At 41.6% G+C, this 233,676-nt stretch overlaps 4 protein-coding genes across 7 annotated transcripts; 3 read left to right on the top strand and 1 right to left on the bottom strand.

The window, feature by feature from the left end:
• Positions 1-40,118: 40,118 nt before the first annotated feature.
• COTL1 (coactosin like F-actin binding protein 1) lies at positions 40,119-60,535 on the bottom strand. The gene is made up of 4 exons (XM_057401907.1): positions 60,385-60,535; positions 60,023-60,105; positions 50,335-50,492; positions 40,119-40,945 (listed from the first exon to the last, which is right to left on the bottom strand). The coding sequence occupies exons 1-4, from the start codon at positions 60,459-60,461 to the stop codon at positions 40,835-40,837; spliced, it is 429 nt and encodes a 142-aa protein (XP_057257890.1). The 5' UTR covers positions 60,462-60,535; the 3' UTR covers positions 40,119-40,834.
• Positions 60,536-60,756: 221 nt separating this feature from the next.
• On the top strand, positions 60,757-76,357 carry KLHL36 (kelch like family member 36). 3 transcript variants are annotated; one of them, XM_057401905.1, is made up of 5 exons: positions 60,757-60,932; positions 63,952-64,033; positions 67,839-68,912; positions 69,926-70,083; positions 75,337-76,357. In XM_057401905.1, exons 2-5 carry the CDS (start codon positions 63,974-63,976, stop codon positions 75,890-75,892), a joined length of 1,848 nt encoding a protein of 615 aa, XP_057257888.1. In that variant the 5' UTR covers positions 60,757-60,932; positions 63,952-63,973; the 3' UTR covers positions 75,893-76,357. The 3 variants fall into 3 exon arrangements, with proteins under 3 accessions (XP_057257888.1, XP_057257886.1, XP_057257887.1); XM_057401903.1 differs by lacking the exon at positions 60,757-60,932 and adding an exon at positions 62,955-62,980; XM_057401904.1 differs by lacking the exon at positions 60,757-60,932 and adding an exon at positions 63,625-63,708.
• Positions 76,358-83,846: 7,489 nt separating this feature from the next.
• Positions 83,847-135,087, top strand: USP10 (ubiquitin specific peptidase 10). Of its 2 annotated transcripts, none has more exons than XM_057401902.1 (14): positions 83,847-83,989; positions 103,451-103,519; positions 106,610-106,655; positions 111,391-112,416; positions 118,151-118,242; positions 119,687-119,796; positions 120,243-120,298; positions 121,645-121,748; positions 122,545-122,644; positions 123,890-124,070; positions 127,680-127,845; positions 130,231-130,375; positions 131,595-131,660; positions 133,964-135,087. In XM_057401902.1, exons 1-14 carry the CDS (start codon positions 83,969-83,971, stop codon positions 134,149-134,151), a joined length of 2,370 nt encoding a protein of 789 aa, XP_057257885.1. In that variant the 5' UTR covers positions 83,847-83,968; the 3' UTR covers positions 134,152-135,087. The 2 variants fall into 2 exon arrangements, with proteins under 2 accessions (XP_057257885.1, XP_057257884.1); XM_057401901.1 differs by having other exon boundaries at positions 106,610-106,670.
• An 8,119-nt stretch (positions 135,088-143,206) lies between these two features.
• Positions 143,207-174,033, top strand: CRISPLD2 (cysteine rich secretory protein LCCL domain containing 2). Its single transcript, XM_057401900.1, has 15 exons — positions 143,207-143,456; positions 147,416-147,728; positions 153,043-153,161; positions 155,151-155,283; positions 155,408-155,523; positions 157,508-157,608; positions 159,143-159,301; positions 160,245-160,305; positions 160,875-160,941; positions 161,895-162,025; positions 162,176-162,219; positions 163,141-163,213; positions 163,895-163,970; positions 168,436-168,569; positions 170,582-174,033. Exons 2-15 carry the CDS (start codon positions 147,486-147,488, stop codon positions 170,634-170,636), a joined length of 1,512 nt encoding a protein of 503 aa, XP_057257883.1. The 5' UTR covers positions 143,207-143,456; positions 147,416-147,485; the 3' UTR covers positions 170,637-174,033.
• The last annotated feature ends 59,643 nt before the right edge of the window (positions 174,034-233,676 follow it).

The following is a 233,676-nucleotide window of genomic DNA, read 5'->3' as shown; positions in this document are numbered from 1 at the left end:
ACTGAGTTGCTCAGGACAATATCCTTAAGTCTCACAGGCTTCTATAAAGAGGACTGATCACCAGCTGCTGCTCTTTGATTTTTAAAGCAGATGGGGCTATTTCCAGCTATTGCTGAAAAGGAAATGATGAGGATGAGGGTAGAGAGTGATTGATAGGCTTTGGATGGGTCCTTGGTTTAGACTGCTACAAGGACTGCCCTGTCAGCAAGCTGGTCTGTGACACAGTCATTTAAAGATTTTTAGAGCTATTTTGTTGTAATTTGTCTTTAAATTTGTAAGAACCTGGTTTTGTTTCATTAGAGATAAGTAAAAATTTGTGATGTAATGCCATGTCAGTAAATATTTCATCATATGCTGTATGTTTAATCTGCTTTGAGTCATAGTGGTCCTAAAAGCAATAATGAAGAATACAAATATGAATGTTCCTAGTCTTTGTCATTTTGCAGAAACAACAGATGAAAAATATCTGCTGGATTGTTATCCTGCTTCTGTCTGTCAGTGTAGAATTGTTCTCTACTTCATTATACAGGAAGCTTTGGTGAATAATTCATTAAAACTAATTTATATGAGAAGTTCTGCCACTTTCTTTGTTTGCTGACAAATTGCAAAAGTCTCAGATGGATTTTTTTTGTTAGAAATTATTCATAAATTTCTAGAACAAATAAGTCCCAGATCGCTGGTAGGCTGTGCTCATTGGGAGTAATGGATATATAAACTGAGAGTGTAGCAGTTCCTCAAATACCACGGTATTTAGTTTTTCTTGATTGGGTAGCTTCTGGAACTAGCTAATACAGGACATGTTCTTAATTATGCCTTTAAATACAAAAGGTTAAAATCAGGGTTGGAAATTAGCTGTCTCTGATTATCTATAGTGAAACACTTGTTTAAAATGAGAGCAGATATGTGACACCTTTTGGGATAAAACTTTCCAACCTGATAACCACTGCCTGAAGTTGTGAGTGGGGAGGGAAAAGTCGAAATGTTTTCCTCATCATGATACACATGATAACTAGAAAGGCTGGAGATTCAAGTGTGAAATAATGGTGTGTCAAATACTTTTTTCAAGAACTTCTTGTTCGATCTACATTTTCCTGTGCTAAATTTTCTGCTTCCTATCATTTTGTTTGGCTGCCTTTTCATCGCTGTAGCCTACACACCGTCCTATTAATTCTTAAAGACCCAGTGTCATGTGCTTTTGAAGGTTAAATTCCCACTGAAAGCAATGTTTAAAAGCTTATATGAAAGACCTACTAATATATAAGGAACAAAATTGGCAAAGAAATTAGATGAGCAACTTCTGTATCATACTGGGGTTTTGAAATTGGTACAAAAAGCATTCACCAGTGTAATCTTTCTACTGTGCTTGATATACAGCTTAAGTTCAAACCAGTTCTTGCACCCTGTTTAGTTTGAGGGATAGAACTTGCAGTTCTGTTTTTAGGAAAGCATCAATGTAGTGTGTGGAAACACAGCCTGCATCATCTGTTTCCCTTACCTTAGATGCAATGATTCAATCTGTTTAGTGCTCTTTTTTGTCTTTTCATTCATACCCTGCTTGTAAATTCCCTCTTTTTCCCTTTAACACAGGTGTCCTTAAACTCCTTGGTTTTCCCACTTGGATAATGTATTTTTAGGAATTGTAGACACGTCTGTCCATACTAGCTCTGCACAGCTACTCAATCAGTTCTAGACAAGCTGGCATTCCTAAAGCAACATGCAGTACCCTGAGAAGCTGCTATCTTAGCTTGTCACTGGCTATGTGGTTGATGTGCCAAATACTTTAATAATCTTCAAATAAAGATTTGCTGATTATCATTGCTGATTATTGTAGGGAAGAGGCATATCCCATCTATTTTATGAAGCTGAGATAATCCTAGGGTATAATCCTCCTGAATAAATGCCCAATTTTTTTAAGTAAATTAAGGCTGGAAGTGGTTTTGGTTTTCTGCTTGTTTCCTCTCCCCCCTTCAGTTCTCCCTTTTCAGCAATGTTGTGCTTCTCTTACTTCCAGGGGAGCACAACAGGACCACCTAACCTTTCAGTATTAGGTCTTGTAAAGCATTGCACAGGCAATTTCCCTGTTCTCTAGCAATTTCCAGCCTGCCTGAACAGTAGGAATAAAGTACCTTCCAAGACATTAACACTCTGAGGCATTAGTTATGGTTTTCAGCCTAGTACCTGTCCCCACTAGAGTAGGTGAGTAATGCTATTCTTTATTTAAAAGGAGAGCTTTTTAAGTGACTAACACATTTGTTTCTTTTCTTCAAAGGATTCTTCCATGCTGGCACAATCTCCTATAGAATGTTCCAGAGAAAATCCAAGGAAGATCTACAGTTTTGCATTCCTTACTCCTCCTGTTTTCCTTATTCAGGTATGTTGTTCAATTAGCTATAATTCCTTATTATCTACTCTCAGATTGCGTAACAGGAGCAGAAATCCTCTGTGTACTAAGAAACTAGCAGACTTGTCTGTAACTCATTATTGAATAGGCACAGGAGGCTTGTCCTTCTCCAAGATATTTCCTCACTAAACTCTTTAGGAGGGATTAAAAACTAAATTAATTAATTAATTAAAAAGGAACTCTTAAATCCCTATGTGAGAGTTTTCAGAGCTAACACACATCTTGTACTTCAAGCTGAGATGTAAAAATCTTAGTTAATGGACTTTATGCATTTATGTTAGGATTTTCTAAACCTTACCATGTTGAGAAAAAAATGACTGCATATGATTGTTCTAGTTCAAGGCATTCGGTAGCTCTCTCAAGTGGGGGGTTTATAAGTTGCAGTCTTCTGAGGGCACAAGCAGCTTTCCACAACTACCTGTAATCAATCTGAATATCTAATTCTGCTAGAAGCACAATACTATGGTTTCTGTAGGAATTTTATGACTTGATTGGCTTTATTCAGTGGTAATGCCAGATCACTGTATTCTCGTCCTTCTCGTTTCTTCTCCCATTTTTCACTTGTTCCTGCTTCTGCCTTGCCCTCAGTTTCTGTCAGAGGAATTTGTTACACAGCAAAGTGGATCAGTGAACTGATCCAGCTTAAAAATCACCTGATTTTTAAAGCCAGCTCAGTCTCCTGACAGGTTCACACTATGGCCTCTTGGGCAGCTATGAGGAAGAAAAGGGTGGTATTACCATGAGCTGGTGATATGACGTGATGTCTTTAGCCACATAAATCCAGTCTGACGGACATATTCATGAGGTTGGCTGGGCTCTCTGTAATGATCAAGGAAAGAATATACTGCAGCTCTTCTGAAAGCTGTGTTAATGTCTGACCAAGAAGCCAGTCACTCACAAAGAGGAAGCACAACCTTGAGATCAGTCTAAGGGTTGTAGGAAGGTGCGGCTCTATCTAGAGAAGCAATTTGTGGTTTGTGAAGAGAGTACAAGTAAACTGTCCACCCACCTTATTTTCATCTAGCTTCCTGCTCTCTGGGGCTGTGACCCTACTTGTAACAATGCCAAGTGCGCATGATGCTGGGAGTGGGGTCTGCAAGCATCTCTTCTTAGAAACAGATTGTGTGAATTTATTGTGGTTTGACTTTTGCTTTAAGTTTAAGGCTGTCAGTCTTGTCTGTTGCACTGAAATACTCCTTGAGTCCTGGACTCATTAGGTTATGCATCCAATTTGGGCTTTCTTTGATACTGCAAACACAGACTTGCTCCATCGAAGGAAGCAGTATCTTGAAAGGTCATAAACCTCTGTCTCCTAAACCCCTGTTTCATGGGCAGTGATTCCTTTCTGCAGTTATCGGGTTGTTTCTTCACTAAGTTCTTTGACCAGTAAGAATTTTCATGTCTCTATATGGTACCTGGTTTTTGTTTCCTGCACATCTGTATTTTAAACATCTTATCTGATAATGTGAAATATTTGTTCCATACATTAGAAACTGGAGAAATGTAGATGTAATTCTGTCTACTACATCCAACTTTTCTCTTTTCTAGATTTTGATCTGTTCATGGCCAGTGGTGGAGCATGGCCTCCACCAGCTGTAGTCCCTAGAACTGGGTAGATGTAGTGAGGGATCCAACAGTCTTCTCTAGTTTAAGCTCAACCCCATCACAAAAGGCACTCATTCAGATGTGGTAATGGCTTGCTGTAGGATGGCTGTGAGTACCTTCCATCAGCTAGCTACCTGTCCTGCTTCTATCTTGGAAATTTCCACAGAAACTCTGCTTTTGGTCAAAGGGATTCTTGGGGGAATAGTAATACTTAGTAAGAAGAAAAATGTTTTATTTTCTGATCCTGCAAAGATCAGTTTTCAGGACTCTGGTCATAATCCTCCAAAGTGATCTTAGTGTGGATAATTGCAAGGGATCATTAACCTTCTGACCTTCTCTTTTGGTGGGGTCATTGGAGGGGGGTGCTTGAGGGAGACTGAAGCAAGCAAGCTTGCCTGCAGTCGTGTAGCCAGCCAGGAGCAGACTGGTAGAACTAAGCAATAGAATCAGGTCTCTGAATACCTTGCTTAGCTCTTTTCTTCCACACACCCCCCCCCCCCCCTTTTTTTTTTTTGTTGTTGTTGTTTTTTTTTTTTGTTTTGGTTTGGTTTTGGCTTTGGGGGGGTTCTTGTTGTTTTTTTTTTGTTTGTTTGTTTGTTTAAATTTAGCTAGACAATGGGGTTTGCTTTTCTTAGTTCCCTTCTCAGTCTCTTTGGAGTAATCTACAGAGCTAGTGCTTCATGTTTCAAAATGTACCAAGAAATCTCATATCCTGTTCTCTGACTTTCCTTTGAACTCAGAAATAACTGCAACAGAAATAAGCAAAATGTGGGTCTAGAAATTTTTCAGTATTTGTGAGAGTTTCAAAATCATAAGCTATGGAAATGGCCTGATTGCAGATGATTCTTCTGTAGCAGAGATCTTGACTGACTTGTAAGTTTACTATCTTTTACTGATGTATTGATGAGATATGCAGAATATATTTTTGTCTTTTCCCTGTGAATGATTTTTCACATGGCTTCCAGTTAATCTTGAAAAGGAACTTAGTCTGATCTTGAGAGAGAGAAATGTAGAAGGGAGAACTAGGCAGCCACACCCTGTTTCCACACGTCTGTGTTTGTGCTTACTCTGCTCTTTCAATCGGTGTCTCAATGCTAGTTAGTTCCTTCTTGGATGTGCAAAATGATACCAGCATGGCACTTCAAGCTGCAGACACTGAAACCAAAGTCCTTTTCATGGTGTCTCAGTTGTGCCTCCTTTGTCCACTTGAAACAGGTTTTTTAATGTAAGAAGCTTACTTAACCCAGGGTTTAGAGCTATTTTTATCTAGTACAAAATGTACAGGCAGGGAAAGAAGGTATTCAGAGCTAGAGGATAGCACTGTTTGGTTTTCTGAAAACTGTTTTCTAAAAAGCCTAGAAAATATTTAGGTATTCTGCACACCCACATTGTTTGGGTTAGCTCTGAAGGACAAGGAGGCAGATTCATCTGCAAAAGCTCACTGATGTAGTCAACTCAAACCAACTGTAATTCCATTGCTTTGGTTGGCACTAACTTCTACTGAGATTCTGAATCCTTATCTCTGAGTCCTAGCAAACACATATGAAAATTTCTCTTTCTCAGACCACTGCTTCTGCACTATTTGTAATAATAAATAGAACCCCTTCTGTGTTCACCTCACTAAGTACCAAAATTGCCATTACTGTAATAATTTATCAAAGTGCAGTGTCTTTTTAAAGCACAGATCCATAGCACAGCTTGGAGGTTAGCAGACCCCTTTATGTTTCAGTTCCCCAGTATTTACTGGAAGTGTTTATGTAGGTGCCAACTTGTGGATGGGAGTGAGCTTTGCAGAATTAGAAACACTGGGGCAAAGATGACTTATCCAATTTTTCAGGCTTTACAAGAGCAGCTATGTCACTGGTACAAGATGATTTCACTCCACCTTAAATGGAGAAGCATGTCTGTTGCCATTGTGAGCTTTTAATCACTCCACTTACAGTGCTTTTCCCATCCTGGCAGCTGGCACACACAGCAGTCCCTTGTTAAGGCTTGCAGGAGAGGTGGATATTTTTGTTTTAGTCAAGTAAATGACCACAGCATCAAGCACAGTCCCAACAACACCCAGCAATTTACTCAGCTGGAGAGTGTGTTGATTTCACACAGCAGATGTTTAATGCAGTATTCACTATAATGTGCACAATAACTGCCCTTCCAGAGCATGCAGCAACACAAAGCTTACTGAATGCAGGGGGTTATTAAAAAGCCACTATACTGGAGTTTACATTAATCAAGAGCACAGTTAAGAAAGCTGTGCTTGTTGTAGCTGGAGGTTTAGCAACACAAGCTATTTGGCTTTGGTATCAGAAGTAGGTAAACTCTATAATAACAGAATAAAAATGCATGCAAAGTGACAGAGGAAAACATTCTGCAATCCACATAGAGGAGTCACATCATCTCAAGTGTAAGGAGAAGCTCTAGCACTCAGTCTCACTCTCTTGCAGCTTCACCTGAATGGCCACACTGCTGAATTCTCAAGCAAGCTTACTGCAGAGACTTTGGCTAATGGAGGTGAATTCTTTTCCCTTCCTAACATCATGAAAAGTTCTGGTATTTTCACAGAGAATGTTACTCCCCAAGTTCTTGATGAACAGAGAGACAAAATCTAGTCCCAGTTGCACTGAGAGTTTTCACAGCAATCACAGTTTTCCACATCCCAGAAGTACATCCTCTTGCTCTCACACAAAATGAGTAGCAAAGCCTGAGAAAAAGGATTTCACCTTCCACAAAAGCCTGTCATGACTTGTGATGGGTCAAAGATTTTGTAACTAGCCAAAGGCCAGAGAGGAAGTTTGGTATGTGTTTTTGTCACAGTGGTAATGCCAACTTATGCAACTCTGGTTGACCAGACAGTGTCCTGAGCTGTGGAACCGATTAGGCTGGAAATTTACAGTTATGGGCCTTGAGGGGGTTTTGTGTTGGGGGGAGTTGTGTGGTTTGGGGTTTTTTTTTTTCCACTTTCCAATATAGTCTGCTCTTTTCCTTCACTTTGCATAGCCAAAAAGTCAGTCAGACTTCTGGCACAATGAAAGAGATGGTTCTATATCATATTTAATTGGTTCTTGCAGCTGTGTTACCCAATATTTTACTATTACTGCAGAGCTCTAAGCTTCCAGGAGCTCCTCAGATTGTCTTCAGAAATGTGTTCTCTGGAAAATGTCTCCAAATAACACCGGGTTGAGAACCCCACTTAAAACACAGCGTCAAAATCAGTTGCAAAAACTCTATTTGAGAAGAAACATCTTAATATATTTGCCACTCTAAAATATTAACATGAAGTGCCAAAACCAGCTGCATGACAAAGTTCTTCAAAGGCACTAGGATAACATGGCTACTTCCTGCATCCCCATCTCAGCATTTCTTAAAGAGTGGGTAACCCTGGGACATAACAAGGCTGGGTTAACAAAGGCCAGGTCTCAGACTAGGAGAGAAGCTGCCAGAGAAGAATGGGTCTATACCACCTCCCTTAAAAATCTTTCCTCTTAATCCCCAGTGAGCCTTACAGCTCTTGAAGATGGCTGCTTTGACCTTTTTCTACTTTTGGTTTAATATACCACTTCTCTTTGGTGCTCAGCTGGGACTGTAGATGGTACTGCTTTCTCTAGTGATCAGAAAGTCTGGCAGAACTGTTGGCTTCAGCTCTCATGTGAATAACAATGAAATCAGAAGCCAAGAAATTTGAGCAAAACACAAATACCCTGGAGAGAGATGTGTCATGGTTGTGGTTTTACACCATCCTCCTGTGCCCTCCTTTTCCTTGATGTAAAAGTTAGTTTGAAAGTTGCAGAATAAAAGTTGTTATGGGATCTCTTTCTTATTTATAACAGTGCAGAGCTACAGGCTTTCTTTCATACGTCAGAAAAACTGACTGCAAGATTAGTGCTCACCCTCCATATATCCTGTGAGTTAAAGGTCCTCTTTGGGATTCCAAGTTCTTCTAGTAAGCAAATGTGTGTTGGTTGGTCTCAGCACCTTGCAGAAATAGCATTGGTGTATTGTGGGGGCATTTTATTTTGTTTTATTATATTTTGTTTTATTTTATTTTATTTCTTTTATCTATTTTACTCTTTTCCCGCCATTTAAGATTGAGCTCTGCTGTCTGAAGGTAACTTCAAACTTTTATTGATTTCACTGTGTGAGGGTCTAGATGCCAGGTTTGCTGTGGCCTGAAAGCAAACCAGACCATTCTGTGATGCCCTGAAATCCTGCTCTAAAGGCCCAGCTTTGCTGACTGCTTGTGCCCAGCAACCTCTACTCCCTGTCCCTCTCTGAAGTAAAAAGGTGGCTTAGCACACTTTAGCTTTGAAATAAGAATTTGTGTTGCACTTTTTGGTTGTTCTAATTAATTGTACTAATTCTTACCCAAAGTTTGTGTTGCTGGAATCTGTTTGGTGATATTGCAGGCAGTTGCAGGTGCCCAGAAGGGCTGCTCTGAGTGTTTGCAGGCACCAAAGAGGGCAAAACCACTACCCATTTGTATGTTGCTTCAGAGCTACCTTTATTCAGAAAGACTCAGGATTGCTATGGCAACCCCAATCACAAGCTGTCAAGGATTCATATAATGTGCACAAAACTCGGAATGCCTCAAGCTTCAAGGGCTTTTCTCTCTTCTTATTTTCTCCATTGCAGAAATCAATTCTGAGCAGATGGGCCTATAGCAGCTTTACCGTGGACCCTTTATGTCCTGGGAGCCCTTTGTTCCCCAGCTTTACAAGGCTGAGCAAACGCAGCTGCCCTTGGAGTCAGTGGGAATATCAGGTGTTTGTTTGTTTTCCAGTTACTCAGATCAGCAGGATCCTTGCAATGAAATCACCCAGTCCAGTGCCTCTTTTCAGTTGCAGAGTATCTTGGTGGGGTGAGGTCTGTAACTCCTGGTCTTGCATTGCTCTGTTTGGAAAGACTTACCCTTATTACAGCCAGAAAACTTTGGTGTGTTTGCTGGGTGCCAAAACTTTAGGGCCCTGGGAGATGAGCTCTGTTAAATCTTGTAGGAGTGATGTAAGAGATTCTTGCCTCATCTATTCCTTACACCTGGCTCCAAAAGGTTACTAACTTGATTGCAGAAGCAACAACTCTTTACCTACATGTACACCTCTAGCCTCAGCTTAGAACCATGAGCTCCCATGGATGGGAATTTATTTGGCTACTTCTTGGACTGTGATGGTTCTGTCTGTCTAGCTGCTTGCTTGGTCCTGTCTTGGATATCTGTTTACAGTGGCATAATCACACCTTAATTTTTCTATCTTTACCATGGTTATGCAGATAACATGTTTATACAAAACTCTGTTCATCAGATGAGCTTAATGATGAACAGGAGATCTGGAGAATTCCTTTGCTTGCCCACAGTGTAGGAGAATACATCAGGGAGATCTCTTATCATGTTTTATTCTCTCTGTGCTGAATGCACTTCAGAACCACCTTCTTCTCCCAAACTGAAATGTGAAAAGCAATTCTGTTCAACCCACCAACCTTCATGTCCTTGCTGCTGGTGGACAGACGAATTCCTACACAGCTAAATTGCTCTCCAATTCTGAGAAGACAGCCTCCTTTATTTGTTCTGAATCACATTGGATGTTATCAGGGCTCCATGGTTACCCAATTCAGCCTTCTGCTACCTGCCTAGGATTTACCCCAAGTTTATCAACTGACAAAAACTGGAGGACCTTTATAGGTATGAACCTGAATTTCCCCGATTTACCTGATTCTGACCATTTGCTGAAACAACTCCAAGTTCATCCAAGATTTTACACAACTGGAAGTGGTGTCTACAACTTACACAGCAACTCTTTTGTGCTTTCACACTTTGGCTGAAAAAGGAAACAGTTGTAAGGGTGCAGAGATTTCCTGGATCATAGAAGCAGAAGCAGGAAATGGGGAAGATGCAGCCAAAAGGACTCTCTCAATTCTCTAAAGAACATGCCTCAGTGAGATTCCAGACAAATCTGTCTTTGATTGTCTCTTACTTGATATTATGGAAAGAGGGATCTCATTTTTAAATTTTATTCTTAAATTGGCAGATCAGTATGGCCAAAAGTGAACAGGAACAGTCTGAAGAATTGCTAAATACTAAAAGAAAGTAAAAGTGATGTGAGGGGTTATGCTGTTATTGTCTAATTGAGCTTTACAAACCAGAACATACAGTATTTAATCATACAGTCTTACATGACTGTGCTTTATGAATATATTTGTTAAATAGTGAGGCTGGTTAAGTAGTGTCCTTGGTACCTACTGAGGGAAGATCTCCTCCTCCTTGTTTTGATACCAGGTGTGGGCAGCTGTAGTCTCTCAGAGCTATTTCTGACAAAGAATAAATTGCACTGCATATGAAATGACTGGTGCAGCATGAAGACTCCCACAGAAATAGTTCACAAGTGACTACCCTGTCTCTGTCTCAAGCCTACAACAGTAGATGTTTGCAGGGCATAGCAATCTAGCAGTAATTTTAGCATCAATCTTATTACTTCTGGGTGAAAATGCACAAGACAACCCCAAAATATTTCCTGGGCATAAAGCCAAAGCAGAATAATTTAACCACATTGAAGTATTTCATGTTTTGAGGACTTTTTTTACATGGTAACACATGAAAATCACTGTGTTGTCAAAGAAAACAGAGGTTTTGTAGAAACAGTCCTTTGTAGTGGCAGAATATTTTGTCACTAAATTTTGACCCATTTTCCCAAGGGGATTTCTAGAGGAGTAATGTTCAAAATTCTAATGCATGTGCAAATTAGTCTCTTAGCCATGGCTATAGGAACAGAGTTAAACTGGTGTTAGGGAATTAATAACACTCCAGGTCTGAAAAGAAGAGAAGTGTGAGGGGGTGGGAGGTGGGTCTAATTTCATGGTTTCTGCCAATGTCAACCCTGGCATATGTATAATTAACCTACTTGATTAGCATCACAGAATAAAAATATGAATGGGGGAGTTATTCTACTCTGCCAGTCTCTAGGCTGAGGAGCTGGAAGGAGCAGAGAGAGGAAGAGGGGTGGGCAGCAAAGCCTCAAGGATATAACAGTTGGTAATGAACTTCTGCTAGCTAGAGGCTTAGCATGACTTCCTTTTCCTCTGTTTATGGCAAAGCTCCAGTTACAGCCTCCTTCCTGAAGTGAAGTTATGGTCTCTCCACAGGACACAAGGCAGCTTGTGCAGTCCTGTTCTTATTGCTCCTGTTAAAAGGCATGGAGAAATGACCACAGAGTCACACATCGGTGTTCCTAGGCCCTTGTGTTAAGTACAACAGTCCTTCACAATAAATAACTCCAACAGTTCTTACCGAAAACACACGTTCACACAAAGGAGGGAGCATTAGTCACTTTTTTCCTGTCCCAGACAAAATAACCAAGGCAACCTATCCCTTCTCTAGAAAGTGGAAGTAAGAATAAGTAGCTACGGAATCCTGCAGGGCAGATGCCTGATAACAAATCCATTCAGTTTATCTTCCCTTATGGAAAATAAAGGAATAGAAGAACTCATTATTGCTAGTGCCCCAAGCAGGAGCTTAGCAGCTAGCAGCAGAGACAGCTCAGATTATAAGTGTATTTATAATAGAGTCTTTTAAGTCTGCCACATGGAAGGATTTGTGAGTCAGCAAACAGGTCTGCAAGGGGCAGGCCAGCACAAAAAGGAAAATTGTCGCTAATTATTCAGCCTCGAACATGCCAAAGTCTGCTTCTCTTTCCTTTATCAATAATCATTGTTCTGGGGAGGACAGGTTTGCTATTTTCTGACTTCTTTGAAAGGTAAGTGCACAGATGGCAAAGAAAAGTGTTGTCTTGTGACAGATTTGAATAAAGCAGGTCAGTCTGTCTGAGCTGTGAGCATGAGTCAGGCTCCCCTCACCAGTCAGGAAAGCGCAGGAAAAGAGGGGGATAGGACCAACATTTCAGGGATAAGTGCAGGAAACAAAGAAACATGTGTAAGAGGGGATCAGAGTGGAAATCGGTGTCAAAACCCCAGGTCTGAATAAGGATGGGACACTAAGTAGGAGTGTGGCTGGAGAGAAAGAGAAAACCTGCTGCTGCTGCTAAAGGGTGTAACAGTAGAGAATGAAAAATTTCTGTGGCAGAAAGCAGAAAGATGGACTGTCAAGGGCTAAAAGAAAAGAGAGTAGACGATGGAGCCATGAGCAGAAAGAACAAGGCCTGCAGCTGGAAACAGGAAATAGTACAAAGCCACTGCCAAGAGGAAGCCAGCAAAAATCCGGTCTCATCAGTGCCCCAGCTGTGCTGATACTCTCACTCTCACTCCTTTCAGTGTAACACCTAAAGTGAGGTGTAGCCATTCATGCTACAAACTCATTGTTTTGTGTGAGATCACAGCCATGAAGCCATTGCATTTTCACTGGAGTAGTAGACTCCACAAATTATTTTAGTTTGACTAAAATATCTAGTTTGACTAAAATCCTATTTAGTGTTTTGCTAGGATACAGGCACAGTTGCTGCTTTAAACAGTCAAACAAATTGAGATGCACAAAATGGGCCAGATCATTCCCTGATGCATTGAGCATGGATGAACCTTGCCCAAAATCTTTTAAAAACCACATTTACTTCTCTCTGTCACTAGCAAAAGTGTGAGTTAAGAATGCTGGAACCAGCTGAGGCCACTGATTCCTTGAATTAAGGACATTATGTACTTAAAACCACTTGTAATAAGCACGAGAATTATTGCGGTCTGTAGCTCATTATCTTGAATAAAGCACTTCTGGGATTCTGGAGAGGACTTGGGTAGTTACTGTTCTGTGTTGTTGCAGCCAGGCTGTGAGAGTCTGAGCCCACTGTGATGTTTTCCATAGAAGTTACAAGAATTAAGAAGAGATTGTACACTGGCTTTCAACTGGCTTCCAAAATGGTTTTATTACTGGTTTCAGGATGTGAGCAAATTAAGTGAGTTAATTGGGTTTTGTTTGTTTGTTGTTTTTTTATTTCCTTGTACTCCAATGGAAAGAAAAGTAGGAAATCCCCTTGCAAATTAATCTGCCTTTTACTCAGTCTACTTCTTAAAATTATTTGCTTTTGTTCCTTTCCACTTTTGTTTTGGGGCTACGTCTGTGCTTCAGTCCTGTGAAGTTTTAGAGATAGAAGACCTTTGGTCTCCCAGAATATATGCTGTGTGAAGTACCTTCCTCTGTGTGAGCACAGATCTGAAATTATACAAGTAGCCTGAGATAGACAACAGTTTCTGGGAGGAAGTGAGAAAGAGGGACTCTTTAATGGGAAGTGTGCCACTGTTGAGTGTAGTGTAGAACAAAACTTTCACAATACCATTTTCAGAATTACATCATCATTAGTGGTTCATGGTAACAACCATCACTGCAATGATATTGTCTGTCTACAGCCCTTTGAGCTGATAGCACATCACACACATGGCCACTATTAAACTTCATGGCACTCCCCTGGAGTAGGTAACAGCGTAGAAAGAGTAGTTAATGGAATTGAAGTCCCTCAGTGCTTGCCTTAATTTACCTCACAGTAACAATACCATTTGTATATGGTGAGGCTTTGTTTATGATCAGATGTGTTCTAGGCACAGCAATTTCTGACCCTTACAGAACAAGAAAATGGCAAGATTTTAGACTGAAGAGTTCTTCCTGGTCATTCTGGAGATATCCCAGGTCTAACTTTATCACCAGAAGTTAAGACATAGCCAAAAAAGGTTCTCATAATTCTTTCATCCTTACAGATGTGTCTATCTGTATCGTTGCTTCTATCTCCCATTTCATTCTCACCCTCTCATTCCATCTCTGTCACTCTGAAATGATGTGAAGTACCATAGTCAGGTTGGGGAAAAGAACTGATGTGCTGAGAAGCTGATACATCTGCAGATTAAAAATTCTCCCTTTGGGCCAGATCTAGAGACTGTGGAGGTACAGATGAGTCCCATGGATTTCAAAAACATCCTGTGAAAACTCAAATGTGAATGCCTGCTTCATTTTTTATGTCTCCAGAGAAGGAGGTAGCTTTAAAAGAAGGCTGTCCCATCCACTCCTTCAAAGCTTGTCATATGGTCCTATCACACCATGCACTCAACCCTACTGATAAGCTTCAGATCATTCTAGCAAAAGTTTCTGCCTTTGTATATTGCCAGGAAGAAATAATTGTTCAAGGAAGGAAAATCTACATCTTCTTGCAACCACGCTTGAGACACAGTGGGCATAGGAAACAGAAAGTGGACACAGCTCTGGGAGACAAAAAAGGTTTCTTTTCCTGCCCACAAAGATCAAGACTTCTTCATTGGAACAATACATTTCCCACTCATTGCTTTCCCACTGATAAAAAACTAGTTAGTTAAAATAGGGGAGGTTGGGGCTATCTAGCTCAAAACCACACCTGAAATTAAGTAATATAATTCCATTATTTGCACATCTTCTGGTTTTTTTGTGTGATTCATCAATAAAATCAACATATGTTGGAGTTCATATAGAAGATATATGTAGGTTTCCTGTGCAGCACAAAAAAGCAGTAAGCAAATATATGTAATGAGTGCTCTGCTACACAGTTACCATAGAGACAGCATGTTAAAAGAACTGTTTTCCTTATACCTTATCACTGATCTACAATTAAAATCAACACCTTATCTATTCTTGTTGAATTCTTTTTGCTTCTGTGGCACACAGACAAAGTGATGAATTGGTGGTTGTATTCACATGTTTAAGACGAATGAACAACCTGTTTCATGCATGCTCCTCCGAGCTGCTGAAACCCAAGAATGCAGACTCAGTCCCTCCCGTCTCTGGGGTTGAGCAGAGTTCACATCTCAGAGCTCTTCACTTTGTTCCCTAAACTGTGCTCACAGTTTCCTGTTTAGATGCAAAAAAAGGAGCTAAAGAGATCTCCGTGCTTCCTGTTCTAAGCTCAGTACAGTCATTTCTTCCACAGCAGCAGCTGCGAATGTCAGGGTATTTCTTTGAAAGGCACTTGAGTTAATTTTTCTTGTTCTTATCAGTTCAGATGGCTCATTTGTAAATGAGTTTCAAAACCTAATTTCAAGTGGCAAAAAAATAATCGGATGAAACAGGTTCTTTGGATTGTAAAAGCATTAGCTAAGCATGGGTTCATGTCAGAGAAGTACAAAGCACTTTGGAAACAGTTAATACCTTAGGAGAGCTCTGTAAACTTTGCAAAGAAGGTACAAAATACCTGAATTACAGTTCTGCAGACACTGCTGTTCCTTTGCTATATTATCTACACTCCTCTAAGTTTAGAAAAGGGTCTTGATACTTGTTAGTTCCTACAACTTCAACCTATGTTGTTTTATTGAGCTTGGAGGTGAAGTGATGCATTCTGGATGCTGTTGCAATGCGCATTGGGGATGAATCTTGCACTCAGTAGCTCAGAAATACACAATCTGGCTGCAACTTCATTGTACAGTGCTGGAAAGCTTTGCTGCTGAGGCCCTTTGGTTGTTAATTTCTTCTTGTGGTTTCAGGAAATTAAAATGTCACACTGACCAAGGTTAATAGATTCTCTGAAAGGCCAGCAAGACGCATGTCATATGAGCAATGAAAAACAATTCCAGTTGAGGCTTCTTTCTTTTTCTGATTGGTTTAACTGAAATCTTTGCAAGGTGACAAGTCTGAATACAAGCTCTGGAAAAGCCAAGAGAGAAACCTTCCAGAAGAAAACAAGTTCTTAAATGTACAGGAAGATCAATACCATTCAGGGCTCTGAGGGTTCATATACAGGAACCCTCAAAGGTCTGGCTGTGAAAACTGATGAGTGAAGGCAAGACCCCCATTCCAGAATATATTCCTTCCTCCAAGATTGATTATGTCCAGGAGATAAAAGGACATAAACCAAGTGCCATCATGGTACACCTTTTCACCACCTTCAATATCCCCTCCCCAGTTTTAACATCTATGCTGAATCTATTTTCTGCTCTATATTATTTTTTCACTAATTGCACAATAATTCTTCAATTACTGTAGATCCATCTGTTGGATGCTCTGCATCCTTATGACTCTTCCTGACCTAAATTTGGAAAGGCTCCACCTTGCACCTCCTTTCCGTTCCCTCAGGGTACTGACTCCCAGGCACCAACAGATTAAATTGAAGTACCAAATGCCAGCAGTCTGTCCTGTCTAGCTCCCAGCAATTAATAGTCTCACAGAAGGGACAGATTAACTGCATATGAAGCAGCATCCTGAATCATGCTGTAATTTGCAAGCCATCATATTCAAGTTATGAAACCAGAGCTGTTTGCTTGCATATGCAAAGCCAGAAACTGGCGATGTAAAATTCCCTTTCTGTTTCAGGAAAAAGAAAGCTTTGGATGTCAGAGGATGTCTTTAGGAATGAACTGAGATCCCAAATTAGATGTTGCCTCTTTTTGTCGTCATCTGGACAATTAGCACTATTTGTGTGTTGTGTTTGTGTGTTGTGATGAACAGCAGCACAGAATTCAGAGGGAGAAGGACCCAGCATCCAGAAGTGCTGGTGAGGCAGGAGGTGGATTCGGGGGGGGGGGGGGGGGTGGGGTGTGTTCTTCAAGGATTTGTACACTGTAACTTTATGATTCTGTTGACATTCTAACTACAGTAATAAGTACTTTTACATCTTCAAAGTGCTTACAGATGGAATCTCACTTAATTTCCTAGGAAAGGAAAATAAGAAAATGATCAGTAACAGATAAATTAGTGATTTAATTTTGTCAAAGAATTCAAAGCTTACAGGGGATTAAAGGCCTGATGTCAAGCTAAATCAAAGCAATGGAAATGAGCTGGAACTTGGATCTGTCCAAGCTTTCTCGTAGGCAAAAGTGAACTTCACCACTCTTCAAATATGGTCTAGGTATGGAGGCCCTTGTTCAGTGGAAGGGAGGAAGAGGGAAAGGACAGAAGTATGCAAAGAGCAGAGCTGAGATCCCTGAAGAGCAGGGCTCATGGTTTCACTGCCAGCAGGATGTTGGGACTGGCAATAGCTGATGCGAAGAAATGTGCTGTCCCTCCAGCCCACTACAGTGACTCCTTCTACCAGGGCAGTGAGCTCATGGCTCTGCTTGGTGTCTGCCTACCTTGCCCTGGCCAGAGCCAGGCCTGCTGCAGCCCTTCCGTGACCTGCCAACATCACTGTGCTGGGAATAAATGCCACATGAAGGCATAAATTAGAGCTGGAGTGTCCAAATCCCAGAGAAGTGCCCAGTTTACAAATTAACACTGCTTCTCACAAAGATCCTGGCTTATTTTGTTACAGGGAGGGCTAGGTGGATGAAAATATTTCTTTTTAGATGGTAATCATAGAATAGAAGGATTGGGGTCACAGAAAACTAAAATCTTCGCAAGAGCCAAGTTCTGGTTTGAAAGTGCTCCTTTCTTTCAAGATCTTCAGCTATTCCCTGAATGCTTAGGAACACTTTTTGAAGAACCATTTTTGAAATGGTACAGCACAAGAAAAACATTCCTCCTTCAGAGAGCACTGAATACTAATTTACTGTTAGCACACTGTGGAAACAGAAGACTCATCATGGTCCCCTTTCATAAGGATGTTTTTTCCCTGTCTTTTTTGAATTTAATACTGTGACAAATTAGGGTTAAAGTGTTCTGTTTTCTCAGCTCTACTCTGATGCTGTAAAAGGCCTACCCAACACTGGTTTTCCATGGCATTGCTCAGATATAAGAATGACCAAAGGCATTCTGTAAAGCTGCTAAATAGGCAATGTTAAGCAGTGACAAGAGCAGCAAGTACGTAAACACGGCAGGCATTGTATCCACCCCAGTATCCTGCATACTGATGTGAACACTGGCACCAGTTAAGGCACGGTTGGTTTAAGTCTGGTGGCCCAGTACATCCCAGCTAGAGAGCAGACTGGCTTTGAAAGACCTATTCTGTTGCCAGCTCTCAGATAGATTTTTGGTATGAACATCTGAGGACTGTCTGGGTGAGGAACCTCACTGCTTTAGGTTAGAGTCCATACATGCTAGGTATTTTGCTATTGTTCAAATTTCCTTTCAAGTAAGCTGGATCTTTAGGGAGGAGAGGAAAATTCCCCCACAGCTCTTCAAGCTTTATGCATCTAAAGGCTCCTTCTATCCTTGTGGGCATGTCAGGGTCTTTTCAGAAAAAGCCTGATGTTCCTCAGTACCATTGCAACCTAGGCAAATAAAAGCTCCCTTAGACATGCATCAGTGCAGAGCATAGGCCTGCAATCTGCACCAGAGAAAGCTTTTCAAATCGCCTCAAGCCTGTACCCACATACTGCCTTGCCAATAGAGACACGAGGGAAGTCTAGACTCAGGTGCCTTGGTAATAATTTCTGAGCCAAGCTAGGTTTTATCTTATAATGATGGTTCATTAGACTAAATTATGTATTTAATGACACCTTTGAATCATTTTATGTTTTCAGAGAATTAATTATGAAGACATTCCTGACTTGTGAATCTTAAATGGGCAAATGTATCTGCAGATTTTGTCCATCATTGGCATTATAGGATTATATATTAATCTTTCACAGCCATGAAAACATGTGGAAATTAGTGCTCAATGGTTCTCTTAGAGCTCATCATTAAAAAACACAAGACAATCCAAATGTGTAGAATGCATGCACCTAGGAAAGGCTTTAAAAGTGTGTGTCTGCATGGTGATTAGACCATAAACCATGTCCTGATTCACTGTAAAAAAAAAATAATGGGTCCACTGCACTCCTAGACCTCCATAAATCTCCAGATATTTACAAGAATGGTTTCCTTTTCACTTGATCAAATAGTGGTTTAAAGCAAGGTTAGTTGATAGGCAGAGAATTGAGGTATGTCCAGACCTGCCATGCAGACAATAAAGGTGATGTACGGTGAGAGGCAGGATTTAAATTCCTTTTTATGTGAGATGCTGAAGTTACTCTAAAAAGCTGTCATTACGAGAGGTTGTCTGATCTAGAGCTGAAGGTATTCTCAGAAATTAATCAAACTAAACTGAATGTTGGAGAATATCAAATGCGAAGTGGTGCTTGGTTCATGTGCTATTCATTCGCGTAACTGAAAAGGTGAATGAGGAAAGAGCAAAAAGGGAGCAAAGTGCAGGCATCCAATCACTACAGCCAATGCTTCTGATAGCATAATTATAACTGTAATGTTCTAATTTTCTAAAGTGTATGAGCAATGCCAGGAAGCATAGATAACAACCTGGTATTCATTAGACTGACCTGAATTTGTGCATGATTTTTTTCAGATCCTGTAGCTTTTTTGAGATGGGTTGTATATGGAAATTAAAGAGAATGACCCTGGAAATGATTGGATTCTTTCCATGCAGACGTATCTATGCAAAAGTTATCTTCCAATTTTTATCTTTTCTTCTCTGGGTGAATCCCTTCAGTGATACCAAGTTTTCAGACCTGAAAGGTCCAGCCTGGCAATACCTTCCAGTTCTGAACGGTCCCATAGTGGCACAAGTAGCTGTAATCTGCAGAAAGACTTCCCCAGAGATCTTATCAAAGAGGCTGTTGTCATACTGAAATGAGACCAGATGGTCTTGTTCTGAATTTTGGAGGGGCCTCTCCCTGGCCTTTGGCATGACACACCTCTTTATATTCATGGCCATGTGTAATTAATTGCATCCATGATAAATTTATTTACATAATTTAATATCCACATATATAATTTGAAAGGATTCAACACAGCAGAATTATATCAGCCTAGTGTTTAAAGCTAGTTTCTGAAATTACATGTTCTGCCTGAAGATTTTCTGAGTTGAAAGCAAGGCTCAGCCTAGTCTGTTCTGACTGTGGCCTTGGCTTTGCCTTGCTCCCAAGCACAATTACAAGGGAGTCTGTGGTAGCTGCATAGAAATTGTTTTGGTTAAGAGGTTTCTTTTCTTGGTATAAATCAGAGCCCAACTCTGACTGAATTGCTGCAAGTACAGCATAAATTCCCTTAAACCAGCAGAGTACAGAGCACAGCTCAGTTCTGTCCTCTTCTTTCTTGTGTGTCTCAATGTCACCATATTTCTCCCTTGACCCTTTTGAAGAATACAGCAAAAAAATATTCATTCTTTCCTTTAGCCTTTTAATTTTCTTTTGTATGTTTTCCCTTCTTTTTTTTATCCCAGTGTCTTCTCAGTCTTGTTTTCTCTTCTCCTTCCTCATTTCATCTAAGCTCTGTTCATGCTGAATAAAGTGACATCTCCTGCAACAGGCAATTTAATTCAAAAAGAGATAGCACATATTCCTTTTTTTCTTTTTATAGCTATCTTATTCAAGTAGGCAAAGGTTCTCTGCATTGTATTCTGTGATCAACTTGCCTGAGTTAACCACTACACTCTAATAATGCAAATAATTTTCCAGCTAAGGTCATTTATCAGTTGAAAGAAAATTCATGTTTTAACCGAAGTAATAATAAAAAGTAACTCAGCTGGTTTAGTGCTCCTGAAAATTTGGCAATGGAGAATTTGATAAGGATGTCGATATTTACGAAATTTTTATTGGATGGGGGTACTTTCCACATCCTGCGGTTATATATGTGTCCTGGGTTCAGCTGTAACAGTTATTTTTCTCCTTCTTAGTAACTGGTGCAGTGCTGTCTCTTCGACTTTAGTCTGAGAACAGTGCTGATAACACACCAATGTTTTAGTTAGATGTTTAGAGAGACGTTAGCTCAGATTACTTAGTCACTGGCTAGAAGGACACTTATGAGAGATACAGGAGGCTTAAACACCTTCTCCAAAACAAAGATCATTTTAATGTTTCCTAGCTAATGCCTAAACCAGGGTAAAACATGGGCAACCTAAAATGCAGTAGTGGGGCAGAAATACTGCAGTGGCTTTCTCAGTGAAGAGGGTGGGTGGGAAAGTGTTAGGATGCTCGGGATCCTGGTGAGAGTCTGTTCTAGCCCATTTCCAGAGAAAGTGTGGGATGGACACTCCATCATTCCTAGAGAATGGATATTCCCCTCCTTGGAGATTCAGACCAGAAATTTAAGTCACCCTGAACGTGGTCCATATGTTCCGATAGAAAGTTCCTGTTTCAGCAATCAAATGGTTTTGTCCCCAAACGAATACAGATTTTTTGCTGTAATGATGTAATGTTTTTGCAGTATGACCAGGATTCCACTTGTAAATTGCCTTAAAATCTTTGGCATTTGGCTGCAGCTGATTTCTCTTACAAATCCCTGAGGTCATGATTCAAGAATACAATAAATCCAGCTTAAGAGCTCCTTGTGTCGGATCAGAAAAGTCATGACACAGAATCACATCACACAGAGCACTGATCCAGAGTAAGCAAATTCACCTATTCAGATGTATTAAAAAACAATCACAAGTTTTTGTTGGATCACAAGTCTCACTCCCAGATGAGGCGTTTTCTGCAGCTACTGCTCCAATGCTTTTATGGTATCAGAAATTGTCTGTCCTCTTCTAGGCAGGGAAACACAAGTGTAAACACTGCGTCCTGCACTCCAACTACATCAGAAATGCGATCATGTGCCAATGCCTGATCCACACCAAATGTGTATTTTTGGCAGACCAGCAGTGCAGAGGTCTGGTATTAATGATCACAGAACCAGGCCTCAATCCAGAAGCGTGGGAAGATGCTTGAAGAAAGCAGCAGTGCTTTTTCAGAGCACTCAAGGAGGATCAGGGTAGCCATTTCTCCTGGTCCTGTGACCAGGGAAGTGAGCAGAGCTGCACACTCAAACCACTGCAGAGAACTCTTCCTTAAGTACTGGGAAAACTTAAGAGTCCAATGAGATGTCACCAAATGAGAAAGCAGCTGTGAAACATTCCAGCTGTGGCTAGAATGGAACACTATTGCTCCCCAGTCCACATGAAGGTTTCCTAAGCTGGCCACTGCCAGACATTCATTGGTATAAATGACTGAAGCAGTTAGGCCTGAAATAGCTTAAACACTTTGTCAAACCAAGGAAAAGCTTAGCAAATCAAGGTGATTCTTTTAATACATTTTTTTTGGTTAATAGCATCTGATTTTAAGGAAATAAATTATAATTTCATGTAAAGCAAGTAGCAGTTCCAAACTGAGAAAACGAATTCTTGTACCTTTTAGGAGTAGTTTTCCTACTGAGAAAAGGAATTGATCCCTGATTGCAAATTTGCTTGAGCTTTTTTGGATTTTTTTTTTTTTTGTGGCCTGAAGCCATTCATTGCTTTCAGTATTTCAACAGGACACCTTTTCTTTGTGAGGTGTGCTGTCATGTGATAACGTTTTATTACCTATTTCCAATTTGGGCACTTTGACTCAAGGAGTTACTTCCTTGTGTGGCTCAGGTGCCAGGTGAACATTTCACACTAACTGGGGGCATTTCTTTGTGGTCCCTTGACCATGTTGCTAAACATGGTAACAGAAATAATAATTAAGACATCTGAGGTCACATTCACAATAGCCAGAACAATCTTGTAGTCTGTTCCAGAAAACAAGGAATTGCAGTAAACAAGGGAGAGGCTTCCCAGAAAGAGTAATTTTACAGTGAGCTCAGTCCATCGTGAGCCACAGAGACCTGAAGCAGTTTATTGTAGTACCCCTGCAGGTCAGCCCTGATGGAGAGTGAGCATGGATGTTTACAAATCTGAAGGCTTTGATTGATGTATTTAGAGACAGAGCCCATTCTGAGCTATGTTGTTGTTCGTCCTTCAGTACAACTGTTTTGTCTTTCTCCCTCTGTTAAATATAATCTGTGCTGAAAGGGGAAAATGGTAATTAATTAATTCTTGATAATGCTCATTGTTTTCTTGCACAGTTTGTGTACAGAACATATAGTGCAGCCCCAAGGCGTTACCCACGGAGGAGAGCTCCAGAGATGGAACTTTGCCATGTCATAACACTGATGCTCTGAACCATGCAGGGTATTTTGTTCTGCTGGGAGGCAGAATCTCCAGTCAGATAGTTATTATTGCTGACTCTTTTTTTAATAATAAAAAATGTACCTCCAAAACCAAAGAGAATCAAAGTGTGTAGGGAAAGATGTTACTTCAATTTCTTGAAGTCCATAAAAAGCACAGAACTCCTGGAATGGATGGACTCCTGGCACTAAACCAAAAATCAAAGGCAAGAAAAAAAAGAGTAATACCTGAACGTGTAAAGTAGTCTCAATCAAGACTTGATTCTTTTTTAAGTAAGACAACTGGATAGGATTATTATGATAGGAAAGATTACAGAAACATTTGGGTTATTAAGATCCTAGTTAGGAGTGAGTATCTTGTATTCAGTCTTATATAAAAGCATCATAAAATGCAGCCCATACCTGGACAAATTATATTCTGAAAGTCTAGATTCAGAGAGGCTGGGGAGGGATGGAGGCACAGCGAAGGGAAGTGCCATGCCACAAGTCAGACAATGGCTTAGTAGCAGCAGCAAAAATAGAACCAGAGCCAGCTTCTTCCCATCTGGTATGATGGGAACTCACTCCTTCCTTGAGCGTCTGTTGTGAAATAAATCATTGTTTGCAGAAGTAAGACACATACTACTCAAATACTTGGCTGCAAATCTATTCCATGAAGAGGTTTTCAGCTATTTATTAAGCTTTAGGTTCTCTATTAGATGTGTGGTCACTGAATAGTAAATTTAAGCCTACTCACAATAAGATTTCTATTCCTGGTAGTGTATTATGGATCCCTTAGAAGTGCCCCTTGGAATCCCAGGTGTTTGCAAATTACAACATCTAAAAGCCTGTGTTTTTTATAAGACTCTTTATACATTCTTGGTCCTGAGTATTTTTTTTTGTATTTACACTAAATACTAACAGCTGAAGTAATTCTGAACCACCTCATTTCTTGTCATTTTCTTTTGACTACAGCAAATCGCATCATTGACATTTTCATGCTGAATGAAAACTGAAAGAAAGGTGAATTTTGAACTGTTCCTACAACAACTCAGGAATGTAGAATTAAAATTGCATCCAAACTAATTCTACTTCCTTTGAAACACAGGGCCTTGAAGATACACATATTATCAGTAACTTTGGGGGCCTCCAAATGAGTCTGATCAATAGGGAAATGTTTATCTTTGTAAACTATCGATATTTTAGAAATCTCCATGGAGGTAATTGCCGTGGCAGTTCAACAATGCCCAGTATATGAAACACATTTATATTAATACCTCTAATTTGTCCAAAATGCCCTTTTTCCATTCTTGCAATAGCTAGAAAAAGATATTGCTTGTTGCATTAGATTTCCAGTTACTAGCAGAATACTCAGTTAATTCAGTTAAGAGATGTCTTCCTGTTGGAAATAAATGTAAACCAGTATAGGAAAGCTGAACTGATCAAACTGAGGTCTTTTCAAAGAAAAAACAGAACAATTGCCGGATGCAAGTGGATAAAAATTACCCTATGGGACAAAAATTCCTTGGAACATGCTGGGTTGGGTTTTTTTTGAACATTCTTTAGGACAAGCTAAAAGCTTCCCCCGGAATACATCAGTTCAGTTTAGCATTGAAGGGGAAAAATAAGTTTAATTGCTTAAATTCTTTTCATTTGTTATTTATTACTTTTGAAGAAATAATAAATGTCACTGTTCAGATACTATTTCTACAGTTCTTTATATATATGCAAATGGTGTCTTGAAATCAACACAAAATGGTTTGGTTGTGTCAAAAAAAGCTTTGTTTTGCTAGAAGCATCACAACATTTTGTGGGGGTTTGTTTTTTTTTTCAGTTTGCACAAAGCAAATTTGGAATTACAGCCTTATAGACAAACTGGGATGGGAAGGGACTTCTGGAGGCCACATAGTCCAAGCTCAGACTCAAAACAGAGCTAATTTCTGAGTTGGATCAGGGTGCAAAGACCTTGTCCTCACAGAGTTTGAAATTTCACAAGAAGTGAGATTCCCCAGCCTCTCTGGATCCCTGTTCCAGTGCTTCACCACTCTCTTTGTGAACATTAGGTGTGATCAGAATTTCCTTCTTTGTAACTTGTGACTGTCTTCTCTCAAACCACAGCATAGCATCATGCCAGGAAGCTAAGTTGGAAAAGGATAAACACAGAGGATTCTCCTGTCCAGGCATCCTGGAATTCAAATTCATGTTTATGCCAGCAGCAGGACTGGGGAATGCAGGATGTTGTGGTGATGAAGACGCCGGTTGTGATGATTGGCTTTTTGACTATTTCTGTGAAGCATCATCTGAAAAAGAAACTGGCTAATATTTATCACACCAAAAAGGCAGAGTGACAGACAGCCTGATGCCACTGTGTCTCACTTGCCAAATGCATGGTTTTTAGTTGCTCTTTCATATTCTGCCTGCCCACAGCTCCTTTGCCATCTTTACCCTGCATCATCATCAACATCTGTCAGGAAGTCAATTTTTATCTCAGGAACAGTTCATCAGTGGAGCTCATGTCAGAGATGCAGAAAGTGTCCTTGGCCTCACTGGTAATGTGAAGAAAACTGTAAGCCAAAATGGCTTTTTGCCCTTCTGCCAAGGCTCCAAATAATTTTTAAGTTGATGGTGCAAAATGTTAGGGTTTTTATTTCCTGTACATCTGTAGCATTCTTATCCCTGATGTTTTTGCACTGGGTGGAACTGGAAAACTCTTAACAGCCAGGGAAGTGCCTAGTGTCTGAGGATAAAGACGTAACTGAGATGGTTTCCTGAGCACGTGAGGAAAGGTGACTGTTTAACACAAGAAAAAGCTGGGGAAGGAGCAAGCTCTCAGATTATTTTTCAACTGGGTTGAATTGGAGGACCAGAGCATATCACAAAAGGCAAACAGCAGCTTGCAGGACTCACTGGGGGGTTAATGCAAAGTGCAGTTGCTGTGATTGTGCTTGCAAGCAGAATAAAAACCCAGAACAGGTCGTTTGGCACGTCCTGGACATAACACGGCTTTCATTGAACTCAGTAAATGTATGAGCTGCAGGGCTGGGAAATACAAGTCAGAAGTGGCTTGCTTTACACTGCAAACACAAAACTCTGAGGAAGTATTTTGTAAACACTGGTGTGTTTACACTGAGCACCCTCACTAATCAGAGCTTTCACCTTGCTGTACTCTTTGAAACAATAGTCATAATTTCTTTAAACAATGAGTGTTTTCTAAAGCCATGGCTGTGTTTTAAAACATTTATTATCTGAAATTCAGTCAAAATGAAATTGGATAGGTGTCCTGTTACTTTGTGGATATATGGGAGAAAAAGAGGGGGACTAATGATTAAACAGAAGACTTTCAGTTCAGTCCTCTGACCATTTGGGCTGTCAGACAGTACATGAGACCTTGCACATTTTTCACTTTGCTGATTTTCCTGCTTGTGAAGTGAAATGCAAAGCTGGAAGATTTCCTCTCTGAGGCCCAGATTGCTCATCTGACAGGGGGGAGATGTTTCTCCTTGTCATAAGTCACAGCAGAACCGAGTCTCAGGAGAGCCAGCAAACTTGGCTTCCCACAGACACATCGGGGACACAGGTGGGATGCTAATACCTGTGTATTAGAAATATCTGTCCAGAAAAACGTGCTGAAGGAAGGTGCCCAAATGTTCCTCCTTGACTTTAAAGAAGAAAAATTCTGAAGGCTGGAAAAAATGTGCTCAGCAATCATAAGACAAAGATAGCAAATAAATAAACAGCTCAATTACCAAAGTGCTTGACATGAACAAGGACAATTCTCCACAGTACAGAGTAAAATGCAAACTTGTACCAGTATAGACACTGCAGCTATCTGACACATGCACAGTGCCATTGCTTCAATAGTTCAATTCAAAGCAAGATAGGGAGCCAGAAAGTGCTAACTTGGTCAGTTGGAGAAGGCACACACAATTACCATTATCTGTGACTAAGCAAAATTAAACCATCTGATTCTGCCAGAGCAAACCGCAGCTCTTAACCTGGGGCGCTTTAGGAACCAGCAATAAACTGAACTCTTGTGTCAGACTGGCCAATTATATTACAGTCAGGCCCACTCAAGAGGTAAGTATATTTGGACATGTGAGGAAACACCAGTAGAGACAATTTTCTATTAATCTGGAGCAGACAAAGCAGGTTCCTTGGTTAGCTGCCCTTGCTATTACTATCAAGAGGTGCAGCAATGCAAGGATAATAGCTATAGCACAGGCCCCGGCTCTTGTTGTGGCTCTTTAACAACCAAAATAAGTAGAAACCACCCTTGGACAGATCTGAGTAAGTGCAAGGACATTACAGGGTCAGTGGCAACGATGTGGAACAGAGTAATGAAATTCAGGCATCTCCAGATGTGTCTCAGTGATTGCCATAACCATATATCCCACCGCACAGCTGCATCTCTGTCACTTGCGTTTTGGGCTGGAATCCTGTATCCTATTGTATTGAGAAAGGGACTAGGATGATCAAAAAGGGTTTTTCCACATCTAACTTCTCTGATGCTGTTTCTTTTGAAAAGGACTGTAGGGTATTGCATTATTTCCACCTTTGTAGAAAAGATTTATCTTAAAAAAGATTCTTTATTAAATAGTCTCCTGCTGGGATTCATTTACAGAGTTGGGTTATCTGAGAGCTCCAGAGTGCTCTGAAAATAGAAGAGGGAAAAGGCTTCAATGCAGGAGAAAATGCACGCCTATTCCTAAATGTTAATGTAAAATTTCCTAGAGTGTTGGACACACAGAGAATGTTGGCTATTGAGTTATACTTTTTTTTTTACTAAAAATATTCCAGTCAACTCCAATAGTCTCTTCTACTGATCTGTGTTTCTAAAAGTCTCTTTGAAATCTTCTTTATCTCCTGCTTTGTTGTCTTTGATGATGCTGCTGGGGTCAGTTATTTTTTCTGAACACATCTCTTCCTTTTGTCAGGCTGGGTTGCATGTGACCACTGAAAACATGCATCAGTTATGGAAGCATCTCAAAGTCTGCTTATGAATGAGGCCAGTCTGGTTTAAAGTGTTGTACAGACGTAGAAAAGCAGTCCCTTCACCAAGGAATTTGTAATCTAACCCTCAATCAGCAGTCAAGCCCTAGACCACCCTCATCCTAACAATCTAATTTACAATATAAGATGTCAGATACAAACACTTAGAGATAAATTTCTGATTATAGAGCCACAGTCTTCCTTCACTGCAGTGTGGAAGTTCTGCCTTTTAAATCCAAGCTGCTGTAGGTCTATGTCGTACTAATGGTTGACTTCTTGCCTTGGTACTTAGAAGATACGCAAGATGAACTGGTAGAAGTGTCTGTATATACCTGGACAACACTTGTCTGGGGTGATGTTGAATTAGGTGTGTTTTATGAGTTTGGTTTGCTTTTATGATCTGTGGGTGTACAGATGATACTGCCTTCACTCATCTGTATCGTTTTCCCACTGGTTGTGTGTTATGAAGAACAGAGCAATTGAGTAAACGGCCCCAAAGGAGACATCCCTGCTAATTGCTCAAAATTAATGTGGAACTTGACACAGGAGATAATTTAAGCCTCTGATAAAATTGCGTATTGCTTATTGCTCCTGGAGGGAATGCTTGACAGCTTGGGGAAATTAACTGATCCCTAACCATGTTGATGTCCAAATAGATTATCCCAAGCACTGAAGTCAGAGAAAAGTTAAACGCTAATTTAGAGGCTCTGATGGTGTCCTCTGAATTCAGCTGTCTCTCTGCTGATCCACGGGTGAGCTAAAGGAAATAAAAACTAGAAAGGAATGTGATCCAGTCTGCTGCCATTTGCCATCTGATGCACTGTGATGACCTGTTGGGATGGAAGTGTAGGAACTCTGCATCACTGGGTAGCAAGCAAATACAGAAAATACTGCTCTCCTTTAAAGCCGTTCACATAGGCCTTGCAAAGATCAATGATTGAGGAAACAAAAAGCATCTTATCAATTTTACATTTTTAAGTTATCCTGAAAAACTCTTCATTGTGTAGGATACTTTTCAAGGAACTACATGAAAAAGGAGATTACAGCTACTAGAGGAATCACAGCAGTGGGGATGACCCATTGTCAATGTTAAGCTTCTCCTTCAGTCAATGTGAAGCTGTCACGCTAGAAGGAAGGCGTAAAAATGCAACCACACTGCAGTGATGAAGCTGTCAAAGTCGGAGCACTATAATACATCCCTTTCAATGATCATTTCTTCCTGAGCTCATCAAGTAGAACATCTTGGCTCTGTGATCGTGCTGAAAAACACCATTTAAATTTATTAGATACCCAGCATGGTGCCCAATCTCCAGACATCTTTTCTGTAGTATTCACTGCTTGAAAACTCTTTCAGGACATCTTTCCTTGTGCTCGAGATTAGTCTGATCTTGTCTAACCAGCATAGTGGGGAAGATCTGCAGTATCACAGGTGTATGCTTAATGCTCTGTGCAATTGATTTATTTATGGTGAAACCTGGCGTGAGAGGAGGTAAAGGAAAGGTAATGTTACTTATGAATCAAATTATCCTTCTTTTGTGTACTCATTTAAGAACACAATCTTGCCGGAGGCTTAAAAGCTTTGGCTTCACTTTACAGACACTTTGACTCTGTCTGGTTGTACAATTTTTTTACCCTTACATGTCACAGCAACATCTCTGTATCCGGTCCTATAAAGATTGATTTCAGATGAGCAGGAGCCAGTAGATGCTGGTTGTACCTGGACTGTGTTCTTTAACAGATGTAGCTCAGCAATAATTCATGTAGTTGAATCCAAGATCAAAATATGAATACATGATGTAAAAAAACAAATCACAGTTCTGAGTTTGGTTTTTTCCTTTCCATTTAACCAACAGTAACAGAGAGAAGAATCAGATGACCTGCAACAACAGGTCTTTCTCATTTCTTTTGTACTTCATTGCTGAAATGATCATTTTTCTCTCTGAAAGAGTGAGAGGGCAACATGGGACCTTATTACTATTTGTAGAGAGTTTTCTTTGGTGATGCTTTTACCACACCAAGTTTGTAACTGTTGAAACATGATGTGGATCCAAAAGCCTGGTAAAGTGAAAGGCTGTTCTGTAGAAGAGGGTAATGGGGTACAATTTCAGTTATAGGGTAACAAATAGAGCTTGCATCAGACAACATAAGGGTAGGAGACATCGCTGTAACTTAATTTGCACAAAGGAATTGTGGAAATAAGTTAGTTAATTGCTGCAGCAACCTACAGGGTGTCCAGCCACAAGAACGTGTAAGTGTGTAAAAAGACAAGTAAGAGTTCACAAGTTTCATCCTGGAAAATACTGGAAGTGCCTAGGAAAGTCTGAGAACTCGCAGGTATTTTCAGGGCTCCATAGAGGTTTATCCTGAATCCATCTCATGCATCAATTGATCTTGTACACCAGGCTGCCAAAGGAGAAGCTCTCTGGTCCCTTCTTACTGTTCATACTGATTTATGAACCAGATCTGAATGCAAACTGTAGATGTGTCTTTCTCTGTTCTCTTGAAATATAGTGGAAGGTCAAATCTGGCTGCAGATTCAAATAGAGAATTTCAGGCCTATCTGTGATTTATACTGGTCTGTCGTGCCTGTAACATGAAAAGTACTCTGTTTAATGAGAAAGTGGACTCTGTTTCTCTTCCAGCTCCCATATCCCTGATTCAATCTAAACCACATTTCCTTCACAAAGAACCTTTCAAAAGCAAAGAATTTCAAAAATCACTGCTATGAGTGGTCCAAGAACCTACATTGTAAAGAAGTCCCCAAATGATCTATCACCATTGCAGATTTGTTTGCTAGCTGGGATTTCTTGGTCCAGCAATGGGTCAATTTTCATACACAGACAGAAAGACCTTTTGTTTTCCCAAGTATGTGTGAATCTTGTGGAATCCCTTTAGAAAAAAAAAACAACATATCTTTAGCTTCAAAGTGTAATGCCAGAACCAGTTGCTTTGAAAACATCCTTGCCTCTAATGTGTTTTTCATTAGGAAAATGTATTTCCAAACTGAAATTAGTACCAGTTTTCAGGAAGGACTCAAGTGTGTGCTTGCCTTGACATCTGTTGGTATAAATAATGTAGTAAAATGTAAATTCAGAATTATTTATGTGTATTTGAGAAGATAACTTGTTACTGGGTAGTAATTCTGACAACCTGCTTGTAAATGCAGAGCTGTGCTCAATTCAAATACTACACCCTGCATAAAGAAACGGAGTAATTATTGCTGGATCACACTTGCAGATTGGTTTTACAAGTTGCAACCAAATAAAAATGAGAAATTGCAGGCTGGCAATGAAATGTCACCAGGGAGCAGCCTTGGGGACAGTTAAGCTTGGAAAAGAAGTTTACAGTGAAAGCTGATTTGCTGTTGTGATTTACATTTCCAATAAAGCTAAACCCCAGGGGAATTTTGGCCTGTGAGGGGTGTTTGCAAGCTGGTGAATGCAGAACATGGACGTTCTCCATTAACCAGATTTTAAAATTCGCCCCAAAAATATCCTTGCAGAATGAAAAGCTGCATGCTGTGCATTAATATTAGGGATAACTACATTAATAAGGCAATAATTAATTGGCAGTTGCCCTAACAGGCCTCTCTGACCTTAGTTCCAGATTCAACCATTATTGCTTTTCAAAGGATTCATCATTCAAAGCAACCTCCTCCCCTTTTTTCTTATGCTGCATAAAGGATTGGTAAATAACATGCATTCTTTCTGCAAACAGCGAGATTGACTTGCTGGAAGCAGTTTAAATGCTCGAATGTTAAAAGCAGAAATTTGAGCATACATTTCACTGCTCTTACTTCAATTTTCCAGCATTGTGCCCTCCCGCCTTGAGTGAAAGGTACTACTTTATGGTGTTCATAACAACAGCAGAACCAGAATTTCTCTACCCAGCTCCACAGGCACTATTTGAGGTCGCTGCTCTGTTTTGTGCCTCTGGCTTAAGTGAAAGCTTTATGTATTCTTGCTGTTTATCCTGTCAAAGACTTCCAGTTTCTGTTAATCTACTGAGAAGAAAACTCAGTGATCTGCAAGCAGGTTCAGAGGCAATTGTGTGGGGTGGCAGCATTTACCACGAGGGCAGATCAGGCAGCTGGGGGCCAGTGACCAGTTCCATACCTTCTTTTAATCTGCCCTTACATTTCCATCAGAGCTCTTTCCCAGCACATCATTTTTATCCAACATGCACTAAAACCAAACTTTCTTGGTTTCTTGCCTGGTTTACATTTAAGAGGATGAGCTTGTGCTGCTTTAGTTTAATTCCACATCAATTCATAAATTCTTTTCCCACTGGAAGGCTTCAGGTTTTCTGGCTGTGCTGAAAGTAGCATTTGGCTACTATCATAAGTCCTACTTCAGACAACTTAATCTATTCAAAATAGCGCTGAAAGGAAAAAGAAGCACTATTGCAAACAAAGGCTTGTGTATCCTTATCTAAGGATGAGAACCTTATGGCTGTAAGAGACAAGTTTTATCTTTGGATCCAGCTGTAACGCTTTAAGACATTACTACTTCAGCTCTTTGCCCTGTCTACTCAGCCTAGAGTACAACTAGCTTATGTATGCCTTGTGACTGCAAATGAATCTGAGTTAGTGAAAATGCACTTTGTATTATATAGTTCCTGAGACAGCGAAGATGCTTGGAGTTCAGAAGAGACATGAGATCAAATCTAATCCTCTGTGCACAGCAGGCAATTGTATTTCCCCTCTTTGTTGAGCCCAGTGGTTTATTCAAGCATTTATTCCAGAAAGAGAGCATTCTTGCTTTGTGTAGTAGAAGAAAATGGTGAATCAATTGCCTTGACTGTTTCTTCCAGAGGTTAAACACCTTCCCGTATAAAAATGTGTGTCTAGTTTGCTGTTTCAATTTGTCTGTCTTCAGCCTTCAGCCACTGATTCTTCTTGTCCTGTCGTGCTGTGCTCAGCTGCATGATACCAGGTCAGCCCCCAGCAAAACATCATCCTCTCTCTTCACCCACAGCCCAAGGCAGCATGGTTCACATTTCTATAGTTTGATGCCCCATCACAGTAGGTTTTGTTAATTGGATGCAATCTCCTCTGTGTCCCAGGTCAGTAATTCTTGTAGTATGCCATCCCATTCACTGCAATTAAATCACCCACGGCAAAAATGTGCTCAATTTATGACTGACTCCTCCGTGCACTCGTGTAATAATCCTCAGATAAACTGATCATGAGATTGTACTGCTTAAAGCCAGTGTTTATCTTTCCAAGCACTTAAGGCATTAAGTATCAGTATGAGAGGAAAATGAAATGCTGGCAGAGAGTTTTCAGAAACAAACATGAACTGGAATATTAAAAGGCTTGATGCAAGGAGGGCCATCTACCAGATTTGTGGTTTCATCTGACAGGTCCTAGCTTTTAAATAAGGAGGAGGAAGAGAACAGATTTTGTAGTGTGTCTGATTTACAGCTCTGATGTAAGACATACATCTCTGTATACATCGTGGTTGACATTCTGTATCAAATAACTCCATAATTACATCCACATTAGCCCAGTGGCAGCATGATTTTGGAAGCTTGAGGATCCTCCTGAAAGTTTGCCTAAGTATGTTAGAAAGAAGATAAGTTTGATGCAAGATGCTTCTAGGAAAACAGCTCACCAGGGAAAGGAAGTGCTGATTTCTGACTTTGTTTTTCATGACTCTGAAATGCTTTTATTAACCCTGTAAATTCCATCTGAACTGAAGGTGTTTAGGGAAAAGAACTCAAACTCTTTTCAAAGAGAATATGGTGTCTGGTGACAGCCAGCACAAGGATATTGGAAACAGCTGCTTGTCTAGGAATTGCAGAGAATACTGATACCTTGATAAGGACGCTGAAACCCTTTGCAAAATGGACAAGAGTCACTTTTTAGCTAGAAAGCAGTGTAGTGCTGCTCCCTATTCTTACTAGTTAAGTTCAAATGCTTTTAATAGCTTACACAGAATAATTTGGTACTTGATAGCATGAATATAATTTTATGATAAAGACTTATAATTTTTTCTGAAATAAAAAAAAGATAGTAATTTTTTGCATAAAATTTTTGCAGGATTTCTCAAGAATTGTGACAGCTTTTATTTTCATTTTGGTTTGGAACTCAGCAAAACTGAAATATTGAAATTTTAAGTTAAAATTAAGTTAAATACACTTTTCATGCTCTTTGGTATGATAACACACCCTTTACTGTTACATTCTAGATGGAAAAGAGCTGAAAATTTAGACTTGGTCACAGCACACTTTAAGTCTTCTCTGAGCCCTGTATTCTGTAGTGAGATTTCGCATGTTTTCTCACTTGAAACATTTCTTGGTGCATAGTAACCTAGAAATCAGTGTGAGAAGGCATCCTTCCACCTTTGCAGAGGGGTGATCTCACTACAGCTTTTTTGCTCTCGGAGTCTCTGACTCCACTGAGGATACCCCTGAGACATGTTGGATTCCTGATTTTGGCAAAACACTTCCTCCCATGAAAAATGATGTCAGAATCAACTTCAGTGGGACAGGATTCAACTCTTATTATTTTTAGCTCACATCACTAATATCCTCACTGGAGTCTTGCCCTGTGTGTAACAAAACCTAGCTTAAATTGCTGGGTTCAGCTGTTGCCTTGAACAGATGCATTGCTGTAATTTGCCAATAGGATGTATTACATCCTGATTACAGTTTCTGTTGAGTGATAGGCCAAAATTCCGAGGCAGAAATGTGGCTAATCACGATAAAGAAGATAAGTCTATTAATGTACTGCCCACATTTAATATTTGCAGAACAGATGCTGTTTGTTCCCCTTCTGCAGCATTTACATGGAAATGTGTTTTCATTCTGAAGGCACCTTAAGGTAAATGAAAAACCTTATAGGACGTTTTGATGGAGGAGGGAGAAAGCTGAAACATCTTGGAAGGTTTCTTTCTGTTTCTCAGCCCTGTTAAACTTACACAAATCAATCAGTTGCTGTAAGATGAGCCAAGTGAGCTACGCCAGGCCAGAAACAGATGTCTGTGAAAGCTGAAGTGACCATCTTTAGCAGATGGATTGCCAGCATAGGTGCAAATCATACTAGTAAAGCCTGTACCACGCCAAGGATTAAGGCCTAAGTGGGCTGTGAATGGTGGTGTTGCACTCATTCCCACCAAGCAATATGCAGTTCATCATGCTGCAATTGAACCATCTCTCAGCGTTTCGCATCACTGGACCATAAAGCCAAGCTTTAGATGAGGGCTGCATTAACACATTGCCCCCATTATACACTAGAGAGGTCCCAAAAGTCTGAGGTCTGGGGGCGGAGGAGGTCTCACTTCATAGCTCAATAAGAGAGATTCCACTTCCACAATGTGGAATGGTTCCAGTCTGGGGAAATCTGTGATTTCCCTGCTTTCAGCCCCACCAAGCACTACCGCGGCTGTAAGAGATGCAGTGCCAAGAGCAAGCGGAAGCGCATCCGCTGGGGACGAGGCAAGAAAATGAGCTTCTGTCGTCACGCTGAAACAGAGCTTATAGCTCACATATTATACTGACAGTGATTAAACAATGTCTGTTTTTGTGCTCTGTCCCGGAGCACTGAACTGAGATAGACTCATATTGTAATGCACAAAATGTTTTGCATCTCCTCTTCACCCGTCTCTGCAGCACCTCCGGTGCCTTGTTGCTAAATAACTGCAACAATTCAAGCTGGAGAGATTAGGTCACCCCAGGGGTCTGTGCAGCAGAGCCTACTTAACACCAGCCAGTAATCTGGCATCATGCACTCTTTGGGACAGCAGGCTATAAAAACACAGCGGCGGTTTCCATGGGCTGCTCTGTGCAGCCAGGGTTGCCTGGTTAAGCTGTTTTATATTCTGCAAAGGCCCACTTACTCCTCAGAGTGAGAATTTGTTGTTCACGTGTTGCAGCTTGCTATGACTCAGAGCAGCCTTGCTGTCTCCCATGCTCAAACCACGACTTTGCCCCTACATACAGAGCCTTTTTCTCCCTTATGCCTACCGTGGTATCCTAAACATGTCTTGGGGTGGTTACCCATTCACCCCATCCCCTACCACCATCTGACTGCACTGCATAGAAGACCCCCAGTCTGGGCTTGCTAAAATGAAGTCATCTGCTGTGTCTGACTCTGAATCAGAAGATTTTGGAGGATATTTTGCTGAGTTCTGTTGCTCCCTCCCTACTGAAACTGGATGCCACCTCATATCTGCTGCACTCGTAATGTGGGGGAATAGAAGATCCTTTGGTGATGCCAAATATAAAGCAGCCGTTGAACCGTTTCAATCTGTTCCTTGCCAGACACATCCCCCATAGTGCTCTTGCCACCACTGATGCTCTCCTTTGCTTTGTCAGAGGCAGAGCAGAGTCTCCCCAGACCCAAGAGCTGACATACGGCAAAGCCCCCACTGGGCTGCCACACGAGGAACACCGCAGGCTCCTGTAATGCAGCCTGCAAGCCTTTGTGCAGCAGCAGGTTTTTGAAAGCCTGATGAAAGGGCTGATAAGGCCAAAGCAGGCTCTGAATACCAAATGGACACAAAACAGGGCGCCTGACTATATCGAAAATACATTAAAAATGAAAAGGAAAGTCCATGTCTCATACAGTCATTAGCATAAATCCCAGGATGGGGCATTATCAGCACTGCTCTGATAAGGTGAGGAATGCATATTTTAAGAGGCTGACTCCCCAGGCTGGGCTGTGGGGCCCTGTAACACACAGGTTGCTATTTCTGCTTCTATTCCATTGTAAAAGGCCCTTTCCTAGACAAAAGTATTGTGCTCCAGGAACAACAGTATAATCTGGTTTATACTGATCTTTCTGAAACACTCTGAGACCTCCTGATGAGAAGTATTACAGAAAAAAAAATAGGTATTCTTGATTCCTTTTTTGTCTCCACCACTCCAGTACAAATGCAGTCTGTAACAGAGTCCCTAATATATCTGATCAGAGCATCAGCCGCTTGCATTCAGCTACGCTAATGTGCTGTGAAGGATGATGCTGAGGAGGCCTGGAGTATTAAAATAGAGACAGTTTCCAATTTATGCTGTGTTATTGTGATATGCCAAGTGTGAGATCCCAAATGCACCACGAATAATTGGGTTTATGCTTTCACTCTTCATGTCCCAGTCTCTTTTTCTGCTTAGTTTTTGTCAATTGTTTCTTGCATTCTTAATTATTAGCAAGGAAAGATAATGCAAACAAACACCATGGGGTAAATACTTTTCCAGCAAAGCAACAGATAAGTTAAGTTTTAGCCTGCAGAGCAGGTTATGTGTTACGCTGGGCACATACACCCCTGTGACTAGCTGTGCTGCTCCTATTACAAACATAAGGGTTTGACATGATACCCATAAAGTCACCCTCTTGAGGAAAATTAAGACCATTTGGTAATGCTGAAGTATAATCTACATTTCAAAAACAAAGCCATTTAATGGCAAATTCAGATGACTCTTGCAAGAGTGATGAGTACAGAGGGTGGGAAGCATTGAATTCTTGAAACACATTTTGCCCCAAACGCTCCTAGGCAGCCACTTGGGATGTATATTCATCAGCTTGGGCTGGGGTCAGGGCTGGGTGTGCTTCCACGACATTCTTTATAACAAAGATAATCTTATATTTGACTGAGGATTTGACAAGCATGGATTTGATTAACTTGGCTGTTGCAGTGTTCGGGGAGCAAGACTGCACAAACAAGAGCTTTCCTGTGGGTTTTTCAGAACCGACCCAACTGTGCTCCAGTGAGGCCAAAGACCAGCAGTAATGCTTTTGTACATCTCATGCTGGTTTCCCCCCCCAGAGTTCTTTAGAGCAAAATCACAAGGTAGCCTGTCTGAGAAGATGAAATTGAGGCTGGAAACAAAGCAAAACTCCACTAAATTCTCCATTATTAGTATCATTCATTAGGCTTCTTTCTCCATAAGGATTTATCCTGATTTATCTTATCACAAATGACTAATTCCTTCCCATCCTCATTTTTCTCATGTGTATCTAATGCTGCGCAAGCAGTTGCTGTACTAGCAACAGCAAGATGGATATTCCTGTGGTCAAAATAGGACCACATGTGCCGGTACACCATAGAGGCAATCCAAAGAGGAAATATGGGACTTTGCATGTTGTGCAATCTGGACTGACTAAGGGCAAATGGGGTGCTTATCTTGTATGAGTACTTTGGAGTTCCACTTCAGACCATTGCAGGAGTCAGGGGGAAATCCATAGGAAGGACAAGCCCAGGGTCTCCCGTCCCAGTTGGTTCAGCCCCTGCTGGTGAGTCAGCCCCGGATTCAGGGCACTGGACCCCAACAGCAGCTCTCAAAGAGGGCATGGAACAGACATGCCAGAAGTGACCTGGAGGAGACAGGCTTAGAAAAGATAATATACTCTAGATAATACACTCTGATAATATAAGAAAAGATAATAGAAAAGATAATATACTAGATAATATACAGAAAAATACTCTGTGCTGACTGAGGACAGCAAACCCACCGAAGAGGTCAGGGTGATGCCTTCACTTCCTCCATCCCAAGAACTCTGCTTTGACTCACTGAGATGCCTTTGAGTGGCTGAGAATGCTGTTTTGGGTCTGTGCTGAGCTCTTCCTTGAGCAGTGCATCAAACCCCACACCACAGCTGGTGCTGATGTATTTCCCTTGATACTGCTGCCAGGCTTCAAGACCAGACTGAGATTGTTGTCTCAGTACCCCACAAGCTGTCAAATAAAAGTTTGTCACCGTCACTGAAGCATTAAGGCAAAGTCTCTGAGCATCACAAGCTGTCTGCAAAGCTCTTTCCCTTTAGTTATGCCTGTCCCCACTGTCAGTCCTGTAAAAAATAACCATATTCCTTCTTTCAGGGGAAGTTTGAGTAAGTTCTGTCCAGAATGGTGACACCCCATGTAACCCTGTGCAGGAAGCTGAAAGTGTTGTTCTTGCTCCCAAATCTGTTCCTGACCTCTCTACGTTTATTTTATGGGGGTGTGTGAAATTCTTTTTGACCTAATTACAATTCCCACTTGGCATTTTGGTGCTGGAAATTTAGATGTAGAGCTGCTGAACAAAAAGTGTGTCAGGTGCACTGTGGTCACCACTATGTCCCTTTAGAGTGGAGATGAGCAGACAAGGGCTGCAGGGACAAAGATCGTTTTACATTTAAGCCAGTGTTTAATTCTCCTAATAGCCCCAAGATTGCCAGAGCTCAAAGTCTTACACACAGGATTAAGAGACCTCCTAAATATAGGCTTGTTGTTGCATGGAAGGTAAAAGAACAACAGAGTTGCTCAGAACTGTTTTTGAAAAACATTTATTTCTGTCACGGGTTTGTAGCGAGGACTCCCAAGCCCCAGTACAACACAGTTTCCCCCTACACATAATTCTGAAGACAATAATATTTGATGAAAACTGAAAAAGCCATACAAAGAAGCCCCCCAAACAAACAGGTTGATACAAAACAAACAGTGCCCAGTTTCCCTCTGGGCCTCTGCTGTTGAATGTTTTATCCCCACATAGATAGAGCTGCTGCGCTCCATCCCGTACTCATTGCCAGAGGAAAGTTCATAGAATCATAGAATCATAGAATAGTTAGGGTTGGAAAGGACCTTAAGATTATCGAGTTCCAACCCCCCTGCCATGGGCAGGGACACCTCACACTAAACCATGGCACCCAAGGCTTTGCCCAACCTGGCCTTGAACACCACCAGGGATGGAGCATTCACAACCTCCCTGGGCAACCCATTCCAGTGCCTCACCACCCTCACAGTAGAGATTTTCCTTCTTATATCCAATCTAAACTTCTCCTGGTTAAGTTTTAACCCATTACCCCTTGTCCTGTCACTACAGTCCCTAATGAAGAGTCCCTCCCCAGCATCCCTATAGGCCCCCTTCAGATACTGGAAGGCTGCTATCAGGTCTCCACGCAGCCTTCTCTTCTCCAGGCTGAACAGCCCCAACTTTCTCAGCCTGTCTTCATACAGGAGGTGCTCCAGCCCCTGATCATCCTTGTGGCCTCCTCTGGACTTGTTCCAGCAGCTCCATGTCTTTTTTATGCTGAGGACACCAGAACTGCACACAATGCTCCAGGTGAGGTCTCACAAGAGCAGAGTAGAGGGGCAGGGGCCTTTAAGAAGAGTAAAGGGGAAGGGGCCTTTAAGCAGTTCACTTCTTAAAGGCCCCAAATAACTGAAGGTGTTGTGTTTAACTGCTAAAAGAGCAGGGGGCACATGGGCAAGAAAAGGCTGCTAGGATTCAGTGGCTGCTATTTTTGCAGACATCATTTGAAAAGGAAATCTGTGCATTTCAGTTTCACCTCCTGAGCCCCAGCATTAAGAAAGTCAAATACAAACCCAGAGACCGATGTACACAAAATAGTGAACAAGTGTCCAGACATTTCTAAGCCACTCAGTTTACTGTGCCTTGATACCTCTGAAAACCAACAAAACCCCTACATCTGGATCATGTTGGATCTTATTTTGAAGAGGGAGGGATAGAGATGCAGCACATAGCATAGCAACTGTCAAGCAATGTTTAAGGCAAATTTTTTCCTATTTAGGAGCTGAAGAATTTTGTTTGCTTTGTTGTTTAAGCAGTTGGATAACATCTCAGATGGACATTTAAACTTAAGACAATTTATTCAACGTTTCAGTGAAGTCGGCTCAAGTTGATCTGAGCACAGGAGAGCAAAAAGCATTATCCCCAAGAATATCAACCTGAACAAATTTAGAAAAATTAATCGACGTTTAGAACTCCCCCAAAACTTTCTTCCCTCAGAAACCAGGTTTGAGCCCAACTAAAAGACACGGACACGCATGCACAGGAAGAAGGACACAATGGCAAGCCTCTACAAACACAATGCTGAAAAACACCAAAAGCAGATACAAACCTAAATTCCACAGATGTGAGAACACCCACAGAGTTATGAGTAAAAAAAATGGGGAAAAGAGAAAAACAAACACCCCGAGAGTGATGTTTCGTGATATGGAATGGAAAGTCCACCGTATGTGGAAAAGGGAGTTCTTGTGTGCGCACACAGAAAGCTGGGGGGTTCAGTTGCCTCATCTCTCAGTTGTTAGTTTGTTGTGCCTTTCCTCCCCCTGTCAGACCCAGGTGATGGTGCCAGGAGGTTGGTATGTTTACTCATTCTGTGCATCATAATTAGCCCCCCCTGCTTTCTTCAGCTCACTCTTGATGTAATTCTCATCCAGCTCTTTGTGGTCACTGATCACGAATTCTTTGGCAAAGTTCTGCAAGAGATAAAGAAAAGGTTTGTTAAGAAAGGAGATACTCATCCAAGTACCTGAATAAAGACAGTTATCCGGCTTCCGTGGCTTTATGAGCTCCACACCTACTGTGGTAGGGATGATAACAGAAATCTTTGGCTGAGACTGAAGACTGACAAAATCCAAGACTTATGCTAGAAGGCTTGTTTCTATTCTAATCTACTTCTGTTCTATTCAACTTCTGTGTGTCTACTTCTACAGTCACTGGCTGCAAGGCCCAATCCTGCCCCACGCTCAGCTCTTCCTACAGATAAATGCACAGGCTGGGTTAGGTCAAGTTTCCTCAGTAGTATGCAAACCAAAAAGCTCTAAACTGTTGACCTTCTAACTGCCACTGACCCTCAGCATAATCTTGGGCAAGTCACTAATCCTATCCGTGCCCTTTTTAGGACCCTTCTTCTAAAAAAAGAACAGTTCTACACCACAGTATCATAACCCACAACCTAACAGGAGGATGCCTCAGTTAATGATTAAGCAACTTCAGTAGATTTACTATCTATCTCCTCCTCTCAACTGTCTAATACATATCATGGCGAAAACCAAGATAACTGCATCAGACAGGCTGCTGGCATTAATAGGCTCCACTATGCTCTGTGGTCTAATGATGCAAAGTGACCTTTAAGGACACGCTTTATTAATACACTTGCGTGCTATCTAGCTGCTTGAATGCTTTTTGCCACTTCTGGGAGCTGGGCAAGCCCAAGGCAGCACGCTGTGATGTGAGGTTGTGAACAGAGAAAACCTTTCTCAGAAGAGATGGCTGTGAATGGGATCCCACAGTGCCTTTGGAGCACTTGTCAGGGCAGCGTCACTACAGTCAAGGATTTGTTCCTTTTGGGGGCTGTTCCTCCTGTCTCATAGCAAGGGTGGCATGCATATGTGCGCGCAGGCATTTCAGCAAACATCCACATTTGCCTCTTGCTTTAGCATTTTCCTTCCCTTCCTAACCACAACTGAAAACACTGCATGTGTCCTTCCCTTCCTCCCCAGCCCGCAGAGGTTTTAGACAGCATGAAAAACACGAGCAGCCACTGGACCCTGCAGAGCCAGGGGCGGACTGACGGCAAATAAACACAAATCAAAATCCCAACAGCCCTGCTGCAATGTCTCGGGAAAGCTGCAATGTTTGGCTCCCCGGGCAGCAAGCGCCCCAAAAGGTGACGGGGTCTGCCTGGGAGAATGAGGCAATGCTTTGAGAGAGAAGCAGTCATCTCGTCCAGGTCTCCCTGGCGCTGGAACAGCTCCGGCACAACCATGGAAGGGGGTTTCTAATTGATTTCAGACTCTAAGCCATCCAAGAGCTCTTTATTTGGCAGTGTCTCAAGGGTCTCCGTTTGGGATCAGAGTCGGGTAAAGGAGGGGGTGGAGAAGGATTCAGCTTGAAAAAGCCTCAGCACCTCTTTCATGCGGTGGAAGGAATGGAAGGGAGAGCAAAACAGCTCCCTCCCCCTCGCCAGTCTCCCAGGCTGTGGCTGATCCTGTTTCACACTGCAGGAAATCCTCGCTACCGAGGAGTTGCTTGGCGGGGGGGAAGCTTATAGCAGCTATGAGAAGCCTTGTCCGCTCTGCTTTAGTGTATCAGCAGCTAGACAAAGTCCTAAGACATAACAACTGCTTTGTAGCACCATTTTGCTCCATGCTTCAATGGTCAGCTTTTCTGGTGTGAGGACAGATAGACATTACAGGCATTCAGCCATGTCCGAGCACGGCTCAGGAAAATAGGAGAGAAATTGTTTATTTAGAGAAAAAAGATCCTTCTTTTGAGGTGGGAAATGAAGAGGCAAACTGCCCAAAACATCAGATTCGGTCATGCTCACAAGTGTCCCACTTCCAGGTCTCCTGTGCGAGATGTCTGCTAAAACCAAACAAATGATTTTTGACTATTTGATGCTCACTGAGCTGTGTTACCTACATGGATTTTGGGCTGAGCCTTTTCAATTTCTTTTCTCTGTGCTAACAGGTTTAACAAATTTACCTTCAACTCAGGAAGCAGACTATTCAGGACTACCCAACTTCAGTGCTAGTCTTTGCCCTGACTTTACTGAGAACTGAGAGGCAGGTGCATAAGAAGGATCCCATGAAAAGTGTGTGTATTTTATAAATCCAATGGAAGGTTTCCTTCAGCGCCCACTCTGCAGATTCTGAAATTAAAACTGCAAATGCAATCACAAGTGAACAGAGAGGAACTGAATTATATGTTCCACAAACTAATTATAATTACTCAAATGTTCTTCCCAAATAGACACTTATTCAGAGTCCTGCGTGATGATCTGTGAGCACCAGCCACTGTTTTTGTGTCTATACCACCAAGACACCTTGCAAGGTTTGAACAATCCCCCCTAGCAGTAGCCAGATGGGTGATATTCCCAGCCAGTCTGAAATATCCCCTTAGCTGCCTGGGCCACCTCTTGTGCCAGGTTTGTAGCCTCAGGGTCTGGGTCACTGTTTAATAACTCTTTGCTTTACTGGTTTCTGCTGTCAGGGGCTTCTCTGGTTCTTTGCACCAACTCTAACCCACCACGATGTCTCATCCAGCCTGGCCCCAAGGGGAGAAGATGCTTCTGGTGAGTTTGCTGCCTGCAGCTCCTGATTTCAATATCCTGTTTGACCCTTCTTCAGCCATAGCCTTCCTTGTAATTCTGAATTCACTGTTTGAGCTCTTTGGAGCTGAGCTTTTGTCCAGGATGCAAATCATAAGGTGAAGGGAGGCATATTTTAGAGATGGTTGACACTGCCTCCTGTGTTGTCAGGGCACGAAGACAGGAGGGACTGTGGCCCTTAGATCAGGAGACTGGGCACCCATGATCAACAGTAGCACTTTTCAGCCAAGGGCCATCTTACCCAGAGTTCACACGTTTTCATTACCAGAATGTAAAACTGCTCACAACTGATTTAATTGGGTCTGATGTTAGCTAGACCAGGCAATGGTCCTTATTTGGCATGACTGTCATCTGCAATTATAAATAACTGATCACAGCAAACTGGCTCCTGCAAAGCAACAGGAAAAATCCCAGCTTCAAGCAGCTAACAGCAATGTCAACAGGCATCCAACTTAAGACAGGTTTCTGCTCTGCCACCAGATTTTCTTTCTGCCCTTAAGAAACTGGGGTGGAGAAAGTCCCTGCTTTCTCTTCTTTTGCATACACCAATACCTAATGCCTTTCAAGAGCACTGCAGAAGTTGTAGCCGCCTAAGGCATGGTGCATAACTGATGCTGAGGCCCTCACTTTGCTGACATGCATCCTTATTTTACATCCTCCACTTCCTTTTCTCCTCCCCCTATCCCCAAGCTTTTTACAACCACAGCAAGCCCTGCAAGTGAATTGTAGCCTTTATATTCACCCCAGAGTCACCAGCAGCCTACAGATAACAAAAACAATGATGCCATTTATCTTTATCACCCTCACACACAACAGTGACCAGTCTCTTTGCTTTGCCTCTCCAATCATTGATTACGATGTAAAAAGTAAGGTTTACTCATGGTTCTTCAATGCACCTATCTAGCACGTGCTTTGCTTTGTGCCTCAGTAGCAGAGGGTCATGATTTTGCAATCCAATCCTGTGTCAACCTCTATGAGATACTACAGAAAGAAAGGGCTACAACCATGCAGGTCAGGTTGCCAAAAGTGAGCCTGCATCTCTCCCTGGGAAGCATAAGATTTGTGCAGCAAGCTCAGTCCAGCCTTTCTGTTCCAGACAACTTTATGGTGGAAAAAACCCCAAAAAGGTGGAGTAGATTTCTTCCTGTTCCAGGCCCTGAATGTTTAGCATATGGGGCCATAAAATTTGCCTAAGTTGCACAAGGGAAAATCTGGGTGGTGCAGATACTGTACCAAAAAGGTCTGCAGAGGCCCTTATAAATCCCAGCACGGGTAGGCCTGAAGCCAGAAGGAAAATCCTTGTATACCAACACTTGGGTTCTTAGCGGCTAGGGATGGTGCCAGGTACTTGAGCAGCTTCCCACTGGTTTTATTTACACTGGGGCTTGCAGCAGCCTCCACTGATGTTTAAAGTCCTCAGTTCTACTGTGCTTAATGCCACCACTCCCATCCACTGGTAGTCTTATTTTCAGTGCACATGCAGTACAGTGGAGATGACATCTCCCATGTTTCTTATGAGTCCTGTATCTGGGGTCATGGGGAAGAAAGGACATGTCCTATGGCTGCATCAGAGGTATGTTCTTGCAGGGCCTCTCTGAGTACAAGGAGAGGTATAAACTGAGAAGCGTGTATAACAATACATTACCATAGTCCTCTACTCTACTCTGGCTACACCAAATCTGGTCCTGTGATCAGCTGTCACAGTCCAAGCTATCAGCAAAAACTCTCTCTTCAAATCTACTTCTTGCCAATTTTTACATGGACCAGTTCCAGCCACTGGGAGAAGCCAGCCCAAAACCTCTGGCAAACACATCTCTCAGCAACGGGAACTACATTCCAGCTGATCTGCAAATTCTTCCTATCTGTGCTGCATCCCACTGGAAAAGTCACAGGGCTGTGTGTCAGATGTGGGGGGATGAGAAGAGGCTGCTTATTCGGGCCTGAAGAAGTTACTTACAAAATTGCCACCTTCTCTTCTACACTAGGGCTAGGAGTTCTTGTAAATCCATATCCATTTGGTATGGTCATTACAGTAAACCATAACAGGAAAAACAGTCAAAATGAACAATCCCGCTTGCTTTCCCAGCAGGATCTCACTCACCCTTCTGAGAGAGACCATCTCAAAGCTATTACCATATGAGTTTGATTTTCTGACTGCTCTAACAAAGCTATTAAACCAGCTGTACTAACATGAGAAACCCAATGCACGTACATGGAGTTGTATGTGTTGTAGCTGTCCTGAGACCAAGGACAGTAACTCCATAAGTGCATCCTCCCTTAAGAGGTACTAGCATCAGTGCAGTGAGAAATACAAAGGAAAAGAGAAAGGTGCCATGAGCTTGAAAGCAGGAACTCAGTAAACTTGTTGACATCACTAAAGCCAGGCCAGTTCCTCACCAAAAATAAAAATGAATAAAATGCCATGAATATTTGCTCACAGAAACAGAGCTGTTTTACCCTGAATATGCAAATAATAGAGCATATGACTTTGTGGGGGCAGCAGTGCTGACGAAAACAGGGAAGAGTAAAAAGTCATGGAAAATAGACTGTCAAAGGTGAGGCAGACCCTTTCCTGAGACAGCCCTGTAGAGAAATTCAGCCCCTTGAGGAAAAAGACCTCCACATTGCCTAATGAGGGGTTAAAATCTCCTGGTAGGAAATGCAGTCATGAAGGGCTACAAGTTCACAGAGAGGAAGCAACACTCAGAGGGAAACCGAGTCCTGTGTTCAGCATTCACATCAAAACCAGACTGCTTTAGCAGTATTTGCCACTACCAGCCCCACAACCGTTGTGCCTGGGCTTGTCCTAACTGGAAGAAAAGCACCAGAACACCATCCTGCTGCCTCTCAAAGCAAATTCACTGTAAGGCCTGATGCTCCTGTGCTTAAACTCCACAGCGGCCAGGTTTCACCTTGCAGGAATTTTTATGGCTGAACTGAACCTCATGCTGGCAGCCATTCCAGCCCTGACAAGCAGCTTACAACAGCCTTGATTTCTGGGCTTAAGCTGACCGACCTGTTTCTCCTGGGCCTTTGGAACAAAACAGGTCAAAACAACAGCCCCCACAGCACAGAGAGTCCCCTGGATGGATTTGTACTAAGGCTGAATGAGTCACAGCTTATGCATATAAAGGAGGTGAAAAGCAGAACCGTCCTTACTTCCAGAGACATTAAACATGAGTTTAAGACCAGCTTTGAATGATCTTCTTTTCAGCCAAACAGAAAATATGCCCAAAGCCTTTCTTTTCAGCTGGTACCTACTGCCAGCTGGGTACAACTCTGGCATGACAACTAGTGGCTCCCAGTGATCAAATAGCAGCACAGGATACAAATGCTGCTGCAGGGTCTGCTGCATATGTGATGCTCTGTAAGCATCTGCCAGTTCACCCACAGGCACAAGGTAAGATTCTACTGATGATGACAAAAGTCATCCTAGCTTAATGCTTCATAAAGTTCTCCAGCTGTTAAGCTTAGACCATTCTAGATTTTTGAGTGTACCCCAGAAATGAACTCCCAAACATCTTAAGCAGCAGTCTGCAAAGCATGGGATGTTGTGTGCTACTACTCCCTACCCTTAGGTATATGCTTGGTCTAAACAGAAGCTCAGTGAGAAAAGATTTACACAGGAAAGTCTCTACACTTTAGTACTTAGTCATACCCTTAAGAACATAGAGATAAATACTCATTCCCCTTACTCCTAACCTACTCTCAGCTGAAATACTTGGACCAGGCCACAGACTTGATCTAGTATTTTCAGCTAAGGTGAAGAGAAGGGATGGACAGTAAATGGCTATGGGGAAAAAAAAAAAGAGAGAAAAAGCTACTGAATGTTCCTTAGATGGAAAATGCATTTTTCTGCAATCCAAAATAAACACAATAAATGCAAACCCCATTTTCCAACAGCATTAAAGAGGTAATAAGGGTGATCCCAAATAAGCAAGAAGATCTAATTTTCAGCTAGAACAGATCAGAAGAACTATGGCCGTTTCCACCAGGCAAGATCCATCCCTGTAATTTCACGGTTATCACAGATGAAAATCAATTGTCCTTTCTTCCTGACAGGTTTTCTGGCAGCCTCCTCCACTGACTATCAGCATTGCTTCCCAGGCCACCTCCCTATAGATTTCACAGCACCTGCTCCCCCTTCCAAGGCAGGAATACAAAAGCGAGGGCAACCCAGTTCCTCTCCTTGCTTTGTAATACTTTATCCTTTTGTTCACAAGCTCAGAATCTACCCTTCAACAGTTAATATCCCTTGTGTTTTCCTTATGGCAGGTGCTTCTAGGAGACTGCTAATAATCACCATGTGTGAACATTCCTTATTCTAAAACGCAGCATGGTGGGGTTTGCTTGCTAGGTGGTATTTTCATCTGACTCCCGATCACTTGGAGTCTCAGTGGAACAACGTTTACTGGCATTTGTTCAGCGTTGAGCAGAGTTCAACCGTAGATCATCAGTGCATCTACAACACAGCAGAGGATAAGAAGCAGGCTCCCCTCACACCCCATCTTTGGTCTTAAATAAAGAGCCACATCATCTTTTGCAGTTATTACAAGATAGCAAAAGCCCATTGAGTTTCACTGAGGGCTTCTCAGACCGAACAGCAGTTGTTCTGGAATCCAACCAACCACTTCTGCAGATGACAAAATAAAAGCTGTTACCTGCTGTACAAAAAGCCTCCTTATACCACACTTCCTTGGAAGGAGAGCCATCTCACACAGGTGAAGTGCACCTATAGGCTATGCACTAAAGCTGCAGAAAGCCAAACTCCATCAGTAGTCTAGATCTCTTCAGAGTTTGTAAAGAAGAAAATTCCCACTTTAGGTTGCTACTTACTCCAAATGATGAACCAATGCTGTCCAATTTGTGGTTTATCATTACAGCAAACACCCAAATGTATTTTTCTATGTGTAACTCATCTCAATCTCTGTAAGACACAGCAGCACTGAGGTGACTGGGAATGTACTTGAAGGTCAAGAGAACCAGTAAGAGTGAAATAGCCATGAGATAAATTTCCTCCACTAAATTTCAGTTGGATGTTCTTGTCCTTTTTCATTTTGACAGATTACCTGCAAGGTTACATGCATAAAGAAGAAAATAGTTCTGCTTTTATCCCACTCCACTCAGAGGGATTCAGTTGCACATGCAGAACTACTCAAAACAGTGGCCAAGATAATTTCCTATGGAAAGGAGATGACCATTGGCATTACTTTCAGAAATGCTTTGGAGTGAGTTATAGAGGTAGTTGTTCAATTGTGTATTAAGCACAAGTTGTACTGTTTTCACATTTTACTACAGATTAATTGGATTATGAAAACTTTTAAGTAACACGCAAGAATGGTTGAAGTTCCACCTTATTATTAACTCATTTAGACTACTAAACAAAGATGAAATAAGTGAAATTCACACTTAAATACAACTGACCTGAGGAGGCATAGATCTTACAACTGCATTCAGGAATGCTATTCAACTCAACAGGAATAAATTGTCTAAACATATTTTTTTCCAAGTCTTGGGCTTAGTGACTCTTCTATGAGTCATTTATTAGCACTCTATAATTTCATCTTCAGCTACAATTACACAGTTTCAGCTACTTCACATGAATACAGGTTTGCTTTCCTTTCTTCAGGTGTCATTATGGAAGTTTCTTTTCAGAATGGACCTCTCTGCATAGTTGTAATGTTGAAACATTTAGCAACAGTTCTTACCTTCTGGAAGGATATGATTTTATTATATTATTCATGCTTCTTATCTAAATATAATCTTCTGTATCATGCAAACAACCAATGAATTGAGAGAGACTGCATTCTCATCCTTCATATTATCCTACTGGGAGATTTCTTTACATAGTCAAGAACGCAGTTATTGAGGGAGATTATTCCAACGCTCAGCCTGTGCCCCAAGCACCTAAGAATGATCATTCCTCAGGCAATGGAGAGCTGGCCCTAGGTTTAGTTGAAAGAGCTAATCTTGCTTTGAATTCTTCTTCATGGGAAACATGATAAATGTTAGCATCTTCTCCAATAAAATCAGCTTTTCAGCAGCAGCTCTTTGCAGCCTTACACAATTCAATTCTCTTGTGGCTGCTGCTTGGACTGAGTCCAGCTCAGAGGACTCTGGGAGGCCTTGACAGAGTTAAATGATAAGCTCAGTTGGGGCAGACACGGTCAAGTGAAACCCTTCCAATGCATGTACTAAGATCGTTTCTCTTTTTCCCTGATAAGTTCAAGGCCAAAGAGAAGACTGTTTAAATTTAGTTAGTTACCAAAAGCTGTTAGTTAATTGGTACTGATAGAGACTTCAGACTTTAGTCGATTAGGTCCATGAAGTCATCGTGCAGAGACAAAAAGCCTCAAAAGAAGTTTAAACAAGGGTGTGGATTTTTATGTTTATTTCACCTGCTTAACTTAATACTGCCTTGTTCTGTATCATTCCTTATGTTATTTCCATACCAAGGAAGGAGATGGGAAACAACTTAATGGTGACGAGGACGGGAGCGCATATACTCCCTCCTCATGAAATAGTTAAAGACAGCCTTACACACAAAGGTGCTTCTTTATGCCTGAGGGCTCAAAGGGCAAATGTTAAGTCTTCCTAGTAGGAAGACAGGCAATAGGGAACTGTCTTCTTTTTAAAGGATTAACTACAAAGTTGAAGGATGATCCAATCCTTTCCCCTCTCCGCCCTTCTGCTGGTGCTTGTAGAGCTAAAAGCAATGAGAACTGGTGGTTAAAAAGAGAAGGAAGAGGTTACCTGTACTACTTCTTTGACCAGAGTCTTATCGGTCCCAGTTTTGGCTCTCTGCAGGCCACTGACATCCTCTCCGATCCAAGTGATAAGGGCAAACTTGACTCGCTTGCTCATGGCATCGCCAGTGGTGAATCGGACAAAGCCAAACAATCTAACATCATCTGGAGAGACAAAGCAAAAGACAAAATGATTAAACCCAGAAACATCCCTGCTTTGCTGTTTTCTAGGGTGAAAATTGAAGACCAAGCCCAGGCACTGATCCTGTGTTACAGTTCCATCATTTGGGATCAACAGGAGCTCTGCTCTTATGGCCTTCACAGTGGCCATTGTGCAAATCCGATCCTTTCCACTCCCTCCCTTCTGCAACATTTCTGGCTCACTTGTACTATGAGTTTAGAAGAAGGAGGGGAGAAGAAGGAGCAAAAGAAAAATCTGCAATTACTTCCCCAGATGTGTTTCAGTACTGCTTCCAAAGCTCCATGGAGAAAGGCCTTGGATTTTAGATCTGATTCTCTGTTTCACAGCTGGATTCTGCTATATCACATCAGACTAGAGCTGTTTAGCCTGGCCATATGAGTAAAAAACCTTGCAAACTCCTTGTCTCAAAGAGTTTATTCCTGCATTCCAGGGTGACTCACCAGCTGCAGCATTCGGATGCCTTCATGATCACAGGCCCTTAGAACATCATAGCATCCACTCATATTCATCCACTCATATCCACTCAGTAGCATCACGATGCTGGAGCCTCCAACCAGGATTGTGCAGAAAAGTGGAGCAGATGGACAGTTGTGCAATCATGGAATATACCTAATCATAGCTACTTCATCTGTTACAGGTCACTCAAGACCTTTTAAATTAAGGTGACTCAAAATAGAAGAACAAACTTGCTGTTTGACAAGAATCATGTTAAACCTGGTTACACTTGTTGTAACCAGTTCAACATGCTTTATAGTTATTTATTTGCTGTCTTGGCTACTGCCAAGTGAAGACGAAAGCTCCAGGTGTAGTAACATTCACCAGCCTATCCTTGGCTCCATGACAGAATGCTCCATGAACAGTCAGGACAGCCCCAGGAGCTCTGGGGAGAAGCAGCTCTAAATTGCTCACCCCCAGAAAATAAGCTGCTAGAAATCAGTGCAAAAAGACCTAAAAGTGGGATGTTCTCTGAAAGCTGACAGATCCCAGAGCTTACTTAGCACTTTGTTTTGTCAAAATGTGAGTAAAGACAACTTCCCCTTGATAAAAGGTAAGATGTTTTTAAGTCTGGGAAAACCAAATCTACCTATGCTCTACTTTATTCTCTGTTTGCTTCTTTGCCACTGACAGAAGACTACTGAGGAAAACTGGCAGACAGACATAGGGTATGTGTGAGCCAGTTCAGGGTTTGAAACAAACTCCTCTGAAGACTTCAAATTTGAATCAAAGAGAAATCTCACTCAAAGGAAAAATCCATATGGAACTTTGAAAGGAGAGTAAGAGTCGTGTGTATCGACACTGCAGGCAAACACAACCTCTCTCTCTGATACCTATTACTGGCAACTACAAGAAACACACAGAGAGACTCCTGTTTCTGACAGTAAATCCTCTTCCCAAGATTGATTAGAACCATAAATGAACCGACAGCCAGGAAATACCCAAGGTGAAGAGAGGCAGTAAATCCCTTAACGTTACTATGAAAAAACCTTGCTTTCCCAGATCTGAGAGCAAAGGAGGCCACGCTCTGCTAAGAATTGTGCTGTGGTTCCCAGGGGAACACAGTGCTGGAAGGCACTTTAATGTCATCAAGTCCTGGCCCCTACTACACTGTAACCGTGTCACAGCCCTTCCCATGGACCCATCACTTTACACCTGGAGTATTTAGGTGTTTCATCCCTGCCCCTTCTGCCAAAGCGTGTTGCACATCCTGAAGAGAGTTGTTTGGAATATGCCTCTTTATAATAAAGATAATGCAAAAATATAATGAATGTGAAAAAGCAGTGCTTTTTCACAGCAACATAGAAAGCAAGTTGAAGGAATTTATCTGTCAGCCTGAACTTTAACTTGACATGGACCCACAGATCACTGACAGCAGCAGGATTTGCTTCTCAGCAGAAGAGTTTTAGTGCTTCCCGATCCTGTCTGAAAGCAGCTTGATCAAGAGATCCAATGCCACATGGGCTTTTATCTATTAGCTCACCCACTACTCAGTGACTATGAGCAACTCTTACTTCTTACTGAGTAGCAAGAAGTTTAACGAGCAACTGAGGTTAGATGTGAGGCTCTGAGTCACTGTCTTGAGCAGAATTTACCTGGGGCTGGTTTACTTGTGGGGGCTTGAAAGGTTACACCCAAGCTGTGAGCTTTCTCCTGTTTCCCCATCGAGGTTGTATCCCCACAGTAGGCAGAACAGACTCTTCAACTGCCACAATTTTCATTCAGTGCATTTAATATAAAGTACCGATATGTGATGCTTTGACTTGAGGAGAATTTCAGCAGCTGCAGATAAAGCCAACAGGGAATGTGAACTGGAGCCCTTAGCAATTAACATGCCTAATTTCCTAAAAAGGCCACAAGGACAGATGTGGAGGTTTTTAGCACTAGTTCAGCTTGAGTATGAGCCCCTCCAATTGCAGGGCAAAATCCCTGAGCAGAAGAGGTTGAGTTTCACAATTAGTCTGAAGCATGTTCAGAGTGATAACAGTATCAAAACCCAAGTTCTTTTATACTCCCAGATTTCCTCTTTCACAGCTAATCAGTTCCACCCTGCCAATCACATCACTGCGCTGGAAGTCATCAGTGCCATCAGTGCCAACTCCCCTAGAAATATCAAGGCATTAATACCCACCCCTCCTTTCCACACAAACCCACTTCTAGTGGGTTTTAGGAATTTACTCTGTGTATGTGTGTGACAGATCATAGAGAGACAGCAGATTTCCTCTGAAAGAGGAAATCCTGCCTAGCTGTACATAACCACCATCCTAGTCACTAAACCATGAATTTCAGGGCAAAAAGAAACAAATAACAGGTCTGGGTAGAAGGGAAATAGCAGCTTTATTTGAGCAAACAAAGAGCAGAAATTAACAAGGTTAATTCCTAATAGGAATACTCCTTTAACCATAGTTGTACAGCATGATGAGGCTATACAAACAAAAGTACAATGAACGCCTTAATGGGCATCATTTAGTACTTTTCTCCAAACCCTTTACTTATCAGTGGGCAGGATTTTCCAAATATACTGACTAAGCTGCCCTTGGCTGTCAACACAGCTCGATGCCAAGCTGCAGAGACTTCCTTGATGGTATTCTCCTCTTTCTCATCCACTCAAACCCTTTGGTTCGGCTGTACTAAAAAATTCCCCATTAGATTAGAATGCCCTGACTCATCAGTAAAAGATAATAGCTGCAGGAAAGAAATACAGTCAAAAGCTTCATGGTTCTTAGTCTTATAGCTCTGAATGGCCAAGCCAGGGACGCGCTAAGAGAAGGCCACTGCTCCCAGCTTCACCTGCTTGCTAAATCAAGGTCACGTACAGCAAGGCAGCTGCTGGAATGATCTGCTTTTGTGTTGTGTCCAACAATGAGTTGCTGATGATAGTGCATGACAGGTTTCATGAGGATTTATGTTATTTGTTTCAATTGGATTCATTTTAGATTAATTTGTCAATTTTCCACCTTGTCAGTCACCCCTGTAGTCACGACTGGAAGTGCAGACAGAAAATGTCCTCTAACTCTCACTACACTGTTTTTGACCTCTTTAACCCTGTACTGAAGCCTGCATCTCTGATGCAGTGCTGCCTTGCACTGTGCTGACATGTTCATTAGGTCATCTGAGACAAGTACAAGATGTTTGACCTCAGTACCATAACCTCAGGACATGCTGCAGCTGGGGCACCCAAACTTTTGCATGTAACCTGGGGTGGCTGACAGGGTACTCAGGACATGAGAGCAGAGGGAAGATGACCCCATGCTGACTTTTCCAGCTCTTCCTGCTCCAGAGGAACCACCTCTGGTTCATCAGAATGAATCACTACTACCCCAGTGGCAGTGGTCCTGTAGTGGTCTCTCTCCTGGCCCGGGTATATACTGGAGGCCAGTGGGAGGAAACAGGGCATCCAGGTAAATTTTGTTCCCCTTTCCTGAAGGAAGAACAGTTGTGTTGGTTGACCAGAAGTAAGGGCCAGGCAAGCCCCAAAACAAAGGTCTATGCAAAAGGTCTAATGCTGCTCTTTATCTGCTCCTAAGTCTAGCACAGGATGGTAAATGCAGACCCACAGCCATGTTATTTTGGTCAAGCATCACAAAACTAAACTAAACTAAAGCAAGTGCTACTATTTCAGTGCAGAACTCCCCCTGATGAGCTGCTACCACAAAAATTGATGAGAACATTCCCTAAAACAACCTCCCATCCACTGCAAGGGACAACCTAAGCTACGGGTCAGGCTGGCAGCCCAGACATCACTGTCAAACACATGCCACTTGAGCTGAGCCTCCCAAGAGCACAACTTCTACAGCAAGCAGGGAGGGCACCGGAGCAGGGAAACACTGCAAAGACAGTGTGAAATTCCCATAAGCCACTCATGGCCCCAGGTCTTCCTTAAATCGGTATTAAGGGAAAGCAGGCAAGACGCACATTAAAGAGGAAAAACAAAAGCAGTAGGAGACTGATTTACAAAGCCCATTTTAGCAACTTAAGATGTTGCCAAGCGCAGATAATCACCTGTCTCATTATACCTCCTCGTGCATTTTTACAAATCTTTCCTACAACTTAAGGTGCCAACGTAATCTTGGTGATCTCCCAACTCTTAGCTCCTAAACTTCGTATGCAGGCCAGGCCTTACAGGACAACTGTCATAAGCCCAAAAGAGTTTGCATTTATCTTCGGAACCAATTCTATTTCTATTTCCTTCCTATTATTTTATGTTAACCAGAAGTTATTTTATAGGGTATTTATTTTAGACCAAAGATTGTCAGTTCTTCCTTGTGCTGAATGCACAGTGTGGTTTTGGTCTGATCTTTTCAGACACATGAATAACTATCCCATTTCATGCTGTCACTGCAATTATTTATCTGGACTGAGGCTTTCCAAATAAAAGGCTCATTATTTCTTTAGTCAGAGATGCATTGAAAAACAACTGTTCACATGTGGCATGGGGGGGGAAACAGAGTCTTCCGACCTCTCCATTACTTGATGGAAGAATACACACTTCTAAAACAATAAACCACAGACAGACACAATGCATTGCTCTGCTGCTTCATAATACAGAAACTGAGATATAACTGACACACACAGAAGTTTAAGTAGGTGTTTCTGGACAGACTTTTAGTTCAGTATCTCAGTTGACTGTCACTGTACTCTTCTCAGTAACAGCCCAGCTATGAGACTTTGAAATTAAACACAACAACAAAAATACCCCAAGACCCTTCACATCCTTCCGTATAATAACCTTCAACTCTTATCTGTGATTCCGGATTCAAATCCACTAGCTCAGCTGTTTGGGTTTTTTTTTAAGTGTACTGATGGCTGTACTACTAAGCACCAAAGTAATGCTACATCTGGATCTGTGCCATCTGCAGAGGCAAGAGCTGTAACTGTGAAGTAAAATGCATAAAAAGCCTCGAGTTAAGTCCTTGTTTAATGCAGAAGGAATCTGTGCTGTTAAACCCAACCCAGGCCAGAAGACACAGGGGGTGTCTATACTGTGTGTTTAATGACCTCAACACAATTAATACCCTCACCTTTAGTCTCCAGAATCTTTGGGTCAGACAAAGGCCAATACAGTCACATGCATTTGTCATTACACAGGACTGCAAGAAGTGCCATCAGCAGCCACCTCCCAGTCACATAAGGACTTTACTGTGCCAGTGGTTTAAGCCAGCTTCGTTGACTTTACTTTGGGATTAGCTGGAGGAGAGGTGTTCACACACCTGTGGCTGGTCTTTGGATGGCAGAGAAGACTAAAGCAGAGTCTCCTACCTCCCAGCCAAGGTGCCTGAGTTGTCTTATGGCCTGACACAGACCTGGTCAGCAAGAGCATGACAGCAACTGATATGCAGAAGTCCAGTGTTCAGGCTGTGTTTGCAGAACCACCCTGGGTGATAAAGAAGCTTTTCTCACCGTGTCTTCTGCCTTTAAGAGTGGCAATTGCAGTCTCCAAACAGTGGAATAGGAGAAGGAGGACAGTCTGCTTATGTAGTTCCTTGAACTTTTCTGCTAGTACACAAAGCTCAGTGAATAGCTTAGGGAGAAAAAGCCTCCACCCCAGGGTACATTACATGTGGGTCTGATATGCAAGGTGTATCTCAGAGCAGAGCAGGGAGAGTAACAAAGCCTGCCCAAGGCACTCTGGCTGCTGCAGCAGTTCCCGGCTCAGGGCATGGGCCTCACTGCCCCAGGAGCTCAGCATCTCGGGCTGTCGCGTGTTCCCTCAGTGGCAGCCCGCAGAGCCTCGCTGGAGGCTTGCAAAGCCTGTTCTAACACGGTCCTTTTGAACTGCTACTTCCTTTAAAAGAAGCAATTTCACTTTCTTGCTTTTCCCTTTGTCCTCAACCACCCTCATTCCCCAAGGAGCTTTGCAGAATCAGCAATGGGCCAGGCCATGGTCTGCATCACAAGGGTTATGTATGGGGGGAAGGCAAAAGTACAGGCCTGCTAGGGACAACCCCCTCCAGGCCTTCCTAACTTCCCTTGTTGCACAAGGCAGGTTCTCCACCACAGGCAAATGTCTCCCAAACTGGTACAAAAGACCTTCTTGGTCTCAAAGCCACAGGAATTAGCACACACTGACACTGCCTGCTCTGTAATTTAATGCCCTGGAGGGGAGCAATATGTACCACATGCCAAAGGTGCTTTTAATAAGAATGGTTATTAAGGAAAGCAGGGGACACAGATGTTTGCTACTCAGAACAGCACTGAAATAGATGGTGCAGAAAGTAGAACAGAGCAAGGCTGACGGAGGGGCCTGGTGACACTTCACATGCTGAGGTTTTCAACTCCAGCTCCAGCTCTCACCTTCAAGCACGAAATTAGGCCCAGCTTCCACCAACTGCAGTGTTCTCTGGCTTTCAGGGAAGTGTTTTTCACAAAACAGAAATTCAAAACAAGGAAGTTTATTCTGATAACAGGTTTTTTTAATCTGCTAATCACATTGTCTGAAGCTGTTTGCACTGACAGTAGCTCTTGCCCCCCCCCCCAGCAATACATAGGAGATGGGGTGTGAGCCAGGAAGGGACAGTACCGATAGGAAGGGATAATATTTAGCTTCTCTTCCCATCCCTTCCTACTCTTTATTACTGACTTTGTTTCAGTAGAAATACTCCAAACAACTCTACTTCATAGCAACATTTGGAACCTTTCTTCCAGATGGGAAGGAAAGCTCTAACTTCACTGCCAGCACATGCCTTGTTTTGTGACTGTGTCTAGTGGTCCAGGAGAAGATGCTGCAACAAATGGAGGCACTGCAACTTGTGTCTTTTGCCTCCCCAGCTGCTGCACCAGGTTCCTGGGTGGAGGAAGATCCTTTCCAGTGCTCAGTACCTGCCTTTGCCTCCAGCAACTGTGTTCCAGAGGTAGGTTGAGAAGAACCTCTTGCCCCTGGTCTGCCAAGGAGCAGCCCGTACCAGGTGCATGAGAAGGAACAGGGAAAGAAGGAAAAGGAACAGAGAGCAAAGGAGCAGCTATAAGGGATTTAGTTCCACATTAAAGGTTAAGAACAGGCCACCATCAACCCCACAGATGTTCTTCTAACTCTTCCCTTTCCATGCTTATGCCTAAAATATGCAAAAATTACTTTTTGCTGTAAAAATGCTTCAGTACTGGGCCAGCTTGGCACTTTGCTGGTATAAAACAAGTTTTCCTTAAATTCTAATACCCTGTTCATAAATAAGGATTTGGCACATGAAAACAATGGCAAGAAGACAAAACTGACCATATTCCACAGTTCAGTATGTGCCTCCATTAGCTGTTATATGCCTCCCACCCAGCCCAGCCGGTGCCTGCTCTCTGCCAGCTTAGTCTATTGATAAAAGTATTCCCCTTGCTATAGAAGGGAAGATAGGAACTGTTCTTGAGAGTGTACCACTCCAAACAAAACGTTAAAAACCTGTTCAAACAGAATAAGACATGGAGTCTTTATCTTCTGTCCTTAAAAACAAGGACAGAAAACAAATGGCGAAGGTTCCTCTGCAAGCCTCAGATGTCTGGAGATGCTGTTATTTTGGCTGCAAGAGGAGACAGAGAACCTTGGCACTTAGATACTGAAAGAAAACTTCTAACCCCTTAGATGAGGTTGGTGTGAGCATCAGAAGTGCTGAGCCCTGTATTATTTCCCTGTATGCCATGTAATACTTCTTTCCCATTTGTTGCCCATTAAAAAGAGTTGAGTGGGAAGCATTTCTTGCAGGACAGGGCATCAGCTCTTCTGACATCAGCTACAAGAGGATCTTTTTTTGTTTTGAGTATCTCCCCTGCCACGGTCTCAAGACCAGCTACAAGCAAGTAGGTGTGTTAATCCTAGTAAGACCCCACTGCAAATGCCATAGCAGAGCAGTCTAAACCGTCTTGATTTAGTGGCTGCTTTCCAAGGACTAGAGTGTATTTTCCTCCTACGATATTTATGGACCAAGCAGACTGGTCCTGCCCTCACTGAAGTTAGTGGGAGTTCTCCCCTTCACCTCAGTGAAATACAGCCAAGCCCTAGGACTTGACAGACCAAATTTGGACAGGCGCGGGTGTTGCAATGGCTGTGGTACTCTTGAGTGCAGTGCTCCGGGACTCACCCCACCTTGAGAAGGGAGAGACTGCTCAGCACACAGCTCCTCACAGTAAAGGTATGTAAAGCACAGGTTAACCACAATACTCGATGAGGGAGGAAAGCTTTGTTATATTCCAGTATTAGTTACAAACACTTCATATCTCATGCCACTTTATGACATTGTTAAATAGCACCCAAGGCAGGAGCACAAGCTATACAATCCCCCCCTCCCCAGTAGTTACTTTGAGAAAAATCACAGCCCACTTTTGTAAAACACGTTAAAAGTTAAGATAGGATGAAGTTAAATATTCCTCAGTTTATTTTCATTTTCCCCAGGCTTTGTTTCTCCTGTTAATGTTCCACAACCAACAGTTCAACAATCAACTGCCACGTTTAAACCCAGAGCCACAACTGTTGCGGCTGTGCAATGCCACAGACACGACTGTTTCCAGGGCTGTATTGTTCGAGCTGACCTTCGGCAAAACCACTCTCTTCTTGGGTTTAATGTTCCTAAAAGACCCAAGCAAGCCTTCTAACTGCAGCTACTTTAGCGCTACGAACACAGAAGAGTTCTACTGCAAAATGATCTGCATGCCTGCATCTTTTTATCCACAAAAATGTAGTCTTTTTTGCTTCGGAACTGCAGCACTGACCAAGGAGACCGATGCTAATCAAGTGTTTTATCTTGCTTACAAACGAGAAGCGAAGAAAAACTGTGCAAAGGGGAGAAAAGAGCCCAACAGACCTGAAGTTAAGGGTGAAACAAAGGACAGGCAGGACGGTGGACTTCAGCGAGTTGCACTCGGTGGCGGCTGGAAGCCCATCGTGTAGGACAGCGCAGACGCGAAGAAGCAGCACCTCTAATTCCAGTTTACCCAAGTTTTTCCCCATCCTTTCCCCCCTCCCTGCACCAGGCAGCGAGCAAGATGTAAAGGTGCTAAAGGGAATTAAGACAGAGCTTACCCGTGCACTTCCTTTTAAAGGTTTCATAGTCTACCCCTTGGTCTCCGGGGACGATGGTAGAGCCGTTGTATTTAAAAGTCACCCTTTGGGAAGGGGAAAAGAGAAGGGGAGTGATACGTTTAACAGTCAGCCTTTGGGACAGGGCAAAGGGGAGGTGAATCATTCATTTAAGAGTTAGCCTTTGGGAAAGGGGAAAGGGAGGGGGAATAATACATTTAACAGCCTTTAGAAAGGGGGAAGAGGAGATGGGGAAGAATACACTGAAACCCGTCCTTTGGGAAGAGGGATGAGGAGAATGTCTATCAAAGTCACCCCTTCGGGAGGGGGCAGAGAGAAAGGCACCGAGCACCGTGCTCACTTACCAGTTCACGTCGGTGGCATCGTCCCTGACGAGGTTGTACGCCTCCCTGCACGCCTCTTTGTCGATTTTGGTGGCCATGGGGCCGTCCGTGCTGGGGAGGGGGGGAAGAGCGGGGCGCGGAGCTGAGCGGGGGGAGTCCGCTGCCGCTGATGCTGCTGCTGCTAGCGCTGCCGCTGCTGCACCGCACCGCACCGCCCCGCGCAGCGCCACGCAGTGCCGAGCCCGCCGCCGCCGCGGACCGCCCCGCTGCTACCGGCTGCCAATGGCTCCGCGCCGTGCGCCGGGCCGGGCGGGGCGGCCGGAGTGATGCAATAGGCCGGGGACGGGGACCGGGAGCTAGTGGTGGTGGAGGGGGGGGGCACCTGCCCTGGGGCCGCTGCAGGGATGCGCTTTACCGGTACTGCTGCAGCCCCCCGATGTCTTTGCAGCCCCTGACGGCTGGGACGAGCAAAGGGCGAAAAGCGATGCGCAAGATGCTGCAGCCGCCGCGGGCGCGGCGGGGCCGGGAGCCGGGCCGGGCGCACGGGAGGTAGCCGAGCCGGGGAGCAGGTAAGAGAGCGGCGGGCGAGGGGATGCACACGGGGACCGTGCCAACGGCGGGGCCGGGCAGTGTGAGTGAACACTGCCCCACGGCGGGAGCAGGGGGCCGCTCCGGGCTCCCCACACCGCCGGCGGGAGGCGTGTGGGGGACGCTGTGGGCTGTGACAGCTCGTTATTGCCCTGGCTCCTCCGTGTGTGTATGTGTGTGCCGGGGTGTGTGTGCTCACCCCGTTTGAGATGCAGCGATCTCCCCCTACCGGGCTGGTCCTCCGGCTCTGCCAGCTGGAAACACAAGATCTAACGTAAGTCAATGCGCTTAGGAGGGTTCATGCAGTAGGATAAGGGATGCTTGAAAGATCAGTCTTATGTCCGCAGAAACAGAGGCATAATGTTGCAGAGCTCAGCTCGGAATAAATGTCACCGGCTGCTGTTGTGACCAGGGATCAGAGTTTTAAACACCCGTCCCTGTGTGTGTTGGTGGGTTTCTACCTTAAACCAGGGAGCTGCGCATCGCAAATTTAATAAAAACTACATTCCAGGATAGAAAAGTATCACTTTTTTGTTGTTCTTCTAAAGTTTGCAGTGAGATGTTCATTATTTATCTCACATCAATATGTTGTAAATGCAAAGCCTGAACAGTAAGAAGCCTCCTTACACGCACAGCTCCTCGGCGCTCTCAGACATCCCAAGGAACAAGATCGCCCAAGTGTGAGTTAAGCACCAGGCACACCATTTACTGCTGTGCAGCATGAAGCCCTAATCCTGAACGTGGCTTATTCCTGAATGACGTGAGGTTCCCAGAGCATTAGGGCTCAAAACATGAGCGTGTTGCTGCAGTGCATCTCCGTGGTGTAGATGAGGTCATAGGGAAGGGAGAAATATTCCCGAAGTCAGTACAAGGGTAGGACATGGTGAATCATGCCCGAGACTGCAGGCTGTGGATGATAATATAATCACACATTAGTAGTTCTGAATTTCTATTGATTTTCTTTTGGAACTGCCATTAGGAACACTTTTTCTTCTTTTAAAAGCCTTTATGCTGACCATTATCTGCTCATAAACATATTTTATCCCCTGTAGTCACCATTTATCATTCCTTTGGCACCACCTTGCTGCTGTAACACTGGTTGTCCTTGGCCTTTCAGGCTTGATCCTCAGCTCCAGATGTTCCTTAGGGTAGAAGTGGGTGGCTGAAATGTCATTTCCCTTAAAAGGAGAAAATCTGAACCTTGTTTAGGTCTCTGTGACCCTGTGGTTTGATTTATATTCGCGAGGAACTTCATGCCTGATGCTCTTGTGCCAGATTCTAGCCTCAGAAACATGTGCCTTCCCTCCCTTTTCTTCTTTGTCTTTGACGCATTTTCATTTGTCTTTTAATTTTTCTTTTAATTATTACATTTTTATTTATTTTTTTTCCTCTTAATGCATGGAAGAATAAACACTTCACTAGGTTTCATCAGGCTGTAACTGGAGGGGGAAAATACCTACTTTTCTGGCTTTGGTGAGTTCTGATTTGCTTTTCATATAGACCCATCTTCTGCTTTTCATATAGACCCATCTTCTGCATATGGATCTTTCCATCCTGTGTCACCAGCAGAAGCATTTTTCCATCTCCAAGGAGTCCTCATAGAGAAAGCACAAATAGGGAAAGTAAAAGGACTTAAAAGAGGACTTTTAGACTTTCTCAAATAGCTGCCTCGAGCACTATGAGGCCTTGGATTTCTGAACTGACATTTAGCTGTCTGGATTGCACTAATGATGTTCAAGAAGGGTCTCAGAGAGGGAGCTGAGCAAACAGGGTGGCTCTGCACAGCCACAGTGCCCCAGGAGGCTTAGCTGTCCTCCTAAAATACATTGCCAGTGCCTTCCTCCTGTGGCTCTTTGCCAGAACACCTTTTTGCTGCCTTTCTGGTCTTTTCATGCGGCTGTCCCTGGTCTTGCTTCTCTATTCGTGTCTTTTCTGTGCAGAGAAGATAATGGAGAGAATACTACTTTCTCTTTCAGGAAGGGCTGCTGTGAAAATAGGGCTCACAGTCGACATTAGGGATGTCAGCCAGGTAGGTTTTGGACGTGAGGGTCTTTGTCCTGGGTCTGAGCTGGGGTGTCCTTGGTGGCAGCAGATGGAGCTTGGACACACACACAGAGTCTTGCTGTCCTTACGACGGTCAGCACTGCTGGGTTAACAAAGGGGTCTTTACTTGTGTTGTTGAGAACACTGCACTGAAATGGGTTTCGGTGGAGTCCCCACACAACCTCTTTGCACCTTACCTCACGCAGAAGCAGCTGTACCATCAGCCCTGCTATCCACCAAGGTGTTTTTAACGTGTAACCCCGCTGCGCCCTAATGAACGAGACAAAGCCGGGCAGCGGCAGGCGGCTGACACGGGCCGGTGCTCGGCAAGAGACCACCACAAACCCCGCGGGCCCACAGCGCGGCCGCCATTTGCTGCCGGCGGGCTCGCCTCCCCCGGCGCCGCTTCCCGCCCCGCCTTGGCCCCGCCCCGCTCGGACCGGCGGCATTTCCTGTGCCGGCCCTGAGGGGAGGGTGCCCGGTGCCGCTCCCGCTGCGAGCCGGCTCCCAGGCGCCTTCACCCCGGGCGCTGCCGCTTCGTTCCCGCTCCCTCTTTCCCGCTCCGGTGGACGCGGCTGCCGCAGGGCCATGAGGATGAGCAGCCGGGGCCGTGCCGGAGGTACCCGGGGCCCGGTGTCGGCCGGGGGTGAAGCGTGTCCTGGCTTGGCCGTGAGAGGGAAGCGGTCCTGCCTCTGCCCGCTGTAGCGAGCACTGGTGAGTAAATGACTTCCATCAGGCGTACACGCGGTGGTCTTTGGTTACACCCCAACAGCCAACTTGTTGACACAACCGAGCGTTAATAACACCGCCAGGCAGCGATGAAACCGTCCTGTTTTAAACTCGGATTTTCAGGTTAGGGTGTGCACGCCTTCTTAACCGTGTTATTTATTCATCACGCCGTGGTTTCAGCAGCCTGAAAGGATTGGTAGGCGGCTAACAGCTTTGCTTTCGTTGCAGAAGTGCTGCGGAGCCGGCTGTCATGGAGGGAACCAGGCAAACCAGGATCTGTCGTCCGCACAAGATAAGCGAGTCCTCAAAGGTTTGTATGTTTTGTGTTGCAAAAAAAAACAACCCATGTTACACAAATAACAAGCAGGATCGTGTGTGTGTGTGTGTGTGTAGTAAAGGCTGTTCCTTGAAACGAAATGTTTTGGAGGACTTTGGACACTGAGAGGTTTAAAAAGGGGTATGAAGATGGTGATGTGCTTGCTCAAGTGTTTTGGTAGAAAAAGTTGCTACCCAGGGATTTGCCAAAAAAAAAAAACCAAACAAAAAAAACTGAGAAATCAACAGCAAATAGGCATCTGCTTGTCGTGACTCATAACTCAGAAAAGAAACCCACATCATCGCAGCACAGTGTTTTCGCTGCACCAGAAATTCAGTCATTGAAGGCAATGCGTTTATTTTGGGAATTTTTCACACTGATCCATCTCACAAAGTCCAGGTGAGACACAGAGGCAAAGCTGGGATTGCTCTTCAGATTCAGGTTCGCATGAAATTGAGTCTAGATCCTGCAAACGGGGGTTATTTCAGTGAACTCAAGGTGCTTTCTTTGAGTTGTGAGGCTGATTTTCTTTGCATAGCATCTCTGTCTGCACAAGTACATTGATTTTAGTTGGGGGGATCCACAGAAGTCCACCTTAGGCAGGTCATTATGAAGGTCACAAGAATGATGGCCTAAGGTGTATAAGATGTTGATATCAGCTGCAATTATTATGTTCACTTTGTTTCATGCCAGTAGAAACTGCTTTTCTCTTCTGGGGTGAGCAGTAGGTTACAGAAGCTGCAGAGCAAGTACCTTGTACTACCAACAGCTAGAAAAGAGAAACTTTCCGTGGCTGTATCTGTCTTACAACAGTTGAGTGAAACAAACCTCATTTTCTCGTGCATCACTGATGGGTAGTGGTACTGCATTAATGATCTGAAAGAAATTAGATCTTTGAGTCTGAAAAGAAGTTAAAACACTGCTCTGATACGATGGATAAAAGGTAAATAGGGCTAATTTTTAAATGCATCCGTACCAGTGTAATCTGTCCTTGAGCGCTGATCCTGTCTGCCATTTAAGTGGTTTAGTCTGAATGTAATAATAATTCACTGCATTAAAAATTAATTAACTAGACAGCATTGTTTTATTTTCTTGCTGAGACAGCAGCTGTCACTATCTGTTAAACTTAGAATTACTGGATAAAGCTAAAGCTGTTCTACAGAATATAAATAGCTTGAGAAAGATGTTCGTTTAGTATAAAACTAGTGTGGGTTCTGGAGCATGTAGCTTTCAGCTTCTGTCACTTGCTCACTGAACAAATGAACTTGGTAAGAGGCTGAAACATGCTAATGTATTCTGAGGCCATCCAACACCATAGATCATGATTTAGTGCTTGATTCCTGAAGTAGCAGCAGTTCTATATGGTAACAAGTCTTTTAGGAGGACAAGTTATCAAGCGTGTTTGCGGTAAGGATGATGCTGACTCGACATCTAGCCAGTGGGGATCTCTGGCAAATCTTATGTTCTGTTGTAATCTTGTTATGCATGATCGTGTATTAAGAGAATATTACAGAGAAATGATCAGCCAATTTACAGAGACGAGAGGGAATATGTAATCCAATAACTGTCCTCCAGGAGGCAGATGCACAAGAGGGTGCTGTAACATGTTATTGTCCATTCACTCTCCTATACCGTAGTTGCCACAGATCAGTGGTTTGTCTTGTCCTTTGCCATATTTATTATTCTTCCCATCTCCTCCATCCCCTCATCTCTGCTTGGGCTCCTGTATGATGCCACCTCTTCTCAACCTCAAAAAATGAAGGTAAAATACTTTACAGTCCTTAAACCCCGTATTTATTTCTGATACAGATGTCTGGAAGTTCTACTCCTCAGTCAAAGTTACTTTGTTGTTTATCCCATAAATCCCTTTTTAGGTTCAGAGATTTGATGAGGCAATGAGTATAAGGCAAATTAAAAAGATTTTGCCCAGGAAACTTATAATTATTGAAGCCTTGTCACATTGGTGTAACTCTGTGCCTTTGCATGTATGAAGCTACTCCAACAGAAGGCTTTTTGGCAGCTTGGTCTCCATTGTTTAGAGAAGAGCATAAGCAAAACTAACTGGGCTGTCATGCTAACAGCAGTACGTTTGGTTATTAATCTGGATCTCACCATTGGTGGAATGCCTGTCACTGTACCACTGACTGCTAAAGGCAGACGTAAGAGGTGAGGCTCCCAATGTTGGTGTTAGCTCGGGAAGGTTGGCTGCCATCATGTCTGACCAGCGGTGAGCTGTGTGCCTCAGTCCTGGTTATCTCATCAGATAGAAGCACAATTACCAAATTATATACACAAAGCACATATCTAAAGCAAGGGTTGCATGCAGGGAAGAAACACATGGCTCTACGACTTGAACCTTTCCCACCCAGGTGGATAGGAGGTTGTCTCACTGTGTTTAAACCAACCCATTAATAGCTTAGCCAGACAGCAATAATGATGTGCTTTCTGTTTGGGAAACCAGGAAAGCCACGGATAGTTAAGGGTTTCTAGGAAAAGCAGCAGTTTGGTGAGGGAAAGGTTGAATGCCTGAGAGCCTTGAAGAGACCTCAGGTCATCTGTGTGATGGTTTGCCATGTAGATATGGGCTGAGGTGACTTTCAGGATGTCACTTCAGGGAATGCAGCCTGAGGGTATAGAACTGGACAAGAGCCAGGGTCTTAAAGCCAGAAGTGTTCAGAGCTAACTTAAAGATGTGCTTCCTTTCCACCTCCTTTCGTTTCCCTTGCATGTTCTTACAGGCTCTGCAACTCTGCCTGGTTTGGATTTGGTAATTAAAGTTACGTATTTGCATTTAACTTAACCTGACTTTTATTAAGAGAGATCACAAGGCAGCTGACAGTACCATCAAGCATTCCATTCCTCTGGAAGGAAGGCCCTAAAAGCTGCATTGCCTGACATACTGGGGTGACCAGCCCCTTCAGTACGTGTTCTGCAGGACATTCAAGGGGTAACAAAACATTTCCATTTTGGTTCTTCTTAAAACTAGTAATGCGAGTCTGTGAGAAAGAAGCAAGCACTGTTTGCCTCAAAAGCTCTGTGGCACGTACAGTTGGTGGAAAGAATGTCTGGACCAGAGGCATCCCATAGGGACACTTAATGGACATGTTCTGGGGGCATTTTCCCCTTTCTTTAAAAGAAAAATACTTTGTTTTAATGAATACGATTACCTTGGCTTCTGGAAGCAAGTAGAAGTCTTACGGGAATAAGTTAGCCACATGTGTGGCTTTGCACATAAATAAACAGCTATTATTTTTTAATGCAGTGTGTGTGCCTGTAATAACACAGAAAGAAAGAGGGATTTTACCCTAACAAACTTGAAAATGCAGAGTTCTGAAAAGATTTAAGAGGGGGTAGCTGTCAAACAAGCACTAACCCAAACAATACATTTAGCAAGTAACCCAGTTGAGAAAAACTCTGTAAGGAGTCATTTGGGGGACAAGTAAGAAAGGAAATGTCAGCAAGATGTCTCAAAGACAATGAGTGGAAGAGTTTCAGAAAACTGCCTGTATAAATCATCAGGGAAGAGGTTTAGATGCAGAACTGTGGAGGAGGTGGGAGTAAATTATATATATAAGGGGAGTAGGAAGCAGTGAAAGTCTGCATAGGCCTTTCAAAGTGAAGGTGAGGGGGCTTGGGTGCTTGTACTATGTTGCTTGCCAACTGTTTCAATCTGAATTAATCAGAAATGTGCATCACAAAGTGAGCTTTCTCGAGTGATTTGATGGGGAGATGCTTTTGTACACACTGAAGTTTATCTTGGTGACGATAACACTCACCTAATAGTGTTTGTTCATTCCAGGTGTACAGGTGGGATGACCACTCCAGTCTGGTTCTTCAGAGCCTGAATGAGCAGAGGCACCGAGGCCTTTTCTGTGACATTGTCCTCGTGGTGGATGAACAGAGAGTCCCTGCCCATCGGAACCTCCTCGCCGTTTGCAGCGACTACTTCAACTCTATGTTCACCATTGGTATGAGAGAAGCCCACCAAAAAGAGGTAGAACTTTTTGGAGCCTCTTACATTGGACTTAAGGCTGTGGTAGATTTCCTTTATGGCAGTGAGCTGTCTTTAGATGGTGGCAATATCGACTATGTGCTTGAAACAGCTCACCTGCTGCAGATCTGGAAGGTGGTCGACTTCTGCTGCGAGTACCTGGAGAATGAAGTCAGCGAGGAGAACTACTTGTACCTGCAAGAGCTGGCCTCTATTTACAACCTGAAGCGCCTTGACTCCTACATTGACTCTTTCATCCTGAAGAACTTTGGCACGCTGTCTTTCACTCCGGACTTCCTGCAGAACATTTCCTTGCAGAAGTTGTGCCAATACCTGAACAGCAGCAGTGTGCAGCAAGAGTGTGAGCACGACTTGCTGCAGGCTGCCTTGCAGTGGCTTACCCAGTACCCGGAAAGGGAGAATGAGGCTTACCAGGTTCTGGATAACATCCATTTTCCTTTGATACCTAAAAGTGATCTCCTCCACCGAGTCAAGCCTGCTGTCTGCTCTCTTCTTCCCAAAGAAGCAAACTGTGAGGGGTTCATAGAAGAGGCAGTGCACTATCACAACAACGTCACAGCTCAGCCAGTGCTGCAGAACAAGCGGACAGCCCTGAGGACCTGTGAGGAGAGGCTCCTCTTTGTAGGTGGGGAGGTTTCAGAGCGCTGCTTGGAACTGAGTGATGATACGTGCTTCCTGGACACCAAAAAGGGGCAGTGGGTTGCAGAGACCCCTCTCCCAGCCAGACGAAGTCACCACTGTGTCGCAGTTTTGGGAGGCTTCATCTTCATAGCTGGAGGCAGCTTTTCAAGAGACAATGGAGGGGATGCAGCTTCAAATCTGCTATATAGGTATGATCCCCGCTGTAACCAGTGGATAAAGGTGAGACTTGAGCTGTATTATTTCTCTGTTTAAAGTCCTTTATGTCTAGAGTGTTTTCTTCTTTCTGGTGGAAGGACAGGGCTCATTAGAACAGCCAACATGGCAACACTTGGAAATAGAAATTAAAGCTATTTAAGCTGAAAAAGCAGCTACTTGAACCCTTTGTGGATTCTTTGTGTACGCACACAGCAGAAGAGTTTGGGGCAGATTTTCAACTTCAGTTGAGATTTGGATGCCTTATCTGTGAAATTCTTGGGTCAGCATCCACCTGCAACTCTTAAGAGTACTTTGGGACTAATGCTACAATGGATTTAGAGAGGCGATTGTTTAGTTCATCTTTCTCAAGCAGGAGCACATACGACTAAATCAAAACCGGGTCTGATGTAAAAAGAAAGCCTTTGATTCTTGTCCAGTGTCTCTGTACTAAATATCTCTTAGAACAAGCTATTTAGTTCCAGTCCGCTGTAAAACCCTGCGGTCAGTGCAGATCCCCATATGAACCAGTCATCCCATGTGGTTCAGTTGTGGTTTTGAGTGGTTCCAGTAGGGTGGTGAGGCACTGGAATGGGTTGCCCAGGGAGGTTGTGAATGCTCAATCCCTGGCAGTGTTCAAGACCAGGTTGGATGAGGCTTTGGGTGACATGGTTTAGTGTGAAGTGTCCCTGCCCATGGCAGGGGGGGTGGAACTGGACGATCTTAAGGTCCTTTCCAACCCGAACTATTCTATGATTCTATGTTTCTTGCAGAGTTTTGGAAGGAAGCCTATGTAATACAGAATTTGTAGCGTAATCTTCCTCTTACATGCTTCCTGTTGTCCCCTTTTTTGGAAATTAATGCTATGTAACATGCTATTGCAGAAAAACAAAAAGTATTTTATGAATATAATGGTCAAAACCAGTAGCTCTTCTTTCCAAATAAATGGGAAGAACTATTCTATCCTTAGACATGAATATACTTCAGTCAGCTTGCTTACCAGATGTTTGAAGATATCAGCATGTTGTTCTTTTTGACAGGTCGCCTCCATGAGACAGCGCCGTGTAGATTTCTACCTGGGAGCTGTTACCGACATGCTGGTAGCTGTTGGTGGCAGGAATGAAAATGGAGCACTTTCTTCAGTCGAGACTTACAGTCCTCAGAAGGATTCATGGTCCTACATAGCAGGCTTGCCCAGGTAATAGACATGTTTGGAAAGTTATCCTGTGTTTGAAGAACAGTTGTAAAGCAAGCTGATGAATGTGTATCCCTAGAAAAGAGGTGAGGGGATACGAAACCAACATGGTATCTGCAAGTAACAAACCATATCAGCATTTGGTATTTGAGGAACCAGCTCTTCCATGACAACATGCCTGATGTCAGCTTGGTTGGCTGTAATACGTATGCTAAGTCTGAAGGATAAGAGGGAGAATTCTCGGAATTCTGCTCTACTACTCTTAAAATGTTTTTCCTGAGGTCTCAAGGAACTGAATCTTTTCAAAGGCACTGTTTAGATCTTGAGCAAAGGCTTTTCTTATTTATTTGGCCTTACTTTGTCACCTTGGTGTGATGGTTTTCCTTGTAAGGTGTTTCTGGCTGCTCAGGTTGGCTGTTGCAGTTAAACCATGTTGACCTGTATTGCAAATAGGTAACCCTGGCAAATGTGACCTCTGTTTCTCTCAGCTTGAGTTAGAGCTTAGCTGTTCTACTTCTGAGAGGCTTTAGTACCGCAGCTCTTCTTGTAACAGCAGCACAGGACATTGCTAGTATTTTGAATCGATATGTGAGTGGTGGCTTCATAAGAATGGCAGGATAGCATTTAATTTGCAGAGAGCTATTCAGGCTTAGTAACGGTTGGCATCCATGGAAATTACAGGAGTATTGGTTATGTGAATGGTGTTTTCTTGTCTGAAACCCACGACAGCAGCAGCACTTGCTTTCTTAATGGCATCACGAACAAGATAATTGCAATCTGATTTCTGAGTTGAGGCTTCTTTCCCTTGTTCCCTCAGCCGCAGAGCTGCAGAGTCAGAGGCGCCTGTTACTCAGTTCTATTTTGGGCTGGTGCTGCAATGCGAGTGTGATCCAGGCTAACAGCTGGGCTCGAGTGCTCTTCAGAACCACGGTGCTTTTATCCACTTCATTTCTGCTCGCACAGGCAGATTGAGCAGTCAAGGCTAAACAACACAATCATTTTCCTGAGAAGCTGGGTACAAGAGCATCTTCAGTTCTAAGCCTTACTGTTAACTGTGGTGACCTGTGAGATGCCAGTAGCATCTCATAGAAATTGTAGCACCGCTCTTCTTTTCTTCTAAACATTTTTCTCAGAAGTGTAGATGTGACCTCACTGGCTTGTTAGAAAAACAACCTTAGAACAGGTATGGATCTTTTTGCTCATAAGTGATCCTGGGGAAGCTTGCAGAATTGGCTTAAGCAGCCACACTGCAAGCTGTCCAAAAAGGCACAGTTTGCATGTTCCTCTTGCTACCTGAGTGCTGGCTTTGGGAATTTTACAGCTGCAGCATGTAAAAGTGAACTTGGACATAGGGCATGTTAGTTTTTCATTCGATTGCATAGCTGATCCACTTGGACTTGGCAAAAATCCCCCTTATGGGATAGACCCCACTTAAACTGACTTGACTGGTCGCTAAGCTGCAGGGTTGGGCTGTAGAGTGACTGTTTTAAGCTATTGCTGCATCCCGAAAACATAGTTTGGCATCCTTTCTTTCTGCCTGCTCTGTCCTCATCCCATGCTAACTGTCCTTTGAGCCAGCTCAAGTGTGTCTAGGGAACTAGATAGTGTCCCAAACTTTCATGCAACTGCTCTCTTCCATGTTAATATGTCTTTAGTTAGATCTTAGTGGACACTTAGTACCTTCAGCTTTTCTGTCTTTTCAGCCCTCTTTGTTCTTTTGGAGAACTCTCTCCTTGGGCAGCATATTGTTTGCAACAACCATTTCCCTCCACAGAAAGAGTAAAGCAAAAAATACATTATGCAGTTTGCAAAAGGCAAAAATCAGTGCATAGGTGGACAAAGGACGAAACCTTTCTGAATGCAGGGGCAGGCTGCTTGATAGCCAAGCCATCTGAAGGGTGGGCCTGGTTCAAGTCTGCTACAAGTGAATTTTGCCTGACTCTCATTAGGGTCCTTGGTTGTGGGATACTTTTCCCATTCTTCAGAGAGGTCCTGTGTTTTGTTTTCACCATTTTCCCAGGCTCTCTGGGAGCATTTGCTGCCATACTTTCTAGCCCAGAAGGGAGCAGCGGTGGCTGACAAGCTTGGCAGAACAGAAGTTGGTGCAATGTGTTATCTTGAATAGACCATGAAGAAAAGCCTGCTGCAGACATCAGTGAAATTAACTGAGTGGCCCTAGGTTAAAGTTTGGCAGAATAACTGAAGGCAGTTGTGAGAGGAAATGTGTTGGGACAGGTTAAGGAGTGATGGTATCTGCTCTGCTAGTTGTGTCATGAATAACCTTGCAGGGTTGGAGCAGGTGGACACCGAGATTCAGAGCAACCACAGCTTGCCTGGACTTTGGTTGGAGCAGGGAATTCCCAAAGCTTTATCCAGCCTGGCCCAGTGTTCTTCTGTGCAAGAAAATAAGTGGTAGGTTCTTTAGCATTTACTGAATGGTGTTACTGGGTCAGAAACTAAGTTTGCAGCGCTGTATCGAGTAAGTCATTCAGAATCGGCGACTGGCTCTAGCAGCAGTTCTAAATTGAAACTCCTTTCCCCTTAATGATTCTGTCTTCTGATCACTCACACTGGTAATGCTGGAGAACACTTGATTCTTTCTGTTGGAGGATGTCTGTACCCACTGTATTGAAGTTTCCTGTTAAGTTTTGTGTTTAGAAATGCCATGGGCTTGCAGAGAGGATCTCTATTGATTGTTTTCAACTCGTGTATAATATTTCATTCCGTTTTCTATTAATGTGAAGCAGGGTATGTGCAATTTTGGATGAGCTTTTCAAAAGTCAGGCAAAGTGAAACACCTCCAGTGTATTTCAATGAGTAATCTCCCTGAATTGAAAAATAACAAATTGATGGTCGATTTGATGCTTCAGATATGATTGCCTCTTTCAGATTACTTTTGTAGCTATTGCTGTTCACTAAGCATAGCCACTGATTGAGGCAAAAAGCATAAGCTTTTTCTGTAGCTGTCTATGCTAGGCTGCATTCATGTGCTTGAGAGAAAATATCTGTTTCTTGTTTACCTCTACAGAACTCCACTTCGCAATTACTGTAGGAAAACAAAACTTCAACAGAGGTCACACAAGTTTTCTTTAACTTGCTGCCATTTATTTTTAATTTTAATTAAAATGCTGAACGTAATGTGATTGTTATCAGCAGCTCAATAATCCTGGGCTTTGTGCTGGATCCAATGTCATTGCACTGTTCTCTTGGCTCCTCAAAACAATATGTTACTTGACACTGCCTCCGCAGTGGAGTGTGTTGCACGTCCTCCAGGTGGCTTGCTGGTTAGATGTGGGTTTAAAATCTGTTGCAGTTTGAGAAAGGAGACTAATTCAAGTTGTCCATTCCGCTTCTCAGATAGGCAGTCTACTTCTTAAGACCCATCCCTGGGTATATAGAGAAGCCAAAGTTTCCAGCAACCACACTGGGTGCCACTGGAGACATAAGCTCCTGGTTCTTGTCCATAAGTGACCACAAACAAGGTGGAGCAGCAGCTATGCACACTTCCCCTGCCACAGCTTTTCTGTGAGGTGTGAAAGCTGGAGAGCATTGCTCAGGGTATGTCATGTCAAAGAGAAGCACTGAGCATAAGTTCTGTGCTTCTGTGGTTAGGGGGTTGTGAGCTGTGGAATTTTTGAGTTGTTTTTTGGGATAAAGTCTCATAACTATGCTTAGTCCCCCTTTTTTTTTTCTCTCTTTTTCCTGTGTGACTTAAGAAGCAGTGCAGTTCTGAAGTAATCTCTGCAAGGTCTCCAGGGATGGGGCTGCAGCTCTTGTAGTTGAAAGGTCTGGTCTGGTCACTCAGCATTCTCAAGCCAAGTGTGTCAAGGATTTCTCTGTTTCTTGTAGCAGGAGCCTGTTCAAAGATCTGATTCATACACCAGTAAGGGATCAGAAGCTTCCATAGGCATCTAGAATAATAAACATCTTTTAGCTTTTCTCAGAACTGTTGTGCTTTCGGGGTAGATGTGGGGTTTCTTTTCTATTCCACCTTTTCCTTTGGCACAAAAGTGCTTGGCGCTGATGCGTGTGGAAGAGCTTATGATACCATTTGCATTGCTGAAACTATTACCATGTAAAATAAAAATGGCTCAAGCTTCTCTATCCACATTGTTTCAAGCATGTTCAGACATGGTTCAAAAGCATTCCAGGCTAAAGTAATGCTAATGTAGCTTTGCCTGCCATAAAGATTGAGTCCTCTTGTGTCCTTGACTACAAAGGATGGTAGTAGAAGCTGGTGAGTACAGCATGAGGAGTATATTGCTCTGCAGCCTTGTGGGTATTAAATTTGGCTCTTTGTGCCAGTGTGTGAACCAGGCTGCTGTGGCTGGTGCTGCATCTACATCTTTTGACACCCTGCACACCCAACAAAAAGGAAAAAGGCATGTGCAGGAAGGCTGTGTTCAAAGAAGACAATGCTGTCCTTTGCCTTAGCATTCCACTCTTAAGAGCTCAGAGGGGTTTGGTTGGGAATATCCTTGTGTGAAGTCATAGAAAAGCCTCAAAAAAATAGGTTTGTAGTGGCTTTATTAAAGCTGATCAAAGGGATTTTCTTTCTGCCCTGTGGAAACAGCACATGTGGTGGTGGTTCCGCCACCTCAGTTTGTCTTGTTTCAAAATGTGGAGGCTAAGCTATGATTGACTGAGGTCTGTTGCCTTGTCTTGGGGTGACCAAAGAAGTTTATTACCTGTATAGAAGTGATAAAACAGAGGGATACTCATGAAAAGGACACTTGCATGTATCATGACTGCAGATACACTGGCTCATGGATAGTAGCGGGTAAGAAATGTGATTTGTGATCCTGATGCTGTGGAAGGGGAAGGCAGCAGCAGTTTTCTTGGTTAATAGCTACCGATAAGTCTGAGAGATATTGTGATTATTTCCTCTTTCTGTCATAGAAACCCTTGCTGAATGTGGATATTTCCCTCTCTGACTTTCTCAAACTTATCCAACCCAAACACTGGAGCAGGAAAATGGAAGTGAAGGCCATGCCAACTAGAGCAGGACGGGTTACTTCTGTTGTATGACACACTGTAGAGGATGTCTTAAAAAGTGATTGTCATACCTTAGCGTTCTGCAGCACAGGGTGGAGCACTGTGGATGAGAATAGTTACTTGATAACTAAGAGGATTAAGGATTCCTTTGTCTTTAGTTACTGTTTATTTTGTTCTTTAGTAGCAATCCCTGTTGAACACTGTCTGTCTTGGTGAAATCCGTAAGCACTAAGCCGGATTGTTTTTGATTTCCTGTCCTAGGTTTACCTACGGCCATGCTGGAACAGTCTTCAAGGAATTTGTGTACATTTCAGGAGGCCATGATTACCAAATCGGCCCCTACAGAAAAAACCTGCTGTGTTACGACTACCGCACGGATGTCTGGGAGGAGAAGAGGCCGATGATTGTTGCCCGAGGGTGGCACAGCATGTGCACCTTACAGGACCACATCTACTCCATCGGTGGCAGCGATGACAACATAGAAACCATGGCTCGCTTTGACATTCTGAGTGTGGAGTCCTACAGCCCTCAGTGTAACCAGTGGACCAGAGTTGCTCCTCTGCTGCAAGCAAACAGTGAGTCAGGGGTGGCAGTTTGGGAAGGAAAGATTTACATCCTCGGAGGCTACAGCTGGGAAGAAACGGTCTTCTCCAAAACAGTCCAGGTTTATGATAAGGAGAAAAATAAGTGGTACAAAGGAACTGACTTACCCAAAGCAATTGCTGGTGTGTCTGCATGTGTCTGTGCGTTGAAACCCAAAACAGAGGACAAGAAGAAAAAAACAAAAACAAGAAAACATCAAGATCGAGGAAGATGACTACTCCTGGATAACCACCCTTTGATGGTGGGCTCCAAAAGGACCTTGTATTAAATAATTTCTATCTAACATTGATTCTTTTTGAGTGGGGGGGGGGATATTCTGAAGCCTCATAAAATGTACAGTTGAATGTGGTTTTGGGAATTAAGCTCATGCTTAAGATAAAAATGACAAAAGAAATTAACACCCCAACCCTCCAACTCTATAAGGGGTGAGATGGCAAGAGAGGTTGTGCTGCTCTCCTGAATGTTAAGGCTCAGTCTTTTACTTCTTGGCTCGTGACATTTCCACATAAATTGTATAATGTCAGTGTTTTCAAAATGTTTAATCTGTGGCTAAATTGATAACATCAAGGGAGAGGAAGGAGGCAGAGTACTGAGTGTCTGGTTTGAAGTTACAGAGCAGTTCAAAGGGATTTAGAAACAGCTGCTAAGAGAAAATTAAATGGATCTTCACTGTTGTAAATCTTGATTTTTATTCTTTTTTTGTAACGTTGTATTTCATTTACAGTATGTTCTTGAGTTGTAAGTATCAGATTTCTGGAACACATAGGTGTTCAAAGAGGATATTGCTTTTGCTGGACTTAGGTCAGACCAGCTTGAAGAGCAAATAACTCCACTGTACTCTTTAAGATTAAGATCTTTCTATGTAGCTGAAGAATAGATAGGATTGACTGGGGCTTGGATCAACAGCCATTATGACTTGGAAATCTGGGAGAGATGACTTTTGCATCCCTTGTTGTGGCATTTTTCATCTCTAAAAAAGTTTTCCTTGGGCTTTAAACACTGTCCCAGATTGAGATAAAAAAAATCTACTGAAGAACTTGAAAGAAGATTTGAGAATTTGGATGGAAACTGCACAGTTTGCCTCAGGCTTCAAAGCAGATGGAACTCATAGAGCCCACTGCAAATCTGAGGTTTGCCGAATAGGGTAACAGTGGGGAGAAGTAGCAGGAGGATCCCTCAGGTGGACTTGAAGTGGGAAGATATCCCTGCCTAGCCCTAACAGGATGCAGAAGCGGGGATCCGCCTCACTTAAGTCAAGGCTCACAGCAGTCATGGCTAGTAGCCAGTGTGAGCAGGGACCCATACTAGACTTTGCTGTCAAAAAGCTTATTAACCAAGGATGATTAATTGGGGTTTGGTAATCCTGAAGGACAGCAACTTGTTTTTTTGCCTGAGCTAATAGCTCACACTTTCCTCCTTTTTTTTAAAGTTCAAAATCTCTTTCCTTGAGAGTAGCCTTTCCTGATGGTTTTGGTGGGGACTCACCAGTCCCTCACCAGCTGTGCAACCAGACACCTTCCCCAGCAAGACAGGTTCAAAAGGCAGAAACTCAAAATATACTTGGGCCTGTGTTTGGGGTACAGACTTGGGAATGAACTGACAATTGTCTGTGAGACCCTTTGTGTCACAGTATCCTCTGCATACCAAGTAGAGAGATTTCCGACCCAAGTGTCAGTCCACCCTCTACAAACACAGCTGATTCTGCTGCAGATACTAAAATTCCCCGACTGTCTGGGCAGCTTTCAGGCATTCACCCTGGGGCATTTCAGAAATGCACCTCTGATTCACAAGAAGTCAATCACCAGCAGTCTGATACAGCCACTTCAGTTATTGTAATAATGCCGCAGACTAAATATTCCTCCTTCCCAAGAGAACTTTATAGGCAGTTTTTAAAAACAACTTTTATACTTTTTTATACTGCATTTTGCTAACTCAGTCTCCTGTTTGCCATATATTGTTATTTACTGTAGAAGCTACTGCTCTGTAATCGTGGCCCTGCTGTTGCCATCAGGAGCTCATCATTTGATGGCTCTGTTGGTCTTTGTGTGGTTGCTTGGGATGCGGTGCAGCTGTTGGAGCAGCATTTACATTCTCAGCATTGTCGGGCAGTCCGCTGTAATTGTGACTATTGTACAGGCTCTTCTCCGTAGCCCAGCTCGCCAGACGTGCTGATAAACATGCTTTATTTGCAACTAGTGGGGATCTGCAGGGGCTTTGGTTTAAAGTCCTGCTGGGTAACTGTTGATTGTTGCTGGTTTTCTTCCCTGATCCTTCTTTCACGTCTCCCTTGTGCACCATAACTATGTATTTAAGATTTGCCTTCTTTATTTGCATGTGGTGTACATACAGCTGATATCCCGCTACCCTTTTTTTTATTATTTTTTAACTATTTACCTCAATAATTGGAAAACACTAAGAAAACATTTTTGAACTTCATCACATTTGAAGCTCTTGTAAATTGAAGAACTCACATACATTGTAAGACTGTATTTGTATTGAAAGGTACTTCTGAGTAAGTCTCTGGAGTGCAAGAACGTTACAGGTTTCCTCTTCAATGCTAAGAAAGGATTTAAGAAAACTAACTGAAATTATTTTTGTGAACCCCCTTGAGGATTTTTTGGTGTTTAAAAAAAAAAAGGCCTCTGGAATTAGACTTTCATTTGCATTACTGGATTTCTTTTAAAGCCATTTTACACTGCATGAGGTAATGGTTATTATTTTTTACCCTAAAAATAAATTTTAATCCAACCAAGCAAACAAAAAAACATTTTGATTATGACAAACTCATTAATTAGTTGTTTGAGTTTATTTTATAATCTGTAATCCTTGCTATGTTGACTGACAACTACTTAACTTTTTTTGATATTTTCATGTGTATAGAACATAAATTTCAGTGTTTCTGTTAATGGGTTGCTTGTTCCTATATCCTTCCCTTTCAATGTGTTTATGTATTGCATTAATGTCTGGAAACAATAAATTCAGTTTAGACTACTGCATTCATCACCGTCTGACTTGTGTATTGATTTAAGGGAGGCTTTCCTTTTTGAGAAACTGCAGAAGGAATTTTGTAATTATGTTTAAGTGGCACTGATAATAGTGGAAACATTTTAAAAGGCAGAAGCTAAATGTAACAATATGAAGTAGAAAATTAAATTCTCTGGCTAATCCACCTTTTCTGCATGGTGCTCCAAACCAGGCAGTCAGAAACTACTTTGCACATCTTTCGCAGCTGTGAGCAAAAGACCTGATCCAGTTTATATAGTGGTTTCAAATACAGCACTTAATGGGGAGTAGACAAACACATTAGGACTTCATAACTTTAAACTTAATTGCAGGGGCAGAACAGAACCTCAGTACTCATCAAGGAAAACTTTATTTTTCCCAGTCCATTTATCATCCCTTTGAAAACAGAGGCTAGAAGTGAGTATGGGACATCTCTCACATTACCAGAGGCCACTGGGGTATCGTACCTCTTGTTGCCGTAAGCATTTCTCCACTATTGTATGAAGAAGTTATTACCATTTGCACCTCTGAGAGCCACAGCAGTTAAGCACTGCCAAAAGCAGTCTGGCAGCATGGATTTTGGATGTTATGAACCCAGACATGGCTTATCATCACTCAGGAAGTGTTGGGAGACAGCACATGATGCCTGAAAATAAGTTGAGCTCCCAAGTGCTTGAACCGATCTGCGCAATCGGTGTGTTGGAATTCTGCAGAAATGAACGAATACGTATGACACAAGTGAATTTCTACTTTGATTTTCGAGGTCTGAACAGCTCTTGGATGAGTAATTAAAATGGGTAGACAAAAGGCATATTCTCCTGGTCTGTGCTTCTAGAATCACTCTGGCTCCTGCACCTGCCTTCAACTTCAAGCTCTATAAAATGTTTTAGTTCTCACCAGGAAGTACAGATCTTTCTTCCTGCCCTGGGGAGAAATAAGTACTGCTCTATCTCATTTTAGAAAGGCTCCTATTGCCAAATTGTGAGGAAAGCTCGTTTTACCTGACACAGAGCAGCTACCAAAAACCTCAGGCTTTCTCTTCCCACACTTCCATGACTGTACCTTTGCATCAGCATTGTTGAGTAACTGCTGCCTGTAACACCAATGTTAGATAACATAAATCCCTTGAGATACCTTAAGGAAAAATCACTGACTAAGAGATGAAGGTGTTCTGAAGGCTTGAGAAAGAAGCTGGAAATATTTCTGTTGAGAAAAATGTGCCCGAGTGTCTCTTTGTCTGTCTGTCTCCATAAGATCAAACTGCATTCCTCCAAATACTGGTGATTTTCCATGTGCAGTTTAGGATTCAGTATTTTTTAAAGTGACAGATTTTGGCTTCTTGTCATATTTCAGTTCTCATGAATGTAATAATGAGTGAGAAGCTAATTACTCCTTTGTGCCCTTACAGTTCTGAGCTGTCTCACAGGCACTGGATCAGGGCTGATGTATCCCAAGTCCAGATGGAGGTATCCTGTCTGTGTGCTGTGCGTCTGAGCACAAAGCATCTCCAGCTACTTAAAATTTCCTTCTCCCTTCTGACAACGCCATGATTCAGTGAGAGACAGACAGTACAGCAGCGGGTTTGTTGATCCCACATGCATTTTTTAGCATCACACAGGCTCTTTTTGGAATTGCAAGTGGCTTTGGGAAAATGCGTACCTTTGTTTATATCCTGATGGGTTTGGTGACAGAACATGAAAGGAAAGTGAGATGTAAGACTTGCAGGTCTTTTTTGAGACTGCAGCCCTAAACCAGATGATTGCATGAGAGGAGAGAAGGCTCATGTTGAAGATAAGGATGAGTAAGTCACAAATAATTCAGCCATGAGGTCTGAATAGATAACTGAAACACAGAACATACTGAGCCAAGCCTCCACATGATCTACTAAAGGCTTGCCCAGACTTCAAATTTGTTTCAGCTTGACTTGAACTGGTCCATACTGAACTTCCTTACATTGACAAATTAAATGCATTCGTTACAATTTCCCTGCAAATTTAGAAATACAGAGTTTGAAGCCAGGCTTGCATTACTGCATTTTTGGAATGTAACATTTGCTATTGGTGTTCTTTGCTACTTGGCTTATTGTGTCCACCCACTTCTGGCCTCTGCAATTCAGGCCACAGCAAGTTAAAACTTATTCTGTAGTCTTGTTTCAGTGCTCTGGGTACTCCAAAGTATAAGGCTTTGGGAAAACCTCAGGAGAGACTATCCAGTGATAGCAGCTGTCCAAAAAAAAAAGAGGTTCAACAAGAAGGACCAAAGCCAAGTTCTCCAAAGGAAGGAGAAGCACTTTATCAGGGTTGTAAAAATGTGGTTATAATCATGAGAAGCAAAAAGGACCTCCTTCAGCAGTGACTTCTGTTCCTTCTCACAGGCACCACATCATGTAACAAACAGCCTTTGGGCCTCTATGACCACAGTAAAAACAGCTTCATCTACCTCCCTCCAGCAAAGCTCACAGCACCTCTTGGACCTCATGCTGGAGGAGCTCTGTGGCAGCTTTGCTTGGCAGGGTACAGCAACAGTGCCTCTGGGGATCCTGGCCTAGATTAGGTTCATTTTAAATGGAAAACCTGAAACTCAAGGAGTCAGCAGACCCATAAGCAAACACCCCTCCTGGCAAAGCCCACCAGGGAATATAGCTGCTGCCTGTAAGTACTTTATGATAGGCAGTGGTGAGGGCAGAGGAAAAAGAGCTCCCTCCCCAACACTGTTTTTGTGCCATTATGGGCTCAAAGTTGGCACTACCATGGCCCCTCAGATTCTTGGTGCTTTAAGTAATGTTTCTAGGTTTTCTCTACAGAGCAGCCACCTTGGCTTTCTGTGTCTTCATCCCCCCAAATACAGTACAGCGCTGTTTTCTTTTTTTCCCTGTTGAATCCCATTACCTGAATGACTGGAGAAGTAGCAAAGCCCTTATGGTGCCTAGAAAAAAAGGCAAAGTCCTTATCTCTGAAGAAAGTCTTCAGAGCTCCTAAAGCTCTGGGCACTGGGAGGAACCTTTACATGGACAGCAGGACACCTCCCATAGTGATCAACCAGTTCTTGCAACACTCCAGGAAGATACTCTCCTCCACCCTGAAAGAACAGATGTGTGGGTCCTGGTTGCTTCAGAAAAGTCATACATATAAATCCCTTCACCTCCTGGGTGCTGTCATGAGAACAGGTCTTTCGATACAGCAAAATTGTGAGGAGTTTGATTTGGAAGGTTGAGCCATTCCCAAACACTTTTCATTTCCTGTGGGATAAAAACAATTACAGCAGTTACTGGGAGGCAGCTAAACTGGGAGTAGCTTATTCAGCTCACTAGCTAACATCAGACAACACTTTATTTCCCCAGCCATGGACCACGTTCGTTGTTGATCACTTCACAAAGTAATTAAGTCAGTACCAAGTTGTTAAGAACATTACTTTACTCCATGAATCTTAAGAGCATGGATACACTGAAAGAAATATAGCTTTTTTTTTTTTAAGTCAGAAATACAGCATGCTGTTTGTGAGCTGTAATTCATGGCCACTGGCATAAAGGATAGATATAAAGAAAACTGATTTGGGCACTGCAGTAAGTGGTAATGCAATAACAGACCGTTAAAATGGCAAAAATGAATGATAAAAGAGAACTGAGGAGCAAACTTCCCAGCAGGTAAGTAAGTTTCTGCAAAACAATAAAGTTTCCTTTTACAATAGAACTTGCAAAACTTGCATTATTGCAAAATATTGTGGTAAATTAAGAGACTTTACAATGAAACTGTATTAAGATGGGATAGTATTGGAAGGCGTTTTAAATATTGCTGAATTACAAGACAGCGCCTTTATGCGCATGTAGGTTTCTGCCACCAGCTACAGCATTTAACAGTATTGGTATTTGAATTAACCAGCTTTCAAGTGGGAAGTACTGTCCTCATTTGTGTATCAGCTATTTGAAGGGGCTTTTTCCAGCAAAAACAGCCTCTTTATTTAGGCAGCGCTGTGGGCAGAAGGGAATTTTGCCTTCAAGCGGATGAGCTAAGTAAGGGTTTTCAGTCCTTTATTTACCTTGTAAATGAGACTCCCGAGGGGAGAGGGGGTTTCAGACCTTTGAAATGCTGTATGCAAAAGGCCTATACATTTGTCTCCCCTTTTTGTTCCTCCCTTTTCATATTAAACAGCCGTTTTTACTGCTAGTTCTCTGCCCTGGGACAGAAGAGCAACACTTGCTAGATTCACAAGGGAGCGGCAGCACGGGTGTGCCTGCTGAAAGGACAGAGGCCGATACAGAAAATCATTCGCTGTCATGAGCACACATGAAGTGCTGTACTTGGTAAACGGAGAGGCAAACGTCCTTATCGGAGGGAGGTGGATCAACCTTCTTCCCACTGCCTCCTCTCTCAGCAGCCAAAGAAACAAAGTTATTTATTTCCCTTTCTTCTCTTCAACTTTCACGGTAATGTTAAGCTTTCCCTACCATTTGCATCCCAACTGAACGAGACTTTTGCAGGATTTGCCAGTTTAAGGAGAAAAAAAAAAAAAAAAAGGAGTAAATTAACAACTAATATAATGGATTCTCGCCTGGGGGTTTCAGAATTCGGTTATGAGTCAGTCCGCTCAAAACCATGAGATTGGCTTAGTCACTTGAGGTTTTTTTTTCTCAGATACAAACAATGAACCCATTCCCACTCGTTATTTGGGTCAGAAGTGGGACAGCTTCGCTCTGCCTCAAACGGGCACGGTTACCTGCCGGAGCAACCACTGCCGTGCGGCTTGTTAACAACCTCATGAGGTGAACCCTGCGTTAACTCCTCTGGGGCAGCCTGCCTACGTGCAGTTTCCCGCTGCGTTTCTCCTGCACCGCTCCCCCACACTGCAGCAGCACAGGGCCGGCCGAAGCCAACGGCGATGTGGGGCCAGGCTCCCGCCGGCGGCCTCCCTCAGCTGGGCGCCCCTCACAGCAGCTCCCCCTCCCCAGCCAGTGCCCGGGGGCTGAAACCCAAGCGGTTTGGCACCGCCTCGCCCATCCTCCCGCCTCTGGGCGGCCCCTCGGAGAGACGGACCCGCTCCCCGCCGCCGCACCCCTACCTCAGAGCCGCCCTGGCCGCCACCGCGCCTGCGCAGCCCCCGCCCGCCACCGCCTCCCGCCCCTCACACAGGCGCAGAGGCCCGCCCGCCACGCCCCTCCTTATCCGTGCGCAGGCGCAGTGCGCACCGCCTGCCCGCCCGGCTGGTGCGTGCAGGAGAGAAAATGGCGGCGGCGGGGGCAGCAGCGTGAAGCGCACGGCAGACGCCGAGCTCCCCACGGACAAGGGGTGCCATGGCGGTCAACGGCGCGCAGGTATGGCCCGTGCCCCCGCTGCCGTCTCGGGGTGTCGCGGGGGTTCGTGAGGGGCCGCCAGCGGCTGCCGGGCCCCGTGTCGCGGCTCGCCGAGTGGGGGGGAGCGTGGTGGCCGGGACTAGGCCTAGGGTGATTCTGCAGCTTCATTGAATCTCCTGAGGGCGGTGGAGCCGCCTCGCTGCCCGCCGGGACGGCGGCATCCCGCTCCGCCGGCCCCGCGGAGGGAACCAGCGAGCTGGGGATCGCTCCTTCGCCGCGCCGGTGTCACTGCGCCTCGGCGGAGGGAAGGGGCGGAGGCGGCATGCGGAGCTTTTACGAGGTGAAGCCGGTGCTGTGCCCTTTTCTGTCTGAGCCAGCGCAGAGAGGGGATGTGGGGGGAAAAAGGCGATAGTTTGTGCGTATTCCTTTTTGGAGCGGGGGAAGAGGTAGAAACGAGTATATAATGAGAAGGGGATATGGAGATTTGTAGGCTAATTCCCCCCACCCTCCGCCCAAACACTCAGTAATTCTCAGTGCATTGGGCTGCAAAAGGCTGAGTGTTGCAGGATCGCTGTGCATGGAGATGCGTGTCCACTTTCCCCGTCTCCCACTAACTAAAGCAGCCAAAAGATGTGTGCGGGGAGTAGAAGAAAAGCTGCGGTTGTGGTAGTTTTTCAGTGGAAGTTGAAAGTTCGATTCCTGATGTAACCTTGTGTCTGCTTAGAGCAAGTGATCGAGTGGGATAATTTCACTGTTTCTTTCCTGTAGGATTTCGGTTCCCAAAAGCTTTAAAGCAAAAATACCGGGCTGTGCATGTGGTGCACTGTGGTGTGTTTGCAAGACTTCGCACAACTTTGGTTTTAGCAAATAATGAAGTTTAGAAAGCTTTGATCATGCTAAAGATGATTTTATTAAGAAAACGTGTCTTTTGTGGTAGAAAATACCTTTTATGAAGTTTAAGTGTGTGAAACGAAATTACGCTTTAATTCTGAGTTCTGCTTTTGTTAATGGCAGTTGAGATCATACACTAGTGGTCCTGACAGTGATTTTTCCATAAACAAAAGCCTGACTGGTAAAACTATAGTAACATTTCTTGTCCAGCTTGATTTATTTATGTTTGGAAAAAAGAGGGACATTATTTTGTTAATGTGAGTGTTCTGAGGACAGTTGCAGTTTCTGGAGTTTCTTTAAAATTTTAAAGTGTTCTTAAGTTTAGTATCGTTCGATTTTTATTTTACTGTTGAGAAACTGCAATTCGTTTTGGACACATTTTTCTAATGAATGCTAGTTTGAATGCTCATATATCGAAAGAATTCAGTGTCTGTCTCCGAAGCTGTTTTACTCCTTGCCCTCCCCCTCAGTACTCTCAGCACTAGGCAGAAGTGCATGTGGTCGGTTGGATAACACTGGGTTTTACACTACAGCTGTTTTTTCTGGATTTAGAAAAATTAAAGACATTTTTGTGTCTGTACTTTAATTAAGTTGGTGTACCTTGAAACACAAGGAAGTTCAGCTGATGATTTAGTTCATGGTGAAGCAATATACAGCTGTAATTAAAACTAGACTGTAAAGTCATGTTAGTACTAACTTTCACATAGACTATTTTAACTCAATCCCTGTAGGTAAAGGGATATATTTAGGTCTCGTGAGGGTTGCTCCTTAAGTTCATGTCTCATTTGGAAGCAAATCTGTAGGATATCTTTCAGTTAATGCTTGTTTGTGCCATTAAATGCAGCCTATCCTTGTGTTTTGTTTTATTTTTACATTAATAAATCAGTTTATTTAAATGCTGTCTGGGATTTATATGACTGTATATTCTAGAGCAGTTTAATGCTATAATGCTGAAGTAAGTTAACAATATTTTGGATTCTCGCATGCCTGAAGATGCAGCTTTTTATTGTAGGATGGTAGTGTTGCAGATCGGTAGATATACTTTGATAAAATTCTGTTCTGAAAACATAAATAACATTATTTGGTGATTATGTTTGTGTCATAATGCAGAGTCTGAGGCAAAAGTGCTCACTTTTCCCTTGTGACTGTAATTTGAGCGTACCGTAATTGAGACATAAATTTTTTTTTGTCACATGGGGCAAAAAGAAGTCTTCAAGAAAATCGTGTTCTTTTAATAGCTAAAATGGGTAGTCAAATTTCTGCCAGTTAATGGGTTCATGTAGTAGTGAGCAGAAATACTTCGTTAGGCACTTTACATGTTCTAACAAATAAATCATGAAACGCGACCATATCATTTATTTTCAAAGGGGCATTAATTTTGGACAGCCAGGTAGTCAGCAAGCATGAGTATATGGAAACACAGGTTAGACATTGCTGGTCATTTGTACCTCTCTATTGCATGTCATTATTTCATAATAATTTAATGAGATACTTAAGTATTGCTGTCAGTTTTCTAGGTGTGTTCTGAGTATATTCAAAATCTGTAAGGTTTTTTATTAGTATGAGCTAAAAGTAAACTTGCTGTATCACTACAGGCTTTGCATGACGCTACAGATGTTGAACTGATGTAGCACAGGGTATAGCTGAAACCATTTGTCATCAAGGTCATTTAAATTAATTTTTTTTTTCAAGACATTTTAAAAAATATTTCCCTGTTTGGAAAGAGTAATGCTCTGTAGAAACTGTATAAACAGTTGTTCTAGCCACTTTTCCTATTGTTTTTCATAGAAAGAATTAATACAGACTCATAATTTATAAATCTTGTGAAAACAAGTTAAACAGAAGAAAGGATACCATAGCAGAATGAATCATTTATGCTTGTTTTGTTCTTTCACCATTACTGTGGTGTCATATTAGCTCAGTGCCATTTTAAATGTATCATATTGTCCCCAGACCCAGCTGAAGTAAAAACTGGTTGAGTTTTGAGTTCAGGAAAAGCTGAACAAGCTCATAGGCTGCTACTCATCCTCACCCAAGCCTGTGTCTGGCCTGCCAACCAGAATAACTGGAACTCAGAACATGACATGCAATCTGACTCCCTGAAATACTGCACTGCAAACTGCCTCTTTTATGGCCACTTGGAGTGTTGCTCCCTGGCAGGGTGTAGTTTGATGTTCCCTTAAGCCAGCACTGTTTCTGGAAGGAGGGAAAAAAAAAAAAAGGCTGCAGTCTGTAGGCATTTGTTCTGTGCTGTCTTTGCAGTGTATTGCCTGATGTTTGTGGGTGACCTTCATCAGGAAATCGATCTGTCTCGAAAATACTCTTAAGAAAACCAGGGTTGCTCTGCAGCTGCATGAGTTTCTTGCTGCGTGAGTGCTAGCTTGCTTGCATCTGTGCAGATGTGTATAACTTGACAGGGTCCTTACAGGCAGAAAGAAGTGTTTGGAGAGAGGGCAGTGTAGATTTTGTCTGTCAAGTTTGTGAAACACACTGATAACTCGGGAGGACAACCCGAACAATGAAATGAAAGGTGGCTGTGGGTAGGGGCTGGCAACAGTGGGTTTGGATGGAGGTGTTAGAGTACATCGTGTTATCGTAGCTGCTGCTTCTGCCCTGTCCTGGTCAGTTACTGTACTGTGTTTTAAAGGGGTGAAGAAGCTGGATTTGCCTCCCTTCGTTTTTGAGTCCTGCTTTCATTGCTCAGAAGGGCCTTCTGAGCAAAAAGGGTTTGTTCTTTTGCTAAAACTTCTGCCAGTGGAGTGAGTAGTTGTAAGCTTCTGTGGTCTCAGGAATTCATACTGCAGCAGAAGCTGTGAGTTTAGGTAGCCAGAAGATACCATTTGCCTTTCTAAAATGTGAATGGTGGATCCATGCAGAGCACAGTGGGTGAATGTGGGTTGGTTAAAAAAAGCAAGTCTGAGAAAACTGGCATAGAACTTAAATTTGGAACTATATGGCAGCATGCAAATACTAGAATAAACTCTACAGGTTTTGTGAATCACTGCTATTTATTCTGTGCATTCTAGACTATAGCACTGATTTGGGGCCTTCTTAGAATAGATCCAGCCATTTACCTATTAATAAATCCAGTTTCTCTAGGCAGTTGCTTAGACACACTGCTTTTTCCATATATGTAGCTGTTAAAATACTTGTAAAGTTAAGTGGGGTTTTGTTTATAGGTAAACTAAGCAGTCTCATTTCTGTTTAGTGACACACACGCAACATGCTGTGTCGTACAAAACAGCAAAATCTTGTTGTAATAGAAGTTGCTGGCCTTGGGCCATTGGATTATAGTCATTTGTCACTCTAATGCCATTTCAGCAATGTAGATGTTCATTTCCAAAGAATTAAACATGCTAGAACTGCAGTTTTCCTTTTTGATGGAAGTGTTTTATGTGTGATGATTAAACATACAACTGGGGATTATGGAACAAAGAGTTATGCTTAATGGTGAAAAACTCTGTGTGTGTGTGTACGTGTGTGTGTGTATATGCAAACAGTCCATAATGGAATAGTCTAATACTGGGATTCTAAACCCTATCTTTATTTTGTGAAACTGTAACATATGCATTTAAGACTAAGTTTTAAGTATACCCAGTAATGGTGCCATGGTGATTATTTTTTAAACACTTTAAAGGATTTTGTTACATTAGTGCTCATGTTAATGTATTCATTAATGCTCTAATAGAGTAAAACTTTGAAGTACATTAGTTTTTTCATTTTGTACTTGACTCCCTAATACCTAATTTAATTGCAGATGTTCTTGATATTTTAAATAGACATAAGAACTTTTCCTCCTGGTTTGACAGCATAAGATTTGTTGATTTTCTGGGGTGGCTACAAGGCCTGTTTTCCTTCATGTACAGTTAGGCAGGAGATAGCTTAAATCACAGCAGCTGTAACAAAGTGTTTGTGCGAGGTTTAAGGAAAAGCATGTGTTTAACATAAAACTAATGGCCTTCTTGAGATACCATGATAGTCACAAATGCTAGTGCCATACAAACTGGAGGAAATTTGCAAGAGTGCTTTTGGGAATTTTTCTGCTAATACAATTGTATGTGGATTCATATCATGTATGGAAGTTCTAAAAGAAGCATTGTAAGATATTTGCGTTGGAATTACAGTAGGAAAGAAAGGGATATGGATCAGCTTCCACTGAATGTAAGGTGAACTCAAACAGGAAAATCACTTAAGGTTTCTGCAACTTTTTTACTTTGGGTAAACAACCCAACTGGGGATGAGCTTTGAGGTGGAAGAGAAAATGCCCTATCTGTAAGAAACTGTAAAGAAGAACATATCTGTAAAGACTGTGTGAAAAAATGCATTAAAAAGACCCCAGACAAATAATGTGAGAAAGTAGGTTTTCTTCAGAGAATTCTGTGTATGAAAGATTTATTTTTGTTTCGTTTGAACTAAACATAACAGTAGAAATAGCTGTATTCCCTCAGTGCAGCAGGCATGTTTTTTTCGTGTATTTAGAGCCTGCTGTAGTGATTCACAGGTTTCCTGCCTCATTTTTCCCCATGAGTGTTGCATGCTGGCAGTGTATTTACCAGTGTCACTTATAATATGGAAAATTGTATATCATTGAAGTAGAGAAGCGAAGGCTTTTGTTGTGAAAATAATCTGTCTTGTTGGAGTATGATTCCTCTAGGTAGTGTAAAAACATGTTACCAATAGTAATTCTCAGAGTGTCAAGGTAATGTTTGTGTATTCATGAGTACTTAACATCTTTGCCGTATGCACATGCCTGTCTCAGTGGGAACATGTATATAATTTGCTCTTTAGCTTCTGTTGCTAAAATAGACATAAGTTGGTTGAGAGTCACCTATTATAAGCATTGAAAACCCCTAGAATGCAGGTGGGATTACCCCAGGTATCAGGTGACTAGAGTGACTTTAGATGAGCTGACTTCATTGTGTGAACATATGAAGGCTTCAGATGCTGTACGTGGTATCAAACCACAGGTGTTCTCACTCCTGGTTTTCTGGTGTAGCAAAGTTCTGTTGCACATACCTCTCCTTTGAACAGGCTGAGTGTAAGTTTTAAAGAGGGAGATGAATTCAGAGCTAATCTTGACAAGGTGGGAGTTAAAGAAATGACTCTGACAGAAAAAAGGAAGATAGAGGCAAGATTCTGATAATCCCTGTGATTCTTGCTGTAGGCATTAGGATGGGTGGAAAGGGAAGTGGAAAAAGTTCAGTTGCTAGTTCAATGGTAGCAACAGGCAATTAGATTAATCACATGCAAATAATGGTTTTTTGGACCATGCTACTGAGAAAGGTATTTGGTTAAAAGTGATGCTGTACATGTCCATAATATGGGATGGTCTTGTCATTTTAAATATGATTAGGTATGACAAAAGGAGAGGGGAAATAAAGCAGAGAGGGATCACTGTCAGCACAAGTTATGGCTGAAGAAGAATTAAGTTATCCTGAATTCCAGTCTAGGTCAGCCTATCCATTAAGTCACATGGTCTCAAATAATAACTAGCTGTTACTAGAAAGTAAGAAACGGTGCTTTAATGTCAGTAAGGCATGGCAAACCTCACTTGCTGTTCCTCTCCTGCCTTTGGTATACAAAATCAAAGCTGCCACTGTTTGAAAATTCCCGGGGAGCGCTGTAGTTAATTGATACAAAGTTGGAAAAAAGTCAAAATTTATTTAGGGCGTTCCCAATACACATTTTCTTCTTGTCAGCTAAAGGCTGTGACCATTAGGCTATTGCCACTTTTAACAAGAATTTCAAGCTTCTGCGAATCACAGATAGCAAAAGCTTCCTAACAAAATTTAAGACGGCCAGAAAAGGGTTTATGTTGTTAACGTGCTTGCAGTGCTTTCATGTGTCTCATTCTTGATAGCCGTGAAAGGGACAGAAAGTGTAAGTGCAGCAGAATGGTAAAGTATGAAAGAGGAGTAATCAGCTTTCAGCGCAAGAGTAAAACTGTTGCTTTTGCTCTTGTCAACAGGTTTGACTTCTCAGTCTTTTGAACTTTGCCTTTGTTCAAATACAACACTGAATTGGGGTGGTCACTCTTGTTGCTGCCAGTCAGACTGGCTGTAAATACCACATGCCGGCGTGATGTGTTTTAGATGTTGCCAAAGACTCAGAGTTTCCTTAGCTGGGGAGGATAAAGGTAATGGACTTGTATGTTACTTGGTACTAATGATTGTCACATAAAGGCCATTATGGTTTTCTGCTTTGATGTAATTGCATCTTTAAAATAGAGATTTCCCTGAGTTTTCATTAGTGTTCACCCCTGGAATGATGCTTTAGGGCAGTTGTGCACATTTTTTTTCCTTTGTTTTGTACTGCTGCTGTTAATGGTGTGTACCATAGGCAGGAGTTGCAGTGGCCCAGAGGGATCCCGCATTCGCAGAGGTAGTGCTTGAATGTGTGCTGAAGCTACATGGTACATGTGCATGTGCAGTGTTTTTATGGTAGTATGACTTTATAGTTTGAATTCATCAAAGTGTTTTTCTAGTCAAAAGTCTTAGGGCTTAGCTAAGAGCCAAGGGATTTTATGGCCCTTTGGGTGCATAACAAATTTTATATAGATGTTTGTGCTTCAAATTTGTTTATTTTATGACGGGTTAAAAAAAAAAGTGCTTCTAATTAACGAGCAACTGGTTATTATCTTTGAAAGTCAACTCCAAGTGTCCAGCACATCTAGTGTCTTTACTGAGTAGCCAGAGGTTGCAGTATTTGATAATGGCAGACATCGCTGATTTGAAACTTAGTTTAGTTTGTATTTTATGCTCTATTTGCAAAACAGCCACTTTGAATAGTAGCTTGAGCGACTGATTGTGTTTACCAAATGTTTTTATGATTTGCAAGAGTTTTTCATTGGATTTGGGACCAAAAGAGGCATTGCACAGCCACAGGAAAACATGTTCTTTCAAAGGCTGCCCACATTGGTGGTGTGTCAAAGTGGAAAGTATTATAAATTCCAGGTACGCGTGCTGAAGTATGACGCGTGGCCTTACCATTGTTGCTCAGCCCTGGGCCTTGTCAGCGTTGCAGATTAGATGGCAATTTGCGAGTATTCACATGGGGACCCCCTAAAATGCTCTTACACCTTTGAACCATAGATGGAGAAGGGAGAGGACAGAAGAAGCTGCTGGCATTGCAGACATGCTCATGAACATAAGGGGTGTGAGCAGTGAGGGACACTGCAGACAGCAGCTGCTTCTGTCTCTGTCCTTGCAGTGAGTAAAGCCAGTGCTGTGTCATGTTTGTCTCCCCTGCCATGTATTGGCATTCCCATTTGTAGATAGCTGGATGTGCAGGCCAAAGAAGTGGTGGCTGCAGCTCCTACCTGGGTAGAGGCCATCAGATGTGTACTCTGATCTCACAGTGTTGTGGGCTTTATCAGTAATAGTGTGTCAGAGTATACTCTGGTTTAGTCCCTTTTCTGCCCTCAGTAAGCAAGAGGATTTCAGTATCTTCAATATCGTGAATGTGTTGGGAAGGATCTTGAGTGCTGTGTTTTGCGTTCTGTTCATTCATAATGTGCAAGAGAAATCTGACTGCTATCAGATCTCATATAAGGAAAGACATGAAGTAGCACCACTATCAGAGTTACTCTTTTGAAATGATCTACCTAAAAAATAAAGGTCACTGTTGTTACCAAAGTGTCCTACTGTTGTTACCAAAGTGTCCTAATGTATTCAAATCCATTTTAATGCTGCATTTTCAAAATGCAGGTGCTTTACATGCTTACTGTCAGTGTTTTAGTTGCAGCAGTGTGTTAATACATGCATTCATTTTAACAGCATCTACATAAAATTGTGTTGCGGATACTTAAGCTGTAAACCTACCTCAGGAGGAGGTGGCATATGTGTGGTGTCCCAGTTTTCATTTTAACTTTCATGCCACTTCAAAATACAAAGTGGCTCTCATGGGTAGTGCCAGATCCTCTCGGGTTCCCACCTGCCACTTGCCACACATAAGGCTGGTAGAGGAGATAGATGTCTGTGTATATACAGAGGATCAAACCAATGTAGATGGTATTCTCTGCCCAGGGGGCATGCAGCATGCGTGTCATGTGGTGAAGTAATGGAAGGGGCTCGAGTTCCTGCAGAGAGAAGATAGAGGAGGAACCTCCATAGAATTACTCTCAAACTTCAGCAGTCACAATGCTTAAAATATGGAAGACTTTATTATGTGGTGGTAGTTGTGTTTCGTTTCTGTGATCCCCTGGAGTCATTTCCCAATCATTGTGTTTTTCACAAATTCTCTGGTTTATTTTTGGCTGTTTCTCTATGAGATTATAACCTATTTTTGGCAGGTCACGACTTTGAAAGGCGAAAGTCTTACACTTTCTTGCTCCTGGCTGCTTCCATCTTTTGCTTTGTGCTGGTTCCTCACCTCCTTCCCCCAGTGAAGAAAAAATATGTAAAAAAAATTGTCTGGATCATTTTCTCTCAGAGTATAATCTCCTTGCTATTTAAACTGGGGCAGCACAGGAGGCTGGAATGCAAATCCAGTGCATCAAAAAGCCAAGTAAAGTCTGTGTGGCCTTTGTGAAAGGAGCAGGTGGTGCTTGTTTTTAATGATCAGCCAGTGTTTTCCCTTAAATGTGTAGTGCCTTGCTAGGGTGGCTACCTCTCTAGCTTTTGCGTCGTCTTCTTTTTACCCTCTCTTGGTGGCCAGAGTGATTCTAATAGGACTTTGCACTGCATTTAGATTAATATTAAACTTTATAGGTTAAATCTCACTCAGCTGTGGTTCATAAGCATTCAGTGTTTCTGAAATTCAGGGTTGAGATACGAAGTTAGGCCTTCAGAAGAGACATAATAAATCCTGGGTAGGTGGGCTCAACTGCCTTCTTGAGTGTGCTAATCTGTATTCCCTGTCAGGGATGGAGTCCAGATAGCTAAGTTTTACCTCACCTAATCTTAGTCACTTTAAATCCTGCCCTGAGTAATTGCTTGAGAAAAGCATTGTGTGGCTGACACACCTAGCCGCGGTGCTCTTAGGGATAGCTTTTAGTTTTCCACAACTTCTAGCTACTGTTATTTATAGGCTACCCACTTCCCCCCCCCGCCTTCATATTCCAGTGTGTTTTTCAGCTTCCTTGACAAATGGGAGGAACAGTAGTGACCTTACTGCCCAGGGTGGAATTGTCCTCTGGGAATGGGTCTGCATTAGTCCTGTGAGGCATTAGTCCTCTGTGAAGATGCGAGAAGTGGAAATGAGCAAAGAAAATATTGAATGTACACAAACTAGTGGGAATCAAATGAAGATATAAGCAGTATGAAGTTTTGTGCAGCTTTGCTTTTGGTTATTTGATTTGAAAAACATAACTTCTCATGTAGTTTCCTTAATAGGGTGCCGTCCTGAAACTCACATTCTGTATCTACAAGGTTAGCACCTTTACCTACACAGAAAGAGCATTCACTACTCAAGCATGTGGAGCAGTTCACAAGAGAAGGAGTACTGTTAACAAAGCTGAGATCCATACTGCTGTAGCTGAATTAAAGAGGCTTCTGACAATGTAGCAGTATTCTGTGACTCCAGAATTTTGGGTGATAATTCAACTTTTGGAGAGGAGAGTGGTGTGGTAGGCACAGACTGGTTCTTTCCATTTCTTTTTTCCCTCCTGAGCTGTCTCTACCAGTAACTTCAGATCCTGTATCATCTTTTCGTCTTTCTCTTGCTCCTCATCTTTGGCATCATCAAGCCAATTACGATCTCCTTCTTGAACTACTTAAAATTGCTCTTATATTCAGACTTGTTTAATTTCTTAAAGCTGAGTTGTGCTTTTTCTTCCTAGAGCTCTACTTCTCTTCTGAATTATTTCATACAAGTCTAGATACTTGTATGAATGTATACTAATAGTTTTACTTTTTAAAGTCATGGCTTTGAAGGATAGAAGTAGCCTATGAGGTAAATTCAGGTATAGCAAGCACAGAAGGAAGGCGTCCTTCTGCCAGGGCACTGCCTAATGCCTCTGAAGCTTGCTAACTGGGAGCCATTAAGGGGAAAGCCTGTCTTTGTTCTGGTAGTCCGGAGCGTCCTGCTTTACCAGGGTAGGAATGTACGGGCTCCTTGATACTACAGTTTATGTGGATGGCAGGAAAGATAGTCCATGTGGTGTTTTTCCACCTAGAGAGTTGGAGAGTAGCTCATTGAAAACAGTCCTTCCAAATCTTAATTGCTGGAATCCCTGCTAAATAAAGATTTCACAAACCTCATAAAAACACTGATTTATAGAGCATGTCTGGAGTTTGGGTGGACTGCTGTGAGATGTTCAAAGACAATTTGCTATTTAATGTGGCCAAAGCAGTATTCTCCAGTTGCAGAACTGATTTTAATACTGTGTTCTTAGAAGTTTGCTGTGCTGTAGGTATCTGGCACAGAAGATTGCAGCCCTAATGATTTTAGTCTGGCACAGAAAAAAAACAAAGGCTAACACCAAGGTTTTTCTGCTGGGAAGTATTAGATAAAATTACTGAGAGATTGTTTTACCTGCCCCACCTATAATAAAATAGCAGTTAAACTGGCTGTGTTCTTGAGTAACTTCATGTTCCAACTTCTCAGTGCTTATCATGCTGTAGTAAATCAGAGTAATTCAGGTCTTAATTATTTTTGTTCTTCATTATAGGAAGAGTTTACAAATTATGTGTTCGACTCAGTAACAAGTTCAAGCTGAGCTCGCAGAGCTTGAAGTAAATGTGTTTGCTGAATTATGAGTAACCAGCTTGAAGCTGGTGTTTCCAAACTTCTAGGGTGTGAAGGTAGAGGCTTAGCAGTATGTGTTTTACCCCAACGGCTGTACTTGGATAAAAAACTGAGGAAGGATCTATTTACCCATTTTGGAAGTACTTACTTTTGATATTTGCAAGGACTGCTTACTTGAAGAATTTAATAGGAAAGTATTTTTGTTTGGCTTCTCTTTTGATTTCACATTGCAAGAAAACAGAGTGGAAAATGTTATTTCTCTGAATCACTGACAGATGTTCTGTGGGCTTGTAGTGGTGGAGCTGCTGGTGTAAAGGTGTCAAGAATTCTATCTTTTGCTCTCCAGAGAGCTAAAATTTGATGTAATCAGCAATGATAATTCAGTTATCTTCCTTCTAGCTTGCTGTCTTGAGTGCATTTTGCAGGTACTCTTGCTGTAGTCCCAGAATGAGTGTTCTTCATTACAGCTCTTGTATACCATGTGAACATATGTTCTTACCTTGAGGTCCAGTGGAAGGCTCAAATAAGGTCTTTTCTTAGCAAGAATACCTGATTCTGTTTCATAGGATGCAAATTAAAAGTTATATAAAATGCAGATACAATCTTCTGGCATCTGGGCCATTGCTTTGTGATCATATGTAAGTGATACATGTGTGTTGCCCTCTCTATTGTAGTATTATTTACATAATGAAATGGTGGCTGTTTTGGGCTTGCTTTGTTTTCATTTGTTTTGTAGAGCAGAAGAAAAATACCAGTTGTGGAAAGCTTTAAATGTTAAACAACAGAGTTGTTTTTTGGTGGGACAGTCTTGCTTTGGAGACCAGAAGACAGCAGAGCCTCTCTGTAGTTGGGGAACATAATAAATGTAAGATTCAGAAATGTAAGATGATGGGTAATTTTTTATTCTTCTCTCTAAAAAGACAGTCCTTACTTTACATACAGCTTCCTTGGTTGCACTTTGTGGCAGCTGCTGTTTGTTTGAAATAGAAGCATGCCAACAAGCACCTAATTTTTGGTAATAGGATGAAGAGAGTACATAAACAGAATTTGTTTTGTAGGGAGTTGGCTCCTGGCAGGTTTCTGTATGGTTATTGTTAGGTTTGTTGCTCTTAATTGAAATATGTAAGTGATAAAAGCAGAAAATAGTGAAAGAGCACAAGATGTTCTGCTTTTGTGACTATTTGAATTGTAGTCTTCAAGACAAACTGTTCTGATCCACGTTGTGCGCCTGTGAGACTGTCAGGCTGCAGGGCCATTTGTTCATTAAACCTGCCTTCCCAGTAACGCCGTGGCCCCAGCTGAAATGTCACCAAATTGTGCTTTCACACTAGCCAGTGATCTGGTTTTTCTTCTGATCAGAAAGTGAACTTTTGAGAATGCTTATTCTGTTTTTTTCATAATGGAATAAATTCCTCTCAGATTAATTCATGTGAAGTGTCTGGAAAATGCCTGCCACCTTTCAGCTGTAAGAATTCTGTATTAACACCCAAGAAAGGATGGAAGGTAGTCAAGCGTTGTATTTTTGAGCCTTTGATTGCTTAAATGGTAGGCAGGCAGAGTTGCACTGACTCATGGGCTTAGTTGACCTACATTTACCTAGCTCTGATCTTTCTTCAGGCACTACGTAGATTGGTTAATGTTCTAGTTTTAAACGGCAGGCTAGTGATAAAGGACTGCAAGCTGTACTAAGAGTTTTGTCATATTTTATTGTGTTTTCAGTTGTCAAAAGCTTTAATATGCAACCGCTCCACCTCAAAAGTACAGATCCTATACCATTTTATCTGTAAAAATGGATTTTACTTTTCCATTGAGAGAATGTATCAACATGGAAATTTCTCTGGGTTTTAGGCAGCTATTTTGCCTAAAATACTACTGTTTAGGCTGTGATACAACTATAAACATACGGCCAGTGGTCTTCATAACTCCTGGTTATGAGCTGTTGCTTGCGAATTCAGAAAAACCCAAACAACCAAAAAAAACATGTTCTTCAGTCTCAAGATTTTGTTTGTGTTTTCATAAACAGTTTAGCAATAAGTTTCAAGGGATTTGGAAATTCAGAAAACCTTATTGTATCAAATTAAGTATCATCTATGTACTAAGTCTGGATATGTTTCAGCTCAAAAGGAAGCAGAACCTTAAAGAAGGTTGTCTTTCCCTACACTTTCCACATTGACAAACCTTGAGAAAATGGGGAAGAAGTAATGGGTGAGGGAGAAGCACCTTATTTGCTGCTGGGATGACTAATGTAAGAGTGTTTCCTCTGCTAATAAAATCCAGGTGCAGTCTTGTGCCCTCTTCTTTTTGCCAGAAAACAGACCGAATGTCTTCCTCTACTCCAGCCTATCCTGATAGCTATAAGAGTAAGTACTTTTTATAGGAGTAGCTCAGTGAGCAAGATTGTACAGCTTATGGTATACTTATAAGCTGTTTCATAATTTCAGTTTATATATGAACCTTGTTTTGACTTGTTAGGTCTTCTGCTTAGATACAGTTGAATTATTCCTTGTCACCAGTAAGTAAAAACTGTATTTTTAAGTAGTTTGTGCAAAAGCAGTTGAAGTGAGAGCATTTGTGGCATAAACTAATTTGACTGAAGATCTGAAGCTGTTGGTTATTAGATGAAAGTCACATTAATGCTTCTTGAAAGCAGAAGTTGACACTTCATTTTCCTAGCTTTCTTCTAGCACAGGTGATGCTAAGATGAGGGTACATCAGCAGTGCTATTTCTACTCATTTTTCTAGGACAAGCAGCTGTGTAACCTGTACTCCTCCTCCTACTTGTATTCCTCCAGGAGACTATTTGTGTTGCCAGACTGGAATACCGGTGGAGATTACATTACAGGCAGTGGGGTAACATTAGCATGACATGGGGAGAGCTTGCAGTCAGGCATTTTAATTCTTTGGGGTCTTCAAAGAACACATTTTTCCCCTCCTTTCTTGGAATTAGTTCTGTTGCTGCTGCTTTTGTGTGCATAATTAAGGTGCCACTTAGTCAATTACGGTAATCAGAGTTACTAGAATTGTGGAATCAGCTGGGTTGGAAAAGGCCTTTAAGAACTTCAAGTCCAACCATTGCCCGGGGACTGCCAAGGACACCACTAAACCATGTCACTGAGGACTTTCACATGGTTTGAGAACATATCCAGGGACGGTGACTCCACCACTGCCCTAGGCAGTCTGCTGCAGCGCCTGACCCCTTCTCTGTGAAGAAATTGCACTTAACATCCAGTCTAAACCTTCCCTGGAGCAGGTTGAGGTCGTTACCCCTTATCCTGTCAACATGTTACTTGAGAGAACAGACCAACCCCATCTCACTACAGCCTCACTTCAGGCAGTTGTAGAGAGCAATAAGGTCCCCGCTGAGCCTTCTCTTCTCCAGCCTAACCCTCCTCCCTGGCCCGGTCCCTCATCTGTTCCTCATCACACTTGTGCTCCAGGCCCTGCGCCAGCTTTGTTGCTGCTCAAGAAAGGTACGGCCTCACCAGTGCCTTGTTACAGGGGGGGATAATCACTGCCCTGGTCCTGCTGGCTGTGCTATTTCTGATACAGGTCAGGATGCTGCTGACATTCTTGCCTGCCTTGGCACAAGCTGACTTATGTTCAGCTCTGTCAGTCAGCACCCCCAGGTCCTTTTCCGTGAGCAGCTTTCCAGCAACTCTTCCCCAGGCCTGGAGCATTGCATGGGGTTGTTGTGGCCCAAGGCAGGAACCAGCACTTTGCCTATGCCTTCCCCTAGAGGAGACTATTATTTTCTATCTCTTTTTCTTACACAGCTGCAAATCAAAGATGGTTGAAATTTAGATGATACTGTTTTGGCATCGCTCTTAATCTGCGGCAGAAATCAAGCTCCCCAGAGTGACGTATCTTAAAAGATCTGTGAATACACTTAATGCAAGGTTAATGGTTGCTCTGCAGAGTAAAATAATCTCAAAAGTAGTGGGAGAAATGCAGTGTGAAATATGTGCTCCCAAAAAAGTGTGAGGATTCCTCCCGAGGAGCCTGAAGAGGAAGCTACGTAGGTTGCTGAGATAGTTTGGGAAGGAGAGATCTGCTCTGACTCTGAATGAAGCCTCTTAAGGATTATGTATCTTAAAAGTAAGTCTAGGGGTAATGTTACAATTGGAAATGGTCAAAAACCCCAAAAGAATACTGTGGGAAAGTTTCCTTCCAAATCCAGTGTCGGTGTGAGGCTGGACTCTCTTCCAGGCATCATTCCTGCTGTACCTTGTGAGTTACCATGTACACCATTGCCAACCATTTAGCATGCTTTTTGAGCAGATGCTTTTTATCTGAGGATATAAATAAAAATTAATTTTTGAAATAAGTAATTGAATGGTAAACAGTATTTTTTCTTGGAGAAAGCTTGATTTTTGTGTTTTTTTTTTTTGCCTTAAAATGAAATTTGTGTAGAGCTCAGAGTAATTAAGCTTCAATTTTTCACTGATAACTTTTCCTTAATATTTGGGCTTCGTTTGTTGTATGTGCTTCGGTTAGTGCAATGTTGATGGTAACAGGCGTGGATTTTGCTAACTGGGGCAGTTGAGCTGTCTGCTTCTATGCATTATCGCAGTTGATTTTGCTCCTCCTTGGCTCAGGTGACTTCACAGTTGTGGTTACTGTAAAGTGAAAGGCTGATGCTGCACTGGCAGGTCGGGAATGGTCAGTGTGATGAGCAGCTTAGCTCTGAGCACCTCACAAGCTCTTGCCTGCTTTGGGGCTGACCATAAGCAGTCTGTATCCGAAACCCACTTTTTCCTCAGAATTTATGTGGTGAAGTCCCACTCTGTTGCCTGTGATCAGGACCTTGAAGTACTGTGACCTACACCCAACTTTAGAGATTGATACAGTGTAGGGCAGATGAGAGTTTGACATTTAAAGGAATCAATTTGATCTAGTCCTAATGGGTATATTTGTTTCTTACACACATTGAAATTGGAACTGAAATAGACTGAAATGGCTTTGACAAAGTTCTGATACGTGCTAGTGCATCTCTGCTGTATGTTTTCAATGTGATTTAGGAAGTGTGGGGTAAATTAATCCTGACTTGTGTAGGAATTGTGTAAATAATTTAAGTAAACTGTGTTTGATTGTTCAAGTATTAGATTTTGTCAGTTGGAAAATATCAGAAAAAGAATGGTACCATGAGGCTTTTGAAATGACGTGGAATGGTTTGGAGTGTACAGGCTAGGATCCCAAAAGCTCACACTGATAATGAGATTATTTCTTGCTAGGGTGTATTGCTTTTATAAAATCCTAGCGCTCTCTTGCTTGAAAATGCTTGCTGTATTTCAGTTACAGATAAACCTTTTAAATTTGAAACAGTGGTCCAAAGAAAGTACTACAGTGATGTCTTTCTGAAGCCATTTCATAGCTAACACAGGTATTTTCTTGCATACAGTTAATTTGTATAGTGCCAGGCGCACAGATTCAGTGGAACATAGTGTGGATGGGGACAGGCAGGACCTATGTCTGTATTTCAAGCTGCTTAATAAGCAATGCTGTTTCCCCCTCAGGGGGGTATCTCCTTTTTCATCTCAGGGGGATATCTCCTTTTTCATTTAAGTTGTGCCTTAAAAAGGGTAAATAATTCTGTTGTGCTTCCAGAAATCTATTTATTGGGAGATGAGGCTGCCTTGAAAGGTAGAGGACAGAAAGGCCAGTTAAGTTGGGAAAGACCATCAGTCTTGTGGCCTAATAAGTATATCTTGAAACAATATTTTTCTCAGTTTATTATGTAGGGATCTTTTAACTGATTTACTTTGTGTTTGTAGGTATAAGGCATTGTTAAATAAAGCCTTATCAAATTCTGGTTTCCTCAGGCCCAAATAGATGGCATCTTTTTTGTGATACAGTCTGACTAGAATTGGATTTTGGGTTAGATGCTGGTAAATTTTTCAAGTCCTGTTTTAAATCGTGAATAAACAGTTGCATAGATACAACATTTTCTTATGTGAATACATCATTATATAGTAAAACAGTTCCATTAAGATACTATCAATGATCACTTTGTTTAACTTGTTTTGTGCTCATTAATTAGAAAAGAAGCACTTTCTTTTGCTCAGGAAGAAGTACCAGGCCTGTGATACCTCCGTTAAAAACACCGATAAATGAAGAGACTGTATTATCCTATAGAGGAATTAGGGTTGAATTCATGTAACTTTTGGTAGTCTGTAGTTGAGATTATAATTTGTTATGCTGCATGACTGCATCAAAAATACTTCCTATAAACATAATTCAGTTATGATTCACCAAGTGTTTTTTGTAGGCATGTTTTTGGAATATCATAAATTCCAGCTCTTAAGTTACTGAATAAAAATGACTTGGTTATATTGAGAGCATAAGCCAAGTTTAAGTCCTGTGCCAGGAACTGTGGAGCCGTTCAGTCAGGTACACTTTAGGGATCCTGTTCTCTTTGGGTATAGCACTTTGGTAGTGTCAGAGTGCCTCAAACGTTTGTATCACGGATGTTCCAGTTTATTTTGACTTTTAGAATTCTTTATTGACTAAACCAGGTAATATTTGTTTAAAACCACCGAAGATTAAACTCTTTCAGCACCTAAAAGTGATATATGTGTAAATTTTAGTGTAAGAAAACTTAATTTTATAATTGCTGTGGAACTTAGCTTTAACTTAAGCTTTGAAGTTTGTAAATGTAGATGGTTGTGAGTCATGCAAACAGCAAGTACATTAGTTTTACTGGAATAAACCGCCTAAAGTCTGAAAACAACCAAGTTGAGGATTTACCATGAGCAAGACTTGACACTGCTGAGAGCTTTTCTGCTGGAAGGATGGAGGATAGTAAAGAATTGTCTGAAATGATTGTCAGAGTCTGCTGAAGAAGAATGGGAGTGGTAAACTGTAATGTACTGGACCAAACTGACCTGTTTTTATCCATATACATAATTCTTGTGACTCTTAATGTGAGTATCTTTCCACATGCTAAGAATGTGTTATTACTGGTATTTTCCAGTCCTCTTTGTCTATTTGGTCAGTTTATTCAGCTCCTTTCAACTTTTCTGTCCCAGTATCCCTTTGCTGTCCTGGCTATTCAGATGCTATTCAGTGAATTACAACTGGGTTGGAAGTTTTAGACACTTACAGGTGCTATGAAATGCCAGCATGTTGAGGACTTCTTATTTGGAATGTTGTGTTTTCTGTAAACTAAATATAAACTCTCATCTTGGTGGTGATTTGGGTTTTTTATTTGGTTGGTTGTGCGGTTTTTTCTGTGGTCTTGTTAGGTACCTGTTTCTTTTTTTCATAGAAATATAGATGCAAGATATCTAGAAGTGTGCAGGAAGATAATGTTGGGAAAAGGCATTTAATCTTAGGTTTGTTATGCAATATTTGAGGCACAGGGGTAACAGAATAGTAAGAGCAGCTGTACCAAAACTGGTGTTTAGATCTCATGTATTTTTTTTTTACACCTAGGCAGTTTCAGTTATGTGCTTGTGCCATTAGGTAAGTGGTAGCCTTAATCTTGTGTAACTCAATAGTTTAGCAGAACTCTGGAAAATTAATTCTTGTTTGTTTGTTTTTTCTTTCATGAAGGATAAATATCTGTGTTGTTTTGCAGGGTATACCAGTGTATGCCTGGGGTTTACATGGACTATATATATATTGGTTTAAGACTGGTCACAGGATGAACTGCAGTTAGTGCAATTAGTGCTGTGTTTAGCTCTAGTGGGAATTTGAAGGAAAATTTACTGTATGCAGTTTTAAACCCTGAAGTACTTTGCTAAAGACTTGGGAAAGATGAGAGCTGGGGTGCAAACAGATGAGTTTCTGGCTCCCAACACACAGGTCTTTTGGAATGCTAGTACATTAATAGAATTAATAATGAATTTATTAGTTGTATTGCATGTAAAGCCTCTTGTAACGAAGATTCTTCTCTTTTATTTTTAGTACATTTTTGGGGAGTTCAGCCCTGATGAATTTAATCAGTTCTTTGTGACTCCACGATGCTCTGTTGAGGTAAGATCTACTTTAACCTTCTTTTATAAATTATACATTAAAGCTCCATCTCTTTGTGTGTATTTGAAATAGAACACTGCAATTACTTCTTTATCATTCTTTTAGCTTGCTAATTAACTGAAGATATTGAACAGGAATCTGCTTTCTGTATATGTAGATGCTAAATCATTTTTCTCACAAATAAGAAATTAATTATTCTACCTTCTGCTTGTCAGCTTGCTGAGCTGGAATAGCTGACACTGTAGTGATAGGACGTGGAAAGTGAGTTGTACTGGTACCTCAGCTTTGAGTTGCATATAGAGAGAACTTTTTCAGTAGTGTTCTTGTTGTTGGTAAGGTGGGTGGGCTTCTAAGTCTTGTGAACCTTTGGAAGCACAGAGATTCTTACTGTTTTTTAAAGGGTGGAGCACTGCTGATCATCAAAGCTATGCTTACAAGGAAGGCTGTATATGGGGTCTAAGAAATGGATCAATAATGAACTAATTACAGTGGCAGTGAGAACCACAGAGTGGAAACACTTGTCTATGTGTGTTTGAGTTCATAACATGCTACAGACAGTATTGTAGAATTTTATTTGTAGTTCTTGGTAGAGGATGACAAAACCATTTTCCTGTGTAGGGAGGAATATTAAGGCATTGTCCTAATCTCCAGACTTGGAAAATAATTTTTTTTGCTAGGTCAAGTTTTGTGGTTTTGCTCTGAACATTTCAGCCATGCTTCCGTCCTCCCCCCTCAACATAAAGGAAACAAACACTTCCAGCTGCACAAGGGGAAATCCTTTTGTCACATTTTACAAATCTGACGACCATTGTCAATGTGACTTAGTTTCCTGTAACTTAATTTCCAAGTATAATTAGAGTAATATACTGCTGAACAATAAAGGTGCATGAAGGGAATGGAGTGGGAAAGTTCAGGAAGAAAAACACAGCTTCTACCTGGCTTTAGGGAAGTAGGGTTAGCTTTGTAGCTTCTCTGGTGAGTGGGAAGTAATGCTGAATAGATCGTCAGGTAATAAATGGTTCTTCTGTCTATTTTGCTGTTTTCCCACTTTTAAATACAGTATCAGGAGTGTGACATTTGCATCCTATTTAGCGTCACCTTAAGTGTCCTACCTCAGCTATGCTAACGCTTACATTGTGGAAGATGAAAATGTCATACTTTGACTTCTGTAAAGCTGTTCTCATAAAGCATGTTGAGAAAACACAAACCTACAGCATTACAACCAGTCTTACTTCATTTTGCAGCTGTCTCAAGTGTACCACTTACTGGTTAGCTATCAAAATAAAAAACTGTGTTGAATGATGTTCCTTAAGTTTGTCCTTGATCTGGTTCAGTTCAAAGTTTTAATTATCTAGATGATGAAATAAAAATTATGCTTATTAGTTTTGCACTGTGCAGATATTTCAGAGAAAAGTGGTCTGAAAAAAATAGGGTGAAATTCAAGAAGGGCAAGACTGAGATTATAATGCTGCAGTGGTGTTTGACATACATTCTGTTGCGTGCAGTGCCAGTTCTGGGAAGTCCAAGCATCTGTTGATGCTGGTGTCCCTCTGAAATCCCTTACCTTTAGTCTGAAGGCTGGACTGAGGCAAGGGACTAGTTAAAGCTAAAAGCTGTCTAAAATGTCTCTTCATACATGGCATTCTTAATACATGTTCTATCAGATAACCTGCTGCCTGACTTGGCTCAGATGACCCAATTGTACAAAACAGGTCAACTCAGAAATCTCTGCTTCGCAAAGGTGCTGTTGATTAACCAGATACATGGGGGACCAATAGGTGCACTACTTTATATATATATTTTTTTTTCTTCCTTAATCTTGGTATTTCTCTTTAAGCCTTTGGAATTGGAAGAAAACAAAAGAATTGCAAGTCTTACCATAGAAAGTCTTCAGTCAGCAGTTTGAGTAACTTTTTTAGCTCTAACTATAACATTATATTGAATGTGTTCAATATTAATACGCATGGCAGGTTCTTAACAGCTTGGAGCCTGTTTCTGACCCACTGATTCTCATTTTTGACCTGAAAAGTTCATGTATTAAGATGTATTATGGCTCATAAAATGGTTTTACAATATGTATTCTTTTTATGCACTTTTTAATAATGGAATTTCAGTAATATTTTTCTTAGCATGTGCAATGCACTGCTGTGTGCAGGGCTTTGAGAAGACAGTATGTAAGTATCTGTAGCTTTAGAGAACTGAAGACTTCAGTGGAGAAGCCTTTGGTATTTATTACACCATTATAATGAATATTCAGAATAGCATAATAAAACTTCACTATACTCAATGTTTTCTCTCCCACTGTAGAAACAGTAGTAGTAGATGTAGTTCAGGTGTAGAACAGATGTAGTTCATCTGTTACCTGGGGAGCTGCTATACTGCAGTGTAGCAATGGCTCCCAGTTCATGCAAGCATAGGAGAAGGCTTTCAGCTGCTGGGGAGTTTGAGGGCAGGTAAGGGGGGATTAGAAATTCCCCACCTGTGGTTGCACAATAGGAAGGATTCTGTCGGCCGCTGAGGCTATAAAATGATGCTAGTGTTTTATACTAGACATAATCCAGATAGAAGTTGTATGCTGTGGTTGTGTTATGCTTAGGCTGATGATCAAAAATTTTGTTAAATGTGGTTAGAAACACCTTAGCTGAATCATTTCAAGCACAATACTGTAACTAAACCAAGCTGAGAGTTGAAAGATTGAGGTGCGACTGTTGTCTGTGCAAAACTTTGTTTCATCCTTTCGCAGATCATTTGTTCAACATCAGTTTCTGTCTAAAAAGGGGGTGTGTTCCTCATTTTGAAATCGTGGTGAGTTACTGTTGGTAAAGGAAGATTCTGGTTCTGTGAGGTACATTGAGAAGTTGATGAGGCTATGGTGTGTAACCATGATAGTCTTTATCTTTTAGTAATTGTGGTAATCTGCAAGGACACTTGAAGCTACAGTGTGGGATTTGATAAATATAGAAGTGTAAATTCAACACATACTCTCAGAAAATCAGACCTTACCAATGATGTTATTAAAGGATGCAGATGCTTCAGATGAAACCGGTGTCAAATGTTAACAGAGTTGCTTTGTCTTTCTTTTTCATACAGCTCCCCCCATACAATGAAACAGTTTCATGTGGTATTAAGTCCGTGGGTAAGTTTCATGGCGGTAAGAAGTCAATGTCCTTTTTTTTTTTCCTATTTATTTAAGCTTCAGGGTTCTGACACTTCTGATAGATTTACTACAGCTTCTCGTTAATCTTTAGAACTCATTCAGCAGGTATATGTGCATATATTTGGCAGGCATTTCTTTTTTTTAAATACCTTTATGGAATGAGATCTGTGAGGTAGTTGAAAATAGTTCATGGAACTTCAGCTAGGTAGGATGGACATGCTTACTTCTCCTTGATTGTGTTCCCACACAGTCTTGGTGCTTTGCTGAAATACTGTGGGATGTAGCTGTAAAAATGCAGGGGGCTAAAGCTTGCTAGAGAGCTTGTAGTGAAGAAACAAGTAACTAGCGTGGTGTTCAGTGTGAGTTTGCTGGCAGTTGCAACCTGAAGAGAGCTCTGCAAGCAGTGTTCAGTGTTCCCTTTGATTCTTGTTTTTTTCTGGCTCAGCCATTTTTCTAGAAAATACTTTTTTTTTTTCCCCGTTTTTGGTGAAGGTACAACTCTTGATGTAAAAATGTATTCCAGAGTTCCTATTTTAAAGCTGTATGAGATACACATCTGCTGTTGTCCTGAACCATATACCTTACGTGCACATACTTCATAGCTATATAAAGTTGACAGTTACGTAGGAGTTGCCATGGGATCATCACTCCACATAGTTTAAACCGAACATTGACAGTATTTTAAGCAGCAGGTAAATCAGTGTTTGTTCTTTTTTTCCTTGAACCAGCGTACAGGAAGCTGAGACTTACCCAGATGTAAATGAGCGGTACAAATGACATCCAGATCTCCTTCAGAATAATGCAAATGCCTGACTGGACATTTCTCAAAAGTACTTAAAAAGGCTCATGCACATAGCAGTGTTTAAGAACATCAGATGCTTAGTGACTTTGGCCTTACATTTAAAGGTAAATAAGATAGGCAGTCATAAAGAAGGACATCAGGTCCCATTTTGAAAGCGAACACACAACATTTCTGAAAATTGAGGAGCTTTATTTAGTACAAGACCAGGTTTAGGACCCTGAGTAGTTTTAATTAGGAGTTTGAAAAGTTCATTAAAAGGACCATATGGCATGAATCATCTGTTGTTGATGGCAGGGGCGTCCAGTCATATATTGCTATGTCTAACTATCGATTTAAGTTCTGTTCTTTAAGACTGAGATCTTAATGTTCAGTAGGCATACAGGAAGCTGGTTTGCACAAATGTTTTTCAGATCGTTCCTAGACCCTGAGAGAACCCCCTCCCAGCCCTGAGATTAGGTAATGACGGCAAATTCAGGTTTTGCCTGGAAAATGCCTTTAACAAGTTCGCACTGTATTATGCTGCCATCACAGTAACAATATTCATGCACAAGAAGCTGCAGAAATTAAAAGGGAATGCTGTGCTCATGCAGAATATTTATAATTACAATAATATGATATACACTGACGTGTCACTCTGCATATAACTTTTTTTCTATACTTACCTTCAGTATTAAACTTCATTCTGGAATTAGAAGACCTTTTAATACTTACTAGGGATAATCGCATCACAGCTGAAGCTGTAATATGCAGAACTCTGGTCAGGCTAATTAGTATATGTATTCACAGCTTTTGCTATAATACACAGACTTTGTCCTTGGAGCATCTGTTGATACTTGTTTCAATGTGTGTGTCATGTTGTTCCTGACAGATACATCTGTTCCAGTCCATTCAGGAACAGCACTGTGAACTAGATTGAAACAAAGATGCCCAGAAGCAAAGTTGAAAGTCAAAACAAATAGAAAAAATTACCTCTCATTTTCTTTAAACGAACCTGACACAGTCTTATGACAAATCAGCTTCTGCCAGTCTTTCCAAAGACTAACTGTACAGTAGGTATTGGTATTTATTATTCTAATCCTGCTGTAAGGTGTAAAGTTCAGTTCCTGATTTGTATGTTAAATGCTAGAGTAGCAGTTTTGCTTTTGGCAACATTTTAGCCTACGATGTTCATGTTGTACTTTCAGCTAAATGACAACTGTGCCATAATTGAGACATAATTGTTTTGTTTTCTGCTCCTCACTTGTCCTGAGTTGGCTTTTCTGATTGTTTAGAGTACAGAACGCTGTAAAATTCACTAAAACCAGGAAAGAAATACTTGACTGAATTAATTTTTTTGCTGTTAGCTTTCAGTACCACAAGCTCTGGAAGCTTGCTGGAGAGGAACACAGAAGTCAACTTTTGGTTGTGGTAGACTTGACTCACCCATGAAGGCAAACCACATTCTTTGTTTCAAAGCAATTATTATTTTATTTTTTTCTTTTAGCTGGGATTTTGGAAAAGAAGCACAAATCCCAGATTATTTTGCACTGGTGGGGTTTTGAAGTGTGCCCAATAATTCATTCTTATTACGGCTGGAGGAATATAAGGTATTGCCAGTTGTCGCTTGTGCTTTGTACTGTTGTAACAAAGGATAAGAGAACTAGCTCTTGGTTTATGCTCTAACTAAAACTTGCTCTGTAAGTAGAGGAACTAATGAGGAATAGTTTTGTTGTATACTTGTGTTCCATATCCCTTAAAACATCATGGCCTGCAGTTGAAGTAGATGACGCTGTGGCTGGTTTTGAGCTGTGTGCATCCTGACAGGACAGGCAGTGTACAATGTGGATAGCCCATTTAGTGCTGCTGCTGACCAGTTAGGTGATGCCTGAAATCTCACAGTCCTTCCCTCTTATGTGCATATCAAGTAGCAGCTTCCTACCTCCCTGCCTTTAAGCCGCTGATTTTTATCAAAGGAAACTTAAGCCCTCTTTTCTGGTTGGTGATAGCTAATCAGTGATTGGAGAAGTACTTGCTGAATGGTGGATTGACAGGCATGGTGTTATATGATGACATGATACGGTGTTATATGATGATTAATGGCAAGTGTAGTGTAGAGGTGAAGCAGATTTGAAATTCGGACTCTTGTTAATATGATTTGAAGAAGTCAGATGGGTATGGAGAGGTTTTCTTCATCTTTTTGTTTGTTTCCTTCCTTCAGTCTGACTGGCAGCAGGATTGAAATTGATACATGAAATGTGTTTACTTCTCAGGTTCGCAGATCAAAGCAGAAAAGCAATTAACGTCTGTATTACATATCTTTGTTCATTAATTCATAGTATGTTGGTATTACATAGGTAAGTCAGACCTCAGCACACATAGGATATTTTTAAATATGTACCTTGTAGCTTGTTTTGTTCTGACTTTTTTTTTCTTCAAATTTATTTTTTAAAGCTGTAATTTTCATCAGACTTTTCTAGAAAGTATTTGGAGAGATTCAGAACGGTTGCATTTACTGTTACCTATCAAAACATTCTCCACTAGCCTCTGTGCTCCCATAGGATTATTTCTTTAGGTGTGTGAGTAACTCTTTCCCCCTAAGAACTGTTGCTTGTTTTTTGTTGCTTTAAAAAAAATATAGTAAAAAAGGAAACAAAAAAATCTAAAACCACTCATTTTTAGTGTCTGTGTTACGCTTGAAAGTATGCATTTGCTGATGTGTCTTGCGTAATGCAAGTTGCACAAAATCCTCAAAGTTCAGTGGTGTATCTACTTGTACTCCTTTGGAAATAGTATCTCGTATTGTTTGGTTCTCTAGTAACAGTCTTAAAAATCTGAAATGTGTTTTATAGCGCCCCCATTTGAGGAAACAGAAAACAGTAAAAATAATGTCTTTGAGACAGTAACATCCATATCCTAGAGAGACCTACAAAACGTTCAAGTACTAAAACATGAGTTTACTTTTAGCATTCTGAGACTCAGTTTCATCAATTTTACCTCTTTATTTGATAGTTAAGAAAATAGCTGTAACTGAAGTATTCAGTGTTGCTAGTTCCCACACATGCATTATGAAACTAAATTCCATGAGATTGCAGTACTTAGTGACTGACAATATTTTGTGGTACTGCAGCCTGCCAGAGGAATATTTCTTAGCTTTCCTGTAAAGAGCATGTCAAAGTTCCAACATAGGTAAATAAAAAACCCCAACAGAAATCAAAACCAAACGTGTTCATAAATTTTTCAGTACTGCTTGTATGTACAAGTTGAATGCTGACATCATGATGTTGAAGTCTGTTACATATTTTTGTCATAAAATTGTCATGTATGTCATATTATAGTAATAAATTCGACTGTGATAAGTTAGTGATGAGCCTAGAATTTCAAAAGATGTAATTGCTTTGTTTCCATGCAGTTAATGAAAACTTGCTCATTTGTTAAGGGTTATGGTAACTCTTTACACACCAGGAAAACTCAACCTCCCCCCCCCCCGCAACACCAAACTATACATGTGGAAATTATTTTAAAAGTGAAACAGGTAAAGACTGGCTTTAGAAGAAGTGGGAATAATACTGCACTGTATTTTATATGCAATTATCTGGTAATTAAGTTAATACAGACTGTTGATAAAGTCATTTGGCTTTAGGAGTTTTTCGTAATAGGTGAATTTAATAGGTGTTAGTTATTTGGAGGAGCAGTCCTGTGGTTTGGGGAGTTACATATCCTATTTAAGAAAATCTGAATCATACTCTGTTTTCTTTAACAAAATGATATTTTTGAAAAAGTCTTCAGGATTGAGATGGAGAATAAAAATTATTTTAATCTGAGGGAATGTAGTTTGTTTTCTGAGATGTAGAAAAATACAGTTTTGTTTTCTTGATCTTGTAAGTTTTTGATTAGATGTCATTCACTGACTCGGGTTTTCTGTCTCTTGTCCAGGGGAAGAGTACCAAAGAATTGAATTTGGTGTTAATGAAGTGATTGAGACGCAGTCATCTGTACTAAGTAACACAGACTACAGTATTTCAAGTACTTTGAATCCTCAGGCTCCAGAATTCATTCTCAGTTGTGCACCTGCTCAGAAACCCCCTGACGATACTCTCAGTGAAACAAACTACAACTCCATTGACTGCCAGTTCACTGATACAAGCCTCACTTTGGACAGCGGTTCTAACGCTGAAAATGATGGCTTGTCTGGAGGCCTTGGACAAAGGGAGCGTAAAAAGAAGAAAAAAAGACCCCCTGGATACTACAGCTATCTGGAAGATGTCAGTGATGGCATCGCTCCTGCAGAAGCTCTTGTAAATGGCCATGCAAATTCCTCGGGACTAAATAATATAAACACAGAGGATTCGGAACTGACAGGAGACATACCCTCCCTCGCCACACCAAGGACTTGCAATAGCCCGGACAACTCTGTGGACTTCATTAATGAAACTGTCTCTGACGATTCTGTTTCTAGCGCACTAGACAATACCAGGACTGCAGGGCAGCCTGAGGTATGCTGTGTTACTAATTCTGAACAGTTTTGCATCCCCTCAGAGACTGGCAGAGATAGCCCTTTAAGGACAGCTGTTGTACAGTCTTATGCTGGTACTGATACTACTGAAAATCTTGGCGTTACTAATGGACAAACACTTGAATCCTCTGGTGAGGACACAGCTGCCAATGGGGTAGAATTGCACACTGTGGAAAGCACTGACTCAGACCAAGCTAAGCCTGAGGAAGCTTCACCTACTACTGAGGCAACAGTCCCGGTTGCAGGATCAGTCCATGTTAATCAGCCTGCAAAATCGTGGGCTAGTCTTTTTCACAATTCCAAGCCCTCTGCTTCCACATCTGTGGTCTATGTTGAGACTAAGTATACCCCTCCTGCCACATCTACTCTGGTCCCTGAAAAACAGGTTGAAGTCAAAGAGGGACCTGTTCCAGTTTCAGAGGATCCTGTAGCCATAAAGATTGCAGGTATAGTTAATACATGAGTGGATGTTACACTGGAAGGGTATTAACTCCCCTTGTAAACAGGAGTGTGCGTTATCAGTAGAGAAGATTCCTCTATTAATGTTCTTAGTAAGATGTCTGTTCAAACACTGCATGAAAGATGTAATTTAAAGCTTAAATTTGTTCCCAAGTAAACATCCCAATGAGACATTACCATGTTGTTGTCCTGGATACCATAAAATTATTGCTACAATGTCAAACTGTGTGATTAATTGATCTGTGATTTAAAATAGACTGGTGTGTAATATGGAGAATAGATTAGAAAAGCTTGTTCTCAAAATTGTGTGTTGTATTATCTAGTATTTACAATCTTGTATTTCATTACAAGAAGGAAAGAGTATTAATGTATTTTTATGCCAGAGTAACCAAAATTCCTAGGTACTTAACAGTAGCTTAAATGTAACATCTAAATAGGAAATTCTAAATCAGGAAGTAATTCTTTTTATTTATTAACATGCTGTTGAGAGGTTTGTCAGTCAAATTTTTGAAGAATTAACCATTATAGACAATATCATTTTATTAAGAAACAATGCTAGATATTGTCTGTTCAAGAAAAAAACATAAGGAACTGTCCAGAGGGTACATGAGGAAAGGCAGTGCGTGATAAAAAGGCTTTGACTGTTGGTCCTGTCATATTTGTGGTTCTAACGAGAAACACTAGAATGTGCATGAGATTGTATTTTGCTGATTCAGTCAGAAAACATGAGGAAAAATATCCAGTTGTTTGCATTTTGCATTTCCTTAACAACTGACTCATGGAACAAAACCTATTATTTTGACTACGTGAAGTAGTCTGTATGTGAAAAGGTTTGTGCAAAGTCCTGCTGTTCCTGCTACAAGCTAACATACAAGTACAGTGGCCTTTCGTGTGTGACAGCTTCAAGTTTTCTATTCTAACCAGGGGCTGACCTTGGTATTTCTGTACAGAATACCCAGAAGTATATGCTTGCCTCTTTTCCTTTCCTTACCCAGTAATGATTTCATTACTTAAAATTGTTGAGAGGAAAGCTGTCAGAATAATTTGTATTTCTGTGTATTTTTCACTTAGTCACAAATGCAGTTTACTGTTAAAAAGAATATGTATAATCAGGTGATAATGGTTTGTATAAAACCATACATGTGGAGTATGTTGTACTCTTAAAATATTAAGCCGTCATTTGTTAATGTATTTTAACTTAAAACTGTTTTGTGACAACTGTAAAGCTGCAATTGCTTGCCATAGAAGAAAAAGTTGGTTTTTTTTTTTAATGTTATCCAAATTGCTTCAGCTTTAAGTTAACTTTTTAGAGTTCTACTGGTTTTGTACTATTTTTTGCCACCAGGTGGGAGCAGAGCTTTTTGTTTCATCTTCAGTGTACTAAAATAGTGATGTAATTTTTAGACAGTTTTCTTCTGCACCTTCATTGTTAGCTAGTTGGTTTTGCAGAGGAATAATCTGAGCACAGATCCTTTCCATTGTTGCTGATTTAGGTGGTAGTTATATTACTGTAATTCAGATGCTACTAATCTTGGTCTAAAATGCTCACTTTGGGATCTGAATGCCATGTAATAGGTGCTTTGCTCTGTGGAAAAAGGTGACTTTCTTCATGGTCTGTTCTTTCTTTAGCATTCTCTATTCTGTTTGGAAAGTAGGTGCATCAGGCCTTTGTTCATACACCCACACTCACAAATGTATGTTTGCAGTGTGAGTTTCAATTTACGATTTCCAGGCTGATAATTTCTCTGTTTTGTACATATTTCATTTCTCCTGTAGATATTAAATCTCCCTAGGTTAATACCATTGTGTAGGGATCTATGGCAATCCTGTATGTGTTTCATAGGTAGCTGCTGATTGTGTTCCTTGTTTGCTGTGTGGCTGAGTTGAGATCCTATTGGATTTGCTGAGGATTCACCAGTTTCAACTCATGCCAGTGAGAAAGAATTTTTAACCACAAGTGCCATAGGGTGCTAAACACAGGTAAAATCCGGGCCTAAAGGATTTTGATTTTAGCAAGCAAAACTAGCAAATTTTCTGACTTAATGTTGGAGCTCTGAGGCCCCCCATACAGCTTTTATTTGAATCGGATTATCAGGCCACAAGAAGGCACATTTCTGGTTTGTGCCTTAATTTCAGCAGTTATTACAACAGAGGTTAATGAGGCACAGGCACCTTGAAGATGGTTTAATGCTGTTGTCAAATGTAAACAAAAGCTACACAAAATAAGGAGATGAAGATCAGGAGTAGAAAATAAACCAGTCAATTTTCATGTTGATGAGAAACACCACTGAAGAGTTAATTTTAACAGGTGGCTAAGGTGTGTAGTGAGAAGCTTCATGTGCAATATCACTGAGCAAGTTAAATCAACTTCTGAAGGAGACTATGAACCACTGATGTTTATTTGGCAAAACTAAAGGCAGGTAACATCAGAATGGTAAAGAAGTACACATACAGCACTTGCCTATTTAGAAAGGGACAACTATACTAATTATACACCTTAGCCTAGTTTAGACACAAGGACAAACATAATTGTTTCTGAGGGGTCATAAGGCCATAAATTTGTAAAAAGAAAAATAAGACTTGGGCTTCACTTGCCACATTTCATAGTTACTACCCTCTGATGTGTAACCTGATGATGGTTAATAATGCCTTATATAATGTTCCAAGTAAGCTAAGGAAATAAGTGGTTGGAAAACCAGCTGTTCTTTTAAGTGTTCTTGGTCACTTCAGGAAAAATTTTAACAGGAAAAGCTTAAAAAGATTTTCTGAATCACATATTCTTGCAGTGTTTTTTATTGTGGATGATGGAATTAACAATGCATGTAAAACTTGTTTACAGCAGGCAGAATTTCAGATGAAGAACACAAACAATTAAGATCTGACTAAATCTGGTGTGATGTTAAATTAGAAAGAGGGGAAGCCAATAAATGCAAGTATGGAAGTATACACCAGAACAGAAATCAAATGGGAGTGTAAAGCGTGAGGAATGGTTGGTGGTAGTATTAGAGGAAAAAAAGATGTGGAATTCAATCTAGGGAATTGATAAATGTCCTTGGTAAAGCTGAAGAAGGCAAAGGTTTTTTTTTCCAGTGTGTCTAATACCAATTTACATGGATAATGTGGAAGATAATAAATTCTGTTGTTGGCTGTTGTGGACTCGATGGAAATGCCATCTTTGGGCATGATGTAACAGTGCATCAGTGAAAACAGAATTAAGATCTGAAAACTGTAATCCGTTAGCACACACGGAAAATCTGGATTTACTTTATGTCAGACAAGATTTCTGGAGTGATTGTGGATGTAACTTCAAATATGTAGCAAATTCATAAAGTAGGTGGCGGATTAACTGCTCTCCCAGGACTGCAGTGAACAACGCAAGAATTACTTAGTTTAATTTGTAACAAAGGTGTTTGAATGTTAGACAGTAGAAAATGTTTTCTTATTCATAAATCTAGGTAAGCACTAGAGCAAGTAGTCGTGGAATGGAGGCATGCAACGTTTGGGTTTTTTTTATAAGCGGCTTTGTTAGTCTGTTGCATCATCAAATTGTATTCCTGCAGAAACTGATTTTGGGGTGGATTATCCATCAGTGTTTTCCTGGCATTGTCCAGATTTGAAGAGAAATATTAGCAATGTACATAGCATTTGCCAAATAATGGTCTCAATCTAAGTGTTAAATTGCCAAGTTGTAACACGTATCTCTTCAGCGTGGAGACCATATCCTCATGGTTTCTCTTTTATTAAACTTTGGACTTGCGTTGATGAGGAAATTACCCTTTTGTCTGTTTTTGACAGGTATTTGTATTAACACCACCCTGTGAAACGAGCCTTAGCAAAATATTTTATATTTATGAACAGAAATTTCTAAACATGGTAATACTGTTCCAGATGTGTTTTTGAATGGAGGCCACAGTCAATATGCACCAAAGGGAATGTGAATTCATTCTAACAAGTGATCTGTGCTTTTTAATTTCAGGTTTTGAAATATTTAAGAAGGTTTCCTCATGGTTCTAAGTGTATATTTCTAATCATAACTCACATGAAAATTCATTAAGATACTGTTTAAATGTTAGGTGTGAAATTAAAACGTGGTATTGAATGCAGTTGCTGTACACAAAACAATTCTTTATGAAACAAAACTCACTGTAATAGTTCTAAACATTGCTTACCAAGCACGTTTGTGGCCACAAGAGGATGCTAAAGGTCCTAGCAATATTTTAATACAAAAATGGGGGAAAGTACAGTTCATAGAAAAAGATATTAAGAGACATCAGTATAAAATACAAATACTGTCTTCATTATTTTAATCCTAATTTTCAACTCTGCTTAGTTATATTAACAAAAAGATTGTATGTGTGTGCATCATGTTTCAAACTGCTGCTTTAACAATATGCTCTGAGATACTTGAGCAGTAATTGGCAACATCTATTTCAATACTCACAGAAGAATTTTAATCTACATCAGCACTAGGTGCTAACATCTTGCTGTCATCATTTTGCTAACATGTTGCTGTCATCATTTTCCTAACATCTTGCTTTCATCATCTTGCTAATATCATTTTGCTGTCTGCCCCTTCAGGTGGCAGGTTCTTTATGTGATAGAAGACTACTTTATATATGTTCTATTTTTTGTATGGGTTTATTTATTTAGAACTGGTGGTGTCAGCAGGAAATAACATAGGTAAAGAGATATTTTGGAAGTAGAAGGACATGGATTTTGTTTGTAATTCTGCTGCCTCCTCTGCTTAGTTGTGGTTCAGTGAATCTGCTTTTTTTCATCTATATCATGTTTTCTTGCCTGTTTAAGTAGTCCTTCTAGTGAACAAACTCTTAAGTTTGTGCAACAGCATATAAGAGCTTTAGAGGCTCATGTTTATTACAAGAATAATTATGAGGATAATCCCCCTTGTTAGACAATTGCTATGTTTATTTGTGATTTTAATTCTGTCTTGTATGCCTCTTGTCCTTAGTTTGCAAATTGAAAATATACCAGATCCAATATTTTCCTTAAACAGTTTTTATTTAGGTACCTAAATAACAGGTCAGACTTCCTGGAAAAACTCCCCCTGTTGCTGTGTGTTTCATGACTGAGGCAGACTTATTTATGTGCAGTGGTTTCTAAGTTTTAAACTTGGGCCATTGCTGAAGTTTTTGAAAGCAGTAGGCATTGTATAATGTGAGCCTGTTATCTTGGAGATTTTGGAAGTCTTAAACTGGTAAATAAAACATGCTGTTTTGAAGATCACATTAACATCTGCCTGTCCTGTTTGCACTAAGATTTTTTTTTTTGTGTAAGATAGTGTATGTTGAAACTTGTAAATGGAGACTGCAAGTCAGCTTCATCTCTTCAAAGCAAAGCACTTTGGGGAATACTTAATAGAAGTGGTGGCAAGGGATTACAGCTAATGTGATTTTTATATCTATATAAATAGAAGTATCTGATTTTAGGAAAACAGAAACAGGTCTTCCCAGTTTTGGAATTATGATGTTTACTTTTTGTATCAGCATCCTTCTGACCCAAATTCCACTCTGTCTTTGGCTGAAGAAATATGCCTGATTTGAAATATGAGCAGTGTTTAAATGGAGCAAAAATTACTTGCTGAAGTTTCTGGGAGTCTTGTTGATTTATTTGAATTATTTTGTAATGCAGCAACAGATACTTGTTTTGATGGCTCGTATGTGCATTTTGTTGAGGCTCAACTTGCTGTTTCTCATTCTGTAGAAATACTGGAAAATATAAGACTAATACATAAACCAGTGTCTTTGCAACCGCGAGGACTGATCAACAAAGGAAACTGGTGCTACATCAATGCTGTATCCTTACCTTGGGAAAAAGTAATACACTTAAGTTAAAGCCTTTATATTATGTCTGTCAGAATTTTTCTGGATTATTCTGGTAAGTATTTTATATGTCTGTCTTTCCATATCCTACACCTGTGGTTAAAGTGTTTAAGGGTAGTGTCTAGAAATCCAGGGGTGTTTTGTGCTCAGGGTCCCCCTGCAGTTGGTTGCACAATCCTGTTTATTCCCTCTGTCAGATTATTTCAGGACTTTCTTGCGAATGAAAACCTTGTGTTTTCTACTAATTTCACGTGTCTTTGTGCATAAACTTAAGTGGTTATTTCTCTTTTTTACTAAAAGTAACTATTCTTACTCTTAGGGGGTTTTATTTTTTTGGCAGTTTGTAAGTGGATCACTTGTTTTTCTGTCGAGGAGGCTGTTGCAGTCATATTTTTGTAAATGTAGTGTTTAATGGTTTTGCAGCAGGATGGAAGATTAGCTCACTCTTAATTTATTAGAATTGTATTCCCCCCCCAAAATAACTTGCATAACAGAAATCTGTCTTCTTCAGTGCTGTATTATGATAGTTCAATAATATTTTTATTAGTATATGTGTATCTCCTATGTTAGCAGTGGCTCACTCCAAGTGACAATCTAGATACTTTAACTTACAATACTGCTAGAGAAAAACACTAAGATCAGTTTCAAGACTAATTATTGCAGAACGTAATAACCTGATTGTGAGCAGTGACAACCAGTTCTGCACTCATGTATTGGCTCCCATTTTTAAAGTCTTAAAATGTTACATGAGAATTTGTACCTCAGTGTTTGGGTGCTGTAGCGATCAAGTTAATATATGTCTGTGGCTGTTGAGATCACTGCCTTTTTTGTAATTTCCTTACCCCTCAGGTCTTCTAATACATTTCCTCTGTTCAGTAGCATGGATTTCTGTTTCTAAAGGATGTCCTCCCAACACACACTGCAGTTTTAAAGGTCACTCCAAACTCTGTAGTGCAGAATGTCTTACATCACAGCAGGTGCTTGTGCTGTGGTTTGGTTATGGGGGAGAATCATCATCTTTAACTTCTGAATCCTGTCAGGTGGCTGCTGCCATTCTTGTCAGAAAACATGTTAATCACTTGCCAATTTTCAAATTGTTTATGTTGTTAAGTCTTTCCTATGAAAGTTCTTTTCCTCTCCCGTTCCTAGACTTAATGTTTCCCCTTAAATTAAAATCTTGACATTATTGTCAGTGAAATCACAGCATGTTACAAATTGATAGGGTTTTTTTTTTTTAGTGTAACTCCTGTATGTTGATGGTTAATGTTGTGATGAAAGTCCATCCATCTGTTCCAGTTTAGTTACTGGGCCTACTTAATAGGGCTATCTTTTCTTTGCATATAATTTTAAATTAATTGAATACTTGGTTAATATACAGATTGCATTCTTTGAATATTTCCTTAATGTCACTGCATAGACCCTGCAAGCCTTGGTTGCTTGCCCTCCAATGTATCATTTAATGAAGTCCATTCCAATGTATTCAAAATCGCAGCGGCCGTGTACCTCAACACCTATGATAGACAGTTTGTAAGTAGCCTGTTAAAATGCCTGTGATCAGATTAAGCTCATTCAGCAATATCTTACCGAATGATTGTTTACTGCAGATTTTTAAAGGTGATATGTATCCAGAAGTCTTCTTTTTTTGTGTGTTTTTTTGGTAATACATGGCTTTTATAATGAGCTTGGTATTTTACAAATGCTTGAATAGTCAAGGAAGGTCGTTCCTGTTGCCTGAGGAATATCAGTTTCAAATGGTGTTTAATATGCAAAAATGAACCATGAGAGCTGCAAGAACTAATTGAACAATTTGATTTCATCAGCAACATGGGGTTAATTTTTGTGTCTGAACTTTGCTCAGGCTTCATAATGATATTCTTCAATCTTATTTTTTGACAGTGATCTATTTTTATTATTTGTCCTTCTAAGTCTTAACTTGCTGCTCATGTCTAGTTATTCCTTCCGTTCTGTTTCAGTGTTCGTTTAATGAATGAGTTCACTAATATGCCTGTACCTCCTAAAGCAAAACAAGGTGAGTGGGAATAGGGGGAGAAAAGTTTTAAAATCATGATCGGAAGGCTTTTGGGGTAAGGATCTGCATCATGTGCTGTACTTACGACCTTTAAAAACCTGATGATTGATCTCCTCTTGGCTCTTTCAACTTTTGGAGTTTCTTGATATCTTAAGAAGTTTGTGGTTGATTTTTCTGCCAGTGTTAACAGTTTTTCTTACTGGTGGTTCATGTCAAGAAGTCATAGGTGTTTCACCTTATATTATTTTTCTTCTGTTTGGTAGATCAAATGTACAAGTGCAATAAGAATAACTTTTGTTGAAGCTTAGCTTAATTGTTAAGCTGTGTTCTAAGAACATGACCTTTCTAACAAAATCATTTGATACTGGATTTTACTTTGCTTCCTTCCTTACAAATTTCCATCTGTTTGGCCTATCAACTTGCTCAATTCTGTCATTATTCCTTAAATACTAAAGACTTGCATTCATTTGGAAGAAAATACGGCCATAATAGGTCTCTTTAGCAGTTAAGAGATTGCCTGCAGACATGTTATCATGGCTTTTAATTGCTCTCCATCCTATGCACTCTTTCACTGTTAAAACCGTAGAAGTGTACATTTATCGTGTATTTTTTTTCTAATCTGTAAACCAAATCTCTTGTATTACAAACTTATAGAAATAAAAACCAGTTTCAGGAGTGTGTTTATGTAACATTATAAGAAAATATCACAAGGAGCTGGTTGTTCCAGCGATTTCCAAACAGTTCAGACATTTCTGTGGTTTGCTGCTTAGGTTTTGTTTCTGTAAAACAAATCTTAGTGTCTTATGCAACTTATTATACTTCTAGGTCATTTTATTGTCTCGTATAGTTTTCAAATCAAGTTTGTGAGGCCTTGTATTATCATTAGGTTGAACATGCTGTCAGACTGCTTTTTTGTCTGGGATTTTTTTTCTTCTGCAGTGAGGAAAAATGATCTATTAGAATTACAAATATATAAAAGATTTAAGGAAATGTTCTTTGAATACAAAAGTACAAAAAATTTAAATAGAACTAGAATTGTTCTCTTATGATGGCTGTGGATATTCTTGTTAATCTTCAGAGTGTTGACTGTAAAGGGGTAATACTGTAGGCTATCTGTAAGTACATAGGGTGATGTAGGATGTATTTTAATTAAGAAAAGTTTACATGTCAGAGTGTGATATCCTATGAATTCTGAGCTTGAATCACTAAAAACTGTAATAAAACTATTAGTAAAAATAATTTTGGATTCCAGAAATCTAGTGAAGTGTGAAGAGAACATGGAGGTAGAATGTAGAAAACCTTGCCTACATCTCGTTATTTATATGTACTTCTCCTTTGCCTTGCAGCTTTAGGTGATAAAATTGTGAGAGATATCCGACCAGGAGCTGCCTTTGAACCTACATATATTTATAGACTGTTGACGGTTATAAAGTCAAGTCTGTCAGAAAAGGTGAGACCTCCAAATACTTGACTTTTGTAATTACATGGCAAGACAGTCACCATTGTTAAAGCAATGTAAAGCTCTGTATCAGGTTCTCTGCGTAAATACCAAGAAAATCAAGTAGCTGATGTTCATTGTAATGAAGTTAGACTGTCTTGAGACTTAAATTATAGGAAAATGTTAATTAGAAATTTGTCATGATATGACAAATTTATCATGATTATTCTGACATTGATATATCAGAATAATGAAAAAACAACTGGTTGGAATGGAACATCTCTTTTTATAGGGAAGATGTCTATAGATTTATATTTGAGAAATGGGCAGTTCATTTCTGCTTGGGATTCAGGTTGGAAGGGTTAAAGGTATGTAGAGACCTCAAGGTATTATTTCAGGTTTAGTTTCAATTTAAAGAAGTCCAAACCATCATTTGATTTGGCTGTGGTTTGGCAGCAACTTTTAATATTACTTTGAAAAGAAATGGCAAAAAACCCACCCAACTGACATGGTAAATTGAATTTGTATTGAGAAGAATGTAGAAGCGCTTGTTTCCAGGTCAAGCTTATGTGTGTACTTACTTCTCGTGGTAGTTTACCAGTAATGTGTTGGTTCTTTTTGACTATTTTTGTCTAAAAATGAGGGGTGGTTATAGCAAAATTTAAACTTTACTTGAGTTTACAGCTTCAACTGAGTAGTTGGTTAATTGGCTAAATTAATAGGAGAAAGCTATATGTTCAGTGTCATTTACCTGATGTTGAAAACATGGAAATGTCATATAATAGTTGGAAAATCAAATATTATTCAGGGCAGGCAAGAGGATGCTGAAGAATACTTGGGATTTATCCTCAATGGACTACATGAAGAAATGCTGACCCTAAAGAAACTTCTCTCTCCACATAATGGAAGTTAGTGGATTTTTTTGTATTTTCCTTTCTTTGTGTGGTTCTGTAATAGAGCAATGTTTGGTGTAGATTTGAGATAGGGGTAGAATGCCATGTTTTAGTGAACTTGGACATTAACAAATAATCTTTTCTTGAAATCTGCCCAGAGGGTAAAATGAGTCCATTCTGTCCAGTTTACAAGTGATCTCAAGTACTTGGAAAAGCGTAATCATTCTGTAAATGTTCTGAATGACAGTAATAATAAGCCATTTACTTGGTGGTCCTAAATGACACATTTCTGTATTACAAATTTTTACTGAGCTCAACTAAGCAACTCAGGTTGACTAATCTTGTCTTAAACGTGGATATGTTTGTCTGCCATTCATAATACCTGCAATGTCAGTTATTTACTGGGGTTTTGGTTTTCTCCATGGTAGTTAAAAATTATATTGGCATGTTTTTTCCACCGATCTTTAAAACTACTGTTAAGATCTTTTTTTGAAGTGGAAAATTCTAGACTAATGGCAAACTTATATCTAACGTAAAACAGAGCGTACAAAATTGGTTTAAAATTTTAATTGACAAAATTGGAGAAATTTTCTTTAAAGAAGTATTAGAGTTTGTATGCGGACTAAAATGTCACTTTATTTTATAGTGGCTTTATGTCTGGGTCTGCTATTAAAAATGAAACGAAACACTGTTAGTCTTAGCCACGTATTAGCCCAATATAGAATTAAGATCACTAGTTACCAGATTTCTCTTTAGTAGGGTAAATTTTTTATGATATAAAATGATCATTCCGTGTTTTGTTCTGTAGATGTGTGCAGTTTATAGCCTCCTGACTGGCACTTGCAAAGAAAATATTTGCTAAGCTTTGGGTTCTCTGTAAAATATCTGTGCAGAAAAGGAGTTGTATTTAATAATGGCATAATTACGTTTCCAGAATAACACTTGACTTTCTAATTTTCTACCCCATGAATTTACTACTAAAAATATATCACACTTTGCTAGAAAACTACATCTGTTTACATACAGTCATCAGTGAGCTGCGTTCTGTTAATGCATGGATGTGTTCAGCTAAGAGTGGGCCTGGAATATGCTAGTTCTCATTTACTTTCTCAAATCCATGATCAATGAAAACATTCTATCCTCTGAAAATTACTTATATTGGGTTTTATTTTATGTTTCAAATTCTTTTATCTGTATGCATGTTTTATTTGTACAAAAATTAATGTGGTTGGTTGGGTTTTTTTCCTGCTTCACTTTAAGAACTCTCAGTTTCCAATGGCCCTGAGGCTCAGACTGTTCATGAGGAAGAGGAGCAGGATGAACAAGGGGAAGGCAGTGAGGATGAATGGGAGCAAGTGGGACCTCGCAACAAATCATCAGTCACTCGACAGGCTGACTTTGTTCAGACTCCAATTACTGATATTTTTGGTGGTCATATAAGGTATAGTACTTTTCTGTAAAAGTTGTTGAAATCACAGGCTGCTCTGCCTTTTAGAGATAACGTTTTCCTCTGCATTACTTTCTGTATTTTTCACCATTGGATAGCTGGATGGAAGAAACTGTTATGCAGTTTGCTCAGGCCAGGAGAGATGAACATTCTCCCATGAAGCATTTGGTATACAAGAGAGAGTTCAGAATACGGACCAGAATGATCAAAGGATTGATCAGTGATCACATGATTCTGTGACTTACTGTTGAGTCTGAATCTCTTAAAGTGTCTTAAAAGAATAGACTGTTTAGACAGCAAAAGCCCTGAATTGCATATAGAGTTTGAAATATGTATGCTTTCTGTATTAATCTATTAAGAATTCTGAAGAGCTTTAGAGCCACCTAATTTTTATGAGCTCTGAGGAGTCTTTATTAATTTTGCAAATAAGGATACAAGGGCATAGTGAGATTTGCTAAGAGTTAAATCTAGTCAGTGAAAGTGAAATAAATAGTGAGCTGTTGGTGATTTAGACAGTTATGCTTCCCAGAGGCAGCAAAGTTATGTGTAATAGTTAATGTTAAAGACCAGAGAAATTTGGAAAAATGTAAATTACTACAAGATGTTGCAGGAATGAAAAGAATTTGGGACATTACTTATATTCAGGTCTGATACCAGATGAAGGCAGAAAGTAGATACTGAAAGAATATTTTCTGGAAAGGAAGCCTTATGACTTGTTTGGAGAAATGTGTAATTTGAAATGAAAGCAAGGTAAACACTTGCTAAAAACATACTCAAAAACACAAATGCTAGACTTGAAGAATTATTTTTAAGTTGGAGACAGACACTTAATTGCTAGTGTTTGACTCCCTTATGTTGCCAGGTATTCAGTCTAGAGGTGTGAATAATATGGGCTAGTGCCTTCTGCCCATGACGTGCACTTAAATTATTCTTCTGGGATTTGAGTCAGACAGCTGGCAAATAAAATGATATTTTCCATAGAAACTGGCAGACAGATGTTCATATGTATTGATAAAATTCCACATTGATGGTATGTATTTTCTGTCTCCAAGGTATTGTTAATACCTTTATTATATTTATCATGGTCAGAATTGATTAGATCTCTGCACAATTCCACTAGTTTTTAAATTAATACCAAGAGAACATTGTCTTCTGTAGGAAAATTACATAAAGCAAAGGTAATACCAAAAACAGGCAAAAACTTGCAGCAAGCAACAGAATCACGCGGTCCAGTCTGACATCTGTTGGCTGCTGTCACCACGTCCACTTTATTTATCCTCCAAACCAGATCACACAGTTCACCACTCAGAAACAGTATCCATGTGATGTTGGAAAGCTTCATCCTCGGAGGCTGAGCGTGGACATAGGAAGGATTGAATACAGAACTGCCAGTAGAATTCCACTCAATGAAAGCATCAGAAATGGGGAAAAATTGCATGGGAAAAGCAGCTAGGGGGAAAAAATGGTTTGTATTGGCATCTTTTGGCTTGGGAAGTTTTAGGCTGTCCTCTTGAGGCTTTAATTGTCTCTTAAATGCATATTTAAGTACGATAGCTTAAAAAAAAATAAATAAATAAGCCAACCCCCCAAAATCTCCCTTAAGCAAAGTGAGACTTAAATGTTGTAAGTACAAAGATACATGGTTGTCGGTATCTGCTTTGTCCATCTGCAGGAATCCCTTTTTGACTTTCAGCTTGTGTGAGTTTCAAATATGTGTTATGCAAGCCAGCTCACAGGGCAGTTAGAAGTCTGCTAAATATTTCCATGAGTAGTACCAACTTCTCCCTTCAAATGCACTGTTTAAAAGAAAATGCATCAATTACATTGTTGTAGTCTAAACAGGGTAGCAATGCGCAGTGCCTGTTTTCCTGAGAAATTCTCACTGTACAGTTCTTACAGTACCCAAGAATCATTATTCATTTGATTAATTTTTCCTTGACCAGTTGAAACATTATAATAATGATGTTGTTATAGAAAATCATACTCCTGTAAAGATTTTACCATGAAATCAATCTTTATATATCTTTTTGACTGAAATGTTTTCAAGATATGTTACAATTTAATTTCTGGGTTTTTTTCAGAAAGTTTTTAGTTAACTTTTCAGAATATTAGTCTGAAAATTCTTAATGAAGTCTTTAATACATGGGCTTGAAAAATTCTAACAACTCCAGCTGTTTTCTGTTGATTATTTCACTAAATAATGATTAGCTTAAAAAGGGTTTGGGAAGTATATCCAAAAGCAGCAAGACTTAACACAGTGAAGGGTTTGTTTGTTGAAACACTGTGCTTGCCATGTGTTGAAGGTTTTGTCCTTAAATATAGCCAACAAGGAAGTGTTAAACTGAAATAAAGATGCTACTGTTTTTTATATGTTCTGTTTCCTCTAAAGGATATATATTTGCCAACATAAAGATATGTTGCCTTTCTGTTGGTGCTTCAGGGCTTTGCCCGAGTCCAAAGGGCTTTTGATAAGATTTTACAGTACGCCATTAAACCTGTGTGTTAACATTTCATACATAACCTGTAGATGTTCCAGCATGGCTACATGGATGGGAGACCTTTGTTAATCACCTTACTACTTTCAAGCTTTGTAACCCACTGTAACGAGTGTAACAATGTAAGAAATGAATGATTTCTGTGGCTGTATAAAACCACATTTTTGTAGCAGCTGGGTCTTTTTAATGTAAGCACTGCCTTGAAAATAAAAGAAAATACAATTCTTCAGCCATATTGGGTGGTTTTCAGTGAAATTTAAGAATTAAAAGCAGGAAGAGTCCATTTAGTGCAGTGACGTTGGGGCTGAGAAGTGTACTGCTCGTTGCACAAAACAATGGTCACCAAGCCGGGCTACTTGAATGCTGCAACTGAATACCCTTCAAACCAAAATCAAAACCAAACAAACAGGAAGCATGTTCTCATGGCCTAGGTCGTTACTCCTGCCAGTTTTCCGAAAGATTCCAGTTTATGTGCAAATTGTCCACAGGCAAAGTCTGGGCACAGAAAGGATGGGAGGAAAAAGGAAATGCCAGTCCTCGAGGGACATATTTCCTATGGCAAGATTTAAGCAAACAATTTAAAATCACTGTAAAATCGAGTTTAGGGAAATTACTAAAAATGTTGTGTATTTTTCATTGGAGAATCTGGAATCGGGTGTGATTTTTTTTTTTTTTTTACAGTAGAAAGTACAGTTAGAGGAGCACTATTATTTTGCACTTCCAAGAATCTGTTGGAAAACATAATTTCAAAACTCTTTAACACAAAAGGAGTCCAGAAGCACATCTTTTTAACTGCCTTATCAAAAATGTCAGTATTTTTCTTTAAACTTTTTGTGCTTATCCAGTATGTGATTTGATCCTTGCATAAATAAAACAGTTCAAATATAATCCTGCTCATGCTCTAATTGGTTGTGAAAATCATTTAAGTTGCAGTAAAGTGGATTCAGGTTATTAAAACTTAAGCTTAACCTTTGTATTTGTGTGTGTTGTTTTGGATTAACTATAAATAAAGTTACTAAAGTAGACTTCAGTCCATTCTTACTTGAAGGTTTTATATTATTACTTTATTACATGCTTTATTACATATTCTCCTTTTTTTTTCCCACAGGTCTGTTGTTTACCAGCAGAGTTCTAAGGAGTCTGCTACACTGCAACCTTTCTTCACCCTGCAACTGGATATACAGTCAGACAAGATACGCACAGTTCAGGATGCATTGGAAAGTTTGGTGGCGAGAGAATCTGTCCAGGGTTACACCACAAAAACCAAGCAAGAGGTGTGTTCTGTTGACCCCTTTTTACAGTCAAATACTAAGCTTTTTAAAGGCTTTTTATGCAGCTCTTGCTTTACAAATAATTAGTTGAACACTGTTAACAAAAGAGGTACTGACCTCTTCAAAGGATCCTGCGGTACTAAAACATGTTACACATGAACACATACATACTCTTAAAACCATGCGTGTAAGTAGGCATTTTCTTCTGAGTTGGTGTAGTAACTGGCTGGAGATTTTACTGGAGTGCGTGTTACCAAGGTGAGCTGTGGTAATAATTCATGCTATTATGAGTTAAATACCTTAGTTGATCTTAATGTACTGATTCCTGGGGATTACCAGATGTTCTTGGTAAAGGAGCAGCTCTTCGGGGTATCATTTGAAAGCACACTCTAGCTTTAAGAAGAAAATTCCTGTAGCAGAACGATTGCGTTACTGTCTGTGTGGCTTTCCTCAAGGGGGTTTGATTTACCAATTTCACTTACAAATCAAAAGTGAAACTATTCATTGGTGGTAGGCCTGGTAGAAACTCCCTAAAACTTCTCATGATCTTTCTCTCTGGATTAATAACCTGTAACACCTCCATTCAGTATTGTTCTTGGCACTGTGTAGCTGACTGGTTTACTGTACACAGCTTTAAAAGGAAGTAAAACGTGGAAGAAGAGAGATGGAACCAGATGTAAAACTTTATATGTCATGGCTACTTTGAAAAGGAAAAGGCTGATCTTTCTCAGTGATGCTTGGACAGTAAACAGGAATAGGACCTGGACTAGGTGTTACCTGTGGTGCTTGTAGAGTTGCCTTCACTGCTTTAAGAGAAGGTTGGAGAGACAGAAGTCAGAAATTATACAAATTGTTATCATTGATACAGAGGGGATGGAGTGGAGATCTCCAAGCCCTGTGATTCACTGTCACTTCCAAGAACCAAGACACTTTATTCCATATTCTCATGCATCTCTGCAAACCTTTTTTGTGTTGTTTTTCAAATAATACAGTGCATAATAGTAATAATTGCAATAGAAAAACACTTCAAAGGAAGAAAAGCATGAAGCTTTTTTCCCCATTGAGGTATTGCTTCCTATGGCATGTATTGGTGAATAACATCTCTGGTGTGCGTGGATTACGCAAATGGAATTTTTCAATACACTGTTCATAATGTCTCTCAGTAGGCAGGATGGAAAGAGGCATTCTGACATTCATTTCTAACACTTCTGACATTCATCTTCATTCTGACATTCATTTCTAACTCTTCTGATGTTCGTCTTCATCCTGACATTCATTTCTGTATCTGTAAGTTTTCTAAATAATCCAGATTATAATACAGTTAGATAAAGACCATTTTCTTGGAAAAGCTAAAGATGGATAGCTGAAATTTGTCTTCTTTGTATGCTCAGTAGGAGTGCTGGAGAACATTTATTTCTCCAGTTGTCTTCCATGTGAAAGAAACATTTGCAATGCAAGGTCATCGTGATCTACCACATAGATCTTGTTCTGCTAGCCATTTTTTGGTTTTTACTGTATATGGTTTTAACTTCTTTACTGATAACAATTCAATTATTGGGTTTGGAAGAAATGGGTGTTCAGATTAGTTGCTGGAGGTTTGCTCTGGCTTACATTTTAGACTCTGGATGGGAATAAAAGCATTCACAATGTCCTTTAGATTTCTTTTGAAAGAAATTCAAGTTGAAATAGCTGTTCTTGTATTTAGGTTGAACTGTACAAGCAGCACAGGATTTTGCAGACAGTAATTTTCAGAATGTGTTTTGAAGAAGTTTCATTGCCATTTTACAGAAGGGGAACTCAGGATGATTGATAAAGCTAAAAATTACTGTTTTCCGATTGTTTTAATCTAGGTTGCATTTTATTTTTCCTTTTATTCAGCTTTTTGTAAAAAGGTACCAGCTTTTAGAAATTAAAGTAGCTTTTCAAAACCTCTTGCATTAGGTACCTGAGGTGTAGTGCAGTTGTCTGTTGTAGTTCAGGGTTCTCTGAAACCAGCAGCCTGTGTTAAGAGTTATCAACCTTCAATTAATGTATAATAACTTCCTTAGAATTACTAGTCACTAAACCACCACAAGGAATTGTTCCTGGGGGATCTCCATCAAGGTGTTTCTTCAGTACTGCAGAACCTAAATATCTGTGGTCATTCTGATGCATTACATTCTGCTGACAGTATTGAGTTCTTGGAGACACCACTTTGGTTCAAGATTCAGTGTGTTTTAGTCATAAACTGCAGTGTTTGCCATAAATTAGTATTACTACAACAGTGAATCTTGTTTTTTCTGTTCGTGTATTCAAAGTTAAATACTAGTTCCTCATTTAAAGGAGTAATTTTGAGCAATTAACAGAAAATTACAGGTTTTCTTCGTCTTTGTTCTGTGTATCTGTTAGGTGGAGATCAGTCGAAGAGTGACACTAGAAGAACTCCCTCCTGTTCTTGTTTTACACCTCAAGCGGTTTGTGTATGAGAAGACTGGTGGATGTCAGAAGCTGATCAAGAATATTGAGTATCTTGTTGATCTGGAAATTAGTAAAGGTAAAGATATTTTAACAGAATTTTCCCCTCTTTAGGGAAAGATGATACTGTGTTTCTTAGGGGTATCTGTGTTTCAGTTTTCTCCTTTCTTATGCACAAGCTTTCTTCCCCATTGTTGTCTGGAGACTTGATAATTTAGATAATAATCTTGTATGCTGCCTTTTCTTTTTTCCTCCCTTATAAGAAAGAATATGTTTGGGGTTCTGGGTTCAGTCTTGCTGAACCTGATGTTTCCTCTGTATGAGTTTGGGTGTCCATTTTGTAAAGAACAACATGGCACAAGATTTTAGTACCTTGCCCATGTCCTGAACATTGGGTTGGCAAAATAAGAAGTCCCTGCAGATTTAAGGAATAAGGTTATAGGCTACTGAGGACAAATATTGGAAGTGATCCTGCTGAATGAGGGGTGTGTTCCTATACAAGGCTGTTGCCTAGTAATACTAGATACTTCTGTCTCAGATTTCATTCAGAGAAATGGCAAATTATAGTAATATACAGTGGCTGAGAAAAAGAAACTGGTGTTTTATAGAAAATTGAGCCTGAAGGTAGCAGAGATTAAGCAGCCAAGCTCTTTCATTTAACAATTATCTTAAGAGATACTGATTTTGAAAAGTGTGAGTCTGCATGTAATCCCGTATCTGAAGCTTGCCAAATCAGATGTGTTTTGTTTTCATCTCAGAAATTGACTGTTAGTTCTGATAGGGGAAAAAGAAATTAGATTAGTGATTACTGATATCTCAAGTCAGAGATGTGCATTATCAGACAGTACCTTTTTGTTTTACTTAATATTTTATTTTAAAAATTTCCTCAAATAATATGAATTTGTTGAACTAGTTCAATTTGCCTTGACTGACAAAAAAGGTTGTAGTATGATTTGGAATCTGAAACTGATTTTGTCATTGGCTGATGTTAGGAATGAAAGGAAACAATAGTCTGATCTTTCCCCGCTCCATCCCCATCTTCTCCTCCCCAACCCCTTCATTTTTTCTGGTGGCATTTTTAAACCTTCTGTTACGTTAGCATTCAGTAAACCTCAGAATTCATTCCCTTGATTACCAGGTATCAGAACCATGAACATTCTTTAGTGTCTAAAGAAGGCGTTTTAGTTACATTTTCTCCTTTATGATAGTGTTGGTTTCTCTGAGAAGTAATTGATCCGTTTGAAATTGCATTTCTAAACTTGCTAACTATTGCCTTTGTGACTTTTTGTCTCCTCCAGAGCTACTATCTCCTGGTGTGAAAAGTAAAATATTTAAAGGCCAAAGAACCTACAGGCTCTTTGCAGGTATTTTATCTATATGCTTCTAGTCCCTATATTGCAAATACAATTTCTGCATATAAAATTGTAGAAGCACTGGAGTTTCCTGGGTTATATAAAATATATTCTTTTAAATTACATGGAAGTAGCCTGTGGGTGTCAGAATCTTGTTTTGCGGGGTTTTCTTGAATACCTACATATACACATACGTTGCTACATGTGTATTTATATCCTGCTGATCCAGCATTGTGCAAAACCAGAGTTCTATAACAGATCTACCCTGAAAAATATCAGCAGAAGCTGAAATACAGCTGACATATAACTGTGCCTAAAATACACCACATATTTTCAGAATAATTTCAGGTGTCCTTTGAAATGACTGTTTGAATGCTGGCTCTGCATCCTTTTGAGCCCTCAAGATGAGTGTTGCTGGCAGGGTATGAATAGTGTATTGTAGGTGGAAAAGTTTAACTTGGAGATGGTGATTTTTGTGTGAGAAAACAATGTGTCTATGATGTACACAAAATATTTAAATTGGTAGTTAATATTGAAAGCTTATATAAAATTCAGAAACAGCAGTTGAATGTTGAGCAAAACAGCCTCTGGGCAGTAATGAATTTCCTAAAGTTCAAAACTCTTACACAGTTTGCACCTGCTTATTTGTGTTGGCTTCAGGATAAAGTGGAGAACCAAAGGTCTTCGCTTCTGCACCACCAGATCTGTGCCAGTTGCTGGTGGCCTTGTGTGACTTGGTGGTTTGGATCCAGTTTTGTGACCACTGAGGTTACAGAGGGAAATAACATACCTGTGTCTTGTGGAAATTCAGGAGTGTTTCTGCCAGTGTAATTTCTTTTTTTTTTTTTTGATAGTGGTTTTTATGGGACAAGTTTAGACAGTGCATTTAAGGTGGCTTGAAGAAAATGAGTTGCTGAAATATTTTTCTAAGTCCTTCTATGCAAAATTGTTCATTTATGAGTCAGTAGAGGAGTTCTCGTCTGCAGAAACTGAGTTTGTTAGGTTAATTTAAAATTACTGAAATAAGCTTTTGAAGAACTGAGTTTCAGCTGTTACCCAGGATTTGCCTAATTATCTAACACGAAATTTTAGAAATGAGTAATTCAGGTTTAAGCTACTGTAAAATAATTATTTTCTGAATTCCCTAAACATACAGATATAGTAGGTACAGTTGTAGTAGATAACTGCCTTTTTGCTTTGCTTAACTCTTGTTATTCTAAAATGTTTATTTTCTTAGAAATGTGAGGAAGATCTGAGTAAGTTTGAAGTTTGACTGGTCTTGAAAGAGTGTAAAGAATTTGATAATTACATACTTCTGTTCTTGTCAAATGGGGCAATTCCTTCTGGTTTTATTTGTTCTTGTTAATTATAGGTCTTACATACTCCTAGAAGAAGTTGCATGCGATTTCCTTTGTACATCCTTAGAATTATGTACTTAAAAGTTCTCTTCGCTTTGGACTACTACATAGTTTTACCCAAAGTTTTTATTTTATTTTTACAAATAGTTACAACAGCATACTGTTGTCTTCTGCACACAGTGCCAATGTCTAGCTTAAGAGTGTCTTGCTAAGTGTGGCAATTCCTGTTGGAAGCTCCCAAAGGTGTGCTGGACTGTTTGAGATTATCTTTGTGAGGCACATCCTTCCAAGAAGATCCTCTAGGAAATCATAAAAAGCAGTTTGATGCTTTTTATTCTGAATTTACATAGAATTGTGAGATTTGGTATGCTGGAGAAACATTATTAATACTACATAGCATCAAATGTAAGCAGGAACTTACACTAACACTTAAAAGATTTAATCATAAAGCACCAGGCTGGAAGGAACCTCAAGGATCATCTGGTCCAACTTTCCTTGGCAAAGCATGACCTAGACTCATTGTCCCAGCACGCCGTCCAATGTTGGGGAGTTCACGACTTCCCTGGGGGAATTATTCCAATGGCTGTTTGTTCTCCTTGGGAAAAATTTTACTGTAGTGCCCAGTTGGGATCTCCTCAGGAGATCCCATTACTCCTCATCTTTTCTACATGACCTCGTAAGAAGGGAGTTTCCATCTACTTTATAGCTGCCCTTTAAATACTAGAACATGGTGATAAGATCTCCTCTAAGCCTTCTTTTCTCTAGGCTGAACAAACCCAGGTTCTTGCTTAAGCAATATCATATCTGGCTAAACCATGAGTATGCTGTGAATCGTAGAATCACAGAATATCTAGGGTTGGAAAGGACCTTAATATCATCTAGTTCCACTCTTTCTTTATGTACTTTTCCAGTGGCTGTTTATCAATGTATATGTGCATCATGACTTTCTCTTTGCAGTTGTCTATCATCACGGAAACAGCGCAACTGGTGGCCATTACACTACAGATGTCTTCCAAATTGGCCTAAACGGCTGGTTACGCATCGATGACCAGGCAGTCAAAGTGATCAACCAGAGCCAGGTGGTGAAGCCTTCTGCAGAACGCACAGCCTACCTCCTGTACTACCGCCGAGTTGACCTGCTGTGAAACCTTGCCCTTCTACGCTGTGTGTGCAAGATACCTGCTTTGTAGAATGCCAACTCTCACTAACTTTTTTTCTCCTGTAAATGCTCTTTTGAGTGAATCCTTTTTTTTTTTCTTCCTTTATTTTTCTTTTTTTTTTTTTTCCTTCCCTTGCAACTGTGGGGTCAAATGATAAAGGAAACTGCCATGGGTTTGTGCACAAAGTAGTTTGTGTTGACTTTTGACTTTGCAGAGTGAAGTCATTTGGTTGAAAGTCTCATGAATCACAAAAATGCAAGAAAACTCCCAGTAAAAAAAGTTAATCTGTGTTAATGCTGAATCCTAAGATAATGAAAGGGGATTTGCATTTGATTCCCACTTCCTAATTGCATAGTAGAAGAAAGCCCTGCACCAGCAACAGAACTTGTAGATTTCTGTGAAAATGTTTATCTTTACTTAAGTAAAAAAATTTAAAAAATAAAAAAAAAAGAAATAAAACTAAAAAATACTCTCTGCTCCCCCAGTAGTTCTTAATAAGTGGTAAAATAATGAGCCAATGTGTATGAGATGGAAATGGTCCTACATGCTTCAAAACATGTACGAGCATATGAAATGCAGAGTTGCTGGTTCCTAATAAGAAACATTTTGATAATTGTGCGATGAGAAACTGCTTCAGTACACATTACAGATCAAATATTTGGAGTTAAGATGTTAGTCTATATAGATGGGTGATTGTAACTTTATCGCTATTAAGAAATTTCAAACCGCATTTATGCTTCTGTGTACATGAAATTAAAACAAAATGGTCAAATAATTAAGATTGATACTTCTTTTAAGTCTGCTTTGTTTAATTTTGCTGTCTGCTCCCCTATAATGTTAAGTTCCTAATTGTACACAGTTTAGTGATACCTAGAAGTATAAAGTTGTCGCCCATCAATAAAAGTCACAAAGTTGGTTTAAGGTGTGTGTGTGTTTGTGGGTTTTGTTTTTCCTCAAGTGTAAATTCTACCCTTGGAAGCCCCATAGCACACGTTCAGGCTGTAGATAGCATTCCACAAATTAGCATAGATTCCTTTTCCAAAGTCTCAAGAAGTTGTAAATGTTCCCATTCGGCATTGAGATGGAATTGACCTTTGAGGAGAGAAGGAAAGGCAGAGGAAGCAGTCAACCCACAACAGCTGCAGGTTCAAGGTGGGCCTGTACTGGGGTTGTGGTGGTCCTGGGGCTGAACACCCATGAGGGTGTTCAGAAAAGGAATCCTTTCTGTGTCCTCCATGAAAGCCCTGCATAGTTGTTCTTGAGGTGGTTGTTGTTTTGCTTGACTGAAGTATTCCCTTCTTTAGCCAGTTGACGTTTTCATTGAAAACTTTGGTTAAAAGTATGTTGTTGACCAGCTCCTGTTGCTTTCCCTGCTGCTGAAGGTGATGATAAAAATCTGTATGTTGTTTAATCCTTAATTTGATGATAGTGGCGTTCTGTGCTGACTGGGGAGATGCTACAGTTGTCACTGGTGAAAACAGGGTTGATTTGAACACAGCTTGTCAGTTAAAGGTTAAGCTGCATATACTCGGATCAGATGTGGTTCACTTTAAATGTCTGTGCAGGAGATGGGTGCTGGTCTTCAGTGAAAAGCAGCATTGGCTTTTTCAGAAGAAGGAAGCAGCCCTGCACATGCCTCAGGTTTTAGCATGTGCCCCTTGGTGTGGAATTCCCATCCCTCTCGGGTGTTCTGGCCACATCAGACAGCACTAAAGGTTGCTCATGGCTCCTCCCTGGGGGCAGTTGGAGATAGGCGGATGTTAAATCACAGCCATGCTTTGCATGATGTATTGTGTGGGACTCTCGTGGTGAATGTGCAGTTCATGCAGTGGAATCAAAACTCCTTCCACTCGTCCTGGTGCTGGGTGAGCAGCAATGCCTGCTGAAGAAAGCTCTCCTTGTTTACCCTCTGGCATTTCTACCCTCCCGTGGGTGGTGGATTGCTGGGGACTTCCCTGCCTCTGAATTGCCCCTGGTGATGGTGTCCTATGGTGGGGCCAAGCTGTTTGGGCTCGTCCTGTTCTCCCTGCTCAAAGCTGTGTGATTTTCAGACAGGTGATCTTCTGTTTCTTGAATCTTTAGGCAGTGTTAACTTAAAGTCATTACCATGGTCCTGGTGCTGAGAAAGCTGTATGCGATTTTTGTCACCATTGATACCCAAATGTATAACTATCTTCTTTTCTTTATTAAACAAATTTGACTAGTATTTTCTGAAGTGAGAATTCTCACTGAGATAATTTTCATCTTTTATTGATAGCGTTGGCTGCAGCGATCACAGTATTTGTGCAGTTTGGGATCCAGCTGAGGATGCTGAACTAACTTCTCAGACAAAGGTTTTAGATTTTCTAATAGCTAAGGGAGGCATTCCATGGGAAGCATCTGCAGAGAATAAAGGAGCTAGCGAGTGCTGGGAGTTTTTCAGGAACACTACTGGAAGCACAAGAGCATTTCATTCCCTTTAAAGGTAAGGGAAGTACTTAATTCTTTCAGTTCTTAAAAGGGCCTATAAGAAAGATGAGGCGAGACTCTTTAGCAGGGCTTGTTGCAAGAGAATGAGGGGCGATGGTTTTAAACTAAAAGAGGGACATTCAGGCTGGATGTGAGGAAAAGATTCTTTACACTCAGGGTGGAAAAACACTGGCCCAGGTTGCCCAGGCAGGAGATGGATGCCCCATCACTGGAGACGTTCAGGGCCAGGCTGGAGGTGGTTCTGGGCAACCTGATGCAGCTGAAGATGTCCCTGCTCATTGCAGGGGGATTGGACTTAGATGGGTTTTGAAGGTCCCTTCCAACCAAAACTGTTCTGTGATTCTATGGTGATCCTGATTTTGGTGATACTCCACCAACTCCAAAACAATTCTGTCCAAAGGTTGCTTTGATTTTGGGCAGTTGCAGGGGAAAACATCAGCTCCTGGCTGATCACTGGGCACTGACATCTGAGAGGAATGGGGGGGGTTATTCCAAGCAGGGAAGAAAACAGGTTTTGAAATTGTTGGGTAGTGGTGGTTATTCACATCCTGTGTCTGCACCCTGCTTGAAGCAGTTTTCTGTTCTGCAGAAATCCCTTCTTCTTCCTTTGTATTTCCCCTCTCTTGCAGCTGTGTTGAGTATTGATGTGTACCTCCAGTGGACTGCGGACAGGTCCCTTCCTGTTAGTGAAGGTTTATGAGCAGCCCAGATGAAATTGCAGGTGGTCAGTAATCAGTACATTACTTGATATCAGGTCCTTGCAGTTAACTTTTGATTTTAACTGGGCAAGATGCTTGGCTGGTGAGTTGTGTTACTTGTGTTACTCAAATACTATGGGTTCATGTTTGCTGGCTGAATGTTGGGTATATTTAGTCGAAACAAGCTTGTTTTCAGGTCCAGTTTGGGCTGATGAGAGGGTTTCTAGCAAAAGGTTTTTACTATTTACAGATGTCTTAACCAGTTGTGTATAGGTTTGTAATACATGTGTATTCAAAATAAAGGTGTAATGAAATACTTCTTATTTCAGGGATGGTTACTGCTTGCAAGCAGCCCTGTGAGGCTTTCCCAGGATGTGGGAATGTGCAGTGAAGTTCAGCTTGCTTCTGTCAGAAGTCATCTTCTGCTGCCTGTTGGAAAGGGAACACTGTGTTAGTCTCAGTCTTGCGATAAATAAAACGAGTCTTGGTTGTAGATAACACATCAGCCTCAGAAACAACAGTGTTCCACCTGGAGCAGATGCCTCTGTGAGGAGCAGTTTTGAGTCGAGTCCAGCACAGCAGAAATGACTTTATAAGGGCAAAGTGAAGAAGAGAGGGTGAAGAATAGGATGTGAAAGAAAGAAGTGGTGTACAACTAAGGAGATTTTAGTATTGTTTAATATAGCTGTGCTTGCATTTCTGCTCGGGTTTGCTTAGACTTACTGCAGATGTGATGGATTAATATTAACAGTTTTAAAACCACAGTTTAATCACCTAATACAATTTTACCTAATATAGGCTTGGTCTGAAGAGCATCCTGTTTGCTGGGGTTTCTTTTCTCTTGGGAGGTTTTTGGTGTTGGATGGTGCTGTGTTCCTCTGCGGCTATGGAAGCTCCTGCAGCTTGTCCAATGTCCGTAATCCCCTGGAGTAAGAATAGAACATGAATGTACAATGAATGTATATCATAACTTGGTTCTGGTATGCAACAGAGACCTTTCCTCCTCGTAGAAAACCTATGTAGACCTCTTGTAAAGTTGTCAGGATCGGGGAAGACAAGACAGGAGCTCCTGTTGCAAAGATGCAATTCACCCTGGGCCTGTCTATTCACTTCTGCATTTTATTTCACAGGAACAGGTTACAAGTGTTATTAATTACTCTAAAGCAATGACAATGAGTAATTGCCGGTTTAAAAAGCAAGTGTTGAAATCTCTCCCTTACTATGAGATGGAAGTTCAGATGGTATTAATTTATAGATTTCTCACTAAGGATATTACAAATGCACTTGTTGCTAAAATCTGTCTTCTGCAGTGTATTGCTCAAAGGAAAATAAAGTGTATGTGGCAAGAGTGTGATGTGGACACATAACCACATTTTTTATTTTCTATATCAAACTCCTCCCCTTGTTGCAAAACGAGTATTTTGCAGCCTTCCGATTATTTGCTTTGTCTGGGAGTGATTATGTAAAACAAAAAACCCAACACCCAAGACAATCCCGCTCCAGTACACCGTGAATCTGGTGGGTTTTCACTTATTCGTGATCCAGCTTTGAAGAAATGGCTCTTAAAAAACGCACATGAAGACCTAAAGTCTTCAGAAATAGAAACCTGGGACGTGCGAGGCCAAAAGGCTGGTAGAAAGCTCTTGTGCCCATAAGCCAGATCTGCATGGGGAATGGTTTGATGGGATGGGGAGAAAGGCTATAAAAGCACAAGGTATTTGGGGGTGCAGGGATGTTGAGTGTTTTTTAATAAAGAGATTGTTCTGTTTTCCATGATTTTCCCCCAGGATGATGTCGTGGCACGGGCATGGATGTGCCGCAGCAGAGGGCAGTGGTGGCATTCCTGAGTTTTGTGGTGTTCCAGCTCTAAAGCTGCCCCTAGAATTGCTGCCTGGGTTTGGGGGGACCTACTTGCATGCCAGCAAGGGGTTTATCTTCATAAAAGTTCCCTAAATCTCTCAGGGTTTGAACAGGAATGAAGAGAGCGCCTTTGACGTGTAGTGGTGTTCTCCAGATGTTGGGGGTTCACACAGATGTGGGTTTATTCTGGGCTATTCGTAACGGCCCAAAGGATTTTGGAAATAATTTGCATTGGCCGATAATGAGATGTGATGTCTGGAGCTTGGGATTGCAATTCACCTTCTCTGTTTTGGGGTGAAATCTTCGAAGATGAGTGTGTGGGGTTAATATTTCTGGACTGTTTCAGTCTGCAGATGTGGACCAGTTATTTTGATTATTAAAAACGCATTGTTTCAATATGGCTTATTGCAGATATAACCGGGAACCGTGGTGAGCTGCAGTAACAAGGTGAGGTGAATTTTTAGTTCGTGTTTCGCTTGTGCTTGGTGCAGTCAGTGATGCCCCCCAAATTGTCTGAAATCCTGCTGATTTTGTTCCTATTTCATTGTCTTACCGTAGTTTTTACACTGAGGAAATAGCACAGGCTTTGGGAAGTTTTGTGGGGAGTTATTTTCTTGAGTATCAGCAGCAGACTAAACATTTGGGGAGGTGCTCTTTATAATGAGGAGGAAAAGAAGCTGCAGATGAACCCGGGTGGTTACAGTTCAGGCTGTCCGAGAACAGGAGAGCAGTGTGAAAGAATAAATAGGGGTTCATTGTGCCAAGCATTAGTTGCATTTTGGAGTCAATCTATAAATGTCTGCCTTTCACTCCAGTGGTTCAGGATCCCCACATTGTCAATTCATCTGCTGGAGCAGCCTCTGGATAATGCCAAGGCATATGGTCAAGAGGCTGGGGCGTCCTCATCTTGTGTATGGATGCAAGGAGCCATCTGGAGCAGGAATCAGAACCAGATACAACAGGAGTTAGCACTATGGCTTTGAGCCTCTCTCCCTGCTCTTTGCTCTGTCCCTGCCCAAGTTTGGTGCTGTTATTACTGAGCCACTATTTGAATAGGAAATAAAGGGGAATTTAGTTGAAGTTGAAAATCAAGACGTGCTGTCTGCATGTTCAATTAGGAGGGCATAGCGAAATCTGTGTTCCTTCCTATTCATTGGCTATTACATTAAAAGCCTTCTCTCCTAATATATACTTATATATGCAGCCTGCTTTATGTGGCTTTTACCACATATGAAATGGAGACGTTATAATCAGGGCAGTAATAACGCTGAATGATTAAAAGTAACTTCTGATTGTTTTGGCTTTGGTCAAATGTATGACATAAAACTGCTGACTCGAGACAAAATGAGGTGGATAAAACGTCTCATTCCAGGCTGTGCTCATCCCCAAGTACAACCATGTATGACTTGTACAGTGAAACCATAGTGGTGTATATTAAAAGAGTAGATTAAAGTCAAATCTCTGTGAAACAGCAGGGTCAATGGAGAAGTCAGACAGCCCAAACCATCCTACAGGGATTAATTTCCCATAGGAACGTTTGTGGAGATTACAACATACTGAGTTTCTCTGAGGTCTGGAAATCATTTGCATGTTAGTACGTGAGATTTAAAATGAGTTAAATCCAGCATTCTGGTAATTGGAGTGAATGGCACCTTCTGAGAGCTGTGAGTCAGGGCTGCGGAGCTGCATGGTTTTGGGGTGGCCCCGTTGCAGGCACACCATGGCTCACCACTTCTGCACTCATTATTCAGGGAAGTTAGAAACTGGAGACTGCTTGTATCACCTTTCAGCTGATGATATAAGCTGCCTGCAGATAGAGCAAACTCATTGATCCAAAGAGAATCAGAGGAGCAAGGAAAATAAAAAAGGATGCAGTGATTTCAAGGTGAAGCAGTGCGGAACCTCCAGTCAACCCAGTTCTGTGTAGTCTTTGGATTGCTGGTATTGGTGGCAGCATCCGAGCCTTTTTGGGAGCAAGTTGCACTGCATCACTTTTAGTGGAATGGAAGTGCTGGGTCCCAGTGATGGACCATACGTTGTTGGTTCACTTACTCAGTATGTCAGTACAAAGTTCCTATATGTGGGGAAAAGCAGCCAGAGAGGGTGTAGTGACTGTATCAGGCTGTAGGACTGGTGAGGACTGGCTTCCCATGGCTCAGCTACAACTCAGGTTAAAAGACATAGACAAGAAGATACACCCTAAGTGCTGAGGATCTGAGTCACAGACTGGTTTGGGTTGGAAGGGACCTCAAAGCTCACCCAGTTCCAACCCCTGCCACGGGCAGGGACACCTTCCACTAGAGCAGCTTGCTCCAAGCCCCTGTGTCCAACCTGGCCTTGAACACTGCCAGGGATGGGGCAGCCACAGCTTCTCTGGGCACCCTGTGCCAGCGCCTCAGCACTCTCACAGGGAAGAGCTTCTGCCTAAGAGCTCTTCTCAATCTGGCAGGTTAAAGCCATTCCCCTTGGCCTGTCCCTACAGACCTTTGTCCAAAGCCCCTCTCCAGCTTTCTTGTAGCCCCTTTAGGTTTCGACTCCAGAAGTTTCCTCAAGAAGACCTCAGGAGGACGGTGCAAGAGATTAAATCAGCAGTTATGTCTTGGAGCTGACTTCAGAGGGGTTATTTTCTTTGCTCAGAGAAGCTGCTATCCACTGCCAGTATTTGCTGCTTTGCTCACGCACTGTTGAGCAAATGTGATAAATGTCATTCTGCTTTTTGAGCACTGCTGGGTTTAAACAAGCCTCTCAGCGGCAGAATATCTTGTAAATCCCCTTCTTGTAAGCAGTAAATAAGTGGTTGGGGTTTTGCTCAAAGAAATAAATATTGGCTCTTTGGAAGAATGGGGGGACTTTTCTACCCCAGAGAGCTTTGGAGGGAGGACTAGAGAGTGGATTTGGACATATCATAGCTGCTTTGCTTGGATATGCCAAATCCAGGAGGTGGGTGCTCCTCTGCCTCTGTGCCGGACTGTTGCAAGGAGAGATGAGGGCATGGGGACCCCAATGGACCCGGGTAGAGGGGTGATGCTTGGACCTGCTCACTCCAGACACTCAGCACAGCAGCATCCTGCTGTGGGCTGCTGCAGCAGAGGTGCTGTGATGTGCTCATGTTATTACTCATGATAATGGTTTAATTTTTCCTGGTTTCTACTTAAAAAGAAAACAAAACAAAACAGGAAAAGAAAAAGAAGGAACTTTCAGCTTGTCTTTTGCTCAATCGTTTCCTTTCACAGTGAGTAAAAGCCTGTTTCAACAGCGAACGCAGCGATCGAGGTTAGTGCGAAAGCTGGGGCTTTGTGAGCATCAGGAGGTGAGTCTTGCCTAGATGTGCCACTAACTTTTAATTCCCCTGTTCCCTGTATCTCCTGCAGGAGGACTGAACCACGGGTGTGTGCAGGGATTGCCAGAACCGGGACAGCTTTGGGAACAAGCTGCAGAGGGTGGTAAATATCCAGATTCCCAGCAAGTGCCAGCTCCGGGGAGAAAGGAGGTGCCCTGCGGTGTACCCGAGGGCTGGATCCCAGATCAGCCCTGCTGCCAGAGCCAGGATCCTGCTTTGCCCTGGGGTCCAATGGAGCTGTGTCAGCCCTGGAGCAGCGGGACTGCTATGGGATTTCCCTGTGGGGAGCAGGAAATGGCTGACCTGGCAGCCGAGATGGATTTAATCCCTCACAGGAAAACCCTTTTATTGAGTTCCCTTTCCCTCACCACCGAAGCCCCTCACCGAGGCATTGGGTCTGTCTCAGTGAGAGAGAAGATACCCATGGGGCTGCGAGTTCTCCCCGAGAGCTGACTGCAGGGGAAAGCAAAGCAAACCCTTTTATATGATCATCTGGCTGCACTCCTCCTCCTCTCCCCCTCCCCGCATGTGGTGTTACAGCCTTTGGGAGGATGGTCCTAATTTGCTGAGCCCCAATGACTGTCTCCTTACTGCTGAGATCCCAAGCAACACCCCTCTGCTCCGTGCTCCTGCCTCCTTTTGGTTCATCCCCCCCCCCCTTCTTTTTCCCTTCTTTCCTTATTACTACAGGTCCGTTGCCAAACAGGATGGCCCAGGGTTGTCCTCTTTGCCTGGAGAGCATAAATACCACTGGGGAGCTCTGTGAGACTGCAGTTGGTACGAGCTGCTGAGCTGAGACCTTGTACATCTCGCGCCTCCTGAGGCTGATTTCATCCTTTTCCTCCTAGCTTAAATACTTCAGAATTGATTTTCCAGGCTTGGAGGAGCTACAATTTCCTTGGGACTTGGAAGTACTCAGCAAGGTAAGTGTAAGCTTCGGTCTTTGCTTCCGAGATGTGATTTTGGGGGTTCAGGGGAGGTTTGTGCAAGAAATGTCTCTATTCAGAAAGCAGTTTTAGTAACTGCTCCAAAAAGTTGCCTGCATGGTGTTCAATAGCACAGCACTGTATGAGCTCCCCTTACGTGTGCTTTGCAGAGGTTACTGCAAGATTAATCTTGAATGAATGGGAGGAGTTTGCAAGTACAGGAGTGGGTTTCTACACACACAGAAGCAATCTAAGGGATGCTGCAGCAGCCTCTAATAGCTGGCTACCCATGGGCACACCTACCCTGCACCAGGAAGCCTGTGTTTATTCAGCTCTGCTCTTAAGCCCTGTCTAAAAGGAATTTCACAGTGTCGCCACATGTTGTGTCTGTTACCAGTGGGTTTTCCATGTGGTTTTGCATAGAAACTCACACACTTCAGTTCTGTGGGAGCGGATTGTAATGGAAGATCCAGATGCTTTGGCCCGTGGCCTCGAAGATGCTGAATCTGTAGTGTGTTCTGTGCAGTGTTACGTCCTGCGTCAAGGGACTTGTCATTCTGCTTTTCTTTTGAAGCCAGCGCAGTTCTTCAAAGCTAAAGATGTGTGCGTCTCGGTTAAGCAGATGACCTGGGGTTTAATGCTTTAAGTATGTTGTGGCTTTATTGCCGGCTTTCTTTGCGCAGGGTAGAAGCTGATCCCAAGTAAACTCAGTCTAAAAGCTGCTCTCGGGCTGACTCCCCTCTGCTTTGCTGGTTTAGATGCTTTGCTGGTAATCCTGAGCTAACTTTTGCCTTTTCCTGCCTTGTCAGCTTGTTCCATGTATAACTCCTCAGGTCCTGGGAGGCTTTAACTGCAAATGTCATCCGTAACCAAGGAGTAGACATCCACTCATATACTTCACTGGAGAAGGCAGTTAAAGATCAGTAGCTGTGCGGAATAAGGTGAAGTGGGGACATAACGAAGTGCAGAAGTCAGCCTGCATGTGGCTTTTTAGCAGGCAGAGCCGCATGCCAGGCTTCAGACGCTACCAACTCTTCTGTGCAGTGCAGACACCATCCGTTAGCTGGGGAAATAGCTTTCTAAATATAGTGTTTTCCAAAGTCTATTTAACTGTTTAACTTGCTGGTTAACTTGCTCAGACCCAAAAAGAAGCCTCCCTTTGTCCCCAGCTTTGGACAGGCTTTACAGCACATCAAGGAGCCGGTTTCTGCTGACTCACCCATTTCTGATCACTCCCAGATGTTTACCTGGCACCAGTATCAAGGGCCTGATGTGTTTAAAGGGATGTGCTAATGCTCCTCCTGCACCCTTGGAAGCGACAGCAGAGGCTCCCTCAGCTGACTGTCAGCTGATAATTCTCTCTGAATAATGTCAAATCCCAACATAATTTCCGCCTTCCCCAATGAATTTCCTGTCTTCCTGATAAATCCCAGAGGCACGGCCCCATCTCAGCAGGGCACTTGCCCCACTTTAGCACACGTCCAAGTGCTGTGTTGCATGAGGATATTGAGAGTGGCAAATGGATGGACACCTGAAATCTATGATGTCCATCGATGAGAGCTTTCTGAAACTTCAGCATCTTTCTGCTGCTTCCAATTAGTCTGGCTCTTTGATCCCCAGCCCTCTCTGATCATCCTTCCTTTGGATGCTCAGCACTCCCCACCTCCAGCCAAAGCAGAGGAAGGGACCTGCACTCCCTGAGTGAAATGAAGGTAGTGCCAAAGTGACCTAATTTTAGAGGGCTGCTAGTATCACGAACGGGATACAGGGAAGAATATCCCGAGGAATAATGCACCATCTGTTGCATTATTGGGTTTGGCTTGCTCACGGAACCAGACGCGTTGGCTTCATTGCGAAGCCGTGAGCGGGGCAGCTCCTCTGGGCTGTCAGATGTTACAGCTGACTTTCCTTCGAGCTGCCCTTTCTGTAAGTTCAGTGTTTGCCTTAAATGGGTGGTGGATACGGGCTCCTATTTAGCAAAGGGCACCCGGCCAAATGAAGGGGTACAACTGCAGCATGTATTAGCTGTCTGTTCCTGCCTGCTCTACCTACAGGGCAGGCTGCAGTTCAAACTGCTTGCGCTAAATGGCCGCATTGTGAACGGCTGTGGCAGAGCATCTATTTTTAAACGCTTAGGGAAGTGCCTCAAAGTAGGAATTGTTCCCTGGATTTGGGTCAGACAGCCTACAAAAGCAACTGCTCGTATTGCCTCCCCCTGTCCCTCTGTAGCTGGGTTAGAAAGCTGCTTGCGGGGGGAAGAGATTGGCAACGAGCAGGGCTGAGAAGAGGATGAGGTTAAAGCAATATTTGTCCCTATGCCACCAAACGTCCCGTCTTTCAGGTGTGCCTGGAGCTGGGGACAAGGCGTGTGTGTGTGTTCGACTTGCTCTGCAGAGCAGCGGATAATGAGAAGCCGGTGCCTAAACTAAATGAGCAAATTGCATTCCTGCATTGTTCTACCCAGGGAAAGGCTTTAGTGCTCCTCCCGGAGAGAGACTGAGGGCAGCTGGTTTTCATCTGCCTTAATACAGTACAAGAAGGCTCAAATGGGGACTTTATCTCCTTGATGTTGACAGCCAACAGGTTTTCAGGAGTTCTTACTGTTCTCAGTGTCATTTTTAATGTAAAGCACCTTGTGTTTGCTACTGCCACCCTGGGTCTGGGGAACCGGGGTTTGGGACTTCATGCTTGAGTGCAGCTTTTGAGCTGGGAGCTGGAAGGCTGTTTCCCTGCCTTGGATGGTTTCCAGCTCATCCAGTCTCCATGAGTCTAAATCCCCTGTCACTGGGCTGAAGCTCCTGGAATAATTCCTGTTGATCTGGGGTTTGTTCCTATGTAGGAGTGCTTTTTGTGTGTCTTGTAACAGTGGTGTCAAAAACAGATCCTCACCCAGTGTTGAGGACAGGGATGGGGAAGATAAGAAGAGAGACGATGTGCTTGCACCTTCTGTATGGATGCATATTGTCCAGACAGATTGATTCTCCTTTAGTGGCTCTTAGATTCCGCCTAAGGAGCATTAGATGCTGCAGAGCAATACAGCAGCACATGTTTCCTTCCCTGAATAGATCATGATCTAAATAAAACCAGCCAAAACACACAGGGCTCATTAGATGGAGGAGTCAGGGTGGGGAGAGAAGAAGGGAGTTTGGAAATGGCAGGTGGAGCCGGGAGCACCATGGAGCAAGGGAAGGGGATTAAAGGAAGCCGTTCAAACCTGGCAATGACCAAATCAGGACCATCTCTCCAAGCTCTCAGTGCTGACAGCTACAGAGCATGCATGGGATCTCCAGGCTGGGGTTGGATGGGTGCTTTGGCTTCTCTCCTAGCCTGCCATAATTCATATTGCTGGCCATGCTCCCACCCGCTGTGAAGCGATGCGTCAGCGAGAACACCCCAGTGCGTCAGTGGCCAGCAGGGATTTTGGTGCTCGATGTTACGGTGACATTTCACATAAACAGCCGCTTTCACAGGGTCTGGCAGCTGCTCTGCTGGAGTCTATTAGCAGAAATAGCTCTTACTGATGTCTGACCCCTGCGATCCGGCCTGCTGGGAAGTTTAGTTTCCCTTTGGTTCGTGTTCATTCTCAGCTCTAACAGCTATATAGGCAAATAGGCTTAAATGCTTCCCACCTGAAGGAGGTGGGGTTGTTCAGAGCTGCTGGTGCTGCTGGCTGACACCTGCACTCCTGGTGTCTATGGTGGAGAAGGCACCCACTGCAGCGCCTGGGCAATGCTTGCTCCCAGCACAACATCAGTGGGTTGCCTGGTGTAATAAACTGAGTTCCCATCACTTACAGTGTTGTCAGGTCTTTCTGTCACTGGGGTGAACAGTAATTGCTTACACTGTAAGCGCTACTCTTTTCCAAGCAAAAAGACAGGTTGTGTGGCTTTATTGCTGGGGGTCATATGCAGCAAGTTTCTCTGGCATAAATCTGCCTGTTTCTCCCCAAAATCCAGATCTGTGCTGAACTGCAGGAGACCCTGCAAGAAAACCTACCACCATCTCCTTCTTCATAGAGGAGGAGACATGAATCCTGCCCTGCATTGGATCCTTCATCTGGGATGCGTGCTGCTCCTGGCAAAGGCAGCTGAATGCTTTATCCTGCCAAACTCAAGTCACCTGGAGAGCATTCTGAGTAAATACCAGGAGGGGGAATTTAACTCCAGATCCAAGAGAGCCATTTTATTCTCTGACAGACAGGAGATACTGATGCTCCATAATAAGCTGAGAGGTCAGGTGTACCCAGTGGCCTCTAATATGGAATACATGGTGAGTCCAGCTCCTGATATCTATCTTTATTATAACACCTTTTTAAGCTTTATTCTAATTTTCCTTGCACAAAAATCAGAAGCAAATTTCCTCTAAAATGTAGATTTCTATTTTTTTTTAGTAGCAAATTTCCCCTGGAGTAAGTTTTTCTCATGAGGTTTCCTAAAGCAGTTTCATTCCAGAGTGAACTATGCTTTAGATCATTGGACTGTTTTGGTTGGAAAGGACCACTAATGGGTCACCAAGTCCATCCGCTGCATAGTTTCAGGACTGGTTCCATTATTCAGAAACTAGAGTCTGGCTCAACCCTGGATGCATCTCCAGTGATGGCAATTCCACAGCCTGCCTCAGCAGGTTCTTCCATTACCTTAATGTCATAAAAGCATCAAATTTTCCCTAGTGTTTAACCCACATTCTCCCTGTGAAAGCTTTCAGACTGTTGTGACTGCTGTTTCAGGACACCACAGTCTGCTCAGAGAACCTTCTGATGGTCTTTGGGTTGCCATCAGGTGCCACCCAATGCTGGAGGCAGCATCTCCCTTTTTCATACACTGATCAAGGAGGTTATCACTGTGGTCCGAACATCCATGATGTTGCTGGGAACCTGCTCAGGACCTTAGAGAAGCAGGGCTTGAGGAATGTGGCTCCATCTGTAGTGAGTGTGAGGCACTGGAAATAGCTGGAAAGACTTTGGGTGTTCGTGGGTGGATGGGTCAGTGCTATTGGCTTTTTGTAGTTCAGGAAACAGAAATAAAAGTTTGCTCAGTGTATTCTCCCACTTCAGAAGGAGAACTTAAAAGTGTGAGTATGAAATACGTCTTTACCATCAATAATCCAGATGAATAGGTTTTTTTCACCTGATGCCAGGGACCCTACTTTGAGCTATTTTTGACACGCCATCAAAATATTGTGGGGCCAGAAAATGATGTAGGCAAATAAAATCATTTTGTGTGCCTTTTCCCAATGTGCAAATATAGTTATGACCGAAACTAGTCTGACTTCAACTGTGTTCTCCTGCTGACAGATTAAATGATTAATGATTTGTTAAGACCATGTTTAAAAGGGTAAAAGTAAAGTACACTAAATGTGATATAAAATCGTTTGCCAGCTGTGCTGGAATGACTGCTGCAAATGGAAAATCCTGCCTTTTGTGACTGTAGGGAAAAAGGGAAAGAGAAGGGAGGGCAGCTAATGGTGAGGAAGGACATCCCTCCATCAGTTGGTCCCCAAGAGCATTCACACCGTTGGTCTTCCATCCCACTGTTGTCAGAAACCAAATGCCTTTCGAAGAACCAGTGCTTTGTTTCTCTCTTTTCCAGCTCTCACACTAAACCTGCAGGCAAGGTACTGCCAGAGAAGAGGTGACTGGATTAACTTCCAGAGGGTAAACACAAAGCATGAGAAAGCCAAATGTGTTTGGGTTGGCTTTGAGGATCGGAGAGGGCTGCCATTGCGGACTGTCCAACCACTGTTTACACTTGCAGCGTGGTTGCACTTTCATATTTGCCTTTGCTCAGTGTGCTTTTCTAGTGGTTTTTATGGGCGATTGAGGGTAAATGAAAGGGCCTTATATGCTGTGAAGAAAGAAGCTGAGTATGAGATGGTGCTACTTGGAAAGGCTATAATCAGCCTTTCATGTATTCGTGTTTACTCAATATTACTTGAAAATGCTGTGTGTATTCTGAATGTGAATTTCACTTTAATCCTTTGTTCTGCAAAGGACATTTCTCATTTGGACTCATTTAAGAGGCTGGTTTGTCTTTAGCGCCACAGATACACTTTTCTCTTTTCCTTTGGTGCCTGTGAGGAGCGTCACAGGCGACGTGCAGTGGTAATTTGTGGATAAGTAGGTAGAACTTGTTCTTCCTATCAACCTCCAAACACTGCCTTGTGAAAGTCCTTTCACCCAGCTCCATATCTGACATATTTAAGTGATCTGAAATGGCAAGGGGAGCTAATGTATTCCATGCAAGAAATATCTACTACAGGATGAACTTTATTGGCGGAGACTGTTAATAAGAAAGCAATAACAGTGATTTCCATGACTTATCTGGAGATAAAAAGAATTATAAACATACGGGGTAAAGGTAAAGCAGACTAAAGAAATGAAGAAAGAAAAGTTTTGCTGCTGGGATTGTAAAAGTAATTGAAAGCTAGCACAGGTATTCAGTGTTAATGGAAAATGAGTGAGCAGTGCACATCTTGCTGATGAAATTGATCAAATAGAGAATTACCTTAACCCCTCTAACAGCTTTCTGATCGACATTTCCGCTGTGTACTGTACTTTATAACAGCAGTCCCAGCAGTGGATCAGTGCCAGGACCAAAACAAACTCCTTGTTAATGAGCATGGAGTAAAAAGAACATAATAGTTCCTAAGACATCTTGACCTTTTAAGATGGCTTAGCCAGATGGCTTTCAGCAGTGATGAAAGGCAGAAATCTTGCAGAGGCCCCAAAGACATCTGGATAAAACAAAATTGTTCTCGTTACAGATTGCTGGAAGGAAAATAGTTTGTTTTCATGTATAAGGTATGCATCCTTCCTCTAAAGTGTAGGGTGGTGGCTTTCCCTGTCAGGATGGGATAGTATTTCTGTGTGGGTTAACGAAGCATATCCAAGCTTCTGCCAGTACATGTGAGCCCTGGACTCTCATGCCACTTTTAAATATCAATTGCCAGTATTGCAAAAAGTCTAAAGTGATGATAAAAATGAGCAACCTGATCACTGCAAATCATGTATCTGAGGCTGGATTTACTGACTGGTTAGGCTGAGTAAGTAGACTCCTTGTGGGATATACTCTTATTTAATTTGAACCTACAAATTGTAGTATAGTGTGTGTATGCCACACGTGTATTTTACATGTACAGTGTATGCTGTGCTTCGAAAGGCCATTACAAATGGAGTAAAAAAAGAGTCAGTGTGCTAAATCACTTGGAATCACACATACACAAAGGCTTTTCAATCTCTGCTTGGGAAGGAAATTGAGCATAGGTGTGCACTGGCCCTCTGGCTTCACTAGTTTTCCTAGACACTGCTTTGAATACTGGCATAAAGTGTTCTTGAAAGCATAGCTGGGAAAGTCTGAAATCTCTCCTTTTTGTTGTTTCATATGTTTATTGCTCTGAAATAATTCCAGCCTCCTGACCGCATTCACATCTGAGAACCAAGAGGCAAATAACTGTTCTGATTTAAATGGGATGTCTTTGTAATCTGATGCCTGCAGAAATGAGCTTCTGTACGCATCAAGCACAAAGCCATTCAAAGATGTAGCTCGTTTCCAATTACCTGTGGAGTATCTTTTGTCCGAGTTCATTTATTTTACCCATAGGCAACAAAGGAAAACTTAGGACATGTTCACATCAATTTCCATTTAATCGCCTATTGATAACATCATCTCTGCATTAAATTAGGAGATTTGAAATACCTCCACTTTTGAGGCTTCAGGGAACAACGCTCTGCTAGGAAGTCTCGAGTACTAGCAGCACATAACATCTTGGGAGAGTTTCTGTGGCTTATGTGTTGGATGGGAAGGCAGATTGTGGCTGGTCATTGCCTAGCGCAGAAAGTGGGAGACCATAAAAAGCTGTGTGTCTAGGCACAATTGCAACAGTCTGCTTGAAGAGAGGTTTGGAAACGTGTGTGTGGTGGGTCAGATCCCATTCACGTTCAAGGAGCAGGAGGGCTGAGACAGAAAATGGTTTTATTTCCACTGTCAGAGGTGTGTCCGCACGGGGTTTTTCGGACTGACATGGATTTGCTTGGTCACTGGTCAGCTCAAAGCCAAGCTGATGAGCTCAGAGAAGCCCTGGGATGTTGTTGGAATCTGGGTTGCCAAACGTGCTTAATGATAAGCTGTTCTCAGAGGTCTGGGCTGTTAGCTCAGTTACATGAGCTCATGTTTGCCTCACGAAGATAGTGTAGACACACCAAGTTCCAGGAGACACTGCGTTTTCCTGTCATCTTAGCCAGAGATGTGCGGTCCCTCCCCATCCCAGTTATAACTGCCTGAGACTGTGTTCAGATGCTTACTCAGAATGAGCTCTTGATGTTCTTTTAATGTGTTTGAGAGCCTAAATGCCCTCCAGTCCTCCAAATGAGCTCTGACAGGTCCTTTGATATGTTTGAGATCAGAAGTTGCTTTTCTTCTGGAGACGATGGGACTTAGAAAGTCCAGCTGGTTGTGATGGTAAAAGTCCAACAAGTACATAATCTTGTGCTGGCACATGAGTGGGATGGAGGCACGTTACAAGACCTCTCTTCTTTTTCGGTTTTATTTGTAGGAATGTGCGGTAATATTTTAATCCCGACAAATTGTCCTCTAAGGAGTGTTCTGAATAGACCAGCTGTCAGTAATTACACAATGAATCTAGGGCACTGTCTACTGGATCCAACAAAGTCTGGCCTTTAAAACAAATATACTCCTGGGCAGTGGAACCAGCGAAGCCTGCTTTCCTGTTTGCCTTTGTATTGTGTTTGAGCTCTTATTTGGCTTACAGCTAAGTGATACTCAGGGAGGACTCTTCTAATAGCTATGTCCTTCCCTCAGTGGGAACATAAACAGGATCCATCACTGCTGACCTGATGCCTGTGTCAGTGAGGGTGATGTTCGCTTAACAGCTCTGGGACTTTGCCACCTCTGTTAGAATTGACTCGATCCATCGGTGGACTCAGTAGTTATTTTGGAAGGAGAGGTCGAGTGGGACACCCCTTGATTAAGAAGTTGGGTCAAAAATCTCCAGCTGTGTTGGTAGAGGAGGGCAGGAGCACATCCACTGTTGGAGTTCCCCTTGATGGCAAAGCCTGGAAATGTCCTAATTGTAAGAACAATGGATGGAAAATGGTGCAGAACTCCATCATAGCACTGACTGCATGTTAGAATTCCTACAGATCTCAGAAATAGGTGTCATGAGGGAGTCCTGGGGTCTCCATCCTTGATGGTTTGTTTTGGGATTATTTTAAGGAGATTAGAAAAACACCTGTCAATAATATCTTGTGTTTTAGCATGGATAGTCTAGATGGGTTCTTCCAGGTGTGTTATCTGCTGATCTATGCAAAGCAAGTACTAAGAAGCACAGCAACAAGCAGGAAAAATAATAGACCTTTTAGTGCCCTGCATTTCCATGGCATCTTGAGAAACTTGCTTTTAGGTTAGGGCACATCACTGAAATGTGTCAGCCTCATAAGGACATGCCAGACACCTGGGGTGAGATGTAATCTAGTCTTTCTCCTCTAATTGCTGTTTGTTGAGTCTCTTGATCTAAGAAACTTGAGATGATGAATTGACCTGTTCTTTTCTCTCCCCGCACCCTGAAGACTTGGGATGATGAACTGGAAAGATCAGCCCAAGCTTGGGCTCAGCAGTGCATCTGGGACCATGGGCCCAGTGCCCTCATCAGGTCAATTGGACAGAACTTGGCAGTTCACTGGGGCAGGTAAGAGTTGGGGTGCTACAAGCTAACTGCAAAGAGCAACTTATGGATCCTCCTTTAACTAAGTTGGGAAACTTTTGCCTTGTTGGTGCTTATTAGAGCACCAGGGAGATGGAAGAAAAGCTGGGGATCACTAATTGCTATTGCTTTGGAGAAATGGTTATACAGATAATATCTGCAGCCAGCATCAGTAAAACAACATTGATGTGGGTTACTCCATTTATTCCTGGGAATACAGCTGTAATGTGCTTAAAGTGAATCTTACTCCTCAAGAACAGCTACATAAGTCATAACCCTTGATCCTATACCTGCTGTTTCAGTAGTCAGGATGGAGGGGGGTCTTGGCACCATGCAGAAAACCTGCTCAAAGCTGAAGCTTCTTAGGAATGATGTCTGCACTCAGCTTAATAATTTCTTATTTTATTTCCCATATTTATCCAGCTCCTGATTTCTCTTTACTGAAAACACTTTGCAGGTTTTTTTTTGTTTTGTTTTGGTTTTTTTTTAAATTCCAGGGGAAGGTTTTTAACCTGGAATTATTAACCTAGCTAGGAAAGCTGATGTTATGGCTTCCAAATGGATTTGGCTCTCCAGCTCATGGTGACATTTGCTTATTGTGAATCCCCTATAGTTAAGCTTGCTATAGGTTAATCCTACTTTGTACAGCAAATATTTTTGTACGTGCTCAGCAGCCCTGATGGGTGGAAATGCAGTTATGTTTGCTGTAAATCAGGTGGAACTTGGTTGAAAGCAATGGAAATTTGCTGGTGTGAAATTAGCCTGATACAAAAATCGGGCCTGTTTTTGTTGGCTGAATAAAGTAATGATTGGAAAGTAGAGTGGTTAATCCATTGAAACGGAGTCAAAGATCGTGCTGTCCTTGGCTCTCCTACAAGTGTTCAAGATGGCCATGGGTTACTGATGGAGGTAGATCCAATCTTGCTCCCTTTGCAGTCAACTGAGAGGAAAAAGAAATCAGATTTATCTAATTTTTTTCAGGAACGGGCCATAACTTGATTGCCTCAATTTCCTCTCCTGTAAAATAGGATTCGGAAAGTATTCACTTAATGACATCATGAGATGAATGTTTTTGAAATACTTCTAATGAATGATTTTTAATGAAGAGTTGGCTGAAAGAGCAAGCTCCAGTTGGTAATGATATCATTCGTGTTTCTGGCTGCTTGCTCCATGTGAGCTGTTGAAAGCAATAAAAAGTCATGGGTTTGAAGCACTGCTCTGCTTTGATACAGACTCTGCAGATCACTCTGCTCACTGTGTACACAAAACACATATGAGTTTCTATAGGTAGTTTTAACACCGTTTGTGTTGCCCCAAACAGCACAAGTAGCATCAGTGCTGCTGGAGGCTGTAATACCTAGTGTGTAGTTTGTACAAAGCACATGCAGTTTATGCTGGGGCTTAGTGTAGAGGGAAATTGATGCAATAAAAGGTGGGATATTTCTATAGTGCACTGCCGCTCAGAGTGATGCGAGTGAGAGAAGCCCACTCGGTTTCAGAGGTCTTTCGGTATTAACTGCCAGCCTACTTCCAGATTTAGCAAATTGCCCAGTAGTAAAATAGGTACACGCTGGCTTTTGGTTTAAGATGTTTGGCAAACCTTTACTTGTGTTTACTCTCAAAATACAACTTTCCGCCAAACTAGAAGTTTTTTGTAGTTGTGTGGAAGAGTGAGGAGGACATTTCAGGTCACTTGAAGAGCATGTCAAACCTATAAATAATACAGAAAGTCAGGCCAGGCTGTGAATCTGAGGGGAAAAAAATAAAACAGTTTTAATGTTTTTCAATGAGATTTTTTTTTTTCCTGTTCATTAGACTGGGTTCTTTAAGCACCTTCTCAATGAATGGAACTTGCCTTAACTTTAATATAAAAATTAGGTAATTGTATAAAAAAGAAATCTGGGCTTACAATATGGCTGTCATTTGAAAACTTCAACCAGAACTTTATGATTTATACTGCATTTGCTCCTTCAGGTACCGTTCTCCAGCTTTCCATGTCCAGTCTTGGTATGATGAAGTTAAAGATTACACATACCCGTATCCTCACGAGTGCAATCCATGGTGCCCAGACAAATGTACTGGCGCTATGTGCACGCATTACACCCAGGTAAAGGAGACAAATGGCTTTTGTACCTCTACTTTCTACATCCCCCCGTGTCCCTGCTGTCACTGCAACGTGTGTCCACAGTGGGATAGTTTGCTTATCTCCCATAACTGCGTTACACTTGCAGATAGTCTGGGCCACGACGAACAAGATTGGCTGTGCTGTGAATGTCTGCAAGCAGATGAATGTCTGGGGAGAAATATGGGAGAATGCTGTCTACCTGGTCTGCAACTACTCACCAAAGTAAGGCAGATGAGCTGGGCTCTCTCCAGCTTTCCTAAAACTGGCAGGTTGCTTAACTAGCCCAGGGTCTGTGGAAGAGATTTGAGGCAGTCTAGACTGGTGGTTGTGGCTTTAAATTTTCTCTTTAGACTGCAGCACAGAGCTGGTTCAAGACTTCCGAGCATTGCCTGGAAAACTAAATGAGGGGCTGGGGCCAGGCTGGAGCTTTGATGTTCCTGCCATGGGAAGGAGGTGAAGGAGATGGCCAGGATGGAACTGGTGTGCACTGCCAAGAGAGGCTTGCTCTCTTTGCTGCTGGAGGCTGGGAGGGGATAGGGTGGTGATTAACATTGCTCCAGCAGCAGCTTCTGGGCCTGGCCAGGTAGGCTGCTGTATCATAACACATTTTTCCACCTCCCCATGCAACAGCTCCTGGTTTAAACATGCCACTGCTTCATGCAAAGGCAGCCCTGCAGTAGTCACTGGTGGAAGCTGGGGCCCGTTGCAAGGAGCTGCAATGAGTTAAATCCCAAACCTGGATGAGCTCCCTGTGGCTTAGAAGAAGGGAAAAAAAAAAAAAAAAAAAGGAAAAAAGAAAAAAGGTGAAATAACTGCATCAGTCAGGATTTAGCAAGCTTGATGGATTGGTTTGACTTCAAAATGAAAATCACAGTTCCTGACTACTGTGTCCAGAAGTGTCCTACCTGGCAATGGCAATCAATATTTTCTGCTTTAATGGCTAACAGAAGAAACATTCCCATTCCAAGTCCTTGGCAACTTAAAAAGTAGGAGATCACCATATACGAGTGGAGTGGCTTGGAGAGCATCTGACTTCTGGAGATCAGAATAATGCAGAGGAAAAAGGTGTGTAGGCATGGAGATGGCAGCTCATAGTGTGATCCAGGCAGAGCTATCTGCATGGGTTGCCTAAGCCCCTCTCCCCATGTCAGATACCAAGCACATTATTCTTCTGGTTTGGTGGGATTTAATAACCTGTATTTCATAAGGGATCATGCCATCTCCCACGGAACTCCTGCAGCAGGCTGGGCTATTTGCACATCATCCGTTTGGGGATGCTGGATGGAAAAATACTCTATTTCCTCAGCTTCTGCTTAATCTTTTCTCTCTGGCATTGGTGAGCATTGTCCTCATCTAGCCTTATAGGTGGAGACAGCTGAAAGAGCAATAACCCAAGGGTTCATAGCCATGGGCTGAACTCCGGCTCCTTCAACCTTCTCAGCCCCTAAAGTCTGCTGTACAGAGCACTAAAAAAGTGCTTTTGTTTCTGGGTAGTTTCTTGAGGAAGATGCAGTAACCCATTGATATACCTCTGTTTACATAAGATCACAGCGTTTATACTGGAGTTTAATGTAAAAGTGATATTGCATGCAATTTATTTAAGTAACCCTAAAAATGTCATCCTGGGGGTGAAATGAGGAGGAACGCTTTTCTTACAAGGGCTGGTTGTTAAGTCTTTGCTTAGCTGCTCTGGGCCAGGATGGTGTTACTGCACTCTCAGAGGGAAAACTGGAGACTTAAGGATGTCCGGGTTGGGTGAGGAAGGAGTGCAAAGTGGTTCTCTGCTTCCCAGATGATCTGGTGTGAGCGTCCATGTATATTTGGTCATTTTCTGCTTGGAAATGGTTCCGGATGGATAATAGAGCAGCTTCTAAATGGTAAGAGCTGTACTCCAGCCTGTACCATGAAGCTGCCTGGGGGTGCTGCAGAAAATGGTGTGAAGTTTGTGGTTCTGATGAGCAGAAGACAAGTGTCAGGCCGATGGGAGGCAGCAGGGAGACAGCCGCTGAGTTATTGCTGGAGAACAACAGGCAATGCAGGATGGGAAGAATGGGGACAAGCTGTCTTTCCCCATTTACAGCCCCCTGTCCAAGGATGAGCACAGAAGAAACACCCATTTTATCCACTCCTTTAGTGCCAGGCAGGCTCAGGGGCTTGGCTGGGTATTTAGGTGTCTGATGGGAATGCATTGCTCCTGTACTTCCAGGGGGAACTGGATTGGAGAAGCCCCATACAAGACTGGCCGCCCCTGCTCTGAGTGCCCACCGAGCTATGGAGGAGGCTGCCAGAACAACCTCTGCTACAAAGGTATGTGCTGGGGAGCTTGGTGGAAAAGGCTGGAGCAAACTTAGGTCTGGAAACTCTTAATTAGAAGCAGCCATAGCCTTGTGCACCTTTTAATTAGCCATCCTTAATATTTCAACATCACGACACGTGGTGCTGCTGAAACCAAACCCCTGAACTGCTCAAGATCTGGAGCTGGGAATCAGTGCGTTTGTCCTATGAAAATGAGAGCGAGGGCTTGGATGAGGGGGAAGCTGCTCTGAGCTTACATAGGTTTGGCTCGAGAGCTCAGGCGGGATTTTGAGTGCTGGCAGGCTGCGGGTAGGAGCGATCCCGTCCTCGCGGGGTTTGTTTGGGAAGGGAATGTTCTCCAGCGCTTACCAGAGGCGATGTGGGTGGGCAGAGCTTGGCTGCCTCCCCTGCTCCTTCGGGGGCCAGGGACAGAGCGTTTTCCCTCTCTCCCCACCTTGGTTTTCATGGCTGTAAAATGAATACAGCAATTCCTGTCTCTTGGAGGAGAGGACGGGATCGTGGACGGTTTTTCCTGACCTGTGGAGTTTTCTCGGAACAGAGGTCAATAGAGAGAAAAATATTAACCCTGAAGCCTCCAGTGAAGCAGTGCTATCCCCACAACAGGCAGGATTTCCTGGGGTCATGCACTGAGGGCCATTTTCTTTTCCCGTGTCTTTTGCTTCACAGACAGCTGGGCTCTGGGAAGGAGGCCGGCCCTCCATAGACCTGCCCAAAGCAAAGCCTTATTTTTCTGCCAAATTACCTTCATTTTTAGCCTTTGGGGTTTGGAGGGAGGACCCCAGGGTGCAGCGGGGAGGGGGGAACAGGGTGCCCTGGTGGTACAGCAAGAGGGAGAAAGCCCTCTTGGAGCCATCATCCATCATCCCCCCCATTTGCATTGTTCCTCCCCATTGCTGTGAATGGTGCATGGTTTTGGGTAGGACTGGCCCAGCAGGATGAATTTTGCTGGCACTGTTTCCCAAATCCCTCTGCCTGGCTGCAACAGCAGGGGCTTGTTCTCTGGTAAAATGAGGGATAAATCCGCTGCAGGCACTAAAGCTGGGATCACGCTGTGTCAGGACCCATGCTTTACTTGAGGATCATCTGAATCCATGCTCATGGGGTGCTTTGGAGAAGCAAACCCTGATGGGAGGATAAAAAGCTTCAGCCACCTTCCCAAATAGTAGAGCCTCTTTTTGCATGCACCCATCGGCAAATCTGTGTTTCCCTACAGAGAGAAGGAGCTGTCTGTGAAGCAGAAGAAACAGCAGCACTTTCTTTACTAGTTAGTGGAGATCATTTCAAACCCTCACTGTAAGATGCTATAAATGCTGCTTCATGCACAGAGGAGCAATCTCCGCTCCAAGTGCTGCACCTGCCCTGTCAATAGCCCCGTGCTGCATTTAACTGGCGTTTTTGAGCTTCCAATTGTTTAAAAGCAGATCGTCGTTAAACTAAATCGCCTCCCTCACAACAGGGACATGTCAGACTTCCCCATCAATGTGAACACACTGTAACTCTTATTTTAATCCCCCCTTCTCACCAGATTACCGTTACGAGGATCCCATCATCACCGAGACGGATGAGACAAACGAAGTGGAGATTTCCCAGGTTGCGGAGCAGAAGCCGGTGCGGTTCAACCTTCCAGAAAGCAAGGCCAACAAACCTACCAAGCCCAAGAAGGTCATCCCAGAGTCCTACATGAGTAAGACAGCCTCTCTTTTCATCAGCTCTGACATACCTCTATGAGTAGAGGTGTAGAAAGTCATGCGGACTTTGGGCAACATGGTCTAGTGTGAGGTGTCCCTGCCCATGGCAGGGGGGTTGGAACTGGATGATCTTAAGGTCTTTTCCAACCCAAACCATTCTGTGATTCTATGATTCAATGAGCAGGCTCAGGGAAAATTAAATAAGAGGATGTTTGAGGGGAGGGGAAGGAGTTCTATGTGAAAATTCAGTCTTCATTGTAGCAGAAGCCTTCCAGAAACAGGAGGCAAAGCTTTCAAGAGCTACTTGTGCCTTCTGCATATAATCTGCAATAGTTATTTGTTCTGTTAAGCCATCTTGAGGAGATATCAATGAAGCAAAGGTTCTCCCATCCGTAATCAATTTAGGACATACTGGTTTTATTTCCCATTTACAATACTTCACTACTACAGCTACACCCATTGCAGCTTTTCTGTTTTTTTTTTTGTTTTGTTTCCCTTTTATTTCTTACTTGGGAAGATTTCTGAAGTTATCTGGTAGTACTTCCTCACTTGTTTTATACCTGCTGTTAATTAAAACAGGCTTATTGTAAAAACAAGGTGAGGCAAGCCAATGCATCCTTTTCAAGTCTATCTTCCGGCATCTCAGGAGTCTGTAATTAAACAGAGAGTATGAGAGCTCTGGCTTGCAGACCTCAGGCTGTAAATCAAAGCCTTCAGCTGTCAGGTGTTTCTTCCTTGTTAATATTTCCAAAGTCACCTGTCTCAGGTGAAGGCCTAAAGAGGCACGAAATGCTCCAGGCTGGGTTGTTCCAGGCTAAGGTTTTACTGTGCTGCATCAAAGACCTCCAGGGAAGATTCGTGGTGATTGCTCGTCTCCGTAGCTTGAGAGCAGCCTCTTTGCTTTCTAAATTACTTATGTACTTTGTGTTTTCTCCTCAGCACAAGTCATAACGTGTGAGACCAAGATGAGAGACAAATGCAGAGGCTCAACATGTAACAGGTAGGGTTTTATTGATACATCTTGGAGTGATACAGGAAAAAGTGGCTTAAAAATTGCCCAGCTTTTTTGCAAACATAGGATACGTAATATTTTTGTGACTATCTAGGTAGATCTCTTCAAAAATACAGCCTTCAGCCAAGCCTAGCAATAAGGTGACTCAGTTTTTTACTCAGCCACGATGACCCACAGTTTCAGGTATCCAAAATCATTTAATGAATTTTGGCAGTGTCTCTTTTTGAGCCTTTTTCATGCATTCCACCGCTGTCCAAGCCAGACCCATAATTCATGGCTTGTCCCCTCCCAGCCAGTCAAGAACTTCTGGTTAAGGTTTCTGCAAAGAACAGGACAGTTTATCACTTGGAGAAAACCCAAATCCACAGAATCTAAATATTGGTCAGGATTTTAAGGAGGGTGGAGAAACTGTTTTAAAAAGTAGCTATTTTGCAATCTTGTTTTTAAATGGAAGAGTTACGTGAAATGAATGGAATGACTATTAAATAAAATAGAGTCAAAGTCTGTTTTTCTTGAATTGTTTTTTTGCCACCCTCAAAGATATATATCTTTACTAGGTATTTGTGCCCAGCTGGCTGCTTGTACAGTAAGGGAAAGATCTTTGGAACATTTTATTATGAAAGTGTAAGTACCTTATAATAGCTCATAGATGTAATTTGTGAGGAGTTAGTGGTAATAACAGAAATGGGAAATGCCAACAATTCTAGTATAATTTGGCTTTTCGTATTCTCCAATTGTGCTGTAAAATGGTGCTAATAAAGATTATCTGTGTTTTCCTCATCTTAGCAATGAAAAAAAGAGCATTCTGGAAAGGCAAAGTGATTCCAGACGTGATTTTGTGCCCTTAATTTGCAATGAAACCCATGAAAAGTGAGGGATGGGGATCAATAGACAGCTCTTACAAAGATCTCTTCTTTAGTGTGGGCAGCTGTCATGCTGAACAGAAACTTTATACGAAAAACACCACTAAATGTTGTAACTAAATAATATTTTGGGCAGATTTCTTGGATCTTGAATTAGCAGGATAATTTATAAATAAAGCATGGCACTGTTTTCCCATCAAAACTACTTTTGGGGTGAAGATAAAAGGGGGTTTGTGTAAAAGCATGTTTGCTTTCCCCATTCTCGCTGTTAGTGCATGACTGCATCGCCCATGATACATCTTTGCCCTGAAACTTCTGTGATTGCAGACAGCCACCTCATCCAAGTGGTTTCAGCATAAATATTTTGGGTTTGAATATTTTCTTGAGAGATGGAAATATTTCATACTGGTCACTTATTTCCAATGCTGCTTTTCTTCTAAATTGTATCTAAATGTCAGGTTTTGTTATTCAAAAAAAGCTTGCCATTCAACCAGGCAGTGCTTAAAATAATAGTAATAATAAAAAAAGAATAAGGCTGTGTTGGGAGAGTAAGATTTAATGACCAGATTCCAAAGGGCTGTACTCAGCTTATTTTCCATTTGGCACTTTGGTGGTGGTTTCATTTCTTCTTCATCTTTTTTGCACAGCGGTTGGTCAGCGTTTCTCTGTGAATGAGATTAATTCACATACTGTTTGCGTTTATGCTCTTGTCAGTCATCAAGCATCTGTCGTGCTGCAATTCATTATGGCATCTTGGATAATAAAGGAGGGCTGGTTGATATCACGAGGAAAGGGAGGACACCGGCGTTTGTGAAGTCTACCCGGAATGGCGTGGAGTCATTTAGGTACTACCTTCACGAAAAAGCTTTTGTATTTGCTTTAAATATAAGCAGATGTTCAGTCATCTTTTTACTCAAATGTAGACACAGTGATCAAGTAATTCTGGTATGCTTATGTTTTTAATAAATGTCTGTCTTTGTTTGCTTGTTTTTCAGGAAAAGCAAGCCTTCGAATGCGTTCATGGTTTCCAAAGTCACAAGTAAGTTTGAATTGTTGATAACAAACCTTTGCTGCTAGAGTTTTAGGGGATACTTAAAAACATTGCTCCTTACAGTGCTCTTTTTCATTTTAAGTGGTCATGTCAAATGGTTCAGCACCAAAACTAATACATAGACTGATGATCCATCACAGAGCGTAGGCAATTCCACCATCAACCACATCATTTATCTGTAGGGATCTCGGAGGAAAGTACAGAAAAAGGTGCTAATGGGTCATTTCCAGCAGCATCTCCTGGTGATGGGTCACAGTTGGTCCAAATATCAGCTGCAGTGTCACAGGCTGCTGATAGTAAAATGATGGAAGATGGTGCATCCTTGTGTGAAAGCTTCAGCCTAGTGTGAGCACTCTAGAAACTGCAAAAGATAGTACCCACTACAGTGCAGTAGTATAATGAAACACATAATACATATGCAATTAGTTTATAACAGTGAGTCATCATATTTATGATAAACATAAACAAATACTGTGGAGTTCTACTTTTTAAACAATTCCTGCTCTCTGAATATCTTTGACTAATGCCTCTTCCTCCTATATACAAACATCACTTTGATTGGATCCACTTGAGCCACTCTCAGGGAAAACTGTAGCTGTTGGGTCATTTGAACTCTGTCTGGAGCTGTAGCTAAAATACACTGTCCTGTGGATCAGCTGCTTTTCCCTTTTGAAAACTGTGACCTTTTTAAGGCCACATTGTAGTATGGTAGCAGGATTTCTGCTGGAGAGCTGGTCAGCCCTCTCCTGGATGCATGCCACTGGTAGAGGAGCGATCAGCTTTTCTCCTGGTGCCCTCAGCTGGACATGGGTCTCACCAGCTGTGTTGCGTGACTGACTTGTGTTTTCTGCAGATGTCTGAGCTATTTATTAGGTCTAGTGATTTGCCTTTCCATATTTATCCCTGCAGCACAGACGCTGGATTGCTACACTACCGTAGCTGAGCTGTGCCAGTTCAAAAAGCCGGCAACCCATTGCCCAAGGTAACACAAGGCCACTTATGTTCTGCTTAAACCTGCTCTGCTATGATGAGGGACAGCTGAATGGAGGGTGCTGCAGTCCCCAGATCTGAGGGCTAGTGGGAATGGAGCTGGTTTCACCATGAACTGGAGGAGTGGGTTGGGAATGGTGTGTTTCCTCCTGCCACTGCGCTTTTCTTAGCACCAGAATAGAAAATTCACATTAAGTTTTCAGACCGTTTCATTAACATGTAAGTCGGGCTAAGAGATCCTATTTCAGCACACCCCTATGCATGAGCATGCCGCTTAGCACTCTGTCTTTGTTCACCACCACTTCCTGGTTCTTGGATTTGGCTTTGCTTTCTGCTTTAGAATATGGAAAATGTTTGTTCTAGAAAGCTGCTTTGTGCAGGTGTAAGTAGTGAGCACAAACGCATGGAAATAATTACACATACAACATTGTGCAAAAAGATAAGTACTCCCCTTTGAAAATGTCATAAAAGGCCGACCCTTCTTTTACTGGTCTAAACCCCTGTATTTGGAGTTCTGCAGTAAGTACCAAATGTCATCTCAGGGGAACAAATAATTAAATTCACTGTTGCCACCTGCAGACCAGATGCAGGCACTTGAAACCTCCCAAGAATGCAGCTTGCTTTCCTGTTGAGCCTTGATATAGGGAATAAGTATGAATAAATTGTTTTCTAGGATTTATTGCCCAGCCCACTGTAAGGACGAGCCATCGTACTGGGCACCGGTGTTTGGCACAAACGTTTATGCAGATGTGAGTATGCTCCTTGCCCTGATGCCCCTGTGTATCGCGGTGTATTGCAGAGCCAGAGTCATGCTGTGACTTAGGGAACAAAACCAAACTCTCTGTGGTCATTGCAATGTGGGGATACACCAACAGCTACACCACCAGGCTGAGGTCAATGGGCTTGGGCAGCCCTTCCACTCTTCAACACTGACTTATTCTTAAGGACTTGGGCAAGTCACTTGACTGCTCTGCACCTTGAGGGCTATGGCTATGAAACCAAGGTAGTGCTTGTCCACCTTTGCAAAGTGTTTTGGGATCTACAGATGAGCACTAAAGGGCTTTTATTATATACTACCACATTATGTTACTTGGCAAAAATAGGCCTCCTTCCACCTCCCCTATCCTCTTTCTGGGAGCTGAACAGCGTTTTTGAGCAGTGGGGATGCAGCACAGATCAGTGGAAAGAAAGCATGCGAGTTGGTTTTATTGGTTTGTTTTTCTAAGCTCTGCTTGTGGGGATGAGCAGAGACTTGATGCTAAAACTGGGCAAAGAGTAAGTTTTTTGAAATCTCTTAATATTAGGCCTCCAAAAACTGGGTTTCGACATTTTTCCAATTCTGGGTGCCTCTTTTTATTTTGTTTTACCCTTTTTTCTTTCTTTCTTCAGTGGAAATTGTGTTTAGAAATCCAGCTCCTAGGCTCGTGGGTAGCCTGTAGGAACATGCTTTTTGAAGGCCTGGGGGAAGCAGCTGGCAGATTGTGGACCCCATCTTCGGGTCACCGTGGAGCTTTGCAGACTCATGAGAAAAGAACATCCTGCAGAAACCAGGCAATAATTTGGAGCAAGCAATTTTAAAAGCAATCTAAAAACCCAAACCAATCTATTTCTTATTTTACTTGAGACCAGTTTCTTTAAAGGTAGAGCTGTACAAACAGGTTAGCCTGGACCAGCTCACATGCAAATTCATCAGGCAGCTGCCACCCTGCGGTACTTGCCTCTGTGCATGCTCAGACATGCAGGAAATGGGAAATAGCTTTCTCTTTTTTACTGAGGACAAAACTACCTCAGATTACCCCCAAACGAACAGGGCCTGTGATTACAAATGTATTAGGCTGAGGACCAGTATCCCAGGCTAGCATTGTTTCCTGATTTGTACTGACGCAAAAGGATTAGTGTCCTTCAATGAATCGCAAGCTCCTACCATACCCCCTGGGTACCATTTCATAAACGGGGGCATGGACTGTGATTTGGGAGAAAAGTAAAATAAAAGAAAAAGTATTTGGCCATTTTCTGGAAGGTTAGGTTAACCTTTTTCTGAGCTGCTGTACTAATAGAGTGATGTGGGTGTAATAAGGAGAGCATTTAGGTTTTTATGAGAGTGAATGGTTGGTAGCAAAGCAGGTTAAACCAGCTGGAAAAAAGAGTTTGAAGTGGTTGTGAGACGTGCTGGAAAGGGAGAGGTATTGATGCTGAGAAATGCCCAGGCTGGAAAGCCGAGAGGAGCACACAATGCTGAGCAGGGAGAATTTGGACAAAGTCTGTGCAGGATGCTCTCCAGGAGGGGATGCTGTGAATTAACCTGAGCCTGCTGCTGAGGAATGATTAAAACAGGCAATAAGCTGGATGAGACAAGTGCTAGTCTTCCGAGAGGTCTCTTTGGCTTCATGTGTAGAGTGGCACCTTCATGGCCCTGAAGGGACTTGTGCTCTGACTGTGTCTTGTTACATAAGTTATCCAACAGAAAATGAAGCATTTTGCCCCATTTCCTGCCTGCACTCCCTGCAAGGTGCCCTCTGGCCTTTTAGCACCTTTTCTGGTGCTAAATGTTCCTGATAGTCCAAGCTGTGATGACAAAATGCTTTGTCAGTCTCTGTAATTACACGGTGCACTCCACTTTTGGCCTGAGGTAGTGTTCACATTTACGTGATCCCAGGCAGGCATGTGAAACTTTGTTTTGCCATGAAGAACAAAACTATGACATGAAGAATTAGCAGTTTTTGTGGCATAGTTCTGATTTTTATTCACAGGGGCATAGGAGCCTCTATCTTGGTTTGTGTTAAGATTTTTTTTTACCCATTTTAAATGCATTTTGATCAAGTATTTTTTTACTTATCGTTATAAAAATACCTTGTATTGTGTGTTTATAAGATTAGCTCCTGGGTACTCATGGTGGCTTAAAGCACAAAGATATTGGAAAGCAGTGCAGGAAATTGTTCATGGTGAAATAAGTAAGACTGGAACAGTGGCATAGAGGGATCTTAAATGAGCAAAGTGCAAGGAATTATGCTACAGGAAAAGCTGATGCCCAAATCCAAGGTCTTTCCATTGAATGCCATTATACCTCTTTGAGAACAGAATTGCTGCCTGCATGCAGGGTTTGTAGATTGAAGCAGCATGGGGGGAACATACCCAGGATCACCACAGTGCTGAAATCAGTAGTGAGAAGCAGTGGCTGGGGAACAAAAGGTTTGTTGCCTCTTTTCCCTGGTGGCACATTGCAGCAAAGCTCTTTATGCTGCCATGTAAATGGGAGGGGGGAAATAAAAGCCATAATAATCTATGAACACATGATTTTGCCTAGGAAACAAAACTCAGCTCTTGCTAATGTGGGCAGGACCATTTCTGGGGTGATGCTGGAGCTGTGTCTTGATAAAAGAGTCTTTATCAAGGCTGTAAAAGAGCTTTTAAATTTCACAAGACACTGTTACTTGACACTCTGCCTGGCTCCTAGTGTGCCTTAAGACTGCAAGGGAAACCCATCCCTATTCGCTGCTCAGGAGCCCTGTGGAGCCAGGAGGGAAAACAACTCTCTGCTCTCGAGATAAGGTCTTTTATCCACGTTTGTGCAGCAATTAGTTGGAGGAGGATAGATCACCTACACAAGGCAGACATTTATCACCAGAGCAAACCAAGCTGGGTGGCTCAGCTCTCAGGAGGTATGGAAATTAATGATTAAACCACTCACACTAATGAGAAAATTATTGGTGATTAAACTCATAGTCACAGACTATTGCTAATGGCCACTTTAAAAACCATTGTTGTTTTATGGGGTATGCCTCAGAGTCCACTTCATCAGGAAATCCTTCCAGAGCATCCCAAGGGGCTATGACATGGAAAACCCTTGTGTTGTCTGTTCAGCTGTTGTACTTCTGAATTTGAGGGGAAGGCCTTATTCTTGTAACACCTCATCTTCCAAAAGCTCTGCAGTCAGTTCATCAAAGAGAGGCCTGGCCTGGGATATGAGAGGGCTGTAATCCAACAGAGATAAGAAAAGGCTTGGGGAAAAGCAATAAAAATCCTGTTGGTCAAAGCTTTGAGTAAGCAGCAGAACAGCAAGTCCTGGAAACAAACAGGAATGCCTTGAAAAGAACATAGGATGTCTCCCAGTGGAGAGTGTTGCAAATTGATTCAGGACAGTTTAATTTTATGAGCCTATTTTAGATTTACAGATTTCCCACCACATACTCGGGCGAATTCACAGCATATCTTCCAAACACAGTGTTCCCTTGCTCCCTTGACCATATATAGAAGCAAAATACCAAATTGGCACTCAAAACTCAGAGACCTGCCAAGAGATAGGCCATTCAAAATGATAAATATATAGGGAACAAGGCAAACCTGCCATATATGGCTGTGAGAATGAAACAGCACGATCCGTATCATACCTACGCAACGGGAACGTTTGCCCTTGGCACTGGTTTTGTGGTACTTTGATTTTTAGCAATCAGGGAGTTTATAGGGTTGGGATTTTCACCTGCTGCAGTTCCCCATGCAAAGCTGGGTTTTACTTTTTGTTATTCCAGCTTGCTGTGTATAAATCTTCCAGAGAGTTAATGGCCAAGTTTATATTACGTCTCAGCCTTCCCTGCTTTTGCTCCCTCTTTTCTAGATGCTTTGGGAGCTTAGTCATCACTTGTTAGTAATTTGTGTTCCTCCAGCTCTTCTGACTCTGCATATCCTGGAGAGCAGGGTAATTGCATGATGTACAACAGGGAGGCTTTAATCTTTTCAGAAGTGTTATTCTGCCTTCATGCTTGATGTTGTCTTACGGGATAATGCCTGTCCAAAGAACACTCAATGGGTACAGGTTGTCTGTTTTTCCTAGAAAGAAGGATGTGAGCTGTCCTGGATAATTGGTGGTCATTTACCTCAATTCAAGAAAAGCATCTGCTTTTCAAGCAATTGAGTGAATAAACTGTGCTGAAGTAGCTTGTCACTAACAAAGACTTTCACCACAGTGGTTTCTCTAGTGCAGACCCAGGAGGCACTGGCTGGAGAGTTGTCCTCAATTCCAGCTTTGGCCTTGGATAAGCTCCTAGGTGCAGCTCTAGCAAAAATAAGAGCATTGGAAAGGCTGCTTGTCCTCTACAGTGGTGCTGGATCTTGCAGCCAGGGCTTATGACGTATATATTTTCACATCTCCATGCTTATAGAGATGGTAAAACTCCAGATATGAAATACAGACTGTAAGTGAAAATAACTATCTTTCAGAGCTCCAGTATCTGCAAAACTGCTGTGCATGCAGGAGTCATTCCAGATGAAAGAGGTGGTTTTGTGGATGTGATGCCTGTTGAAAAGAAGAAAAGTTATGTTGGCTCCCTAAAGAATGGAGTCCAGTCTGAGAGGTGGGATTTTTTTCCTTCGTACTTTCCTCTTGTTCTCAACTGTGTGTTCAGTTGTAAGTCAAAGTCAGCAGATATCAGCTAGAAAGGTTGGTGGATTGGAAGTACATGACTTAACAGTGTCACTGTGAATTTTAAGACCGAAACAAATAGAGCGTGTTGTCCTGCTCTTACTCTCCACAAGCAAGGAGCTACTTTCACATTGGTGCGAAACATATGAAATATTGTTAAGCTTTGTTTTATTTTATTATAGTATGAGTCCATATTAATACATTTTGGGGTGTGTGTTTAACACATTAAAAGGTGAACATGGGTATTTCTGGATCTTTCAGCCTGGGTCATGTTTTGACCCTTATAATTGGGATTTCCCGTCAAATTTAGGGTGTGGGATGCATTTGTATTTGTTATTCTCTTTGGAAGAAGCTAACCTCTGGGTAAACTAACCTCTTAACAGATATCAAACAGGTTTTGAAAATGGATTTGCCACCCTTATGAATTTTTATGGTTTCTTTTGGGACAGCCTTGCTGGTTTCAGTGAACGGTTGCAAATCAGTATTTCCATAACCTGCAACTCCGGATGATCACAAAGATCAACTCTGAGTTCATTCAGTCCTATCTAATTTGAAACTTCAGTTTTAGTCTGTGATGCATATTATCAGACATTGGTGTGAAGTACTGATTTCTCAGAGCTATCTTTGCAAACATAGAATTTCCCACTATTATGGGGGTTTTGGTCACTGCTAACACGGCACTCTCTCTTCTGCGTGGTTCCTCTCTTATAACTACCATAAGAAATCCAAACAAGTTTCCTGTTTTTATTCTAATAATGGATAACCCAGAATGCTGTAAAGCATCTCAGAAAATAAAAATAGACTAAGATAGGAAAGCTATAGGTGTTAAATCTGGGCTGCTTTAGTGTAGATCTATCAGGGTCAGCGTTCTGCAGTTCCGTGATTTACAATCTGGTAGATTGGATTTAGATGACAAACCTCCTGTTCATGAGTTTTCTTCTATTGCTGTCTTGCTTTCATTTATCTTGTATACTAACAGACAGCTTTATACTTGGATGACAAACTCTGCCCTAGCTAAGAATAAACTCTACTATTAGCACTGACATGCAATATGAGCACTCGGTGCTGATCTAAGAGGTGAGGGAAACCAAAGACATTCTCACAGTAAGGATGAGCATGAAGATCTGGAAAATGTTATTTACACTCAGCAATAAGGAGCACCTTCATGCTGTGAGACCCACTAGACAGAGAAATAGCTTTTCAAAGATGAAAACCTTTACCCTTGAGGACACTGGAAATAACCTTTGCTAGAGATGCATACCCAGATAGGTATGGGAAAAGGTTGCCTTTAAAATTCACTGAGTCTTTACCCCTGCTGGAATGTTTATTTTGTGGGGAATATGAAATTTTACCTTTTTTCCTGGGGTTTTGCAGCCCAGCAGGGCTCAAGAAATAAGGGCTGGGAACAGAAACAACCCCTTGTCCCCATGCACACATCCAGCAGCTCTGAGTCAGAGTTGTTGGGGATGTCTCTGCAGATTGAGAATTAATATCCATATTTATTGTCATTTAATGTTAGCTGATCTGTCTGTTCCCATTGCCAGCACCAGGAAACAGGCCAGACAGGCCCTGGGAACCTGCCAGCCTATTTGACAATTTACTTTTTAAGAAAACGTTCCTCTTTATGCCTGGATCTCTGCATACGGGAGCAGTGTTCCTTGGATAAAAGCTAGCACTATGAGAGAGGCTCTTGCTTCCCAGCTCCCTTTGTTGGTATTCACACTATAGATTTGGATTGAAAACGTAAAACAAAGGTGGACTCGTGGATTTGTGCCTCTTCTTTTCCATCCTTAATCTTTCTCTTGCTCATGGTAGTGCCACATCAGCACAGAGCCAGTGTGCGTGTATGTCTATTGCACTTTGCATCCTGCAGCACCCATGTTTGGTTCATTACATGGGTTTTGGTTTTAATCTTTTCTTTTTAATTTCTTTCTTTTTCTCCAGCTTAAAGAATCCTGCGGATGGAAACGCCTTCCGGATTTTTGCTGTGAAGCAGTAAAATCCCAAGGAAGGTCCATTTCTCTTTGGGAGAGCGCTCTGTTGATCTCCAGAGACAGGAAGCCTCCTCTGACAGCATCAGCTCTGACTGTACCCTCCTTGCTGATCTCTTTCAGGGAATTAAAAAAGAAAATGGGGAAAAAAAAAGAAAAAAAAGACAAAAACAAAAAAAAGACACCAGGTTCTGACTCAGCTGTTCGCATCTCATCACACCCGTTCAGCGTTGTATCTTTCTGTGTTTTTGTTTCTCTAGGGGCATTCAGCAACGATAAACTGTTCTAACTTTCAATTTACAAGAGGTGTGCTACACAGAACGACAGTAGCTTAATGTATGGCAGATGTAGGGATCTTGGCCTGGCCTTGGATAGCATTTTTAAGGTGTGAAGCATCTACTGCAACTGGTGTGAGGATGTGCATACTGCTGAGCAGACTTGGAAGTGAGTGACTATCCAGGTGCTGGATCCTTTGAAATGAGAAACTGTTTGAAAAGTTGCATCCTTTGGGGAGAGGCTGGGCTTTGACAGAGTGGTTTTGTGTATGTATGATGTTTCGTGTGCAACAGAAGAGAAAATCTGGTCTTTTCCCAATGAGGTGGCATGCATCAGCACTGCTGTGTAAGGCTGCTGGGGCATCACGCTAGGCTATGTTGTATGATTGTGTCATGTTTGGGGAGAGGATGTTCTTGTCGGTTGGACGTCAAGGTTTTTTGGGGATATTAGTAGGGTGTGAAATGGTGGCAGAGAGCCTTGCTGCAGAAAATGAGGCCACCAGATAACCAAAACAGCAAGTTTAGTGTTTGCTGGTCAAACATTCACAGGTATTTTGCAAGTTTGGCAACCTATGAGAAGTCAATGAATTGGGGCTCCTGTGCTGGCACATCTCATCCTATACTACACGCCATTTCACATAAGATTTCAGTTAAATGCAGTGTATTGTTTTATACAGCAGTGCTGGTTGTTTTATCTGTAGTAGTTAAGTAGTGATGAAGTTAATCTTATTTCTGCTAGGAATGGTTGCAGCCGTAGGAAGCATGTTCACTTCACCTTTGTGAAGCTTTTTGTGGTGTGTGCAGTTCTGAGACTTTGAAGTTATGACATAAATTGAGTTAGATTAACTTTTCCCTTTCAGTTTGTGAAACCAGCAGTTCCCCACTGTCAGTGTGAATGCTATACTAAAGAGCATTTGGTACCCAGAATGATACGTTTTGCATAGCCCAGATGTGTTATAATGATGTTATTTCATGTTTTGTTATTTACACCTCAACATGCACCCAACTGCATTCCAAAGCCAAAAGGAGAGCCCAATATGACTTGCTCTTTTAAGGCTGGAGAGAGTATTCTCTACTTTGTATTGGAAATGAATTTTTACAATTGGTCTAAACACAAATCCAGTTGTAACTTCAGTAGTCGTAAGAAGGCAACTTAAATTTTAATTCTTCAGTTCTTGTTAATGCATAATCCTTCTGCTCAATAACTTGACTGTAATATTTTATAACAAATGAGAAAATATTACCCTTTGTTTGGCAAATGTCTCATAGCTGCTCTTATGCTCAGGTCATGTTTGTTTTACTCTAGACAGATATACAAGCCATCTCTTCAAGCTCTTTCAAAACACAGATCAAAAATGTTTATATAATTAAGCACATCTTTAATTCTGTAAACACCATGAAATCAGCAAGGATATTACATTTATCACTCAGTTTGTCTCACCATTGGGGTTTCTTTCTCTGTGAAATCTGAATTTGGAAAGAGACCTTTTGTAAAAGCTGCTTTGCATCGTCTCCAAAAGTGCTGCATAGAAAACCTAGCTTTGTGGGGGATAGAAAGAAATGACTCTGTGTGTTGTCTTTGTTTATATAGTTTATATAGTATCGTCTTTCAAGATGTATCGTATTTGCTTTAGATAGGAAAACTGAACTATTTCTTTCTTAATAGGTAAATTGGTGTTAAAAACAGCTGGAACATATCTTAGAAAAGCTGCTGGTTGGAAGCATTTGAGATCTTGGCAGTGAGATAAGGCTTTCCCTGTGTCTGCCCACTGTGAATAATTACGCTATACATGGTCTGGTTCAAGCCCATTACATACTGCAGCATGAATCTAGGACCATCATGGGCCAAATGGTAGCCACAGTGCTACTTATTGAATTAGAAAGAGTAAGAGATGCAATCAGGTATTCTTCACAGGGACTGCAAGAGCACATAAACGCCTGATGCTAACATATGATCCCACCTCTAACATGCTGTCAGTAATAAATTACATGTGCTCTAAAATGACGGAAAGAAATGTGAGGGCTCTTGCAGACAAGCCCAGGGGATTATTGTGAGCACATAAAAATCCAAACAGCTTGGGATATATCTACCTGAAGAAAAGGGGGTGAGGGAAGAATTATTATTCCAACAGAAATATCCTAACATACGTAATTCAAGTTACAATTGCGTATTTTTAACTTCAGCCAACTGGTTTGGATTTTTAGAAACTGATGTTAATTTAAGTTTGTATCTGTTTATTTTTATATCTGTTGCACAAAAGAGAAATTGTGACCTTACTACACAAATATTATTCGAGGTCCTGGGTGCTATTAGTTTAAACATACCTCCACCAGAATTAGGGGCGATCAGGTCCTCCAAGGCAGTCATGATATATCAATTACTTGCAATCATGTGTGCTAGCTATTCATATATAGGTGGGACAGTACCAGTTTTTAGCCAAATATTTACTGATTTTATTTCTGATACCAAAACATTTCTCAGCCTAATATATTTCAACGCAGCTTAAAGGTGCAGCATGACTTTATATCACCAGATCCATTCCTGCTTAGACGCCAGCCCAGCAGATTAGTAAGAACATGGCAACTTGAAGCATCCAGGCATAGCCATAGTGGTGAAGCCTCTGGCAAAGCCAATGTTGCCTGGTTGTTCTCTTCCAAGGAATTTAGTTTTGAAGCCAAGCCTGCCAGTGCAGACACTGCCATTGCAGAGCATCTGGCTCACCACAGACAGCTTTCAGTACACACAACCAGTGTGAAAGTTGAAGCATGGTGCCTCCCCAGCTGCCAGTGTCCTGTCAGGTCCTTTGGCTCCATTAATATCTTCATTTTAAGATGTTCAGCCAACACCTGATTGAGGAGTCTCCGTTTGGTTGGTTGTGCAGTCTAAATATTTAGGGCCAGTTCATAGAGTTGCTTTTCTTTTTTTCTATGAAAAATGATGTATTTTACTTCCTATGTGTAAAAGTTTCTTGTAAATTTTTACCTACTTTTGCATGTTTTTCAAGGGGCCGTGTGTTTATAAACTACAATTTTTTTTTTTTCTAAATAACAGAATTGTAAAATATCTTTCCCTTTCCCCTCCATTTTCTTTTGATTTCTGAATTATTTGTGAAATAAAACCTTTCCAGAATGAATGCTTCCCTTGTCTTTAATGCTCAGCCAGAGCTGGGGTTGTATTTAGAAGAGCTATTTGGGATTCCTCCTGGGGACTTGAGTATCCCTTGGAGAGCCCAAGCAAGATCGGGATGTGCAGAGTTTATTCCATAGACAAATAAATAAAACTGCATAGTGCCCAGGCATTAAAAGCCAACCTTTACCCCATCAAGAATAAGCAGTATCCTTTCCTGAAGCATCCTGAGAGTAAGGGAAAATGAATGTCTGCCTTTAAGTTCCTGCAATATAAGTGCTGAAGTAGATTAAAAGTGGTTGGAAAAAGTGTTTAATGAAGTTATGCTGCAAAATACAACTGAGATGAACTCCCCTGCAGCTCGACCAGGCTGTTGTTAAATGTACCCTTAATTTTTTGAAGACAAAAGTACATATTTTATTTATTTTTTAATTTATTTTTAAATTCCCCTTGAAATTTTCTCCAAGCTCATCCTTGCCAATGGCACCACACATCAAACCAACTTGTTTCACGGTAATTCAACTCCATCTTGGTTAAAGGAGCAACTATGGCAATGAGTTTTACAACTCGGCTTCCAACCAATGAGCACCAGATGGCTTTTAACCAAAAATCTGAGCCATGGGAGGGAGTCCTGACTGACAAAAAGGCCATGAAATTTTATGTGTTCCATTCCAACAAAATCAACATAAAATACAAAGACGTTTGCATCACTCTTAAGCTGGCCTGGTACAGTTATGGTTGAACAGTATGTGACTGTAAAACCCAAACAAAGGACTTGCAAGGTGGCATCTTTATTCTTCTGCCAGTGATTTCTGCAATTACATACAAGCTGCACATCTGAACTTGCTAACGTCCATTTTGTGCTTGCTTCCCCCAGTCTCACTGATGCAAAAATACCTCCCCTACTGAAAGTATTGGGGAAGATTTTCACAAGCACAGCTTAGAAGTAAGCAGGGAAGTGCATTCATAGTAATGCTCATGGTCATGCTGAGGCTGCTTAGACCATCCTATTAATTGTAAGAGTTACTTGAGTTTCTATTTGTTAGTGCTACTGAATGCCCCAAAATACTCTGGCAAAATTTAGGTCCTGATTGGCCTAGAGAGAAAAATAATGTAACACCTAAAATTTGAAGCTGACATTCTTATTTTTTTGTTCTAGCTTCTGACCTTTTGATGTTAGCTCTGATTTTGTGAACTGTTGTTTCCTCCTGCTCAAGCCATGTCCCTTATGCTATGCTTGTCAGCAAGAAAATGGTGAAATACAACAAGTGCTGCATGAGAACAACATTACATGCAACACTGCTTCTTCTTTTTGGAGAACAAGTTGCAGGTCAGGTAAATGAAGACTTAGAGCACAACACCAAGAAGTAAGAGCAAGACTGATTTCCCCTCCCCAGCAGGAGGTGTGATTCAGACTCGTGCTTTAGTGGAGAGGACATAAAAACTGAAAGGTTGAACAAGAGTAGAGGGGAAAGGAAAGAGAAACCCATGTGCATCTGAATGAGGGTAGCTGTCTACAAAAGGGCAGATCTGATAACCCTGTTTTCCTGTGCTGCTGATAATCCTCTGGGATCAACAAGCTGCAGGACTCTGCCTGCTCACTGTTAAAGGAAAAGGTCTTGTTGCTCTGCCTGCTCCTCACTCCATGCTGAGCTCATCAGAGGCTATGTATAGCATGGGCATGCCTTGGGATGGGTGTTCTTCCAAAACCCCACATTCATTTATAGGATGCACCCGAGCAATGTTTTCAAAGCCATTTTGCAAACGACGGGGTTGGTTCTCATTTATACTAAGGACTTACTTTAAGGCACTTAGAAGACATTTATGCCACTTTAGGGTGTGGACAGAGCAGTGTAAAGAAGCCTCAGTGCGAACAGAAACCACCCTTATATCTTGTTGACAGTGGTTAAAATAGGGTTATGGAGTTAAATCAACAGACAAGGTCTCCCTTATGCAGTGCTCTTCTCTGCAGTATTTGCTCTTCACTCTTCATCCCATGTGAGCAGGCAAAGGCTATATGCAGTTTCCTTCACCCTCTGCTGCGTAGCTGAGCACATCGTAGGCTATTAAGTGTCAAATTGAATACAAGGATATTTATAGCGAGCTAAAAGTCAAGAGGCTCAGGTGGGATATTATAGCTGGAAGCAGAAAGAGAAGGGAGCACAGACTGCAAAATAAGTTCAGTGCTTCAGAGTGCCTTACAAGGATTGCTTCTCCCAGGTCTGGGGCTCCTCTGCATTAGGAGCTGTTTATGACCATGACTGCAAGAGAGGGAGGACACTGGTATTTGTAAGTTTTGTTTTGTTTTTCAGTAACTTCTTTGAGGCTTGGTTCTGCACATCTTTCTTTTGCACTTTTGAGAGCCTAAGAAAATGCCATCTATGAGCTATGCTAACGGGCTATAGGACAAGTTTGACAGGAACAAATCTTAAAAGCAGCCTAATTTCCTTCAAAACCAGCATAACAGGCTTTGTGAAGTGAAAAAAAAAAAAGAGTAAAACCCAATACAGATTGACTGTAGGAGGGGTTTTGGTACCATCTCACTTGACAGAGTCATAAACAGAATGTGGTTTAGATTAATACAAGGGTCTCCAAAACCACACCAGTAACTCTGTTGGAAGTTGGAGAAACGGTCCGTAAAAATGGGAAGGGATGAATATAAGGAATAATAACAGATGGAGAAGAACCAATAAGGCACTAACTTGGCACAACTGAGATTAAACAGTCAGAATCATCACACTATTTCCAAGGTGATACATGTCATATCTGATGTGCAGAGTGACACAGTCTGAAGACATGTGAGAAACAGTTTTTCTTCATGCTGTTAAGGTCCGTGTAGTGCATGGATCTATACATGCTACCCAAAAAGTATATAACCAACTATGAGAAGTCCAGGAGTAAGCAAAAAGAGGGACCTGAGAGACAAAACAACACCTGAGAAAGGAAGAAGGGTGCTTGGAATAAAGATCTGGAACGGTGCAGTCATGGACTTGCATTGTCCCATGTTTGATACAGAGAGAGACCTTCTAGTAGAATGGCTTAGGTAAAGGTGTGCAGTGCCATGCTAGTGTGGACTGAGATAACAGAAAGTAACCCTTGCTCTCCCAGCTGTTGTTCACATTTATTACCACTGTAGGTGTTTTATCAGACAAATGAAGGCAATGGGTCTTTGTGGTGGGTTTAGAGATGGAGCCAGGGACCTCCTACCATATCTGAGGATAAGCATTGGGGAGAACCCTGGAAAAATGCAGATCTGAAATGCTAGCAAGGGGTGATTTAGGCCATCCCCCTAGGGATGTCACTGAGCAGAGTAACACAAACTGAGGGCTGGCTCTTGGACAGCAGCATGAGCTGCTGAAATGCAGAAGAGGCATCTCGTACCAGTGCCAGGCATGTAGCACCATCTGAGGCCAGGCTTTTGGTGGGAAGATGGAGACCATGGAAAGTTTTTCATCTGCAGAGTCATGAAACAATCTCAGGCGTCTGAGGGCAGCTGGCCAGCTCGGCAGGCTGTGTTTGCCTTTCCAAAGACACGAGTGAAGTCAGGCTGGCTTAAACTGCTACAGCAAAGCAGATGCACAGAGCTAAGAAGCCTACTGCTGGTCAACGCTTTTCTGAGGAACAGGTTCTTCATCAGGAGATGGTGATTTTTGTAAATCCAAAGCACTAAACTGGAACTTGTTTGGACACCAACCATTTTAACAAGAGCAATAAAGTTATGAAAACACTCTAGCTTTGATAAGCTCAAAGCCTAGACCAAGGAAAAGACTTTAAAAGCCAGCTCCAGCTGATGTGGACAGCTCAGGATGCAGTTCCAGCAAATGTTTGTAGTCCTCTTTTGAGGATAGTTACTGGAAAAGTGATCAAACCCTGGCCTATCTGCCATGTGCAGGTGAGGGCTTAGTATGGAAGGGGTCCCCGGCCCCACCATGGGGTGTCCCACACTGACGCAAGAGAAACTCATGTGAGGTCTGTGGTCTTCTCTTATATAATCCATGACTTCAGATAAAATTAATGCCAAGTGCCCAAAAAAGGGATTGTGTGTGCTCTCTAGCAGCCTTTTCCCGTAATCTGAACACAGCATTCGACTGTGACAGTTTTGCCAGTAAAAGAGAGGTTTTTCCTTTGCTTTGAGATCCAGATTTAAAATTAGCTGCATCTCAGCAGAGCCATCAGCAGTGATCCCTGCCAGCCTCAGCGCTTGGTGTTAGAGGTTCAGTGCCGTAAAATAGAGCAGCAGCCCAGTTTAAACAGTGACCAGAAAAGTTTGTTCAGGGTGGGCTCCCTGGCCGTTAACAACAGGAGCCTCCATTAGCTCCTACGTTGAGAAAACCAGTCAAACTTTACAAAAATACTTCCTAAAGTAAATATTAGTGAGTCACAGATACTAAATATTAATAATTCATACATTGGGAACAGAAATGTTAGCAGGATCTGTAAAGTAGGTATTTTTTATGCGCAATATTACAGGATTGGGTATGTGTTCCTCTTTGGGGTGTTTTTTGTCTTGTGTATGCCAACCTTTCATGTCTGAGATGCAGGCTTGGAGCTGCTCCGGGGTCTTGAGTCAGCGAAGCCAGTTGGTGTCTAAGTCCCAGGATGGAACAGATTGCCTGGAAGGGACCCAAGCAGGAATGACGTTGAGCAGTGCTCCCCATCCAGGGGTCAGTAGTGGGGCAGCGTTGGGGAATTGGAGGGTTTGACTCCATACTTCATGATGTAGGAGGGGGTTTGCTTCATTGCCAGAGTGTTCTCTGGGAAAAAAAATATCAACCCAAACCCAACCACGTTTATGCAAAGTTTATGCAACCACCCAATCCCCTAAAGCACTTTTGTTGCATTGAGAAGCAAAACAGAGAGGGAGCCCCCCCTCATTTTTCTAGATAGGCAGTTTCAAGTGAGAAGTGGTTTTGTTGATCAAAATTACAAAAAAAAAATCAAAAATCAGTTTTAAAAAAGTGAAATTGCAGCTATTTCAGTCATTTCATGTCTGAAAGCATGGCTTCTTAAAAATTTGTTGGCATAAAATATCAAGAGAGAATTTAAATTGGATTCTTTTTTTTGTTTAGTTTCCCATGGTGTGTAACTGGATTTTTCTGGCTCACAGTGGAGGATGAGGTGGTGTCTGGGTGAAAAGGGGAGAAATTTTACCTTTTTTTAACTGAAAGGAGTGTCAACTGAAACGAAAAGAGAGATTCCAGGCGGGAAAAATTTTCTTGGGAGAATGGAGCAAAAGGAGGAGTGAAGAACAAGGAGCTATGACGAAGAGACAAACTGGAGTCTTACTAACACCTTATTTTTGTCAAATCTGAGGGCAGTTGCCTTGGACATTAAATGAAAGCCAGTCCCCAGAAAGCAGAGGGGTGAGTAGAAGTCAAGATGTGAGGTGTTCCCAATGTTTTGAACCACCACAAGCACGTTTTCCTCTTCCTCCCAAAATGAAAAGCATTTTATTTTGCCAGCAATGACTTGTTTTCATCATCAGTGCTCAATTTCACAATGCTGTGCTCTGGCTCTGCAGCTCATCCTTCCAAGGCTGGTCCAGCGCAACAGTGGGGAACCTGCTGCCACTTGGGTGGTCCCAAATTACTTGCTTCTTGTTCCTCAGTTCCTTCAAGTTAAACCCCAGCTTTGCAAGGGCTCTGTGAGAGCTTTTTGCTCTGAGCAGTTGATTCATTAATTAGCACACACATGAGCTTGAAGGTCTGCACCTCTCCATGCTAGCTTTTTGGTCCCTGGTGGCATTGCAGGTGGAAGTCCTTTTCTGGGAGTGGGGAGTAGATGTTCCTATTCCTATTTTTGACCATATGTTTGATCCAATCCACAGGGAAAAGACGCACTGTGGCTGTAGGAAAAATACTTGTAACTGACATCCATATTGGCACAGAGATGCCCGCAAGCACACGTGGAGCCAGCTTTCTCCTTCCTCTTAGCTTGAGGTTCTTGGGATTGCATGAGGTAAGTCTGTATTTTGTAGACCTACTCTGGATAGTTTCGACTGAAAGATGATGAAACGATGCTGAAATTATCCAAAAATGCTGACGTCACATTTCACACTTCTGGAAGCATGTGGAAGAATACTGCTATCAGCTCTTCCTTCTTCCAGGAAAACCATTGCTGTGAGATACCAGAGCACCATATTCTTCCAGTTGACTGCAGTGTAAAGGAAATTTCTCAGTAGGAAAAGAGAGCCACAAGCAGCCTAGCTTTTCCTGAGCTAACGTTTAGGCTTTCTGGAAATTTATGGGTAGCTTTCCAACTCAGTGGGTGGACAGATAATACGGCCATTGTTTCTACCTCCTAAATCGGTGGCTTCCCAGTGGTCCTTCCTCAGAGAAAATGAACTGGAACAGCTAACTCAGCTGGTCAAATAGCATGCACAACCTGGAAAACCACCAAGATTACAAGCCTGGACAAAAGCCCAACTTTTATTGTTGCACCATTGACGAATACCATTAGTGCTTGATCACTGACAAGTGGATGGTCCCTTGTAACTACTCCATTTGTAGATCCTGCTTTGAGGCACACTGATTTGCTTCCTTGCTGGCATGGAGCTAGGCTTTGTGTCTTGATAAACTGAGTCCCATTCGTGGGAGCATCTCAGTTTTGGTAGCTGAGTAAAGGAATCATTCCCACTTCTGGGGCATGCAAAACAGAGGGAAATCTTATTCCCACCAAACCTTTTATCCACCAGCCCTCTGGGCACAGTAATTTTGGCAGATGTGAATTTCCCATCAAAGCCTGATTTTGTGCTTAGCTCTCCTGTCCCTTTTATTATCACCCGTGGACTAGTCTGGTCTTTTGTGATCTCTGCCTTTAATTAAAAGCAGACCAAAGACACATGGGACTTGCATACCCTCCTTTGCATTCCCTCTGCCTTCCCCAGTGGCAGAGAGGGGCAGGCAGGACTGTGCTTGCTGAGCATGAAGTAATTTGTAGGCACAGGCTGTGCTCAGAGCATGCCCTCACATTAACAGAGGGGGACTTTTTTCTTGGAGGGCAGGATGGCAACAAAGCTATTAGAAGAGGAAGTAAACAGGAACCACGAATTCATTTTTAATGGGTGTACTGAAAATTACTGGATTTCAACATCTGTTTTGACTGGGGTGGCAACCCAGAATTGTAAAGTGTGCAATGACACAGATCCCTTTTCTAAAAGAAAGGCTCACAAAGTGCTGCCAGGATCTCATTTATGGAACCATTCAACCAGGGCCTGAGCTAGACACTATGCTCCTGCCCTAAGTCTGCCTGCTCAATGTTGGCAAATGAACCCCTGTTCTGTACAGATTAGAAGCTGTAAACCAACCAGGGAGGAAAACGTAGATCTTCTTGGGTGGTGGCATCTTGGTCTTTACAGGGCAAATGATTTCAGGTCAGGAGATGGCATCAAACTTGCATCTGGTTGTTGATGGCTCTGTTGTCATAGCCGGCATTAAGAAAAAGGTATGGGCAATTTCTGCTGCGAGTATCCACAGGGCTGTGGGAGGGGGTCTCTGAGGCTCACCAGTGAGTTTTCTAATTAAAGGGTCATGAGTGGTCCTCACAATTTGTTGGAGGATGTTTCATGGCAAAACAAGAGACAGGCAGATGCCACAGGAAGCCCACAGGCTTCAACCACAATTATTAAGTCCGGCTCTGCGAACTGCACTGCTCTGATTCACGTGTATACGTGATGCACTCTTTGGTAACAGCTATTTACTAAATTGCAACTATCTTGAGGCTCATTTCCTCATTTACTTATTGAAGTCTGCTCTAGGCCCATTGTTAAAATAACTGCAGAGTGTTGGTGGGCTGATGTGGAGCAATATCTGGGCATTTTGTTCTCTGGTATTTGAATGGAGTGTCTTGCACAGACGTTCCCCTCTGGTCATGATGACACCTCTTCCTGAACATAATCACCCCTCATTAAGCCCCATTAGTCTGCTGGCAGTGTGAGTCAGCAGTTGATGAGATTGCCTCATGCCTTGCTGCAATCCCATCCCACTCTGCAAAGGGAACTTTTGGTGCCTTAACCTGTTCTATGGCAGAAGCTGGAGTTAAGGGGCAGGAAAGGTGATTACTATTCCATATCCAGAATCAAGGTGTCATGAGAGATGACCTGTGATGCACAGCAAAAGTGAAAAGAATGTTTCAAAGTCTTCACTTCAGGAAACACAGGATATGACTGTGATGGGTCTGATGGCTGTTAGATGTTCAACCACTCTTCTGCCTCACACCAGCTGTGACAGTTGTCCACAAACTTATAAATGTAGAAGGGCTTAGAGTTAAGGCTCTAGGGTCATAGGAATGTTTTACTTTTTATTGCGTAGCTAATAACAAGACAGAAGGGAATAAAATTAACTTCTACTAAGAAAGACTATATTTTCATAGAATCATAGACTAGTTAGGGTTGGAAAGGGCCTTAAGATCATCTAGTTCCAACCCCCCGGCCATGGGCAGGGACACCTCACACTAAATCATGTCACCCAAGGATCTGTCCAACCTGGCCTTGAACACCACCAGGGATGGAGCATTCACAACTTCCCTGGGCAACCCATTCCAGTGCCTCACCACCCTCACAGTAAGGAATTTCTTCCTCATATCCAATCTAAACTTCCCCTGTTTAAGTTACCCCTTGTCCTGTCACTACAGTCCCTAATGAAGAGTCCGTCCCCAGCATCCCTATAGGCCCCCTTCAGACACTGGAAGGCTGCTCTGAGGTCTCCACGCAGCCTTCTCTTCTCCAGGCTGAACAGCCCCAACTTCCTCAACCTGTCTTCATACGGGAGGTGCTCCAGTCCCCTGATCATCCTCGTGGCCTCCTCTGGACTTGTTCCAACAGTTCCATGTCCTTTTTATGTTGAGGACACCAGAACTGCACACAATGCTCCAGGTGAGGTCTCACGAGAGCAGAGTAGAGGGGCAGGATCACCTCCTTCGACCTGCTGGTCATGCTCCTTTTGATGCAGCCCAGGATACGGTTGCTTTCTGGGCTGCAAGTGCACACTGAAGCCAGCTCATGTTCATTTTCTCATCAACCAACACCCCCAAGTCCTTCTCCTCAGGGCTGCTCTGAATCTCTTCTCTGCCCAACCTGTAGCTGTGCCTGGGATTGCTCCGACCCAGGTGTAGGACCTTGCACTTGGCATGGTTAAACTTCATGAGGTTGGCATCAGCCCACCTCACAAGCGTGTCAAGATCCCTCTGGATTTTGATGAAATATATACGAAAAAAAGCATGAAAGTTCCAAAAGAGTTTGACAGTTTTTGCTGGTTTTTACATAGGAAGAGCAGACATGGAGGTCTTCATGATGTGCCATGGGATATGGGCCAGGAGGTGAAATCAGCCACTGAGTACTGTCAGCAGTAGTCCATATTTCCCTGGGTCAGTGAGATGCGTATTCTGGACAGGAGGTCTGGGTGGAAGAAAGGTTTCTTGTCTTCTTGCTAATTGAGCCAATTATTCCCTTCCAGAAGTAGGGAAGGCAGATGTGAAATAACTTTCCAATAACACCAAAGACACTATTACATTGTTTGTAGCCCTATTTGGCTGATGCAAGGTTTCCAGTGTTTTTGCCTCATCAGAATAAAAACAATTGTGGCTCACATCTTAGTTAACCCAGAGGAACCAATCTTAACCATGAGGTTTTTGGGCCAAAGAAACTAAGGCCACGTCCTGAGACATAGAAAGGGCAGCCACTTTTTGAAGCTTACTAGATTTTCCTTCATTGTACTTTTACTCATGTTGGATCACTGTACACAGGCTGGCTCACGGCTTCGGGAAAGAAAATTGCCTGCTCTGAAAGCCAACTGCTAGCAACACACCCAAAACACCATGCTGGACTCTCAAATCCCTTGTGTGGATGATTTCCAACTAAAACTTCTCATCAGTAGTCATCAAAGGATACAAACAGCAAACAGCTCCATATTGCACATTTCACTCCATCAGTACTGTACTCTCTTTTACCTCCTTCTTGTCCTCTTTGACTCAAGGTCCACTGGTATCAATCTGGGAGTTATTTTTGGAATAATGATGACAAGATTGTCTGGTACGTCTCCAAAAACACATGTTAACTCAGGACATTCTTTTGATCATAAAGCAGATAAATATAACTCTGCGCTCTCAATTTATGCATTATTTGCCCTGAAAAAGCAACTGGGTTTTATCACTGGACAATACAACATGCAGAAGCTCTTTGTACAACACGAGCAAAGTTGAACAATGCATTAGGAGAGCTTTGGTCTAAGGCGTAGCCGTTTTACCATCAAAACTTTTTTGGTGGGAAAGTTGAACTTCTTTTGTGGCATTTTAAGTAAGGAGTTGATTTTTTCTCTGGAAAATTTTAGTTCTCTCATGGGAAGATGAGAGCATGCCCAATCTAAATACTAAAGAACATCACATATTGCTTGAAACATTTCTTCCATGCTCTGGGAAGCTGGTAGGCAGTTACTGTGCATTGCCCTTTTGCTTACAGAAAACCCCTCCAACCTGCCCTGTAGGTGTGTCACTGTGACTTCTGACATTGCACGGTATGGATATGGACAGTAAGAGAGACAGGTCTTGCAGTATGCTTTAACATCACTATATTGGGGCACTTCTGATTTAGATAGAAGCATGTCTTTACAGACACAATTTTTCTCCCTTGTAATAAATCTTTTGATCTGTTTTGATTTCTTGGAGAATCTGTGAAACTGGGCACAGGTACCAGGGAAATACAGTTTATAATCCTACTTCAGCTTCTTAGTTAAATGAATGAGAATCTTTAGGTAAAGTTTCACCCCAGAAATTTCTTTTTCCCCAGTGAAAGAAAACTGATATTTTGCTTTGTACTTGCAGCACTTGAATACATGGCTCAGATTGTTCTTGCCCATAAATTACCCATGGGACTGAATCTGCAAATGATTTGTTCAGGGTTTGAATGGGACACTCAAGTGTTTCAAGGCACAGTAAGACCTTATTGTCAGTACCTGAGATAGTGTAAATTGGCACAGTCTCACTGCAGTTGATGCATTTAGTTCACATTTTGGCTGCAGGTGTTTACAGCCTAGAACCCTACACACTGTTTCTGTTAATAGAGTAAGATACTTAAAGTCATGCATGCTAAACGCAACTCCATATTAGGGTGATGAATTATGCCATTGCTGACGGTGGTTTCTTGTTACGTTTGGAAAGGCTGCATGGATTCAGGCAGAGCTGCCCTCTCCCAGGGGATCACATGGGCCTGGAAACAGAAATAAGCTTCACATGGCATTTCTTCTAACTGACTGCTTGCTACTCTGAGGTATATGGTGTATCAAGAGACCAGCGTCGGCAAATGCATCACTCTTCACTTACTATAATGTTATTTCTAGACCCTTGCTTGGTTTACAAAGAACAAAAATCTGATAAAATGGTTGGATGAAGAATAGAATAAATTCAGCTGTTCTACAGATGTGAAATGATAGAAAGCCATTTGGTTCTGTCTCTTTTTAAGACAAACCAGCTCCTTCATTTCTTCAGCATGCAGTCTCTTGTGCACTGTCACAGCCTCTCCACCCCAGCAGAAAGAACAAGTATCCTTCCTGTGCTTTCACTGTTGGAAACCCATCTGCAAAAGATGTATTTTAGGTTTGTACGTGAATTTATTTCTCACAGTCTCAGGGTTCTTGTGGGTAAAATGGTATGAGTATAGCAATTATGATGAATGTAACAGTTGTAAATAACATGGCAAATGATGTTTAATAAGAACAATTTAATGGTGAGCTTGGCTTTGTCGTTACTGATCTATTTTCTTGAGCTGAATTTCTGTGAAGTGGTTGTCAAAGAAGTTCAAGGATTTCCAACACGCATTTGTCCATTGGTTGAACTCAACTCTTCTCTTGGCCGTCATGTTTCTTCACTTTCCTGATGTGCCCAGCTGGAATTGCAGGTAGATGTCATGAGAGACTGCATTCAGCTTTCCCGACGGAAAATTGGTACCTGTCTCATGTCTCAGGATGTATAAAGCTAAAACACATTGCTCTCACACTTTTGTCCTTTACCTTTTCTATTTATTGAAAGGCTTCTTGGAAATACACTCCATTTTCTCTTCTGTTCTGCTCTCCACATGGTGACACACTGGAAGATATTAAACAACAAAACAGCAAAGAGGATATGTTTTATATTATTTTGTTTATAAGAACACTCTTGACTGGTAAATAGCTACACCCTTCTTAAGTGTTTTCAATTTTCTCTTTGAAATGCGAAACAGCTAATGTTTTCAACAAACAGCTCTTCTTTGTCAAGTATTTTTCTTGTTTTAGGATACCCAAATAGTTTGAAAATCAGAATGTTCCAGAAAATACGTTTTGGGCACACTTTTTCTTTTTTTTCAAGCCATGTAGAGTTCAAGCTGTGACTATAAAGATATGACTGTCGATGATGCTGAATGTTTCATGCTGAGTAGAATATGTTAAAGTATGGGAACCAGTGTGTGATCTATGAAAAAAAAATCACAGCTATCTTATAAAACCACTTGCGTCTTGCATTAGAGGCTTTACTTTGATTCTTTCTTACTAAATTCAGCAGAAATCATCTTGCATCACAAATCAATAATGTGAGATGTGTAGGGAAGAATGTGCCTCTAGATACATGTCAGTGGCCTGGAGCAGGATATTCTTGTGATGATCATTTCTTGGAAATGGAAGACTAGACCATGGCATTTCAGTGTCCCTGCCATGTTCCCCCCAGCAGTATGAACTTTGTTGCACTCCATTCTGTCGTTCTGCACTTCCAGAGAGAGTTGTTTCAACCAGTTTTAAGGTTACTTTGAGAATGGCTGATCTTGGCATCATAGCTGATTTCTGCGCCCAGCACTTGCTATTGATCTGGAATAGTTGGCTGATTGCACAAAATGGTTTATAGAGTAAGTCTTAATAAACCCTTAAGTTAAGGTCATAGTAAATAAAATTCTAACGGTTAAAAGTCTTTATGGTAAAAGAGCTTCTTAGGAAGTAGTCGTATTAAGAGGATCAATTTCATTAGAGAATGAGAAACAGGACTGGGAAGACAGGAACCTGACCTCATCAATGAAATTTACATGCCTGCTTTTATTTTCTCCTTCTTGGAAACTGGTGTGCAAAGGTACAATTGAACAACATTCCCAATGTTTCAGCAGGCCAATGTGAGTAATTTGTGCTTTTCCTGACTCTGGGTGTCTGCAGAGAATTTTGCTTTGCTTTAAACTTTTGGTTCTAATCCTCTTGCTAGCATGCAGCACAGAGATGCTGCAACATGAGGACTGAGATAGAAAGTAAAGGCTTTACCCCAAAAATAGATACTTCCAATACCACTAAAGTGCCAAGCAGTGTTTGTGTTCTTGTTATCCTTTCTTCTTGTCTTTCTGCAGCAGAAATTCTGTTCCAGGAGCAGGGCTTATACACTTGGATCCTATTGCTGAACTATTAATGAGGTGCCCTCTGGTTTGCTTGAATGCAGGATGTGGCTGAGAAGTCTGTGAACCAAAGGGATAAACACAGATATGATGCACCAGTGTGGACTACAGCTCTGTGTGTGCCTGGTGAGGGGTCACAAGGTCAGTATTAATGGAAAAGGCAGCCTAAACTCCACTTAAATCTGCTCATCGTGCCCCTCTTCAGTGGGTTGCAAGTGCAAAGGCAGCTAACACAGTGAAAGGTGGTAAGAGAAATCGTCAGAGTTCACTGATGTATGGCCTGTCATCTTTATGCCAGCATCTACCCCATGTAAGTATAGGGTTCATTTAGGGCTGCCATCAACACTGCAGTAGGAGAGGGAGACGGTGCCTTCCTCTGTTGTTTATCCCTTGTGTGAATAACCCAGCTTCTCTTCCAGGCTGCATAACTGACGGAAGAGGATAGCCCAAAGAAAGTGTCTTTGAGGGCAGTGTCTGCAGATGGGACACTGTTGTAGGACAGATGAGTTTGCTCTTGTTTGCACTTCAACAGCTGGCTTTGGCAGCCTCTGAGCCTTTCCAGCCCATGAGCATCAAAAGGTTCCTGTTTGGATATGGGCAGAGCAGACTTTCCCGCAGGAAAAAGCAGGACCACATTATTCAAAATAGTTGTGTGTAATTGAATTAAGCAGCAAAGAGGTGCCTTGCAGGGGAAGTGCTGCCGTCATTTCATGTCTTGTAATTTCACATCAAAGTTTCAGAAAACTTTGTTTATGAGAAGGCCTCCCAGAAAAAATGCTCATCAAATATAAATGTGCAGTAGTGCTTGGAAGTCTGGTGAGAAATAATTATATTGCACTAAATGTGTCATTACATATAAGCCCACTGATGCTTTAATCACAAAGAGGGTTGCGAATACTGCATCTACACATTGCAAGAGATCCCTCCTTCTGTGAAAAGGTGCTGCAAGAAGGTGTTAGGGAGGTGGAGTATTCCTGTGTGGCTGTATCTTAAGCACTGTATTAATATAGACTTTCCCACTTGTCTATTTCTCCAACCAAATCACTTGGTCTAATGAAGCTCTGACTTCATTTACCTCCTTGGAGGTTTTTGAAGGCTCTTGAATCCCCATGTCTGTCATGTTTCATGTATGGCAGGTAGTCATTAGTCCAAAAGAAAACAACAAAATGAAGACGTGTCTGTCAGGGTTGGTGGTTGCATGTAAGGAAATATATCACTGGGTGGCAATGACTGTATTTCTGGTAGTGATTTCAGGGACTGCAAAGCCAGAAGGAGAAGCTGACACACAGGTAATGGAGTCCTGTGCAAGACTTTTTGTCTTTCAGCAACACGTTTTGCTCCTTCAAGCATCAACGTTTCAGTGGTAACTGAGCTGTCATACGTAAGGCAGGACAAGAGAAAACACATCTTCTAAAGCTACTTTAGCTTTTTCTCCAAAAGCCTTGAGATCCAGAAAGGAACATGGCTTTCTGCTTCTTGGGGGTGTTAAGAGTAATAGGGAGAACACAAAACACTTCATGTGTTCTTTGTGCAAAAGAGGTAAAAAACTGGTATAATCTGAAGAGCCATTTGGCCAAGTTTGGATGCTCTGTTTTAAAGTATGGTTGTGATTGCAGCAGTTTGTTTGGTGGGGCTGCAATAGAAGATCTACTGGGTCAGCAAACATTTCCATTTACTTCAATCATCAACTTCTTCACTGAAGTATTGAAGCACTGCATGGAAGCCTAGTGTAATAAAAGTTGAAGAGATTTAGGCAGAAATTAAACTTTTTTTTTTCTTTTTTCCCTTTATTTTTAATATATCACTGGCAAACACTGACAATAATTCCACTGGCCTCAGTAGAAATGTCCTAGTCTGAACACAGCATTTTTGAGGTCCAAATCAGCTTGTGTTTGTGAAAGTTTTATGCCAATTTGCAAAGTTTATTTTCTCAAATGGGAAAGAAACATCCAGAAATATCATGACTTCTACAGGAAACAAGTTGGAGTAGGCCAAATAAAACGATGGTCTCCATCTGGCATAAGAAGAGGTGATGTAATTAGCTGGTTTTTATTAAGAAATTAGTAGAAAGGTACGAATCTTATATATAGCTTTTTTCTGTCCAGATACATGATGGTGTGCAGAGCAGAAAAGATAAATAAACTTCTAAACACTTTAATGAAAATTACCTGTGTCTATAGTCAGATAATGCTCAGTCATAAGTCTTGAGAGATGAAAAAATAGACTAAAATAGATCTCCTTATTTACTTTCTTTCTCTGATTTTCAACTTCAAAGTTTCCTTCAAATTGCTCTCTTTTGCTGATTTTTGTCTCTGTCAGAAAGCTGTCCTGGTCTTTTGCAAATTAGAGCAAAATGGATGTTTTCAAAGATCACAAAGAGATAATCTTGTCTTTGTTCTTTCCTTGAAGATATTAGCAAACACAAACTGTTTGCATGATGCCTCTGCTACTGTGAAACTGTACAGAGCAATCATGATATACTTGAAGATATATATATCTTCTGGTATATAATCAGAACCAGAGCTTAATGTAAATCTGAGGGCAAGTAAAAGTAACAAAAAAAAAAACCCTGAGGCTTTGACAAAACCCTGTTTCTGTGAATACCTCCTGAATTTGTTTTCTGGGTTGAGGGGGAGAGGGTTTGTTTGGTTTTTTTTTTGTTTTCCCATTTTTACCATCCAAACAGGTACTGAAACATAGAGGAGAAGCAAAAAATGTAGCTGTGCTTAGCCCAAATGGAGTAGGTTGAAACTTACTCTTGTGCTTGACAACAGCACTAAAGACTAGAAAAGCACCGTGACAATTTCCACTGGTTTCCATGGATTATTGCCATGTGTTCACTGGTGAAATAAGGGATCTAAAATCTGGCACCCAACACCCATTCAAGCTTTGGTAGACACAGAGTTTTAGACAACTGCCTGAGCTTCAGGGGACTCACTGAACTGCCAAACCTTTTAAAACAATACCCATTAACAGTGAGGGCATTGTTCCGTGACTTACTGTCCTCCCTGAAGCAAACTTGAGTTTTTGTAGAAGCATTTGTTACCAAAGATCATACGACAGTGTTGTAACTGTACTTGCTATAGCTTCATAGCCTTTCATTCCATGAAATCATATGTGCCTTCTAGCATCTAACGGAAGTCAAGGAGTTGATGCTGAGCATCTGGGCTGCTTCTGCGTCCCTGGAGAAAGACAGACATCCCTGGAGACTTGAAGGGGAGGGACCAGAGAAGGAGCACAGCCCATTACCTTAGATTGCATCCCCCATTTTACAAGCTGCTTGAAGAGGTGAGCTCCTAACTGAGCAAAGGAAAGCCTGTGCTACAGGAGGAACAAGGAGGGTAAGCCAGCTTGATGTTAAGAGCAGCCACACATAAGGTTATGTTATTGGGCTTCAATGTATGAGAAGCACGAAGGGAGATGCAGGGTTTGTAGGGATCTCACAAGACCCTCCAGGACCTGTTATCCCTTATGAAAAGTGGGATTTAAGATGTCCAGGTGTCACCATTGCTGCTCTCTCTCAGTTACCAAATCCAATAGCTGTCCTGCCTTTGTTATGGAGGTATGCATTTAAGTGTGTGTCTTTATGGAAATTTTTCAGAGCTGTGGTTGACAGATCATTGTGTGTGGCTGACCCAGCAAAGCTAACATCTGTCCAGAGCTGTGTTTTCATGGATGTGAATACATCTGTTCTTGCTGCCACATCTATTTTTGAAGGTATATCAACAAATGCATTCTGGTTTTGACCTCACAGAAGGCCAACGGTGTAGCAGTCATCTCTCTCATTAATCAACCTTACATCATTTTTTGCTTGATTTAGTAACAGTTTTGTTTTGTTTTCTCTTATTGGTGAGCTGCCGAAGCAATGTTTGCAAAATATTTGGGTTATAAGTGGCAAAGCATGAAATGTCACTCAGGGTGAAGCCCAAGCTGGCAAGGGTTTGCTGCTTCAGTGATGTTTGGAGTTACAGCTCTTGCATGACATCTGCAAATCAAAACCAGAGTTGCCTGAGGTCACATCGACAGAGGTGACTCTCAGCATTACCTTATGCTAAGAGGTGGCTTATTCCTTTTATTTACTTATTTATTTGAGGTTCTCCTTGTGATTATTTCTGATGGCGTTGCACTGAAGTCTTCTCACAGTAGAGGTGCTTTGCAGCACTGGATGCCAGAGCCGGCTCTGGCAGCAGTGATGAGTCTGGGTGTATGGCACCAAAGCTGTGCTGACAGAGAATGGGAAACTTTGTGAACTCGAAAGTGTTTTTCACGCTTGGCAGCTGGACAAAGCAAACAGGCACAAAACATCGTTCTCCCAGACTCTATAGCTGGCCCATCTACCAGGGGCTGTTAGAAATGACAATAAGCCTGTTGTCTGGAATGTTTCTCCTGTCTTAAGCCTGGACAACTGATATAATTTATTTCCCTTATCATTTCTTGACCAAACCATACTCTGCACAAGATCTTATCATTTCCTCATATAGTAATAACCAAACCTTTTCAATTATTTTACATTCCTTTATCAGCGCAACTGACATCCTGTTTGCTTTCTGTGCTGCAGCTGCACATAGAGTTGAAAGCTTTGTGAATATTTTCTACAATCTCCTAAATCTCTGGTACAATTTGCTAGCTGCAGACCCTGTCAGCTTTAACAGCACCTCCCATCTGGATCAGTGGATGGATTGCTTCAGGAGATATTGCCCAATGTGGTTACACATCATATAGTCAAACCTTGATTATTTGCATCCAATTTAGGAGAGCTTTTCTTATGCTGAGAGCTTGCTTTGTCCCCTGAGGTTTGCCTGGTGCTGCAGGAGCGCAGGTGATGGAAAAAGTTTGCTTCTGCAAAGCACAAGCACATCAGGGGACAAACTGCAGCATTTTGGGATGAGACTCACACCTTGTGCAAAAGATGCATTGGAGGTTGTGGAGGTCACTGGTGGGGTTTGGGGGGAATTTCAGCTCTGACTTCAATGGTATGTTTTGTGTCTATTCAGTGAGTAGGGGTGTAAATGCCACCCTAATGTCACTGTGCTCCTCAAGTGCTTTAGCATGGTATGTGCTATTGCATGAAGGAAAAGACAGAGTCCACTACTGTCTGGAGCAGTGACTGGGCTCTTCCACCCATCACTGCTGCTCACACTCTTCCCACTGGGGGCAACAAGGCTGTCACATTGCTGTTTAGCATTTATTGCAGCATTTGTGGCTCTAAATATCGCTTTCTGAACTGGATCACACAATCACAGCTAAATCAAAAACCCTGAAGTTGCTTCATATATTAATAAGAAACACAAACACAAGTTTCTGCTTTCGATATTCCATCTCCGAGTTTTGGGGTAGTGAGTGCTGTCTCTTTCCCGCTCCAAACCACTTTTCATTTTCTTAGAAATGGATGCCTAAAAATCCTAAAGAGAATCAAAGCCTTACTTTACTAAAAAATATGAATCTGAAGTATCACTTATGCTTTGTGCTGCTTGATGCATTCAGACCATGCGTTCTGCATAACACAAACCAACCTTGCACGCTGATGACAGAAAACTGAACGTGGAACTCACTGTTCCTTCAGGGGAAAAGTGTGATAGTTTTGATGGGCTCATTGTAAAAATTACAGTGAAAACAGCATCCTCATGACAAAATGGACCACATTCTTCTTGAGGTCGGAGTGTCTCTGTATCTGTGCCAAAGTGAAGTTTTTGCAGTGTTATGTATAGAGAGGATGACTAAGTTAGCATGCTGTTAATCTAGATATTTACTGTTGCCTTCGGAATGTCTGATGGAAAGGAGGGAAAGAATCAGAACAAAATAACAATTACATACAGTGCTTAAGCCCCAAAACATGTTCAGAGTAGTTTTTTGCACATAAAGCAAATTGCTTCATGTGCTTCTTTCAGCAGTCTTGGAGAGCTGCTGGTTGCTATTACCTTGATAACAATCTTTATATGCAGAGCTGTGAACACACAATTCCCATCCCCTGTTGCTGCTTTTCTAGTTTAGACAAATTAAATTCTTGTTCATACGCTGTGTTTTCTGAAGTATTTTTCCCCTTCTTTCGGATTTATTCTCATCACCTTTCCCATCTCCAGACAAAGGTGATGGTTGAATTTGAGAGCCAGCAGCACATTACTGCAACCCTGCACAAGTCTGGCTTTATGTCACGCAACTTCGTCCCATTCAGTCTGCATCTTCATTTTGCTCCTGGGTTCTTTATACAGAAGTGTCCCCTGTCACCAGCTCCCCATTCAGACTTAGTTTCTCCTTTATAAGTACAATCCTTCTCACTTCTTTGTGCAATTTGATGATTTTCATCTCAGCTCATTTCATCAGTTTTCCAAGAATACTTGCAATTTAGTATTGGCTGGTAAATCTCTTTCAAACTTTCCTACTGTGATACAATCTCAGCCTTTGCAAGTTCACTTTCTTTTTCTTTATCCAAATCCTGACTACAAATAACTACCTAGAACAGATTCATGGGTCTATGACTCTGAACTCACAAAATTGAGCAAGATGTTTTAATTAGTTTCACACTCATGTTAAAGGGGTTTTGTCTCCACCATATTTACCTGTGTTTTACGATGTCACGTAGAGCCACAGTAATATTTCCAGGGAAATAAATCTCCAAAACCATCCTTCTGTTCCACACTTGCTAGTGTCCTGCTATAAATATTATCTACCTCTCAGCTAAGGAAGAACACATTTTTTCACCTGTTTTTATTTAAACAGTCATCTCCACCTCGATCTTTTCTTTGCAATGTTGATTCTCTACTTCTTAATGCATCCCTTTTTTAAGCAATACTACTATTTTTACTTTATTCAACGCAGGGATGTTGTCTACTCTATACTTCATACAGCAAATGAATCCTTAGCTTTTGTTAGGGGAAAGAGATGAAAAGCTTCAGGAAAACAGGAAGCAATGACAAGATGTGGGTTTATTGGATTATTAGCCCTGGGGCATGAAGCTTGCATGATATGGTATTTTTGAAGTAGTAGCATCCAAAGGTCACTGAAAGTGTCAGGCTTGAGGTACACGTTAGACTGATTTCTTGAAGTTCAAGCACTGGATCACACGGTTTATTGAGAGCCATATATTAGGTTATCAACATGAATTATGTTGGTTTGAATTATAGGCATTTGGTGGAGAATTTGCTCTTGCTATGCAGAATTTACTGTGCAATTTTCTGTGGTAATTCAGGACCCTCTTGTCAGTCTGTGAACTTTGATGCAGAGAGGTATGTTTCAGAGCTGGACTGTAAAGGCTTCAATTTATATTTTCTGGGGTAGAAATCTCTACCTGAGAAAGAACTGTTAAAATGTGAACTGCTTTTGAGGCATTGTGCAACTTATACAGCATGAGAGCTCACACAAAAAGCACTTCAGCCACTTCAGAGTCAGACTTTGAATAAAGGGAATTAATTGTCTGGTCCACAGATGTATCAATTTGATGGGTTAATTTCTTTATTCTACTTTATTTGGGCTTATATTGCCTCTTTTCTGGGAATACACTCCCAGAAATACTTGACATATATGAATTCTGCTGAATTTGGGCTAGGAATTTCTCGAATAAGCCACAAAACCAAAGGACTCTCAATTTCTATTTCCATTTCCTAATTACATTTTATTGTATAAATGCGATTAAACTTGATAACACTGGAACACAATGTACTAAACATTCAGGGGAAAAAATCCGAGATTGGAAAGAAAACAAGCTTCAACCTTTAGCAGAATTTGGTGTTTTTTTCCTCTTTTAAATAAAACCACATGTATTTATATTTGAAAAGTTTGTCCAGGCCAAATGTTGACAAACTGTACTATTTCCTAATCTGTAACCTGGATGGTCACCCCTTTGTGTAGCCAGGCATGTCCTTATCCTCACTATACAGTGTAGGAATACAGTGTAAGAAGCCAGAGAAGGAAAATATTTGCCAAAAATGTTGAAGAAAAAGGAAGAAAAATGAAGGGATGTATGCTACCAGGATAGGAGCCTTAGGAAAAAAGAATTAGTCCTTCATCCTTGTTGCAATCAGTAAGGCTGAGCTGAAATAAAAGCCAAGTAGACTAATATCTGTAGACTAATAAACTGTTCTCAACAATCAGAAATATTTTTTCTCTTGATTTCAAGCACAAACTTTAGATTGGAGCATGACCTTTCCTTAAGCCTAGAGTATGATTAGATACTTGGCTTGGTTCATATTTACATTCTGATTCTGTTTTAACTTGAGGTACGTTTATATACAAATAGCAACAGAAAAATAGGTTTTTAATGCCAGTTGACCAATTTGTGTTATGTAATACTGATGAAAATAAGGGTGAAGAAAAAGAAGGAAAAACAACATAGGCTACAACTCAATTCAGCAATTTGAATTCAACCCCAACCCTAAAACCCAAATGAGCTCTTGGCTGTTACTCATAATTTTATGGTTTAAATCAACTGAGAAGCATTAATTTGTCCCACAATTCATTATCTGACTGAGGAGCTTATTTCTGTGGGCTATCTGAGGGATAAGGCTGAGCTGCCATATGAAGCCTGGGCCCATGGGAGGTTTTAACATACCCATTGGCTGGGACCTATGCCTTCAAATGTTTCTAAAGCTGTGAGTTTCAAAGGACTAAATATAGTATGGGAATTAGTCACTGCTTCCCATGCTTATATGTTCCTTCCTGAGTACGTAAGGACCTTTGATGTGTATCAGCCCATACATTCATGTGCTCTTGTAATCTTTTCACCTCTATTTTAACCTGGGTTAGCTCATTGGGGTTGACCAAACTGAAATAAATACATTTTCTTCTTTTTGGGGTAGATACAAAATCAGGCATCTCTGTTCAAACAAAATCCTGTTAAATCAACCGCAATTAAATTGAGAAAGGACATGGGAACTCATTTTTATTTTTACGTTCTTGCCTCTACAATGATTCAGATTGGCTTGGTTAAAAACAAACAACAAAAATCCTCCTCTTCTTTCCATAAATCAGTGTGTTCTGGCTTTTATCCCCAGGAAGAGACTGTCTGTTCTGTTGCCAGGGTTATTGCCAGTTTTTTGTCATAGTTACAGGACTTGGTTATTTTCAGGGACAGGCTATTGCCTTGTGGTCCTTCTAACAGTTTTCAGAAGACTGAAAAGACCTTCAGGTTGCTAGCCATCTCCTTCCTATCTCTGACCTAACTGTTCTCTAGCATGAGCTGAGATGCAGAAGGATTTGTGCTTTGGAAAGCTTTGCATTTTCTGTCCTCAATTTACTTAAATGTGGCATTTATGGCACATCTGGAGACAAAGATGGGCAGATGATGTCCCCTCGTGCAATAACACTATCTGTGCAGTGCTAGCACTGATGTCCAGACCATTCAGCTTCCTACGTTCTGGTCCTCTCTCCCTTTTTCAATCCATATCCATATCTATCTTACCCTTCTCTCAGTCTCCATCTCTTCTCGGTACATAAAGCTTAACATTTTGTACATTTTAAGGTCCTTCTTTTGCTAAGGATGAAACAGGCAATATTTTCCTCTGGAAACTCACTGTGTCAGGACACAAAGGATGGTTTATTCAAAGTACACCCCAGGCAGGGTAATTAGTATAAAAATGATGCATATTAGAATATGCAAACTGTGGGCTTGCTGTTGCCAAAACTTAGAAGCCAGGTACATAAGATTGCAGGATATTTTTCCTCTGTGAGAAGGGTGTTTTTTCCTTTCCTTTGGCTTTTTCATTTTCCTTTTGAATGTCATCTGTCTGAAGGATTTAGAAGGAATCCAGAGGAGTTGCACTGTTTCAGAGGCTGGCGCAATAAATTAGCTAAAGAAGGTGTGTGGCTTTGAGAGGGTTGAGAGGGCTCAACGGGCATAATAAAGTGAGGTCAGTGCCTTAGAGAATGTAAATCACCATTGCTCCCATGAAATCCATACAGCCACATTGGTAAATGTAGGAGTTAGGGAGCTCACAGAGGAAAATACTAAAGCAACTAAATTAATTTCCAGACCAGGCTTGGAGTTACATAAAATCTGATTGTAAAAATTTTCCCTGCTTTATCAACAAGTTACCCACTAACCCTGCATTTCAGGAATGCACATAAAGGCATGTTTAAATAGAGTTAAACCGAAAGCAATGTGAAATATTATTTTAAGTTCCACTAAAATCACATAAAATATTTGAGGTTGGAGGGAATCTCTGCTCAAAGCCAGTCAACAAAAGCAGCTCATCAAGAGTAACTTTGGTGCTGATTTTATTTACTACTTTTTTTCAGTCAGAACTTCAGTTTTACTTTTGTATTTCTGAAGTGAATGGGGCAACAGGGAAATAATATTTCTCCTTTCATATTGAAGTCCTGTGTCTGCATCAAATGCAGTGGCAGTTCAGCTGATTTGCAGGCTTTATGCAAGATGACAGCAAACCAGACATGTCAGTGACACTGGAGAAGGAGCCCCCAGTAGAACGTGACAATACTAGCATATTCTTGACTTCTGAATAGTATGGGTCCGTCAACAGAGGTCTCAATCCAAATTTGACTTAATTCTGTCCCCCTAGGAATAGTGCCCAGTGCTGATGCTTCTATGTAACGTACAGCCTGGTGGGAATAAGAATCAGCAGGACGTGATGACAGTGTCCATACAAGTGTTAGCAGTGAGAGGTGCCACTCAGGAATTGTGTTCAAATGCTGGAACAAAGTCTTACAGAGGCTGTGAAATCCCTGTTTTGGAGTATTCCAAAGTTTGGCTGGAGGTGGCCATGAGAAACCAGGTGTAATTTAGAAGTTAGCCCTGTTTTCAGGAGGGAGTTGGTTCTACCAGAGGCCCCTTTGAACCCATGTGGCTCTGTGATGCTGTATTCCTTGTAGCTGGTAGTTGGATGTGCTTGCTGATTGCATGGTTTAACACTTCCTCAGTCTAAACCAGCCCTGATGCCACCAGCCTGATCTTTTCAATGGGTCTCTTTGCTTTTTGACATGCTGTGTTTGTGTTTGATCCCTACTCTCTCTGAATGAGGGCAGGCTGGCTGGCAGCTGGTGGAGAATGCAGAGGGTTGAAGAAGTGGAACATAAGTTCCAGATTATTGTCTGGACTGGCTCAAAGTGCCATCAGGTGTGAGGCTTGGATAAGGATTTGTGGAGTTTGACGCCTTGCCCAGACAGAGCTTGAGTTCAATCACTTAAAGGCACGTCCGGTTAGACACAGCCATTGTGTTGGATCCTGGAACAGGAATATCCTGCTCTCTTTCAATCAGAGACACAGAAACGTTTGGTTTTACAGGTCACTTCATTTGTTTCTGGCCCCTGCCTATGATAAATAGCTCCGTCTGCTGCATTCAGCTCCTGCAAAGCTGTTTGCTCAATGCCTGTAGGCGTTCGGACCTACCTGAGATGATTTTTGCCTTTTGGCCTGAGTGGTCCAACCCCTGGACTGTAAAGAAATGCTTTATGAGCTTGGCATAAACAGTATTTATTGAGTCTGCCTTCCTGCTCGTTAGACAAAGCTTGTTGTGGAAAGTGTATATCTTAGCAATGGCACCAAGAGGTCTTATTTGGAGACAGATTGAGATTTAGAGTGTCACTTTGGACTATTATAAATTGAGTTGTTTTCTCTTTGCACCATTATTTACACTGTGACAATATTGTATCAGTAAAATATACTGTTTTTCCAGTATCAATTCATGATCCTACACTCTAGGACTGTGGCCAAAGCTCCTCCATCACAGGTGTTTCATGACCTGATCTGTCACTGTGGTGTCCCTTCTTCATTCTTCGCATCATAGCAACAGCCACTGTTGGGGTTACAGTGAGCTGACAGCCCAGTGTGACTCCCGAAATGGCATCTGCAAAAGTATGACTATGCATTTAGCTGTGCCAGATCTCAGACTGACCCATCAGTGCTATCCTGCTTTCTCCATAGACCAGTGTTGTCACCCCAACAACTGAGGTGCAGCACATATCCCCTTCTTGGCAACACATCCAAGGGGATTTCCTGCCTGCTGCAGAGCTGCCTCTATCACAAAAGAGGAGTAGGTAGCAAAGTATATCCATTTTTAAAGGCCTGGAAAGGACAGAATAATCCTACCTTGGGCTTGGCAAGACACAGCATTGCAGCACATTCCTTCATCGTTGTAACTCCGGGTTGGAGCTGTACAGCCAGACGATACTGGCAAGGCAACAGAAGCTGAGTTTGTGTTTTTTGGGGGAATAAAGAATAATATGACCAACTGTAAACTCAGGGAGGGGGAATATTAGGACAGCAAAAATGTCCTGACTCTGTATTGTGCCAGAAATTAATATCCCAGTTTTTGCAAGAAACACAGTGTTGTCTTTCCAGTATAGCCTAATAGTTACCTCTCATCTGAAAAGAATAATATCTCTCAGGCAGCATATCCAATCGTGCTTGGATGGCTTTGCTTTGAGGTACAGGTGTCCTGACTCTATTACTGAATCCGCAGGGTGGAAGGAGTTCAAGGCTGAACAGAGCATCATTCCACAGCAACTCATACCAGATGTTAGAGGAATGAGCAGAGATGAAAGTCAGTGTTCCCTGGGACAATGGTATCAAGATATTTCCTAGGGTATTGTTTCATTGCTTACGTGTGCCCTGTCTTTTGGTTATTAATGGACTTCCACTGCAGTTTGAGGGGGACAGATGGACAGTTCGCCCTATATATATATCCAATTAATTAAAGTAAGGGGGTGACAACATTAAAACCAGAGAGTGTGGTTACAGTCAAAAGGGTGAGTGGTAGAAAGAGGGGTTGTTAATGCTGAGTCCTCTGCCTCGTGTCAGTCACCAACCTGTCAATCACGGCTATGTCTCTGCGGCCTTTGACAGTCGATTGCAGTGGGACAGTGCAGCAGTTTTGCCTCACAGCTCCTTTTCACCATCCCCTCCAGAGTTTCATACAATTGCCTTAGTTTTGTAAGGCTGTCATGCTTTCTATGATCCCTCTACAAGGATTTTTCTGCTGATTTTCAACTGGTTGTTGGAACTTTATGGTTGCTTTCTGCAGGCTCGTTGAAAAGACTCAAAGCCTTGAAAAGGCTCGTTGAAAAGACTCAGGGCCCATCAGCCCTTCAAGTTAAGCAAAACTGCTCAGGAGAATCTTGGGTAGAATTTGCCTGGGACAGGGCAAGTGTGCAAATGCTGTTCTTAGGCATAACTGGTTCAAGTAGACATAACTGGTTTAAGTGCCTCTGAAACAGTATAGTCCTGAATACAGTACCCTACCCGGGATGTGTAGGAGGAATGTATGGACTATGAGTTAAGAACCTAAAAATGTGCTATTGAATTCTCTATTGCAATTCAGTTACTATAAACAGTAATTAAAATACTTATTGGGCTATCCACTGGCATGAGGAACATTACATACAGTTATGTTTTCCACAGGCAAAGAGCCAAGCTTGAGCCAGAGTCAGTCTTGATGCGTTTTACTTCATGCAAAGGGAATAACAAACATGAGACTTTCCTTCAGAGCCCTGCAATGAGCTGCCCTGAGGCATTCCTTATCCAAAATCAGGATACCTCCTGCTGCTGGTGCTCTGCAGCACACAATAGGGACCTGCATGCTGTGGAGTGGGGACAGAAAAGTGACAGCCCCTCCAGTCCTTAGGACATGTCATTTCAGCCCTGTTCATTGCCAGCAAAGCAAGAACTTCTGTTTATTTAAACTTTTCTCCTCTGTGAGCAGTGCGGGGCTCTTCCCCTGCAAATGTCCCATTATTCAACCTGACTCAGACTTGCTGAGTTGACCTCAGGTGCTTTGGGTTGAGAAAGGAGGAGGAAAAAGCTAATCAAGCTTTGCAATGCCCCCTTGGGAGATGAGAGCTGAAGTCATTAATCCTTTTGCTTCTACTCTGAATTTTCTGAGCCTGCCATTTCCACCTTTTAGGGTAAAAAGAGCAGAACCAGCCCCCAAATGAATGAAAAAAATAACACTTTCTTTTTTTAATGTAATAACTTTTAGGTTCTTACTAGACAGTATCTTCTCCCTGGGGGACTACCAGTTGCCCTTCTCTCATACTTTTCTTTTAAAGCTAAGGAACATCCTTTGCAATGAGTAAACCCCACAAAATCAAACCAGCAAGTGCCAACTAGTTTGTTCCCAGGACCTGGGCCTACAATGACATGCCAGAGGTCTGAAAGGAGAGATCATGAGAGGTGATGCCAGTGGGAGCCTCTTGCTCCCTTTTCTCCCCATCAGCTTTGCCTCCTTGTGTTCACTTTAGATGAAGGGCTTAGTATAATCCCTGTGCTACAGCTACTGGGGCTATACGACTGTGCAGGGGTAACTATTGGCTGCTCTCTTTGGGATACTTGAAAAATGTTTTAGATCTCAAGCTGTTTCAATACCTGGATATAAAGTGCTGAAATACCTCACACCATTTAGTGAAGTTTCATCCAGAGCAGATAAAATGGTTGTAGAAGTAGAGGACAGTCCTGAACCCATCAAAATCCAGCCTTGAGCACATTCAGGGAACTTATAGGGAAATTGAGGCATTGGGAAGGTATGCACAGTGGTGCCAGCAGGGAAAAGGGCTCAAGGCCAACTACTTTGCTGCTGGTCTCTACAACTTCTAGCGCTGCTTCTTTTGGTGAACATATATACAAGACTTACATGTCAAGGTTCTGCAGTGAGAAGGTTCATATAAAAAGATTAGATATAGAGAGGTTTGTTTAAAATCAGGTGTCAGGCTCTGAAGGTTGATAGTTTCCATTCCGAACAACTGTCTGAGCGATCAGCTCATATAAATCTCAGCTCCATGTTCAAAGCCATTCTGGCTGATGTACAGCAGAGCAGTTATAAATTTCAACAGATTTCCAGAGGAAAGCTTGATGAAAAAAAAGGAAAAAAAAAAAAAAAGAAGAAAGAAACAGACAAAAGTGCAAAAATAAAAAAAAAAAAGAAAAAGAAAAAAGAAAAAGCAGAAGATACAGCCAAGACATCAGTGATAAAGTGGAGCAGAAGAGACAGCCGGAGCCTTGGACTGCAATGCAGGACATTGTGTGCTGGAATCAGGAGTCACTCCAGAGAGATCAATATTTGTTACCAGCTGGTCCAAATGCCAAAGCACTGTGTCAACAAGGTGGAGAAAATCTGTGGAAAGTGAATGATAGAGAGTGACGTGCACATAGCAGGGGGTCATGTAATAAGTCTGCAAAAGAAGATATATAGACTATAGACTTGGCTGTTTGGAGGCTGTGGTTTTTTTCATCCCTGACACCGCCTTCTGTCTATGTTCTTGTGCTTTTCTTCCATGTTTCACTTTATTATAGTATTTCCTGGGCCTTGCATGCCAAACATTATCACTCTGGGTGACCATGCCAGCTACTTTCTAGGGCCTGGCTGAGGGTATCCTTTTGTACCAAGCAGGGTATCACAGCGCCATTTGCCTCTCCTTCACCTAGGTTTTCCTGCTGCCATGGGAAAAAGTCTTTTAGAAACTGCTTTTCTTTCTCCCATGTGTAGCTGGAGGTGGATGAAGACTGGGAATTCTTTGCTTCTGTATCCAGACTGCGAAGCCCAGCAGCACAGTTGAGCAAAGAATGAGGGTAGCATCTGGTCCTATTCCCCTCGCTCAGGAGAGACCTTAGGCAGCAGTCAACGAGTGTTGGGCTCACACAGTCCCTAAGCCACCACAAGTACACACTGCCTGCTTACTAAGGGGTTGAAAAGGACTTAATACCCATCTATAACTTCCAAATTTCTGCCCTTCTTCTTGGGTCACTCATAAATCCTAAACATCATCTGGACTGCCCAATGGCAGCAATGTCCAGCTTAATCTGGAGAGACTCAGCAGAATTTATTTCATGTGTCACAAGCTTTAACAAGTCAGGCTTTAGCAGCTTTTGGGTTGTCTAACTCAAACATGGGTGTTTATTTTTGGCCACAGAATTAGCTTACTGACAAGGTTTTTATGCTGTCTGGTGGAGGCTTCTGTATTGCTCTTTGGCTTGCAAGCCTGCCTTTTGGCACAACGACTAGATGACAGAAAGGGTTTCTGTTTGCTTGGAAGATGATGGTAATGGGACCATAAACTCATTGCTAGGATAACGTCAGGCTACAAAGCTACAAATTAGCTGTCAAAGTAAGGAAATACTCACACTCAACCAAAACCAGACTTCACTCATAGTCTTCTGTGGAACAGAAGCAAACAGAGGGTAACCCCTGCATAGAGATACAGGGTAAGACAGTCCCAAGAAGAATGGACAAATGTGTTAGCAGTCTGCTTTTGTGCACTGAAATCTAGGGCACATCAGCTCTTTCTAGCCACGAATGCTGAGGCTTAGCAAAACCCTGAAATTAATTTTTAAGGGAGTGTTTGGTGTCTCGCCAAGGAACTTTTCCTTGTTAAAACTTTTCCACTATAACTGGCAGAACTGTAACTGCGCATGAAAGATGATTGCACAACGCTGTCTCCCAGTGTGCCAGAAGAGAAGGAAAAGGCAAAGAGCATCCCAGATATAACTAACATTTAGATGAAACCGCTTCATAACTGTATGCACATATCTACCATGAGCATCTCCATGTAAGAGCTACTGCTCACTGCTTAATCTTTCAAGAGTTACCAGACTAATGAAGAAGTCCACCTACAAGAAATATCAGGAGGAAAAGATGAGCTTTTGGTTTGTTTTAGAAATTGCTCTTATGTTGTGTTTCTTCTATGAGTAGGAGAATCTTTCCTGCGTTTTTCATTGTAGCCTTTTCCTAATGTATAATTGCAGACTAAGGGAGATCCTGTATGTTTGTGCTGGGCAATTTGTTTGCTCTATTGTGGTACAGAGAAATTTTGAGGAGATAAAGCTCTGGCACCATGTTAAGTTGGAAGGATCATGAATCCCAACCCCTTGGCACAATATTAAAACCAAAAGAAAGATTTTTATTAGGTTTTAGAGAATAATCTAGTGATTTAGTTTTGATAATGCTTAGTCATATTTACCAGGCACAGCAAAATTCTGGTAGATAGCCCAAATCTCAATATCTCCTCCTTATTATCCCCATCTGGTTTTCATTTGCTCACAGAAAGACAATAGTAGTCTTTGGGAGAGAATGAGAGAGAAATTAGCACTAACAAGATAATTATAGTGGGTATGGAGGTCAGAAGGAGATCTTAAAGCAGTAAGTAAAATGGGGAGATGCATTAGTTGAGCAAATGAAATTTTTGTGGGAGAGGATAAATTTTTTTTTTTTTCATTATTGAATAATGATTTTCTCCAACGTTTAAACTATTGATGCTTTCTATTGTAAGTAGCTTTCTGTGGCAAGTTTGTGTTGTCTTCCTGATTACATAGCTTTCATTGCTGAATTCATAGAAAATAAAATGGCTTTTTAATGCTTAAACTTGTTTCAAGTAAAGAGAAATGAAAGAAAGGAGTTTTATACAAAAGCCTACAGAAATATATAGCTGAAGAGTGTTTGATTTAGAGTTCAGACATGTAGTGCTTTCCATAAGTCACTTACCATAAATTTTAAACTGATCTTACAGTTTCTATTATTTACTTTTTATGCTGTATTTTATACCTCATTTCAAAGCAGATTTATAGGCCTTACACAAAGATAGATGAGAGACTACACATGCTTCATGTCAACAAGTTATTTTAATTTTCCCCCCCACTGAAACTCCTGCTGTTTAAAATTAAACCATATTGCACTAAAAGTGCATTTGCTTCTGTCATTTTTGACCTGCTCTTGTCATCCCAGAGTATGTGGTGAAAATGGCCAAGAGTATTTTGACTCTATAGATGCATAGCAGTAAACAAGGGTTGGTATCTCTAGAAATTCTAAAACTGATACCGGGTTATATATATATATATATATATATATATATATATATATGTATAGCTGTTGTATTGACCACCTGAGTTTTGACATGACTAAAGTTCAAGGTGAAACCCATCTACCTCCAAGTCATCCTTTCCAAATCTCATCTACAGAAACAGAGAGAGAACAATCTCACTTTTTACAGGCTAACAAACAGATGTGAAAATATCTACAAATACAGAGTAGCCAACAATAACCTAACACAAATCATGAGCTGCTGGAAAGAAAAATACCTCTATACTGGGCTTTGAATAAATGCTGTGGCATGAAGACAAGCACAAGATTTTGCCCAAAAGTTCTGTCTGATGTTTTGCCTTTATTGTGTCCTACAGTATGGTCCCAGGACCATCCCTGCATCATGCTGTGGCACCCAAAAGTCTTACACATGTCAAAGCCAGAAACAGTAAGCAAAACACAGTGTTTATTTATCTATGAATAAACACAAGTATATTTATATTCACTTCCAAAACCCTCAAGAGCTTACAGGGTCTGATTAAGGTTGTTAGGCCAGGGTTATCCTTTGGCATATTTGTAAACACGGGACACACAGAAGCAGGAGGAATCTGCCCAGGATATCGCATCAGAGCTTGGTGTAACCACAAGGCCACTCTACATTTTACATGCAGTGTTGCACCTGACTCACACAGGATGTGGCTTTTTTGCCATCTTGCCCTTGAGTCTGGAAATTTCAGCTATTAATCCCTAAAGGGGAATAAATATCTCTGTGGGGTGTTGCAAGGATGGCAGCTGTACCCACAGCACAAGGAAATGAATGGCTAAAGAAGAAGGAAGAAGGGATGATTATCTGGGCAGGCCATCTGGGAGGGATGTGTTACAGCCTGGTAGCAGAATAACCCATCTCCTGTTCTTCATGCAAGGGGAGAATCAGGCATATGGCTGAGACCTGCTGGGATAAGCAATCCCCTGATGGGTCCATCAGCCCTTCAGAAGATGGTGGCTGGAGGGAGACCGCTCAGACTCTGGCAGAACTTTACCTGATGCAGTCAATGAGACAGAAAATGTTCCTGGGATGGAAAAGCACCTAGATTATCCTCGGGATTGTTCTTGCTTTTCAAACTGAGCGTGTGCTTGAAGTAGCAGCAGTGGAATGATGTCCTCAATGGATTGGCAGATGCATCAAAAACCCAATGGACCTGCCAACAGCCCTGGTCCATGGCAGCGATGCTCCCTGCTCCTATGTAGCCGCTTGCCCTGCTGCAGAGGCCAGTGGGCAGGGGCAGGAATGGCCGTTTTCCAAGGAACTGTTTCAGGAGCAGAGATTTACGCTGTGTTTGACAAGAAGAAAGTCAGTTTCAGCAGCTCCTGTTTACAGCTGGCGTGCTGCAGGGAGGCGGTGGCCATTTGCCTGCTTGTTTTCCAGCCACACACGCTTCTGTTTGGCTCTAGGGATCAGGTGCTCAGGGACGCAGGGAATAGCCACCGTTCAAGGACAGAACATCTTGTTAAAGTATTTTCCTTCTTTAAAAATGACAGTGACCTCTTTAATGCTGTTGCCTGTCTGTTCATGAACCGGAGCTAAGAATAAATTCCTCACATGCGGCATATTTCTTTTTATGACCTGAAAAGCAGCACACAGAGCAGCTTATGGATTTGAGGTAGCACTGATTTATCTCACACCCATCCTCCACCTCCAGAAGAAGTCCATCTTCTGGTTTTTATTTCTTTAAACCTGGTCTTTCCAAAGTGTTCTTTATAACAGCCAGAATGCTTCCTGCCCATCCTCTCGTTACTATGGAATCATAGAATATTTAGGGTTGGAAAGGACCTTAAGATCATCCAGTTCCAACCTCCCTGCCATGGGCAGGGACACCTCCCACTAAACCATATCACCCAAGGCTCTGTCCAACCTATGCATTGAACTTGTGAGAATCACTGTTATTGTCTCCTGCGATGCTCATGTTACTTACATTATGGGGTTCTCAGCAGCAAAGACAAGCCTGGTCATCTTAAACCAAAGACGAGTTTTAGACCTTCAGGTCTCCATGTCATGAAGAACCAAGCACTTGGCCTTTCTTTTATACTTTTTACTTTCCTGTGGCTTATTACATCTGTGTGTGAATTTAAGCTGTTGTACCAAAGAGTTTATTTGATATGTAGGCTGCTGGAGCAAATGGAAAAGTTGCTGTGGAGACCCTTCTACCATTCACCTATTAAAATGACAAAAAGAGAGGATTTAACATGATTTCCAAACTCCAAAGAAAAAAGTCTCAGGGAAAACCAGACTGTGGGTCACAGATATCATTGACATCATTCCTCTTGGTGTTGTCTCTCCATGGCTCTTTGCTGCTGCCCCCACAGCAAAGGTTTTGCTAGACCCTAGCACCTCTGTGCTCCTTTACTCATCTGTCTTCATAAGGCTGAGCACGGGATTTGTCAAAACCTTTTCCTCTAAAGGTTGTCCAAACCAGTGAAAGGGCTTTTGACACAGCTTGAAAACAAAAGGTTCTTTGTTCTAATTTCTGTGGTTTTCAACAAAGGTCCAACCTTTTCCATAGTAGAGAGAATGTTTTCAGTTCATTTCCCTAACAGCTGTTGTTCCTTGTATGTTCTCCTCTCCTTCAAATCCTCTCTTGATACCATCTCTACCAATCTTCCTTCTCATGTTCTCCCCAGGAAGTGCTTCATATCTCATCTGTCTTGTTCATTGTTCTATTTCCTCAGCTCCCCAGTCTAATTTAAACTGTAAATTCTTCAGGGCGAAGAAGAGGGTTACACTTTGGCAATCTTTGGTATCATTGACTTAATCAGGGTTAGATGAAGCAGCAGGCAGCATGGTTCGATGAGTGTTCCCATTTAGAGATATTGTGGCATTTAATATTTTGCATTCTAAAGAAGAGGATGGCTTAAGGACAGAAGAATCTGATGTTCTTCAGCCCTCTGCTGTGCAACTGTCCATCACCATTAGATGTTTTCTTGGCATTATTCCTTTGCAATCAATAATGGTCATCTCCCCAGCTGGTTAGAGGCAGCTACATGCTCGAATGTACTGTGACTCCTGTGGTTTGTTCCTCATCCAAGAAGTCTTTCCAGAGCACCTGAGTGAGTCAAAAGTGTACATGCAGTATTGAATTGGCAGTAACATGCACTGGACAAGGATGAGGTCTTCATAACAGACTGACCTCTTTTCCTGCTGATTTCACTGAATCTGTCACAGCTTGTTATCCAAAAGTGGATGCTCTAGAAAGAGCTGTTATGACTGCAGCCTCTGAGGTATGCAGGGGAAATGGTGAAATATGTGTACAAAATGTGTGCAAAGTGGAAGCAAATCCAGAGTTACGGAAATAGTCAGGTATTTGTAAAATAATGGTCTTTGCAGAGTCTGCTCCCCAGCAGAGATGGAGTTTTGGTCATGCTCTTGTCATGGTAATAGTAGATCTGTGCACATTTATCAAGGTCCAAGAGCTCACATCATCCAAAACATTTGGAATTTGTGAAAATCCTTATAATTTTCATTTTTTTATGTTAGCTATACTGACAGAAAAATCATTACTCGAGTCCAGCAGTAATAGAAGTGATGGTAGCGTTGATATCTAATCCAGCTAAGGTAAATGAGGATTTGTTCCCTTTCAGTGGTCTTCCAGGAAAAGTAGCAGAAATGACAGATGTAAAGATGATCCTGTCTATTATTATGTGTTGAAAGACCTATTTCTTTCTTAAAACGTCACTAAAGTCTCAAGACTTCTTTTCCACAGAACACTAGCAATATTTGATTATTTCCAACTGGAGGAATATATAAAATAATAGAGAGTTGTTACACTTGATAATGCCTCATGGCCGGTGGTCTGGCAGCCGTTCAGATGATACATAGGAACACTTAGAGGAAAGCATCTTGGAGAGTTTTAAAAGCCTTTCTTAGAAATGGATATATGTGTGATTCAGTTCACCTCTTTTCCTCAGCCATGACAAATAAATGCTACTAGTGTCAGGAAGAACAGTCCTGGTGAAGGGCAATGGCAGCTTGTTCAAAGAAGGATTACAGCTTGAAACCTGGAAGTAAAACACTGTCAGCCCTGCCCTTGGAAGAGGGGAAATGTTCTCAGAGAGAGGGATGTGACATATAAAGAAAACCCAGTGTTTCCTGCCTTCATGCCAAGTTTTTTTTCTCTCCCAAGGAAAGATTGACCCCTTTCCTTGAGGAGAGCTGTGCAACCCCAGAACGAAGCAATAGACCCTTCAGTCATGTCCTATGACATTCTATAGCCTATTATCTCGATATTGGAGTTTTGCCTAGGAACAGGGTAATTAACAACCAGTATAATTAATCTCATATTTGAATTTTTCAAATTAACCAGTGGAGACTGTAAGTAATGATTGCGTGACTAAGTGCAGAAGGAAAGAGGTACATTGTGCTGTGTGCTGCAAGATCTATTTTCTCTGGAAACAATGACTAATACAGCTTTTTCAGCGGAGGATTTGATGTACATCCAGGCTGCATGCATGAATCAGTGCTGAGAATCAACAAACTGCAGCTCTTTCTTTACTTTTTTCCTCCTAGAGCTCTCTAGTTTACCTTCTAGACTGGAAGGACCTGATTTGTTACCTCTTGTACACTTTGCACTGCTGCAACTGCTGAGAAAGGGTTAGGGGAGATGACAACATAGGTCTCCTGCTGCCTACACAGGGTTCTCCTTTACATGTCACCACACAAACGTGTTACATGAAGTCAGTTTTCAGGCTGATGCATTTGCTCATCATCTAGTGAGGTTAGACTGTGAAACATCATGAGCACCAGATCAAAAGTCAGTATTGCTACTGTTACGAGTTGCACGCATTGACCTTCCCATGAATAATGACAATCACATCCTGATACTTCCTCTGCACACAGAAATGATGTTGCAATGCAAGGAAAATCACTCTTTATGTGAGTAATCCAAACAGGAGATTTAAAAGGAAGTGTAAGGCTGTAGCAAGAAGGCCAAAGTGCTGCTTATAAAATGGCAATCCTATCTTGTAAGCAATTACAGGGGCAGTTGTATTCAATAGACTTAAACTTGATTAAATAGCCCACCTAGCTGGAAGAATCTAGGTATTAACCAGAAGGATTAAAATGACCAGAGAAGAGGTGTGTTATGTCTGATATCTTTTAGCACCAGCTTTCCACAGGGGGGCAAACAGGGGAGACCAAAGTGATGGGCTGCAGGAGGGTGAACACATTTAGGAGTTGCTTTTGAAAGACACTTGCCTACAAAACCAGAGATTTTCACCATTACTGATGTCAATTCTTTATGTTATCCTGGATTCTATTTCCCAGTGTGGTCCAAAAGTCTATCAAGGACTGTGGCTTAACTTTCCAGTGGTTTCTCAGTATAAAAAGATGCCGTTTCCACACAGATTGTTGTTCCCAGTGTAAATATGTTTTTAGGCAGAGAGTAATATAATCCTACAGATTTGCAGAGAAGCTGCAAACCCTTCTGGCAGCATCTAAGACAACATAAGTGCTCTGTTTCCATTGCTTCTATTTATGGAAAACCGAAGGCCATTCATCTCCTAGATTCCCGTGGGACTTTCTATAGCTTAGTCGAGAACCATGAATTAACTGCTTGGTTGGAGTTATTTCAAGGAAACTGTGGAGGATAAGAAGAGGCTGTGCCTCAGTAAACAGCCACAGTGTCTCTAGCCTGGCTTCCAAAAGGAACCATCATGATGTCCCTTTCCTGTTCCCTAAGAGCTTCTCATTTAGCTGGTTGCAAAAATGAGATTTACATTTAAAACTCCTGTGATTAAAAGTGACCTTAGATTTTATATCCCAGTTATCTGGCTCCTGAAAGAATGGCACCCTTTTACCCCCACGCTTGCTGGTTCTGGAAAGGGATGGAGAGTTGCCATAGGCAATTCCAGGCCAAGGGAAAGAAATTACATATGTCCTCCCTGCAGCAGGAAGGGACCCAAATGGATATGTGCAGAGACCTAGGAGGGTGGGAAGATGCAGAAACCCTCACAACCATGGTGTCTGCTCAGGTCTCCCTCAGTCCTGGCAGAAACAGGCACATGGACATTTTTTCCCATGGACATTTTGTCATTGCAAAGTTTTTGTTAAGTAATTCTAGACCAAAAAAAAAAAAAAAGGAATAAATTAAAAAAAAAAAAAAAAAAAAAAAAAAGGAATATCTGAGTTCTCCTGACTGGACTAAGAGAAATTCCTTGTGGTTTAAACAGTTAGACTTCAGCTATGCGCTGGCAGAAGGCCCAGTTTGAGAAGTGGTGGGAGATGCAGCCATTGCGCTAAGACCTTTTGGAGCATCCTGCAAGGGCTGAGTGTCCTTCAAAATGCTTGTGCCACAGCTCAAGGATGCATCATACAACACGACACCGGGCATGACTTCAGGTCCTCATGTCATGCCAAGTATGCAGAGTATTCTACATCATCTGATTGATGCTGTTGATGTCATGAGATTTGCCCATCACTAATGACACTTTGGCAACCACTAAGTCGTTATCTGATTTATGTTTACAATGTGATAAACACACTTCTATTTATTTCTGCCATTAGCACCTCATCTTGGTTTGTAGGAAGCCTTATGTTTCTGAAGTACTTTGGCAAAAGTGGAGGGCAAAGCGGCTTTATTTCTGAGTTTGGTTTGTTTGTGTTTTTTTTTAAAGACCCTGAAAGACAAATTATTTTTTTTAATTTTTTTTGTATTCCTTGAAGAAGAACCTAAGAGACAGGTAAACCACTTTTCAATATCATCCCTTGAAGACTAAAGGCACTTTGAAGACTAAAGGAACTGAAGAACCCAGAAATTAGGTAATTCTTGGGTTTTGTGATATTTTTATATATGATATATGATATATAATATATATGTATATAATTATTTGGAGAAAAATAAGCCTCTAGATAAAATACTCTAGTTTTTGATGAGGATATATCTTACTTTAAAAATTAAGAACAATAAGAAAATCCCTTCTTTGCTCAAGGTTTTTCACCGGATCAGGGTGTTTGTCTTCCAGCTCTCCCTCACACAATGTTTCTCAGATTCATCAAACTACTCCTATGTGTTATAGGACAATAACTTACCAGGTTTGAAGTCTTATCTCAGGCAGCTGGTTTCTGCACAGACCTGCTTTGGTGACTCTCGTTATTACTAAATGTCATTGCTGGCCTTATGCCCTCATGACGTGAACAGCAGTGAGTGCCAGGTTAATCAGCCCTTACTGTAATGAAAACCAAAGCCAGTTGGTTTCAAAAAAAAAAAGGGGTATAAATTGCTGATCTGGTAAGGAAAGTAGTGGAAGAGTGTTGTTTGTGCCAATGTTGGCTCCAGAAAGATGAAGTAGACAGAAAGAGATGTGTGTTTGGGTTTGAGTTCTCTGCATCAAGGCAGAAAACCAAGACTCACATGCTGTGATAAAATCCCTTGCAAATCATAAATGTGTACAAATCCATTTTAATACAAAACTCTGCCAGTTTTGGCCTAAATAGCTGTGAGGAGGTTTGTGCTGTTGCTCCGAGCAGTGGTTACAGTCTGCTGTGGTGTCTCGACCCCAGAGACTCAAGAAATCCTGGCAATAAAAATGCTTCCTCCAATAACAAACACCTTCAAGAGTGGCATTGCTTAACGGGCTGTGAGATCACATGAAAGCAGCTGCTTCTCACCGTTACAGAGGACACATTACTTCTCCAAGTCAGTTTTAGCACATGGAAACCACAAAGTAAAAAAAAAAAGTAAATCAGGGCTAGAGTATGACATTTCCACCTCCAGATGCAGAAAACAATAACAGTTCAGTAGTGCTGGCATGAAAGGGACTGAACTCAGCTTTATAGTATTGGAAAAGTAATAAATACCCATCTTAGAAGAGTTGTAGGTCACTTTGCTCTTCCTGCACACCCACTGTGTTCTTTTGTTCCTGTCTCCTGCCACCCCACGAAGGAGGTTAAATAACATAAAGGATGCTCTGTGTTGTATGACTTTAGTGGCTAGAAGATTGCGGAGACCTGGGGCTCATTTTGCCTACAGAACAGTAAGAAGAGGGCAATTTGTGTTCCAGAAAGCTCCTCTACCCTTCAAAGCACATCTACTAAGATGTTACTCCTGGTAGAGAAATACCCAGGCTACAAGATAAGCCTGTTGGTAACCATCCCATGTCATGAGGTGGAGACTTACCAGACAGAGAACATGGGCTAAGCAAGGAGGATACATCTCCTGTGCAGCATACAAGGCACAAACCTGCAATGAGCAGCTCCAACTGTCCTTCATACCAGCTGGAGCAGAACAACTCTTAGCCATGCCATAGGACATGCCCAACAACCACATAGGACAAAATTCCAGAATAAGGGAAAGGAGGTGGTCTGGAGGTTTCAGGGAGAAAACCTTCCTTTCTTTTCTTTTCCTTTCCTGCACCTGAAAGAGGAAAGCCTGCCTACAGAGCAAGGTCAGTATTTTGGTTGCAATTTCAAATTTCATATTTCATTTTCATACCTGAACAAAATAAAAAAAAGGTGCAAAGCTGAGTTTTTATTCTGGCATTCAAGCTAGCAAGGACATAAAAACTCAGATTTCAGCCATCCATTTAATTTCTAAAAGGAAATATTTGATTCAAGCTATGCTACTAGGATAATACTGACGTGTTATGCTGGACCTCTCAGAAGAGACCTCACCTCCTGGGAATGCTCACTCCTTTCTGTCTCTCTTTCTTCTTTTGCCATCCCTGCAAGGAACTTCCAAATAAATCTCATCTCATCTCATGTTTTTGTTCCTGGAAGACAGAAGTCTTAGAGAAACATCTTCCTTTGCACCTAAAACAACTGTGGTAGAAAACATGAATTATGGTGTATCCTGTGGCTGACAAGAGAATGTCAGAAGTGGACCCCTCTGGACACAGAAATCACAGGCTTCCTTCCGCTAAAGCCAGAGATACTGTGTGATGTGACCATGGCTTTGTTGTTGAATGGGGCCTGTTAACAGCGATTCAGCTTTCAGGAAAGGTAACGCAAGAAATCCCTTCTCCCTATTGTTTGTTTTTCAGGATGGAATTGAGTGTCCTGCCTAACTTTGCGGTTAACGTGTTTCTTATAAGTGTTGAAATGGATGATCTGGAATAGACAGAGTTGGGGTTTTGCCTCCTGCAGCTGGAAGGGACAGGAATACTACTCTTCCACTGATATTTGTTGGAATTCACACCACTTTTCTGAATCAGTTTCTATGGGTCAATCTGGTCTTTTAACCAGGTTTTAGCTTGATGTTGTTTCTCTCCAAGTGCTTTTGTACTAGTCAAAGAACTCTTCCAGAGGCTGGTTAACTTTACGGGTGACTGTTGTGGTCTAAGCCCAGCTGGAAACTGGAGAAGCCCAGAACCAAGGAGAAAAATGACTGCTACTGCTGAACCCAGGACAGTGACATGATAGCTGACACTGTCATATACATTCCATATACTGTGTCGGCAATGAGAGACGTGCTATCATGCCAAATTAGTCAATGAAATTCATTATGGGCTCATTCTTTATGCAGTACTTGCATCTTGAGGTGATCTGCCATGTGCTTGACCTTGGGGGATACACAAGTGCTTGAAATCACACTTCCTTTTTTCCCAATTCTTCCTGACTTTTTGCCTTCAAACGCTATGTTTTAAACACTTATGAACACCTTCAGGTGCACATGCTGCAGATGTGCCTGCAAACTGGCTCACTGCATCACTTTACTGGTTGTGGCTAAATGAATAAAACCCCTTAGCAAACGCAGAAATCTGACTTTGGAAGTGGAGGACTTCCTTTGGAGAGATTTAGCCTGCCCTAAAGATCTGACCTTCAACATACCACTGGGTAAATATGTCCTTTTCCTGTTTTGTGCTTCAGCTGGAAATTGGTTGTTAGCAAATAATAGGTCTTTGCTAATATTGGGAAAGAATGAGATGAAAGAGGCTCATTTTTTTTAGGGTAGCTTTTCAGCTGAACAGGTCAAGAAGCAGATGTAGCAATTCTATTAACCATGTCCATTGTCCACAGTATGTTTAGAAAACCATTAAGAAGAAATGAAGGTCCACAGTGGTTTTTCGTGTGGTTCTTTTTTGTGTGTTCTTAAACACAATGTTCTGGAGCCTGGCACTTCCAACCAGTCTTGTTTATATCATTACAGTAAAAGACAGTGTAAGCAGAACACTGGTTTCTTTGTTACTGGGAGTGTGAAAACTGATTTTGAACTTCATAAAGTGTTAGTTGTGACATTCTAAGAGCTTACAGTGTCTGTTGCTTTTTCAGAGTGAATAGAGGCTTGTCTTGCAATTAACAGTGTTGTTCTCGCTCTGTTGCCACTCTGTCAAACCTTGGTTATTTGAAATTTGGATTGGCCGAAGACATGACAGGATCTTCAGGAATTCTCTTGCCTGGTGTTCCTTCAATGAAATGAGCAATGACAGTGTCAATCTCTGTTGGTTGCAACTAAGTGCATTTTATTTCCCTGTGTTTCTAAGCAATAATAGTTTCCAATATGGGTCTTACCTTCAGCATAGCAGATTTCTTCTGCAGCATCTTCCTGACTAACCCAGCTTCTGATCTTGCTGGAAAACCAGTTTGTTTTGCAGCTCTTTGGTGGCTGGCTCTACAACAGGATGCTTCCATCAGCAGCTATCTTTCAGAATGTTGCTTGAAGAACATGCTGGAAAATATCACTGAGTGTCAAAATGCAGACATTAATAACCTTCACTGCTCACTGGAATGAACTGGATGGATTGGGAGTGGGTTTTGTCTAGGTGGCTTTTTCTCCCTTCTACCACCTCCTCCGTATCTGCCTTTCTTGGACTACACCTGATAGCAGGTATGTCATAAACAGCTAGAACCAGCAAGTTACATACCTTGATTATAGTTTTACATGGGGTTGTTTTATGTCTATCCATCTGAAAAGCATTGTAGTGAGTGAGACACCAAAAGCTTAATATTGCCAAATGTTTATTGAATAATTTGTTTCTGGCTTCTTGCCTATAGTGCAAGCAACTGAAAGTAAAAAATAGCATGCACTTAGCTAACGCTTTCTCCTCATGCTGACTCTCCTTTCTGTTTTGTTTCAGGTTTTGGGGGCTTTCTCTAGAAAATAAGTATGAATAAAGTATATAATGAAAGCTTACATAGTAGTCTAGCTTTTCAGAGTCCAGCAATTCTGTAGTTTATTTAGTTGCCAAGTAATTACCGGCATGAAGCTGTTATAATCCCAAGCATTAGGGCAGTCAAATTAAACAGGAAAAATCATCCCCAAGGGCAGACAAGCCTGTAGTTTTCTGAGACACTTTAATGCTCTTGTTCATGATGTGGAGAGTGGACAGACTCAATGAGGTCAAAGGGAAGTTTGTCTTTCCTAACATCATCTTCAGCAAAGTGTGGGAGATATGTCAAGCTCCCTGTTTTTCTATCTGCTGCCCAGGTGACGTCAGCCAAGTTACTTTAAGCTGGGGCAGAAGAATTAGTCCTATCTTACTAATTCTAAAGTGCCTTAAGTAAAATTTACAGCCTCAAAACCCATGCTCAGGTGTCAGGGAAGTCTAACTTTTCATCAGAAAATGTTCATAAACAGCTAAATGTGTGTGTCTGGGACCTTAAAATTACTTAAAATACGGCAGTGTTGAGGAGGTGGAAGTTTGAAACTTAGTAATAGGATCATAAAAGAAGGCTGACTCACCTAGCAGGGATTGGTTGGTAGACCACCTCAAAGGAGCCCCAAAGGGTGACCTAGAGGAAGTGGGAATGAAGAGTTAAGGGCACTCATTTAGAAGATCCCATCTGAGTCTTTGCTCATGTATGAAGCATTTGCTCTGTATGAAATTTACTGGCAGAGGGACAAAACCCACACCTCTGTCTTTCCCTTGGTGAGTGCTTTTATCATGATGCTGTGAAGCCTGGGCAGTGGGAGATGCAGGATTTTTTAGGCAAAACAGTCTCAGTTTTCTGTTATTATGGGAAAACAAACTGATCATTCAGCTACTGAGAATATCTGCATATAAAGTTATAAAAGATGCCAAGGATCAGAGATGGAAGAGTGCCACAAATGGATTATGGCTACTAGAGTGATCAGGTAAGAAATAATGATTTACAGCACTTTTATGCCTGGATGATATCTTTCAGTGTTGCAGATGTACACTCTTTGATCAATGGATTTCCACTCACTTTTTCTGTGGTGATCTGTCCAAAAAGGCCCAGGCTAAGAGGTACTTTCTAAACCAGAACTGCTAAGGAGGTACCAGCTCCTCATGATAATCTGGATGTGCTCCATGTTTTAACCAATCCAGCAAAATCAGAAATCTGCTGCCATGTAGACATATGGTTTCATTCCTCTGTTTTGTTCTCCCTATTAGGAACAACATGTTTGGTTTTCACAGGCTTAGAAGGGTTTAGGAGAACGGAATTGATATGGGGAAAGGATCCCAATTGCCAGGCTAAAGTCCTCCCTAATACAAGTCTGTATTTTATCAGATTAGTGCAGCAGGCAAAGTACAAAAAGTAGCACCAAATGGAAATCAAATAAGACATCCCCACTGATTGTGTGCCTGATTATTACAAACAACAAAAGGTACATCAGCCATGTGTTCCTTTTCAGAAGGGAGTCTCTTAGTACTTGCTAGATTGCCAAATGATGAAACTTGAAAGACTGCCACAGAGAACTGGGATCAAAAACATTAGTGTTCTATTTTTTAGAGGAATAAATCTACCTATCCTATGAAAAACAATATATTTGTTTCTGAAAGATATTTGAATGGGGTTCTTAAAAACCTCCCTTAGTTTATGGTGATGGTTCCTGGGCTCTTTCAAGTGTTAGGGGTTTTGTATTTAGCATTTTTTTTTTCAAAACTCTATTAGGTAGTACGAGACAATTCACACTGGTCTTAGAAACCACCAAGAAACCACCAGTCTGAGAAGCAAGAGGATATAACTCAGAAGAGGCTTTTTTAACCACTCTGCAGATCTTATTTTTTAAAAAATAAATACATTCTTAATCAATCTGGAAAATGATACAAAAAGATCACAACAACATGTGCTTACAAGAATGTATTTTGAAGAACACGCTGTACTTTCACGCTGAAGTGTTTTATTTTCACTGCAAAGTATTTTGAAATGGAGCTTTTCTGCAGGGTTATTTATCCAGCTCATAGGGTTGAGGAGCACTGCAAGAGGGTTTCAGGTGTTACTTCCCTGTCTCACAGGGGCTTGGGATGGTGAGCTGAAACTCATGATAAGACAATTCAAGCACTTAGGGCTTTAGCCACAAAAGGAAATGGTGGCTTGATTGCAGCTTAGCTCAGCAAGTCTCAGTCCAAAGTATAAATCCTTAATCACCGCTGCTGCTCAGTAAGAAAGCCCCTGAAAAATCCATTGGCAACTCCATTTCAACAGTGAGGATCTTGAGGCATCAGGATGTTCCCTTCTGGGACTCTGATGTCTCTGAGCAAATTGACTATCACTGCCATCAACAAGTGTGGATGCAGAAAAATTGATGTCCAACTCTCGTTCCCATCCTTGGACCACAGACATTCCTCTATGAAGCTTTTGAGTCCTTCTCTTTTTGGCCTCTCTTCTCCAAAGGCATATGACTACAAGTGGAGGGTGTTCCCAAGGCTTTTGCAGTATCAGGCTCAGTCGTGGAAAGTTTGTTGTGTGCTGAGCCAGAGAATGATCATCAGCATGACTGCACTGCCCAGCCAACATGGAGACAAGGGCTGTCATCAGGGATGTAGCACACAGGGTAAGGTATTGAAGTAATTCTTGGCCCAAGGGTAGGAGAGATGTCTTGTGCCTCAAAGGTGAGCAACTCCTCTAGCAACCCAGTCAGTGCATAGATTAGGGCTGTGATTCGGGTAGGAGTCTGCCTTGGGGCATTTATCCAGGCATCGAGATTGTCATAAGGAGCCAGCAACTGGAGTACCTAAGTCACTGCAAGAGCTGTGGCTGAAGGCATACTTCTTCCCTTGGCATTTTCCCTTGGCCAGCTCCCTGCTTCCCGTGCCAGCTATTTTGGAGCCTGGGCCAAGGTGTCTTGCTGTCTCCACAGCCTGGAAAAGGAGCCTTGGCAGCAGCAGTCTGCTTTGCACCATAGGATGTCCCAGCTGCCTCAGCTCATCAGGAGATTTAACCATGCCTGATTTGCCTGAAGCTATGTGAGAGCTCTGGTCTTTAGTCTGGTTCTCAGCAGATAGAGGAGATCAGCTCACTCTTAATTCATCAGCAAATTATTCTTGCTAACCTTTTAATCATCATAGAAACCTGTAAAGAGAAGACTTGCAGTTTTTCTCCACACTCTTTTATCCTATTAATTTTTTAAGTGCAGTAAAAAGGGCTGCTGTAATTGCTTTTCTCTTGCTGATGAACTGTGAAGGAATAAACTTCATAAAGCACAAAAAGTTTAATAAGAAAAGATCTGCCCTGAGTCAATGTGATGTATTCACAGCAGCATCTAAGAGAACAATGGCAATCCCAAGCAATTATGTGACTAATTTGCCCTATGCCATTAATTGTGTCTTATCTTAGCAAGGAGAATGGGATTCACATTACTGGAGTGAATGGAAACCGCTAATGACAAAGTGGTTTAGGAAAAAAGGAAGCAAAGCAAAGAGTAAGACCAGTAAGAAAGGAGTCATAAGGTATGCCTTGCAAACCAGATCGCACTCAGTCAAAGAAATAAATCACAGGGAGGTGTTCAAAGAGCACTGGCAACTGAATGGGGCTCTCCATGCCAGAAGCTGGGATTCTGTGTGCATATTAAGGAGGAAAAGCATGACCTAAATGCCAGTGGACAATCTTTACTGATAGGCAGATGCCATTTTTCTGTAAGCTTCCCTGGGCTGGATGCCCATGACCTGATCTTTCTTGAATGTCAGTATTTATTTTCAGACTCTTATTAATCCATTTCCTATTGGATTAAGTAGTTTGCCCCCATGGTGCTAAAGCAGGAGAGGAAGAAAGAAGGTATTTAACCTTCTCCCTCTTGTTTTCTCACATGGGACAGAAGAAGGTCTGCAGACCTCAGTGCAGACAGGTTGGATCCTGTCCTCTGAGACACGGGAAGGTTGTTGTCCCCAGTTTTCTTAGTATTGCTGAAAGTTCTAAAGTCTATATGTACCCCAATATGTTGAAGGGACTGCATTAAGGATGCTGTGGCCCAAACTGTGAGGTGTGTCTGCTGCAATGCTTGAAGTACTACCCTTCTATAGAGAAAAGAGGATGTGGGTATTTCCTTTCTTTTTGTGAATTTTGACTAAGGAGCAATATGAAACACAGGTTATTGAGAGTGGTGCCTGAAATTAAGATATCTCCCCAGTAAGCACCTCAGACAATAACATGCATGTGTGCCGTTGTTGATGCTCTTTCTCTGACCTAGTGAAGCTTGACATTTTTCCTACATGGGTCAACCAGAAGAGGCCAGAAAATGATGTGATGCTCCTATGGGCAGAAAGAAATGCTCGTCTCTTGGTTGCAGAGAGAGCTAAAAGAAGGTGCCCAGCTTCCTGAGTGAGTCAAGAATGTTATTATGTAGGGCTTGCCATTACATGCACTTTTAAAATGGGCTTCAGTCATCTGCATCAGTGAAACGAGAGACTTGTATTGCCATTTCTATTTCACTGGCTTGAGATTTCCTCCCAAGGCTTCTATAAGAGACACTTTTCTCTGCTGCAAAATCCTCAGATGCTAGCAGGGTATGTGGCCTCAATGGTACTGTGATTTATTGAATTCACTACTCATGGAAGAGCTGTGGGAAATCCCCAAACCACTGACCTCCAGGAGAGTGTATCAGGGAAAGACCTTACACATCTACCCTTCCCTAACCCACCATTAGCTGCACTGAGTGCCTGGGCATCAAGCTGGATGAACCCCTGCTCCGATGCAGAAAGGCAGTTCCCATAAGCAACAAACCAACATCTGTCAGGCACTTCATCTGCAGCTCATAACACTTTAATTTTTCCCTTTGTTCTCTGCCTTTTATCCTTTGATGACTTACCAGGCCACCCAAAACAAAGGAGATCCCTGGGTCTTCAGAGCAGGCGCTTAGCAACAACTTGAGCAGTATCACAATGTCAGAGGAAAGAAATGTTCCCCCAACTTCTGCAAAAAGAGCAGCAATGGTTCTCAGACCATTTATTTAAATACGTCTGTTTATTTTTGCTGGAGATTTAGTTACCTTCCCCTATAGGAGTAATGTTTTTGGAATCCTTGGTTCGCCTATAATAAATCACAGTTGTCTGAAGAATAGGAGAGGGGCTTTTTATCATTTTTCTTTGCTTTTCCTCCATTGGCAAGTGAAGGGAATGCCCCATGAAGAGCTATTTATTACGAGCTTGCTTTTGACATTGTTGCCAAGTCCTTGGCATGTTGGCTAGATAAATCACTGCCATATCTCTGGGCAGTCAGAGCACAAACCTAGAGCTCTAGTTTTTTCTAATTGCAGACTGGCAGAACCTTTACTATCAGGCAACCCAGAGAATAAAGAACACAAGAAGAAAGGCTCACAGCTGGATCTCAGCAAGGGTGGCAGGGACGGAGGGAGGGGACCCCAGGTCCTGTTATGACTTCAAGCCATATTTTGTCCCAGCAGCTGCCAGCAACCAGACGGACAACATTTTCTTGCTCGTATTGTGGCTTCTTGCACATCATGGGCTTCGTTTCTCAGTGTGAGCAAACAACAATGCAAAGTTTCACCCAAGGCTCTTTAATTCTCTGTGAGGGGATGGAATCTGGGCTGAAGCACAGTAAAGGGACCTCAGGGAAGAGCAGACTGATGGTGAAGTCTAAAACTTCAAAGAAGTTCTGAAATGGCTCTGACTCTTCTCATCCCCTTTTCTGAGCAGCTTTTCATTGCGATTCGCTGCTGTGGGCTAAATTGCTTGGAAGCATTTGGCTGATACAACAGCTGGAACTGGTAATCTCCAGCATCTAACAGGCTCTGTTATGATGATATTTTGGTTTTTACAATCAATCTTTGTTTTTCCCCGTGAAGCTCTGAAAATCTTTTACAAAGAATGGCTATTTATTGGTATAATCGCAAACGTGTAGAGCTGGATAAACAGAGGATAGATAGGTAGGACAGATAAGATAGTGCACCAGCAAGTAGGCAAATGGAGAGTGAAAAAGCAGGGTGAAAACCTGGCTGAAACGAAGTCCATGGAACTTCTCTAATTTCAACTCTGATTTCCTAGGGAAATCAGTTTTATAGAATCCATCTCCCTAGCCCTGATCACTTCTTTCAGGATTGAGATGGAGCAGTGCTGGGAAATGAGACATAACTACAGAAGTGGAGATGGTTTGTAGGAAAAAAGACACCCTCCCATCACTGAATACCGTCAGTGTGATAAAAACACCTTTATTTGGGAACCTGGCAGGCCGATCTTTGGTTTACTTGAGCTAAGAACTGATGAGTGTTCAGTTCTTTTGGATGGGTAATTTTGTTTCAGCTGCCTCTGTTTGAGTCCTCAATATTGTTAGACTTTTTTGAGTTTCTTATTGTAAAGTGTTGTAAAGAATTCTTTGAGTAGCATTCTTCCATGACAGTATTGTATATTATACTTTTCCTGGTGGTATTCAGGTAAACTCTGAATGCAGCCATTCTGCAGAGCTGACCAAATACTCAGGAAAATAAAAAAGGTATAGTTATTTTAGGCTTTGCAAGACAGGAAACAGGGAAGGTTTCCCTTATTTTCAATCTCCATCTCTCCTTAGGATTTACAAGAATTTGGAGGGTGCATGGAACAGCAAAAGCACTTCCCCAGATTAGCTGATGCTCATTCTTTGGTCTCCTTTAAAAATATTATAAGAAATTTCACCAGACCATGAAACTCAGAATGTCAAATTAGAGTCTTACACAAATAATCCAGGTTTGGGGGATCTTGTCATACTAAGTGGATTCTTTGGCATGGATTAGTTTTATTATGGATGGAGCCACTGCAGAACCACATTAGAAAAGGATATTGTTACAACACTTTCAGTATCAACAATGCTACTTGGAAAGGAATAATGTATTCCAGATGGCTAGTAAGAATGTCTGTCCTTTTTAGAAAGGATTCTTTTTTGTTTACTTGGTTTATTCTAATAAAATTTGGGGTGATTTAGACTTCTGTCAAAAAGTAAACATGAAAATAAGGGGCAGTCTGAAAGGGCAGGCACAAAACGGGCAGTCTGAAAAGCTACTTTCATTTAATTCAATTTGATAGGTTTTCATATCGGTTTTACTTCTTTTATCTCAAGTGTTGTAGCTAATTTTTCTTCATGAAAGAGAGGGTAGGGTACAGTTACTGCAGACATCAAAACTTCTGGGTTATGTCCAGGGCTTTTCCACACCACTGGCAGGTAATAAGACCACAGTTACCTGCTTAAGTAAGTGGGTATAGTAACAGCCATGGATCTAATGGATGAGATTTTGAGGAGCTTGAACAAAACAAATCTCAATTTTTGATATATATCAGACCAAAATTTCTCGCCAGACCTGTGTGTAAGTCAGGCACCAAAATGGAGCTGAATTATTTGAAATTAAATAAGAAAAGATATTTTAAACCATGCTTTGCTCTTCTGCTGAACATGTTGAGGGATGGCTAGATGCTGTTAGGTCAAGCCACAGTTACTATAAGCTTACAGGGGCTTGGTTTCTACAGGCTCTGAAATATTGTGTGTCTGTATGCTCCTCTGATAACACCAGTGACCTGTATAAAACTGATGAGAACAAACTTAGTGTCTCCTTTCCACCACCAGTGTCCTTCTGTACCAAATTATCCTTCTCACAAGGAAGAGCAAGCAACACAAGGCTGATACCATCCCTGGACAGAGCCAATGAGCAACTGTGCAGGTGAAATATTACCTGAGCAGACTTGCATGGGACAGTATTTTAATCCCACTCTGGCTTTCTGGGTTGGCAGGGAATTCAGCTCTTGGTTTCATGTCTGTCTCCAGGCACGACAGCGTGAATAAAGGCTGTCATGACGTGCCTTGGCTTTTTATTGCCTGTTCTTCTTAAGACTTGCTTTATTTGGGCTCTCTCCCAGCTTATCCTTAGGCCATTGTTTAGGTCCTTTGAATCAGGTATTCACAGCCCCACAGGGAAATATGAGGCATGGGGATAGCAGTGGGGTTTGGACTGGCTAAATCTGGACTTTGCTTCTGCTGAGCGAAGTCTGTGGTGTCTGTTGATAGAGCTCAGTGCTCTCTGCAGCTCCCTCTGCCCCTTTCTCAGCAGCATCCATCCATCTCTCCTGCCACTGGATTTTCTCTCTGAAGACTCCGTTTCGCTTTTGTGTGTTTCTCCAGCAGGCATTAGTTAAGCTGCTCACTGAAAGGCTTTTGAAGATGTTCCCCAGAGCTGGAGGCTGCTGAGCATTAAGCAGTAGAAGAGCTTGAGGACGTTTGTAGTCCTGGATAACCAGATTCCTGTTTCATATTTGAAATAGATCTGCAGCCAGTTGGTTAACTAAATATTATGCTCAGGATAACTACCTGAGCCACCTCGCCAAGCCAAAGAGTCATTGTAGGGTTCCAGAAAAGCCAATATTAAATCCAGAGACATCAACATTAGTGAAGTAGGACTAAATTATCTCCAGCTGGCTCTGGTTCTTGCTTAAGGCTCAGAAATAAGTAGCTCCCTTGAAAAGAAGAAAAGATGAAGCATTGCATTAATGAGGACCATAGCAAAGCTTGTGCCTCAGATCACATTCTTTTTCCAGTCCTATCAGGTTCACCCAATGATAATTTCTAAGCTCCCATCACTTGCACACAAGCCACTCCACCAAAGCCAAATTTCCTTGGTAGTGAGGAAAACAGTCCCACTGCTGGAGCATCAGACATGAGCTGCTTCAAGTCCAGGCTTGGTGTAGGTGACAAGCAGAGAACGCTTCAAGTTTATGCTGGTTTTGATTCAGTTAGCTGGTTTTACATGTTAAGCACAATGAGAACACGCTGTCTCATGCTTCTATCCTAACTGACCAGCATAAATGAGAGCAAGTCTTGAAATATAAGACGTAATACATAAACATTGCCCATTGCTCTATGCTAAATGTGATTTAAAACTGCAACATATGAGCAAATCAAAACTCAGCCTTAGCTTACCTGGATATTCAGAAACATTCACTGTTTCTTTCTGACCAGTTCTTATGACAAAAGTGGTTTCAGAAGAAACAGGGGTTTCAGACATGTCCTGTTTACTGCTGTGACATGTAAGCTCTGCTGTCATAGATACAGTCCTGATGTTGCTATTATTTGTAATTAACATCTGCAGGTCCTCTGATAAACCCTCCTTGCCATATGAATCTATTCATAAAACCACATCGAAAATGCCTGTATTTACTGATACTTATGACTAGAGAGCTTTTCCTTTCTTTGAAAGCTTCAAAAGCCCAAAAAGTCCAACCAGTTGCAATGTGGTGGGGGAAGAGTTGTAAAACAGGCTTTATTTTGGAATGATGGCATGAGAAAAGTTAGTAAAAACTTCTAACTGTGCATAGAGGTGCAGAACAATATAGCTGTTCATAAAAACATTGAATATTGTTGGGCAAAGTGGAGATGGGTATAATGAGGCACGGAAAACATAAATTCAGTTGGCCAGGATCATAGGGAGAGTCATTTTCCCTATGGGAAACAAGCAGGTGGACTAGTTACTAGGCTGCATCTGCAATAAGCAATTAAAGGAAAACATTTGTTTCACATCATCCATGTCTTCTTTTCCAGGATACTCCTCCAGTTTGCCTCTCTGACACTGCAACTTGAAGACAAGTAGTTTCTCTAACAAGGCTGTGCAAACATCCTGTGTTCCTCTGTGGAAAGAAGTGGAAATGGCCAGGAGCAACAGGGCACAGTAAGTAACACCCGGCAATATATCCCAACTCTCTTGTTTGATTTTCTATTAGATTCTGCCCTGTTCCCGTCCAAAACCAATCTGTTTCCAGCAACTTGAGACCAGTCCTATTGGAGGTCCAGAAAAGAAATCCAGGATGAGTCCTGCAGTGACTCATAATATCTCTGCTGCCATCTTGAGTAAGAGAAAAGGCTGAACATCAGATCAACCTTTTCCTGTCCAATCAGGTTGCTTAAGTTAGCCAGACCAAACTGATATCTGCTGCACAGTGTGTTGTAAAGTCTCTATGTGCACCAGGAAAGACTACTACGTTCAGCCGTGCTTCACTGTATCTAATGCTGAGTGTCCTTTTGCTAGTAAAAACTAATATTAAATGAAATGTAAATGTTGTATCTTGCATGTCTTTTTGTGCCTGCCGCATGCATCATTAAAAGAAAGATTTCTTTATGCTTTGGATGGATTTAATTGGGTTGGATTCTGTTTGGAATTATGGTAAATCCACAATAAACCTGCTTTAGGCAAGCCATTTTCAATAGTGCTGGTGTAAATCTACATGCATGTAGTTAAGAAAATGGTTTTTCCCCTAGTTCTTGTAATTTCTCACTGGGGTAAGCTAGCCTGAATGTAGTTGTCTAGAGATCATCACAGTGTATAGAGATCTGACTGCTAACAGAACATAGACATAAAAATAGTTATTGAAGATGTGGACTTCAATATTTAATTTCTCCAGCTTGTCTTGGCTGAGCAAGCATTGCTTTCAATGAAAGCCCGTTGGCATTATTGTGCTTGTCTGGGATTTAGTTTTCATCAGGGATTAGTCTATATTTCTGTAAAAAGACTAAACATATTTGTTCAGAAGTGTGGGGTTTAGAATGCATCTCAGAGTGCCGTCTACTGTACATACAGGAAATGTTGGTTGATTTCTTAGTACCTTAGCTAAACCCATCTATCTGTATGCCAGTGCACAGCTGGAATAACTCAATCTGGTGAAGGAATCTATCCAGCCTCTTTCAGTATGACATAAAGTAATTAAATGTGCCTTTTCTTTAATTTAGAGTACAAAGAAATTGTTGTTTGGGATGAAATGATTAAGCAATATATCTTTCTCCCCACTCCCTGAATCTCTGTTTTACAGATTAAAATACAATTACTTCCAGTGCAATAATAATTTACAAAACCAGTTTATTACCTAGAGAAATGCACTTTTTTGGATATGTTTCTATCAGCTCTCTTGGAAAAAAAATAAATTAATCAGTATTGCATATTCTTCTATGGAGAAAAATGGAACAGAAGACTTCATGCATAAACAGAATGTTGCAACTATGGGGTGTAAATTGCTTACTGCTATCAGGCTGGTTATTCATGGGGGTCAATCTAAAGTTAGAAAGTCGTAACTGGAAGCAAGCAACAATGCTGGAGATGTCTTGGAAAAAGATGAGATGACCTGTTTTATGAAATCAGGAAAACAGAGTCCTAGAGTGTTAGTTGCCTTCTTTTATGTGTATCTTGTACAAGCACCAGTGAAATTCTGGCCCAAATGGACTGATTGCAGTCCATGGTGATGGTGTTTCACTTAAAGTTCATGGACAGCCTCTTGGCTTGTAAGACATTGCTAAATAATTTCAGTAATTGCCATGGTCTTTTTTCTTCTGCATAAAAGAATCAGGACTGTGTATCATCTCCTTTGTGCCTCTTCAAATGAAAACAATTAGATGCGTGATTAAACTCCCTCCCACACTGTGGTATCTGGATTCATATACATCTCACAATGCAGTGGCATAATCTGATGGGAAAGACATGAATCTGAGACTGAGCAGGTCTGGCCCCTGTTTTCACTCTTTAGTTTTTCTTCCTACCTCTTCTCCATTTATCCTAAGTAGGGACTATTTCTCACTGCATTTCTGAGCAGCACCTGTTCTAGAAGCAGCCATCCCCTCAGTGCTGCTTGGAATACAAGTAAGGGCAATAAAAAGCCTTTTCCTGCACTGATATTTCATTGGTGTTTTTATGCAGAATTTTGGCCTGAAGCAAAGTATAATTGGCAGGCAGCTTTTAACTGGGGAGGCCACACTGACCTATTTCAGCAAGGGACCGCAGAATAACAAACCCTTGTTATGCTTTAAACATAACTGAAATCAGAAGTGAAGCTTGGGTTTGAGAGCTCTTCCAGGATTTAAGGCTGGTTCTCTCCCCCGCTCCCCTCTGAAATATCTGGTGGGGGGAAAAAGCCAAACAAACAGGAGGACAGAGATCAGGTTATTCCACATGGCAGTGGAAAAATAGTTGCAGAGTACATTATCTGGTATTGCACTTTAGCTGTGCCCCCACAGATCATTCTGTTAACATAGACACTGCCCCTCCTTCTGCCTATGCATGGGCTCCTGAAAGTAATTACTATTAGAGGTGGTAAAGTCCTTCCATTTGTCTTTCATTACTTTTTCTTCTGTTATATTTTTCCTTCAGTCTTTTAAATTTTACGTAATGTGAGGAGGCAAGATCAGTGCAGGTTAGATAGAATATGAAAGGAAAAGATATGCCAGCGTGGCCCTGAGTTTAACAGTCACAGGATAAACCCAGGACAGGGCAAGGAGGGACTTCACTGTCGTCTCTGCTCTGGGCCATCAGATAAGCCAGTAGGAAAAGCAAGGATGGGAAAGACGATGTTTATACCATATGAGTGTACTTAGATACGTATATAACGTATATATGTATTATACACAACATCTATACGCATTATATTTACTATATATATAAAACATATATGCTAGCAGCTATTCTCAAAACGTTTGAATTCCTAGTTCTATAACACAGTATGTATTCTGTTTTTTCTCTCGCAAAAACCACTGCCTTTTTATCCCCCCCTTTTGTTCCCTCTGATTTATAGCAGGCAAACCAGTGACACTGCTTAGATTTTTCCCTTGGGATTACTGTTACACAACCAGAATGACCAACAGCTAAAGTGTAACTGCCCTGACTATCAAGGTAAGCAAGCGCTGAGCTTCTTAGGAAATTTTTGTTATTGCTGGGGAGGGTTAAAATACAAAAACAGAAAAACTGAGGGAGTTTTTGTTTCCTGCTATTCACTGTCTAGCAGCACAGACTGTAGTGCTGGCAAAGACATTCTCCAGAACACTGTCAGTGTTCAGAAATTGAAGTTTGCCATAGGACATCATTCTTTGACCCCTGTTAGACCTGGGTAAAGGAAAATGATCATCATTCAGGTGGAGAACGACTTTGGCATTCGGAAGCCTGCAGATGGTTGGTTTTGAGTGAAAGAAGTGATGGAGGGTGCTGCAAGATGATCCATATTTTACTCAGCCTAACAAATTGTGATCATATTCATTGCAGTAGTAAAAAAAATCCGTTTCCAAATACGTCTGTGGAGAACAGAGATGAGTTGGCACTTTTGCCTTCTCCAACTGCATCCCAAAGCTATCATACAGATTATGGTACCTCTGAATGGGCTCAGATCTCCAGGCTGGGAAGGATCTTGTTCATCAGAGGACTGCTATGGAGTTGAGAAGTAGAATGATACAGAAACTTGGACCAGATCTGATGTCATTTTGGTAAAATGAAGATTTTAGTGTAACTTGGCAGCTAATGTGTCTCTTTTGATTAGATCAGATTTAGACTAGATCTTCATATTTTTTGAATCCATGTAGTCTTACTGAACTCAGTAGATCAGATTGTGAGCTGCAAAACACTCCCATTTGTCAGTGCTACTCCTTAATAAAAGGACTGGTTCAGTGTGACTACTGGTCATGTAAATTGGTATATGGCATAGAAATCCATTCCGAATCTGTCCCTGAGACTGGGACATTTACTACATATTCAGGTCCAGGAGATATGCTAAAACCTCTAAGGGAATTTTGACACTGGCAACCCGTGAATGAAAAAGATGACACTGTCATTTACTGGCTAACTCCTATTTCTGAATGATTCATTTGATGTCATGTACTCCTTAAGATATGAAATCAGTCTAATTAAAGGCAGATGTGCAAAATATAGCCTATATGATGGATATACGGAAAACATACTTTTCCATGTGAGTGGTGAGGACCGCAGCCACAAATACCTCTCCAGTTTAGTAGCCTCAAAAATGCATCCACAAATATTATTCATCTTGGTGGTCTGCAGAGATTTATCAGGGGTTATAGGCTCCTGAAAACATCTGTGAAACTAGGAGTTTTGTGTATGTGTGTATTTGTCACTCAGTAAACAGTCACTTTCTTTTACCAGACCCACTAGTCTGAGAGAGCAGCAATTATGAGTAAGGCAGTCTGGAAGACACCGAAGTGTTCAAAAATGGATATTATGGGGAAAATATAGTTTGATGTTTACAATAATTTCTCAAATTTAAAGTAATGAAAAGCATCTTCTCAACATGTCAATATGCCTCCTCACCACTTTTTTGTGGGAGAATCTTTTAGAAAAAAAATTCTGTCTGGATTTGCCTCAAATACTTTTAAAATAGTTTCTCATTTTGGATAAGGAAGGCAGAATGCATCCACATATAGATGAATGAAATAATCCTGAAGCTTCAAGAGTTGTGTAAGAGGCATCTGGTAGTCATGGATTTTGATGAACAACCACTGCTTGGTTTATGGATGTTGTTGAATCTTATATCAGATTTCTTTGTGGTCACTAAGGCGTTTTTAAAAGATATGCCTGTTAAAAATAAGAAAAAATGAAAAGTCCCTATTGGATGTAGGATGAATAGCTTGTTAGAGATGATGGGTACACCAGAGTGGGCTAGAATCTATGAGGTACAAATATACACCCTGAGCAATACCAGCATATCTTTCCCTCATTCACAGAGACTGAAGTGCCATTAATATTACTCAGAGCTTTGTTTGTGAAGGAACTACAGGATAAGCAACTGAATGGCAGTACTAGATCAAATATTTGCTGAGGATTCTCATTTTCTATCTTTCAATGTCTAGCTGAGATGTTTTATAATGATTACTCCTGGATGCAAAACTGGAGAACTGAGACAGGCACTGAGAACTACTGCATCTTCTTATCCTTTATTTTGAAAACATATAAAATGGGGACTGTTCCTGTGCCTCAGTATTCTAGATTAAACCATCTTTTCCTACTGATTTTCTCATTTTTCTTTTTGTCTTACCCCTTTGATGTGATACATGAAGACTCACATATATTGTCCCCAAAGCTTCATTAATTCTGATACAGTAACGATTCCAGATAATCCATCGTTAAAATAATACAAATGAAAAGTCTGTATTTCATTGGTTTGTGCCTTTTTCAACTCCTCAGTCCCCTATATAAACAGGTTTTCCTGAGACAACTCAACACACGTTGGCTGAAGGTCTTTCCTTCTTACCCTGAAGTAACTCTTCAACAAGATCTTTATGACTGTGCAAGACCTGTAAGACCAGAGGTGCAAATACATAATGAATTATTGCAGAAAAAGTGGACTTGACCTGTTCGGGTTCTGGGTTTGTTTTTTTTTTGTAAGTGGTATGTCTTCTATCCTTTCTGAGATTTTTATATTTACACTGATTTTATTTAGCAGACAACACTGAAATGAGGAAGCGTAGTTCAGGACCATATCTGTCCTGAACTATTAATTTATCTGAAGAATGACAAAGCTAAAAAATCTAGGGCACAAGAACAAAAACCAAAACTACTCAACAAAACTCTGCATGATTTCCCTGGTAAGTACCTTACTTTTAGCTGCTCCGTTTACCGTAACACAGATGGCGATTCATAAGATCACAGCCAAAGGTCAACTCAATCTTGGTGCTTCTCTGGAGCTGAGCCAGAATCTGTTGGTTTATCTCATGTAATGAAGATACAGAGAAGAATGCTTTACAAAAAGCTTACAGTTGGGAAAAATAGATTTTGGTGAAATTCTAATCCTCAGAGTGGTAAAGCATAAGTCTTAAAATACAGAAATAAACCAGGAACAAGGTAAATGCTTTTAGACCTAGAACTTGGAATTTGTAAGGTATAAGCCAAAATCTAATTCCTAGTAAATTTTGGGGAATTTGGGAAATTACATTTTAAGCTATATGGCCATGATTTTGATAGAAGAATACCTTAAAAAGGGTGTCTTATATGATAGAAAGGGCTTATAAAATAATAAAGGCACCCCCTAAAATAGAAAGAACAACAGTAACATAAAACACTCAGTGGGCTTTTAGTGCAAAGTGAGAATTTGCACTCCTAGCCTCCCACGCTGGATCTGGGTCTTGAATAACATTTCTGTTTTCTCTGCAGCTGAGCTAATGACAGATCTGAAGAAGTGTCAACACTGCAACCGAAAAAGCTCAGAGTGTCAGGAATGTCGTTCGCAGGGGAGAGGGGAGTCATAGCAAATACTCTTTTCAAGGTTGGTTACTCCTGACTAATGGCATGTCGTTTTCAGCAAGAAAAGCCAAAAACTTGCCCGCAGGCAGTGGAATGCTCCAGATGAGTCCCATGCCTACTCCAAGCAGCAGTGGGTGAGGTAATGCTGCTCCCCTTTCCCTGGCTCCTCTCTCCTCTCCCTCTGCCAACCCTCACTTAGGCTGGGGTATTTGCTTTAGTCAGAGGTTGATGTCACCCATGGATGAGGAATCCAGCCTAATTCTTGATGGCTCTGTGTGTCGTTTTCTCTGTTGACAAGGGGAATTCATCTTATGTTACTTCACCTTCCAGAAACGCAGTAGGTAGAGCGTAAGTCACCTGTGCTCCCCATGCGCTCCATTTAGAGAGATGATTGGTGTCATGATACAATTCAACCCCAGTCCTTTGGAGACCTGTCCTAGTCTAGGATGAATCACCCTCTGGACACAGGATGAAAGGAAATGGCCTCAAGTTGCATCAGGAGAGGTTTAGTTTGATGTTAGGAATATTTCTTCATTGAAAGGGTTATCAAGCACTGGAACAGGCTGCCCAGGGCAGTGATTGAGTCACTATCCCTGGGGGTATTTAAAAGATGTGTAGACATGGCACTTAAGGGGATGGTTAGTGGTGGACTTGGCAGTGTTAGGTTTATGGCTGGACTCGATAATTTTCAAGGTCTTCTCCAACCTAGATGATTCTATGATTCTATGACATGCCAATTTTAATTTGGTGGCTGCAGCAACATTGATGTTTCCAATTCAGATATGACACCTTAGTCTGGGATGGTGAAATTAGAAGAACTGAGTTCCTTAGTGCAGTAGACAGTGTGATCTGCTGCAACCCTGTATTTCTCTGACCAGTATAAAGTCAAAGTAGTGTATGGAGAACATCACATCCCAAGGGCAATGAAGTGTATGAATGAGAGGAGGACTGGGAAATTAGGTACTTCTCCTTTGGTTTTCTTCATATGTTTTGGTTCTCTGGATAACATGGTGGAATGTGTGGTTTTGACTTTCTATTCAGTGTTGAGTACCTTGAAAGTTTGGAGGACTTTGGCTGGATTAGTGTAAATCAGAGCAAAGCTCAGCCCAAAATCTTGCTATTATTTGAGTTTGGATTTTCCCATGTAAACCCACCCTAAGAAAGACTTGTGTGAAAAAGAAGTGGATGTCATCTTTGTAGGAATTAAGTGGAAACAGCATTTCCCTGCTAGAGAGTAAAATATTGCAAAGTCTCACTTGTGAGACACTAAAATAATTGAATAAGTTCTATGTTAATTTTGGTGAGTGAGCTGGAGTTTCACTATCATGTTAATGCTTTCATGAGTTGATGGTATAGGATGCAATCTATTCTGGAATTT

This window comes from Pezoporus wallicus, unplaced genomic scaffold (genome assembly GCF_028554395.1).
Source record: "Pezoporus wallicus isolate ANWC-B61680 ecotype Strahan unplaced genomic scaffold, APGP_CSIRO_Pwel_v1 contig_7835, whole genome shotgun sequence".
Lineage (NCBI taxonomy): Eukaryota > Metazoa > Chordata > Aves > Psittaciformes > Psittacidae > Pezoporus > Pezoporus wallicus.
This window is presented reverse-complemented; position numbering and strand designations above follow the sequence as displayed.

What these genes read in the sequence shown, in the direction of transcription:
- COTL1 (XM_057401907.1), bottom strand. Translation starts at nt 60,461, where the DNA reads ATGGCCACCAAAATCGACAAAGAGGCGTGCAGGGAGGCGTACAACCTC. An exon ending in CTTTAAAAGGAAGTGCACGG is followed by an intron (nt 50,493 to 60,022) that starts GTAAGCTCTGTC and finishes TTGTCTCTCCAG; the next exon opens with ATGATGTTAGATTGTTTGGC. An exon ending in TGGTCAAAGAAGTAGTACAG is followed by an intron (nt 40,946 to 50,334) that starts GTAACCTCTTCC and finishes TATCTCTTGCAG; the next exon opens with AACTTTGCCAAAGAATTCGT.
- KLHL36 (XM_057401903.1), top strand. An exon ending in GCTGTAACCAGTGGATAAAG is followed by an intron (nt 68,913 to 69,925) that starts GTGAGACTTGAG and finishes TCTTTTTGACAG; the next exon opens with GTCGCCTCCATGAGACAGCG. An exon ending in TACATAGCAGGCTTGCCCAG is followed by an intron (nt 70,084 to 75,336) that starts GTAATAGACATG and finishes TTCCTGTCCTAG; the next exon opens with GTTTACCTACGGCCATGCTG.
- USP10 (XM_057401901.1), top strand. Translation starts at nt 83,969, where the DNA reads ATGGCGGTCAACGGCGCGCAG. An exon ending in ACACCTATGATAGACAGTTT is followed by an intron (nt 119,797 to 120,242) that starts GTAAGTAGCCTG and finishes GTTCTGTTTCAG; the next exon opens with TGTTCGTTTAATGAATGAGT. An exon ending in AACCTACAGGCTCTTTGCAG is followed by an intron (nt 131,661 to 133,963) that starts GTATTTTATCTA and finishes TTCTCTTTGCAG; the next exon opens with TTGTCTATCATCACGGAAAC.
- CRISPLD2 (XM_057401900.1), top strand. Translation starts at nt 147,486, where the DNA reads ATGAATCCTGCCCTGCATTGGATCCTTCATCTGGGATGCGTGCTGCTC. An exon ending in CATCCCAGAGTCCTACATGA is followed by an intron (nt 159,302 to 160,244) that starts GTAAGACAGCCT and finishes TTTTCTCCTCAG; the next exon opens with CACAAGTCATAACGTGTGAG. An exon ending in GCACAAACGTTTATGCAGAT is followed by an intron (nt 163,971 to 168,435) that starts GTGAGTATGCTC and finishes ACTATCTTTCAG; the next exon opens with AGCTCCAGTATCTGCAAAAC.